This window comes from Passer montanus, unplaced genomic scaffold (assembly GCF_014805655.1).
Source record: "Passer montanus isolate IOZ18808 unplaced genomic scaffold, ASM1480565v1 scaffold202, whole genome shotgun sequence".
NCBI lineage: Eukaryota > Metazoa > Chordata > Aves > Passeriformes > Passeridae > Passer > Passer montanus.
This window is the reverse complement of record NW_024366615.1, coordinates 261,891-519,132: the sequence shown is the minus strand read 5'-3', so window position 1 is coordinate 519,132 and position 257,242 is coordinate 261,891. Positions and strand designations below refer to the sequence as shown.

General features: G+C 41.9%; 2 protein-coding genes across 2 annotated transcripts; one reads left to right on the top strand and one right to left on the bottom strand.

Annotated features, from left to right (window-relative positions):
- Positions 1–31,661: 31,661 nt before the first annotated feature.
- Positions 31,662–201,586, bottom strand: SYN2 (synapsin II). The gene is made up of 13 exons (XM_039708444.1): positions 201,103–201,586; positions 139,405–139,462; positions 136,847–136,938; positions 131,697–131,853; positions 114,289–114,378; positions 72,252–72,314; positions 69,630–69,772; positions 64,410–64,484; positions 60,783–60,885; positions 54,252–54,401; positions 39,356–39,416; positions 35,394–35,655; positions 31,662–32,740 (listed from the first exon to the last, which is right to left on the bottom strand). The coding sequence occupies exons 1-13, from the start codon at positions 201,468–201,470 to the stop codon at positions 32,605–32,607; spliced, it is 1,758 nt and encodes a 585-aa protein (XP_039564378.1). The 5' UTR covers positions 201,471–201,586; the 3' UTR covers positions 31,662–32,604.
- On the top strand, positions 81,437–110,250 carry TIMP4 (TIMP metallopeptidase inhibitor 4). Its single transcript, XM_039708446.1, has 5 exons — positions 81,437–81,788; positions 100,318–100,415; positions 106,756–106,870; positions 107,512–107,636; positions 109,524–110,250. The coding sequence occupies exons 1-5, from the start codon at positions 81,452–81,454 to the stop codon at positions 109,719–109,721; spliced, it is 873 nt and encodes a 290-aa protein (XP_039564380.1). The 5' UTR covers positions 81,437–81,451; the 3' UTR covers positions 109,722–110,250.
- Positions 201,587–257,242: the final 55,656 nt, after the last annotated feature.

The following is a 257,242-nucleotide window of genomic DNA, read 5'->3' as shown; positions in this document are numbered from 1 at the left end:
CAAGGTTCTTAGCAGTAACGGAGGTAAAGCAAATTCTTTTTCACTTTTTTTTTTTTCGTTTGAGATTATCTCGGGGCGTTCTCCCCCCCTGCCAGGAATGCAGAGCCGAGCGGTATAGGCTGTGCTCGGTACCTCTCCAGAGGCAGCAAGCCCCAACAAGCCTGTCACCTCCTCTATCTCAGCCTCTGAGGCTTTGAAAAAGAAGTCAGATGTGGAAAAAAAGGCATAAGATCAACAGGCTTTAGAGAGTCATCCTGGAACTCGAGGTGCCCCGGGATACAACAGTTTATCTTGAAAAACTCCTGATCCCTTGGACATCACTGGAAGGTTGAGAGGATCCCAAATTTGCCTCATTATGGCTCTTAGTCATCAGCGTTTTGAAAGAGAGCCCACATTTGCTTTATTATTTGTATACTGAAGGCAATTTATAGATTAGGGTTGAACACGTCAAAATACCTGGACTACCTACAGATACTAACTTTGCCTCCAGCCTTTTGTTTATGAGAACAATCTCTCTGTCTGCAGAGGCTTGAAGCCTTGTGTTAATTTTTATGAGAATTATCTGTCTATTTGTATAGGCTTGAGGTGTTACCTCTGCCTTGACAGATCAAGGATTTTTCTTTTTTTTCAATTCCTGCTTTTTCCCTTTCATCTGAATTTTTTTAGCCTTGGAAATGTGGAAATATTTTTTTAAGTGGTTCTTTTTTATTGTTTGGGTTGGGTATTTTAGAAATTATTTTAACATACTGCAGTAATAACCTATTCCAGTAATACCCTGGCTCAGAATTAGAAGCCAGCTCCTGAAAACAAGTAAAACAAACCCTCAGAATTACCATGGATGAACAAAGAGGCAAATGTGGGTAAAACAATCTTAACAAAGAGCTTTTAAATACCTCGGTTATTAATATTTCTACCACTTTACAGCAATAGCTGAGGTGGAGTTTCAATAGAAAATTAAAAGGAGAAGGATCTGAGCTGGACCCTCACAGAGTTCTGATTTATCCCTGGTGAGAGCAGAGCTGCTGCTCTGCTGCTGGAGAATTCCCCATGTAGTTTAAGTGTCTGAAAAAAAGGGCATCCCTCCCCAAAATCAAGGTTTTGACCTGCAAACTCTTTCAAACTCCCTGCAACTGGAAGCATTCCAAAAATTGGCAGGTATTGATAACATCCAGTGGGGACTGGGCAGTCCTGCTTTGAGCCCAGGCTTTTAATAAAGGCAGAAATACAAAGCACAGTTTGGATTTTAATTAAATTGCACGGGTGAGACAGATATCTCTGTCAGTCCGGAGAAATCAGCCAAACACAGCTTTCACAGGAATATTCCAAATACACTGTCACTCTATTTCTGTTCTAAGCATTATTTTCTTCAGTGAGTTCACCTTTTGAACAGAAATCGTTAAATATAAAGCAAAAACAGAATGATAACTTATGTAAAAATTTCTCAGATTTTGTAAAATGCATTTTAACAGATTGAGACAGGAAAGGAAAAGATTACTTAATCTGATTTCCTGCTTAACACGGATTTTTAGGTAGGATTTGATATTTTATTAAATGTTTCTTTTGGACAGCTAATCTTAATTTGAAGAATGAAGAGATGAAGAGCCCATACATTTTCTCTGCTAATTAAAAGTATGCTTTATTTATAATTTGAATTAATGTCTTTTGGTTTTTGTTTGGGTTTTTTTTCCCCTTAACAAAGAGTGAGATTTTTCAGAAAAAAAGACAATAATTTCTGTATTAGTAAAAAAATAAAACAGGCTACAAATGTATTATCTATTCTGTAATCAAGTTGCTTTATGCAGTAATGGAATGGTCATAATAAAGACATTTATCAGTTTCTCGTAAGTTTTTGTTTGCATTGTTTGACTGTGCAGTTTTTGATGATCCAGACTTTCTCCCCTGCTTATCTGAGAGGATTCCTAAGTTTGGCTGGGAGCTCCAAGAGTTATGAAACAAGAATGAAATGTCAGGCTCAGGCCTTGCTGAGCCATGGGCAGTTCTCCCCTAAGTTCAAAGACAAGCAGAAAAGACTCTCTCAGCATCAGTTCTGGTTTTAAAATTAGAAGATAATTTGCCTTCACACAAGATCAATTATACTCTCTTTTTCTTATTGGGTATAAAAGCATTAGTTAATTCTTTTCATGTGAAAGAATTGCATTTTAAACGAACTTTAATCAGCCCGTTTTTTGTGGTGGGTCTTTTTGAAGCATTTATTGCATCCGAAAAAAAAAATTATTTCTGCTTGCAGTTATTACTGACTGACTGTACATTATGTATGTCGATTATTCAGAAAATTTGAAGTAGATTAAATTGCATCATATGGCAAAAATAGTTCCCACTGAGATGAGAACCTGAAATGAGGACTTTGTGGAATCTCCAGATGGATCAGGGTGTTAGCAATGACAAAATAACCTCCCCTGAGTGGTTTCATTTCTCTTTTCCATCTTGGTGAAGGAATTTCTGTGCAACAGTTCCTGAGGAATTCCAGGTAGGCATTTATGGTTAGAAAAACTAATTTATTGGAGGTGATGCTGTGATTTTTACAATTGGCTGGCAACCTTGCAAGGATTTCTACCCTTTCCCATCTCTGCAAAGACACAAATTCCACATTTTACTGACTTTTTATGTTTCCCCTGGGTGTGTGCTCAGTCTCTGGGTGCATTGCTCAAGTTTAAAATCACCCCTCACGCAGAGTGTCCCATCCTGGTGCTGTGGGATGGAATGGAGAAGTAGCCAAACTTTTAACATCTAGAGGGCAATCTCCTGCTCTGAGAGTGCAGCCAGAAGTCTGACAACCTCAGCAGCAAATCCTAATTGTGGAAATTGCATTGCTTTAAAGGAATGGAGTTTAAATAAGTTAAAAATGTCCTGTATTGCTGCCTTTTTAAAAGTTACCCCGTGTTCCTTCTCTTGGGTAATGCAATATTTTAATTCATATATCTGGTGTCCTTTTATTGAGAAAAAGCATATCTTATTTGCCTCAGCATATCTCATTCTGTCTTAACTGGCAGTTTTTGGTCTGGGAAGGCATGTTTTTAAAAAGTAAGTCATAATATCACAGCATGCTCCTATCTGCAGCTTGCACACTCTTCACTTGAAGGGAGTTCAGAGTTTCAGCTGCTATCAGTGGCATTTTACACAGATATATGGCAAAAGCTGGGGCATAAACTGCATTCCTTGAGCAGAGGAGTGTGCTGGGTGAATTTCTCCTGGGTTCCAGCAGGAGGGATAGTAGAAGCAGGCACGGTGCAGATTTTCCACAGATAACTGCAGAGCGGGTCAAAACAAGAACCCCTTAAAAATGAGCCTCCTTTGCCTGAACTTCGAGGCTTGGATAAAAGAGAGCAAAATCCAAACCCTTCACTAAAGCCAAGATCACACCAACCTGCCTACCTCTAAATTGTAATGGGTTTTTTCCTGACCTTCAGTCTCCCCCCAACTCTTAACTTCTCTGATTTCATCTGGGAGGGAATAACTTCCTCTCTAGGACTGTCTGGCTCTTCTGTAGTGGGATATGATATTGCTGTTCCAGTCCCATTCTGATTAAATTAGCCCAAATTGCACATCACAGACAGCTGGCAGGCAAAAGAAAATATAGGAATAAGGAGCTCAAGCACCAACTGATGTGTTAATCCATCCGAAATTCATTTCTGAAGGAATCCTTTTAAAGCAACCAAAAGGTCGTTTTGAGCCTCATTTAAAACCAGTTTATCTGAATTTCTTGGGTGATTGAGCTGAGACAGATTTATGATGGTAACTTAACTTCAGAAATCCAGATTTCTACAATTATACATGCTTAGACATCTGAAGTGAGGAGCTGATGCAACCAAGGCTCAGGGTTGTGCTAATCTGAGATGGGAAGGAGGTGTCTGGGTTGTGGTTAAAGCATGGGACTGAGCTGCTGAGAGGTCTTGCTTCTATTCCTGGTTGTGTCACTGACTTCCTGTGGGTCACTGGAGCCACTGAGCTCTGTCTCATTTCACTCATTTATAAAAAAGAAATAATATTGCATTGCTAAAGCACTGCGAGACAAGTCACTGCTGTCTGTACCATTGTTTTATGCTCATAAAAGAAACTTGTGTCAGCAGATCACAGCCATATTCCTAAAGTAACTCCTTTTGGATAATTTGTTTTATACAGCAATTCAGTGATTCCAGTAAAGACTAAAACCTCAAAAAACCCCCCAAATTTTAACTTAAAATGTCTTGAGAACGTTGCTTGTTCATGAAAACATTAAACATTTGTTCATGAAGAGGATTGTGTTTTCCTTGTAAGAATATGAGAAAGGTACTCAGTCCCTCATAATTGTGAAAAGTAATTAATCCCCCTCCATTGTTTCTTTTGGAGGACTGCTCATTTTACTCATACACAAAATAGAAATAATATTGCATTGCTAAAGCACTGTGAGACAAGTCATTGCTGTCCATACAATTGTTTTGTAGAGACAGCAATTGCTCATAATCTGTGTATAATTCTATCAGCAGATCACATCTATATTCCTAAAATTATAGGAATATATTTGGTTATAAAACTATTTTCCCAAATTTATAGGAATATATCTAGTTATAAAGCTATATGCCCAAATTTATAGGAATATATCTAGTTATAAAACTATATTCCTAAATTTATAGGAATATATCTAGTTATAAAGCTATATTCCCAAATTTATAGGAATATACCTAGTTATAAAGCTATATTCCCAATATTAGAGGATTATATATAGTTATAAAGCTGTATTCCTAAAGTAACTCCTTTGGATAATTTGCTGTCTTAGACAGCAAGTCAATGATTCCAGTAAAGACAAAAAATTCTGAAGTGCAAACTTTAACTCAAAATATCTGGAGAACTTTGCCTCCAGATTGCAATTAAACATTTGTTCACGAGGAGGATTGTGATTTCCTTGTAAGAGTATGAGAAAGGTACTCACTCCCTCATAATTATGAAAAAATAATTAATGCCTCCCCTCCCATTGTTTCTTTTGGAGGACTGCTTGAGGATCTCTTGGTACTTCCATTTCCTATAACCTTTGTCCCGCTTTATAGTTTTTATACATTGTTGTGATGGAGTTAATTTGAAACACTATTTTTAAAACCCCTGCTTTTTACATATTTTCCCCAAATCTCCAGGGTGCTCAGATGGACGTAGGAAATGCTGCCTGCCCATTAAATGCTGATGATGCTGTGGAGCAGCAGTTCTCACTGCAGCTCCTAAATCCCAGGGAAGTCCTGGAACGGGGAGCATCTCCTCGTCCCGAGGAGCAGTTCTCAGCGTTCCTGTCATGGATCTCACATTCCCATCACCACAATTTTCATTTCTACTGCAAAGAGGTTATAACCAAGGAAATCAGGGTCTCTTTCAAATGCCCTGCGAATCAGGTTTATTGACTTAAATGCTTAAACACGTTTTGGAATTATTTAGGGTGGATATAGGTGACAAAGACTGAAAGAGAAGTAGATGACATTCAGGTTATCCTATAGATTTAATGATGTCTGCTGAAATGATTCCATTTAGTCTTTACAGTGAATGGTTGCATGGCTTTTAATAAATGACCAAAGACTGAATAGAGCAGTTTCTTGATTGTCTTTGCAATTAATATACATCATTATAACACTGAACATTCTAAAACAATGTCATTTTTCTGAAATGATCACAATAAAAAAGTTCAAAGGATCTGAGAAGTTCACAATAAATTGTGAGAATCCTTTTCTTCCAGCTCACAAATTGTGCTGCAGAGGCTTCTTTACCCTCAGGTGTTGTGACCTGACAAAATACACACCACACTCTGCCTTCTGACTTTATCCAGGCAGGAGTGTGAGATCCAGACAGAACTCAGTGAAAAATTACCCCAATATTGGTCCTGTTAGGGCATCCTATTTCCCAGGGTTGTTTTGTGTAAATGCACACAGATGCTGAACCCAAAGGCCTCAGATGAGATTTTTTAAAGTGTAATAAATATCTCCTTACTCCGTGATTAACCCTTCATCATAAAAACGTGCAGGGAATTCTGCTGGGCAGAGAAACAGTGACTTTAATCCTTACTTGGATTATGTTTTGCACAAGTACAAGAAAACAAAATATGGCCAGGCAAAGCAGCTTGAAATAGGTGTTACATTAAAGGCAGCAACGTTCCAGCCATGCAAATTGTTCTCCTGCTTTGTCTGCTCCCTTTCTCAACTGACTCTTGGTAGTCTTTCAAATAAGTCATTATTTTCATTTAAGATCTGAAGACTCCTAAAAAATAAAGTTAATAACTGGTTGTTAGGCTGTGCTGAGCATTAGAGGATGCCAGGTAACTTGAGCAGTGAATCAGGGGCTATTTTGGGGAGAAAAATATTACAATAATTTTCAGGAAATAACCTTTTTGTTCCAAAACAGCTGTCATTGAACACTATTATATCTACAACAATTAAAATTATCTTTGGTAACTTTTAGTATTTGGCACTGCTCCATTATTGTTCAGTTAAATATTTTTCAAGTGTTTTAGGACTTCTGCCCACTGTGTGCCTGAAACCCTTCATCATCACTGGAGAAGCTCCTGGGTTTGTCATGTTTTGCTCTCTCAGGATATCTGACCATTTCTGTGGATGTTTTTTTGCCATTCTATAGCAGGAGCCCTTCTGCTGACTCAACCTGAGCTCTATAGAATTTGCCTTTTCATGTCAAGGGTTGAGTGCCAAAAAAAATTTTAAAAATGAAAAAAAAGTGCTAGCTAACATATAAAGTGAATTAGGAAGCATGTGCAAACATCCTGGTGAATTTAAATAGCTGGTTGGATCAGAAATGGAGGAAAAATAACACTGGGTCAGGAACAACACACAAAGCAGCCAGAAACCTGGTATTTCTAATTTAGGATATAAATACTCCCTGCTGAAAATTTCTTTGTTACAAGATGCAATTGATTAAATAAAGGCAGGTCTAGAGTAGAGGGTAGTGTTGGTTGATGGCTTTAATATGCTTCAAACCCCAATTAAAAATATTTCCACATTGCTGGGATTTTTTATTCCCTCAGATTATAATGAGCTGATAATGCAAATAACATTTTGTTGTGTTTTTCAGAATGAAATCTGAGGTATTTTTATTGTAATAGAACTTGTAATTGCTCTCTGTGGCTCTGAGTCCTCAGTATTAGCAGAGGAGAGCTGAAAAACTCTTCAAAAAGTCTTTCATGCACATGTGAGGTATGGTAATTTTTTATTAATAGCTCATTTGCATACTACAGAATGTTTCGTTTTATTTGCATAAGTTAATATAGAAGCATCCCTTGCATGGGACGTGGAACAGATGTCATCAAACTCATTTTTTTCTACAGAAGTTTTCTCTCTGTGAACCTCATTAAGAGTATTTTCTTCCCCTGTAGCTGTGTGAGCAAAACAATGCAATTCTGGGAATTTACAGAGGACGTTGTGCTTGTTTCTGGCCTTTGAGTTTTATATAAAGCAATAAATAATAAAATGTAGCAGTTCAGTACACCATGGAGTAGAACCTGGCAACCCACTGCAGTTTCAGTGAACTACAGTAAATTTAATATCAGCTTCCCTGCTTTTATTTGACAGTTTTGGAGATTTGGGTCTGGTCATTGTTCTGTGCACAGTTCTGTGCTCCAGCAGCTGAACCTGAAGCCAAACCTGTGGACACAAAGTGCAAAAATAGGGGTAGAATGGTAGGACAGAAAATTGGATTCTATTGGGAAATTCTCATGCTATATTATAATTTATTGTGCCTTTGATTTATTTATTTTATTTATTTTCCTGCTCAAATATGCTTAGTAACAAACTGTCCACTTGTAAAAACCTTTTTGTGTTGTGTGGTTTGGCCTTTGCTGAATTTTTTTCTCCAAATGGACTTTTTAGGTAACTCAGCTTCTGTCATATATCACTGAAAAGCTAATTGTTTAAAAGGATAAAATTTTATTTATTTTCCTGCTCAAATATGCTTAGTAACAAACTATCCACTTGTAAAAAGCTTTTTTTAAGGATAAAAGACAGATAATAAAGTGTATCAGAAATCACAATTATCATAACCCCTCTCCTTAGAGTGTGACAATTCCAGTTAGGTCGCAATTGAAGTCACTTTTTTTGGTAACAGCTGCTTTTCCATAATTTTGGGTTTTTTTCCAAAAATAATTTACACCTGCTTCCCCTCTCCTTAGAGTGTGACAATTCCAGTTAGGTCGCAATTGAAGTCACTTTTTTTTTTGTAACAGCTGCTTTTCCATTATTTTGGGGTTTTTTCAAGAATAATTTACATCTGCTTTCAGAGAGCAAAACATCTCATTAAATATGAGTGGAAAATAATGCACAGCTTTTCATTCCAGCCAGAGCACAGAAGTTTCAGCTCACTGTGAGCAGTTCTCACTTTCGCTCCTAGAAATAGATGGGTCACTACTGAGAGCAGAGGGAAGTTGCAGCAGGAAAGATTTTTGGGGGAAGATGGCTTTTTGTGTACTGGGACTTGGGCAGCTTTGCTCTTCAGGGACATTGTGGCAGGCAGGATAAAATAACAAGGACTCATAATGGAATATAAAAAGCATAACAATAAATGCCCAAGAAGGGAAAAGCAGAATTTCAGATTTAATGTCCCATGCAGTAATGCAGAGCAGGAGTACTGCAGGATTTTAACTTCCATTGAGATCAGGAGAACAAAAGAGATAACAAAATTGCCTTTGTCTGTAGATATAAGTCCAGAAAATTACTAGAAACTGGGGAAAAAAGTAATTGGTTTTAAGAATTCAGCCTGTTCCTTGGAACTGAGTTATTAAACCTGTTAATCTTAGCTTAGGAGAAAGAAAAACTTGGGGTCACTGCTCTCACCTGTGGCAGCAGCCTCCTTCCATTCTGCCTTCTCTGGTTCCAGTTTCCTGTTTACTCATCATGCAGCTCCAGGCTGGTTTTGTCTGGAGTTCTATTCATAAAACTGTATTCACATTCATTCATATTCATATTCATTTATTCATTTTTAATTTAACTGATTTTTAAAATGTTGTTGGAATTTTCAGCTCCATTGATTTTTTACCTCAGCTGTTTTTATTTTGTAATATTCCTGTTTTTAACTTTTGTGATGTGATCTCTGATGGTCTAATCCATTTACCAGCTCAGGATTTTAAAGGGTCTCAAACTTTAAATTTATGTTTGTATTTTTGAGAAACAGTTTCTATAAAATTATCTGAGGTTTTTTTTTTTCCAACTAGACAGCATTAAAACTTATTTCCCAGAGAGATTTATTCAGTCCTCTAATACTCTGAAACCACTTAAATTGAGAAAATAAATAATGATTTCTAGTAGCCAGGTGAGAGTAGGAATGAGCACAAGCTGCTCTAAGATCTGTGGGTATGGCAGCAAATCCACTTGTTAAATTCACCTCTTTCTCTCTGTATTATCTTTCCATCTTTTAAAAATGATTATCTAAATACTTTGTGTTTCTCCAATACCTGGCCAAGTTATTTATAAGACAATATTTGATAATTATTCCCTCACATGTCTAAGCCCTGTTTTATAGATGTTTTTTTCTGGAGTGTTGTTGGCTTCCAGCTACACTTTTCCTTCCCACTTTCCCACAGCTCTGCTTTTCCAGAAGCCAATTATCTGTTCTCCTTGAGCTGAAATAACAGCCATTGAGCTGGTGCTGGAGCTCTTCTGAATGGCCACTTAAATAAATTATAAAACTTCCCCAGCACTCATTTCAAATTCAAATGTGTGACTCAAAGGTAGAGAGCTGCCCTGGACCTAAGCCAGGCTTAAAATCCCTTTTAAGTGAGACAGGACTACAAAATTGTTTTGGGGATCTTTGGTTTGCTCACCTTTTACCTCTTGGGTTTCGGCTGCAGGAACATCAGCAGCACCCAAGATTTTTAAAAATCCTCTTTTTGCTCTTTGTTTCTGCACAAACCAGGTAGAAGAAATACTTCCTTACTCTAGAAAATTGTGCTCATTATGTGGGGCACAGCAATAACAACAGAAATCCCAAACATCATACCAAAACTGAAGTAAGAGGCAGAATAATGATCAAAAAGGGTTTAGCTTGATTTGCATAACAAGAACATTAGGAAAAGCCAAAGTTAATTGAAGAAGGGTTGACTTCAGATCTCTTAAATTTGAAATCACCCTTAGTAGGACCTGGGCTTCTGAGCCCTGGAGACACCATGGATGTGCTGCAGTTTGCCTGAGCTGAGGGAAATGCATCATAAAATCTGGAATTTATTCCCTGCCTGAGTGGTGCATCCTGTGCCTTGTGCCCCAAAATTCCATTTCTCCTGCCAAGCAACTGGCCAGTCTAGCAGTGGGAATGGAATTCCCCTGGTAGAGGAATAATTCCCCTAAAAAGGGAGGGTAGCAGGAGATTTGGTTGTCACCTTCTGACCAACCACGTCTCAGAAAAGCCAGGCTGCAAGTGGGGAAAGCTGCATTTTGGAGAGGACCTTTCCCAAACATATTTCCAGATTTATTTCCTAATAATCCCACTGCACCTGAGACCACTCACATCAGGCCTTTTGCAGAAAGAGTTTTCTCAGTTATTGGATATCCAGTTTGGTTTTTAATATTTAATTTTTAATTTTATTGTTGTTGTTTACCTTCCAGTGCTAAAATTTCTAAATCTTTGAGCTTTCTAAAAAGCACTGCATTTCTGTCGTGGGTGTTGTTAGCTCTCCTGTGAGTAGAAAAGCTGGAATTAGTGAGAAATGTTGACGAGGAACACAGCCCTGAATTACCCATTACATGCAGCCTTAGGTGAGTGGCTCTCATTGGTGGTTTATGGGCAGAAATGTTAAACATTAAAAATCTGCTCAATTGTGTACAAGATGCTTGGAGTAGATAAATGACCCTGCAATAACTTCAACTCCTGAAGCAGATGTTAATTAGGCTGGGGGTAATTTTTAAAGCATTGCCATAGCCAAAGTTTCCAGAATGTTTTCTGCTTAAAGCAGAATTTGGGGAATTCCTTTTGCCAAGTGGCTTTAGTTATTCCTGGAATATAAGAAAATAAAGACATTTCCATAAATTATTGTTTTTTATTGTTTTTTTTTTTTTAGCTCCTTAAACCAGCAAGGTGATTTGACCTTTTCTGGGATTTCCTTAAAGGACAGAGCTGAAGGATAAAGCTGGATTTTGAATGCTACAAAAGTTTTCTGTCAGCAGAGCCCTTCTGTATTTTCTGTCAACTTTTAAAATATCTTTGTGGTATCAGTAATTGTCCCCCAATGCCACACATGCTGACACATGTCTGCTGTCACTGCCATGCAATAATTTATATTCATGGGGTGATTTGTGTGTCAAGGACTGCAGGAATCAAGGCTCCAGCTCATTTCTGACAGAAAGATGAGCAGAATTTAGACCTTTGCCCCTTTTCTTAGAAGTGTGAGCAGGCTCTGAGGGGGTTCTTTGCCCCAGCTCTCTCTTTTGGTGGATGATCTGCAGCCCACCAAGGAAAACAGACACTCCTGAACTGAAAATAACAAATGGAAATGTTGTTTTGTGCAGCTCTGCTTTCCCAAGTCTGAACAGCCCTTTCAGACTCCTGTGCAACTCAAACTGCCTAGATGAAATCTGGTGTGCAGACAGAAAAATCCATTCCTGCTAAAACCCAAACCACTTCTTTTGTACAGAAGAAAAATGCCTTTGGGGATGGGAACTGTGAGCCAGCTTTTTCTTGGATTCCAGCACATGATCCCTTCCCGAGGGCGAGGAAGGTGCTGGAAGGTGACAAATTCGTGAGGTGGGAGAGGCAGATTCCACAGAGGTGTGAGGTTCTCAAAGCTGCTCTGTGCACACTTGTTTTGCTCAAGGATTCATTTGTGTCTGAAAATGACCCTCAACTTGTCCTCCTTGTGGGCATCTTCTCCCTGACCCCTCTTTGCTCTGCTCTCCCTGATAACTGTCCCAAATATTCCATTGTTGGTGGCTCCTGGTGAGTGTTAAACTGAGGAAAGGCCCTGGCATTTCTGCACAGAAACTTTCACATGGTCAGGAGGATTTTGATCGGTGCAGGGCTCTGCTTTGTGCCAGAATGGCCTTGCAGACATGGCAAGCAGCTTCTTTGGGTTTGGTTTCAACACCACCGAAGAATCCAAGTACCAGTGACACGGGAAGTGATGAAATGTTGGCTGTGGAATTCACATTCTCTGGAAAAAATTTCGTTGCTTAGGATTTTTCTCCTGGGAAGTTGAGAAATTTCAGAGAAAAAAGAAAACAATTATTATTTCATTTGCTTCTCTTCTGTTTTGCTTATGTGAAATGTGTTTGGAGATTGTTTATTTACCGGTAATTTTTTTATTAGTTTCTGGTGTAAGTGTTTTAATGGTTAATCAGTGCCAAGCTGTGTCGGGACTCTGGAGAGACTCAGGAGTTTTCATTATTATCTTTTTAGCAGTCAGTAAGTATCCTTTCTGTATTCTTTAGTATAGTCTAGTTTAGTATTTTTAAATATAATATTGAATAATAAATATAATATAACATAACATAACATAACATAACATTATATTATATTACATTATATTACATTATATTATATTATATTATATTATATTATATTATATTATATTATATTATATTATATTATATTATATTATATTATATTATATTATATTATATTATATTATATTATATTAACCTTCTAAGAACCTGGAGTCAGATTCATCATTCCTTCCTTCATTGAGGCACCCCACAAATACAATAGTTAGTAAAAACAGGTGATTTTTTTTTCTGAATTAATTAGCAGTTTAAATGGGCTTCTACATTGCAAAGGCCACTGGAGGACTGTTGGTACCACCTAAGGGTATTTGACAGTGTGTGGGAAGAAAGGAAAAGCAATTCCCAGCTTTGGTGAGGCCTGGAGACACCAGGGACTTGGAGTGACCCCGAGAAGGTGAAGGTCAATTGGCTGGGATAGAATCAGATCAAACCTTTGTGTCTTTAACACCCCCAGTATCTTTATTTATTATGGGTCTGAGTGTTGAAGATTGGTAGTACCAAGGAATTAATTTCCTTCATCCAGAGTTGCTTTCATTAATTCTTTCTTCTATGCAGAATAATTTCATGATCAGTTAAATCCATGTAGTCTTTCCCTAAACATTGGGCTCATCATCACATTTCCTTCATTCCTTCCTGAATCAAAAAGAACACCTCTATCTCCAGAGCAAACTTAACACAGAACACTTCACTTCAGAGCTGTTCACGGTATTTTATGTTATTTATATTATAAAATCTATTATTTTCAGTTAATTTATTATAGCATAATACATACTTCAATAGATAGAAATAAATGTAAAATTAGATTATTCAATTAATTTACTATTTTTCAATGTATTTTTATAAAATAATAAATACTTCAATAAATAAAAATAAATATAAAATGAAATAATTCTATTTATTTCATTGTTTTTCAATTTATTAGAAAATAATATAGTTCAATAAATAAAAATAAATATAAAATAAAGTAATTAATGTAATTTTGTTATTTTCCAATGTACTTATTATAAAATAATAAATAGTTCAGTAAATATAAATAAATATAAAATGGAATAATTCAATTTAGTTTGTTATTTTTCAATTTCTTTAATATAAAATATTAAATAATTCAATAAATATAAAAAATAATGTTTATGTTGGTTTTTTCCAATTTATTTATGATAAAATATTTTATTTCACTCAGTACAAAACACAGCTCCTGCATTACAGCTTGATTCTGTGTGACTCTAAGGCCAGCTCCCTAAGCAGCCAGCCTGGCCCCTTTGTGCTCCTTGTCTGGCTCTGTGAACGTGAGCCGTGTGCCCTGCCTGCCATCCCAGGCACAGAGCAGGGAACGGAGCTGGGTCCTGTGGTCCCTGCAGCTCCATCCCTGGGCAATCCCCGCTGCCGTCGGCTCCGAGCTGGAAATCCGCTGACACCAAGGTGGCTGCAGCCCCTCTCTGCATCCAGATCCGTTCTTCCTCCCTCCCCTGATGGGAAGGCAATTTTCTCCACATCCTGGTGCTGCTGCCACCTTTGTCCCCCTGGAGAGGGAATGTGCTGGAGCAGCAGCTGGGATGGAGGGCTGCTCCATCCCCGCGCAATGGGGCAGCGGTCACATCCACTCTTGGCACGTGCTCCCAGCCTTGGATCCTGTTCTGGCATCCTGGTGCTCAAAGTTCTGTTTACTACAGTTTGCACAATAGCCTTTGAGAACGAGGACTCCCAGAACACAATAGTGAACCTCCCCAGGAGTTGCCAAGAGGGGAAAAAAATCCATTTCCTTCTCTGGCACTGGTGGGATGTAGGTAAGGCTGCACAGAGCCCTGGCCAGCCAGAGGGGCAGAACAACACTTCTTGGCTGCCATGAAGTTTCATTCCAGAAAATGTCTTTTTTTCTTTTACAGTGGGGGTCTAGAATGACTTTTCTTGTTCAAGGAGGTTATACAAAAAAAAAGAAAGAAGGATGGAATGCAAACATTTAAGGAGAAAGGAAACCGTGGGCATCTCAATTCTCAACCTGCCCTGCAGGTAGCAAGAAATGCCATTTAAAATGGAGTACCTATGGAAAACATGAGGACATGTTGCTTGTAAGCAGAGTATGTTTGGAAAACAGACATTCCTGAACTGAAAATAACAACTGAAAATGTCATTTTCTGCAGCTTTGGTTCCCAAGTTATAATACTGCTTATTAAATATCAGTAACAGAAATTCTAACATGACTGGGAATACCCATGGGATGTTTCTGGAAGTGTGAAACGGCCAAGAGAATTAACCAGAATGTACAGGACTGCTACTCCAGCATTTTTCTGATTCTTCTGCTTCACAAAAATGCTTTCCTTGCATGGGAGAGGGACACAGGGGTTGAGGTGAGAAACAAGGATGATATCCATGGTATTCTTCCCTCCTTTTCCCTGGAGAGTGGGGAAAGAAGGGCACAGCTATCTCTGAGGCTGGGCCAACAGTGGTACCAAACCACTCCTTCGAGTAGCAGCACGACAGAGACCAAAGAGCTGAGGAACTTGGGTTGTGCTGAAATGGAGAGTGAATCAGGAAAGGGCTGGAGGGGTAAAATGGAAACAAGGACACTTCATTGGGAAAGGGAAACAGAGGAGCTGCACAAATGAGAAAGAAACAGAAAGATAAAACAGAGGAGCAGAGGAACTCCATCTTCTGGATTCTGTCAGTAGAGTTCCCTATATCTGGTACAGATTTTAGCAGGATGGGTGTTGATTTTGGGTCAGTTAACAAAGGAGAGCTGTGCTCTCACAGCTTGGGCAGCAGCCTGAGTGTGGCTGTTCTGCAGGCATCAGGCCTTCTCTGGGTTTTGTTTTTTTTTTTTTCAATTATAGTGTTAGTTTTGTTCATCTTCAGCAGCATTTACAACAGAATTAGTCAGACTTGCACTCAGCTCAAAAGACATGTTTTTTAAATTAAGCTTCAGTCGAAGAACAAATGGATTTAAATAACAGGAAAACGTGTTTCGTGAAACTTTGAGAAGTTCAGTAAAGCCCCAAACTTAAAAATCCTACAGGTCCAGTGACACCTCCTGTAGAACCCCATTTTGTTCCTCATCTCAATTACCCTGTGCAGGACTGCTTGAAATTCCCAGTGCCTTTGGAACAGAAGAGGGCTTGTGCCTTCCACACCTCAGAATCCTTCCACAACTTCACCTTCTCTATCCAAACTCCCAATTCCGCCGTTCCAGCCGCCACGCATGGGGAGCTGGGGACGGTCTTCCACACCTCAGAATCCTTCCACAACTTCACCTTCCCTATCCAGAACTCCCAATTTCCAGCCGCCACGCGGGGGGAGCTGGGGACGGTGGCAGCAGCAGCAGAGCCCAGGTGAGGGGCACAGGGCCAGCCTGGGGCAGGTGTGCCCTGCTGGGGCTCGGGGGGACTTTTCCAGGCTGGAGTGGCCAGCTGCAGGATTGCTCTGGGGAAGGGGAGGATGAGAGAACGAGCGTGGGCGGAACGCGGGAACTCTCTCTGGTTGGCTGGGGCTGTGCTCCGAGTGGAAATATGCTGACTTTTGTATGTATGTGATAAATGTGTTTTAAGAATAGCACTGATTTCTTAATCCAGTTTTGCAAGTACAAACAATTACGATGCCTTGTAAAAGAGCTGCTTGGATTCCGTAGTCCCAATGTAACAAAGATCAAACTGCCTTGCAGCTCCTGCTGGTCGCTCGAGCTCCTGCTGGAGGGAGGAGGGCAAGGAATGCCAGAGCTCAAAATCAAATATTGGTATCTTAATTTTTTTAATATGAACTTTTGGGTAAAAACACTCGAAATGGATCCTGCTTTTTTATTCTTGTAATCACTGGTGGCTTTAAACACAGATTCTGGTTCGTTCTGCAAATTCCATGTGAGTTTTCTGACACCCCAGTGTGTATGGAAGTACAAAAGACAGGCGTTTGAGCTCTTCAGGACAGAGCAAACCAATTCTCCATTAACACTTCCTTCATTAGTAATGGGACTGGCTGGATTATGCTCGCTTCAAGACATGTGGAAGACAAAAATATTTCACTGCAATATGTATGCAGCTGTAGTTTAGTTTTAGAAAGGAAAGCACACGATGATGTTTCAGCTCTATATGCCCCAAAGAACCCAAATGTGGATATTCTGTTTTATCTATTTTTATTTTAATGTTTTGGCTAATATTTTGTTAAAACACAGAATGTGCACTGCTGAAGTACTCGCAGTTTAAGCCCAGTCCCTGATGAGCAGTGGCATTTGAAAGCACAGAGAATAAATCAGCACAGCGTGGCTGTTGGCAGGAATGTTTCTGTGTGGATGGATAACCCCAGGCCTGCTGTGCCACATGTGCTCTGAGCTGTCCTGCATCCCAGGGCTGAGTTATTCCATGAACACAGGCCTGGTGCTGAAGGTGTTTATCCTTTTAAAGCAGGGATTACAGAGTCCATGGACAAAACTGGAGGGGAAAAAGCTCTACAAGTGGGGTTTGTTTCTTTTAGCTGGGATGCTCCAGAGCTCTGAGTTTAACTGCAGTTGTAACTTTCCTTAGGTAGCATGGCCAAGATCTGTTTCAGAGCCCATGGGTGGAAAAAACCCCAATCCCTGTTTCTCTTTTCTGTTCCCTCGTTTCCCTTCCATCTCCCTGTTGTGAGCAGGGGGAATTGGCACTGAGGTGCACTTGGGTCAGGGCCGGAGGAACAGCCCCAAAAACCTCCTTCCTGCAGCTGCAATAAAGAAAGTGAAATGTGGTGAGTGCCTGCACTCAGCCAAAGAACTGAACGTGGAATTTTTAATTGGATGGGTGTGGTTTTTTTTTTTTTTTTAAATTTAGAGTTCTACCTAAGGTTTTCCTTTTACAGCAGGCTTTTAAAATAATGCAATCATTTTCAAAAGGAATTTGTTATCAAAGGTAGGACACGGTGCATGATTTGGCAACATTTTTGTAGGTCACTCAGTTATTTGTAGCCTTCTCTCTCCCTGTTACTTATTATTTCCTCTTTTCATATGATTTCTTGTTGAGCGTACATGGAAGTTTCCAAGCTAAGGCTGCCCAATCTGAGTCTTAACAAAAGAGGAAAAATGAGGAAATGATTAATTGTGCTTGAATTTGATCATTCTTTCAGTTTTAATAGCACTGGGGCTCTTAGCATTAAGTGAGTTTGGAACAAGCACTAACACGGGTTTGTTGCTGTGGGACACTGGGATAACCTGAGGTGTCCCCGTGGCTCTGGGCAGAGGGATTGGAGGGATGGGGGGGCGGGATAGGGATGGGATGGGATGGGATATGGGATATGGGATGGGATGTGGGATGGGAGTGGGATGGGAGTGGGATATGGGATGGGATGGGGGTGGGATGTGGGATGGGGTGGGATGAGGAGCTGGATGTGGGGTGGGATGCTGAGCAGTTTGGGGGGCTGGGCACGGGACGGAGTGTGGAGCCGGGTGCAGGGCGGGATGAGGGGTGGGATGAGTAGTGGATGCCGGTGCGGGATGCAGGGCTGGATGGGGGTGGGACACGAGGCTGGTTGCGGGGCGGGATCCGGGGCTGGGTGCGGGAAGGTGCGGGATACGGGGAGGTGCGGGATGCAGTGACTCCCTGGTCGCTGCCAGGACCGGCCCTGGCAGCGGTTCTGCGGGGCTGGACACGGCCGGGATGTGGGATGCGGGATGCGGTTTGGGATGCAGTGCGGGATGCCGGATGCGGGACGCGGGACGCGAGATGCGGGATGCGGGATGCGGGGTGCGGGATGGGACGCGGTTCGGGATGCGGGATGCAGTTTGGGATGCGGTGGGGGCTGCGATGCGGGTGCGGTTCTGGTGCGGTTCGGTGCGGTTCGGATGAGGTTAGGGTGCGGTTCAGCTGCGGTTCCGGCGCGGTTTGGGTTCAGTTCGGGTGCGGTTCGGTGCGGTTCTGGTGAGGTTCAGGTATGGTTCCTGTGCGGTTCGGTGCGGTTAGGGTTCGGTTAGGATGCGGTTCGGGTGCGGTTCGGGTTCAGTTCGGGCTCGGTTCGGGTGCGGTTCTGGTGCGGTTCTGGTGAGGTTCGGGTTCAGTTCGGGTTCGGTTCCGGTGTGGTTCCGGTGCGGTTCTGCGGTTAGGGTTCGGTTGGGATGCGGTTCGGGTTCAGTTCGGGCTCGGTTCGGCTGCGGTTCGGGTGCGGTTCCGGTGTGGTTCCGGAGCGGTTCGGGTTCGGTTCGGTTCGGTTCGGTTCGGGCACTCCCCGGCGGCTCCAGGAGCGGCCCCGGCAGCGCCGGGAGGGGCGGGCGCCAGCGCCGCCTGCTGGGCACGGCCGGGAGCGCAGCCGAACGGAGAGACCGGGGAAAATCCAAACACCGGGAACGGGGAAAAATCCCAAACACCGGGAACGGGACAAATCCTAACACCGGGAACGGGGAAAAATCCCTAACACCGGGAACGGGACAAATCCCTAACACCGGGAATTGGGGACAAATCCACCCACAGGGAACCGGGGACAAATCCCTCCTCCCAAACCGAGGGGCTGTCTCACTTTTCAGCACCGAAACCGAGCGCAGGAAATAAATGTAAGGGCAGCGACTGCCGCGGTATTAACTCGGAGTTTAAAACTTTGTTTTAAAACGAAAGGAGATCTGAAAGCTGCCTTGTCGAGGTTTGCTCCACATATCCCCAGTTCTGATCGTCTAAAAAGCACCTATTTCACTTTTTCTGTAATATTTTATGCTCAAGCTAAATAATAAGCAGTCGCTCTAACAGATAGCACAAGTTCAAATCCAAACCCTAGGTGGAAAACATACAAATAATTACACATGAGTTAGTGAGCAGCCATCTCGAAATCAATAAAATCGATCTCCCTGCTGCTTGCATCACGCAGACTGTCAGAGATGTTTGCCTGACGTTGGTGGGGCTGGGTGTGGTGGCAGTGGCTGGGCTGGGAGTTTGGTGATTAATGGAAGTGCCAGGAACTAGAACATGTGAGGGATGCATTCCCAAGGGCCCAGCCAGCAGTGGGACGGCTGCAGCAGCTGGGGAGTGACAAATCATTAATTCCACACAAGCAGCAGCACTTCCAGGAGCTCTGGGCATTGCAGGAGGGAACAGACAGCAGACAAGTTGTTTAATATATCCTACTAATTCCCCTTCTCTTTCTTTTGATTAAAAACAAATGTTGTGACCCAGAAATTTTCACTATGAGTCTTCCTTTTAATAATTTATTTAATAATTATATGACTATCAGGAAGCCAGTGGCCAAAAGAGAAGTCCAGAGTATCTCTGGTGTGAAACGGCAATAGGCAAATCCATCCTGACCAAATCTGCCCTGGGGAAGGGACAGGCTGGGCCTTTTCTGCTGAATTGAGTTTTTGGCACTTATTTTCTGTGCACTGTTACAAAAGCTGGTGAGCTGGAGTAAGAAATGACAGCGAGTGCAGTGACAGATGAATTACAAATATTGTGTGCACTGGGAGGCTGATGTGGGCTGTCCATTCTCTTGGAGATCAGAAAGCAGTTTTGGACTAGGATGCACAGAACTGGTGAACATACACACATAAACATAACAGAAACATAGAAACAGATAAGGCTGAAGAACATTTCATTCCTCAGACAGCACCTCATACTGATTTTTATTTATTTTTGAATCTGTTTTAGGCAAATCTGCTCAGACCTGGGGCCCTGTGCTGCTCTCTGGGATGAGGATGCCGCCAAGGGACCTGGTTTAGGTGTCCCCACCTCCCTTCAGGGCTCACCTGCTGCACTCCAGGGCTTGTCCTGGGAGGGTCCCAGAGCTCCTGATCTCTGTTACCAAAAATTGGTCAAACCCTGAGGTTTGAGTCTTTCACAACAGAACAAATCCAGCAGGCTCCTGGTGTGCTGCTGGGGTCAGTGCCACTTTTCCTGCTCAGAGTCCCCTGCTTTTCAGGAGTTTTTGGGAAAAGAGTTAGAGAAGAGAGCTGATCACAAAGGAAGCTTCTGTCTTTTGGGTCCTCTTTAGTCCTGAAATTCTCACTGGATCTTGAAAATTACAGAACACAGTATTTGCATTTGGGAAATGGGTATTCCCTGCATGCTGAGTATACCTTGTGAAATGTTAATATGCAAAGTAACCCACACTCAGAGTTGTTTAAAATGTAAATTATCCCTGTGCTGGACAGCAATCCATTCAGCAATGTCATGGCCTTTTCTGGCTCAAGTCCTCCTTACAGCACACAGGATTTTTAGCCTTCATTGATATTAAAGTGCAATTGGCTTGTGAATGCAGTGGGCTCCTTTAGGTTTGGGTTTTATGAATAAAAAACATTTGCCTTAGCAGCAGATGGGGTGCCAGTACTTCACAGATAAATAAAATCTCACTCTGCTCCAAAGAAGTGACCAACTCCTCCAAAACTGACATAAATTAGTTGATTTGTTGCAAAACCACTTTCAGCACTGTTGCAGTGAGATTAGCTACATAAGCAGAAAATCCCTGGGCCCTTTGTGAGCGTGTCAGGAGCTCAGTGCAAACTGAGGTTTTGATCAATGGTGCTGTTAAATCACTTTGGATGCTGATTCAGAAGGGCATGGTGCTGAAAACCAGAGCTGGCACGAAGATATTTTCTGGATTAGGTGATGGATTGTATTTTGGAGCTGCATTGTGCAAACTGGGCACAAAAGTTGCTCTTGACTTCATCTTCATTTCATCACCTTTTCCAGACTCACTGATCTCAACGCAGAGGAAATGGACAGACTTCAAAATTGGTTTTAAAGTCCCTCCTAAACTTCATTAATAGAACCTAGAAAATGCAATTCCTGTTTCAGGAGAAGCAGCAGACTTTCTGGAACACTGTATAACAAGTGACAAAGATTGATTGCTTTAAATGAATGGGGTTTTTTCTTGTCCATGTCAATTTTATTCCCATATGTTTGCAATCACTCAGGATTTTTCAGAGCCCTGTTCTAAGAATGAGCCTAACTGGAAATGCAACTTTGAGATTTTTCCTCATCCTGGAGGCCACTGTTTGAACACCACACAGCCCGGAGGAAGTGTCTGCTCTGTCACCCTGTGATGATGAAATCCCAGCCTTGTGGCACCTTGCTGGAGCATGCACAGACTGGAATTGCTTCCTGCCAGCGCTCAAGGAAGGGATTGAAATGTTAGAAAGCAGGCACAGCGTGGCCAGCAAGGCTCAGTTTTAGTCAGAGGGGGCTGTAGGGCTGGGAGCAGGGCTGCCAGCCTGAGCTGCACTCAGAGGTGAGGCACAAACGTGGGCAAACTGCAGGCTCAGGTATGAACTGCCTGGAGCTTGCTCTTAATGCCTGCAGGCATGGAGCACAGCAAAACAGGCAGAAATTTTCCTGCATCTACTGCTTCTAACACAAACTGACCAATTCTGTGAAGAACAAACCCAAATACCCACAAATACTCCCTTTTCCACAAGTCTTTCTTGTGAGGAAAGGAACAGAAGCATTCCTTTTCCACTTCCCTCCACACCTACAATCCTGTTTCAGAAGGAATTTGGCATTCCTTTTCCACTTCCCTCCACACCTACAATCCCTACAATCCTGTTTCAGAAGGAATTTTGGCCACCCAGCCACAGTAGCTTTCTCTTGGGCTGGCTTAAGATGATGGGTGCAAACTCATTGCTTAGAGGGAAGAAGAGAAAACCCCCCAGAATCCTCCTGCTGGGTCCACCCAATGGTGAATAGAAGTCAATATTCCATCTCTGATGGCAGTAAGAGGGGATAATAAATAAAAAAAAAAAAAAAAAAAAAAAAGAAAAGGGGGTTTTAGTATTTTAGTTAAATATTTAACATAGATAATTTTGTTAATCATGGTGCTTTGGTGTAGTACCCAAAGCACAGGCTCCTGATCAATGAGAATTTTATGAGGTGTTCTACTTTTCTCTTCAGACTTCTGCAGAATGGACAAATTTCTTTTTTTTCCGAGAATGCCAAAATCACAGGGGAAAAAAAAAAGAAAAGAAAAAGAAAAGATGGATGAATCACCAGAATTACCAGGAATGTTTGCTCTCCCAGTTCCATTTTGGTTCCAAACCCGAGTTTCCCGTGCTGTGCTGACTCGCAGCAGGGCAGCTGCTGAGCCCTGCACACCCATCCATTCCAGGTGCTGAGCAAACCCCTGGGATTAGAGGGGACAGAGCTGGCAGCAGCTCCGGGAGCCCAGCCCTGCTCGGGGCTCCCTGGGGCAGCCCTAGAAGGCATCGGGGCAGGTTTGGCAGCGGGCAGGAAGGGGCTGGGATGGGGTTTGGGGCTGAGTCAGCCGGGGCAGGCAGAGCTGGGGCTCGGGTCCTGCAGCAGCAGCCCCAAAGCTCAGCTCCCGCTGCCCCCCGAGGGCTCTGAGCCCCCAAACCCCCCGGGCCCACCGAGAGCAGGGCAGGCTCGGAATGCCCACAGGCTGCAGGAAACCTCAGCTGCAGAAATCCACAGCAAAAGCCCTTCCAACAAAGCCATTCTGATATTGCTCCAGTTGTTCTGGCTGCAAACAGCGCAGTGACCTGGGTTTAGTGCAGCAGAAATTATTTAACTGTGTATATAATTGTGTAAAACAAGAAATTCTCCATTTTCAGTCACTCCTCTAATTCTGCACACAATATCAGATTGCATCATTTCAATTAAGTCGTTTCTGTGAGTGACTAAGTTCATAATGTTTTGCTACCAGTGGAATGAGGACCAGCAATGATGCTTCATTCACCTTGTGACCAGCTTGATTAAGGAGAGAGGAAACTGTCCTAAGAATGTTGAGATTGACCTGGTGAGAATTGTGATAAAAATTGTTCTAATTTCTGCAATTAGAATCTTTATTCTAAAAAAATTTCAAAAATTCTATTTCTAAATCTTCTAAATTCTAAAATTCTAATTCTAAAAATTAATCTTCTGTAAAAAAAACCACCAAAACCAAAACCAAGCAACCAACCAAAACAAAAACACAACAGCAACAAAAAAGAACAACAACAACCAAACAAAAAAAGCCAAAACACCCCCCCCAAAAAAAAACAACAACAACCAAACAAAAAAAGCCAAAACCCCCCCCCCAAAAAAAAACAACAACAACCAAACAAAAAAAGCCAAAACCCCCCCCCCAAAAAAAAACAACAACAACCAAACAAAAAAAGCCAAAACCCCCCCCCCAAAAAAAAACAACAACAACCAAACAAAAAAAGCCAAAACCCCCCCCCCAAAAAAAAACAACAACAACCAAACAAAAAAAGCCAAAACCCCCCCCCCAAAAAAAAACAACAACAACCAAACAAAAAAAGCCAAAACCCCCCCCCCAAAAAAAAACAACAACAACCAAACAAAAAAAGCCAAAACCCCCCCCCCAAAAAAAACAACAAAAAAACCCCAAACCAACAAACCCCCCCTCAGTGCTAGCAAAACATTAAGCTGGATTTTAAATTGTCTATAGCATGAATGTAAATGAAAATTACATTTTCAGTAGAGCTGAAGGAAATGGGAGATCGATGTATTGCTTGTTTTACTTTAGAAGCTCTCCAGTTTAAAAAATAATTGATATTCCTTCTTCCACACCCTCCTGCCATAATTATGTAAAGAATCTGGATTATGGTTCCGACTCGATTTAACTGTTTTATAATAAGTCACAAGCATACCTTGCCTACTTGATGAGATTCCTTTAAGGTTGTGCCAGTCTTTCCATTATTAAATCATGTTTAGTGTTATGTACTGGTGGCTTAAAAAAAAAAAAATTCATTTCAAGCTTGAACTTGCTACTCGTTCTCAGTTAGCCATTTGTGTGAGGGAGCACAAAACCCATCACTCTTAACAGCTCAACACTCTATTTCTCAGCTTAATGGAAATTTTGGCCTTTTAAAATGTTCATTAATGAGGTCTTTAGTGTGTTAATTGGGAGAATAAGCTTAAAAATAAGGAAGAGCTGTATTTTGTGAATATAAATGTCTGCTGCCCCCATCATAAATTGGAGCCACTCATAGAAAATCTGACTTTTGGGTTGATCTGTAAGTTTTAAACAGGAAAATTCAGATACAAATACAGGTACAGGTGCTCCAGTTACCTCCTCTCCTACTGTGGACGTATTTTTTACCTGGACCTCAGAACTGGATGAGAATTGAAGACATTTGTGTGTCTTTTTGTAACATTTTAGGTTTAGATTTTCCATGCATATCACCCATGTCCCACCCTCATCCCACAGAGACTTTGCACCTCAGCATCACTGACCAGTCCATGGGAATATTTTGGGGCAAAAAAAAGCTTTGTGTTTTGTAGAACAAGGTAGAACATTTTAATAGTGGAATTCATGTTCCAGGAGAGTTAAAAATTAAACATTTAAGTCCTTTATGTGCCCCTAGGTTGAGCTGAGTGCCCTTGCTGCTGAGTTTTTAACATGATGTGCTGAAGATCTGAAAAAAAAATATTTGAAATATCTCCATCTCAAGAGGATGCAGCAAAATGCCTTTGAAAGAGGAGAGCAAAAAAATCCTCTCCCAGGCTTTGGCTGGAGGAACAAATGTCCAGTGACTTTAACCATTCCCTCCCCAGGCTGCTGCCTCTGGCTCTGCCAACACCCATTTTTGTGTCTTCAGTCTAAAAACTGACCTGCTCTGTGCCCCTGGACATAGTTGTATTCTAATCCCCATTTGTCAGAACTGAATTCAAATAGAATTCAGCTTTTATTCAGTCAGCCTTTATTATCTGCTATTTGTAAGGGAACCGAGGCCAATTAAGCCTCCAGTTTGTTGGGTTTTCTTTTCATTTTAGTTTTTTTGTTTGTTTATTTCTTTGCCTGTTTTGGTTAAGGCTTTTTTTTGGCTGGGGGGAAGCCTTTTTTGGGGGGTTGATTATTTTTGTTTTGGTTTGGGGGTTTTTTTTTGTTTGTTTGGGGTTTTTTTTAAACCCAGTTTTAGGTTGTTTGGGGTTTTTTTTAAACCCAGTTTTAGGCTTTTTGCTGTAGTCAGCGAGGGGTAGGCTGAGAAATGCACCCTAAAACCTCCTTGGTGGGGACATTTACTGTATCTGTGTGCTGTGAACATCCCTCCCATCCCAGCCGAGCTCTGAGCCCAGCTCACAGCATCCTGTGCTCACATTTAATCCTATTTTAGTGCGGGATTGCCAAGTGGTCTCTTCTCCAAAGACTTCCTAGGCTGGGCTCTGCTATCTCCCAGATCAGGGAGACAGATTCTGATGTGGCTGGAGACTCTAGACAGTTAAATTCACACAAATCCACTGAAGGCACCTTGCTTTTCAGAAGCTGCCGAGGGCAAAATTTGGCTTTTTGCAGTTTGAGGGTGGGCTGTTTAACCTGAACAAGTTGCAGCTTGTTCAGTTGTAATTTAACAATGAATTTTCCCCCCGCCCGCTGTGTTCCTCCCAAGAGATGCTTGCACCTCCTTGCTGCATGAAAGGATGCCTGTATTTAATGTACATATTAAATAAGTCTGTAAATTCTCACATAATTTTACATTTAAAAGTCCCACTTGAGGTGTGTGTCTGTGTATATAATTTTGTTAGGTGCAGGTATAGAAATAAACCAGTCTTTGCTCTTTCCTTTTGTACCTCCTCAAGACATGTAATCTACAAAGCAGGAGAATTGCATGATCAAATGTGCCAGAGTGGAATGCATAATTATTCCAGAGGAGGGTAAGTCAGTTCAGAACTTGTACTGACATTCTTAAGGGCAGCAGGAGTCTTCTTGCCATGGAATTACATCAGCTCCCGTGGCCCAGAGTCAACACAAATGCTTTCCCTTTCTAGTAAAAAAGGCGTGAAAAAATGCTAATGTCTTCAGAAATGTACCCTGGAACAGAGGTGAGGAAAGGAATATTTATTGGAGTGTGGTGCTCACCTGGAAGTGAACCTGGGTTTCAGGGGAGAAGGGATTGAGACATCGTGCTTCTGAAAGAGCCATTTCAGCTTCTTCCATAGATTCAGTCATGACTTGCAAACAGACAAAAACCATCTAAATAAGAAAAAAGAATGCTTCCTTGATCCTAGTTCAGAGACATTCCCACAGCAGGTGGGGCAGAGGCCTTTATTTGAATTGCAGCTCTCCTGCATACACCCAAATTTGTTACAGGTGATGAGCAAACCCCGCTGGATGCAGACAGCAACTCCCACTTCCAGGGGGTGAAAAGATGAGTGTTTGGCTGGGATTGTGTGGTTACAGCAACAGAGGTGGAATCCATCCTGTGTGGAAACACCCCCCATTCCCCAGGAGCTGGGAGGTGAAGCCTGCAGCCCTCAGTGCCAGTGAATTTATTGGAATTGTCACCAGGACAAACACGAGGGCAGCAGCTCAGCACAGCTCCAAATTACCATCACTGCTAGGTAGCAATTAGCCCTGGTTCAGCTGGTGGGCAGGGAGTGACTAATTTCCATTTCCCCACGAGGAGAAGGGAGGAAGGGAACATTTCCTTTCTCTTAAGCTCGAAATCTGGCCCTGGGAGCTGTTTGGTGGATCTATTGTGTGAGGCAAATCTCCCGTGGACTGGGAGCTGATGTGTCACCCTGGCAGCACTGTTTGTTTGCACACTGAATTCCAGTGGCAGGGTTTCAGTGGCACATCCTGTTTCTCACTGCACGAGGCCACTGGAGTTTGGGATTGAAGGTAAAAAAATAATTGTGGGGAAATAAAAAATGGGGGGAAAACCTGCCTAAAGATTCCCTGTGCTCCTGGCACTGGGGGGGCAAAGCAAGGAAATGGGTGGGGAGAAGCAGGAATTGGGCTTGAAGCAGCCCAGAGTGTGAAGGATTCACTGATGATGAAGTCAGGATGGAAAACTCCTGTTTGAAGGGCCCATCTGGAGGATTTCCACCATCCCCAGCTGCAGAGATCTGCAGGGCAGCTCCAGCTGCAGAGCCCTGGCAGAGGAGCTGGCTCACAGCTCCTGCTCTCACAGCGAGGATGCTTTGCCCCCTCTGCTTTCTCTGTGTGTCAAAAGCACTCCTGATCTCAGGGGAGAAGGCATTTTAGGGAGAGAGGCTGTGAGATTTTATTACAGCAGGTGTGAATTAAGGAAATGTCTCCTTGCACACTTTGATTGCCTGAAGAAGTTTTGCCCAATATCTCCCTGCAGAAGGAGCCTTCAGTGGCAGAATTTGATGTGAAATTTGTTGCAAAAAGAAGCATCAACATCTTGCTTTCCTTAAAACAGAACTGCTAATCCAAAAGGATTCTTTGGGGGATGACCTTGACTGCTCTGAGGGACAGGAAAATGAAATCCCCTCTTTAGGAGGGCACACTAGAGAAGCCCAGCTCTGGTTAATTTTAAGTTCAGAACTATCCGGAGTTTCTTCAGCACTGCAGACATTCTGTGAGTGATGGAGCAAATCCAGCTAGGTAATTTTATGTCCTTTCACTACATCACCTCTGAAAAGTGCCTGTCACTCAAACACTTGTAACAGACTTCTGAGAGGTAGCTCCCAAAAGAAAAAAATAGCTGAATACCAGCCCACACGCTCTACTTGTTTCTTTTCTTTCTCATCTGGAGAGACAACAGTTCTTTTGTGTTGCCAGTGTAGGTGCTTTATAAATCTGCATTTTTTTTTAACCAAAAATTCACTCCTAGCAAAAAAAGCAAGAGAAGAACACAAGCAGCTTCAATTTTGTACTACTTACTGTAACTATCTCCGTGGTGCTGGGAAGTACACGTCAGTGCAAGGCAATAATAACAACTCAAAATCTTGTCTTTAAGTAAAAAAAATGGTTATTCCTGAGAGGTTATAAAGTCCTGAAGGGGAATTTGTCCTGAGAAACTCAAGTGTTGGAAAATGTGATATGGATCAGTCTTTAAACCCCACATCCATCCTTGGAAGTGCAGACCAGTGCCACTGCTGAAAGAAGTTAAAACTTCAGGCCCAGTAAAAAACACAAATTCTGTTCATTTTATTTTGTTTTGTTTCAATTGATCCTCTTTCTAATTTTTTGTGTTATAATTTGTGGTTAAAAAACTTCCAAACATGTCTCTCCTGGGCTATCTTAATGTGAAATGTGTAATGTGTTTCTGTTGTTCTTCTTGGTTTATTTTAAATCTAGAGAAATGATTTGATAGTTTAAAAATTATTTGAATTCTTTCTCTTTTTTTAAAAAAAAGTTTAGTTTTATTATCTTTCTTAATCTTGAGTTAATTTTTGAGCTGCAATAATTTGACTACGGAGGAGTGAATCACTGTTTAATGAAACTTGATGTAAAGTGTCATCTCAAGGTGGAATGCTCTTCCTCAAAAGAGAGGAGGAATCAGAGAAACTGATGGGATGTTGCAAATTTGGCTGCTAATTTGAATAACTGAATATGCAGCTGGAACACTAATCACTACTTTTAGGTACCTATTTTGAGTCTTTTGATAGGAGATTTTAAAAAACACCTTAAAAATTTTTGCTTGTTTAGAGGTGATGTCTAAGGAAAAGCATTTCCTTGTTGGAGACAGGTACTGTCATTCAGAACTTAGATCAGTTTGTGGTGGCACCTCTGACAATTTAGATAATCTCCCTTCAACTGCTCGGAGTCCAAAGTCACTTCTAGCTACTTTTGGTAGGGAAAAATAAACTCTGCTGCTGATCAAAATTAGTGAGTGGTTCTTTGTTCGGAGCGCTGCCTTGCTGAACAGCTCTGCTGTGCCCGGGGAGCAGAAGGGCAGAGCACAGTTAAATTGCTTCTGAGCCCATGCTGGAAAGGTGGCCAGGGACAGGACCCAGGAGAGGTTTGGGCTGGATATTAGGGAAAGGTTCTGCCCCAGAGGAATGGGCACAGCCCTCAGAGCTCCAGGAGCTCCCAGTGGTGCCCAGGGTGGAATTGTTGGGGTGTCTGTGCAGGGCCAGGGGCTGGATCAGTGATCCTGAGGGTTCCTTCCAGCTCAGGATGCTCTGGGATTCTGTGTAGAAGACAGCTGGGTGTCCAGCCAGAAGAGGAAGCTCAGTCCCAAGCACTGGCAAGCTGTGTCCTTTGGGATGCCCCTGCCCATCCAGCCCAGGCCTAGCACAGATCCCACCTCAGCATCCTGGCTTCTGACACATCCAGCCCTGCTGGAAGCTGCCGTCAGTGGACAAGAGGAAATTTATTTGTAGTGTTCAGCCAAAGGGTGGCAAAAGCCCTGTGAGTGCCCAGAGAACTGCAGAGCCTTCCCCAAATCCATAAATAGGAGCTTCCCTGTACGTGATCCCTTCACTGAGCCAGCGCTGGCTCCGAAAAGGGGCTTTGTTTTTGTCAGGTAGGAAGTATGCAAAGTACACACAGTGTTTACAAAGTACCTCAGTGCTATTTTGACTAATTTTTACTGGAGAGTTAGTGGTTGTTTCAAAGCTGGATTAGTCACTTTGACCATAATTACAATCTCTTGAAATCTGCTTCAGCATTTTGAATTGGCTTCAGGCCTAATGGTCAGAGAATGGCTCCATCTCAATCTCAAGACTAAACTAGATTAGTAGCTCCTATAGCTTTATTTATCTTGTAGCTTTTTCCTAAGTGAGAGATGAGTAAAGATGGAGTGCTGTGCATAGAAACCTGTGGCACTGTGAGCCACAGTGAACATGTGGCATTTCTGTGCCTGGGCATAGAAAAATGCAAGTGAAGAACAGAGCAGTGATGAACAGATCTCACAGAGATGAGCCCCAGTTCCCACTGGAATTCCGTCCACAGCATCCCATGGGATAAGTGGGTGCACACCAAGTGGAACCACAACCCCTCCGAGAAGCGAGACCAGACAATCCAAGCTCCAGCAGCCCTCCACAAAATCTCCTTTTTTCGCCCTGGCTGTGTTCCGGAGGTGTGCTGCAGATTGAAATGCCTTAGCCAAGAGGCAGAGCCCGGGGAGAGGAGCGTGCAGCAGCTTGTGTGTGACACTCCTTGGCAGGCTGGCACTGTGGGCAGGCAGCGTGTTCCGCGCTCTGTGTGGGAGGAAACACCAGGCACCTTGGATTGCATCATCCCCCTGGCTTCTTTTTTTTTTTTTTTTTTCTTCCCCCCTCCCCTTTCTTTCTTTTTTGTCTTCCAGATGGTAAAACAAAGGCTGTAGTGAAACCCGTTTTCTCCCAGGAAGAGGTGGGAGGGAATTTTTATATGAGCAAGAAACTTTGCCTGGAGTCGAAATCTGGGGCCTGGACTAATGAAGTACCTGTAATTCATATTGTACTAAATACTGCTGAAACCAGGCATGTACTAATCATGAACCGTGCCAAACTATGCATAATTACTATGCTTTCTCTGTAGCAGTAATTAATTTGCGTTAGCAACTTTGATTAATCTCTCTAATCTAGAAGTAAAGTGCTTCTCAGACATGAAAGGCTCTCCAAGAGCTCAAGGTTGTTGTTGCAGCCTTGTGGAGGGTGTTTCAATCCAGTGGGGGGCAAGAAGAGGACAAAGCTTAAAACCAAATCAAAGTCTAGCTGATATTTATGAACTAATAACTAATAAAAAGAGTTCTGTTTGGCCACAGAATTGATCAGCTAAGCTACAGGCTTCTGTCCACAGTGCCTTCCTCCTGCAAGAAAAGAGAATTGTCAGTCAGAGAGCTTCTCCAAGGGCTGCTCCGGAGATGAGGGGCTGAGATTCCATCTCACAGATGAAGTGAGTCAACGTTTCTATCGCTGCAGTGCAAACTCACCCAGAAACTCATCTTGGTCTTAACCCAAGCCTTGTTCAGCCCTGGTCCCAGTTGCTGTGGTCAGTCCCACAAGGGCCAGTTGTGCTTCCTGGGGGAGTTGGAGCTGCCCATTTTCCAGGAGAAATGTGTGCTGGGCTCCCTGCCCGAGCCTGCTGACAGCCAGAGCCACCAGGTGCTCCCGTGTGAGCTCAGCCCTGACACCTCTGCACATTCAATTTTCCACACTCCCTGCCAACCTGCACCCAGAGGAACCCTGACTGCTGAAAGGGTTTGTGTCATCAAAAGGTGCTTGTGATTTACCCAGGCTCCACAAGCTCCCACATCTCCAGGAGCTAACATTTCTGAGGCAAACAGAGGTGTCTCTACAAACCCACTACAAATCCAAGTGGGTTTTTAAGTGACCACGGTGTTTCTCTTTCTCTGCCTTGGTCATGTTAATATTATTCAGTTATTATTTCTTCTTTCCTTTGCTAGTGCTGTTTCCTGGCGAAGGTTGCATGTAATTCATGATTAGAGATTCAGAGTGACATGAAAATAATTTGGAAATGGGTAGTCTAGAGATTACTAACAAGCTTCTTCGTGTTGATTCAGATAACTTCTGTTAAAATCTGCTGCTACTGTCTCAAAGTCTGGGATCAATTCTGTTTGCACGAGTCAGAAAAGAATCTTTTAAACCACACAACTCAATAGAAAATGTAAATGTGATTCCTACAATTCATAGGGTTTTGGATTTTTATAATGCTGATTCAACAAAGGAATTCATTGTGATAGTTTATTTTCTTACAGCTGTAGTTTGTGTCCAAATATTTTATAATCATAAAGCTACCCTCTTGATATCAGTCAAAATAGACAATATATATTGATGTCTAAACAAGCTTTGTAGAAGACATTTTTTAAATCAGGCATGGGACTTTACATTTATTAGAAGGTGTTCACAAAAATAAGGGTAACATCATGCATATTCTTTGCAACTAAACCCAGTTATGGTTACAGTTTGGAAATAAATTCTTTAAATAGACATATGGAGATACAGTAGTACATATACACTCTATTTATGACATTTAGTGTACTGATAACTCCCAGCAATACATCAGAAGTCCACAACCAGCTGATGGAAGGATTGGATAAGGAGGAAGAAACTGCTTCAATTTCTCACATTATTTATGTGGCTCGACAAGAATGTCAGTGTGAATGGCCTCCTGGTCTGGGAGGCAGGAACAAGTCAAGACTATACTTCTGCAGTACAAAACATTTACACACGAAATACACATGCATTGCAATGCATTGGGAACGGGCAAAGCGAGGAGAAACCCATTCCCCAATGCTTTATTAACACAATTCTACAAAGGAGTCTCAAATAGGATTATATACTTCAGTCACAGTAAGGCCACAAAATTACAATGGATAAGGACCTTGGAATCAGACATTCTGTGGGAGCAATGGAACCCTTCCTTCTTTCCAGAGGTTTCCACGTGTTCCTGCGTGGCATCTCCCTCACCAAAGTCCTCCTGCTATAGATTTGTGTTTCTGTAGGTTGAACATATTGCTTGGTACAACAGTGAGCACAGTAGAGAAGGGTGCTGGCACAGGGAGAACAAAACCTATGGGACATTCAGGGCGGTGTCAGACTCTACACGAAGCTGGCTAATCAGAGAACAGGCTGGCAAAGGATTTCCTCAGGTTCCGGATGGTCTCAGCTTTGGCCTCGTCCTCGTTCACGGACGACCTGAAGAAGGAGGACTCTGTGAAGCTGAAGGCGTTGGTCAAGGACTGCGACTTGCTGCAAGACACAAACACAGCAATTCTGCTTGGTCACACTGTCCCCCAGCCTCCACCCCCCAGCCTTGGGTCAGAAGAGGGGAAATTGTCCCTGAGACTGGACAAAAATGGGCTTTCACCCTTTTTTGTTATGTCCCACACTGTTCTGTACCCCTGACTTGAGAGTAAGGCTTGAGGATAACATTTCCTTCAAGGAACACACCGGTGTTTTCTTTTCTTTCTACAGATCTGAACTGGATGGTGCAAATTAGAGCTGTGAGGTAAATGTGGGCCTGGTTACTCAATCCAAATCACTGCCCAACAGGACTGATAAATAGTTGTATTTTGGTGAGGCTGCAAACTGTGCACAGAGAAAAATCAGGCATTTTACAAGAGTTTGAATCTTAAACTGTAATGTGCTCTCCCTCTGTCTAGATGTATTGGACATTAATAGAGGTTTAAAGGCATTTTACGTCTTTGACACAACACCCCAAATCAGATATATTTTTTCTTTTTTACAGGCAGTGCCTGGCAATGCCACTCCATTCTTAATGCTATCATGTAACTCTGGTGTAAGCTCCATAGGCATGAAAAGACTACAAGGAAAACAAGGAGGAAAATAGCTATAGTCTAAAACTTTGACTCGTGACTTGTCAGATAAAACAGCATCTAAAAAAAAGCCTTGAATTGAAATAGAAGACATTAATGAGTTATCAGCTTTTTACAAAGACATCCCTACATGGGTAAAAGGAGTTACCTGATTTCATTTTTATCTCAGTACAATAGATTTCAGTTTTGGCTCTAGTAAAACTGAAGCACTTTCCTTATTCAAATTGTCTCAGACTCCTCATGGTGTGCAGCTCCTCTCCTTCTAAACTAATAATGTACAGCAAACAGTGCTGCAGGCGTTTTAGGTTTTTCATAAATTATAGTTGTGCTAATGAGAATAGACTGATAAATGTTTGTTTGTACTCACTGAAAGAGGGAGGGTGGGAAGCAGCACTTGACTTGATTAGTAACACAATAAGTAGCCTAATTAAATATTTATTCACAGATTAATAACATGTACATACAGGTTGGGCAACAGCATGTGGGTGAATACAAAGCATACACATGCAAATAGAGTTAATCCTACAGGCAGGAGATCTGAGCCTTGGTGTGGACCTAAAACTGCTTCTGAAAGTTAGAAAGCTGCTCTTATTATGGCTTGCGTCTTAAAAACTTTCATTTCTCCTTTGTTATTTTATTTTAAAGAGGGAATCTTCCATTTGAAGAAGAGGAAAATGAATCTAGATGTGAACAAAAAGCTTAAAGGAGAAAGCTGGGAAGCAGCATGTGGCAGAGCCCTCCTGTAACTGTTCTTAGCTGCTTTTCTTCAATGTCAGAAGTTAAGTTTCAAACTATAAACTGATTTCCATCTTGCTTAAAAAAAATCCACCTCTCTATTCTTTGTCATCTGAAATGATGGAGGAATCAATTTGAGGTTTATGATCATAAGACAGAATAAAGAAATACATCGTCCCAGGGAGGGAAGGGAAATACTGTTCTCTTTGCACAATATTGTCACCCAGCATGTCTCTGGCACTGAGCTGGGCCCAGGGAGGACCCGGGGTTGTTTCCCACTGCTGTTAGCACAGGAGTGGGTGGAACAAGGGGATCTGTGTTCCTGGGAGGAAACAAAGACTCCGTGCAGGTCTTTGTACATCCCAGACTGAGGAGATGTGTCTGAGATTCTCCTGGCAATGGTTGTGTCAGGGCTGCTGTGCTGGAAAACTGCAAAGCTCTGCTGGTGCTTCCCTGAGGTTTCTTCTGTTGGCTGGGTTTGAGCTCTGAGGGGGGATTTTTCCATATTCCTTACTGGGCACAGGAAAATCAGTAGGGAACCTTCCAGAAGTGGGACAACATCTTTTTTTTTGTTTGGTTTTTTTTGAGTTTTGTGCAGCCTTCTCTGGGCAGGGCTTGAGCACTCAGGCAGTGCCTCTGCACAAGCAAGGGCAGCAAAGCAAAAAGAACCAATTTGGCAGCCACTGTCCAACATTACCCAGCCTGGCCTTTGGAAACAGAATATGTTGTCTCAGTGACTGCAAGGTTAAAAGTTGAACCAGATAAGACTTCCTCTTGGAGGGCAGGCTGACAGCACACCCAGCCCGTGAGTCAGTGGCACTAAAGGAGGAAACAAAGACTAGAAAGATGATGGTTTTCAGACCTGGCTGGGGCAGAAATTGCACAATGGGCAGATGAAATTTTGCATGATGCTCAGGATAGAACTAATGCTAGCAGCTTACTTTACTCCATTACCAGAGATTAAGCTTTTTGAGCTATTTAACCTTATTTTGAACATGGGATTAGAACTACTCTGTCACCAGGGTTCATGAGCTATTTAACCTTGTTTTAAACTTGGGACTAGAATTAATGCTAGCAGTTTACTTTACTCCATTACCAGAGATTAATCTTTTTGATCTATTTAACCTCGTTTTAAATTTGGGACTAGAACTAACGCTAGTGACTTATTTTACTCCATCACCGGGGTCTAAGCTTTTTGAACTATTTAACCTTGTTTTAAACTTGGGAACAACACGTTCATTCCCCCCCTGGCTGTCAGAGCAACCCCCAATCCCAGTTAGACAAAACCTGTGCCGTGAGGAGAGAAGAAGAACGGATAAAGCGACTCTTACTTAAGCTGCGGATGCGACTGAGGCTTCTGCTGTGGCGCAGGCTGTGGCTCTGGCTGGGGCTGTGGCTGTGGCTCTGCTTCCTTTGATAACCTGGAGCTGGGAGGACCTTGGGCCTGGGGCCGAGGCTGCTGGGTGGTGGGTCCGGGCGGGCGCTGGGGCTGCGAGGCTGCGGGCTTTGCTGCCTGCCCCGCGGGGAACACGCGCTGGGGCTGCAATGGCTCCTGGCTTTGGGATTGCATTCCTTGGGGTTGCACTGGGCCCCCTAGGTTCAGTACAAGAAAAACTTCATAATGTTATAGTTGCAAAGAGGCCTTATTTAGACTTCATATCCAACACTTTAAAAGCAACCTCTCCAATGTGATTAACTCTACTTTCGAGGCAAAAGTCTACTCGCGTGTGCTTGCATGGAGGCAACAGCACTGTTCACACTCATGAGGAACTTCTTGGAGCCCCCCATGAATCAGCCTTAAAACTGCTAAATAGCACCCAATTTATCCCAGGTACTGACTTCAAACCAAAGCAATGGAGTTACACCCAGAACAGTTTTGGCCCAAGTCAAGGAGAGGCTGTGAGGTAACTGAACACATCTAATTCAGCAAGACATTCACTATTTTCTGTGTAGTTATTGCAGGTATTTTCTTCCTCCAAAGTCTTAAAATAATTTCTGTAATATTCCTCTTAGATTCACTCTTACAGCAGTAAAACAACCTCATTTTCTGGCTGGTTGAAAGTATTTTCATAACTTACTTAACCCCTTAGTGAGATATGTCAAGAACATTACAAGAAACACAAGAAAGTCACTACAAATTCTTTACCAGGAAGGCACTTCACTGGCAAACTACTGTGTGGAGTGGGAAACCACAACGTGCAGAAGAGACTCAGGCTGTGCAACCCATGGCTGAAAGATGCTACAGCATAATCCAATGGGTTTTTTTCTGTTTTCTGGCTGAAATAACGTTGTGTCAGACACCAGGGCTTGCTGCTTTTATCTCAGCTGCCAGGTCTGACCAGGAGTTTTGTGGACTGATGGCATTTGTAATTGAATTTTAACCCTTGCATATGAAAATGCACTCAGGACATCTGACTTTAGGGGAGAAAGGATGGGATGCCATTCTGAGTATTTGTTTATAATAATGCTTCACTCAGGATAAGAGCTGTTGTAAATGCCACAGAACACAACTGAGCTAGACCTTCTGGATCTCTGGGAATTTTTAGCCTTGCATAGACATTTAGTGCAAGCAAAACACTTAATCTGCTCAAGTTTCTAAAAGCAAACCTTCATATCTAGATGTACTGCTGCAATACATTATTTTTTGTTGTTTTTAAATTGCTTTTATAGTTAACTTTCCCCTTACTACATGAATTCCAGTGTGTGTGTGTGAAGACAGCACGTGCTGGTGCCTCAGTGAGTTTTAACACAATTGTAGCAATGTGTTGTGGTGTAGAAAGATAAATAGCATGTACTGAATGTTAAGGAATGTGCCTTCATTGTTTATTAATTTGAACCTCTTTTGTAGGAAATATTTGAAGGTGATAACATGGTCTTGCAACATCTTAATAAGGAGCCTTTTCTTATTAGTCTCCTTTCACTCAATATTGAAAACCAGAAAGGTTTCTTTCCCCCACTTGTATGTACAGGCTTGAATGCCAGAAACTTTACACTGAAGACAGATATAACTTTCTTTTATTGCACATTAAGCTGTACAAGAGATTTCACATAAAAGATATACTGCTGTCACATTTCCAGCGTTTGCTCACTTTCTTGCAACTGGGTTGTACAAAAGGCAACAATCATGAAAGAAACTTTTACCAAAAATAACTCAACAGAACTGAACATTAAGCCTACACTGTAAAACATCTGTTCCCTGTTACCCACAATATTGCACCTAAGCATGCTGACATGCAGAGAGACATCTTGGCTTGTTTCTTGGCTGTGGGATGTAGGAATTGTGTGTGCCCCTGCGAATCCTTCCCAGGGAACAGGCTGGAATCCTGTCTGACACACCCAGGTCTTCCACACACACACACACAACGCACAAATGTCGTGTGAAAAGCACTTGTGAATACTGGCACTACTCCATGCAAAAAATACCAACTGCTTGCAAGGAAAATCGGTCATCAGATTCAGTTCTCCACCCCAGGGCAGTATGGTTTGGTCTCTTTTAGGGTGTCTGGAGGAAAGGATTGGTGAACCTGATTTCTAGGTGGAATTTCCTTGATATAAAACAAAATAGCCAATGCCATCGTTGGAACAATCACTGACCCAGACAAATGCTGATCACTAAAGCAAAATATTCATGTAATTACTGATAGGTAGTAAACAGTAGCACTTACCACAAACATTTAAATAGCTAATAATGCATACCTTAATTCTCATCTCACCAGCCAGCTCGTACAAATAAAAGAAACACTAAGAATGATGAGACTCACTGATAACTTTTTCCAGTGTTTGTAGGGAAAACAGACGTAGAACATCAGGCTGTTTTCCCTTTAAACTTAATTGTTTGCACTAAACTAATGGCCACTACTCATCTTTGTACATATTCAAGATGAAAATTATAGTTTTGTGGCTCGCTTGCAACTCAGCTTTCTGGTATGCCAGCAGCGTGCAGCTTGTGATTCTGGGCTAGATTTCTCACAACAGATTAACTGCCTGCCTGTGGAGCTCTCGTAGCATTGCTTATGTAAAAATCACAAAGAATTTACCTACAGAAATCCTAGCAGTTGTCAGGCACCTCAAGTCCTTTTGCATGTTTGATGTCAAGCAGTTCTTAGAAACCCTATTTATGTGGATAACGTCGGGACTGGATTTTCTTTACAGCTCTCTGGAAACTTGTAGGTGTAAAATAGGAGACCTGAGTTGGTAAAGAAAACCACTGACATTTTTTGCCTTGCATTTTCTAAGCCAGGATCCTCAGCTGGTTAAAGGTACCTTGGTCTGCCATCCCCTCACTTCTCAGTATTTGCAATGAAATGAGCTCTTACAGGAAGTTTAACAGTCCTTGAGGTACTTCTCACCAAATAACCTGGGATTTAAATCTTAGGTAAGTATAAGATTTTTTGAAAGTATTTGCATTAGTTTTCATTAAAAATCTCCATAGATTACTAATTCAGAATGACAACAAAAGATACTACTTAATTGAAACAGGATACATTAAATACTCACACTTTCACTGAGATATTGCACATAGGTGGCCCATTTACATAGCTTTGTAGCTAATAATTTAATGCAGAATTACTAAAAATATGAATACCAGTATGTAAAATAGAAGATATTTTAAATATTCCTTGGGAAGAACTGTATTTTATGGAGTCACCAAAATAGCAGACTTCCACTCGCGTAAAACTCAAAAGTTAATAAACTTTATAAAATTATAAATAAAAAGCCTCACTAGCAAATCCTAATCTAGACTTTAAAAATAGATCTGGATCACCTACCATTGGTCATGCACACGCACAGAAAAATAAAGGCTATGAGTACAGTGTGCACACACTCACAGAGTAAGCAAAGGGACGGGGGGCTTGCACCTCGGGGGGATTGTACTGAACAATATCAAATACTCCAGAAATACTGTCTAACCATCCAGGGTGTACATGGCAGTGGGCTCTAGAGAGGCACATTCTTTGTACACTGTTGACAGCAGCCCTGCAATCACAAGTTTACAGAGGAAGGTTGGAAAGCATTACACGCACAGACAGGAACAAGGAAACAACCAGACGGGAGAGTTGACACTGCATAGAAAAAACACAGTCCAGGTCAGCACTGAAACAATGGCAAACTGAACAAAACTGGGATGCTTGCATTCAGATTGTTTGTTTCTGTGATTTCAATTGGTTTTGTTTTGTTTTTCACTTTTCATTTTTGCTTTAACCCTTGCTTTTGGTCTCAGTTATCTAAGTAGCCTGGACTTGTTTTGGTCCTACTGCAACGCCATTACAGTCGAGAATGTACTGTAAACAACCTTGAGGTGGTGGTCGCTGAGGTGGGATTTTGTTTGGCTCTGGCTCCTTTAGTGATCCACTCTGGAAAATACATTTGAAAACAGAAGAGAAAAAAAAATTAGAGTAGCTCGGTTCCAATTTTCCACTAATTTGTCTTTATTTTCATTAAAAAACCCTCTATTGGTGGGGCTGAACATATACTTTAAATTTATTCCAGATACCATTTTTTAATTTAGTTGCTGCCTGACATGATATATGAATCCTAGGCTGGTCCAAGGCTGAGCTCTTATAAAAATTGTTTTCCCTTTGCAGCATGTGATCAGGATGCAGGGAGTGCCTTCCCAACCTTACCTCCATCTGGGGAAGGACTTTATCCTCAGTTCCCAGCACCAGGAAACTTTTTTTGTATTTCAATGCATCTGCTCTGTTTTTTTTAGGACAAACTGAATAGGAAATGGATTTCAACAGATACCTTTGTGTAATTTAAGAAATAATTGATTTTTAATTATGTTCACTTGTATCCAGAAGTGTTTGTACAGCAGGAGTTTTGCCAGTGATAGTTTCACTTTGATTTGCTGGCTGTAAGTGGGGAGGGAGGTGGGCTGCTCCAGCTTCAGTGTTTTGCTAAGCAAAATGAAAGAAGAAAGCAAAAACCACAGACAAATAATAAAAATAATTGAAATGACTTCATGCTTCTCCATCTGATATGTTATTAGAAACACATGTGATACTTCACTTTTCAAAACAGGAGGTTTATTTGGCAGCATCCTTTTCACATGGATACTTGTGAAAGGAAAAGATGGGCCTGAACCAAAACCTTGGAGCAGAACACCCTCTGGGAACCAGGAGTATTTGAATCCAAACTTTGTCTTAGGCCCATCTCTAACATTTTGAAACGTGAAAGACCTTAAATCATTGTAGATAATAGCTTAGGATTTTTTTTAACAATCCAGAAATCAAATTGCCATCTGTCAAGAGGAAAAAAATGCAGAATTTATTAAAGAGCAAATGCAAAACCAATTAAAAGTGTATCTTGCAGAGCTTACTGGGTTTTTTCTGATAGATTTGTATTTGATCATGCTCCTAATACTTTATTTACAGAATAAATCTTGCTTCTAGTGCTCTGAATTCCTGCCCAGCAATGCAGCTGTGGAGTTCTACATGGCACAACAACTCTCCAGTGCATGCAGCTGCTGCACGTCGCTGTGTCTGCTGTAGCTGCATAAATAAAAGGACACAGGGCAGCTGCAAAACTCTCATTATTCAGCATTACCAACCTGCAGGAGCCCAAATGAGGAGCAAAAATGATCCTCACAAACTCTGCTCCTTGGTTTACCTGACCCAGTTACACAGTGCCTGCTGAGCATCACTAAAGGGGTGAGGATAAGTAGAAAATAAGAAACTTTTGTAAGGAAAGACCAAGCCACCAGAAAATGTCAGAGTACTCTAGCATGGTTGGAGTCCTCTCTTTTTGTTTCCCTCCTTGCTGTGATGTCCAGAGCCTCGTGCAGGAGCTGCCCTGGGCTCGTTCAGCACCCAAGCACCCGGGGTGCTGGTGGCACCACTGTGGGTAACGTGCTCCTGCAGCACCTGCATTTGCATCAGGAGCTCCCTGGAGAGCAGGGCAGTGAGCCCAGGGTGGGAGGTTGGAAAGCAGCCCTGGAGGAGCAGCTCCTGCCCTCTCCCAGGGCTGAGATGATCCTGGCACCCCTCACTCTGCTGCTGGGGCACTGGGAAGTGCACAGAGCTCTGGGAGGGAAACCACCAGGATTGAGCTTCAAGAACTCCAAGGATCTCTTTCTGGAGTCCCAAACAGACCACGTGACTTTGTTAGAAAGCACACAGCAGATTTTGTAATTGTGATTATCATGATTAGCATGTGATGGGCTCCCTACCCTTCCCAAGGGCCACAGCCCAGCCTGGGGCTCTCTGCAGTGGCACAGGGTGGCCAGGGAGGATATGAGTGTTATCCTTTTTCCACTAAAACGAAAGGCTGTGCATGTAAAACTGGTGTTTGATTTAGAGACACAGGCTGGCAGTTTAAATCCACATGCATTTTAATGTTGGAACAGCACTGCAGGGCCTCTGTCTGCCCCGTGCCCCGAGGCTGGAGCAAATCTGCCATTTGTTCTGGCACTGAAATGGCTCAGGCTCTATCACACAACTGCTCTGACTTGACACGACACCACCAGCCCTTACACAATCTGCATATCTCTCATCTCCCAGAGAAATGATTTTATCCCAAACCAAGCTTTCAATAAACACTGCAGGAGCTCCCTAATCCTTCCCTCAGCTCTCTCTCTCTCCAGTGCATTCTCTGTTGAAGGTGTATTTCCCCCTCCCCAGTCACTGACTGCAGCTGTCCTGATTTTACCACCCACACATCCTTTTTTTCTTCTTCTTTTTTTTTTTTTTTTTCACCAGATATCACCTGGTGCTTCCAGGAACCTCACCCACACTCCAGGCCAATCACATGGGTATATTACTTTGGCTAATTAGCCAACCCACCCAGGCTGACCCAAAAAGTCTAATTAGCATTACATTCCTAATTGAGATATCTTACTCATAGTTTTTCAATGGTCTGTAGTAATGCAGCCCTTTCCAAGAGCCTTTCTTGCAGACAGTCAGAAACCTTGATACTTGATATTAAAGGCAGGCTTTGAACCAGCCTTGCTTGCTGCCCTGAGCCAAGACCTTTAATAAAATCCAGGCTCCTTCTGAAACACCAGATGAGCTGCAGACTGTTCTTCTCACCTCTGCAAGGTGCTGCCAGAGCAGCTGTGGGAGCTCCTCTCTGAGCAGAGGTGCTGGACCAGACCTGTCCTGCACATGGATTCACCCCTCTTGTTGATTTTCTGTTTTCCCATCCTGCCCAGCCTGCAAGTTCATCCCCCTATCACCTTCTTGCAGCACAAACATGTTTTCCACTGCTGCAGCCCTGATCTGCAGGCATGCAGGGTTCAAACACTGCAGGGATCAAGGGTTACATGCAGGGTTTTACTATGGAAAATGGCCCTGCATGGGTCCTCATTTGGATGCTCAAGGCTAAAGAGCAGAATCAGTGGTACAGAAGTGTTTTTGGGATGGTTTGGGTAGAATCAGTGGTACAGGAGTGTCTTTGGGATGGTTTGGGGCAGAATCATTGTTACAGGAGTGTTTTTGGGATGGTTTGGGCAGAATCAGTGGTACAGGAGTGTCTTTGGGATGGTTTAGGATTACCTGAGTGAGGTGGGGGGCTGATGGCAGGAGGAGCCCCTGTGGTTTTCATTTTGTGGAACAAAAATTTCACATCCCACCCAATTCCCAAGGAGAAGGGGTTGCTGCTGTTGACAGGAACATTCTGTAGGGCTGCCTGAAGGGGCTCTCCTGCTCAAAGGGGTTTCCTGTTTATATAACTGCCCCCCAAAAATACATCTTCACTTAGGGAAGCCTCCGAGCCACATTAATGCTGCAAATTCACTCCAGGGATTTCTCAGCTCTGGGTAGAACCAGTGAGGATTTGGCTGCATAATGACCTTTAGGAATATTGGCTAATTACAGCCAGAGCACAAACCCCACTCCTTAACTCGAATATAAATGTCTCTAGATGTCCCTGTGGCACTTCCTTCTTTTCCACACTTACCTGAGTGTCTCCTTAGAGTTTTAGGGGTAGAACTGGCAGAAAAAGCTGTTTATTCTTCAAATAAGTTGCATTAGAATTTGATCAAGGCATTACTTCTTTTTCTACCTTTATAGAAATGCAGATTGGATTCACAGACACTTGAATTTTGAACAGTCTGAAGAATGTTGAAATGGGTGAGAGCAAAAGCAGCAACTTGGCAGGGAAATAGCCCTTGGGCAAAAGAGATGCTAAACAGAGTCCCAGCAAAAATTGATTTTGATTTGGCTGAGGTTGAAGACTTTGTGAGCTGCAGTTGGAGCACGTAGAGTTGTTTTTGGGTCTCGTTTGGTTTTCTTTGTAATGCAAGGACAGGAGCTTTTCATAGGTATTTCAATATTTGAGGGGAAAGCCATGCTTTTCAGGTCAAGAAGGAGAGGGTCAATTAAGAGCTGCCAAAATGTGAGCTGAGTTAGAGCTCATAAAGGAACAGGAATAAATAGTAAAACACTTAAATAACAGGAGAAATAAGAAAAAATGTGATTGCTGAGGAGAAAGTTCATTGAGACAGTTTAAGTGGAGAGTAAATAGTAAATGAGTGTTTGAAGTGTTGTAGATTATGATAAACACAGGAGGAAGGGCAAGATGGCAGGTGGGATAAAAGCTAAAAATGAGATGCAGGTAAAAATGAAACATTCTTCATCTCAGAAATGAAAACCAGCTGACTCATGAAATACAGAATTCCATACCAGGTCTCTGAAAACTGGGAAAGGCCAAGTTACACTGAGAGGGTAAAGCACTAATACTGCACTGAGGGTAAGGAAGTGGCTGCCGAGGAAAGAAGCAGTTATTGAACAAACAATACTGAGAAGGACTTTAGTGAGAGGCAGAACTTGAGTAGATTATTAATTAATTAAATTTGGCACAAAAAAGTTGGTGTGTGCTGCTAAAATCTGTAGATGATGCAGGGCTGGAAGACTGTGGGGCCAAAATATCCTAAAAGAAGAATGAAATTGATCAGTGGAGTTTTTAAAAAATCTAATACTTTTTATAATAATATAATTGTTAATGTAATTATATTATAAAAATATAAAATATCATTTTAATTATAATATAATTTCTTCTATAATAAGAAATAAATCTGTTACAAAGGCAGAGCTCACTCACTAGCTGAAATCTAATGGGAATGATTTATGTAGTGAAAACCCCAGAATCTCCTCACAGCTCAGTGCAGCCTTTGGAAGAACCTCTCTGCTTGGTTCAGTAAAATAAAGGGTTTTTATGAACAGAAAGTGGGGGCAGTTTTTAGCCAAAGGCCAAAGCAAACCAAGACAAAATGCGTAGAAACTGGATAAAACTGGGCTGCAAAGAAGCACATGGTGTGTAATTTAGCAAAGCAGTGGAATCCTGAAGTGGAGCATCCAAAACCACCGAACTTCTCATGAGTTGTTGCTTCCTGCTTTATCCCCTCAGCGAGCAGTGAGTGGGGCTGGGGTTTTCCCTGGCTCAGACCTTGCCCTGGTGCAGGTGGCTCTGGCCCAGGTGATGCATCTGCCCCACTGAACAGCACTAGAAATGTTGGGTTATGCTTTTTTCTGACCCAGAGATGGGGCAGCTGAGAGGTGTTCTAAAAACTTTTATTCTATTTTCAGTTTTATGAGAAGGGTGAGACAATACAGATGTTATAATTCACACTATCATAATTAGAAGATTGCTATTTCCTAATTACAAAACACTATAAGTGTTTCTCGGTTTTTTAGCTTTTTGCCACACTATGCTGTAGATGCTTTATAACTATAATCTAAACTTACTCCTTGTAGGTCTTACTACAATACATTTTTCATAGTTCTATTTCTCTAAAGTATCTAGTCTTATTTACAAAATCATCCTTTAAAACTTTTTTCTAACTCTATTTCTCTTTCAACAATATCTGTTTTATTCTATAGCATTTCTGAGTCAACATTTCTTATCTCAAAGTTTACATATAAATACATACTGTGTAAGCCTTCTGTGAAGCCCTGAAAACTCTCTACAAATCCATTTCCTACAACAAATTTTGCTATTTGCTGCTTTTTATATTCCCTGTGGACTGAGAGAAACAGCCACAATGGAGAGATGAGATTAAAAAAAAAAAAAAATCCACCTTCCTGTTGCCTCTGCAAGGGTAGCAGCAAGAGGAGAGTTCTCTCCTGATTTTTACACAGTTTTGGAGTGCCACTGTCCAGCCTTGCCCTTCTGCACTGAGGGAATCTGTGTGGAAAACACACAGCAAAAATGGGGCCAGCCTGGGGTTGCTTTGTGTTGAAGTTGTGATAAAGAATTCAAAAACTTAGAGCAGTTTTTGTTGTTGCCCAACCAAGTTTCCAAAAACCTCTGCAAAACCTGTCAGGGTCTTCCCCTGAATGGGCAGGAAATGGCTGCTCAGAGCAAAAAACAAGCTAAAGAGTGAGACTTCTCCTTGGAATAGTATTTTTAAAATGCAGTGAAAAGGGCTTTTTTTTTAACAGTAAGAGTATTCTAACTTTGTTTTTACAGACTGTTTTCCATTGCCGCATAACTAATTACTTCTCAGACAACAGCTTCCTTCTTGAATTGGTCTTAAAAATCATGGAATGCTTTGGATTGGAAGGGACTTTCAAGATTTTTTTTTCCAAAATAATATTTTTTTCCCCACCTGGGCAGGGATGCTCCCATCAGAGCAGGTGGCTCAGGGCAGGTGAGCACCCAGCAGGAGCTCAGTGCTGTTCTCATGGACACTGCAGATTTCCCCTGAGATACTGGAACAGCTCAATTCCCTCTGTCCATTCCAGCCCTATTTTCTGTTATACTGCTGAACAAAAAATAACCCCACCTCTCAGTTTGATGAGGTTTCTAGAGAAACTTCTCAGGGGAAATGCATTTCTGAAGTGCATCAGCTGTGGAAGCTTTCTGCTTCCTTCCACAGCCGGGCATCAATTGCAATGGACATGGGTGCTTTTTGAATTTCTTCTTCAGCTCTTTTACTGCTTGAAGAAATCAGATTTGCCCTTGTGCTTTTGGAGCAGGGAACATTGAAACCACACAGTGGCACAGCAGCTTTCAGGCAGCCCTTCCCGGGGGAAGATTGTTCCCCACAAACAGGGAGGGAATTTGGGATAGCAGCGAGCTCCCCCGTGTGCTGACACTGGGTGTGAAGGGAGCTGGCAGCAGGGGAAGAGCTCCAAGGCATGGAAAAGCAGGGAAAAGGGGCCAGGAGATCCAGGAGAACATCCTGAGACTGTCAAGGTGGATTTCTGTCAGCTTTCCCAGTGTCCAGAGGAACCTCCTCATTCACAGTGGGTAAGGTGGGGCTGGACAGTGCCAAAATCCTGTGCTGAGGGCTGGAGTTGTAGGGAAGCTTTGACCCCTGAGCCCAGGGATTTTGGGTGATGCTGTGCTGTGTCTGCTCCTCCAGTTTTAACAAAAAGAAGGTTATTTTGATGACAGTTTTGAAATATGGGATGGCAAGAGATCCTTGCATGAACAGGAGGAGCTTAAAGGCTGCAGAAGTTCACCTTGGGCCACAGAGATCCATCAGTACTGGATCCACTCAGAGCTGAAGTTTATCCTTGGAAATGAGAGAGGCTGGGAAAAAAAGATGCTGGAGCAGCCTCAAGCCCAGTCTGAGAAGCCCCATTCTGTGTTTTAGGGTCACAGTGGAGTGGGAGGGGGCACAGAAAAGAGGCACAGGGAGAGACACCTGAGCTGTCCCCAGATAAAAGTGAACTTCAGGGCTCTGGTGAGAACCAAACCCAACAACCATCCAGCTCCTCTCCTTGCTCCTCGTGGTGCTGCTGCTGCCCTCAAACACCCCCAGGAGCTTTGGGGGCTGCTCTGAGCTCTGAAAAGTCTCTGTTAGAAGCTGAAAGACCCTGGAGGGGGATTTTGAAGCAGCTGAACACAAGTTTGCTCTGCTGGCAGCTCAAGTCCATCCCCACATTCCAGAGCTGGAAATGTGTCTGTGTGTGAAGGTTGCTTATTTTTATTTTTTTCTATGGACAAATCAAGAAAAGTTGAAAATGAGCTGCTCTGGCTTTGGATTTTTCCATAATTTCTCTTGGTGCTTCTCCTTGTTTAAAGATTTTGACACACATGGTCCTTATTGAAAATAAATCATGGCAGGGATTTCTGGGGAGAGGGGCAGAATTCCTGCAAGTTAAACATGGAGAAAAGCCAACCCCCTCTGCTTAACTGGGTATGATTTAAAGGTCAGAGAAATCAAACAGAAAAGTCAAGTGGAGACAGGGAATAATAACAAAAAAAAGTAGAGAGCAAACACCCATCACATTAGGGAAAGGAAGGGAGACCAAGGAAGAGCCTCCAAAAAAAAAAGGTATTTTGTTAGGTTCAGCTTAAATAAACAATCATAGAGTAAAAATAGATTAAAAAAGAGATAAAACAATAATAAAAAACCTAACAAAGGATGTTCTCTATGCTAGTAATTACAGCTCTAGGACAGAAGAGAGGTCCAGCCTGGGCTGCCCTGTTGGTGTCTGTGGCAGTTTTCCCTGCTCTGTGGCCATGGGGCACTGCTGCCCTCACTCTCTTTTGGAAAAGGATGGGCTTTGCTCTAGGATGGAATGAGGAGAATCCCTGCAGTTTCCAAAATAACCCCTGTGGGACCAAAAAGCTGCTTCTCACAGAAGTCTACCAATAACAGACAGGCCCCTCCATCGTGGTGGGCTCAGGATTACTTTAAACCCCAAATATTTTTTTCTTCTTGAGTGGAGGGACCATGGAGTGTCAGAATTCCCAAAACCACTGGCAGATTGTGAGATGATCAGGAGATCATCTGGCAGGAGGTAATCAAAAGTTAGGGAAAGCATCACTTTGTTGTGTGAATGAAGAGAAAAAAAGAATATTCATATTGTTATGTTTAAGAGAAATGTGGGAATGTATCTGCTAACTGTAATAATTGTTTTGTTTTTCAGTTTTACCAGTGCTTTGTGGCCTTCTGAATTAAAAAATCAGCACTAAGGCTGAAGCAGTACAGACAACTGAGATTATCCAAATCCTCCTGGGCCTGAAGCCTGACCCTGTCAGGGGCTTTTCCTTTGGGATTCTCTTCTAACCATTCTCATCTATAGTTTGTGAGCAAACTCTTATCTTACCAAGCTTTGTTGGCTTTTCTGCAGAAATAATTTCTTTTTCCAGGTACACTGCTGGTGATAGACATTCAATATAGAGTACTCAGAAATTAAAAAAAAAATAAAAAATCACAGTGCACCCAGAAAACTTTATTTAACTTGTACAAATTTTTGTTGATGTCAGTGCAAATTTTGACCAAACAACCCTAAACCTTTAATATCTGACCTTTAGTGTATTTTCCTATAATCTTAAGGCCATCAGATCCCTTCAGAAGGGCACCCTTGGTTATTTCTTGGCACTCTGAACCAAGCTGAGCAGGATAACCATTATCAGTGTTCTGATTAAATCACTCTTCTTTTATGGATACATTCACAGCTAAAATCCCAGAGTTTGTGCAGATTTATCCCCAGTTATTTACCTGGGACCTCTGTGCAGGGGGAGACTCAAACCCAGCTCAGAGCAGCTCCCTTGGCTCTCACTCCATCTGCTGGTGCAGGGCTCAGGAAGGATTTTAAACCCATTATTTTCCCTTTCACCATCACTTTGTCAGTACAATTCCTGCTCAGTTATTTGTGTGTTGTGTCCTTATCAATGTGAAAGGTTTTAGGGTTTATTTTCCAGCATGAACTTTGTGGTTTTGATACACTGCAATACCTGCATGTGGAGTTCAAATGCTTAAAATAATCAAACTTTAAATGAAATGGGGGCTGTTTTAAATACATGAACATCCCTCATGCAGCAGTTCCAGCTGAGTGCTGCCTCTCCTGTGGCCTCTGTCCCTCACATGCAGAACCTGCCCCGAGCTGGGGTCGTGTTCAAAGGTGGACAAAATAACCTCAGTGTAGGGAAAAAAAACCCATCATTTTATACTTGTGATAAATGAATTTTACTGGAGCAACTGTGCCTTAAATATGGCCTTTTATAAGGTTGTGGTGAGCTCAGGCTCCTACTTGTTTATCTTCTGCTGCTTTTCTTGATTCCCTGTGTTTATATTGGGATCTAAAAGAGTAACAGCTGTTCTTTTATTTTCACTAACATAAAAAAACTAAGAAAAAACCCCTTTTGATCAAAACCCCTTTAAAACCCCTTTTGATCAAAATAAGCACACAAAGATAAACATTTCATGTGTATATATATATATATACACATAAATATATATATACACATAGTTATATATGTGCACATTCATGTAGCCTATTAAAATATATTCCATATTAAAATAATAATAAAAAATGAAATAAATGCATTTCAGTAACACAAAGAAAAATTTTCAAGTATGGAGCATTTCTGCTTTGTAAAATCTATAGAAAAATAGATTTTTAATGCGATGCAGCTTATGGAATAGGACGTAATGCATTGTAATAATAAATAATAGATAAATCCCCAAGTCGTTTATTCCAGAAGAGAAGCCACAAGGTGTCGCTGGGATGCAAATAACCAAAATGCTGCAGTAAGGGGGCACCACCTCCAGCAAAAACGACAGTTTTCAGAATGGCTTTTGACTGAAATAACCTTTGGAACGTGTTGCATTTCAGGCTGTGTGATTTCTGGGCCCCAGCAATATTTTTCCTTCTCTTTGTGAGTCTTGATGCCAATGGTTTAGATTCTCTACCGATATATTTAGGAAGGCATCCACAAGAACCCTGTAAGTATTTTAACGAGAAATGCAATTTATCTTACCAAGGACTATGATTTAAAAGGACTTTTACGGACAGTGGACTAATGCTGAATTCTCCATTCCCAAACAACTCCATGAGGGATCCCTCCCAATTAAATGTGGTCCCTTCAGCTAAGATCAAACCAAATAACTGCATTTTCTGGTCATCATAACGACTTCAGTGACTGGAAGCAAATTGCTGCTCATCATAAGTATTTTCCTTTAAAATATTCCACTAAAGCCAAGAGATGGAAGTGAAAGAACTGTGGCTAATCCTATGGAAATCCAGGAACAGGAGTTTGCTGATGGATTGATTTTCTCTCAGGAATTCACACATTTGTTATTTACACCATGTCCACGTGTGGTTCAATTTTCTCTCTGGCCATGGAACAATAAAACTGGATAAGCTACAGCATGGAAAGAGCCAGGGCATGGAGAATACACTGAGATTATAATTGGTTTATTAGCACTGTGCCACTCCTTTCTTTGACACCAAACGGAACCAGGATGGAGTTGGGAATGCCCTGCTCTCTGTGATGTCATCAGGTCATGGATTATTTTGCCTCTGGAGCACAAAATCCTTCCTTCTTTTTTTCCATTAAGGAAGTAAATCCCTTATTCTTTCATGGGTAATGCAACAGGACTGAACGAACATTTCCCTAACAGGATTTCCCTCAGCTTCAGCTGCTCGCACGTCCATAAACATTTGCATTTTATGGTGATTCTCATGGACAATGTCATTTACTCTGCAGAATTTCCTCCAGCACAATTCACCTCAGGACCTGACGTGCAGCTCTGAGTGGGTGTTGGACCATTTTTATTTTTTACACATAAAAGTAATGGTCAAGGAATGAGTCTGCTCCTGCAAATCCAGAGCAGAGTCACTGGGTAGTTTAACCTATTTTCTTGATTTTTAGGGAAAATTTGAAAGAGGCTTCTCTAAAAATCTGACAAAAGTAGTCAAAGAAGTTAGAAAATATGGAAAATCCACATTTTTGTTGCCTGAAAGTAGAGCAGGTTTGTTTATGGAAAACTCTTAAAATCGCATTCCTAGATAAAGTTCCATTTTCAACATGATGTGGGGTAAAACAAATGATCATGATTTAAATAATAAAAACAACTTCATTTTTGATGGATTTTTTTTACCATAACAGGTAGAATTCCAAGGAGTCCAAGTCTCCTCCTGCCCAAATCTCTGCCCTCTGTGCACCAGCAGAACTTGCTACAGACAATGATCATGATTTAAATAATAAAAACAACTTCATTTTTGATGGATTTTTTTTACCATAACTGGTAGAATTCCTGGGAGTCCAAGTCTACTCCTGCCCAAATTCTCTGCCCTCTGTGCACCAGCAGAAACTGCTACAGAGTCTGGGCAAGAGTTTGCAGATAAATAAACAAAAATACATAGAAAACCTATATTGAACAAATCTCCCCATTCAGATATCTCCATTTTAATGGGTTTAACAATCCCAGGCCCTGCCCCTGGGAGGTTTCCCTCTGGAATTTGCTCCCTCTGGCACTGGGACAGGGAGAGCTCTGCCAGCCTTCAGAGCACTGCAGGGCCAACCATCCCCACCAGGACTTGGCTGCCCAGTGCCAAACAAAGGCTGATTTTCTCAATCATTGATTTGTTTCCTGATGGATGCTTAATTGGAGTGGAGCTGACCACTGTGGGCATTTATAAATTGAGGCATGTTTTTATGTACAATCCACCCAGTCTGGACTAAAATAGAAACACTTCTGAAACCCCCACATAGCAAAGAAATCCAGAACATGGCACACCTGGAGCTGCCTTGTTGAGCATAGGCTGCTCGTTTAAAAGTTCTCGTTTAAAAGCAGAAGCAGCAAAACTCAGGAATTACTCTTTGATATCTCCAGTACTTTGGTTTCTACATGTGCCCAGAGTAGATTTGGGATAAATTAGTGGCTTTGCACTTTGTGTCACCTGTAGAAATGGGCAGTGTCCCCCTGCCCTGCAGATGAGCTGGTTGTTTCTCAAGAATGGGAAATAATTTGTTACATTAGGAAAGACTGCTCAAAAGTGAAAGGGGCAGCTTTGTTTTAACAGACTGATTTTACTCTCAGCAAAACCCAGCTAAAAATTAACTTGCATGAGAAGTTATCTGCTTTAAATTCTACAAATGTGTTTCATGGTTTTCCCCTAAAACTAGGGAGATTTATGGGTATTTGCAAATGGAATTTTCAGCAGAAAATCATGTCCCCTTTACCTGCCCTAAACTGGTACAACAAGGCCAAATTTAAGGAGATTAACTGAGAGGAAAACCAACAGATATTGCAAATATTCTAAAGAAATATCTCTGTTTTTCACAGCATTTTTTTTGCTCAAGTGCAATCCATAATGTAAGCATAGGCTAAGAAAAAGAAGATTAATGTGGAATAACATCTTGTTGCCATCAGCAAGGGTTGAATCCTTCAGGAACAACCTAAACTAAAAAGAACCAACCAGAAGTCCACCATCCCAGAATATTATCGCTGCATTCATCCAAAATTCTGCTTTAAGACCAAAACCCCTTTCCATGGGCATGCTGAGTGACAGCATGATTGAGGAATTTAGGAACCTTCTAAAAATGCTCCTTGGATCCTGCTTCATTCTGGACTCAGGTGGGCAGGTTTTCCTTTGGAATGATTGGGAATTTTATTTACATCCAACCAACAGCCATCTCCTTTGGATGACATCAGTAACAGTGAACCCTCTTCCTCCCCTGCCTGCTCTGGAATCCAGGACAACCTACCCAAGACCTTACATTTTCCCCCAAAATGTGAAATATAAACTGTGAATCTATTCATGTGACAGCCATGTCTGTTATTACTTTAAATTTTGATTTCTGTTGACTTGTATTGACAGGATAACTCTAAATTTGCCTCTTTGCTTCATTTTAATATCTGGATAATCTGTTGCTCCTAAAAGGAACTATTTTGGCAAAAGGTGATTTATTTTTTCCCCTTCTACTTTCTCTCTCAGTGTCCTTTACAATGGACTTGAGTCATGTTGGATGGAAACTTCTCCATTGTATGTGGTTCTGTGGCTGAAACAATTTTGTGCTTAGTTTCAAGTGGCTGCAACATAAATAGAAGCCACACCACTTATTTTTTCATGTGGGATGGGGTATTTTTATATCTTAAAGCATGATGAGGTATTTGAAGAACAAATTAGTCACTCTGCCTCAAGAACTGGTCTGTCTGAGGTAGGCCACAAAATTGTTCTCAAATTGTTTACCTGGTGTGGAGACTGCTGGGAGCAAAAATAGATCCTTGATTTAGGCTTGGTATTTAGCTATTTAGGCTTGGTAGTTCCTGGCTTACAGTTTGGCTGGTTCTGGTGTTCAGCTGATGCCTGTGGAGTGAGGAGGTCCAAGGCAGCACCAAAACCCTTCACAGGTCATGGGCAGGGTGGATTTGAGTCTATTTCACCCACAGGTTCTCTGCACAAACTCTTCTAGTTCCTTACCACCCTCGTTCTAAAGAACTGATGTCTAATCTAAACATCTTTCAGTCTAAAGCCATCCCCCTGCCACTCACTCCTGATAAAAAATGGGATTTATAGACCCCTCTTAAGTACAGACCCCTCAGGTCAGCACGGTCATGGGCAGGGTGGATTTGAGTCTATTTCACCCACAGCTTCTCTGCACAAACTCTTCGAGTTCCTTACCACCCTCGTTCTAAAGAACTGATGTCTAATCTAAACATCTTTCAGTCTAATGCCATCCCCCTGCCACTCAGTCCCTAAAAAAAGGGATTTATAGACCTCTCTTAAGTACAGACCCCTCAGGTCAGCAGTTGTTACTGGCTTCTGTTTAATTCCACCCAGTTCCTTACCCATCCAACTCCACCCAGCAAATCCACACCTCTCCCAGCTTTTCTGTTCTCAGAGCCTTTTACCAAAACACCACACTCCCCAGAGTTATTAAAAGGATCACTACAATAAACCCCCCATTTTTAAAGCATGGAAATGAAAACTCAAAGGTGGTTCCTGGAAGCCAGCTGGGCCAGGGGCAGAATTCTTCATCCACACACTTTAACTGTCAGGCCATGCAAGATAAAATAAATGAAATGTGCATCTATTTGCAACCTTTGGCCTGTGACTTCTACTATGCTGAACATATTTCAGAAGCTTCCTAGATTTCTAAGGTATTTTCATGAATTGCAGCACATTAAAAAAATGTTATAACATCATTAATTTCTCACAAGAACAAGAATTATTCAGTATTATTTTTGACATTCTCAGGATAAGGGTTTTCTATGACAGTGCTCCTTAGTATCTCCATGATATTTTATATATGGGACTGAAAGGAAGCAGTACAAAGCCTGGTAATTCCCTGAACCCACGGGCAGAAACACAGTGATACTTGCACTTCTTGATTACATCTGGAGACAATCTCTTTGAAATATAACAAACTGAGAAAATGTGTTGGTAAGTTCCCAAATCCTTGAGGTTCCACAGGTGTCCGAATTCTTAGAGGAAAACTCTGTGCTTAAAATGATAGACCAAGATCCTCTGTTTTAATTGAATTTAAATTTAATTTTATCCTACCTGAGGCTGCTGAGTGGCAGTGGGTCTCTGAGGAGATGGAATAGGAGTTTTGGACAACATTTGGTTCATTTTGCTTACGACTAACTCGGTGATGTGCTGCCTGTCTTCAGCCTGGTGCTCCCCAATCAGGGGCATGGCACAGTCCATCACCTGCAAAATGCAACAGGACGTCAGTGCTGGGAAGGAAACTGCTCCTCACCTGCAGGAGGGCAGGCTGTGTATTTACAGCAGTGCTTTTAGCAGGAGTACACAGGAATTACAGACATTATATGTGTTCCATCAGAAAATAAACAACAGAACAGCAACTTTGCAATGTGTTCCCCTCCCCATCTCCCACAAAATGGGAGGAGAAAGAACCCTCCAGAAAAAGCTTCACTTCACACCTGGGCACACACCTTGGGAACAGGGAGAGGAAGCACAGGGCTGATAAGCACAATGAGGTTTCTCAGGCTGTGCAGTGACCTGCAGGAATTTCAGCTGAGCTTCCCTCCCTTCCCTGCTTTTGGGGCTCCCTCCACGTTCAGGAGCTGAATTACCACAGGGAAATGCAGAGTTCAACTTCAGCTCCCTGTGGAGTTTTGCTGGGGAAATCTGGATCCTTACTGATTCATGAAAAGCTTTAAATAACACCTTGTTATTATTGATAACCTTTTTTAAAAGCAGTGTGGCTACAAAGAATAGGTAAGAATTTCTACAGAGAAAGCAGGATGGCAGGGAGGCAGGTAAAAATAGGCACATTTCCATTCTAAACATGACAGGTTAATAGTGCTCTGTGGTTATTTATCACACCCATTCTGATGAATAAAACTAATACTGAATCCTGCCACTTCAGTGGATCCCAAACACTTGTTACTTCTCCAGAATATTTATTATTTCTCCAGTGTATCCACTTCTGCCACATCTGTGTTTGTTTCAGGGGAAATAAAAGCCTAACATAACCCCAGCTATTATTCACAAGGGCACTGGGCATTCCTACTTAGAAAAATAATAGGATTTAATTTACTTTTGAGAAACTGCAATGCTTTTTGCATGTGCATAGGGTGTGTCCATGCCACCTGCAGTGCTGCACTCTGGTGTTTATTTTGTTTTCTGAGGGATGCACAGGGATCAGTCTGAAGAGCAGGAATCCACCCACATTGTGTGGATCCCTCCTGAGCTGGAAGAGATGGAGGCAGCAAAACCCTTCTCAATCCTCCAGCCTCCACAGAACATCTCCTTTATTAACAAAGAACAGAATTTTGCCTTCCTTCTTTTGGGTTTTCAAGGGTTTCTAGGAATTAGACACAGAAGATGTGTGTTTAAAGGGATATTTGGATTTAAAAGAACGTTGCAGTAGTTGGGAAGGATTTATTATTTATAAATAATATAAATCTTGAGCTTTTCAAACTATGGTGAGAGCTATAGAAATTCTTCCTGAGTGGCAAAGGAAGATTTTGTTCCAATAATGGGATTAGCTTGAAGTCCCAAATCATTTCCATGATTCTTCTGTTTGTTCATTTACAAGATTCACTGGCATTGCGTGTTGGCAACCAAATGTTGGCAATGCTTGTGCTAGGATTTTCAGATCTAGGAGGTCTCTGAGCTTCCTCACAGCCAAAAGACTTGAAAATAACCCCAGAGTAAACAATGCAACAATAATTGAACTCCAGAACAAATGTTTCCTTAGAAATGAATGACTGGTTGTGACTCTAGGGCCACATCAACAGCAGTGAAGAGATGTTTAATAAGCACACTGAAAGGTTCCTTAAAGTTTACCATGTGTTTTAACAATCATAATTTAAAGTGGAACATGCCAATGTTTTCCATTGTTTGAGAGAAGAGTTGATCAACCAATGAGAGTTGATATTTCTGAAGGGGTAAAATGTAGTCTTGCAGGTTGTGTGCTCTTTAATATTCATTTCTGCTCACTTACTGCTATTTAAAAAATTGTATAAACACTTTAAAGATCCACTTCCTTGTATCTTGAGCTGTTTCTTGTGAGAGGAATTTGCATGGTGCCTGGAGGGACCCAAAGTGCCAGGACTGTGAAGTGTTAATAATGACTGAATAGAGAATGTTTTGGTGTGAAGGGCATTGGAGGTTTGGTTCTCCACTGCAAACCATCTGATTTTCAGAGCAGGAGTGATGTTTGGGCTCTAAAAAATCTGTTTTAATGAGAGCTATTTTTAAAAATGTGCACCCTAGGGTGTAGATGAGCCCCCCTCTTACCCAACACCAGTTAAAAGTTTCTCAGGCAAAAAAACCCTCCTTTTGTTTACCATGCACTTACATTAAAACAATTATTTGGAATGACTGTGACATAAATTGCCTCCAATAAGGTCCTGCCAAAGGATTAGGCAGGATTAAGACATGGAGGATTGGGTTTGGGCTGAATTTCTGCTCTCAAGTACTTCTACAACTGCAAGTTCATACATCAGCTTCCTTTGGGAGGTGCTGCCATGGTGTGTAGCAGAACTGATGGGAAAAGTGAAAATAAGGAGCCTCGAGGTGTCAGATCTTTGTGTCCATTCCAGCAGAGAAGTTACACTCCTTGAATAAAGAATTTTCAGGCATAGCCACAATCTGAGGCACATTCAAACAGGTTTGGCATTCAAACCAGAGCCATTTTCCCTTATCAGTCTCTTATCACTTGGACAGGTTTTGACCTTGTAAAAATCCTTGGGTTTGTTGCCACAGGGGCACAAATATTGTTGGCCAAAGATGTGGCAACAGAGCACCTCTGCCACTCCCTGGCAGAGCAGCTGAGATCCAGGTGGATGCTTTATATGGGGATTTTTGGTGTATTTTCTTCTCCTTTCAGAGAATACAGTCAATTTTCATCCCTAGTACAAGATTTAATGACAACTGGTTTATATTTTGATTTTGTATAAATGTATCTTAAGAATATTTTGGGCAGCACCAACAGCTTTTAAATCCTGTGAGTGACTACAGGAATGTCAGGCTGGCATTTCCCCCCCTCAGAAGATTTGACAAAGTTTAAACATGCACAAAACTCCCTGTTTATAAATAGTCTATTTACAGCCTGTGCTAGATTTAAAATCCCATTTAAACCCAGCCAGTTTTTAGTTCAGCATATAGTTCGCTATTTAAAATACTGGAGTTTCCCACTAAGAGGATTTCACAGAAAAAAAAGGACATCTGTAATTTATAAAATCAAATACATTCCTTTTACAGATGCCAGTAAAAACATGGGTCACTATGAATTACAGTCACTTAATTCATATCACTGTGAACTTGCATTTTTATATCAATGCACTTTCATTTCAGTAGCCAGTTCTTTGGGATGAATTTCTCTTATCACCCAGGGACTGACTGTAAATATTAGTGGGAAAGGTGAATAGCTGAAATTTGGAGTGGAAGACTGAGACTGGCACAAAGAAGACAAATTCTGTAATTAGGAAGGAAAATGGAGTGGGATTTCTAAAGCAGCCAGAGCATTTATAAGATATCAGTAATTGCAAAGGGATCATGGTGTTTGAGGGAGAAATTCCCACTGCCACTGCCCACTGCTGCTCACCCCCAAGGATTGGGATGTGCTGGGCAGATATTTGGGAAGGGCTGGAAAAGGCAGAGCTGGGGAGGTTAAAGGAAGGGCAAAGGTAAAGAATCCTGTGGATAAAGTGGGAAAAGGCATTTCCCAGGATGCTGAAATACAAGAGGAACATGATGGAGCAGCCAGGGGGCTGTCAGTGCCCAGGGAGTCTGGCAGGGTAGATGGATCTCCTGGGGGAAAAGCCCAGGAATTCTAGGAGAAAACAGGATCAATGGTAAGTACAGAGGAAGGGGGAATTGGATCAGGGTGATTTTGAAGGTCCATGCTTGGCAGAGTGAGAACTGGGCAAAACCATTCCCTTTGGTGTGTGAATACAGCAATGTTCCAGAGCAGAAATTATGAGAGAGTTTATCAGCAATTACAGCTGGATTTACCTCCCTCCCTGAGCTGAGCAGAGGGTGGGAGGACAGGAGAAGTAGCTGAGGTTCTGAAGGATTTGAGGCCAAGAGCAGAACTTTCCAAACAATTGTGCACAAGCACTGTTTCTTCGTTTCCTCTGTTGGTTTTCAGTGAAAGTTTTCTTCTTGAAATGCTTTCTAAGACAAAAATACCACTTGGGAGCTAATTTTAATTTAGCTCAGGATGAAATGAAGCAAGTGGGAAAGACACCTGCAGCAGCCCATTTAATCTAAAACAAAATCTGGGGGACTTCTGGGAGGCCACTCTACAGGATTCTCTTACATTTGTTCTCTTTTACTGCTCTCATCACCTCAGTCTGAGTTTTTATTTAGTTTCCAAGGTCTTTGCTTTTCCAAGAATGAAACAGGAAAGATAATATTCAGTGGGATCAGAAATATAAACAATGCTCTGCTCTTTCTAGCACTGAAACCTCAGAAGTGTTAATTTAAAAAGGGAAAAAGTCCTCATATTTAAAAAGTTAAAAGTTTAATGGACCTTGATTTGATGTCTCATCAGTAAGAAGAGGGGATGCAGTTAAATAGCATGTTGCAGTGATGTGTTAATAAAAATCCTGCTTCTACAGCTTGTCTGATGCTTGGCAGCTGAGAATTCCCATTGAGGGGGAAAGAACAGACACCAAATGAAGAGATGAGGCTGTTACACAGAATCATAACTTGGCCCTCATCCTGATCAACCTGACAGCCCCTCTGCTTAGCTGAGCCATCCTTCAATTAGTTCATTCCCCCCTAGGAGGAGTTGGGAGCCAGTTCCTTGGAGTAGGACAGGAAGGACCACTGTGTTCCTCTGGAGGAGGCAGTTTTTTCCAGGGAACCACATTTAGAAAATCTGTTCTGTTAAAAGGCAAAGTTACCTCTTACATCCCCCACCTCAACATCTGCAAAGAGCCCAAACCTCCACAGAACAACACAGGTGGTTTTGTGTTTGAATAATGACATCACTTCTGTATTTTGTCCTCTTCAGCAAAACTAGTCTGGATATCTGGAGAAAACTTGGGTAGAATGCTCCCCTAATTCCCATTGCCCCCCAGGGTGGGTGACACACACCTGTGCCTTCCTCCTGGAGGTGACACTGGCTGAATGTGCCAAGTGAAAATCAGGCAGAACAAATCTGCCACTCTTATTTCACCCATTAGGGAATCTGTGTGTTCCTTGTTAGGTGATCTCTGCAGGATTAAGGTGTCAATGGTACCCAAACCCTCGGTTTTTTCCTCGTTTTTTCCTCGTTTTTTCCTCGTTTTAGGTGTGGCATCCCCATGGAAACACGAGGCCACAGCTCCCAGGATGGAGCTGCAGCCCAGGATTTCTGGACTGTCTGTCCTGCTCAGCTCCCTTGAGTGCACCATGCACGTGCCAGCCTTAATAACATTTATTTTCCCATGCTGAAAGGACACAAAAGGAGAAAATTCTCCCAGTCTTGGTGCAGACAGTTTTCCATTCCTCATTGTAAAAATTGCAGTTTAAGAACTGTTGATATTTCCTAATTTTTCCAGATGTTCTGGTGGATGTGATCTTTGCAAACAGCCCCACATTTCAATGTCTTTTACAGATTCTAAATGTCCTTGCTGATGAGCATGCCCATCTCCAGGACAATTCAGCTGATTCCAGACAACAGCAGGAATTATCACACTTTCACAATTCCATCCACTCTTTTTTTTTTTTTTTTTTTTTTAATTGCAAGGTCTATTCTGCACCCTGATGAAAATGCTCTGTAAAGCCAGCTCCCAATGGATCCTGCAGCTCTGAGAATTCCGGGCTTTAGAAATGATGGCTGTCTGTGGCATGGAAAATCAGGGGATTTGTTGAGCAGCAGGAAGTGAGGCAGTCTCAGTCCATTACAGAATTTGCAGTGGTTATTTCATTTTAAAAAAGCTTTTACTTTTTGCTTTATCAACTTTTTTTGGAGTGAGGAGATTCTGGGGATCCTTGCCCACCTACTGAATAAAATTCTAGGAAAGTGGAAGATACTGAGGAAATTGTAATAGGAAAGTGATGATAACTTGTTTTATTGCTACACAAAGTGATATTTCTCCATTAAAAAAAACTCAAAGGGAATGAAAAACTTCAACTTTTCAAAACTACCTACAGCAGAAACTTCTGATTCGTGAGGATTCAGATCTTCAGGGCAATATTTAGCTACAAAAAAAAAGTAAGTTGTTTCCACTACAACCTTAATCTCCCTTTCCAGGGCAAGGTATAATTTTGTTGGGGTTCCCTTGGGATGGTGCTATCTATAAACCTTCCTGGAAAAGCTGCTAGGGCTGCTCAGGAAAGAAATCATCAGGGTTAGCAAAATGTGCCATCCACATTTGGCTTTGTTTTGCAGTTTGTGTACATTTCCTCCAACACCAAAAGACATTCCCATCCATAGGGTTACATTTTCCAGCAAGTTCTGCCACTAATTTGGACCTGTGGCTTTGTATCATGATTGAAACAGTGCTCAAAAATACACAGCCTTGCCTGAAACACAAATAAGCCAATGCCCAGCTATCAGAAAGGTTCTTTCCCTGGCTGTTTGTAATAGCTAAAGGCAGATATTGAAAAAAAAGCAGGATTTCTTACCTCAAAAATATAATCTTTTCCATCCTTCCCATGTACAGCTTTAACAGCACAGATGTCCAAGCCACCAAATATTTCAGAACAGGTGTCAACCCAAAGCTTGTACCTGTTTCACAAAAATAATTTATTCTGTGAGTGTCTCATCAGGCTCTTGATTTTCTAGAGGCTCACCTAATAATGTATGTAATATAACATTCACCCTAAATTCAGAATTTTCACTCCATTGGATGGGTCTGGTTCCTGTGTCGAGAAAATGAGGGAGAGGCTCCATCCTAGGTTGTGGCCTAGCTGTTTCCTAAAGGAGCCAGACTGGTTTTATTCCTACAGCACTGAGCAAAAGGAGAAAGAAACCCAGGCAGGAAAACCCTTCAGGTGGTGCAGAAGGACCAAAAATATGACATTATGTGGGTTGTGGAGCATGCAGACAAGGGTTATGTTCTTCACGTAGGGTTACAGACAACTGCAGCACAACTCAAGTGGAATTTAGATGATTCCAAGGAATTCTACAACTCCTAAAAAGGCAATTTCATACAGAGTTGAGCACAAAAATTCTTCCTTTTATTTTGTAATGTCATGGTGAGAGACTGAGGATGGACTCTTTACCCATCCTACAAGCAGCAGTATGATTTATTTTCCTTTTTTCTCCATGAATAAAGAGATTATCTGACCAACAACGGGGTGGGGAAGGATTTATTTAGAAGAAGAGTGAGGTAATTCCTGTGAATCCTGCAGCGCAAGCTCTGAGAGCCCAAAGGCAAGGGCTGAATCCCAGGACAGCAAAGGCACTGGGAATGTTCAGTGACTCCCAGCAGTGCTGGGCAGGGAGGAAATGATCCTGGAATGATGCAGGGTGATGTCACCAACTGAAGGGCATGATTTGCTAAAAAAAACCCATTTTTGAAGCATTAGTTTATCATGAATTTTCCTCTTTGCTCACTCTTGAGTCTAAAGCAAGCTATTTCCTCTTCCTGCCCCTCTCCTGTTCCAGCCCTGGAGCCCTGATGATGGATTTGCCACCTCATAGTATTTTCCACTGAAAAAAACCCCTACTGTAATAAACAAAGCATTTGATTTCGTTGTGGGATCAAAGGAAATTCCTTGCTGGGCTGAGAGTCTGATTCACATATAAATATCTTCAGTAACAGCATCCTTTCCAAGTAAACTTATTAAGTCACATTCTTTATATTTTCTTATATCAAATCTGTTCCAATGGAAAAGTTTTTCTTTTAAGCAGAATACAAAGAAATTGATTTGAAAAGATCCTGATGGTAATATCTTAGCAATGAAAATAATTTTTTTTCCTGTGAGAAACATGGTTTTTGTCCAATATAAGAGGGTTTTTTGGATGCCTGACAATTTCAACATCTGTAGATGCACTGGCTGACTGGACTTTTTGCATGCACTTGCTTATAAATAACTTTTTTCTTTTGGCTGTAAAATATTGTGTATCTTATAAAGTCACGAGGACAACAAAACTTGTCTTGAACAGTAAATATCTGGACTTGAAATGGAAACAAAACCGAGGACATTTTCTCTAAAACACTGCAACATCAATCAGATTTATGAAAGTATATTTAATAGCCCGTCTTCTGCCAACAAACACAGAGCTGGAAAAATCCATTTGGAAAGAGAGGTTTTGGAGGGAGCAGCCTGGAGTGTTTGAAACCCAAGGCTTGCACAGTAGGTTTGACAAAAGGTCACGGGGCCTCTTTTCCCAGAGCCAGTGGGAACAGCAGCAACAAAGGAGAAAGGATAAAGGGTAAAGATAAAGGATAAAGATCCAGGATTGCTCCCAGTGGGCAATACCAGGTGTGCCAGGTGAGGTGGGCAGAGCTGGCACAGCTGTCTGGGCAGCAGGAGCTCTGGAAGAGGGGTAAATGAGGAATTGTGACCCTGAATGTGCTGCCTCTCCCTGTCCCTTCCTGCCACTCTCTTCTTTCTTTGAATTTCTCCTCTGAGATTTGTGTTCAGCCAACGATGCCCACCAGACAGTGCTTTCAAGGCACTTCCTCCCCATCCATGGGTGTATTAAACCCAAAATTCAGCAGATCTGATGGGTTTTGCTGTGCTGTGAACCTGCTGCAGCCCTTCAGAAAAGGCTCTTTTCCCCCTTGTGCCCTGCTCTGCTGTGAGCACCCCACAGGAGCAGGGGTGTACCCCCCTTTCCTCAGGGAGCACATCCACCTTTCCCGTGCTTTTGGCCCCACCAGCACGAAGGAAGTTTGGTTTTGTTGGCCGGTGTGTTCATGGGAAAATCCCCATTCTGCTCTATTGACTGCCTCTGAAAAACAGGAGCAGGAGCAGAGCTCAGGGAGCATTTCCAGCATTTCCAGCAGGAGCAGGGCCAGGGGAGCATTTCCCATCCTCTGGCACTGCTTTCCTGGGGGCACAAGTGGAGTTTGTGTGTTGCACACAGCCCACGGGCTGTAATTACACAGCCCAGAGCTCACTCTGCCTCCCCCTCCCAGGGAAGACTTAACCTCACTTTCTAGAGGGAGGTGGGAGGGAATGAGAAAGAGAAAATAATGTGGCTGCAGTCCATGCCCAGAGGGGAGATCAGTGAGGACACAGTCTAGACAGGGTTTGGACAGCAGGGAAATGGAATTCCTGTCTTTCTTTCTTGTTTTCACCTTTCCAGGGCAGGCAATGGTTCTGTTCCTGTGTCTCCCTCAGCTCGTAAGAGGCACCAAGTTGTAGGTTCCAAGCTTTAAAAAGAAAAAAACCCAAACAAACAATCCCACAAGCCAGGACTACTGTTGAACTTTAAAACACCTTTTAAATTCCACTTTCACTGCACAGACTTTATTTCAGTTTCCACTGGAAGCAGCCTTTGGAGGAGCTGAACAGCAGAAAATTCATAGCCATTCAAAAGCCTCTGAGATTTTGTTTTTCAGGGAAAAGAGGTTTATGGGTTGTGGAGCAAATGAGGGGGATTGAGAAAAGAGTTCTGAGCTTCAAAGTGCTGCTGCATGAATGTTTTCAACTGGACTGGAGGAATTATCCAGGATAAGAAGGGGAAAGAAAAGGAAAAGCACAGTAAACCAAAGTACAGAGCCGGAATGATGGCACAGGGGAAATAAAGCTTCAGTGTATCCCAGCAACAGGGGAAAAAGCCTCACAGTGCACTTCAGTGGAAATTTATAAAATGAAAAGTAAGGAGTTGGGTATTGAAAGTAGAAAAGAGAAATGGGATTTAAATAGGCAAAGTGCAGACTGGATTGCTTGGTTATGTAGGAGGATGGTAGGATGTAGAAGGAGGAAAGTTTAAACGAGGTGCGAGACTGGTGGGTAAGAGAGGGCAAATGAACCAGGAGAAATGACTGACAGGCTGAATCTGGGAAATTCAGTTTTCTGAAGGGAATTCCAGGCATTTTCTAGGAGCAGAGGTGGATGTAGGAACCCAAGGGCTCATGTAACCCCCAAGGCTGTGAGTGTGGCTGGGTAACTCTGAAGCCACGTGGGACTCCTGGCTCTGCTCTTTCCCCTGACTGAGAGATTCCTTTCCCCCCAAATGAACACAATGCATGCACTTACTGTGACTTGTGTACCAACAATGGGATTCTTTAAAAATCCACTTCAAATCAAACTCTGTTAATTTTTAAATTACCTTTTACACGAGACTCCACTTACTTATCTGACATAGCAATTTGTTCCAGCATGGCAGAGCCCGTGTTTGTCTTCCAGTTCCCGGATATGGAAGTTCTCCTGAAAGGGGGAAAACATTACAAAGGCAGCCAGTGGTTTCACATTCCCATTATCAAATGCCTCTGCTTTTCCCATGAGTGCAGCAGCAGTACTGACACCTTTTCCCCAGCTGGCAGCTTGTAACAGAACATCTGAACCACGAGGGGTTGGAAGAGCATTGTCAGGAATACATTTTCTACTGGAGGTACGAAGAATGGCTGGGAAATATCTGTTCCCCATTTATTTATTTAAGTTTTTTTTTTTCTAAAAGCCCAGCCTGCTTTGATGAAGGGGCAGTGTTAGAAATGAGCTAGTGCCAGCTACAAAGGCACTGAATTATCTGTAACACACTGGCACTGCAAAGGTAAATGTCAAGAAGCTTCAGCTTCTCCTTTCAAACCCACCCCACTGTGTCCCAACACTCAAAAAGCAGCACATTTATGTTTCTAACACCTCTGAAGTGATTTCAGGTGTGTTTTGGAGCTGGATTTTGGTTTCTCCTCCAGTGTTCACTCTTTGCTATTTACTGATATAACCTAAACACTCTGTGTCAGTTCACCTTCTTCTATTTAACTGCTAAGAAAGAATAATAAAAAAAAAACCATGTAAAGTTTTTTTCCTCCTCAGACCTTAGGACTGCTCCCAGGGCTGGGAAGATTACTGCTTTGTGAAAGCTAAATGCTGTACTGGGAACAGGCCATGGACACAAGTTATGAAGTGTTTCCAGTTAGTAAAATCAAGGCAACATCTGCAATGCATTAAAAGTGTATCAGGCAGCAGCCAGAGCTTTCTCTCCTTTTTCCATTAAGTTAATTACGAGGGTCAGTGGCAATTGTGGGGGAATGTTGACTTTTCTCTGGGACCCTCCTAAAATTTGCTGGATTTTAAAGCATAAAGTTCTTCTGTGATGGCATGTCCTGTGTTCTGGGAGAAAAGAGAGATGGGAAGGGGAAGAGGAAGAAAAGAGAAGAGAAGAGAAGAGAAGAGAAGAGAAGAGAAGAGAAGAGAAGAGAAGAGAAGAGAAGAGAAGAGAAGAGAAGAGAAGAGAAGGTGCTTGTTGAGTGCTGTGTGTAAGGAAACCTTACCCAGCAGAGAGGTTGTGTTGTGATTTCTGCTCAGTTTTTAAGGTGGTGTTTATATACATGTACCTGCTTAAAAATGAATAATTTTAGGCTCATTACTACTCCACACAGATGTTCGGCATCAGAAAGAAAATCCCACAAATCACAGTTCAATCCTCTGGCAGACTTCTCATGGGAATTCATCAGAATGCACTCTTTCAGGTGTCTTTTAGGAAGGAGATGTGACCAAATGAGGGGAAATAGTTATCCTGAAGGCTTTTAGCCAGTATTTAGCTCCAGATGCTCAGCTGCAGTGATGGAATCCCAGCACCACCGACTAGAGAGGCAAAGATGGCCAGATTTAAGCCCTATTTTCCCTCCACACTGGGAAAAGCTCCTGCAGAGGTCTCCAAATGGATGCTTGGCTGGCTGCGAGGGTGCTGCAGGAGTCAGAGCAGGGCTGGGGAATGCTGTGGACACAGAATTCACTGATGGGATCATAGGAGATTGTGGATTTGACACATGAACTCCAAAATGAGAGATCATGGTGAACAGATCCAAAAATACCCACCCAGACACCCTAAGCCCCAGAGATGATTTCTGCAATTATATATATATGAAACATGTAGGTTTCCCACCCTTCTTCACTTCTGATAATTGCCAGGAGCCTTTCACATCATTATTTCCTCCTCTTTAACCAAACACTGAACAATAAATAAAACAACTCCTACACCTTTAAGTGCTTTACACTTAGGCTTAACATGTTTGCACTCGATTTGGTCTTTGCAAGAAGGAAGAACTGTTTTAGATTTGCTGAACAATTCATAGTAACTTGAGCTTCCCCTTTTCCAACACCTTCCTGCTTTATTTAGTAGCATTTGCAGTATCCAATCCAAATTGCTGGGACAGGGACTTGTCATTAAAAAAATATGTAGAAATGTCTGCCTACTATTCTTGGGTAGGCAGCCTGCTCTGTGGTTTGATCCTCCAGCACTATTCCTTTGCTTGATGTGCTTTACTTTTGGTTTATTGACCTTTTGATCAAAGAACTTTAAGCCTTGGACTTGCAGCCCTGCTTTTGGAGGGGAGATTTAGATACAGAGCTTTTGTACTTCTGTTTTTCTACATGGTGTGTGACCCTTTTAAACTGGATTTCCTTGAAGTCAGCTGAATGCTGCCCGGGTGCCCAGGGCAGTTAAGTGTGTGTCACACAGCCTCCAGAGGGGCTGTGGTATTTACAGGGATCCAATCCTACTTTTTTGGCCATAATCTCTACTGACAGACGATAAGCACCAGTGTTTGGTGACTCATGGATCCACTTAAACCACAATTTCCCACAGAATTATAAACCCGAGGCTCTTAATAACTCTTTTTAAACTACAAAAACAAATGTTCAGCTGGTATTTTTTGTGGTGGCTCTCTAAGTGCTCTGTTCCTGTGTCACAGAGTAAAATGAGAACCAGCTGTAGAACAATATTCTACTGACATCATGTATATGTATGTGCACATGAAGAATTCTTCAGACATTTGGTAAATCTTCTCCTTTCCACGCTGCTTTGTAATAATGAGTCCGTATTTCATTGTGGTGTGTGATTTAAGTGGATGAAAGAATCCGGAGAAAAAAATGATCGCTAGGCTTTTAGCATTTGGATGAACCCAGAGTTTCTGAGTAGAAACTTAAAAATAAATAAAAAGGTAGGAGGAACAGGCTGTCATTTTAACTTATTTTTGCTGTCCCTTAGGCCAACTGCTTCTTCTGCAGAGAAGAAACATTTATGTTTCAGAATGATAAATTTACCATGGTTAACTCTTCCAAAATTATTCCTGACGCTGAACAGCATTTAAATTTCAAGTCAAAGGGAAAAAAAAAAAAATGGGGCTCTCTTCTACAAAATGTTGTGGTCCAATTTCTAACACAGGGGATGAGCCCAATACTGCATCTGGTACCTGGCCACGTATTGGAGCCATCAGGTGCCGGGCCTTATCCCTAAACTCTGCCCTTGAGAGTGTAAGAGTGGGAAAAATCAGCTCTGTTTATTTGGGAAGGGGAAGGATGGGAAGCACAACACAATGAATCTGCCTGTCAAAGCACTGACAGGAGAGAAAAGAGAGGAAAGGAGAGAAAAGAGAGGAAAGCCCTGCGGAGTGGCATGGGGAGTCTGTGGGGAGAAGAGGGCTGGGGCTGGGAGCAGGGCCAGAGCAAGGCTGGGGAATGGCACTGAGGAGGATCCAAGGGCTGGGGGACATCGTGGGACTGGGAACAGCTCTGGCATGAGGGACAGGACCAAGGGACAGGAAGGCTGGAGCAGTCTGGGAAAACAGCAGGGCTGGAGCACGGCCCGGCGCAGACAGGAGGAGAGAGGGACACTGGTGGTGCTGTCAGAAAACTAGGATGGGAGCCCTCAGAGAGGGGAAAGCCAGGGAAAGTCAGGCCTGGAGCAGCAGTGCGAGACAGACCAGCAGAACTGGAATGAACCCTCCTGGGAAGTCTGGGGGATAAAAGCTGTGGCATCTGTTTGAGGTTCTTGAGCCTGTAGGGAGCGGTGGGGAAGGCCCAGCACACCTGAGTTCCACAGGGAGCTGAAATCACAGTCCTGTGTCACCAAAACCACTGAATATTCCAGAAACCTCTGCATCCTCCTGAGATTTTTGGGCGTCCTGCCTTGGTCACGGTACAACTTACATTTCCAACATGCTGATTTCACAATGCTCAGTGAATTCTGGCTTCAGAAGGACTGGGGGTCCACACTGAGGGTGGATCTGACCCATGGGAGCTGTGCTTTCACCAGGTCTGGCTTTCCTGAGCCCCTCACGTGTGAGGGAGCAGGGATTTCTGAGCAGTTTTGGGAAGGCCAGACCTTGGATGTTCTTTCCCAAGTGGCCCTTCAGTGCCAGGCCAGGGCAGAGCAGCAGATCCTGTGCCAGCAAGGTCTGGGTGAGAACTCAAGAGTGTGTGGCCTTCCAACATCAACCTAAGGAGAGAAATTCTTCCCCTTCTCCCACCCTGGACCAAAGTTTCTATTTCCTCATGGCTGTTCTAAATTATTTGATTCTTAACATCAGCCCTACCTTTTAAATTATAAAATATTTTATGGATTTGCTTTAACCCAACTCCAGCTTCTCTTAGTATTTATGGTTTGCTTGCAATTCTTCACTGATAAAGAACTTGAATGTACCTTACAAATGATTTACAAAGATTCACTGATCCCTCAGATGTTCAGGAGCTCCTTGAGAAATATCTCTGTGTTTGGATGTGGGTGTGGACATGTAACTGTGTATTTTTATCCATGTTCTATCCATTATTTTATCCACGTTCTGTTACATTTTCCCTGCCTCAGGATTGTAAGTGTGAGGAACAAAGGCATGAGATGACCTAACTTGTCACAAAAATGAGATATGGAACAAGTGTTTGTCAGACTACACTGCCTGATAATTGAAGGAGTAAAAATCTGCATAAACACAGGTACCAGAGCTCAACTGCTGCACGACAACTGGTTTGCTGCTCCAGCTGAATGTCATTGTGAAGCTGAAACATCCCCTGAGCCTCTCCTTTAGCCATGGCCTTTAAACAAACAGCTGGGCTCCAACATGAGAAGAGGTTTGCATGATCTCTGTGAGGGGCACTACAAGATTGGATTGTTCCTTTGGTGGGTTATGTTGAAAGGAGAGGACTTTGTTCCATTAAAGTGTGACAGTTGGTTTGCTTGTGTGAATGAATGCCATCCAACTTATCATCAGAGGGGAGAAGAAAAATTTGAAGAAAATTTGTCCTTAAATTGATGAAAAGGTACAAAGAAATCTGAATTAACGAGTCCTCTGTGCAACCAAACCCTCTTCCAACTGCTCCTTTCTTTAAATGTAAATACTGAACACAAGTTAGCAGCAAAAGCCCTCTGGCAGGCTCACCTGGTGTCTCATCCTCCTCCTCCCAGCCACAATCAACTGATAAAAAGAATTTGGATAAATCCAGAAAGTCTAAAATACTCTCTCCAGAGGGTGTCACAAGGGAGGCACCATCTCAGAGACTCATCCAGCACCCTTTAATCTCACTGGCGCTTATCAGCTTTGAAACAAAAGCAGGAAAGAACATAAGGATTTGGCTCACATGTATGCCTTGTAGTTACTGCCTATTTTTTGGATCCTGATGTCATATTTGGAGTCTATGAAGGGCTCAGTGGTGGCGTAGGTCTGCGTGAGTGCTACCACGCTGGCTATGTCCTGAAAATCGTAGTGGTTGTCTACCTTGATCTGGAGCCATCAAGCCACAAGAACACAGCACAGACAAAAGAAGAAAAGAGTAATTAGGAATAAAATGTAGAATTCGGTTGCAAACGGCATTTGTGAGAAGCATGGTTTTGACAAATTTTAAAAAAAGATATATTTAATTTGATTTCTAAGTTCTATAACATTCCTGCTTTAAAATATCTGTTTTTCTAGGCAAAATATTACCTGCTCATTTGGAGAAAGCAATTTGCAGGCACGGAAATTTTATTTTGGGGTTTTAAAATTTTTGTTTGTTTGTTTGTTTTTTTGGTGTTTTTTTTGGTGTTTTTGTTTGTTTGTTTTGGGGTTTTTTGTTTGTTTGTTTTGGGGGTTTTTGTTTGGTTTTTTCTTGTTGTTGGTTTTTTGGGGTTTGTTTTCTTTTTTTTTTTTAATGTTAGTCAATTATAGATCTGCAGGCCTTAAAATTTTGGTTTTTTAGGTGTGATTAGGTGTGATATACAATTCCAATGGGTGTAGATTCTTGTTGGTTCTGTAAATTTCTCAGGTAAGTGGATATATGTGGAGCCCACCAGGAATTTTCACATCATGCCATCAGCTTTTCCCATGAGGGAGGAGCTGAAGGGTGCTGATATCCTGGGGAGGGCAGGAGCACAGGGAGCACAGAGCTGGTTCCGGGCAGCAGATTTCATTCTTATTTTTCCATTATTCTCATTTTCCCATTATTCTCATTTTCATTATTCTCATGTTCCCTCTGCTCTAAAGGAGCTGGGCTTTTTAGGGTTGGGATTTCCTAGGTGTGGAACTCTCTGCTGAGATGCTGAGTGACACTAACCCATCAGCTTTTACACCCTAAAGGAACAGGGGCATGGACATTGGGGAATGCTGATCTAGAGGAGAGGAGAAGGAGATTTTAGAGGGCAGAGGGAGGACAGGGACGTCACCTCTGGACAGGGAGGACAATCCCTGTGGGGGCTCAGAGCTGGACAAGCAGGAGTGAAAGGGGCTGGGGAGAGAAGCCTTGGGCAGTGGAGAACAGGGAAGGGGGGCTCTGATCCAAAGGGCATTTCAGAGTGGTGAGCAGCAGGCAGGGTCAGGATTTCCCATGGTGGCCAACATGAGGAGTTTGCAGCTCTTTGCAAGCCCAGCACTCTGCCTGCTTCTCCTTCTCCTGGGACTGGAAAACCTGAGGGCCATGGCTGGGAGGTGGGACAGTAAATGGAATTTGGTGGAGATAAAAACCTGAAGTCTATTTGCCCCAGGTCTCAGATGGAGAAAGACACAGAGTAATTTGCCATCTGAGAGCCACAAACCAGACACGAGGCCTGGTTTCAACTTGATTTTCTGAAGACTGACTGGCCTGTGTGGGTTTAAGTAGGACCTCTGGAAATGCTGCTGCCAGCAGTGTCCTCACGGAGGGCTGGGCTTCCAGGGGAACCTTCCTTTGTGCTCTGATTGAATTTAATCCTGGAGGGTTTTAAATATTGCACAGCTAAAAGGAAAAATAATTTCTAGACATTTGATACGAGGAACATTTCTGTGCATTATTTCCCTTTTTCTCTAAATGAGAGGTGAATATCCAAAGTACAGCATAAACATTCTAACACTTCACATATACCATCCACAGAAAGTGCAGTTTAATTAGTGGTTCACTCTGCCCTCAATTAAATTGGCTGCTGGACTTCCAATTATTTACTAAATATGAAACAAAGCAAAACAGTCATAGGCAAAAAATAACATACAGTACAAATTGTAATCAAATCTGTTTTCTATCTGAAAATAGTGGCAAATATTATGTTCATGGAGCTTTGGAGATTCAGGATGATAAATGTAACTATTCTCTGATTAATTGTCTTAAAATCTCACCACTTCTAGCACTGGAATGTTTTCAGTGAGTGAAGTTACCCTGCAAGGATTAGGAGTTGGCACTGATAGCAGTGAAAATGGGATTTAAATGCTCTCCCACTGGCCCAGCACTGTGAGATAAGTGACACCAAAACATCTGTACTCACCACTGAAATGCAATTACTTTGGAGAAAGAAAGCAGCAGTTATACAGAGGTATGAAACAACCACAGACAACACATCAAGACAGGAAATCAATGTTCAGTACCAAGCTGAAACCAACAAAGAACCAAGGCAAAACCTTCCCACACTCCCAGCTCCAAAATTTGGATTGTGCAACAGACCTTGACTCTTGAAGAGTTTCAGTGCAGACAATACATTAATAAACAAGGTTTTGCTTGCAGAAAGCATCTCAGCACAGTTCAAAGCACATCCCACACAAGGCAACGCTCAAACTGCAAAGGCCAAGTTGTAAAAATACTTTGGGCATGTTTAATTTTCCTAAAGAGAGATGCTTTCTGAGCAGGGACAGGCAGAGATTTGCAAGGGGGGATCCGAGACAGGTCTGGGCAGATCAAAGGTAAAACCTCAGGGGAGGAAGGAGCATGCACAGGTAAGGGACAAACCCCGGGCTCCCAACATGCAACAAGTAGCATCTGCACCTTTCCCATGCCTGAGTGAGCATGTCCAATCTTCACAACAACAGGAAAGGTTGGCATTGTGAGCTGGGGGAAACAAAACAGGAACATTAGAGAAGAGAGTGACCACCAGCTCCGTGATTAAACAGCACAGTCTAGGGAAATTAATGAAGCATGATTGTAATGGGGCCAAAGCTCTTCTGGCCATGTGGAGCCTCCAACTGTTCATCCTCTGTGTTCTGGTGACTTGCTGAGTGTATTTTCTGGGCACAGTGTTATTCCCAATACAGACAATAGGCATTCTTAACTTTTCTTAATATTAACATTTTTTGTATGTCTTTTTACTTCACTTTTTGAACTGAATTTCTGCTGTTTCCTATTTCAAGCTTAGCTTCTGTGTTTTCTGACCCACAAACTCACACTCTCCAAGGCTATAATCAGCAATGATGCCAAATTAACCACCTTTTCCCCTTCATTTCCACTATTTATAAATGTAAATACATTTTCTGGCCACTTATGAAAGCAGTGATGTCTAATTCACAAAAACTTGCTTTAAAGGCAGATCCTACTTTGTGCTACAGAGCATCCAAGTTTTCTAGAGAAGGCTCCAGCTTTTGCCCAGAATGCAGGGAATAATTTGGAATAATCCAACCACTGAGTAGGAAATCAAATATACAGAAGCATATGAAAACACTTTATCCACTGATACGGGTATGCTTCTGACCCTCAAAAAATGCTGTGAATGACCACTTTTACTTCCATCATTCACTTGAAAAAGTTTGAGATCTCCCAGTCATGGCCATGGTTGGCACTGCTTTTTTTTTCACTTAAAACTTGCACCTGTTGAACCTCTATGACTCAAGCACAAACCTCAATAATTTGGAATAATCCAACCACTGAGTAGGAAATCAAATATACAGAAGCATATGAAAACACTTTATCCACTGATACGGGTATGCTTCTGACCCTCAAAAAATGCTGTGAATGACCACTTTTACTTCCATCATTCACTTGAAAAAGTTTGAGATCTCCCAGTCATGGCCATGGTTGGCACTGCTTTTTTTTCACTTAAAACTTGCACCTATTGAACCTCTATGACTCAAGCATAAACCTAATTTCACAGAAGAGGTTTATAACTAGAAATAAAAAGCTGAAACACCTTCAACATGTAATTAAGCTGGGCAGCAGCAGGACAGTGTTACAGACTCCAAACGCTCCCTTTAGTGTCACATTCCAGCACAGTAAATACAGTCAGAGGCAAAGCTGGTGCTCTGGAACATCAACTAAGAATTGCTGGAGGTTTTGTGAGACACTGACTGGTTTCAGAATGACCAGAAGCACTCGCATTACACAGTAGAGGTCACTCCTACAGGAATTTAGGAATGAAGTTCTTGCTAAACTGCAGCAACCAAAGTTCCTGCTTAGTCAACATCCAGTCACTGCTGTATCACTTTCAGATTTTAAACCAGGCTCTTTTTCCAGTTCCTGAGAGTAGGAGGGGAACAAATCATTGCCAGACTGGAGATTCATCAGGGCAGCAGCCCATTTCTGAGTCTGAGCTGCAAACCACTGCAGTGGGGTTTGTCATGGAAAGGCTGCAGACCTCTGAGCACAGCAGTGCAGATGGCACTCCTGTAATTAGCAGGGCCACGGATCTTCCTGTGATCCCAAAGCTGTGGAATCCTCTGTGGCCCACAGCAACCAACACAACTCACATTAAAAGGAAAAAAAAAAAAAAAAAAGTGCTTTCTCCTTCAGAAAAGTGCAGTAACATCATTTTCTCTGGACCCTGATCCTGAGATTCCACATGCTCCATCACATCCCAGCACAGACTGAGGGAACAGCCTCTGGATGCTGCAGCTCAAACTTCAGCAGGGAAAAAAACAGGCAGGCAAAATTCAGTAATCCCAGCACTTCTCTTGTTTGTAGCTGTCCCCGGGACAGGTCCACAAGGTTCAACAGTTGTTATTTTGGGGTTTGAGCAGCTTTTCCTTTACTCCTGCTCTGATTTTATCTATTCCAGTTTTCCCTCTGCCATGGTGCAGCACCTCTCTGCCACCAACCCATGGCCAGGGGGTTGTTCTGCCAACAAAACCTGAAATGGCCCATGGAAATGAAAGAAAACCTGACCTGAATCCTCCCATCCCATTCCCAATCTGCTCTTTTACAGGCACTCTCCAGACTATTCCTGCATTTGGTGAACATTATATATGATACAAGTGTGATAGTGACAGTTAAAATTTACCAGATCCATGGATTTCCCTTTAATTTGCATTATAATTACTGATAATTATAATTTATATTAGAATTACTGCTATAAAAGCTGTTTGTTTTGAAAGGTATCACTGAGGGGAAAAGGTCATTTTGCAAAATATTGCGGATTTTTTGAAAGCTTTCTTAAAATCAGGAAAGTAAAAATTCTACAAATTCTAAACATTCTAAAAATTCTGCATACTAAAAATTCAGAAATTTATTTCTGGCAATTAAAAACTGAAGGGAAAACCCCAAAGAGCAACCAGAGACATTGAGAAATCTGCCAAGTTCATAAATGTGAGAGATGGAAGGGTCTGCACTGCATGAGCCCTTCCACACATATATAATATACACAAAATACAGCAGAATAAAAAACGGGATTACCAGGAGTTCTAACTTAAATAACAAGGCAATAAACCACCATTATTAATTAGACAGAAACCAGAATATTTGGCAAAGGTGGAATAAAATTTTCAAAATGTATAGTCATGTATGAATGTGATTGGACTGGTAATAAATATTGGTAGCAACTGGAAAAACTCCTGGCTGCTTGTGGGAGCACATATGCAAACAGCTGAGGAGCACACTGACATTGGCCAATCCAATGCCATTAATCAAAATAACAACAGTGAATATTCAAATTTTAGCCAGGGAGGATAAATGTCACTTCTAGATGAGCGTGAAAATCTAAAAAGCCTGTTCATTTTGTTATTCCCTTACTGATGTCACAACAGCAAGGATAATTATTATTAATTATGGTTTCTTAGCGTTTCATCTGCATCAACTTTTAAATTTTATGAATTTTTTGTACTATGAGCTAAAAAGGCAAATACTTCATTGTATCAATCTTCAGGATCTGGCCACTTAAAGATTTCATAATTGTGTTTAGCTTGTTTTTACTGTAAAAAAGAATGTTTTAGTTTGATAAAATTCGACAATATCTCCAATATCACCCTGGCTAATTTGTGGTGCAGGTAATTCAGTGACCCAGTAGGTGGCTACAGAATTAACCAGCACAGTCCCCATCTGGATTGGTGTTCGCATTTTTCCACAGGGAATGGAAATCCATACCCTTCCCTACTGCAGAAATTTTCTGGAGTTTCTAAGTCTGGTTAATAGAGTGTTACCCTGTGATTAAAAGTCTATAAATTAAAAATAAAACATTCAAATTTCAGCTTCATACACTATAGTGCTCAATGGTTTAGAAGTTCTACTGCAATTTAAATATTTTTGAACAATTTCAATACAAGCTGGGGTTTTTTTCCCCAAGAGATATAATTTGAATTTTTCTAAATTTACTTTGAATTCTTTTAACTGAGACATAGTGTGAAATATAATCAAAGACTTCTATAAAAATAGAGCCAGGCAAAGATTATCTGCAAAAAAAAAAAAAAAGCCAAAAAACCCCTCTGCTGGCAACAATACAGACAACAGAGTTTTCTGAAGGTGGTATTCACCCTGCTTTCATGTCCTTGGGGTTGAGCTGACTAGAAAAGCCACAACAGGAAAAAAAAAAAAGAGGGGGCGGAGAAGCAGTGACAAAAAACCCCCAGATGTTGCATAAACATGACTTACCTCAAGTTCAGTGTTTAAATATTTATCTTTCCAATAATCCCCAAGCAAAGTTCATTTAACCACTCTAGTTCCATGTAATTTATTTGTGGAATATGCATCAGCCTAAATCTAATTTTGCTCTGCTTACTTTGGAGAAAGGAAATTAAAAGTGAAATAATGAAGGTGGCCTTTTATTCATTTTCCTTTTTTTTCTTTCCCAGAAACAGGCAGGAAGAGCCCTAAATCAATAAACAAGCAGCAGATGTACTTTCTCTGGTCTGTTTGGTTTGCAGAAAACACAATTTCCAGATCAAGTGGGGGCTCAGCCAGGCAGGAGCTCCGTCACCAGCAGGGCCAGCCCAGCCCTGGCCTCTCAGCAGAAAACCCCACACCCCACCAGCTGCTGCCCTCAACAAACACAGGCACAATTTTGGGGATGTGGAGCCACATTTTCCTCTTGGCATCTAAAAGTAGGTGTAAAACTCTCTGTGCAAGGAATAGGGTTTAACACCCCCAAACAAAGGGGGAGGCTGAGGTGATTTGTCTTGTCTTTTTAGCCAGGGCAGTGAAGAAACTGAAAGTTCAAGGGGGTAAAAAGAGTAGAGCTTAAATTTTTTAGTGGGAGAGGAAAATGTGCCTGATCTGTGAGTCCTGGACCCAAAACTAAAGGTTGAAGTGGTTTGAGAGCTAAGTGCAACACAGGTCCCAGGGCCACCTGAGTTCCCAGGGCCACCAGTGGGAATTGGTGCAGAACTGGAAGTTCTGAGCTCCCTTTGAGCTGCCACCTCCAGCTGGAGAGGCTGGAGCTGCACAAAGCAGCTCCATGTGCCCCCTGAAACCAGCCAAGGCGGGAGAGGATCCTGGGTTATGGAGCGACTCCACCAGACCACCGGGGGATCCCCCTAAAACCCCTTTGTCCCCACAACTGGTGTGCCTGTTAAAAAATCCCAGTGATCTAAATGAACACAGAGTGATCTGATGGCAGAAAGTCTGCTGTTTTCAAACCTGCACAGCATGAAAACAGAAATTGTCATTAGGAAGGAAAACACAAAGTGTAATTGCAGTGAATCAATGAGAGCAGCTCCCACAGATCCCTGGAAGAAACTCTGAAGACAAAACTCTTCAGAAACAAATTCTATTTTGATTGTGGTGTGTCAGCGTTTAATTCATCCTTCCACCAACTGTTTGGAAAACTGCTGCCTCGAAAGTCAAGAAACACTTTGCCACCTTATAAAACAATTACCCAAATTGCTGTGCTTATAAACTGTAAGGATTTTTTTGCTGTAGTATTTCTGAGGTGACAGCTCTAAATACCCTCCTGTTTGAAGCAGGCTGTAGCTCATACAAAGACATTTCAAATCCATAAAATCTCACCTATTTAATGAAATGCTATTCTGAATTTTCAACATGATTGTACAGATGAGGTACAGGATGTGTAGTGTGACTTCAGGTAGAAATTGCTGTGCTTATAAACTGTAAGGATTTTTTTGCTGTAGTATTTCTGAGGTGACAGCTCTAAATACCCTCCTGTTTGAAGCAGGCTGTAGCTCATACAAAGACATTTCAAATCCATAAAATCTCACCTATTTAATGAAATGCTATTCTGAATTTTCAACATGATTGTACAGATGAGGTACAGGATGTGTAGTGTGACTTCATCAGGTAAAATGAAAGTAGATTTTAGACGTAATTGCAATGCCAGAGGAGAACCAGAGAGGAAAGAACAGAGTCAAAGCATTGAGTAGGCAACAGATAAATTCTGAGTTGTTGGAATCCGAAATGCAAAGAACCCTCAGAACTCTGGGCCTGTAAGCCAAAGCTTAGAATTCAACACAGGATTTGATCTGAGACCTTGGAAAAGGCTTCCAAACTTAAGTGCTCTAGGCAAGAATGTGGATTTATAGTTTAAAGCAGAGACACGTTAAGCTAAGTAAAAGCAAGTTTAGAGTTTTAGAGTTTAAAATATAGAAAAATAAGAGTGGTTACAGAAGTAAACAAGGAGTTTAGAATGCAGTAGTGTAGGTTTGTGTGTCATAACATGATTGGCTAAGAAAGCTTACACTGTAACATGAGTCCATAAAATGAAATATTTAAAGATTAGGTCAAAAACATAAATATCCTTGTTAGCAGTGTTTTATTAGTCAAGAACTCCTTAAAAAGTCTTGTCACTAAGGGTCTTGTGACCTTCTGAACCGTGCTGCAATGATATGAGCCAAACTCACCCTTCCTACCTGTGTAGAAGATAAGAAAAATAAACCACACCATCAAAACCAATTCAGAGGTGCCATCTTGAATTCCTTCCAAAATTCCCCACAAGTGAATTATCACAAAGGGTGTGGGAAATTCTGCCCATCACCATTCTCAAATAAGGTTCATTTGCCCCAGTGAAGAGAAAATCAGATCAATATGGATAAAAAATTGTATTCTGTGCACTGGCAGAAGCTAAAGCATGGAGCAGGCAGCCCAAGCAGAAGACTCTGAGTGAACTCAAACTGCCTGACAGCTGGAAGGGACAATGAGGTGGCTGTGGCATGTCCCATCACGATGAAAAACCCTTCAAAGAGCTGTCTGGACAATCCCTGTGCAGCGAGTTCAGTGCTCCCTGACCCAGCTCCCAGGCTGAGCGTGAGCTCCCAGCCACCAGAGCTGCACCAGGGGTGGACAGACTGACTGTCTGTGCTGCCTGCCTGGAAACATGGCCTGGGCTGGGCAGGCAGCAGGGGCAGGAGCAAATCCAGCACAGCCAGGCACAGGGCATCCTGCAGCCCTGGGTTAGCCCAGAATCCTGGGTTTTCCTGAAATCTTGGGTTATCCCCAGCCCTAGGTTATCCTGCAGCCCAGGGTTATCCCAGAATCCTGGGTTTTCCTGAATATTTGGGTTATCCCCAGCCCTGGGCTATCCTGCAATCCTGGGTTTTCCTGAAATCCTGGGTTTTCCTCAGCCCTGGGTTTTCCTCAGCCCTGGGTTATCCCAGAATCCTGGGTTATCCTGAAATCCTGGGTTACCCCCAGCCCTGGGTTATCCTGAGCTCTGGGTTTATCCCCAGCCCTGGTTCATCCCCAGTCCTGAGTTTTCCTCAGCCCTGGGTTATCCTGAAATCCTGAGTTTTTCTCAGTTCTGGTTTCTCCCCAGCCCTGGGTGTTCCCCAGCCCCGGGTTATCCCAAAATCCTCAGTTCTGATTTATTCCCAGCCCTGGTTTTTCCCCAGCCCTGGCATCTCCCCAGCCCTGGGTGTTCCTGCAGCCAGAGGCTGAGTTGAGAGCAGGGGATGGGCAGGTGGGAAGGGCAGGAAGCCCCGGGGCAGAGCTGCCCTGGCACAGCTGCCCTCCCCACCGAGCTCTCAGCTGATGGCCCTCGTTCATTCCCCCATCACCTTCACCTCCAAAATATCCCAAACTCTGGGGTCCAGGGCAATCACCAGAGAGCAGGAGCCCAGTGGATTTAGTGCAAGACTCTGGGGGCTGTTAGAGGACAATCAATGATGGCAATTCCAATTATCAGTGCCCACACTGCTGTTAGTGGGCACGGATAATTGGAAAAAATAACAAAAATAATGTGCACTCTACACGTTCTGATGAAAGTATTTAATTCTCTTCTATATCGAGAAGATAGTGGACAACTAATTTGTAACTTGTCATAAAATAATTTTAAAATTTTGTTCTGAACATAATATTCTGCTATTGATTATGTAATTAATTAGATTGTACTAGGTAAAAAGTCTTTAGGACACCCAGAACATGGCTGGACGTGTTGTTCTGGAGAATCCTGGACAAAATGTGCCTTAGGGAGCAGTAGAGGAGTGTTTGCCCAACATATTTCTTTATTATTTGAATTTTGTGAATTCAATTTGATATGGAATTTAAACAACTTGGTCTATTTAGATCATCTGTAACAGCAGCCCTGTGATAGAAACCAGTCAATGACTCCCAATTAATTCCTTCATCACTTCCCAGTCCGAGGTTTGGGATTTGGCAGTCCCAGGGGGCTGAGCCCAGGACCTGGCACCCCTGCCCAGGGCTTTTCCTGCCTCCTTGCAGCTGGAACTCCCCGTGCAAGCTTCCAGCCCTTCTCATCCCTCACCTCACAGGAAAGAAGTCCATTTCTTCTAGGTAAGAACAGAGATGTTAACAGGTCTAAATTATTTTCAGGTGTTAGTCCTGGGCTGGGATCCAACCTTATGATTTGAAGCCAAAACTTTAGACTGGAAAAGTAAAAAATCCAAGTGTGGCTGTGTGAAATCAGGACATTTTGTACAGGATTCCTGGCTCAGTGTTTGGTGTGGATCTAAAGGCTAAAAACTAGACCCAGTTCTAATAATTCTGAATATTTGTGGGTTTTTTCCTAACAGACAGAGTGTGTCTTGAGGGGGTTGGGAATTAAAAAGAAAAATAATCAGAGCACTAATATTTGTATAACTGTGCAGAAATGAAATAAATCTGCTGTTATAAAACATGTACACTTCTCTCTAAAGGTAACAAGCTGCTTTGGGCACACCTAAACCTCAGCCTCAACAAAATACATTTTCATGAGCCTGGATTGGAATGGTTCAGGTCATGGTAATGAATTTTCAATTCCTAGGCTTGATTTGGGTTGTGACAAAACACAGAATTGTTTAAGCAGCCCTGTCCTGCATGCCAATCCAGAGATGTTCTTTATTACTCTCTAATCAAACCTCGGGTTGCTTCCTCATGGAACATTTTTCTTTATAAAAAGAGGGTGCCCACAGGTTACACACATCCAGATTGCCACAGCAACCAAAGCTCTGAAGGTGAAAAGGATTTCTGAATTCTGCGTTTATTCCGCTGAATTCCACTTCCAACACCAGCCAGGAAATACAGGCACAGATCTGCTCTGAGCAGGATTTGCATTAATAAGGAATGTAGGGAAAGAGCCCTGCCTCCAAAACACACCACTGGGATGTTTTTCCTTGCTATTCTAAATTAAATCTGCGATGAAATAATTTCGTTTAAGATGCCTTTTATTGCGGCTTTGATGTGTAATTGGTTCCTCCCTGTAACCAGGGATTGTTGGAGGCTCACAAGCAGAGCATTGAGAGGTTTCCTTCCCATGAATGAAGTTCTGTCCAGCCCGCGAACAGGGACGGCAGCTCAGGAAAATGCCCAGAAGCGCAGGGGAAGGAAGATCGGGGGCTGCGAGTGCACACGGAGCTTCGAACAGGACAGCTCTGTTTACTTGCCCAAAACAAGATCGCAGGGCTGGCTTCTAAATCCAAACTGGACGCAAACTCACTCGGAGGAGATAAAACGCTCAGAAAATCAGCGTAAAAGCCGGTTTTGTGGGAGCTTTTGGCGATTAACACTCCCACTCCCGCGGACGATGTCACCAATAAATGGGCTCTGAAGCGCGGGGAGGCGGAGCCGGGGCTCGGCGCCGGGGCCATAAATAAGAGTGTCCCATGTCCGGGGACCGGAGCCAGAGAGCAGCGGCAGCGCTCGGGGCGGGCAGCGCGGCCGAGCATCCCGGAGCGAGCATCCCGGAGCGAGCATCCCGGAGCGAGCATCCCGGGCATCCCGGAGCGAGCATCCCCAGCATCCCGGGCATCCCAGCGCGGCCGGGGCAGCGAGCAGAGCCTTTCCCCCGGGCGGACATGAGGCGAGCGGGCAGCGGGAGCGCCGGGAGCCGCGGGGCAGCGCTGGTGCTGGCGCTGGCGCTGGCGGCGCTGCCCGCGGCCGTGTCCGGCTGCAGCTGCGCGCCCGCGCACCCGCAGCAGCTGCTCTGCGATGCCGCGCTCGGTGAGTCCCGGCCCGCGGAGCCTCCCCGCGGCTCCTCCGCAGCGGGGCACAGGGGAAAGGGGTGGTGGGAGCTGCGCTGCGCTGCCCCCAACCCAGGGGGAGAGATGCCGGGGGCTGCGCTGCTTCCCGCGCGCTGCCAGAAGGGTTTGTGGTTGGAAATTGCTGGGATCGCTGGGTTGGAGAGTGGCGGCTTTTTAGTAATTTTTTACATGGTTTCATATATTTTTTATATTTTTATACCTATTTTAATATCTATTCTATATGTATTTTATATATTTTATATGTATTTTATATCTATTTTTATATCTATCATATCTATCTATATATCTCTATAACTTTCTATATCTATATCTATATCTATATCTATATCTATATCTATCATCTATATCTATATATATCTATCTATATCTATCTATATCTATATACACCACTTTTACATTATAAATATTATCGATAATTATATTTTTTATCTTTTCTATGCATTATATATTATATATGAATGTCTTTTTATCCTTTGTCTATTTGATATAATTTATGTACTGTCTTATATTTTGTATGTTTTATATCTATTACATACAACAGATATTTCCATGCTTTATATGTGTTATATATTTTTATATATAACATCTGTTTTATATATTTGTATATTAGGTCCTAACTTAGAAAATACCTGAGCTTTCCAATATCTGCTGCTGTATATAGCAGTGTCTGCTATATATGAAATATTCTATCTAAATAAGCCTGCAATGTGTAAACTGCTCATATAGATATTTTTATAGAACTTCAGGGAAAAAAACCCCCACCGAACAACAAAACCAAAAAACCAAAAACCCAAAGGACCACAAAATACAAGTCCCCAGTGCTAACTTGCTGAAACTTTTGCGCTTTGCCCTGCTATTCTATACTTTCATTAATTTCTTCTTGGGGTATTCTATAATTTTCTGGAGCAGGAAGCTGATGGGCCACAGCAGCTCTGTGTGAACGTAGCTCTGCAGCTTTGGGACAATTGTGCCTCATGACAGCCAGGCAGGACCACGCTTGTCAAACAACTCATAGAAAGAGCCTAAAGTTCCCAAAATTAGGCTTCAGGGGGATGAGAAAATGTGACATTTTGAGAAAATGTGACATTTTGCAGCCTTTTGATTTCATTAGCTCAGGCTGAGGCTGGTTAGCTTCCATGGGGTGTGAACAGTAAATGTAGAACATGAGTTTCCAAAGTGCCACAGAATTAGCATCTCTATGGGGCAGGCAATACCTTCTGCATACTGATTCATTGCTTTTATGCCCTGACAGAAAATCTTTGTGGCCATGACAAACTCTGAGCTCTGTTTGTGGCCATCAGTTAAATTGGTTTTTAATCTGCCCGTGTTCAGCAATCCCTTTCGTGGAGGTACCTCCACCAGGCATCACAGGCTTGGGGGTGTTTAAGGCGTGGAAGGAAATGTAAGTTGTGCTACAACTAAATATGTGTGCATTTAACTGTGCACGAGAAAGTGACAGCTTTTCAACAGACTTCATGTAAAAATTTTCCAAAATTAACAATTTTACAGTGTAGAGGAAACTGAAAATATTCATCATGGGCCACCTTAATGAATATTTTCATTCATGGGGAAGCCATTCTGATGCTACAGATTAGTATTTACTCATTTCTTAGATGTATTTTACAAATAGGAACTATATCATGCTACTTTTAGCTTTTCTACTATATCATGCTACTTTTTATTTAAATACTTACAATAATTTTATGCTACAGTGTTTGGACTTGATGCTCAAGCTCTCACTCCTATAAATATTCCTGTCTAAGTAAACATCCTCTTTTGGGTGAGGAATGTTTATGTCAAGGATCCCTTTGTTCACTATTTATACTTTTAAAATACCATTTCTGTACGTCACGAAACGGGAGATGAAGGGAATTCTTCACCCCAATAAGTGCACACATATTTTTGTGTATACATTTGCATGTACACACACACACACAACCTGCTCTGAGCGTTCATGGCTGAATTACTGGCTAATCTTTGGCCACACAAACGGAGTGAAACCCCTCGGAAGGAGCAGGAGTGGAGCTGCCTGTCCTGTGTGGGAGGAAGCTCCGGGGAGCAGCTTGGCAGAGCAGCTCCCCCGGGCTGTGCCAGCAGCCTTTGTGCCCAGGAGAGGAGCTGTGCCCGGCAGGAAGGGGCACCCCGGGCTGCAGCCCTGGCCAGGCACTGCTCATCCCCTGGGAACGGGGGCTGTGCCTCCACAGCTGCCTGGGGACACACCTGTGGCCTCAGGGACCTCAGGGCCACCTGGCTCCCAGCTGTGTGCTGAGACTCTTCCAGTTCTTCACTTATTAAACTCATTAATTCATTCAGTTCATCCTGTATAGCCACAGACACAGCCAAGGACTCCCTCGCAGGATTTCCCGGCAGATCTTATTAAAATAAAGATGCCCTGACCCAAAACTCCTCAGTAAAACCAGAGATAAAGTCTCAGATTTGCTCATGGAGCTACCAACCACCACATGTCTTCAGCCACTGTGTAAAGGCAGTATTTTTAATTTCCTCCAGCATGCCTAGGGTGGAGGTGAAGGGATTGAATTGACGGTCCCTGAACCCCCAGTTGAATGTGTGAAGCCACTCAGCAGCAGCATTTTTGAGAGATGCAAGGAAAAACAAGAACAGAAATTAATTAAGTCTGGACAAGCTCTTTTGCTTTGCCTTTTGTTAAGATGATTGGTGCTGTGACACTTTGTCCTTCACTGCCAGGAAGGTTTTGTGGCTCTAGGTCCCCACAGGCAGCACAGAACCTGAGAGAGATCAGGGATGTCTGACAGAGCTGGAGTCAGGGAGAGCTCCTGGTCCTGCCCAAAACCAGGGATGGGTGCAGAGGCCTGCAGGGCTGAGGTTGGGAAGGACCGTGGGATTTGCCAGGGTACAGCAGGAGTGCTGTGCCAGTCCTGCCATCCACCTGACCTCGTGTTTGTTCACCTTCCCACAGAGACTCCAGAGGATGTGATTTTGTACAGTGTCGTTATCACTGCTAATAACAAAGGGGGGACTATTTTCAACCCAGAAATGATTTATAGCTCAGACAAACATCAGCCTTAGGGGCTGTGAGATTTCAGAGGAGCAAGCAGTTGGCCATAGCTCAGAGCAGCCACAAGTTCTTTGTTACAAGGCACTGCAGAACTTTCTAACCCAATGCACAGCTGGCACAGGGGTTATTTTGCTTTTCTAACCCATCACCTTTACTCACTTCTGCTGCACTGCGGATACTTTTGTCCAATGGCTTCTGTCTCACTTGCACACAAATGCTTCTGTTAGAACTTCTGAACTCTCAGCTCACTCCACACAACCCCACCCCTACACTACAAACCCTTCACCATCTTAGCAGTGCAGTTTCTCACTTATTTAAAGCATATTCTTTCAACTGCAGAAATATAAGTTTATGATTTTTCTACTTAATATCTATGTATTGTATTTTTACATCAATCCAAGCTTCTTCCAAGGCTGCAGATCAAACCCTTCAGTGTCTGTGGAAGTTTCTGTTTTTCTGATTCCCACAGTACAGGTTGGAGAAATTGTCATGAACTCCTCAGTAGTTATAAATTTTCCTCCAAAGTGAGGTAACTCCTCATTTGTAGGAAGTGCCTGGCACCAGGAGATCCACACCTTTGATACAAAACCAGAGATACATCCCTCTGGGGCTCTTCTAAATGTGCTGAGTTCCTTCAGCCCCAGCAAACAGCTCTGCTTTCCCAGAGGACTTGCCCTGGGATTGGAGGGGTTTAATTAACCAGATGTCCATGTTAATTATCAGTGCTGACCACAATGCCCAGGTTTTCTCCTCATAAAAATGTTGGAGGAGGTTCTGGATAACAAATTCAGTAGTGAGGCCCTGGAGTGCCCAGCCAGCACATGAAAACTTGTTGGATAATTGCCTTTTATTTTGGAGAGAAACATGGATGCAATTGAGTTTTCCAGATAGTGCCAAGGTAACAGATTTCCCTTTTGCCACTGAATTTGTCATCCTGGCCTCAATGCTGGACCAATGTGAGCTTCAAATCAGACAATCTGGAGGCAAAAATGGGCTATGGGCAGCACTGATTCCTTCCTGAAGTCTGGCACTTTAAATTCATGTTGGTTTTTTCCCCCTGGGCTATTTTTGGACAGTAGGAGAAATATGTAAATACTTCACATTTCTTAGTTGTGTAATACCGTTCCCTTCAAAGCTGGTTGTATTCTTTCTGATTTCAAATTTCTTATTGTTTTTTCATAAAAATATATTGAAAATTATATTTTTACTGAACAGCAATGACTAACAGGTCTTGAATACATATATATAATATAGCTTTAGAAGACAGTTCTGCAGCTTTGGAGAAGAGTGGCACATTTTAAAATAGGATGGAAACTTTACAGCTGGAGCTTGGCAGCATTTTCAGCCCATTAAAATCTCCCAAGATCACGGAGATCAAGCACTGTAAAGATGTGCCAGATGATATATTAAATTTTAATCACATTTAAACATAACAGTACAAATTTTCTTTAAATACGCCAGAATTAAGTTTTCAGAGTCAGCTCTTCTGGGAGATAATCACAATATGCTGTTTCTTCATTACTGAGTTTCAAGTATGTTTTTTCATAAAAATATATTGAAAATTATATTTTTACTGAACAGCAATGACTAACAGGTATTGAATACATATATATATATATATATATACATATATATAATATAGCTTTAGAAGACAGTTCTGCAGCTTTGGAGAAGAGTGGCACATTTCAAAACAGGATGGAAACTTTACAGCTGGAGCTTGGCAGCATTTTCAGCCCATTAAAATCTCCCAAGATCACGGAGATCAAGCACTGTAAAGATGTGCCAGATGATATATTAAATTTTAATCACATTTAAACATAACAGTACAAATTTTCTTTAAATACGCCAGAATTAAGTTTTCAGAGTCAGCTCTTCTGGGAGATAATCACAATATGCTGTTTCTTCATTACTGAGTTTCAAATGAAAACCTTCATGGCTCAGTGTCCCACAATTTTGCCTCTCTGCCATGTAATATCCAGTTTTGTGCTGGAATGGATTAATTTGAACATTATTAGGTGGGAAGTAATTTTTGCCTGGTGAGAAAAAATCAGCTTTGGGGAATGCATTGGAAAGGGGGATGGTGCTTGTTCCAAGTGAGGAGAGGAAAGGTGGGCAGTGAAATTCCAGGTTTTATTGTTATTTTATTGTGTGATACCCACTGGCAGTGGGACTGGGCAGGTCTGGTCCCTGCCTGCCCAGCCTGCTGAGCCCTTCAGGGGGGTCTGACACCAAATTCAGCAGTGGTGCCCCTGCCCCTCGTGTCTTTGTGGGCTCAGTGTCCATCTCTCTTGAACATCAAGAATTGGAGATCCTTGGTTCTTTAAAAATGCCCTTTTGTGCCAAATTTAATTACAAAGGACAGTGGTGTGCCAAACCTTGGCTTTCTGTGGAGGTGAGATCCTTGGTTCTTTAAAAATGCCCTTTTGTGCCAAATTTAATTACAAAGGACAGTGGTGTGCCAAACCTTGGCTTTCTGTGGATCCACATTTTGTGGATCCTAGGAAAAATCTGGGTTCTTGATTCTTTTCCTTGGGCAGGACAGCTCCTGGCAGGATCCTGGGTCACGGGCACCCAGACACCCCGACCTGGGTTCAGGGAACTCTGCAATTCCTACAGCTTTTGGGGTTCTCCATAGCAGGGAAGACCCATTTCTCTTCCTGCCCTGCTGAGCAGAGGCAGATCCCAGTGCTCTGCACCACCTCCTTCCCCTGAGTGAAAACCCGTGCCAAAAATGCACATTTCCAGTGCCAAAAATGCACATTTCCAGTGCCAATAATGCACATTTCCATTGACAATAATGCACATTTCCAGTGCCAATATTGCACATTTCCAGAACCAATAATGCACATTTCCATTGACAATAATGCACATTTCCAGAGCCACACTTCCACCAGGAAGGAATGTGCAGCTGCCATTCCTCAGGGCTCACACTCAGGAGTGGGAGCTGAAATTCTGCTCCTAGAATTGGGAATTGGGTGGCACATTTCCAGAACCAATAATGCACATTTCCAGTGCCAATAATACACATTTCCATTGACAATAATGAACATTTCCAGTGCCAATATTGCACATTTCCAGAACCAATAATGCACATTTCCAGTGCCAATAATACACATTTCCATTGACAATAATGCACATTTCCAGAGCCACACTTCCACCAGGAAGGAATGTGCAGCTGCCATTCCTCAGGGCTCACACTCAGGAGTGGGAGCTGAAATTCTGCTCCTAGAATTGGGAATTGGGTGGCAGAAATGCTGTACTGGGTTTGTGCTGTTCCAGTTCTGTACCAAAGAATAGACAAAAAACTACCTGAGTGTGGTTCTTGCAAGGATTTTAGTGGGGAGGCAGCATTGTTGCCACTGGAGGAGAGTGCTGCCAGTTTCATCTCTAGGACCAATGAATCTTCTTTAAAAAAGCTAAAATTATATTAATTTCAAAACTGATGTTGGTAGGTTTATGCAGAGGAGCTGAAAATGAGGCAAATCTCAGCCTCTTCCTCAGCAAGGGGTGGAGGAAAAAAAAATTCCAGTGTCCTGTGTTCCCCCAGTGCTCAGGAAATCAGTGTTGGCAGGTAGCCATCATTCACAATCATTCTTATGTCCACATTTTATAAATTCCTATATCCACATTTTATTATATGACAAATGTTAGGTTCATCAACAAAAATTATTGAGAAATTAACCTCTCTTTCATCAAGTTTGGCTGTACAGTGCCCTGTCAATCTCAGAGAAAAGACCAGGTTTCGTTACTTCTCTTAGTACAAAAGAAATAAAAATTACTTTTTCTTACTTTTATGCATACTTTTATACATATTCATAGCACTTTCAAAAAGATTTGTAAAACACTAGACAGCATGAATTCTGAGAAGTTGTTTAGTTTAAAAGAGCTGCTGATGCATTTAAAGGGAAATAAAAATACCTGGCCCCTGCAAAGGCCCATCCTGGTAAAAATGCCCATGAATGGCAATTCAGGAATAATTGCAGTACACATAAATTGCTTGGTGTCACAGCCTGAAACTTCTGAATGCTTTAAAAAATGCAAAAATTCTACAAAACCTCTGGCTGCAGGAATGCTGTGGTGTCAATCCCTGATTACAATTCTGTGTAATGTACCTGAATATCCAGTGAAAAACCTCAATATTCCCATTCAATGAATTCCTGGAATGCTGCTGTGGGAATGGCACTGAGTCCTTCCTTTTGCAGCTAAATAGTGAAAATAAATGTCACTAAAATATTAGTGCAACAGCTTCCAGGGATGGAGCCTGGATTTCCTGTTTGGGAATAGGAGGGGTAAGACCTGAATAAGACCTACAAATAACCCTACATCTACTTGAGGGTTTAGAACAGGAGCAAATGCTTTGAGAATTTGAAAAATCCATGGAAATTCAGTTTCCTAACTCACATTTCAGTGCTGAATTCAAGGCCTGAATCAGACGGCCAATGCCATGCCACTCTGGGAAATGATTCCCAATATTCTGTGGATGAGTGACCTCCAGAGCTCTGCCACTCCAGCCTGAAAATGGGGCTGGGAAAAGCCAGGCTGAGCTCTCCTTCCCGTGCTCGCTGCTTTTTCATGGCACTGTTCCCAACCCTTCAAAGCTGTGGCTGTAAAAGGAGGTGGCATCACAAAACTGAACAACAGGATGGATTTTAAGGAGCCAAACCCACTGAGCACAACATTCCTGTCAATTAGGACATAGCTGAAAAATGTAACTTAATTTAGCTTTAGTGAAAAAAATACCCCGGAGCTGGCTATTGGGTAGTAAAATGAAATTTCAGAAGAATTGTGCTGCTTGCCTGACTTAGAAGTAACTCAGTCACACCAGCTTGTTGCTGAGTGTGCTCTAAATTCAGAAGAAAACAAAAAATCTGAGTTACTTTTATTTAAAATCATTTGTTGTAATTCTGGGAAGCTGAACCCCATCATTTAAAAAACAACATTCTACACACACTGAGGGCAGAAACAAAACTCAAGCTTAGAAACAAAGATTAAGTAATATAAAACATGAAAGAGACCATGAAAGGCTGCCAAACTCTTAATCCTATTAATGTGCCAACTTCAATCCAAAACCTTCTCATTAAAAGTGATTTCAGCAGTGTGGGGTTCTGTCCACCCCGAGGAAGGGCCGTGTCCCCATGAATGGAAATCCACAATAACATCATGTATGTTGTCCTACAGCCTTGGAGCATAAAGGGAGTGTTATTCTCCAGCTGAAATTAGGCAGATGTTGATTACCAGGCAAATGATGTGGTATCTGAGGCTTGTGAAGCAGAGAGAAATGTTCCTGGTAACACGAGGAGCAGCTGTGAAAATAAAGCTGACCTTGAACAACATTTGGGAATCAGTTTGGGTAGTTTTTAGGTGATATTTAAGTTAAAAGAATCCCACACTTCTGTTAAAAATACACTCGTCTCTTCTATTTGGAAGTTTATAAAAATGAGATTCTAAAACCTCACTCTCATAAATTGAATGTATTATTCTAATTTAAAAAAAAAATAAAACCACATAATCTTCTGGTTTAACAAGGAAGAAAACCCAATCAACTCCTGCCTTCTACACAAGGAATTTGTGCATCCTGAGCCAAAAACACAGAGATACACAAAATCCTGACCTACCTGAGAGTCCTAATGAGCTTAAATATTGCCCTTCCACAACCCAAAAACCTGAACTGGAAATCCAGCTGGGATGCAGACTAGAACAGGTCTGTTTATAAATTCTGTAGGATTAATAAAAGAACCCTATAGGATTTATTATTAACCCTAATAGAGTTAATGAAGCCCTACAGAGTAATCAAATTCTGCAAAGCATTTACCCTGAGAAACAATGCAGTGCAAATGAATATCCTTATCACAAGACATCTAAAAAAACATCCTTGGTATCTGCTTTATCAGCTTGGAGAGTATTTATGGGATTTTCAGTCTTCAAAAGTTTTTCAAAAGTGAAGTTTAGTCCTAGTCACAAACTTCCCTGTAAGGCTTTGATTTCTCAGTTACAGATTGGATTATCTCAGCACCCTTATCTCCTCATGCAACTGGAAACATCACCCAGACTAAGAAATGCTCTTCCATACATTGCTTTTCACAGAATAAAGGGAAAATCCCACTATAGTTACAGTTATATTCTTCAACAAGTTCTGTGCTTACAGATCCAAAACACCTTTGTTCAAATAGTCCAGAAAGCTCCACAATTTTTCCTTCTCATGATTTCAGAAACTGTGCTTCAGTTGATTACTGTGCTAGTGATTTAGTTATTTTACACTGGCTATAAGCATTTATTGATGGAATGATAGGAAACAAATATACACAGCAGGAAAAGTAAAACTGCCTTTATATCTCAACTAGCAGAAACATCTTTTGAACTAAAGATTCCTCAACTTTGGGTCTGGTAGTTGCTGAGCAAGAGTGACAATGTAGATGTACAGACAAGTTTTGGGGCAGCTTTGCTGCTGCTCATTCTTTTTGCATCTAGAACTGAACTCATCCCACAGCCCCAAATATCTGAGTTAGTTTGGAAATGAAGCTACTGTTTGCTGCTCTGTCCTGGTGAAAGATTAATTGATAGATGAGCCATTTGCTAAAAACATTTGTTCTTTTCCAGCTGTTTAAAGATCATTCAAAGAGCAGTCAACACTGACTTGTTCTCAAAAGAGAAATATAAATGCAGGTTTACTGCTCCTGAAAGAATCAGGATGAAGCAGCACCTCAGCAGGTCCTGAAGTAAACATCTCTCTCTCTCTCCTTCAGTCTGAAACAATAATTCTGAAATCAGCACTGCAAAAGGAAGGGCTGCAGTCCCCTGGATGTTTTAGGCATCAAAGGCTGTGTGGGACACCTGCACTCCAAGGCTGTCACAGCAGCCATTGGAAAAAGTTCCCAGATTTTTATTCCTGGCAGTGTGTTGTATCCATCTCACCCCAACCTGGCAGCACCAGCAGTAATTTGGCAGCAGTCCTGTGGGAGTTTAGGAGTCATTTTTGACCCCCACAAACACTGCCTGAGCCATTCTGACACACTTCAGCCTTCACTCAGTGCCCAGACCCCACTTCCAGCCTACCCCAACACTGGGAATCTTCTGTAGAAGAATTTTTAAAAATGGGTATTTAAACTATTTCCAGAGGTGGTGATGGTGGCCAGCAAGTTTTGCTTACAAAACCTCCAACAAAGCCAATTGGAGGTGAAACTCTTGGACACCCATGGCAGAGGTGGTCTGGAACTGACTGGGAGTGTCCCACTAAACTCATAATAACCAGATTCTTAAAGATCCAATTAAATAGGAATTGATTGCAAAAGTGAGAGTTGCCTGATTTCAGCTCAGGCTACTTTGTGTGAATAAAGACAAGGATTCACATGCCACCAAGTTACAAAGCAAATTCCTGAAGCTGTAAGAAGCAGGAGAGCTTTTGCAAACACAGAGTACAAACCTATTCCCTGCAACACAAACCACCTCAAAATATGTGAGAATGAGTTACAGCACCAGCAGATCCTCCTTTTTTTGGGCTCTGAGTCGAGAAAAATGAAGGCAATTTTAAGTGGGAAAAGGACAAAAAATATTGGCATTTCCATGAGAGTGTAGTTGGCCAATCCTTCAGCACAAGCCGATAAACCCAGAATATTTGCTGTTCAGGGACTTGCTTTGGAAAGGTCTTACAGTTATTGACTGATTCACATAAAATAATGTGTTGAGGTTAAAGGCAATTTATTGAGCCATAAAATCACCCTGCTGGCACTGGCAGAGGTGGCTGCTCATGGCAGGAATGGTCCCTGCTCCCAGGGATGTATGGAATACATTCCCAGGGATTTCAAATGACTGACACAGCACCACTGCCTCTCCTGCTGGAAGTCAACATGTGCAAATCAAATACTGAAACATTAAGAAAACAAAACCTTCATTCTCCCCAGAATTATCTCTAAAGTAATCTAAAAATATCTGATAAAAATATGTGTGTACACACTGATAAAAATATCAGTGTGTATGTAAAGGTACACATTGGGTATTAAATTAATTATTTTCAAACACTATTTTATGTCAATCAGTCAATAACTTTTGCCTCTTTTTGGTAGCATTAGTGATAGCTGAGAGCTTCAATCAGAGTTACAATCTGTGTTACCAGAGCTTCTTTCTTCCTCTCATATGTAATCTGAGAAATTACAATGTTTTCTGTATACATTAATATTTTATCTAGTTATTTTGCTCTCTCCATTGGTGAGAATCAAAGCTTTACCATAAGCAAATATGGCAAGGAAAGCTCTGTGACCACTGAACAATCCAGCATGTTTAGTTACAGAAAGGCAGGGAAAGGGAGAGTGGCAGTGCTGGACGGATGGGACAGCTGCTCTAAATTATGGAAGAAGATTTTACACCCTCTTGTACATTTTAGAGGTTTTGTGAGAAATATAAATCAGCAGCCAACAGACCATGTTTAATTTAGAATTCTGTCCATGGTATCTATTCTATCCTGTGCAGCGTTGCTTTCAGGGAGTTCATTCATTTTGGTCTGTTGAGACAAATTCTGTGCAGATTCCCCTTCTTTTTGGAGTTTGATATTCCTTCTCTTTGCCTGCTGACTTTGTTCCCTCTCTGCAAGAAAAGTGAAGTGTCTCAGACGTCTAATTCTCTATCTAAAGATTATTTTTTGTCATATCTGTGTGCTCCTGAAACCAAAATGTTCCACCCTGTTCTTGGGCTCTTGGCAGCTCTGATGGAATTTCTTGCCATTATTCTCCTCCAAGATACCACAATATATTGGGTTCAGATTCTGTGCCCTCCAGACACAAAGGCCAATGAAATTCTGTGGTCACACCCTCTCTCCAGAGATTTTCTTGGACTCTTTGCATTATTTACCATAACTTGACTTTAGGTGACTGCAGTAGATGAGTTCTGCTCACAAACTTGACGTTATTTTGCTTTCTGGTTGCTCACATTTAAATTCTTGGCCACTTCCAGGTGCCTGACTTCAAGTGGAGGCAAATCTGAGCTGCAGAGGTGTTTGCTGGCCAGGCTGCACACAGACATTCCTCCTGGAGCAGCTCCCCCCATGAATTCCAGTCCCCTTCTGGGATTCCCAGCTCCACTCTGCTCTCACACTGAGCCCTCTGAACTCATTCCCCTCCCAGACTGAAGATGGGCACTGCTGAACATCTCATTATCACATTTCCCAGCCTTCCCTTACAGAATACAAATTTTAGCACTTGTGGTGACAGGGTGTTAATAAAAACCCTTCTTTCTTAATCCCACAGCAACCCCCTGAAGGAAATCACCAGTCCTCTGGCTGAGAAAAATTCTTAATGGAAAACTCCTGGCTAAGCTTTGTTCTGACTGTGGCACCACCAACACTGCACATGTGGATGGATGTGCATCATTTTGAAGGCACTCATACCCAAATTAACTTCTCTCTGTAAAAATCTGTCCTTTCACCAAAATGAGAGCACTTTCATGCACAAGATTCAGCTGTTTCTGCTCTAAGTGTTTTATTTCTAAGTGGTTTATCCCAATATTCAAATGAAAATAAACGCTATTACACCATTGATTAGTTAATGCAGCAGTTCTGGAAGCTTCTGTTACGTGACTGCAAAATAAATTAGGAGATATAAAATAGGAAACATTACATATCATAATATCATATAATATCATATACATATAATGTATATCACAGGATATACAAAATAGGAAACATAAAAAGTGATCCAGCTCCTTAAATGAGGAGCTCTTAAAAACAGAGAACACACATCTTTGTCAGGTGGTGTAAAATTGTAAGAATTGCCACAGGGGAGCTGAGAATGGATTTCTGTTTTGCTGCAGCCAGCTAAGAAAGCAGAATAAAGGAGAAACATCACACCTGGAAGTAACCCCAGCCTGTCACCCCAGGGACAGGGACAGCCAATGCCACCTCAGCCTGCAGAGCCCAGAGACAGTTCAGCTCCCTCCTGCTTTATTATTCTACTACTACTATTATTATTATTTTTTTTTTCTAATATTTGAACTTGTATTCTATTATTCTAAATTCTATTTTATTCTTCTAAATCACTGGACCTGAAAACTTGACCTTTACAGCTCTAAGCCCCTCATGTGGATTCTTCTGCACGTTCTTCAGACAAATCCTTTCAGTGTATAAACCCAAGACACCACAATGTCATGTTCCAGCCAGGTTTAAGTAGCCTGGGATCAGAACTGCTGCAAAAAAAGGGAACAGAATTATTGGGATTCCTTTGGATATGTAAAACAGTCTTGGATCTCACAAAAGTGTTGCAATGAGGCAAAATCCTCTTTCAATAAATTCTTTTGAGAAAAAAAAAGAGTCTACATATACACTTTTGAGGAAATAAAAGCCCTCTTGTCCCCCACCTTACAAAAACCATCCCTTATGCACAAGAAGAGGTTTTGAACTGAGTTTGCAGTTGTCACTGTGGGATTTTCCTTTTACCAAAATTCCAGGTGGGATCTTCTAGGAATTTGAGACATTCATAGAGCAAATTTTAAATTCCCGCACCCCAAAGAGTGAAAAATTTCTGATAGATAGAAAACCAGATAGATAGATTAGATAGATAGATGATAGATAGATGATAGATAGATAGACAGATAGATGATAGAAGTTTGAGTTAATCTTCCAGCACAAGACTGAGCAGAAACAGCTGTATATTGTTTAAGAAAGTGCTTTCATTTTGGTGAAAGGACAGATTTTTATTGAGAGAAGTTCATTTAAGATATAAGGGCCTTCAAAATGATGCACATCCATGTTCTGTGTCCATAGCTCTGCTACATTTCATACTGCACACTCTGACTAGTTCAGAAAAACATTTTTTGGATGCTTTTTATCTATATTTACGATGCCATCCTCATTTCAACCATGCAACAGCCACTCATTCTCATTTAGGTTCCTCTCCTTGTGCCTTTTATTCCTTGTCCCTCCAAGAACATCTAAGAGCAGCTTGACTGAAGTGTCAGTCACTAAAGAGACAGGTGGAACGAGGTGCTCAAAAATACTCTTTGTATTTTAGGTAATTAAATGAAAGGGCTAAATTGAGCCTTTAAAATACAAGAGGAAAAAAAAGAGCTTCATGAGTTTTGATAATAATTTTTAAGTAGCTTGTATCTTTTCCTGTGAACACAGTTTTTGAAGTGCAATTTCAAGGTTTTGTAGCAAAGCTGATTGTGATTATAAACTTGTGAGATAGGAATGAAACTTTCCTGATTTCTGCAGAGGAAGGCTGCTTAGAAAAGGTGGAGATCACATTTCTATTCACAGAGCTCTGGTGCAGCCTGTCAAAAACCTGAAGTGAACTGGAGGCACAGAGACCCAGATTCTTCCTCAATATGCCTATATATATACCTATTTATCTATTTTTATATTTTAAACAAGAATGTACATAAGGATTTCTATATAACATATTTTCTTGTTATATGTCCAGCAGTATTCAAAATTTCTTAATTTATTCTTAATTATCTTCATTTATTGAATTTCTACTTCTTACATTCAGTAGTATCTTAAATATCTTCCTAAATAATTATTTTTTACCATGTTGTTTCTGGTACTTAAGAGATGGTGGAGGAAAAGACCTCATTTGTTTGTCAGTTTTTTACCTTCTCCTTTAGCTCCTGCTTCTTAGGATTATAAAGTTTATTTGGGGACTAAACTCCAACTTGCTTTCCCTTTGGAAGGAGCAGTAAAATTGGTTATTTTGGCTAAGTAGAGCTGTCTGTCTTCTAACACTTGGACTGAAAAGTAGCTTGAGGATAATCTCACCACTTAAGTACAACAATATTATATAAAATATTAAATACTGCAATACAGAATGTCTTATTCAATAATACCTACTTGTAACAATGAGAGTAATTCTTCACTCAACAGTTTTCCCTCAGTTATTTCGTTAGAAATAACTCAGAGTCTAAAAGGGATACTACTTTTAGGGAATATATTCATTTCAGTATTTCAATATATTAATTATATAATAATATGTTAATATTAATAGATTTATATATCACTACAAAATATTATCATATTACATTCTAATATTAACATTAATATAAATATATTAATTAATAATATATTAATATAGAGTAATTGTTTTATATTAATATATTATTTTTCATTAATTTCAAGGATTTGGTTTATCCAGATTCCATCCATATCTGTGCCTTGGAATGGGCCCTGCAGTGACTGCTCAGTTCTTGGTGTCTTCTCTCCCTTCAGATTTCATTGGTTTTGTCACTGCAGTAAAATCAATCTCGTGGCAGGGAATTTACTCAGAGCAAGGAAATGTGCCTGTAATAAAAGTAGTTCCTCATGATCACAAAAACCTCTAACACACAAGGTGATGCTTATTTAATTAGCATTAATTAGTGTAGCTAATTCCAGAAGGAAATCACCCAGGTTTGGGAAAGATGATGTTAATTCCTGTCCTTCTACCCTTACTGCATATAAACCCTTCTGTATTGTACAAACCTGACACTTTTCTCCTGACTGTAAAACCACAAATACATCGAATGATAAACTAAATATGTGCTGTGTTTCACCCAGTTGAAATGATCTCCTACTGATTTACAAATGGTTGGGAGAGGATCATTATTATTCAGGGAAGAAGGAGTGAATATATTCTGAACACATTTCAGGAGAGTGCCCAAGGGCTGAGCATTGTCCTCCTGCACCTCAAATTCATTTCCTTCCAGCTCGGTCACCTGAGACCACCTCCAGCTGCAAAGTGAGGATAGAAAATGACATTTTATCAAAGTTGAGTCCAGAGAAGAGCTCCACGCTCCTACTGAAATGTTAAAGTCTGTATTTTTAGCGCAGAACGAATCCCAGGCATTCGGAATTACTGGCACAGAAATGTGAAATCCGTGCCTATGTATTCCATAGATGCAAATTCCTCATAAGGAAGCAATAAGAGCTGAAATGACATTATTCCTGAACAACCAGAGGCTGTTCTCACTCACACAGAGAGGCCAAGCCAGCCCTGGAATGCTCAAAACCATGTCCTGAAAGAAGTGCAGAGTCGGAGGAATCCTGAGCCCCCTGAGCCACCAGAGAGGAGAGGGAGATGCCCAGGAATGCTCCAGCAGGAAGTGCTTGTGGTTAAAAACAGGAGCAACCACATGAATCAGAGGTTTGAGGAGACAGCCAGACGACACTGATGGCAAAAAAATATTAATGCACAGAAAATAAAAATAAAAAGGAACCCGAGAAGAATTAAAAGGCAGCAAAAGATGCCTGTGTGTTTGGTTTCAGGAGAATAGAAGGGTAAAACCCAAATGGCTCAAAGTTTATACAATTAAACTTCCCTACTGTTAAAAAAAAATAAATCTCAATTTTTCCTCCTCTGCCAGCTGAAAGTTTTCTCTTAAACAAACGAATAAAACACACACAACACAAGAGTGCTTCTCATTTTCATCTGCACACCCACTAAAAGATCTCTGTATGACAAAGCCCAGGATGTTGCACTTTCAGCCTTGCACTGCTCCATGGAGACCCCTGGAGCTATCAGGGATAATCCATAACATTCCTCTAAGTGCTAACAAGAAGAATTTCATAAAAATATGGAAATGCACCATGTTTCAATATTGGACACGCGGGGAAAGCAATTTCAATTATCCCACACTGAGTAGGCAGGAAAAGATTTCCTGCACATAAACCATGTTATGCTACTGAGAAAATAATGTCATTTTCTCAGGCCTTTGCTTCAGAATGGAACAGACTCTTTAATGAGAAATGCTTTTTTATTTTTAGGGAGTAATGATGCGAAGGAGAGCATCTCAAAACAAAGCAACACCATCCTAATTTGTCCTGGCAGCAGGGCAGAACTTACCCAACCCACTGCACTTTTCCCCTGGAAGGAGATCAGAGCACTGCAGACACTCAGTTAATTTGTGGGGTTACTCACATCTGCAGATGATTAAAGAGATGCTGCCACTTTCCATGTGAAATGAGGAATATAAAAGAATAAATTAATGCTTGTACTGAAAAGAACTCTTTCCTCCCAACAAGTCCAAAATGCTCCTCAAGAAGGGTGTAATGGAGGGAGCATCCTGCTGGAGCCTGGAAGCTGCAGGCATCTGCAGCTTTAATAATAATTAACACGTTGATTTTAACAATAATTTAACATGTTTATTCCATCCAGTTTGCTCAGCTCATTAGTGAGGAAATGGGAATTGTCCAGGGTTAGGTCCTGGGTTTGTCCTGGGTTTCCTATTCCTTTTCTTTAACTATAATGTTAAATATGATAAAAATAGGTCAATCTAATAAAAAATGGGGTTTATTAGTGGGGGAAACATGTGATTCTGATGTCACAAAACTTTGCTCTGCTCTGGCTTTGCCAGAGTCTCTCCACAAGCAGAGGCTGCTCTAACCCAGGAGCTGCAGCACTGGCCATCCAGAACAGAGCAAAAATGGGGCTCTCACTAATTTTGGGGGATAAAATCCCCAGAGGAATTTTGGCCATGCCCCATATTCTTAGAACCACAATAAAACAATGAATATTACTATGTCTCTGCTTTTTTATTGTCTTTGGTTTTGCCTGTAAAGGGAAACATGTGGAATTTTTAGGTGGTTTTAATTATTATTATACATCTAATCCAGAAGATAAGAAATTGATTAGAAAAGAAATTGCTTTTGTTCTTCTGATGGTGCTTCCTGATCAAATAACAAAACTGAAAAGCAAAGAGGAAATGGGTATGTTCTGTTAGTTGTGCCAAACAAAATTCTGCTCAGCTGAAATCCAAACTGTGTTCTGATACAGTTATCTTGGTGGCACCAAGCAACTCAATCTAATTTTAATTTTTCCAAGGAGTCCTGGTGTGTTTTAAACATCACACACAGGAGAGATGCCTCAAACAAGGAGAGGGGAAAAGAATCCATTTCTTCTTTCATAAAATCTCTCCTACTCTCCTTGATTAAAGAACAGGAAATAAATTAAGTACCTCTAAACAGGGAGTAATTGATTTCTACAGGTTAACACAACTAATGGTGTGTTCTGTTAAGCCTCAGAAAAGTGAATACAAGATTATTTTTCTAATTTCATGCATGAAATCAATGCTTTCATCTCACCTGGCACAGGCTTTCAGGGGCTTACTTCAAGTCTATTTATTGGATCAACAGTTCTGTGATCAACAGCGGTGTCCCTTTCCTCTGCTCACTGATTGTAATGATGGGTATTTTGTCAAATTTTATGGGATTCAAGTCTTCCAGAGATTTTGATGGACATTTTTTGTCAAAACTGAGTGGTAACATCAATCAGGTTTCCACATTCTTGGGAATTCAGATTTCCATCACAGACAGCCCACTTACTTTTGTTTTCAGGAGCTCAGCTGGTGTTCTTATGGTAAAATCTTTCAAACCTGCTTGTACCTGAAGTGTCAAAACAATGCCAAAATCTATCAATATAATTTTCATTTTTGCGTGTAAAATTGGGCATCTGCTCATGTGCATTTAAATCTCTCTCTCTTTCTCTCTCTCTTCCAGTGATCCGAGCAAAAATATCCAGTGAAAAGGTGGTGCCTGCCAGTGATGATCCCCTTGATACCCACAAAATGATCCGGTATGAAATCAAACAAATAAAGGTACATGGAATCACTCAGCTTTTTTGAAGTTCAATGCTGATAACCTCTGCATCTTTCAGCCCAAAATAATTTACCCCAAAACGCTGGGAAAGCTGCTCCAGCTGCCCCCACAGTTAGACCCAGATGAATAAATCACACAAGGGATTAAAAAAAGGGAAAGAAAAACAAAGAAAAGGAAAATTTTAATGAATCTTTGCATTTTAAGGATATAGTCAAATGTTTGCTTACAGAAATAAATACATCAATGCCAGAGAATTCCCTTTCCTCCCACTGGCACTTCAATGTTCTGCTGCTACTCTGCAGCAGAGGAACTTGAGAGATATTCCGGAGGTTTCTGCTAAATAATGATATTTTGATGAAGAATTTTGCTAAATAATGATATTCAGGAGGTGTTTTTTGATATTCAGGTATTTTTTCCTAAATAATGATATTTTGATGAAGAACCTTGCTAAATAATGATATTCAGGATGATTTTTTGATATTCAGGTTTTTGCAAAATAATGATATTTTGATGAAGAGTTTTGCTAAATAATTATATTGAGGAGGTGTTTTTTTATATTCAGGAGATTTTGCTAAATAATTTATTTTGATGAAGAATTTTGCTAAATAATGATATTCAGGAGGGTTTTTTATATTCAGGAGTTCAGCAATATTTTTTTGATATTCAGGATATTCAGCAAAAATTCATTATTTGCTAAATAATGATATTTTGATGAAGAATTTGGCTAAATCATGATTTTGAAGGCACCAAAAATGTGCTTCACTCTGTGAGTGGTGTCAGCACATCTGGGTTTAGAGGATTCCTGATCACCTGTGCTCTGAGTGTGGCAGCTCTGCATGACCCAAACTTTGCAAAGAGAGGGGAGCATTTCAGCTGAGGGAGCAAACCCTCTGTTCATTGTGAGCAGGGATATTTGCAGGGCTTTCCCTTATACTCCCACAAACAAAAATCCATGTTTATGAAAGTTGCTGGGGAAGCAAACACCCAAAGACACAGATTCAGAATCTCACAGGGTTTCCCACCCTTTGTTCAGCTCCAATAGGGAGATATATTGATTAATGCAATTTGAGAAGACATGTCTTGAGCCCATGGAAGTCACCATCAAACTCACTGGTGCTAAAATGATAATTTACCTTTTTCTGGAACACACAAGAAGTAGATAAATTCTCTAAATTAAAATGTGAGAGTGAGGTGGATTGGCACATTAAAACGTTTGATTAATGCAATTTGAGAAGACATGTCTTGAGCCCATGGAAGTCACCATCAAACTCACTGGTGCTAAAATGATCTTGATGATGATCATTAAAATGATCATTTACTTTTTTCTGGAACATGCAAGAAGTAGGTAATCTCCCTAAATTAAAATGTGAGAGTGAGGGGGATTGGCACATTAAAATGGGCACAGGTGAGGTGGATTGGTGGGTTGGTTTTCAAGGTAGTTTCATTCTTCACTGAATCTTATTTTATAATTGTTGCACTTTTCCATTTACTGGGAACACCTAAGAAGGTCATTATGCATGGCTGCATGCTTTCAAAAACAAAATAAATTCAATCATTCAAGTTGTATCCACTGATAGAATCCCCCCACAGGAGCTTGAATAGGAGGAATCTTTGGTAAACAAGAATATCCAAAGTATTCACAGGGGTGGTTATCACCCGTGACTCCTGGTAAGGTTTTACAATTTCAGTAAGTCAGTCTCTACCTTGCTAAAACAAACCCCAAAGCTGTCCTCATCAGCCACTTCCCATCTTCTTAAATGTTAAAGATTTATTCAAACGTTTCCTTAATAAAACAAACCCCAAAGCTGTCCCCATCAGCCACTTCCCATCTTCTTAAATGTTAAGGATTTATTCAAATGTTTCCTTACACAAATAAATACATCAATGCCAGAGAATTCCTTCTCCTCCCACTGGCATTTCAGTGTTCTGCTGCTATTCTGCAGCACTTCAGGAGCTCGAGAGAAATGCAAATCATCTTCTACCTCAGCACAAACAAGAAGAATGAGAAACCTAATCTGAGTGATTATTTTCAGCCTATAATCCCACTCTTTAGCACACTGAAATCTATGAAATATATTTATTTATTGAAGTTGCTTTGGAGTTTCTCCCTAATTTTCAGCAGTGGAGGTTGTTCAAAACTCAGGCAGCAGGAAGAGGTTTATTTTGGTGCCACACTGGGTGCTTATTTAATTCCACACACTGAGTGTTTATTTTATTCCAAGTCAGCCAGGCCTGGACAAAGCAGAGATGTGTTTTTTAATAAAGATGCTCTACATCATCTCACACAATACTCTTTTCCTGACACAGAAATGGGCCAACTGAGGGCGTTTTAAAAACTTTTATTCCATTTAGACTAAGAACAGAAGGGTTGTGATAATGCCCACCCCTCAAATCCTTCCTCCTGACCAGAGAGCTCAGGACCAAACCTTCCCCTGCCCCAGGATCCAGCTCCCTGCTCCAGGCAGGGAGGGATTTTGGGAAGGGAAGGATTCTGGGGGGAAACCAGGAGCTCTGTGACCTGCCCACCCTCTGTGCACACAGTGTGACACCAAAATAAACCCAGCAAGGCAACTGTGCCTGATAAACCCCACAGGAGTGACAGGGAGGGGTAACCTCTGACATCCAAGGAATGTAACTGAGGTGAAAATTAAACATGCTGAACAATTAGTCTGCTGAGCAGCTGAGCTCAGAGCAAGAGCTTGAGCACCATGTCTCACCTCAGGTGGCAGCATTTTGAAGAATTTAACTCCACAGTGTGTGTGAAAGGGGAGGATGCCCTCTGCTCACCATTCCAGTCTCCTCCCAAGTGCTGCTGCTTTCTCCTGGTGCCCTGCAGTCCCACAAGCTGCAGGGTCCTTTGGGTGTCCAGTGGCCCTGACAGAGGGCTCTGGGTAATCCAGAATTCACAGAATCACAGAATGACCAGGTTGGGAGAGACCGCCAAGATCATCAAGTCCAAACCAGCCCAAACACCTCAACTCAACCCTGGCACCCAGTGCCACATCCAGGCTTTGTTAAACCCATCCAGGGATGGTGACTGCACCACCTCCCCAGGCAGCCATTCCAGAACTTTATCACCCTTGCTGTAAAAAACTTTTTCCTAATATCCAACCTGTATTTCCCTTGGCACAGCTTGAGGCTGTGTGCTCTGGTTCTGTCAGAGCTGCTGGAGAAAGAGCCCAGCCCCAGCTGAGCACAGGCACCTTTCAGGAGCTGTGGAGTGATAAGGTCACCCCTGAGTCTCCTTTTCTCCAGAGTAAACACCCCCAGCTCCCTCAGTCATTCCTCACCAGGGTTGTGCTCCCAGCCCCTCACCATCCTCGTTGCCCCCTCTGGATGTGCTCGAGTGTCTCAATGTCCTTCCCAAACTGAGGGGCCAGAATTGGACCCAGCACTTGAGGTGCTCTGAGTGCCCAGGGTGGGGGACAGGCAGAGAATTTGCTTTATGTAACACAGCAGGGAAGAACAGACCCCTCCAGTCGTCTCTTTTGAGCTGTAAAATGCATCTTAAATTAGCACCAAAAACTCACAAAAATTATCACCTCAGTGTGGGTTTTGGGGAGGGCTTTTAGACCACTCAGATGTTCACACTTTCCTCATCAATTGTCCCCTCTTGAAATGGGAACACAGAGCCCTTAGAGGTTTTATTAGACTGCAACATTCAGCACAATGCTGCTGTTTCTCTGCTCTATTGCTCTCAGGGTTGTTGAGCTGTTCCATTAATGGGATGACTTACATTCTGCTTCTCTCATTTTAAATCCAGTGCATTAGGCTTAGCATGAAAACGTTGTTATTCTAGATGGAAATATTAGATATAATTTGGATATTAATTTTCAAAAAAAAAACAAACAATGGGGCTATTCATTTTATAGCAATGGGTCAGCACATCAAGAAACCATAAATGTTTTCTATTACTGTTCTTTTCTTGAAATATTTACAGCATTATATTAAAGAGAGAAGATAATATGTGATTTATATGCAATTGAATATATCTTCACCATATTTTTGTAACTGACTTGATCATCTCACTCATTCTAAAACCTTCAAGCATAGCCATGTGCTGGTGCTGGTTCCACCCCTCAGGAGGACAGGGATGGTGTCCATACAGACTTTATGGTTCTGAGTGCTCTCAGACCTTTAGTAGGGTCACATCTCTCTGTCACCCAGATCCTCACCCTATTTTTCCATTCCAGTAAAGTCCCACCAGGAGCTCAGGTGAGCATGGACCAGCATCAATGCAGAACCAAATCCAGCCACCTTATCCCTCTGCAGGGAAATATCCATGCTTTTAGAGAAGGGAGAATATGATTGAGAAGATGAAATATGATTTGCTGAGTTAAACACAAGATTATAATCTTTAGAAATGCTGTAACAATTATATAGATCAAAACCAGAGATAAGTCAGACACTAATTGAAAAAAACAAACCAACAAAGCCACCAAAAAAACCTGCAACAAAGCACTAAACTCATTTAAATATTAACTAAATCTCCGTTATGCATTGCTGTGGATATTTGGGGGTTTTATAGCTAAATCAAGGTGTGCTGTCTGCACAAAGCCTCCAAAGCTGAGATCAAAGCTGAGATATCCATGGAAAATCTGTTCCCTACAAGGCCCTGAGGGTTTCTGAATGTAGAGAGAGCTTGAGGCAAAGTTCACCTGCAGAGCTCCCATGGTGGCCCTGCACAGACACATCTCCCTCTTCATTTTGCAGATTTTCTGTGATTCCCACTGCTGCTTTGGACAGGGTGGCAGTTTGGTTTGTGTTTTGGTCTGGCTGGGCCCGTTTGTTTTATTCTCCAAAACATTTCAAATCCCAGCTAATATTTTTGGATCAGCCGCGCAGTGACAGCAACCTTGGCTTCTTTCCCCCCTCCATAAATAAAGCTTCAGAAAAACCAACATATGACAGAGTGTTTTCTAGTGGCCCATGCTATTTAAATCCCCTGGGAGGGCTTGAGGAACACAAACACATTTTCCAGGGACACCAGCTGCAACTGGGAGAGCTGTGAGCCCCTGCCATTGTCCCCAGCTGTCAACACGTGGCATGATGTCACCGGGCTGGTGGTGGCACACGAGGTGATGACAGGCACTCAGCAGCACCTTCTGCTCCCTCCTCGCTGGCCTTGGGCACAGCTCTGCTTGTTTGCATCTTTTAATGCCTCATTTCTGATTTCTTTTTGGGGCTGAAATTGCTGGTTAAGGGGCAGCCAGCTTGAAAAGGGCTTTGATCCCAAATCTCTCCATTTTGGGGCTTGCAGGGTGGAAATCCTAAGGGCTGGGTGATGTTTTCCAGCAGTTATTTGAGAAGGTCCCATGCAGCTGCATTTCTCTTCACAGAGAAAAGCAAGGCACAACTTCCCAATGATATTTCTGGGAATCGCAGCTCTGAACCTCAGAGAAAGAAAAACCAATTCTTATCTCATTTGCTACTCTTGTGTTTTAAACCAAGTAGAATGCATTTTGGAAGACTGTTTACCTGAAAAGAATTAGTAATTAGATTCTAGTGTGAGTATTTTACTCCTGTGTTTTAAACCAAGTAGAATGCATTGTGGAAGATTGTTTACCTGAAAATAATTAGTAATTAGATTCTGGTGTGAGTGTTTTGATTCACTGACCAATTGAATCCAAGTGTGTGTGTCGGGTCTGGGGGCTGACAGTAACAATTCAAGAACAAAATTCAAATTCTAAACAATTGAGTTGAGTGCTTGTTTAGATTCAGTGTAATATAGCATGAAATAATATAGTACAATAAGGTAATTAATTAACCTTCTAATAAGATAGAGCCCTCCTTGTCTTTCTCCCCTCGTCAGTGTTGCCCTGCATTTCTGATAGTCCCACTGGTGAGAATTTGGGATGTGGAAAATCACTCTGCTTTGGTGACCAAATATGAAAATAATGCTCAGGAAATGCTCAGTTCCTCAGCACGTGTCCCAGGAGACCCCAACAGTGACCAAGAGAAAATTCCCCACAGGAATACACTGAGAAATATTTGCATTTTGGTCAGGGTGAATGCTGTCTCTGCATTGCTCCTTGAATGGAATATGCCACTAGAATATAAACTGAAGAGAAAATTTTAACAATCCATGAAATACGCTGAAAAAGCACATTTTAAAAGCTATAATTTAAAAAATCAAGACCTACTTAATTCCATGCTAAAATTCTTGGATGAATTTCATTAAGTGTAGAGAAAAAGTCCAGTTCTTGGTGTTTTCTCACATTAATTCAGACTTTGGAGCCTTCTTTAAAGAGACTCACCCTGTACTTCTTCCAGCTCTTTTTTGCAACTGTTTTTTCATGCTTGTTTTCCACTACTGACTCTGTTTCTGATCATTTTCAGATGTTTAAAGGATTTGAAAAGCTCAAGGATGTCCAGTATGTCTACACTCCTTTTGATTCATCACTCTGTGGAGTGAAACTAGAAGCCAACAACAAAAAACAGTACCTTCTAACAGGTAAAATGAGCAAAGTCAGTGCTCCTGGAGATTCAGAAGTGCTGCTTGGAGTGAATTTGCTAAAATATGCAAAAGAATGCATTTATGTACTAAATACAAACACAACAGGATGTAAAAATTGTGTTCAGCTGTAGTTATACTGTGGGCTTACACGTTTTCCACCCTTCCTGCAGCGCTCTTAGAGCAGTTCCAAAGGAAGGGAAGGTCAATGATGATATAATCAGTAAATAGAAGGAATTTTGATTCAGTATTTGCCATTATAATTTGATTAAACCAACAGTTCTGATTTTCTCAGAAATGCAAAGTTGTATAATGAGAAAACACCTGCCTGTGTCTGCAGGCCTGGGGTTCCAAGAGCTATAGATTTTTCCAGACATCCTAAAATCCACCTTAACTGCATTTGCATCCACCCCTTGCTGGCAGACTATCAACATATTTAGAAAAAAATATCCTTCTTCAATCTTTTACATCTATCCAGGATGCAATTAGGAGAACATTCTCTCTGTTATAATTAAATTAATTTTAAAAATTTTAGCGTACGTCTAATTTGATGAAATTAGTTAAAAGCTCGAGGTATTCTTACACTTCTAATATTTAGAAAGCACTTTATTGCTTTGATTTCTTGTGTTTTCGTGCTGCAGGCCAAATTTTAAGTGATGGCAAAGTGCTGATCCACTTGTGCAACTACATTGAGCCGTGGGATGATTTATCCTTGTCTCAGAAAAAGAGCCTGAACCAGAGGTACCAGATGGGCTGTGGCTGCAAGGTGAGTGCAGAGCAGATAAATTTAAATAAATCACATTTATTCCCATTTTTGAGAATAAACCTTGGTTCAAAGGAGGCTGTAATGTGAGTGCAGAGCAGATAAATGGAAATAAACACAGTTTATTCCCATTTTTTATAATAAACCCCAGTTCAGAGGAAGCTGCAGGTCAGACAGTAATTTTAGCGCAGATAAATGTAAGTTAATCATATTTAATCATATTTTTGAGAATAAACTGCCATTAAGAGGAAGCTGCAAGGTGGGTGCAGAGCAGATAAATGTAAATAAACACCGTTTATTTGTATTTTTGAGACATAAATGGAAATAAACACAGTTTATTCCCATTTTTTATAATAAACCCCCGTTCAGAGGAAGCTGCAGGTCAGACAGTCATTTCAGAGCCAATAAATGTAAATTAATCATATTTAATCATATTTTTTGAGAATAAACTGCCATTAAGAAGAAGCTGCAAGGTGGTGCAGAGTAGATAAATGTAAATAAACACAGTTTATTTGTATTTTTGAGAATAAATCCCAGTCAAAAGGAAGCTGCAAAGTGAGTTCAGAGCAGATAGTTGTAAATAAACACCATTAATTCACATTTTTGAGAATAAACCCCATTTCAGAGGAAGCTGCAATGTGAATGCAGGGCAGATAACTGCAAATAAGCACTGTTAATTCACATTTTTGAGAATAACCCCGTTTCAGAGGAAGCTGCAATGTGAATGCAGGGCAGATAACTGCAAATAAGCACTGTTAATTCACATCTTTGAGAATAACCCCATTTCAGAGGAAGCTGCAAGGTGAGTGCAGAGCAGATAAACATAAATAAACACCATTTATTCCCATTTTTAAGAACAAACCCCATTTCAGAGGAAGCTTCAAGGTGATGAGTGCAAAGCAGATAGATGTAAATAACTGTTAATTCACATTTTTGAGAATAAACCCAATCCAAGGCAGCTGAAAGGTGAGTGCAGAGCAGATAGATTTAAATAAACACCGTTTATTCACAATTTTGAGAATAAACCCCATTTCAGAGGAAGCGGCATGGTGAGTGCAGAGCAGATAGATGTAAATAACAGTTTATTCCCTTTTTTGAGAATAAACTTTGGTTCAAAGTAAGCTGCAAGGTGAGTGCCAAGCAGATAACTGTAAAAACATTGTTAATTCACAATTTTGAGAATAAACCCCAGTTCAGAGGAAACTGCAATGTGAGCACAGAGCAGACAGATGCAAAAAAACACCGCTAATTCCCATTTTTGAGAATAAACTTCGGTTCAAAGGAAGCTGCAATGTGAGCACAGAGCAGACAGATGTAGGTAGCACCATTAATTCCCATTTTTGAGAATAAACTCCAGTTCAGAGGAAGCTGCAATGTGAGCACAGAGTAGATAGATGCAAATAAACACCGTTTATTCACAATTTTGATAATAAACCCCAGTTCAGAGGAAGCTGCAATGAGAGCACAGAGCAGATAGATGCAAATAAACACCGTTTATTCACAATTTTGATAATAAACCCCAGTTCAGAGGAAGCTGCAATGTGAGCACAGCGCAGATAGATGCAGGTAGCACCGTTAATTCCCATTTTTGAGAATAAACCCCAGTTCAGAGGGAGATGCAAGGTGAGCAAAGAGCAGATAGACGTAGGTAGCCCCGCTAATTCCCATTTTTGAGACTAAACCCCAGTTCAGAGGAAGCTGCAATGTGAGCACAGAGCAGATAGATGTAGGTAGCACCGCTAATTCCCATTTTTGAGACTAAACCCCAGTTCAGAGGAAGCTGCAATGCGAGCACAGCGCAGACAGATGCAGGTAGCCCCGCTAATTCCCATTTTTGAGCGTGCCCGCAGTCCGCGGCGGCTGCGGGGTGCTGAAGGCCTCTCTCCCCAGATCACCACGTGCTACACGGTGCCCTGCTCCATCACGGCGCCCAACGAGTGCCTGTGGACGGACTGGCTGCTGGAGCGGCGGCTCTACGGGCACCAGGCCCGCCACTACGCCTGCATCAAGCGCAGCGACGGCACCTGCAGCTGGTACCGGGGCGGGCCTCCCCCCGAGAAGGACTTCATCGACATCAGCGAACCCTGAGCGCTCCCCGCGCCCAAAATCAGCCCCTGGGAGGCTCCTTCCATCCCACCCACAGCCCCGGCTCCGAGCTGCCCGCGTGCCTGGCCTAGAATCGAGCACCAGCTGTCCCCAAAGGGCCTGTGGGGCTGGCACTGGTGCAGGACGAGGGACAAACCTCCTGGAGGCACCTGCTCTGCTCTGTTATGCTTTGCACAGAGGGCTGGCAACGTCCTCCAAGGCACAACAAATCCCCTTTTTGCCAATATGAATGTACAAGAACAAATTTTGACAGAATTTTGCCCCCTGTTTTGATCACCTGCAGATTAAGAGCTCCCCGTGTTTCAGTCCAAATCTTTCCGATGAACTACGGGATGTTTTATAGAACTATTTTTTTTTTTCTGTATGAAAGTCTTGAATATGAAAGAACTATTGTACAGTGTATATGTAAAGTATTATAACAATGTGCTATTAAAAAAAAAGGATTCACAAATATTTCCTTATCTGTTGAAACGAGTTGAACACTTCTGTGATTAAAACAATCTGTGCTCCACATTTTGTACTTTCCTTATGTCACAGCTTCCTTTATCCACAGAGTTGTAACTTCCATTGATAACTAAATCAAGAAACAGCCCTGATAATCAAAACCCCTTTCCCAAGTCAGCATTCCTATGGACTAACCACACCTTGCTGAAGGAAAAGTCAAATTTTTAATCCATGGGTTAAAACACTAATCCATAGATTTAAGATTTCCATGGAACAAATTCCAAGCCCAAATGATGACAGGCTAAAAGTGCTCAGAGCTACAAAAACAATGTCCATCCTCAGGGCAGCTGCAGCCCTTAAAACCTCCCTAAATACATGACCAGTACTTGTACCCCAGCAGTGTTAAAACTTTGGAAACTCACCTGAAAATACATGCAATAAATATTGCATAACTTACACTGCAGTGATTTCTGGAAGCTCTCAGATATGTGACCCTATTTAATAGGATTTAATTGTTTTTCATTCATGAACACCCACCATAGCCTGTCAGTGAATTTGGCTACTTGTGAACTCAAACTAGAGAAGGGTTACAGCACATTTTGCCTGTAACTTTTTTAGTGTCATAACTTTCCTGAATTGGTGACTGGAGTTAGTAACTAATCCTTCACATACATATTTAAGGTTATAAAAATAATTCAATTCACAGCGGTGAAACTTTGGGAAGTGTAAATGCCAAAGTCCAGACTATTTGTTCCCCAGAGAAAAGGGGCAGAGCCCTCAGGCAGGATGGGAATCTCCAGTGGCTGCCTTTTCTGACAGATTTCACTATCTAAAGGACAGGTTTGGAAACACTCTTCTAAAAAAGATTTACTTTTTCTGTGACTAAGTGTATACATTTCCAGTGAAATGCAAATGGTGCAAGGCCAACAGGAAAATGTGTCATTATCCTTTGAGGAATATGTGTCCCTTATAAAGCCAATGTTTCACTTTTTATTTACTATAAATCAGTCTGGCTCTTTTAATTTACAACCTAAATTAAAACCATATCCATGTGCTGCCAAATGTAAAGCCCAGTTTGTTTTCTGCTTTACTCAAGACAAACCAAAATTTTCCCAACACTAACAATTTGGACCACAGACTTACATAAATGAAACAAATAACTACATTTCTTCCAAAAAAACAATTGATGTTGCAGTGACAGAGCTATTGGCAGAGCTATTTAATGACAGTGCTGTGCATTTATATTATTAATTTCCAGAAAGATTAAAAGCAGGCCTTATTTCCTTGTGTCAGATCAAACCAATACCTAGAGAAGCCCACAGAGCTTAATAACCACAAAGGTTAATTTTCAGTGTTTAATATTCAGTGTTTAATATTCAGTACCAGTCCTGTGGCATTTGTCTACAATTCCATTTTGATGGGATGGTGCCTTTAGAAGAACAGCAAACAGGTATTTTCTGCTTTTTAGCTCCCCAGAGCTCTGGTCCTATTTCAGTTTTACAGTAATCAGACCTGAACCTCAGCCCAGATTGCCTTCTCTGTGCACCTTGTGCACAAAGAAATGCTTTCTCTGATATTTATGGACAGACTATAATACGAATTGAGTGCCACAATTAGTTTTAAAAAATTTCCTACGTTTCCTGCTATAAAATATCCCTCATGAGGTGTTTCACAATGAAGGTCTGTCTGCTTTGATTTCTGGCTGAGCAGAAATCTGCCCAAACTTTCCACAATGGATGGTACCAAGATTTGTTTTTTTCCCCTCATATCAATAAATGTGGCAAGAAAAGCTTTACACAAACCTGGCTCAGAATGAGATTTCCCTGAGGAAGACTCTCAAAAGCCTTGACTACAACGTGGCATTCTGAATATGTTATTTTAGTATCAGGATTTTGACTGTAGTGGCATTGATACCTTATCAAGAGCAGATTCTTTTTTACAACATTTTCTTTTTCCTTCTTGAAACTGTGTTTGTGTTGCATGAGAGGGTGGAGCAGAAATACAGCCTGGCACAGCATTTTAATTTAATTTGAAAATGGCTTCACATGACTTTTGGTGAGAGTAGGGAAAAGAAGAGAGAAGGGAGACTGTGTAGGTGAACAGGGGAAAAATCACCACCTGGAATGTTGCTGGTGTTTCCTCAAGGTTCCAGATAGGTTTTAATTAAATTGTTCAGCAATTACGTTGGGAAAGCCGTGTTGTTTTTGCAGAGAACAGAGGAGGTGGGAATGGAGTAAAATAAAGGGAACTAATTACTGAGGGAAAAGCTACAGGTATGATTCAACCAGCAATGAGTTCAAAAGCCTCACGGCGTTTTTGTGATCAGTCTGGGATGAACGTTTCTGTTTCAAAAAGTGTTTCATTAAAGCAGCTCTGTTTTTACACAAAAGAACGGCATCTTTGTTTATTTACCTTGCACTGCCTAAAGCCTCGGCACAAATCAGCAGAGGGTGAAAGGAGCACCTCTGGCACGCTCAGCTGACCCTCAGTTCCCAGAGATTTGGGGCTTTTCCCTCTCCCCACATCCCCCTGAGCTGGTTTGCATTGAAGGGGGGGACAGCTCCAGGTTCCCAGTTGGAGAACAAAAAGGGAAGGAAAAAAAGCAAGAGGAACACCAAAAAAAAAAAAAATTAAAACTGTAATTGCCAAATTCTGCATCAACAAATGGCAGTGAGGCCAACTATTGATGGTGTGTTGAAAACCCAAAACAAAATAACATGATATGGTTTCAGTGCAGCATCAGAAGACTCTGATTTCCAGATCATCTTACAACCCACTCCAGAAATTCAAACAAAACGTTGTCTTGTACCACATTGCCTGATTATTTCCCAAGCCACAAAGTTCCAGATGCTTTCTTCAGGAGAAATAAAACCAAACAAATGAGTGTCATCACAGGCAGCTCTTGCAGCAGTTCTCAGTGGCAATGCAATACCCAAATGGATTCATTTTCTCTAGATTAATATTCATTACCATAGAAATATGTAAAAAAAAAATTATTTGGTTGTGGAGAATGACATTCAAAAGTTAAAAAAAAGGAGAAATAACTTATAAATTCTGTCTTTAATGAGCAATGTAGAGGAATGAAGACAGGGAAAACCACTTACAGGGTTGCTACACAGAAAAATATGCCATATAAACTTATAAGTCTGACACATTAGTTCTTGCCCCAAAATGAAATATTCTTTGTTTCTATGGACTGCAGTTTAGCAATGCACCCAAAAGTCCTGCTTTTTTCAATACAGTTACAGCCAATCTCAAGTTTGAAGGATCCCTTAAGAGTCATTGTGTCCCACTCCCTGCTCCTCATGGCTGCCTAAAACTGAACCACACCCTAAAACCATCATCCAGGTGCTCCTTGGACTCTGACATCTGTGTTCTTTTGCTGCCTGTGAGCACTGGGAATCAGTGTTAGCTCAGGTACTATGGACTGCAGTTTAGCAATGCACCCAAAAGTCCTGCTTTTTTCAATACAATTGCAGCCAATCTCAAGTTTGAAGGATCCCTTAAGAGTCATTGTGTCCCACTCCCTGCTCCTCACGGCTGCCTAAAACTGAACCACACCCTAAAACCATCATCCAGGTGCTCCTTGGACTCTGACAGGCTCATCTGTGTTCTTTTTCTGTCTGTAAGCACTGGAATTCAGTGTTAGCTCAGGGACCTGAAGACCACAAGTCACAACCACCCTGATTTTGGGTGAGTTCAAAGCCCTGCAGTGCCCAGCGCATCACCTCCAAAGACAACAAACACTGAGTGCACCAGCAAGGACTGGGGGGGAAACAAACCCTGGAAGTGACTCCTGCACTTTCAGAGCTGTCCAGTGTCTTTGTAGGCATTTAACCTCCCTGAGATCTGCAGCTGGGCAGCTGAAAAGTGACCACTGTGCCATCTGAGCACCCTCCAGCTCACCATCACAGTGAATTCAAGTGCTCACCCTGTCCCTCCCCCCGAAAGCTGCAAAAATGGCTTTTGGAGGGGGCAGTAAATGGGAAAAGGGGATTGTGTCCCCCAGCCCCTGTTTTACAGGCACAGAGAGCAGGGGATTGTGTCCCCCAGCCCCTGTTTTAGAGGCACAGGGAGCAGGTTTAGCCCTGCTGCTGGCACCTACCATCTCCTTGTGGTTCGGGTAGAACGTCTGCTCGATCAGAGGGAACTTCTCTGGGCCCAAAGTTTTGTAGACAGACACCAGCTGGGCAAACTGCAAAACAAAGCAGAGCAAAACAAAGCTCAGGAGAGAAACCACACTGTGCCCACATGAGATCCTACTCAGGACGTTTTGCTTCTTGTCCTGGGTGTTTGATAAACTCAGCAGACCCAGGGGTGCATCCTCTCTCCTCCTCCTCCTCCTCACCCATCCCTTTACCCCACCTGTGTGACTTCATGTACAGACCAACACAGAAAAACACCTTGAAAAGTTAAACCCTCACAGGTACAGGAGATGAAATACATGGGAATACTGGATTTCAGATATCTCATTGTCTGTATGTTTGAAGAAGATTCTGTAATGATAAAATCATTATAATTCTGCCTTTTCTGTCATCTTAAACCCAAAGTCCAGGCATACTTACCATTTATTGAGTGGCTGGCACCTCCCTGACATTGATTTGGCAGTGCTGGCAAAGAGATAAAAGTAACTGTGCCATGCTAAGAGGGCAGGTGAGGAACAGACTGGAGAAGTTTCATCTCCCAGGCTGCAGTCACGAGCCATTCCCACATGGCCATGGGGTGATTTAAAATGCTCCCTGTTATGCCAATCCTGTTCATGCTTTTTTACAGAAAATTCTGCGAGCCATTCCCACATGGCCATGGGGTGATTTAAAATGCTCTGTTATGCCAATCCTGTTCATGCTTTTTACAGAAAATTCTAATATAACACCACATGTTGTATCAGAATATTCTTGTCCCTCCACCAAAGACAAGGATGATTTAAACTGCTCCCTATTATGCCAATCCTATTAATGTTTTTTATAGAATATTCTGATATAACAGTATGTGTTATAGATGAGGATGATTTAAACTGCTCGCTGTTATGCCATTCCTAGTCATGTTTTCTATAAAATATTCTGATGTAAAACATAGCCATTCTTGCCCCACCACCAAAGATGATTTAAACTGCTCCCAGTTATGCCATTCCTATTCATGTTTTTTATAGAATATTCTGAAAAAACATGTGGCCATCCTTGGATGGGGCTGATTTAAACTGCACCACGTGTTATATCAGAATATTCTTGTCCCTCCACCAAAGATTGGGATGATTTAAACTGCTCCCTGTTATCCCATTCCTATTGATGTTTTCTATAAAATATTCTGATATAACAGTATGTGTTATAGATGAGGATGATTTAAACTGCTCGCTGTTATGCCATTCCTAGTCATGTTTTCTATAAAATATTCTGATGTAAAACATAGCCATTCTTGCCCCACCACCAAAGATGATTTAAACTGCTCCCAGTTATGCCATTCCTATTCATGTTTTTAATAGAATATTCTGATAAAAATGTGGCTATCCTTGGATGGGGCTGATTTAAACTGCACCACGTGTTATATCAGAATATTCTTGTCCCTCCACCAAAGATTGGGATGATTTAAACTGCTCCCTGTTATCCCATTCCTATTGATGTTTTCTATAAAATATTCTGATATAACACTATATGTTATAGATGAGGATGATTTAAACTGCTCCCTGTTATGCCATTCCTATTAATATTTACTATAAAATATTCTAATATAACATTACATGTTGTATCAGAATATTCTTGCCCCACCACCAAAGATGAGGATGATTTAAACTGCTCCCTGTTATGCCATTCCTAGTCATGTTTTCTCTAAAATATTCTGATATAATATCACATGTTATATCAGAATATTCTTGTCCCTCCACCAAAGATGGGGCTGATTTAAACTGCTCCCTGTTATGCCATTCCTATTCATGTTTTTTATAAAATATTCTGATATAACATCACATGTTGTATCAGGATATTCTTGTCCCTCCACCAAAGATGGGGCTGATTTAAACTGTTCCATGCTATGTCAATCCTATTCATGTTTTCTATAGAATATTCTGATTAAACACATGGCCATCCTTGGATGGGGCTGATTTAAACTGCTCCCTGTTATGCCATTACTATTCATGTTTTTTACAGAATATTCTGATATAGCACCACATGTTGTATCAGGATATTCTTGTCCCTCCACCAAAGATGGGGATCATTTAAACTGCTCCCTGTTATGCCATTACTATTCATGTTTTTTACAGAATATTCTGATATAGCACCACATGTTGTATCAGGATATTCTTGTCCCTCCACCAAAGATGGGGATCATTTAAACTGCTCCCTGTTATGCCATTACTATTCATGTTTTTTACAGAATATTCTGATATAGCACCACATGTTGTATCAGGATATTCTTGTCCCTCCACCAAAGATGGGGATCATTTAAACTGCTCCCTGTTATGCCATTACTATTCATGTTTTTTACAGAATATTCTGATATAGCACCACATGTTGTATCAGGATATTCTTGTCCCTCCACCAAAGATGGGGATCATTTAAACTGCTCCCTGTTATGCCATTACTATTCATGTTTTTTACAGAATATTCTGATATAGCACCACATGTTGTATCAGGATATTCTTGTCCCTCCACCAAAGATGGGGCTGATTTAAACTGCTCCCTGTTATGCCATTCCTACTCAAGTTTTCTATAAAATATTCTGATATAATATTCATTTAAAGCTCCCATGGCACATCCTGCCTACCTGTACTCTGGGCTGCAGCAGCTTCACACAGAACATTTACACATAAAACAAGAGAACTCTTGATTAAATGGAGATGAGTTTGGGGCTGTTGTTTCTCTTTGCTGAGCAGATACCTCTCCTCTGCTAAGAGCTGGGAAAGGAAATCCCTCCAGAGCCCGGGCTGAGGTTTCCAGGGAGCAGGAGGCTCTGGCAGCCCAAGGGCAGAGCTGTTCCAGGCTCCAGAGCCCTGGCTCAGCCGTGCCTGTGATGTGTTCAGCTGTCACTGCGCCAGCATGGGACATAAACAACTCAGCACAACACTGAATAGTGGGATTTGCTGCTTGCAAACAGCACAAAAAGCGCAGAACAATAGAACTCTGTCCATAATGCAGATAAAATACCTACTCTGAGGAGAGGCTCGGGGGCTGGGAGAGCAAAAAAACTGTTTAAAGGGGAAAAAAAAATACCCCAAGAAAGCTTTGCTTGCAATTCCAGCTGGCAGAGGGGACTTGTTTAATTTAGTGGTGTTTACTTAGGTTTGGTAAAGTACATCTTTAAATTTGGAGGGTCAGTGGAAAATACCTTCATGATGAGCAGGCTTCACCAAAAGCCTAAGGAATTGTAGTTGGGTTGTGGGCTGTGCAAATCAGGCCTCAAGGAAAGGAAATATTATCACAGCTACCAAAATAAGGTGGTTTGTGAATAGGATTCCTGACAACTTACCCAATATTTCAGTTCTGATCCAAGAACTGAATTCCAAATTCCACAAGAAAATACTGACCATTAAATACATGATTTTTGCCAAGCAATTGTTAGGTTTAAATAAATCTATTAACCTATCTTTAAGTAAAAACCTCCAAAGAAAAATAAAATCATATGATTGTGTTTCCTGTGATTCTTTCCCTACTTTCTATTCTATTTTCACTGGAAGGGAGCAAAAGACACTGAGAAAATGGCATTTTTATAGGGGTTGTAGCATTCATGCAAGAGGTAAGAAAGCTGTAATTGAGATTAATTGCTGGCAAATACTTGTTTACATAAAATAATATACTATCAACCACAGACAACAGACATGTATCACTCCAAAGTGTCCTCTAATCCAGTAATTCAGCTAGGAAACAGCAGGTAGGAAAAGCAGGTTTGAGTTTTTGAGGCAAAAGAGAGAAATCTCTCAAACTGCCACAGCTGGGGGATGATTTATCCTTTACCCTGCTGAGATGCTGCTTCACCTCTGTGTCTACAAATCTGGGATTCCTTGTCAATCATTTCTCCTCCAAAATGCAACCTGATAAATTCAGTCCCAATTCACACCAAATTTCAGCATTCTAGTTGTGCATCCATAAATTGCAATACATATTTTTTATTTCCCCTGATTGCTGCTGGGCTATTTATAAAGAAGAACTTCATTTGAGTTTTAATGACCTTCTACCAATTTTTAAGTGGAATTTGGACTATATATTTTTATATTTTCCTTTTCAGCAGCTGAACACCAGTCCTGGGCAGGGGCATCATCTTTTTAGATGATAAACTACTGAATTATCTAATCCATTGTCAAATGTTTACAGACATGGGATGTTCATGACATAGAAAATATGAACAGAGTCAGTGAAGTATTTTACATGGATATCAAAGCCCATAATCATCTAAAAGCACCCCAACTCCTAGAGCTTAGTATTTCAGCAGAAGTAATTTTTACATCTTAGGAAAAAAACAAGAAAATGGAAAAATGTTCTCAGTTTAGCAAGCAGAATTTACTTCTCATTTTCTAATATTCCATCTTATTTCAAGTCAAAAAGGGATATCCTCAGGTACATGTGTTTACAGCTTGCAGATTATTACTTTTAAAGGAAAACGGTTGGGTTTTGTAGCATTTGTTATAATTTCAGCTCTTTCCTAGTCAGGATAAAATCCTTCCACACCCAGGCCAAGATTGTTCCTTTATAACAGAACAGGACAGTGACAGCTGTGCTTCTTCTCCTCTCCAACAAGGTGTGACACAGAGAAGAAATGTTTAGTCAAAAAAAACAAAAAACAAACTTATTTCCTTTGATTTCACATCAAATCTTTCTGGGGTTTCACCACCCCAAGTGTGGAAATCTAAATTTGACTGCACAGATCCTGCTCTAACCAAGCAGGAACTACCAAAAATCCCTTTTCTGTCCCCATAAAGAGTCAGACAATTCCTTTGCTTGTCACCCTCGAGGAATTAAAATGTGTTTAATTCCATCTGTGCCACCTCTGAGGGGCTGGGGTTTGTTCCTGAGTACACCACACCAACTTCTCCCTCAAAGATAATCAGATGTGATATTTAAAACCAATTCCTGCACATGGTGCTACCTCTAATCCAGAAAGCTGCTAATCCCTCTTGCCAGGCTGCAGGATTTGTGGCACTGCCCGTTCCAGTGGGGAATTTTGTGGGATGAAGGAATTTAGTAGGATTTTAACTCCAGGAATGGCATCTCCTGCACCAGTTCCCTGCTCAGGCAGCACCCCTGGGCTGTGGGTTTTAATGATCCCATTCCGATTTCTCTCTTTTGAGGGTTCATTACCTGTCCCCTTTACAAGGTGAGAATTCCAGCTGGCCATCAAGGGCTTCACGGGAACTGAAACAATGCCCAGATTCTCTGGGGAGTCTGCTGCACCCACCCAGAGGAGCTGCCACTCTCTAGAGGAGCTGAGAAATGGGAAAACTTGGATGAGTGAACACTCCTTCAACCAGTCTGTCATAAAAAACCCCACTTTCAGCTGAATTTAACTCATCTTTGTCTGCTCTAAGGTGTGGGCTCATCTTAAGAGTGAAGAAATTCCACGAAATACCATTTTTCCTCTGGATGTCCAGCTGTAAACTTGGCTCCTCCCAAAATTCATTAATGAGGATCAGAATTTGTGACTGAAATTCCTGAAGTTAATTTTTTCAATTTTCCAGTGTGATCTCAGTGCTCACCAGGGATGGAGGCCTCTGCCATGGGATTGGGATTTTCCCTTTCCATGCTCAAAGGGAAGGTCCCTTTGCCCCACAGTGACCTGCACAGGGCCCCTGGAGGGTCTGCAGGTTTGGAAAGCTGAAAGATGAACTGATTTGCATTATGGGCTGGTTGTGTTACAATTTTAGGGATTTAACAAAGAAAATTACACATTGACTTCTTCATCTCTTCAGATGGCACCAGAAAAAAATGACCTGAAGTCAATTTTTAGGCTGAAATGTCCCTTTTCAGGCTGAAATGTCCCTTTCCAGGCTGAAATGTCCATTTTCAGGCTAAGGCTCAGAAATGTGGCTGGTCATTCCATAAAGGCTGGGTTACCTTGTGAGAATGAGAGATGAAGCACAAAGAGGGGTCCTTGGAAGCCAAAAAAACTGAGACACAAACATTTGAGATCCTTCAGAGGGAGAAGGAATGGAGCAGTTTTGTGGAAAGGGCTGGAAGGATGCATTTTACACACATTCTCTGTGGGAGTCAATCAACTTTGGCCAAGATTTTTCACTATATATCCATTTGAAACACAGTGTCTGTACTGTATTTTAATATTATATTACTGTATTTTTGATATTATTATTATCTGGGAAGCATCTGTGTTACCTTTTTGTGCTCTCCATGTTCTTCTTTGATGAGATTGGTGAACATTTCTTCTCTTAGACTTTAGCAAACCCTGAATGCTTTTCCAGAGGCCTGAGTCCACACACCTTTGATACCTTACAGCAGAAGGAGGGGAGCAGACTCTGCTGCAGCTGACACCCTCCTGTGCCAGCGGGAGCTGACACACAGCTCCATGCAAGTGTTCAAAGTCCCAAAGTCCATCCAGACCTTTGCACAGGCTCTGAAAGGTGGAACAGCTCCTACAAATCAGTTTGGGCACAGAAGCAGAGCGCAGAGGAGATGGGAACTGGAACAGAACTCGGTGCTCCTCCAGTGGTTTTCCATCAGTGATGAAGAGAGAGACAGGGATTTGGTGTGATGGTCAAAGAACCCCAATTTATTGTGGAGTACAACTGCCTATATACTTTTTTCTGGGAAGACTAGTAATGTTTTGCTACAGTGATTGAGTTAATCATCACATAAACAAATGTGTAAATTTTAATCATCTCTTGCTTGCAAAAGTTTGTAATTTTCTTTTCCTGGTAAACTCTGATTGAATCTTCTTGAAGTCTTGATTTAATCCTCAAAGGTATGTTTGCTCTTGCCAAGGCATCCTGTTACCAAATGGCTTATGCTAATAAGGTCCAAAGTCCATAATCTCTCTTGTGTCCCGATATCCCAGTGGTTTTCCAGCAGGACCCAAAGGCAAAGACGGCACAGCAGGACTGGGAATGCGAGGATCATCTCCATGGACCCTGCACGGTGAGTTGTGCACCACAGGTGAGGTGTGCCCTGAGGCTTTGTAGCCTAGGCTGCACAAGAACCCCAGAGGGTGATCTGTGCCTCTCTGAGGTGAGATCTGTCCCTGGTGCATTCTCCCCTCAAGCCCTGCCCAGGACCAGCAGCATCTCCCCCTTTTCTGTGACTGCAGCTGGTATTTCCTCCCCTCCTTTCCTTTAGCTCTCTCCTGGCCCTCTGGGGTTCTTGCAGCACCTCCTGGGATGGAGCTGCTCAGCCCCTGTGGGTGTGCTGGCCCTTCCCAGAGGGATTTGGGCTGTCTGCTCCAGCTATCCAGAATTTCCAAGGGCGTTTTCTGGGCTCCAGCACTTCCCCTGCAGCATGAGAACTGCAATCCGAGAGGCACAGCTCTCCCACTGCTAATCACCGTGTAATTAACTGCTGGAATATTTTCACATTAGAATTACAGCTGATGAGATGCAAACCATTAAGAGCTTCTACAGGATGAAAAAAAAAAAAAGCCTTAAAGCCTTAAATAAAAACCTCATGCCCTTGGAAGAGCTGCATGAACTGGCTTACAAATTAGCAGAGTACATCCGTGAGAGAAACAAAAAAAGTTTTCTACAACAGTTGGAAAAACAGGATTAAAAAAAATCCCAAAGAACCAGAAAATGGTCACAGTCAGAGACATAAAAACATCTCCTGGCTTGCAGGGTTGGGCAAGAAGGCATCTGGCAAGGAGAGGCACCTTGGCTGGTGGAAAGGCACTGAAAAAATGTGTAAACAGTGAGGAAAGCAAGATTTAAGGAAGACATGTGGATTAAAATGAAGGAAAACAACCTATGAGCATAAAAGGGTAGAACACAGATCAAGACATGCCTGGTATAAAAGAATTAGCAAAAGGTAACCCCACGAGGCCTAGACTGAGAGGCCTTCTGGAGCCCTTATTTTGGAATGAAAATTTAGAGAAGGAAGAAAGTAAGAAAGTTGATGGAAGTGAGAGGCTCTGGGGACTCCTTCCTGGGTGCTCTTCCAGCAGTGAGCAAATGCACTTTATTCCACTGTTATGGGAACAGGGAGTTCAGTGTTCTGACCAGGGAAACATTTGTGCTGTTTATTTTGGTAGCCTTGGGCTTAAGCACTTCTCAGAAAGGTTTGGGGCTCACTGCAACAGAAAGAGATTTTCTGGTTTGTGGGGCTTTTTACAGATGAGGCCCAGTTCAAACTGGAGGTTTCCATAAAAATGCTGAGTTCAGTGAAACTTGTAGAGGAAGGAATCAGTGGTGGGTTTCCAGAGTGGGTTTGAGGGTGCCTTTCCAGGGTGGATTTGCATGGTGGATTTCCAGGGTGGAGATTTCCAGGGTGGACATTTCCAGGATGGATTTCCATGGCAGGTTTCCAGGATGCATTTCCAGGCTGGGTTTCCAGGGTGGATTTCAAGGATGGGTTTCCATGTTGGAGTTCCATAGTGGGTTTCCATGATGGAGATTTCCATGGTGGATTTCCAGGGTGGATATCCCTGGTGGGTTTCCATGGTGGGTTTCTAGGGTGGAGATTTCCAGGGTGGATTTCCATGGCAGGTTTCCAGGGTGCATTTCCAGGCTGGGTTTCCAGGCTGGGTTTCCAGGGTGGATTTCAAGGGTGGGTTTCCATGTTGGAATTCCATAGTGGGTTTCCAGGGCAAAGATTTCCATGGTGGGTTTCCATGGTGGGTTTCCGTGGTGGGTTCCCAGAGTGGAGATTTCCCTGGTGGGTTTCCAGGGTAGATTTCCAAGGTGGATTTCCAGGGTGCACTGCCACCACCCCTCAGACACCACCAGCCAACCTCTGCTAGGCCCAGCAGGGAAAGCCAGAGAACTCCTTGGGGTGGCTGATACCCAAACAGGGATTTCACAGCATCTTAAACTGAACCACCCACCAAAAAAACCTCAGAGAGCAGGGGTGGTGCTCACACGCCCCAAAAAGACACCAGGACACTTTGCATCCATCTCAGAGGGGGCTGGAGCTGAGGATGGAAGTGGAATATCCAGGAATGCCAGAGGGGAATGGCAGTGCTGGTGGGAGCTGTGGAGATGATGTGGGAGAGCTGCACTGGAGGAGAGGGAGAGGATGGGGTTGGGATTGCCCTGGTGGATCCATCACCACAGGAGGGATTTTCCTGGACGGGTGACACATTCCTGTGTCAGAAAGGGGAGTCTCACCCCGCTGATCCTTCTCAGTTCTGAGTCACCACAGGCACAGCTGAAGGAGCAGTTATAACCTAGCTTTTAACTGAAAAAAATATTTTCTAAGATAATTTAATAGGATATCTAACACACAAGTTTCCTTTGTAATTACATATTAAGATTGCACAAGAGATTAAACTTAATTTCCATAATCTGGCCTTCAGGTGTGGATATCTGCTTTAACCAAGCACAAAATGTTTCTGAGTCTCTACTGTAGCAGAACCAGCAGATAATACAAAGGACTTGAACCCCAGCTTTACAGTCCTGTTTTGAATATTAACTTCACAGCCTCTGTTTGAAAACAGTTTCTCTCACTAAAAAGTAAGAAACAGTTAAAAAGCCCATTTGAATTTCCTGCCCCTAGAAATGCCCAATGCAATGAAAGTCTGCAATGGATCTCAAGAGTTCCCACTGCTGCTTTTTAGTGCAGAGGAGAGCAGGGCAGAGTGGCAACAACCTACTACAAAATTCAGGAATGTAGTCAAAAATTCTATTTTTGCTTTAAATTGTCCTGATGGCAATAAATGCTGGTCAAAGCAAAATACTCCCATATTCAGTTTATATATAAAGCACTTGAGAGTGCAAGCAAGGATTGGTAAATACAGAGCTGAGAGAATTATTGGCTGTATGGAACAGAAAAAATCATCACCACACTGAGATTTATTTATTATTTAAGGATCTCTGCTTCTCTGCTTCTTTCTTTTTTTTCTTTTTTCTTTTTTTTTTTTTTTTAACCCCAGGAATTTCAAGTGACTTTACTTATTTAGGAAAGCAAAATCAGCAAGGAAGGCTGGACTATTTCCTTCCTATTCCAAGACTAGATTAAACTAAACCAGCTCTATAAAGAGGTGCAAAGAGCAAACACACTGCTAGGTTTGATGCATTTAGATTTCTAGTTATGCATTTAAACTAATAATTGTATTTATGAATTTTGCTCCAGTTCAATGTTCAAACATGGTATTAAATTGTCTTTTGACCAAAAAGCTTACAATGTTTTCACCTTCCTTCTGACACAGTTTTGTGAATTTACTTTCAGCTCTTGCACGACAAATCCATCAACATGTTTTGCTCTAAGTGGCAGACTGGGCAAAGAGGCCAAAATCTTCACTGGCTGACAGAGAATTAAAATAAGTCTTATTCAGGTTTTTTGTGCAGGTTTTTTGTTCTTAAGAAAGTTCTGCTTGGAGGAAAAGCACCTGTTTGTTTGTTCTCTGCTTGCCTTGGAGATGCACAGGCCTCTGACTGCACTTGAAATCTGTGAATCCAATACCCCTCTGTAAATCCAAAATTCCTATGGATAAAGGCCACACAACTGGCTACTGGTGCACATATTTGCTGTTGGGCACATGGAATTTGATACAGAGGCTGCCACACATCATCACCTGGGGCTGTTCTAGCCCTGCCAGCCATGTCCTGGTGTCTCAGGAGCAGCTCTGCTCTGCTTGGGAGAGAAGGCAGCTCCTTGGGCAGGGGAAGGGAATTCTGCAGCTCCCTGCAGTGAGAGGGCAGGAAAAGGTCCCTGCAGCCCTCTGGCTGCCCTGCCTTCACCTGTCAGCTCAATCTTGCCAGAGTGGTTGAAACCACAAAGTTCAATGCTGGCCCCAGGTTTGATCTAGTGGAATACATAAAACTGACTGAAATACATCTCAATGCTCCTAATATTCATCATGATGGCAGACATCAAATCTGAGTGTCCCTAAATGTCTTCCCTATCTGAGCTGCATCCAGATTGCAGGTACATAAAACTGACTGAAATACATCTCAATGCTCCTAATATTCATCATGATGGCAGACATCAAATCTGAGTGTCCCTATCTGAGCTGCATCCAGATTGCAGATCAGAATTCTCCAGACTTGACCTTTAACTAAATCCCCTCTGGCATATAAAAGAGAGCAATAACCAACCAAATTCTGTCCCATTGCTCAGCATTATTGTACAAGTCCGACTTTTGCTAATGAGCACAGGATTTTCTTACAGTGAAATAAACATTTAGAATGTCTTTTTTTAAACCCAACATGGAGTAGCATTGAAAATCTCCCAGATTTGCAGCAAATAGGTTTTCAAAATGCCTCTCTTCTTGCACACATTCATTTTGTTTGTTGTTTGCTCTCCAGAAGATGCTTTGACACAAAATTGAATCTTCTCTGCGTGGTTGTGTCTCCCATTAGCATAGCTTCAATAATTTGTGTCAACAGGAAGCTGGAAGGAACAGAGCTCATCTCTTTTTTTCTGCTCCTCCCTGCAGAGTCCCGACAAATGTCCTGCCAGTGCTCCAATCTGTTGCTCAAGATTTTTAAAGTGTTACTGGGAGTGGAAAAAGCACAAGAGACCAAACTTGGAGCAGCAACACAGAGGAGAAAACAAGGTGGGGAAGAGCACTAGAAAGCATCAAATATCAAGAAAGGGCAGTTAAAACAGACCTTCCAAAAAAGCAAGGTAAAAATAGAGAAGTTAAATGTCCAGTGAGAGCAGAAAGGTGAAGACAGATAAGCAGAAAAGCATCTGCAAAAGACAGGCAAAGCAGAGCACAGCACATGAAGTCACAGAGTTGTGTAAGCTTGGCAAGAGGAGCAAACCAAGGAAAATATCAACAAACTTGCAAAGAAGTGTTTGGCTGTCTGCTCCCAAACTGAAGGAAAAGAAACAAACAACGACTGTGAGATTTCCAATACTACCAGGTCTGACAAAGAAAGCCATACCCAGCCTTCCCTGGCAATGGTGTGGCTGAGAAAGAAATTTTGGCATAACCCAGTGTTCTGTGGCACTTCTCTATGATTTAAAAGTTTCATTAATTTATGATTTTCTATAACAATAAATTCCTACAATGGAAAGAAAGCCATACCCAGCCTTCCCTGGCAATGGTGTGGCTGAGAAAGAAATTTTGGCATAACCCAGTGTTCTGTGGCACTTCTCTACGATTTAAAAGTTTCATTAATTTATAATTTTCTATAACAATAAATTCCTACGGCAGAATGGGACACAGGATATCTGAAGATGTTTCAGCACAAATGGGTTCCCATCTGGAGCTCTGTGTGAAGAACACCAGGACCTTCCAGCTCTCTTCACATGCTCCCAGGTATCTCTGCCTCCCTCTCTGCCAGCCCTGGCCCAGAAAACCCTTCCTGGCTGCTTCCTCTGTTCCCACATCCCTGGAGTGCTGGAGCAGAGTGCCAGGAGTGCACTTTGATGGGGCCAAGCTGCTCAGCAGCAGCTCCCATCCCTGCAGAGCCAGCTGCCTCTCACAGGCTGGCTCAGCTCTGCCCAAGCTCAGCTCACCTGGGCTTCCCAAATCCCTCTGGGGCTCTCTGCACTCCCTCTTCCCTAAATACAGACCCTATTAGGGTCACAGGGCTCACAAATGAGAGTTGTGCCCCTCCTTCAGCAGAGTGAATGTGTGATTGAGGCAGCAGCAGATCCTTGAAGCCCCACAGCACCCCTGCAGCTCCCAGGAGAACAGATGTGCAGCCAGCTGCAGGGGCTGGGATGCTTTTCCTCTGCACTAAAGGAACCAGAGCTGTCCTCATGGAACTGGGCTGATTTTGTGAGGGTTTTCTTCCTCCTCAGCCATGTGCAGCTGCTGTGCAGTTCTGGACTCTCTGCAAGCCTGGAAGGTTTAGCACTGTCAGAAAGAAGCTGGAAGCATCAGCCCAACCCCTGTAATGCTTATAATTATCACATCACAGCCAGGCTGAGCTGAGAGAAAACCCAACCCTTCATTCCATCTACAGCAGCCTTGGACATTGAACCTTGCAGGCCCTGACAATTAAATCAGAGTTTGCCTGTTTGGTGTCACTCAACTCCCCCTCCCTGCCTGACCCTGCTTATCAGCAAGCTGCTGGACACAGTGGGGTGGGCAGGGAATAAACTGGGGTGCTCAAAAATGCTGCACCCCCATCACCAATATCTGCAACTGAAGCTAAAATCCAGCAGGGTTCAATTGAAGGAAACCCTTCAGCATGCAAGATTCACATCAATCTTTACAACAATCATACAAATGGATGCATGCACGGAGAATTAATTTTTTTTTAATTCAACACAGGACACTGGCAAATCACTTTTTGTATTTTTTAATACATGTCATTCTGTTGGTTTTTTAAAATATTATTTCCCCAGTCTAAATAATGGGATTTTACCTAATGCTGCAAGCTCTGCTATCATCACCACATTTTGCAGTTCCTTCTGACCTCCACAATTACTTCACACCCCTCCATAGAACCTCCACAGACTCATTTGGGCTGGAAAAGCCCTCTAGGATCACCAAGACCAGGAACTAACCACTCACCCTTATCCTTAAATTCCACATCCACGTGGAACTTAAATCCCTCCAGGGACAATGACATCATGTACAATGAGAAAGTTTGCACAAAGCTCCTAAACCTCAGTTAAGGGAAGCCTCCCTCATTTCCTGAAGGATGTTTCCTAAAGGAAAACAGATCATTTAAATGATATCAAATATTAACTTTGGAGAAGTATTGATTATAATTATCCAATTTTTTTTCTCTCTTTACTTTTTCTTTTCATAAATGCTTTACAGCAGGATCTGCACCCCATAAAACACGAGTAAAGCTGTGAGGAGAATTGGGAATCCACAAGGACAGTGGATGTTTTTGCCTTTTGCCTCGCCTTAACTCAGTGTAGCTGTAAATTGACCCAGGTAAAACTCTAGTCTTGTTTGATGGGGTTATTTCATGCCCAAGACAATTCCTTTGCAACATGACCCTGCGCTGAAACTTTCTAATGTTTTAATAATAATTCTTCAAGGAGGGCACGAACCCCAAAATGATTCCTCCACAGCTCTGTGTGAGCTCAGCAATAAGGAACTCAGCCTTTATTTATAAAGGCCATGCTTTCCCCCCAGCTTTCTGACATCCTTACCAGCATTTAAGTGAAATCCATCTCGAGGCAGGGCCATGAATTTTCCATGAGCTAAGTGCTAAGTGTTATCACAGAAGTGAAATAACCCGAGCACTGTAACAACCCCACACTCTGGACACGTTTCAGAGCACAGACATCTCACCACACTCACTCATTCCAACGTTTCCTCCCACCTGGCTGCTCTCAGCCCCGCTTCTCACAGGGCTGTGCAGTGCTCTGAACTCCTGCTGTGCATTTGGAGGAGCTGTGCATGCCCTGGCAGCAGGGAATACAAGCTTTAAGTCCTGCTCTCAGTACCTTCCTGGCCATCGTCCCACCACACCCCACCTTTCAATGATACACCTCAGATCAAACACAAATTTGTTCACTGCCTATTGGCAAGTGCACAGAAGGCCAGAGTACAAAAGGAGTTTTCCTGCAAAATTAAGGGCAGGTGCTGCAGCTTGTGGCACAGAGTGTGAATCTGCCCTCAGAGCTGCAAAGATGTTCTACATCTGGAGCTGTGTGTTCCTAAAACACCAAACACCTGACACAGTGAAGAGCAATAATTTAAAACCCAAAGACCTTGTACATTGAATTCTAACTCTCATTTTATCTGAGAGCCCTTTTATGACCAGTCTCACCTCCCTGACTTCCCCTCCTAGCAGATCTACACTACTCCTACTTTTGCTGTGATATAAAGAAGACTCATTCCCCACGGCTAACTCAAAAATTTCCCATCCTTTTAAGGCCCATTCCATTGCACATTCCCTTTTTTGCCCCCTGCTGTTATCAAAGTTATAATTCCCTTCTGCCACTCCACATTTTACCTGCAGAAAAGTCAATCTATTTCTCATGAATTAATAAAGATTGTTACTTGTGGCTTTTTGTAGAGTTCTGCTTCCCCATTTTCCACAGGGATTTTGCACTTGGAATGTTTGTAGAGAGAACTTGCACAGAAATGTCAGGGCACTGGTGTTGACAAAGGGATTGTGGAGGAAGGAATCCCTGCCATGCTCTCAAGAGGGAGTTAATTGATGCCAAATCCAAGCATGTTCATGGCCATGGAGGGACACAGTGGGTTTTACCCTTCATTTTAGCAGGCAGCACCAGACTGAGGAGTGCATTCCCAGGCATCCACAACAATTTTCAGCAGGGATTTCACTAAGGCAGGGAGCACACACCAGATTGGTCCAACCAAATAAGGCAGATGATGATACTGGCAAAACCAAAAGTGCCTGGATTCTGCTGCAACATCTGAGCAGCCATGAAGTTGGCTGAGTTAAGGGATTTTTACCCCTCAGGGTACCTGTTCTGGAATGGCCTTACAGAAGCAAGGAATATCCTGAGGTGGAAGGGACCCACAATGGGCATTGAAGTCAAACCCCTGACCCCACACAGGACAACCCACAAATCCCCCCATGTGTTCTTCCACTGTTGTCCTCTCCCAAATCTGATGAAGAATTCATGTTGCTCTGTATACACAGTGGTCTCTACATCTCCCAGCACCAGCACAAGACAAGATATTCAAGTTAAAAAGCCAAATAAAGCTCCTGGTGTTTGTACAGAAATTATTTCTGTGCTCACACTAAAAGCTCACCCTCCTCACTAGGACCCACCTCAAGGGCAGTGATAAAGTGCTAAAGACATAGATATGGCAGTCTGTAAAGAGGAATTATTCCATACTTTTTATTGCATATAAATGCTACTGGCTTTGCCTCCCCACCCAGCTTTATTGCACCCAGTGAATCAAAGCACTGGGAAATGCCACACAGCTGGAAAATGTGATGCACTAAAATAATGAATTCAGCAATGTACAGTGTGTACTGAGAAGTTGTAAATGCTCTATCAATTATTTATTCCCTCCCCTGCAGCAGTTTACTGCAGCATAAAAGGATAATAAAATGAGCTGCAAGAGGTATATGTTAAAAACTGCTGACAATTGTTTGGAGGGATTTTCATAGTAAGTATTAAAAAATTAACATCTTCAAGGCAACAAAAAGTATTGTAATAAAACTTCCCTGCAGTGTGAAAAATATTGACAACTATTCTTTTCTTACCCAGATACCAGAGGAAAAAATGAAGTTTTGGCTATTTATAAGAAGTGGGATTTTTAAAGTTGTTTTAGCTGTCTGACAATGGAATTGTAGGAGCAGTGACTGCACCGTGGATCAGCACCTTTTACAGCACTACATTTTAACTTGTTGCTGCTAATGTTTAGTTCTTCATGAACCAAAAGGATCACCAAATTCCACCTCCATTTCTCCAAAACTTGTCAAGAAAAACAGCATTGGCTTCTCCACTGAAACTGGCAAAGATCAGTGGCTCTCCAGGGTGCCTCAGTGCTCCAGGGGTAACTGGAAGGACCAACCCCTACCGCAGAGGCACACGGTTATGAAAAGGGCTTTCAAATGAGGAAACGAGTCGCTTCAGATTGCCCTGCTCAAGCATAGCCCCAAAAATGTCACAGGAATGAGGAAAACACTGGCTAGAGCCTGTTGAAAATATGTTCAAAACCACAAATATGAGAAATATTCTCAGCTTGCTTTTCCCAGACAAATTGTGAATAAACACTCTTTCCCCACTTGAGGAAGCATGTTAGCAGTGGGGAGGCATTCCGTTGGATGCCTCATTTATTTCTCTATGTGTACTACAAAGATTTTTCCTCTCTGTCTCCACACTGGCTCTTTGAAAAAAAAAAATTATTGAAATATCTTAGTTTGGATTTTAATCCTTCCACTGTTTCACTGGTCAGCGAGGGAAGTTTGATAATCAACATTCATGAAGGGGAGTGAAACACGCAGTGCAGCAGCTGAAATGCCAGGCCCTGGAAATTTCCAGGTGCAGTGATTTAGCTTTTATGTTTTCAAATCCAGTTTAGGATTTAGCTTTTATGTTTTTCAAATCCTGTACCAGTGCAGTGATTTAGCTTTTATGTTTTCAAATCCAGTTTAGGATTTAGCTTTCATGTTTTTCAAATCCTGTACCCCATTAGGGTATAACTTTAATACTCCATTTAGAGTGTTAGTTACTGTCTTCAGGTTTTATTCAGAGACAACAATTCCTCTCTGTGTCTGGAACCTCAAGGACACCTCACTGCCTCAGGCCCCAAAAAGTACAACCTAAAGTGAGCTGGGGGAGCAAACTGGAGGTAAATGACTTCATTACCTGCAGCTGGAATTGGAGCATTAACCCCTGATATGTGAATCACAAACTGATAATTGTGTGAAAAAAACTCGTGCCCATCGCCCACCTTGGCTGCAGCCTCTGGAGCTGTGGCTGCCCAAGCTGGGCCTGCTGAAGGCTTTAATAAATCCCCACTTTATTCCCTTAACCTTGCCTGGCCTCTGCTCTGGGGGCCCCCAAAGGCAGCAGCAGCACTCACCACCCAGGGCTTGTCACAGAAGTTGTAGATGGACTCGAGGGAGTTGACGCTGGGGATGCCGGCGTACTGCATGCCGATGATCAGGTTGCGGAAATCCTCGTTCTCCGCCATGCTGTAGGAATGCTGCCGCACCAGCACGAAGTCGGGCCGGAATGACCTGTCAAAAAACATCCAGAGTTGTGATAATCCACCAGCAAACTGGTTCTCCTTCTACAGCAAAATCTGCAGAGGGTGGAAAATGGCTGGTGGGGGAGTAGGGAAGAACACGCGAACCATGAGTCAACAGGAACCAATGGGACCAACGGGAAATGACAAAAGTTGGAAAGAGCCATGATGGCTCCATGAAAAACACTCAAAGGGAAATGATAGAAAATGGAAAGAGCCATGATGGCTTCATGAAAAACACTCAAACTAAAGGAAAAAAATGGAAAGAGCCATGATGGTTTCATGAAAAACACTGAAACCAAAGGGAAATTACAAAAGGTGAAAAGAGCCATGATGACTTTGTGAAAAAGACTCAAACCAAAGGGAAAAATTGGAAAGAGCCATGATGGCTTCATGAAAAACACTCAAACCAAAGGGAATTGATAAAAGGTGGAAAGAGCCATGATGGCTTCATGAAAAGGACTCAAACCAAAGGGAAAAAATGGAAAGAACCATGATGGCTTTTTGAAAAACACTCATACCAAAGAGAATTGATAAAATGGTGGAAAGAGCTGTGATGGCTTCATGAAAAACACTCAAACCAAAGGGAAATGACAGAAGATGGAAAGAGCCATGATGGCTTCATGGAAAACATTCAAACCAAAGGGAAAAAATGGAAAGAACCATGATAGCTTTGTGAAAAACACTCAAACCAAAGGGAAATGCTGAAAGGTGAAAAGAGCCATGATGACTTTGTGAAAAATACTTAAACCAAAGGGAAAAAATGGAAAGAGCCATAATGGCTTCATCAAAAACACTCAAACCAAAGGGAGAAAATTGAAAGAACCATGATGGCTTCATGAAAAACACTCAGACCAAAGGGAAATGATAAAAGATGGAAAGAGTCATAAAGGCTTCATGAAAATCTGCAACACCTTTAATCTGTTCAGCATCCCCTCAATAATGGGGTTCAATTAAGAGGAGAGAGAAATTATCATGGATTTCAGGTTGTTTTCCTTGCTGACAGATAAATCACATCTATAACTTCTAGGTATGTCTTTAGTTTGTCTTCTCCAGTTTCTGAGCAGTGACAAGCAAAACTAAAGCAGACAAAGGGCTCTGCCACAAACTTGGGCTTTTGGGGAACAATTTAATTTTTTTTTTTTTTCACTATTATTGTCAGGCTGTTTTAAGGACAGTAAGGTATGAAGCAACCACATTGCTGGCAAATGGAATCAGACCGTAATGGAGAGAATCACAACTGGACTTGGGATCAAGAGACTTGTCAAAATGAATTTTTTGACTTACAGCTGCATTTCCCCCTTTTCTCTCTGGTATCAGACCAGCACTTCCCCTGCTGCTCCCCGTGGTTCCCTGCCTATCACCCTGCACTTTTGCCAACAATCTGACACCATCTTCACCTTACTCCAACCCTGATATTGTGCTACTGGAGAAGGTTATGGAAAATAGAAAACAACAACAGGACAGAGCCTCCAGAACAAGGGCGATTGACTCCTAAATCTGACGGTTGAAAGAGTCTTTTCTGCATTCCAATTTTATAGGGGAAGAAAGCCCAGACTAGTTTGAAGATTTCAACTTACTAAAAGAGGTATAACTGCAGGGTAAATTAAATTAGCATAGTAAATTGGTGAAATTATTTACATGCCTTGAATAAATACAAGCTGTTTACTGGGGTGAGACACTCTGAAGAGTACAAAATTATTCAGAATTCTCAGTCTGGGAGAATAAAAACAACAATACAATTAAAATCCATGTTAAAATTGCTGTAGCAGTTCTGAGATCCCAGCTTGTGTGCAGCAGTCCAAGCAGATTAGCTGGATTCTTGGATTTCAGATCACAGGCTCATAGAAGGGTTTGGGTTGGAAGAGAGCTTTTAAAGCTCATTTTCTTTTCTAGTGAGAGCCAGTAGTGGACATCTTCCATTATCCCAGGATGCTCCAACCCCTGTCCAACCTGGCCTTGGACACTGCCAGGGAGGGGCAGCCACAGCTGCTCTGGGCACCCTGTGCCAGTGCTTCACCAGTGCCACTGTAAAAATAAGTAAAAACCCCAAACCTGCATGATTTAGCAAAAGCAACATTAAGAATTTGCAGTCAAAGGGTTGTCAAAATGGCACTGAAGCTCAATGAGCAAAACCTGTAAGAAATCCTTGTCTTTAAAGAGAACTCCTGAAAAATATCTGCAGCACAGCCCTGAGATGTTGTGATCAAGGTTTCATGGGGGTGCCAAGAGTTCGGGACATGGAAATCCAGTTTAGTGGCCCAGCATGAATATAATACTTAGAGGATTAATGATGCCTTTATCACTGCTATTCATGAAGGCATGGGACTATTTTTGGGTTAAAAATGATTTATTGTTCAGATAAATATTTTAGTTTTTGAAGTTGTGAGATTTATGAGAGTAAGTAGCTGGTAAGAGTTTAAGAGTAGTTACAAGTTAATATATAACTTTTTAACTTAATAGATAGTTGCTATAAGGTTTATTTTGTTTTTCTGACTTATTATTTTTATGTAATTTTGTTGCACTGTGGATATTTTTGTTTAATAGTTTTTAATAGGTTTTATTTATAGGTTTTATATTCATATATATATATGATTTTGTTATAATTTTTAAACTTTTAGCTTATTCTATACAGCCACACCCTTACATTATAAACTCTTCACTATTTTATTAACATAGTGTTTTACTTACTTGAGGTATATTTTTTCTTACAATTATAGAACTATAAGTTTATTATTTTTTGTTTAATGTTTGTGTATTTTATTTCTATATTAATTTAAGCTTTTTCTAAGGTTGTAGGTCAAACTCTTCAGTGTCTGTAGAAATTTCTGTTTTTCCAATTCCCACATGCTTTCAGCAAAATTGCAGATCCCTCAGTGAAAGAAAGAGGCAACTTTTATTTATTAAAATATGGAGGATAACACATCCCAGGCAGTGCTGTGGTTTCAAATAAAAGAACAGAAAGTGTCCTCTCAAAAAACAATTTAATGAAAGAATTGGAGAATGGAGGGGATGTACTTTTAAAAATTTAAAAATAAAGACATACCATTTGCTTTGCAAAAGCTCCTCAAAGGAATATGATACATTCCCATAATTGTTCTGTAATTAATGCTGGATGGAGGGACTGTGTACAGAAGGAGGCCAGGAGAAAAATTTTAATTGTGGCTCCAGCATCAAGATTCAAAAATCTCAGCATTAGGTTACAGAAAATATAATTTTTTCATGGTATGATTTTCATTCACAAAAAAAAAAAAGCTGGTACTTGTTAAATAATTTTTTCTTCTTAAACTAAACCAAACCAGTAAAATTTTGTCATTGAAATTTCTGTGATTTTGCTAACTAATAATTTGCTCATAAATCTATGATACAAGGTCACTCTGGGCATCCAATTGATAACAAATATCTCCAATTATCACAAAAACAGAGAATTTCTCTCCCATTGTGCCTGCACCTCCACAAGCCACATCCCCACGTGTCTCACACCAGATTTGAGGGAAAATGATCAGCTTCAGGTAGTTCTATTTGCATAAACAAATTACCCATAAAACTATAACAGTGTTATCTCGTTCTCAGAGTTACCAGATAACACAAAGTTCCTTTTTTTCCTAACAAAAGCAGCACTTTTACCAAGTTTTCTCATGACCTGCAGATCTTTGGAGATGTTATTTTCTGGAGGTTCCCAGCCCTCATTTTCTCCTCACATGTTTTGATGGTAACTTGGCTTTGATACTTTTTAAAACACTTTTTGGAATAGTACAGAAAAGCCACTAGGGAGAAGTGATCAAGATTTCTTGGCTCCAAAACTTCCATCATTGGGTAAAAAATTCCACCAACCCTAAGAAAAATCAAATCTCTAACTCTTCTAAAGAAATAATCTTGCGGGTTTGGCACAAGATCACTGTTTTTGTATTGAACTGCAATATTTTTAAAACATGCCAGAGAGTAAAGAATTGGAATTTTGAAGCATAAACTTATTTTTAATATTTTTACTGGAGTTTTTTGTTTGTTTTTGTATTTGGGGAGGTTTTTTTGTTATGTTTTTTGTTTGTTTGTTGTATATTTTTAATATTTTTACTGGAGTTTTTTTGTTTGTTTTTGTATTTGGGGAGTTTTTTTTGGTTATGTTTTTTGTTTGTTTGGTTGGGTTTTTTACATGTATGAGCAGACATATTCAAATCTTTTATTTGGAGATGTGTTCTGCAAACCATGAAGATCCAGGATATGCTTGTGTGGCTCAGCCTTTAAATTCAGTTTTTCAGCCAAACAACTGATGCACTTCACTTACACATAAATGCACCAGCCAAAATAGGAGCAATTCTCACAATTTAAATGAAATATTGGATATAGTTTTGATAATAATTTTGCCAATATAATAATTTTGCGATATAATTTTTCTAATACTTCCTTAATTTTTTCGTTTGCCCTGTTTTCTCCCCTCACATTTATGAGGCTGTTGATGTCCTCCCTGAAGAAAACCAAAGTCAAATTTACCCTGCCTTTGTTGGCATCATCCTTTTTAGACAAAACAGCTGCTGGGAAATCTGAGGTGTTTAAACCAAAATGTTTCAAACAGGCAGAAATATTCCAGTAACTGTCCTGAGAAGGGTGTTATGACTTGCTCTGTTTCAATAGAAAATATTCCATGTTGGAAATAAATTCTGCTATTCTGGGAAAGTCTGGCAGGAACAAAATCACCAAATTTGGGTCCTTCTGTAGCAAACATAAAACCTAAATCAATAACCCCAACTCCCAGCCATGTATTATTTATTCTGGACTTCCTTCCCTTAATAAATCCATTTCCCCCATGATTAAAATGTCACGATGTGTCACAGGAAGGTTGTCACAAATCAGATATTTTATTTTCTACTCTCCCTGAGGGGCATCACTCAAAGTCCACAAACACAACCCAAACACTCAGCCCCTCTCCCATCCACACATGATGCCATTTATTGCTTTTTGCTGATATTCCATGGAGTTTTGCTTACCTGACAACTTTTGTGCCATTTCGAATGACTTGGATATCAACTGCATAATTGCCATCAGCATGGGCTATCAAGTTGATTTCTGAAAATTCTGCCTATGAAGAAAAGACTCCTGTTAGTCAGTCTGGTTTATTTTACCTTTATTTTCCAACTACTTTATTTTCAGCATTAGGGCACGAGGTGATGACAATCTACATTTGAAATAAAATGAGCACCAAGAGGGCATTGATCCAGCAGTATTTGTCAAGTGTGACACATCACATTTCAAAAGGTTTTAGTCCAAAGAGAGGAAAAGGTAAAAAAATGTTGTGGCAATGGGTTGTGGGGCAGTAGCAAGTGGATTTACTCCTCCATGTCTGCACAGAAATGTTGGGATTATATTTTTGCCTCTCACAATGTTATCAAAGAGATTAAAACAGGCTCAACATTGACATAAAGTTTTGAAGAAAACAGCACAAAAGCAGAATTAAAATAACTTTTTGTTATAGAATTTAGTGTCTCCTCATACTGCTCATCCCTTTTGATTTTCTTTATGTGCATTTACTCTTTTTTTAAAAAAGATCTGGTGTTAATAAGCAACTGTCTCACAAAATTCTCAATCAAAGCACTTTTTCAAAACTCTTCTCACCCTGGAAATGTGGAATTTAAAGGAAGCTGCTCCCATACTCTGAATCTGCAGCGATTTGAAAGGAAAGGACAGGATGTTTTACATTTATCCCCAGCCTTTCACCAGCTTAGACTCTCAAGGCACACCACAATAACATCACCCAGCAGAAGAATTGAAATGCAGCCAGCTGTCTCCTGGTGGATAAATAAAAGTGTCTTTGCTGTCCCGGGAGCAGCAGAGAATAGAGAGTGTCACAATCCTCGTTAGTCTGCTCCTGAAAAATGGAATTACTGCAAGTCTTCCTGGGGCAGAGCTGGGAGCGTTTCACACCCGGCGCTCGGGAAGGGAGGGCTGAGCTGTTCCTCCCACTGCTGCAGCCCAGGCTCTGCACTCAGGGCTTGGACTCATTAAACCCAGACACCCTCACACCTCCTGGGATCCCTGGGACAGCACTCCCCAGCTTATTGCAAAACCAGTGCAAATGGGGAGAGAATGAAGTCTGTGTGTAGGCACTGCAAATGTCACACTCAGTCAATCCACTCCAAGACTGAGAATGGGTATCTCCAATTAATAAACCTTTTAAAAAGTTTAGTGCATGATAGAAGACATTGTATGTAGAGAAGGGCAGCGTAGAAATGAAATAATTATTGTTACAATAAATGGTATTAGCAGCAGGACACTGCAGTAGTTGCTATTTTTATGCTGGTGTGCAACAAAAGGGTTTGTGTGGCTCAGAAACTTGCAGTCTCTCTCTGATGGGAGGTCTAGCAGCACAGGAAGGGAATTCCAGGTTTACCCCGAGTTTTTGCTCCTGTTCAAAAGACGGGGTGTGCTGTCAGCTGCCTGCTCTGGCCTAGGTGGGAATGGACAAATCAGCTGTCTTCCTTTTCCTGCCTCTCCCTCAATACCCCTGAGGACCCCTGGCAAAGCTTTCCACGCTCCCAAGCCAAGGGCATCAGATATTCAGAGGTGTAAGGAGTGGATGCTGCACCATTAGAGTGGATTTGGATCAGCTGGATACACACAGCTAATGAGAACTTTCCCTCACTCCTTGAAAAGCCAATGACAACACAACTCAAGGACTGATGCTTCATACAGCAACATATATTTGAGCAATTCAAGATTCAAAGCAGTGAAAAGACTTATTTAAATCCCTAGTTTCAGCTTAAATGAAATAGCCAGAATTGTAGCACACCCTGAATTATATCTCCATGCCTATTCCTATTTATTATGGATTTTTTAAACCCCCACAAGCTAGCACTGCACCCAGAGCACATTTATATTCCTGAGTGGGGAATTAGTGATACAGAACTGCCACACGTAATTCATGGAGTGTCTGGGAACTTCACAGTCTCTAAGCAACAACTCCTGAATACAAGATGTTTTTCATGCTGTGAAAATTATGGTCAAAATCCCCTCAGAAGAGCCCACTTTGGGTGCCAAAAAAGGGCTGGTGGTTTAACCCCAGCTGGCAGCTCAGCCCCGTACCCATTCTCACCCAGAGGGTAAAAGTGGGAAAACTTTATAACTTTTTACCCAACAGAAGGGTAAAAGTGGGAAAACTGTGGGTTGGGATAAACAGAATTCAAGAGCTAAAGCCAAAGCTGTGAGTGGAAACATAGGAAACCAACACCCCAGCAGCTCCAGGGGAGAAATTAACTGTATTCCAGCCCAAATCATCACATTTCCTTAATTGTGAGGGGGTTGAGGTACAAAGATTGTGAATTTTTCTGTACATGAATGCACAGAGCACCATGGAATCATTTAGGTTGGAAAAGCCCTCTCAGATAATCTCCATTATCATTAATCCAAAGCCACCACCAAACTATGTCCCCAAGTGCCACATGCACACAGCTTTTAAATCCTCCCAGCGAGGGATTACATACATCTATTAAATATATGTGTTTCTAGAAATGCAGAGATATAAAAATAATGTTCAGGCTAAGTCAGTTACCTGTTCCACCTTTATGTCATACTCTCCATGGACCTTTTTTCCACGAAAAGCCTTGGCCCTGCAGGAAAAAAAGGAGAGAAATCAAGGATGTATTTATTTGTAATCAGTGTCTGTAGACTTCCTGTGTTGCCCTCAATGTCCTGAAAGCACACAAATATACCAATTAAATCTACCTGCTGCACTTGCACAATTCCCCTTCTTTGCCACCCTTGTATTCTCCACCCCACCCCACAATATTTTATCACAAAAAGCATAATGTGATTTCCAGCACTGAATGAAAATGCACTGAAATGATGAAACATCAGAAGTACACGTTTCACAGCTGTTAAACAATATAAAAAGAGTCCTATTAAACAGGTACCATCTTGCTCTCAAAGTCAACAGTGGCAGTGGAAATTCATTTCCCTGTGAACAACTTCCTAAAAACCACTCACATTCATCTTTATCCACATAGTTAATTTAGAAAAACTGGTTTATTGGGAATCCTGTGCTTAGCTTTACATTGTTTTTAAAGTGTCAGAGAACTGGAGACTGCTCTTGTCAGATATTTGAGTGTCTGCTTGGTTTCCTAATCAGTTTTCCTTCCTCTAGACTGAGCTGATATGAAATAATTAATGTGAAAGAGAGTTTATGAGCAATTATTATGCAGCAGGATTTCTGGGATAGAACAGAGCTGAATTCACTGATCCAGGCCTTACAAACAGACATTCCTCCAGGAATTTCATCCCTTGTATCCCTCAGGCTGAATGTACCTGCTTTGGACTAAAAGAGGATTTCAAGCAAAAAAAGATAAATCTGTTGATAAAAAAGAATTAATCTGACATTCTGATGTTGTTGAAGGAATATGGGATCAGCCTCTCTGCATTTTCTTTGCTCAAGCCAAAGCTTAGTGTATCTTCCCTGCTTTTTTTGTGTACAAGGAAAAAATTTGTTGCACAATTCAAAACCTGAACACCACAGAACATCACCTCAAGTGTTAAAGAAGAGCAGCTTTGTACATTTCCAACATCTAACAAAATGCTGTTGTATCACATGAAATCTACCTCACCAATGAAAGCAATAGCAATACATATATTCATAATTTATTTCTGCTGTGATCCAGAAGAATTTCCCCACTGCTTTCAATAGTGGATAAACAAAATTTCTTAATAATCAAATGTAAACACTGCCTTGGGCAGCACTTCATAAGGAATAAGGGTATTTCTTAAGGATATTTCTTAAGGATATGGATAATGGATGGTAGAAGTGCTTATACTGAAATCACACACTAAAATATTGCCCAACCATTAATTCTGTATAAACATGCAATTGGGAAGAAAAAAACATGGAAGAAAGCATTTGTATTATTATGTTTTTTAACCATATTCTTGCAACAAATACACATGAAAGATGAAGTTTAAAATCCATTGTTCTATTCTAGGAGGCGCACACTCAGTTTAATGTTACCAAATATTTTTGGCAATACTAAAAGTAGAAGTTAAATATAAACCTAATTTACAGAAATATCATTAATCACTTATTTATCTTCCAGATTTGTTTTGGAATGCCTTAAGTGGAATGTGAGCATCACCTCTTGGAAGCCTTGGGGACTCTGGACGTGTTTTATGGGAAAAGCCAGGAGATTTGTGCCAGAGCTGGAGGAAGGACTCACAATCAGGGATCTGCCTCAGGAGGAAAGCACCCAGCTCACATCAACAGACAGCTCTAATGCCCCTCTGAAAAACTAAAGATTCACCACTGCAAAAAATACTTCAAACTCCACTTCTGGCCCCCATGGATTTAACAGCATTGTTCTGGTTGAATTCTGTTGGGAGCAGGATAAGCTCCTGGGTTTTATCTCTGATGCAGCAAGGGGTGAGCTAAATGCATTATTAGACATCATATGACACATTTAATTTAAATACAATTATCTTGACTGCATTATAGTGAGACTGCCTCTTGGCCACTGGAAAACCAGTTTAAATACTCAGTTTCTATCATTAAAAAAAAGCAATCCCCCTGGTGGGGAATAATGTGCTCTGACTCCATGATTCAGAAGGCTGAACAATTGCTTTATTAAACTATACTATATTACACTAATATATTATAAATGTATGAAAAAGATACTATGCTGTACTAAAGAAAACTTGTGACTGTCTCCAGACAGTCAGGACACAGCTTTGAGCTATTGGCTAATCACTCAAAACAACTTTCACTTGTGTCCAATACCCAAATCACTTTGGGTAAACAATCTCTGTAACACATTCCACATGTGCAAAAACAGGAGCAGTGAATAGAGATAAGGATTGTTTTCCCTTCTTCTCTCTGTGCTTCTCACTGCCTTTGCAGGAAAAATCCTTGGGAAGTCGTGCCTGCTGCTCTCTGTGGAGAGAGCTGTTGTCACAAGTTTCTTCAAATTTGAATGGTAACTTGGCCATCCAGAGATTAAACCTCCCCCAAAAGCTGCCCTAAGACATTCCAGCAACTGGCAGCTCTTTGAGAGAAGGAATGGAACTGGGAAAGCACAGAGAGCCCAGCACAGACCCTTCTACTCTTTACTCCGAGTCCACTGCATGTATGTGCTGGTGAGATAACCAAAATACTCATTAGCTGTTAATTAGTGAGATGCTATTACTCTAAATTCCTACTTAAACATGAGGCAATCTCAAAGAGCTGAACTCTGGCATGATTCATATTTCAACAAATGACTTCAGCTTTGAAAATAAACAGGAGTAGTAAAGATTGAAGTTAAGCAATCTGAGGCTCAAAAACAAACCTGACATTCAATCATTTAAAGAGAATCAATTTTGCAGCAGCTTTAGCCAACAATTTTTATAGAAATGTATAATATTCCACAATATTCTCCAAATGTTGAGCCAAGAATTTATTCTGGTATCTGTTGGAACCCTGGCTGCTGGGAATTTCAGACTTTCTGTGCTGGCAAGCACTGACCCCCAGGAGAACACTGCATTGACCTGAGGCTGTGGAGAAAGCTTCAAAATTTAATGATGTGGGTGTGTAGAGTAAATAAAAGTGCTTAATATCACATAGTAGAAAACTTAGAGTTTAAAGTTCTAAAATATAATAATATATATAAAACCAGATAAAAGTTTTAAAACCTAAATCAATCCTTCTTCTTCACCTTCTTCTTCATAATTTAAGTAGCATTGCGTAATTAGATTAAAAAATCCACATTGCAAACCACAAGTAATTAGTTATTAGGTTAAAAATAAAAATGATTTGTGTCATTTCTTAATTAAACAGTTTACTCTATAACTGAAAGTTCCATGACTTGAGCATTTGAGAACAAAGTCTCAGAATTAGTTAGCATGTGTCTGTTGTGACACAGAACCCAGTTTTAATTTTATTTACTCTGCCTTGGAAATTCAGCCATGCCCTGCTTGAATTATTCCCCATTTGCAATAAAAGAAAGAGGCAGTCCTATTATAATGACATTCATTACATACTTATGGTAATTTATTTTATTTTTTATGGAGGGGAGCTGAGGAATGCAATTGTTTGGTGTTGTTTATTTACGGAATTCGACTCACTTGTAGGCTCAGATTCCTGTTAAGCTTTATTCCTCTTGGCACAGAGTGTGGAATGGCTGTGAGCAGCTCCCAGAGCTGTCCAGGACAGGGCTCTGAGGAGGCTGAGGTGAGCTGCCAGCAGGAGTCAAACTGAAAACCAAACACACCCCTCATCAGGGGCACTTACAGTAACATTGTTCTGCTGTTGTGGATGATTTTTGCATTGTAGGTAAAGAAGAAAAGGAAAGAAATCATCCACCTGACACTCCACCAGTGCTTTCCAAAGGCCACAGCGAGAGCAGAGAGCTGGGAAGGGATGCTGCCCACTGAAGGCTCTGCCACGGCCTCTTCCAGCCACAGGCTGTTCAAAACACCTGAAATATTGATGCATTTCTCGGTGCACTATTCATATTTAAAATTAAACCACCAGAGAATATGCAGCTGCCATAGAGGCAGCCTGACACGAACTCACTCCATCACTGAACTTTGCCAAGGAGAAGCAATGAAGCAGAGTCATTAAAGGGGTTTCAAATATATAAATTATAAATCTGATTTATTTCCCTACTCAGCTATACAGCATCTACCTAGAATTCCACAGTATCTTACTATGCCATGAGACCAACCTGGTTTAAAATATATATATCTCTATCTCTCTCTATATATATATGTGTATATATATATATATACACACATATACACACATTTATGCATGTGTGCGTGCATATATACAGAATATTCTCAAATATTCTATATGTATATAACATATATACATATATATATACACACATATGTATATATATGCATATATACACAGGAGGAGCCTGTGCTGTAGGAGCTCCTATATAAGAGCTCATATTTTTATATATTTTTATATATATATATATACACACATACATAAATAACTCTTTTACAGGAATTATCAATGACCTGCATGTAAGGATGTAAGGATACTGACAAACAAATGACACAGACCCAGCCAGAATTTCATGGACTCTAAAAGTGACTCAGTGACAGGCCAGACAAAAGCTGAAGAGGAACAAAATCTTGTCTTCGAGTTAAGATTTCAAGCTGAGCCCAGTCTTCAAGTTCAAATGGGATTAGAAATCATTTGTTCTTTAGTTCAATTAAAAAAGACTTTTGTAAATACAGGAAGACCACAAGATGCTGTTAACAAAACCAGTGTATGATAAGATCTGCACAGCATTTTCATTTTATGGGAATTGAACCACATCCCACTGGAACCAGGGGGGATTTCTGTGCCAGAATCCATGTGCTCTACAGCTGACAGTACCAACCTTTGCTGGGCTTCCTTCCCCATCAGCCAAGCTTTGGGTAACTCACCTCTGATGAGTTATCATGCTTAAACAGAAATTAACCCCAGTGATTTAAGGCTTTCTTCTATTTGCTTATTCCACATTTCTACAAAAAAATATTCTGCTTAAAACCTGACTCTGAAAGGCCTTGATATTCCCAAATGTTACTGAGGTTCTGCAAAGAGCTGTCTGGATTTAAAGCACGTCCTTTTTGTGTCTGCACGGTGGAGTTCCACCCTTGGCAGCTGCCCCAGCCACTCTCACATAAAACAGTGATGTTTTCTCAAGGTCTTACCTCATACAGAGGCTGCCTCACAGGGAGCAGCCCCCCAGCACAAAATAAATGTCAGAACACACCAGACGTGTGACTTGGAGTGACTCCTGGCTCTAGCAGCGCTCCATGCTGAGCTGGTTCCATTAGATTGATGACAATCTCCATTAGCAGGAGCTGTAAATCCACAGCAGTGCCTTTGCCTGGCTCTGGGACAGCACAGGTGATCCCAGCAGCTTCCACAGCTCACACTTGCACAGCTCTGCTTTGCTCTTCATCACCCAGCTGGGTGAAAAGCCCTCCAATGGCAGCACAGCCATGCCAAGGACACAGGGATTGCCCTTCAAAGCCATCCACCCCAGGAGGTGACAGTGCACAGAAACCCCAACTGAAATTTGATTTATTTCATACATTTTTTCCCCAGCATGCCAGATAGGACATGACTGATGCACTTCTTCACCCTCAGTCCATCATTTTGAAGGGGAAAATAAGCTGCTCATAAAAAAAAACCAAAAAAAAAAGGTGCTTCTGCCAATATGTCTGAGGCTTCATGGTGTCTCTGTACCTGAAATCACTGCATCAAATATTTCTATACCAGAGCTGTCAATCATAACAGATGGGAAGAGAATTACTGGGGACAAAGGCAAGAATTGGTGTCCTGGTGCATCTCAGCACAGTCCTCCCAGCTGGCCTGTCCCTGGCACTGTCACAGTTCATTCTGCCAGGATTTCTGTATCTCTGAGCTGCCCATTTATACAGGAGCACCAGTGCTGGAACCCTGGATACTGAGAATTCCAGACTTTCTGTGCTGCCAGGCACTGACCCCCAGGAGCACACTGCATTGACCTGAGGCTGTGGAGCAGCTTCCAAAATTGATTGATGGATATAACTGGAATTTTGGGTGTGTGCTTTAAATAAAAGTGTGCAATATCACAGGGTGGAAAACTTAGAGTTTAAGGATTAGAATATAGTGATATATAAAAAGCAAGATGGAGGGTTTAGGGTGGAGGCTGCTCCTTCTCCTTCACCTTCTTCTCCATGGGTTTGGGTGGATTTGTGTAATTGGATTAAAAAAGTCCCCATTGTGGTCAGGGGTGGTTGGTCATTGGGTTAAAAGTGAAAATAATTTAGGCGTAATTTCTTAATTGGACAGTTTATCTTTAAAAAGCCTTGTAGAGAGAGATGGAGCTCCATTTTTAGTTTGTTGAAGTGTTGTAGAACTCAGGGTTGTGAGACTGTGACATAGATAAGAACTAACAAACATCTGAGTCCCAACAAGAAATGCCATTTCATACATTTAATCCCATCCCTGGCAAAAAAGAAGACAAAACTCCACACAAGGGCACAGCCACCCCACAGCTCACACCGGGCAGGGCAGGAGAACACTGTAGGAACCACTGCTCCTCTTCTGCAGGGATTTCCTGCCCTCACCTCTGCAGCCTGGAGCAAAGAGCTTTGTTAAAAATTTGCTTAAAACCCGAGTATGAGGGTCCTGCATGCACCCTCATCCCCTTCCCCAGCCATGGCCACACTCCTGAAAAACCACAGTGAACAATTCCCACTGGAGGATTTCCCTGTCCAAAGAGATCCAGCTCTAAAAACTTATATAAAAATAACCCACAGCCTAGCTAGAAATAAAGAACACAATTTTATTAAGCAGTAATTATTCCGTCTCCCTGTCGGGGCTGCACACATTTCTTGCTAGAAAGGTGGGGTTTTATTTTCACAACAACTTTATTTGTGGCACCTTCAGAGGCTTCCATAACCTCCACCTCCCTTTTTTATTCTCCTAATTCATTGCCAGCTCTTTTTTTTTACAAGTTCTTCCATCCCTTGACATGTATCAAATCCCCTCTACTCTGATCATTTAAACTAAACAGAGCCATTTTATTAATTTCATTTTTTATTCTTCCAATCCTTTTTATTCTGGAGGGTTTCTGTTTATGCCTCTGCTCTGTGCCTGAGCAGTGTTTTCACTGGAGATGTAATGCAGAAGAAAATGCCTCCTACTCCTGAATGTCTCCGCTGAACTGAAATTTTCTGGGTCTTTCAAACAGCATGCTCAACTGAAAATGCCTCATTTTCTGCCCACTCAAGGTGAAAGAAGCCCTCTTTCATGCCCAAACACCAGTCTGCCTTGCTGGTAATGTCTCAAAATCCCACACCTCCCATTATGTAATATTTACCATTAGCCCATTTCTTCTCTGCAAGATTTATGGTCACGATGTAACTTCTGTGAGCTCCTTTTTTGCAAATGGGATGACAAATGAGTATTTTTAAATGTTCATTCCCTCACCAGCAGAAGACCCAATACGTGATGCAACATATTCTAACCTTTTCCAAATCTGTTAGACTCATTAGGACTGCTACTACACTTTCCCAGGGCTGGGGTCATAAAAATATTTTGTACTCATGAGATGAACAGAAAGTTCCAACTTTTCTACAGGAAAACACTGCCAGCCAAATTACGAAATATTACTGCTCTGAATCCAGCTTTTATTGCTGCTCAAGCCTCAAACTGCATCTTCTGCACCAGCTGCCCTGAGCTCCTTATCTCCTGTAGCAAATAACCCAAGATAAAGCAACAAATTTTGGCATTTCCCTACCAACTTAGTAGTCCATTCTTTCCATTTCATCTGCTGATAACCAAGATAAAGGAGTACAAACAGTTATTGAGCAATCCTGTTCAGAAAGGAAGGCACATCATCTTGAATAACTGGCAAAAATGTCCCACAGTGCAGTCCCTGGTGAATAATTTGTGACAGGAAAAAACTCAAACCAGCTAGGAAGATAACCAGAAGTTATGTTAGTTTATATTTTCTTATTGAGGTGAAGAAAATCCAGTGAACCTGAGGACTTTACACTGCCATGAGGTCACTTCTGGCAACATCTGAAAAGCCAGATAAACCAGCATGGGGTGAAAGAGCCTCTGAGACTGAATCCAATCCAGTTTTTAATTAGAAATGCATCTGCCTTTTTAATTGTTCTATTTATACCGAGTTCTCCAAGGTGTTTCAGATGTTTCTAAGGAAGATGTGTGACTCTCTGAGGTAAATTTGAATAATTTATGCCTGGAGAGACTACAGTGCTACTGTAAATATAACGTGTTGCACTATGACATTGTTTGAATTTTCACCTTTGAAGATTCTGAATTTAACACAGAAACTGTATCTTAAAAAGCTCCCTGAGCTTCTGAATGAACCACTCAAAGGGAGGAAAGAAAGAGGGGGAAGATGCAAGTCATGCACTGCCACTAACATAACATTACAGGAACACTTGAGGCCCCATTTGAACAAAAAACCCAAATAATCAGTGTAAAACAGCATTTGATGTTTCAATTTTCTTTTTCATGCAGCTTAAACTTATGTTTTTGTATTTATACTCAAGACAACCATGTGCTGCCCTGGTTTTATTTGAGTGGATCATTCAGAAAACCTCATGTTGGTTTAGCACCTGCACAGCTGCAGGAAGGAAAGGAGTTTATGGCTTTTGCTGCCCTCTCCTGTAGGAAGAAATGCAGATGAGATTGGCCAAAGACTGGTTTCCAATCACTGAGAAACTGAGCCATGATCAAAGCCCTGGATTTCCTGGCTTGAAGGGACCTGCCCAGGGGTCAGCCCCTCTTGGGCAGGAGTCACAAGGAGGAGGTGCATGGAAATATTGGGAATATTTCAGTGCCTGCCTGCTCAGGGATGGGTGATAGGCACCAAAGGCATGAACCTGACTCATAAATTGCTTAAATCTACCAGAAAAAGCACATTAACAGAGCAGTCAGAACACTCTCGATGTGTTTCATGCAGCATTAGCAACAACTCACAATGAAATTAATCACTGACTTCCCATGGATTAAATTACTGCTAATTGCTGATGCTTTCTGTGATCCTCTGCCATTTGCAGGTGAATTAATGAATATTTCAAGGTGGGCTTTTTTCTCACTCATACCCAGAGTTTCCATTGGTTTCATGAGTCTCCTCTGACTCCGAATGTGGATCTGAAAGTTGGGGGCTACTTCCAGTGGAGTTTCCCCTCTGCAAGGGAAGGAGAATTTAATCCACTGTGCTCAGCAGAAAACAAAAAAGAATTTATCAGCTATTCTGGAAGAATGAGCCTCAGAGACGTGCATTTCCAGAGGAAGGTCCAGAATGCTGGCACAAAAACTCAATTACCCTGCGATACTCATGTTCCAATAGCCATGGGAATGACACTGTACAGATAATTCTCTGTGCAAATGGATACCAAGAAAGTAGAAAATGTTTTTGCCAGTATCACCTTTTCATGGTTGTTAAGCTTCCCAAGTGTGTTAGAAAACTAAACTCAGCACCTTGTAGTTCAATATTACACCTTGAAATACAATCACATAATTTTGTCTGTACTTCAAAAACCCATGCTTGGTTTATTGATTTCAATATTCTCTAAAAAGCCAAATAACCAAGGGCCAGTGTTTTGAGGTTTTTCAGCTTCTCACTACAGATTAGGGAACAACAGAATTTTCCAGTACTGATGGTTTGTGAACTGTTTTCTACAACAATAAACTGGCACAACAAGTAATGCTCCAGACATGGACATTAAATCTCTTCCCCAGGTGAGCCTGACCTTGGGAATATGGACTTTAAAAATTCCTGCACAGAAACAGCCCATAAAGCTCAAAGCCAGGAAAATCTGCTGGGATCTGTAACACAGAACAGAGCCAAGGTGAGGATGCTGTGACAAAGGGGAAGCCACCAGAGATGAGAAAGGACCTTGCTGACAGTGGTGTCGGACAGGCAGCTGTGCAAACACTTTATTTGCTCATGGTGCATCTAATCAGGAGCTGAATTAAAACCAGAAAATCTCTGTCAGCGACAGGCACACTCGTTTTGGTGCAACTATGCAATAAAATAATACAAAGTCCCACCATGGCTCACACCCTCTCATCGTTTGTACAGCAAAAAGGAGCCAAGTTTTCAGTGCTTAATGACCGCTGGAATCAGACAGGCTCCACACCCTCCCAAGTGTTTGGTGCAGAATCACCCAGCCAAGGGCTGCAGCACTCAGGGCACGTCCAGCTCTGCAGTAGGGGAGCATGGAGCACCAGAGGTTTGGGATTTGGGGATGCAGCAGTGTCCCCAGGGCTGTGCTGCACGCCCCCAGCACCCCGAGCCCTTGCAGCTGAGAGAAGCAGAGCAGTGCTGAGCACAGGCTGGGATTCCAACAAATCTGCCCTTCCCCTTCCCTTTTTTCTTTTTTTTTTTTTTTTTGTTGCATAGCTTAGTGCTGTCAGATCTGAGATTTACTGCTAAAACATGGCAGTGTAACAGGCATGAAGCCACTGAGATGCAAACAAGCATTCTCTCCTGACACACAGCCCCACGTAGCAACAGTTGCAATAATTACATAATTGAAGGATTCAGAGCCACAGGATTAATTCCCCCCGTGCCTATAGGGGTGAGAACAGGACCTCTCCGTGTTCTTTTTTGCACACAACAGCAAAGCCTGTTCCAAAACCTCAGGGGTTTGTGGAGGGCTGATCTCTGCCTGCTCATTCCTGGGTGAATTTCACACAGCCCTGAGCCTAGGGTGCCCAGGTGATGAACTGGACCCACCCAGCTCATCCTCTGGGATTCACCCATGGTCCCCCAGGAGATGAACTGGTCCCAACCAGCTCATCCCTTGGGATTCACTCATGGTCCCCCAGGAGATGAACTGGACCCACCCAGCTCATCCTCTGGGATTCACCCATGGTGCCAGGGGGCTGCAGGAGGCTGTGGTCCCCTCCCTGCTGGTGGATCCTTGGTCACCCCTGAGGCTGCAGCCCCTGGCAGTGCTTCCCCTGGAGAAGGGGGTGGGAATGCTTTTCCCATGGAGAAGCTGCCATTTGGCAGAGCCCCCCCAGAGCAGCCCTGGTTATGTAAGAGCCCAATCTGCAGTTGGTTACTGGTAAATATTTTCACTTGTGAATTTACGACTCTGGGCAAGGCCGATCCTCCCAGCGAGTAAACAATAACAGCGCTCAGAGGGAGAATGTGTTCCTGATTATTCCACAATAATCCTGCTGGGACACAAATCCAGCATGTGCTGAAAAGTTCTTGGAGCTGGAGACCCAGGGTGTCCATCCTGCAAGTTTAGGAAGGGAGGGCTGCTGCGCTCAGCCTGCTTTGCTACTGCATCCACACAAATTAGTCTGCAGTTCCAGCAGACACTGATTCCAGGCAGCTCTCCTATCAAAATCCCACACAATGGCACTCTGCCAGTCCCTTCTCAAATCCTCTTTTTCATTTGTGAGCAGGGAAGAAACTGGAGCACACAAAATGAGCAAGTAATGCCCAAGATCCCAACAGCACAATCAAAAGAAAATTCACAAGGATTCACAGACACGACCATTAATTTTTTTTTTAAAAAACAAGTCCATGAATCTTTCTGACTACTTTTCAAGTCAGGATTTTCTATCTTTTCACCTCTTCTCTTCTTTCACTTTAGAGCTTCTTTCTTACCCCAGTAGTTGTTATGACTTTCTGAACCAACCCCTATTTCCCACAGCAACAAGAACACACCTGGTGAGCATTGCACTCATTAACTTCATTGCAAGCTCCTGCAGTCTGAGTTGCTCCATTCTCATTAATTACTTCTCCTGTTCCCCTGCCCAGCAGCTAATTAAAAAAAATAAATGCACTGTTGAGTTACAGACAGAACCTGAAGTATTATTATCATTATGTTTTGTTTTGAGGCTATTTTTAAGATTTCTTATTAGTGGATCTCATTTTTTTGGATAATCCAGCCATAACATGTGCTGTGAAGAAAAAAAAAAAAAGGCAGATTCCTTTATGAAGATTTAAGGGCAACCAAAACAAATCTTAGAGACTTTTAATAAGGGTTTTCGTGTTTATGGGCATTTCTTCTAAATACATTTCACATTGTGAGCTCAACCAGGATCACTCAAGACAAAAATCCTACATTTCTTTAGAATTTGCCTCTTCAGCCATTTCAGACCTTACTGGGGTGTCGAGGCCACCTCTTTTCCAGGAAAGGGAAGCAAAGCAAACCAAGATCCATCTCTGCCAGGTGTGTTTTTGGGGAATAACGAATCCCTGGAGTGAGTTTGAGCTCCTGCCCCTTCCCAGGCTGGAGGAGAGCAGGTCCCACCTACATCCAGTCCAGCACTGCCATCTGCCGGGAGCTGCAGCTCTGGAAAATCACTGCAAAACCACCCCAGTCTGGAGTGCTTGCACCAATTTGTCAATCTAATTACTAATTAAAAAGCAATGGTGGTTTAATTTTAAACCGAAATATTAATCGCTGTAAATAAACCCGGAGCAACCAAAGGTAATTTGAGCAGTAATTTCCATCTATTCACCATTGCTGCCTATTGAGCTCTGATTCTGCAAGGTTTCAGAGGGAAAGGAAGGAGCTCAGGCATTTTCTCAGCTGGATTTTAGATCAAAATTAAGAAAATAACTTCTCACAATCCAAGCTGCAGTGAGGCTTCCACAAGACACACAGAGCTGGCATGGACCAAAATCCATCTCTGCCTTTTGCTTTTACGTTTTACCTCAGCTTGAGAGACTGAAAAATTCAAAAATATATTTAAAAACCCATTCATTATTAATTATTTAATAAAATAACACTAACTAGACTAGATTCCCTAAAGTTTTCTTTCTTCCATCAGATAAATCTCACTTTTTAAGTTGTGTCAGGTGTGGAGAGCCTGGTCCCCCATTACTGAGGTGACACCTGGGCCTGCCCTGGCTGGGGGACAGCTCCAGGAAAAACTCCCCATTGGACAGGAAAAACTCCACATTGGATGGGAAAAACTCCACATTGGATGGGAAAAACTCCACACTGGACAGGGAGGGGTGGAGGGAAAGCAGAGTGGAGCCTTGTGCCCAGAAATGAACACAAGACAGGTCTAGATGCCAAAAACCGAGACAAAGAAAATGGGGAAATTCTCAACACCAGTTTATGGTGATTTTTTTGCATCACTCATCCAAAAGAAAGAAGAGGAAACAAGGCCACTTCTAGTCCAGTTTGTCATTAGGTATCTACACAGGCAATAAAGAGTTCAGCAAAATTACCCAGTTTTCCTCATTTTTGAGAGATTAAATCTTAAGTGTCATCATCTTGCCAGCAGCCCTCAGTGACAGCCGAGACAGCTGGGGACAGTGACACATTGATGGCTTATATAGTAATAATGGCTTCTTATAACAATTAATGTTTCTATACATTAATTATTATAATAACAAATTAATAACAATACCTTATAAACTTCAGTATACACAACAATCATTAAACAAAACTGGGTTTTTTTTCCATTCAAGAGAGAGGGAGAAATGTGGGAAATGGATTTGTAGAAAATTCTCACAGCCTGACAGAAGGCTCATATAGCATACATCTGTAATGGATTTGTAGAAAATTCTCACAGCCTGACAGAAGGCTCACACAACATACATCTATACACAAACCTTGAGATAAAAATACTGACTTAGAAATACTATAGAATAAGAGAAACATTGTTGAGAGAGAAATAGAACTAGAAACAACTTTCCAAAGATAGTCTTACAAATAAGACTAGATACTTTAGAGAAAGAGAACTGTAAAAGATACATTATAGTAAGACCCACAAAAATTAATTTTAGGTAATTAACTTTAAAACATTTACAGTATAGTTGACAAAAACTAATAAGCCAAAAAATGCTTATATCATAATTAAGAAATAGTTAACTTCTAATTGTAATAACATTAATTATAACATCTATATTGTCTCACCCTTCACATCAAACTAAAAATAGAATAAAAGTTTTTAAAAGACCTCTCAGTTACCCTATCTCTAAGTAAAAAAAAAAAAAAAAAGCCTAAACCAACCAACAGCTGCACCCCTGTTCCTCTCCATCCTCCCTCCCTAACTTTCCCCCAAATTATCCCCAGCACCCCCTCCTCGTGGCAGGATAATGTGTTTGAACCAATCCAGATCCCCCATTTCCAGCCCAGAAAGGAGCAGGTGGAGGTGAGCAGCTCTGTCCAAAGCTGTGTTATTTCCTTGGTGTGCCTGACAGGGACCAGAGGATCATTATTGTACATTCAGACACAATTCCCAGCTGGAAAAACACCTCAGAAACACTTCCCCAGCCTGGAACAGGGCTGTTTTCTGCACTTAGCTGCTGGAGAAGGGGATAATTGGAGGGTTTGGTATTGACCTTCCTCTCAAAATGCCTTTAATGACACCTGAGTGGAAAGCCAGCACAGGCAGCAGTGAGAGCAGCTGAAGGAATGGGAGTTGTTGTGTTCCAAGGAGCAGCACACTGTGGGGATCCCTGTTGTTGGTTCTTCTGGGTCTGGATTGAAGGCTCTCCAGACAGTAGTTCATGTTGGGATCAGGTGTTTATTATTTCTTATCAGTAGAACAGTCTCACTGCTGTGAGTTCCACAGCTTTTCATTAGAAGGCACAAAATGGCCAACAATCTCTTGGTACAAGGACTTTTAAGACTAAACTATCCAATTAAGAGCTGACACCTGGATTATTTTCCCTTTTAACCCAATAACCGATCCCAAAGAGCTGCAATGTGGACTTTTCTGCCCAATTACAAAATGCCACCCAAACCCATGGAGAAGAAGGAAGAAGAAACATGAAGAAGAAACCCAGGACAACACCCTGTGCCGTCCATCCTGCTCCCATCCACAACATACTAAAAATCCCAAAACCTCAATTCTCACCAAGTGACACACCCACACAACTCTCTATAATCCATTTCATACTTTTGTGGATTCCAGTCTATCCTGAAGTCTTGGAAACTTTCTCCATGAATGAGGGTCACAGTCAGTGCTGCCCTGGGGGTCAGGGCACCCCAGAGCAGACAGAGAAATATTCCCAGTGCCCTGGGCTTCCACAGCACACCAAGGCCATCCCAGCAGGGCTGGGAGCACCCCAAGGGCTGAGCTGGGAGGGAGGGACAGGCTCAGCTCCACAGCCAAGGAAGGGAAGGGTTCAGGAACCTCTCTGAATTACAGCTCTTCAAAAACGATTTCCAAAGGCTTCAAAATGTCATCCTTTCCCTACTTGTGTGAATCCCACACTTTGAGCCTCTTTCCTGCACTGACAGCTTGAGGCAAGCAGTGTTTTAAGGGCTTAATTCCAACCCACAATATTGTGATACTCTGATTAGTCTGCAGTTCCAGTGTGAGGCATCACTCGGTTCAGACTTTCCTGAGGGTTTGTTTTGGTACTATCCCCCAACAAAAGGTATCACAACTTTCTGTCTCATGCCTGGATTCACAGTTTCTTACTCCTTTTCCCTTCTTCCCTCTCACATATTTAAGAGTTGAGAGCTGGAACCCTTCTCAATCCCAATGTTTATCCAAGGTTTCCATTTCATTATCACACATATCTTTTTTTCTCATTCTGTAGGCAAGCTACAGCTCTCATTTTCCTGCAAGACAATCTCAAATTATTTATCCTATTTGCCTTGGATGGAGTAGTCCTGGCAACCAAGTTTAAGCAGACTCCAAGGACTAGTGGTGTCTTGAGATGCAATTCCTCCCTCAAATCCTGCAATATGCTCCTTTCTGAGCACAGGCAGAAAACCCATTAACCTGAACAGATGGGAGGGAGTCTGTGGGCAGGCAAAATCTGTTAGAGCAAAAACTTAGAATACAAAATAAAAAATCTGACTCACAGGCCTGGTAAGAATCACAAGATTGGCATCAGAGATCCCAAAATTTTAGGAGGAAATGTGTATTTTAAAGAAAACAGACATATGAGCCTTTATTTTTGTTGCGTGCTTTTGACTCCCCTCAAAGGAAGGGAACCCTGATTTATTTGAAAGGAAAACTGGGGTCATGATTTGTTTACAAGAGTTTTAACCCTAATTAAAAAACAACAACAAAAAGAGAGGTAAATGAGCGCAGTGGAACCTCCCTGAACAAACACTCCATGCTCTGCTGCTCAGCCTCCTGCAAAGGCACAGAATAAACACCCACAATGACGAGGATTTATTTTTTCCAAAGCTGCTATTCCAAGGATTTAGAGTTTTCTGCACCAAGGTAAATTGCACTTCTCCTGGGCTTCTCATTCCCAATGAAATTCATCCCAGAATGCACAGGGCACGTGGAAAATTTGTGGAATTATCCACAGCATGATAGTGACAGGGTGAAGAGAAGGATGAGGAGGAGGAGGAAAGAGTTGGGAAGGAAAGGAGCAGGAGAACAAAACAGACCGAAAAATGATTTTTCTTGCTGCCCAAGAACATTTGTGCTGTCCATGGAGCAGCAGGAAGGCAGGGACAGGTAAGGACACCTCACACTTCAAACGGCAGCAGTGGTAGGTGACCTCAAAGAGGCACAGAAATGGATCCGCAAAACCCACTTTAGTGCAATTTGTAATTCTCCATAAATAACGCAGTTCTACACCTTGTTAGTAATTCCTTTTAATTTTTAAATAGATACATATATAAAGGATCTTTATATATTTTTGTATCTTTAGATAAATGTAAAATATATTTATATATTGTATGTATTTAAACCCCTTTTATATATAAATTCTTGTTATATATAAAATATATTTTATATAAATTATATTACTATTTATTTATAAAGAATATTTGTTTATTTTAATAAATTATTTATTTATAGGTAATAATTTGATTGTTTATAACATTTTCTACATTTTATTTATAAATAATACAATAATATGTATAAATTTCAGTTCCATAAAAACCAATTTCCATAACCTAGTTCACTATGATATAAATGTACCTTTCTCTGAAAAATACAAGACTACAAAAGGAATATGCTAATGTTTTCTTATTTAATTTTTAGCAGTTTATCTAACTATAAATTTGTAAATTAAAACTAGATAGGGCAGGAAAGTCATTGCAAAAACACAGGTCATTTAACAGAACACAAAAAAAAAACCCCTAAAGTAGCAGTTTTAGAGGTACAGGGGAACAAGAAAGTGCCTGTAGGAAAACTGACTCTTAGGTAAAACAATTTATTTGCCTCTACACAAATTCCTCTCTCAATTAAGAAAAAATTGCATTACTACAAAAAAAAAAAAAAAAAAAAGGATTTCTCAGCTGGAAAAAAATAAATAAAAAGTTTTGATTAGGGAATACACAAAACCAAAATGATTCTGTTCCTTTATCAACACACAGAGAAGTTACCATGGGCCAGAGAGATTCTCAAAACAGAAAATAAAGTTTGGTCTCCACTTTTTTCCTTCTCCAAAGCATAAAGAACACTCTTTAAAACATTCCATGAAATTCACAAATCATTTACACAATGGATGTGTATTCCACAAGAAGAATATTCCTGATCGCTCAAGGTCATTTGGGTAGGATGATGAATGAAAATCTGAATGCAGGTAGTTAATATATGAGCCCATAAATGCTCTTAAGAGACTTCCCTTCCCTGTTGCTGACCTGGGTGCTGAAAATTGTAAATCTCAGTGGCATGTTTATTATTAACACTATAATTTGATGAGAATTTAATTTAATTTACAGCAGATGAAAATGGGGAATAGAAAAAGGATTCTACACCACAGCATTGGGGGAAACACAATTTTTTGAAACAGAATAAAAAAAAATGGAGCAGTATTTGGCTTCCTGTACCTTCATTCTCATAACTCATGGATTTTAAAGCCCTACATATCCCAGTAATAGCAGTTTTTCAGGGACTTTATTATTTTGATATTTATTATTTTATAATATATTTATTATTGCATGCTGAGGGTTGGCAGAACTGCCAGCATTCTGGCAGGCATCAATTATCTAGAAAAAAGGATCACCTCTATTTTTCATTGCTTTCATGCTCTGGGGAGGCTGATTTGACCTTCCCTGGGATGAAAAAGGAGAATTTCCACAGCAGAGAGGCCATTCCTCACTCTGTGTTCTCCCCAAACACAATTTCTGTCACAGCTTCAGAGCCAGGCTCCAGACTGGGGATTCCACAGCTGGAGGAATTGTCTGTCCCTCCCTGCACTGTCACTAAAAATGGGTTGATTCCCTCCTTCCAAATTCTCCCTATTGCCCAAATTTCCCAGCCTCCTCCAGTGGGATCCCTGTCCCAAGGAGCTCACAGCCCTAAAAGCAGAGCAGCAGGAGTTGTTTATTCCTATTTATTCCTGCTCCAGCCCCTGGAGCTGCAGGTGCTGCTCGCAGCTCCCTCTCCCAGAGTTCATATTTATAAAGTTTATGTTGTAAAGTTTTTATTGTAAAGTTTATACTGTTCATCTGGTGTGGGACAAGGTGGGTTCTGTGCTCAGAGCCCCCCCTCACTATAAAGCAAAATGCCACTGCCACCAAATGTATTGAATCCCAAGCATCCTTCAGATCCCACTGGCTTTAAAACCAGAATATTAGATGGGTATTTAGCTATTATTTACCACTCTTTTATAATGCCAGCATCATCTTCCAAATGTCATCACCCTTTGCCTCAACCTGGAATCTGGAAGCATGATTATTTCATACACAAATGGCTTTATTGTGCTAGAAGATATAAAGCAAGCCCTCAAATCTGCTTGACATGAAAATTATCAGCCTCAAACCCTCCTCTGGCCTAGAGAATTTACATTCCTTATGATGTAAAGTCTCGCCTAAGCCAAGCTGTGAGTGTCTCCTTCTTTTGGAGAAGTCCTTCTGCATGTGATTTCACTATTATAGCCAGAGCTAAATTTGCTTTAATCAGAAAAACGTCAGCACAGGTGGCACTGCAGAAAAGCCTGCAGAGAGAAAAAAAAAGCAGAGAGGAACTAAAAAACACAGAGCAAAGAGTGGCTTGACAAAGCTCATTGTGCTGAGAGGGGAGCTAGAAGGGACGGGGACAAAAGGAGCTGCAGCGGTGCCAATCCATTTGGAATGGGAGCAGCAGGGACTGCAGGGACTGGGAACAGCTGGTGACTCATCCCTTCATCCCTTCTCCCTGTCCTCTGGGCTCTGAGGGCTTTTCATTCCCTGCTCTTGTCTTGGTTTGGAAAGCCACGTGTCTGCTAAGGAAGGCAGGAGCCTCCCCTGAAATGGAAAATGCAACCCCCCACCCCCAAATTGCTATAAATTCGAAATTAAGGGGCTCTCAGGCAAAGAATGTGCATCCCTCTGGCTCTGCCCATGGATGCCATATGAGCTGAAGGAGGCAGCTGGTAAACCCAGACATGGAGAGTTCCAATGGCCTGGGCACAGCAGCACCGGGTGCCAGGGCATGGCACACATGTCACATGTATCACACAGGCACACATGTCACACATGCTCATGCATTTTAAACCTGTGCATTTGCTCCATCTCAAGTCAGAATAACTGTTTTTCTTCCCGTGAGGACGTCAATGGATGCAAGTGTGTTTCACACCAATTTCCTTTCTTTTGCAGCTACACAGTCTTATTAGAGCTGAAATATCACAATGGAATTACCAGGAGTCTTAGGCTGAAAGATGTGGCTGAGGGTGTGTGCTCTATTGCCATCTGTTAGAGGTGGGGCAGTTCTGTTCATTGGGCAGTTTTCTTTCTCTCTTCCACAACCAATCCTCCCTCTGGGAAATATCTTCTGTTCATGGGCCAGTGAGTGTCACTGCATGGCTGATCAAATTCCATCATCCCACTGGGAGAAGCTCCACCCAGGAGGAGGAGCCAAGCATTCCTACCTGGATAGAATCGGGGATTCTGGGACACCACAGCAGCCTGGGTTTTGGGGTTTTTTCGTTTGTACTGTAACATTTGTAATTTTAGTTTTCCTAGTAAAGGACTGTTATTCCTATTCCCATATCTTTGCCTGAGAGCCTTTTAAATTCAAAATTATAATAATTTGGAAAGACGGGGTTTACATTTCCCATTTCAGTGGAGGCTCCTGCCTTCCTTAGCACACACCTGTCTTTTCAAACCAAGACACCAGGTAAAAAAACCAACAACCCTACCCTTCAGAAAGCTAAATTTATGCCAAGTAATCTTTAAAATATCCCAAACTCTTCTAAGATAATCAACTTTACAATCTAAAGAATTCATAATATTACAAAATATTATAAAAATTAATTACAGAATTATTATAATCATACAAAAAGGTTTTAAACAGATTTAACACCAACTTTTGCTAAATGATGGCCTTCCATATTTGGAAGAGGATGTGGATTTAGTAAGTTGTGACAGCTGCCATAGTTTAATTTATTCATTACAGAGGATCTGTGCCACAGGAATGGCCAAGGCAAAGGCCTGGCACACAGGGCAGAGCATTTCCAGCCAAGCCAAGGTGCTGCAGAGCTCTGTGGATGCTCTGAGAGATTTTGGAAGTGGGAGTTAAAAAGCAGAGTGCTCAGAATTTAACAAAAATGGGTTGAGTTTCAAATCCTGAAACCCCTGCAATTATTAATGACACTAAAATTCTCTTCTCTCCAAGCCCTTTCCACCACCAGTGTCTACAGTGGAGAGCAGCTGAAGGAATGAATTTTTTATTCTCTGGCATCACATGAGACAGGAATTTCCTCAGAAACATTAATAAAAAGCCCCACACAGGTCCAGCATCCAGTACTACCAGTACCTCTGTAACAAGAGGATCTGTATTAGAAGCAGTGACGCAAAATTAAACTGCTAAGAACTGATGTCATGCACAAATTATCAGCTGGTACATGGGCTCACAGCAATATTTTGTCTTGAATTTATCAACAGCTGAAATAGTTGGTGATAACAAATGATGGAATATTCCATGGATTATTATTACATCACTGAATTACAAAAGGGAATTTTGTGTGTATATTCGGTACCCTTCATCTTCCCTTCCTTTCCCAGTACCCCTCCAGTAGAACTTTTCTTGGGGATTTTGAAAAGAACAATATTTAATTTCCAGGCTGACAGTTTCCAAAATACCGTTTTGTTGCTTTTTGCATTCCTGACTTAATCATTTTGCAATAACACCAAGTCACTTTTGTGCAGCCAGCTTTGTACATCTGTAATTACACTTCATGGCTACAAATATTACATTTGCAGATACATTGCAATTCAGAAATCTCCCATTTTAAGAAAGCGTTGCAATTTCTTCAAGAGCATTGTTGCATCAATGCTAAATAATTGCTACATGAATAAGAACAGGGGGAAATCCAATGTGTGCTGCTCAGAGAAAAAGCCCTGCTTTTTTTTTTTATATCACCAAATCCAGAAAATGTGGATTTAAAAAAAATACATAATCCAAACACGTCCTTCCACACTGATTTCGTAGAGAGGAATGGCTATTTCCTATTATCTTTATTTTCTTTATTTTCTATTACTTTATTTGCTCTTACTTTGAGTGTGTTAAAATCATCCCTCTGATGAATAAAATCACGTTGCTTTCCTGTACGTCACAAAGTGATTTATTCCAGCGATCAGTCTGACTGCACACAAAGGTTCTGGAAATAGATGGCCTTTGCAAGGAGAGATGAATTCACTCTGCACTCTGAGTCAGCTGGAAGGGAAGGAGCCTCAGTTATGCAAGTCACAAACCCAGCTGAAATCCTGATCTCACACCCGTGCTTCCACACCCCCCTGTATATACAGAGATGCAAATCACTTCATTCCACTTCTCCAAAAGCTCCTGTGTGGTAAAGACAGGGAGATCTTCTGTCAGTGAGCTGTGCACAGATTGACTCCTGAGTGAGGAGGAAATTAAATCCTCCCTGACGGAGCAGTCATAACTGTGCCTTATTACATGGAAAGGAAGGGCCACACGTGAAAAAGAAAATAAAAAATGCATTCAGACATGAATCACGGACTCATATTCAAAATATCCCCCTGGAATTGTCATCAGCAGGCACTCTGAGCTGAATTCAATGCAAAATGTGGGTTTATTTTCTCCCCTTGCTCACACAGAGGAATTTTCTGACAGATGGGAGGTGAGTAAGAGGCCGTGGGCTCTCCCTGCAGCAGCAGCAGCTCCAGAACGGCCCTGCCCGGTGTCCAGCTGACTCAGACCCTGCCACCTGAGCAGAAGTCATCCTAACAAATGCCAGAAAAAAACCTAAAATGTGACAACACCTTTGCTGCAGACAATTTCTGCCTGAGACTGAACCAGGAGAACCCACGGGCTGCCCCCAAAGCAGGGCTGAGCACCAGCAGCCCTCCTGTGCTCCCCAGCCCTGTGAAAAATGACCAGATAATACTGTATTTATGTATCAGCTTATGCATGTTGTAGTGATTATAAGTACTTAGAAATAGTACCAACTATAACTCTTTTTAGCTGCTTGTTAATATAATCTATCAGCTTAAGTGTGCAGTGTGTTGCTCATAGAAATAGCAGTGTAATGAATATAATGTCTACGTGTCACTTGTGGAAGTAATGGTGTGATGAATGTATTGTGTTACTGGCCTTAACAAAACATAAAATGTGAAAAAAGGGGCTTTTGTGTAACTAAAACAGTGTAAGGCCATGCACTGACCAACCTGTCCAAGTGATAACTGTGACACAAACCAGAGGACAGTAAGAGAATATCATGTTAAAATTAAGGAGAACACACTAAATCCTTATCAGAGGATGTGAAACAGCAGGATGGAGACACAAGGAGAAATAAAATCTATTGACCTGACACACAGGATGTCATGCAGATAAGCTGGAGTGTGAAGAAGTCAAACAAGGGAGTTCCCAAAACATCAGAAAGTTCACAAGAATGTTTGGATAATGAAACACATGAATATACATGTACCTCAGCAATGTAACAGTATGAAGATAATATTGTCTCTTTAACTCCCCTGGTGTGTTCTGTGGCTGTTGGCCAGGAGCACCCCAGCACTGGAAATACTGCGTTTTTAAAATCCTATTATTATTAAACTTTTAAAAATTCCAAGGAGTGAACTGTGTTTTTCAGAGCCCTGGCACAGCTTGGCTGCTCACAGAGACTGGTGCCAGGAGCAGAGCAGGGACAGCCAGCACAGGTGGGCACTGTCACTGTCACTGCACGGGGACACAGAGCTGGCACGGCCAGGCAGAACCCAAAATGGCTCCGTGGTGCCCCTCTCCATGCCACACATGGAAACTGATGCCTTAGGATTTAGCTTTTATGTTTTTCAGATCCTGTACTGCTCTGGTGTATAACTCTAAACTCCACTGCCTGTCAGTCACTGTTCTCTCATTTTATTCAGGCAAAACAATTCCTGAACCTCAAGGACAGGTCACTGCCTCACGCCCCAAAAAGAAAAACCTAAAGTGAGCTGGGGGAGCAAACTGGGGTAAATGACTTCATTACCTGCAGCTGGAATTGGAGCATTAACCCCTGATATGTGAATCACAAACTGATAATTGTGTGAAAACCTCGTGCCCATCGCCCACCTTGGGTGCAGCCTCTGGAGGCTGTGGCTGCCCAAGCTGTGCCTGCTGAAGGCTTTAATAAATCCCCACTTTATTCTCTTAACCTTGCCTGGCCTCTGCCATGGGGGCCCTCCAAGGCATCAAAATCTCCAGCCTGGAATGGAGCAGGGCAGGCTGGGGAGGCTGCAGTGCTTGGTGGCAGCTGCTGAATGTCCTGTGGTGTAAAAAGCTCACCTGAGTGTGCTGTGGTGTATAAAACTCACCCTAAAAACACCTCTGTGAGACACATTTTCATCAACAAAGTTTAGTCCCACCTGAGGGAGGAGGATTTAGAAAGGGTTGAACTGGTAGGGAGGAATTGCATCACCACTTGTGCTCCTAATTGGTGATTTTTGTCAATTACGCTGATTTGCTGAATTTGTAAATCTGTATTCACGCCATTGGGGGCTGGTTTTTCTGGATTTTTCCATATCTGCCCCTGGAGGCCTCCAATAAAGACCAACCTTTGCATTACTTCCTATACTAATATTATCTCAAAAGCTGAGCAAAGCATAATGGACAAGAGTCACCAAGGAGCTCTCAAGAGCTGTTTTGGGGCCTTGGTTCCCAGAGAGAACCAAGATAGGACAGAGGCTTTGGAATGTGTTTGGTCCTTCTGCCTAGGGGAAAAATAGGGAAAATTACTGGGAAAACCAGCTATGAATACAACAATAAACTACAGAGCTACCAACCCATGTGTGAAGAATACAGAGAATAAATTAAAGAAAAAAAGGCCAAAATCAATCCAGCATCACTTATTTCCACACACTTCCTCCTGTGTAACGTATATTTAGCAAAGAGCTGTGTTGTTTCTGTTCTCTCCCCTGAGCTGTGCTTCAGCCCTGCAGCACGACTTCCCCTGCAGTCGTGCCTCAATTTTCACCATTCAGGCACTCAGGCACAGAAGGGCCCAAAAATAAAACAAGTGCTTCCATTAGTAGCAGCACTTGGCAGCTGGGGAAAATCAAGTTTCACATTTCAGTTTGGCTCAGCAGAGCAGAGTCAGATCTTTCTACCTGCTGAGCACCAGCTCTACTCACCTCACTTGTGTCCTGCTCACACCAGCAAGGAGAGGGAATGTTTTGGGTGCAAATATGTAATGGTGAAGTTAATTGTTGTAAAGTCATGAAATTGTAAAAGCTGAAGCAGCTGATGAGAACAAACTCAACACACACACACGCACAAAGAAGAAATCATGAACATTATGAATTAACATTAAAAAAAAATTATTAACAATTATTCCAGTTGGGAGAAGACAAGCTTGTGGATTGTAACTGGTAGGATTCTACTCCTACATTTCTCATTGCATTGCATAGAATGTTCAGAATGAATCTTGGTGATTTTGGACATATTGTGGGGTGTTTTACACAATAAATTTTCACATCCAAAGTCAGCCCCCATCTGATGGGCTGTGGTCAGAACACCTGCACATAAATTGTCAAAAAATATCTTTTTTACACTGAGAAAAGTGTGTAGAAATTGTAGAGATTATATTTTTTAAAGTGAGGCTAAGGCCTTACTCATGTAGTTCAGGAACTAAAATTCTTGCACTGCAGGTCTGAGTCAGGTAATAAAACCCATTTTATGTCATGTCCTGCCACTGGATCCTCAGACTAAAGCTAATCGTAGTTCTTAAGGTGATAATTTCCCAGTATAATTAATTGCATCTGGCACCTAAATATAACAGCTACATTGTACTTGATATCCTGACAAATACCTCCAAAAATCAATTACCACTCATATGCTTTTCTCACTGAAATAAGAAGGGAAATCACACAGAATGTGTATTTCCACTGATGAACTTCATGCACAAACACAGAGTTTTTACTGAAAAAGTTAGTTCAGCTTCCCATCAAAGCCAGGATTGTGTGATCATCCTGTAGCCCTGGAAACTTCCTGGGCACTTCCAAAAAAATTTGAGGGAGAGCTGGAACCTTGCAAACCATTTAACTATGTGAAAACAATGCAAGGAAGTATAAAAACACCTAAAGCAGCATCTCTTCTGTCTACAGATCAATAACTGGACAACACGTTAAGGATTTCATCCAGACAAGGCAAGCACCTCTGTGTGATTTTGGACCCCACTCTAAACCCTTCCTCCTGTGTTTCCCTTGCAGTCACTCCCTGCAGAAGCACCAGGAGATCTCTGCACAAAGAGCCAGGCTCTGCTGTGATAGGGATGACAGGAATGATGGGTTTGCCTTTACAAACAGGTCTGCAGTAGCTAAAACCAGCACTGAGAGATAAAAGAAATAACAGGAAGGATTCCACTGATTGATGAATGGAAAAAGATATTTGCTTTTACAAATAAACTTTAGGTTTGCTGATAAATGAAACTGGATATTGAAAGATGAAAGGAACAATGGGGAAAACCCCCTAAATTTCATAAGAATTAACAATTAAAAGGGAGAGTTATACATTAGAGGGGAATCTCCGGTATCAGGTGTTTTGGGAAGTCTGCACCTCTCAAGCACCTCAGCCAATGAGGAAAGAGAGAAGGGAAATGCAGCTGGGAAATTGGGATGAAAAGAGAGGCTGCATCCTCCAAAAATGTGAGAGACCGCAGGGCAATGCCCCATGGCCTCTCCCTTTGTTAGAATAAAGTCAAAGGACTCCTCTGTCTCCTCTTTGGACACAAACCTCTGGTGTCTGTGGGTTAATTTTCCTGACAGGGACATTCCCAGCTGGCTGCTCCCTCCTGCCTGAGCCAGGAGCAGCAGTGAGAGAAGGGCAGTCAAGCAGAGTCTGTGGTGGGCTGTGGGTGGGCATTTGCTCTGTGCTGCCTCCTGAGGGTCTGTGCACACACACGGTGTCCCCAGCCCTGCTGGCAGCCCCAGCTGAGCTGTTCCCAACGCCAGGCAAGGCTCAGCACTGCTGCTGGCACCGGGACACAGCTCAGGGGGACAGCACCCACATTTCAGTGCTCCTGGGGCAGGGGCAGCCAGGGCCAGGGCAACACGCAGCAGTGAGGCTGTGAGGAAAGGCTGGATGTGGTGAGTCCTTCCAGGAAGGCTGTTCTCCACCCCCTTGGAATTATTTCTGGATTCTCCATCTATTTAGGAATTCACCCATGTGGAGAGTGATGCAACTTTAATGAATTTGGTTTTTCAGTCACCCTCCACAGGCTCCTTCAGAATAATTCCTGGGCTACAAAGCCAGAGGCAGCACCTGGAGTAAGGGCATCTCTGCTGTAAGCCTTAAACCATTTGTTCTCTTTGTGAGAAATTCAAATGACTTTGCTCTCATGCACCACATTCCAGCTGGAATCTCAGGGGATCTGCTGGACAGGACTTGGGTAAAAGGTGCCCCAAGGTGTCTGGCAAACAAAATCAGGGAATCACAGAGTATCCTCAGGGGGAAAGGACCTGCAAGGATCACTGAAGGCCAGACAACCCCAAAATCCCACCCTGTGCATCCCTGGGAGCGTTGTCCAAGTGCTGCTGGAGCTCTGGCAGGCAGGACAGGCTCCCCAGGCTTTTCCCAGCTGCTTGTTCCTTGGAGTCTGGAGATAGGACAGAGCACTGCAGCAAAAGAGGTGGGAGGAGAAGGTGGAAGCCAAGAATTCTATGTATCTTTAGCAACAAATAAAATGTTTATGAGCATTCAAGTCCTTGATTTATATCTGCTATCCTGGAAATGCTTAATGGATGCAGGAAAGCAACCCTGCTTACAAGGCTAACTGAAATCAGTATATAAAATAAAGACTGACCTAAACCACAGACAGATCAAGAATCTTCCCTCTTCCCAGCTTCCTTCTCAGATGCTACTCTGACTGGAATTACTGGGCTGAGTGGTATGATCTAGTCTGGAAAGTTAAAAACAAACTTTCTCCATGATAATGGCAGCATTAAACAAGAACACAAAGATGCAAGAACACAAACAGATGCCAAGCAATCCAGTACCTGGTGTTGACTTGCTGAATTTCCACAACAGCTCATAAAATCTCTGCTCAGCCACCTTGTTCAAATTCAAACCAGCTCCCTCCCCGCGGAAAGGAACTGTTGGTGCCACCAACAGCAAAGGGAACACAGAACAGAAATGAAAACCAACCTCCCCCAGCAGCCACGGGGCTCCTGAGGGTTTGGCTGCTCCACTGAACAGAATTCACAGCTCCCTGCCCAGGTTTTTGTTCCCAGGTAAAAATAAGGCAGCTCAGAAAATAACTTCTCCTTGCCTCTGGTTAAATTATGTGTGAATTAGAAATTAGAAATTAGAAATGCCCTCTGCACTCGCCTGCCCTCCCAGAAATGATATTGGTGCTTTTGTTTTGGTTTTCACTCAGCAGCTGGGGGATGTGCCCTTCACAGGTCACCACAGGTCTGTGACAAGCCAAGGGTAAAAGGGGAAGATGGAAATGCTCAACAGAGGAGTAGCCAAGACTACACAGTAAGAAAGTGTGAATTAGGTAAAAACCACAGAAATGAAATTTTAATGACCTTCCTTCACTTTGCCAAGCTTTGACCCCACTCTGACTGTGGAATGAGAGAGGCATTCCTAGAACTTGAACCCACAAATCCAAAAATTAAACAAAGAGGGTAGAAATAATTTTTCCCTTTGTAAACATCCTGGATATAATGAAGATGCAGCTGAAGACATAAAGGAAAATGTCTTTCGGGCAATATTATCTGTAGAGTTCTTTAATATTCATAGTTCATTTGGCAGGGAGTGTCTTCATTTGGATCAAAACACAGGAGAAAATTTCAAATTGAACAAACTGTCCCTGACTTTAAAGAAAAATTAAATCCATAAAGAGAGTTTATGTGCCCTTCCTGGGTTTATTTTCTAGCCATTAAAAAAAGACGTATAAATAAATAAGGCCTTTAATAGCACCACTTAGTAAGGATTATTGAAATACCAACATTGTATTTCATAAGTCCTGACTGTGCCAAAGAAATCACAGTGAATTTGTAGCACAGAAAAGGGAAGGAATTCCTCAAAAAAATGTGCTAAAAAGAAATTGTACTGTAAGAAATTGTAATGTTTGAAGGTCCATGGTTACAGCAGCAAGATTTCTTCAAGAAAAATGCAATCATTGGGTTATGCTGCAGGCTATAATCTACAGATAATTTAAAAACCTGTAATTTTTTTTCTTTGGTTCTGATTTTCTAATGATGAAACAATATTTTGGAGGAATATTTATCTTCTCAGGTAAATAAATAAAACAACTTCCTCTTTCATCCTCCTCTTTAACTCGCCACGGTGAATATTGTACATTGCACCAGGGGCTTCTTGTCAATCAACAGCTTCTTCTTTTTTTGTGCTGTTACTTTGTCCTTTGAAGTTTAATGTTGTTAATATGAACCAGGCCCAAATTTTTAAACCAAAACAAACCCTTCAAAACACCTTGAAGCAATTTCTTGGAGGTGGATTAAGAAATTATTTATGCTTCTAAATCAACCATTCCAGCCAAGCCAGACCTTATTTTCTGCAGAGCTGTCACCCAATCCTGACAACATTTTTGGAAGGAGAGCATCCTGAGAGCCACTGGAAATTTGAAATACCACTGCAAGTCCACAGCAGCAAGTTTTTCAAGTATTTCTTGCAAATCAAACCCCAATTAGGACAGCACTCCAGCTTTTCGACTCTAAATGATGCTCTACAGTAATCACCATGGGCACAAACACCCTCATTTAAAAGCAATTAGCAAGTTGCATCATTTGTAACAGAACATTCTGAATATATCTGAAATCTGGCTGTGCCCTGCAGTTTGTTTTTTAATGTTTCAATTCCATTTTTTGCACTAGCAGAAAGAAATTGTTAGCTAAACCTGTAAAAACCTGCTGTTGTATTATTTCCAAAATCCAACAATTCTAACAGTGAAAGCAAATTGTTGTTGGAAAACCACTTTTGAATAAAACTGGACAAATATTCTGTAAAAAATTATTTTGGGGGCCGAAGTCCTAAATCTGCCTTACTCTAGCAGATAAAAGTTATTGCTGTCAGGTATAAACTCTGAAAGAACAGGACCATCATTAACAGGGAATAATCCCAATTAAATAATAATTAAATAAAAACTAAAGAAATCATAATCAAATAATGATTAATAATAATAAAATAATCCAGTAATCCAAAATGGTACCTGAAGGCAAACCTTTAGCTCCAAAAACCTGGGTGAAAACACCTCTCACACAGCCATGGCCCACTCTGCCTCTTAAATCCGGATCTCACTGCCTTTCATCTCTGAGAACAGCAAATACTGTTTTATAGAAGGTGTGTTGATAATATTTTAGCAGAAAATACAAATTTCAGAGGGGATGATAGCGTGAGACCCAGCCATGGGCACCAACAGCACTTTGGAACTGTTTGCACTGGGAAATGTTGGAATTCCGAGGTATTTGTGAAGTGCTGGACCCAAATGGGCAGCAGAGCTTTTATTCTGGCATAAAGAATGAACAATTCCTTCAGCTCCTGGGCCCTGACTTTGAGAAATGGGAACTTTTCAGTGCACAGACACGACAGATGGGATTCCAGGGAGGAGATGGATCATCTGACACCGTGTCCTGCTGGGAGGATTCCAGAGGGTTTGCAACCTTTGCTGTTCCCCTCAAGATCTGCAAGTTTCTCTTTAAAAAAAAACCCAAAAAACAAACTGAAGGCGACAAAAAACTTTCACCTCTGGAATTGCCAGATGGAAATGAATTACCTGCTCAAGATGCAAGAAGTTCTGGAGGAGCCACGTCAAAATATCAATATTAAAAGAGAACCCACCACAAGCAGAATGCAGCCATGGGTATTCTACAGAACAAGAACCTGGACAAAGAAAGGTGGGGAATTACTCTCATTTTTACATCTCTAACTCCTCTGGAAAACCAGATTTCCAACAGCCAGCTGTGATACCAAATGGTGACACTTGGGCCTGACCTCCCCATCTCTCAAAAGCCATCAATTCTGAGCAGCGTTTTCCATCCTCCCAGCTCTGGAGCTGTGCAAAGCAAACTCCATTTCTCATTTCACAGCTTATCTTTGAGGCTGTTTGCACAAATTAACATCAGTAATGCTTGGGCAGTTTGAAAAAGAGGAAAAAAGGGAAATCAGCAATCGGCAGAAAGCAGTGACTAATGTCCTGGAGCTTGTCTGGGCCTTTATCACACAGGAACAGATGAACTACAACAAAATTTGAGCCACCTCTGCTGCCAAAATTTTACTTGAAGTGCAGCACGTTTACAGCAGCTCTACAAAAGAACTTGCTTCTTTTTTTCTTCTCTTTTTTTAAAAAATAAAAATTAATACTGAAGGAACAAGAAGTGCAAAGAAGATAAGCATCAGGCAGCTGAAGTCCTTCCAGGCCCATTTTGCTGGAATGCTATTATGACTATGCTCAGATGTCAAAATGTCATTTGATAATAAATGTTTAATATAACTGAGGTGTGCCTTGCTGCTGACAAGCAAAATAATCCCCAAGTTTTGTCACTTACACGACACATAATTTTGCTTTAGTGTGTTACATGCACAACTCTGGTCCTAAAAGGATTCTCTGTTTCCTCAGGAACTTGCAAAATTAATGTTAATTTAGAAATTTCTCTTTAATTCCTATGCTTATGTCATGTTATGAAAAACATATTCAATGGAAAATCCAGACATTGGTCAGGATCATCCCCATTTTCACAGCAAGCTCAAAAACCTGCCTGAATAAGTTCCAGTTTGGACTAAAATAACTGGACTGGCAAGTAAACAATATGTAGGAATTAAATCTTTTAAAAATATATATTTGGCAAAAATCAGAAAAGGAGCAAAACTCCTGAACACATAAATGCCATGAAGGAAAATGGAGCAGAAATTTAAACCAGAGCAAAAAGCCCCAGAAAAATGGAGGAAGAATCCCAGGAAGAAGCCATGATGTGTGTATTTACTGCTCCCATACCCCACAGCTATAAACTCAGTTCACTGCTATGGAATATCTCATTTTCTGCTACTGTCTGCACATGGTGGTGCCTGTTCAGTTAATTGGTTTCTGCAAACTGGACAAGAGTTCCTGGTGCTGGATAAGCCTAAGAAGATTCCAATAATTCCTCACCCACGGGAAGCTGGAAATCTCCATTACCTTGTATTTGCCCCAGGCTAACTTATTCAGAGCATCTCTCTTTTCCCAAATATCCTGAGCTTCAGCATTGCTTTGCCTTGATAAAAAGCACATTCCAGAAGCTGGTGAGTTGACTCATCCACTCCACTTTAATCTGAATATTCCTCCTTTGAAGTTGGGAGCTGAATGCTGACTCAGACCTCTCATAATCCATAGACTGCCATGCAAATTAATAAAAGATTTGATTAGCGTGACTGTGAAATTTTATTTTTGTAGGCTACCCCACTTCTGGGAATGCAACAGAAGAATTAGAAATTATTTTATGTTCTTGAGGCAGCCCCCAAATGAAGGATGGCACATCAAAAACTCAGGTTTGCAAATAAAGGCACTGTTAAGAATACAAAATTCTGTTGGTTCAAACAAATGTCCAACCTCTGCATCTTTGGAGTTCAGCTGTAAGAGACACAATGCATTTTCCTTCCATTTTAATTCTGCTCTTTATAAAATACTTGGCTTCTGACTGGAGGCAAAATGTTCAAAGGCAAATGACTCAACCCTTCAAAACTGAAAAGGGCAAAACTTTGATTGCTGAAAGGTGAGGCATGAAACAAACGAAACCTGCACCAAACTGATCAGCACATCAATCTATATTTGACCTATACTCAGAAAAAAGCAACATAAGCTCCTAACACTGGGCTGCTGCAATTGGAATAATTGCCATATGGTGTGTGTGGAAAATATATGCAAATATTCTGCATGCAGCACAAGTAGATCCTGCCATAAACTTGTCTGGCTTTGGGTTTTCTCTTTTCCCTTTTCCTGGCAACGCCAGCAAAGCCAGTGCTGAATATTCACTGGATTCATTGTCCATTTAGGTAGCATTCATAGCTACTTTTATTTATGGTTTATTCATGCTTTTCTGGTTTATTCTGGTTTTCTGTGCTTGAGGAGCTCAGCAAAGCTCCAGATTACTGGAAAGGGGAACCTTCTAACCCCCTTGCCACTAAATGTTGATGCCAAGCCCTCCCACACTGTGTTTCAGCACTTTGGGAGTGCAGAACCTGAGCTGCCACAGTGGGTGGAAAAATGTCTGACAAGTTCCCTTGGGAAATTACAGCTGGCTTAATTACAGGTTCTCAGCTCAGAAATAAATAAATAGAGTCTTATTGGGTTAGTTAGTGGGGAAAAAAGCCTGCTCCAAGGAAAACTGTGAGCTGCAGGAAAATAAATGTTGAGTTATCCTGCTGGAAGGTGTCTGAGGCACTCAATTGCTCAAATTCAGTGTTCCAGCCCATGGAATTAATGCTACAGTCCAGGGAACATGCCCATTAAAAGACATTTAGAAGCCCTGTGGAATGTAAACAAAACAATTACCTCCCTACGTGCCTCTCAGGCATCACATCCAGATAATAGCAGCAAATTTTGTTAAACTGATGCTTAATAAAGTAAATTTTAAAAAAAGGAAAAAACTAAACAAAATAACTCCAAACCTGAATTTTAACCTTTCTGACCTGAGTTACAGTGTAATCACCCTTCATAAAAGCAATGGTACCAGAAAGTGTTTATTCACTATGACCAGCACAATCTCCATCTATTACCTTTAGGAAAGGACAACAAACCTGATATTTCTGAGCAGCCCCTGCCCTCACTATCAGAACTTGTCCAGCCTTATTGTGGGAACAAGAATTCCCTTGTTTTTAATGAGGAGGAACCTGACTGAGGGATGATTTAACCCTCTGCTCCAGGACTTCCTGGGCTTTGTGCACATTCCCATCCTTTTCTGCTGAAGGAAGTTCTGGGACCACCAAGACAACAAGTTGGGTCAAACCACAAACCTTTCCCTCAGGATAATTCCCAGTCTGTGTCAAGGCTCAGACTCCTGGAAACAGCTCCATGGAATCTGTAACCAGAATGTATTTCTAGCTGCAGTGCTGCTGTTTTCCACCAGCTGGAATGACTATCTGGATATTAATTAGTTAAAAATATCCTTTTTTAGGATAGCTCTGCCTACTGAAATGCAGCTGAAGGGTGGCAGGGCTGGGTTTGCTCTGTGCTTCTGCAGCATCCAGCACAAGCTGGGGGTTGCTGGTCCCAAACTGTGACACAAACCAGGAACAGCAGGGGAGGCACAGGGAGGGCAGAATATTGTTATGAGATTAATGAGGGTGAGCAGAGCCCCTTCCACAGCCCCAGCCCTAAACATCCCCTCATTATCAAATAATTCTGACACATTTTAATTATTCCTCATTAAATAGGACGTACAATTTAGTAATGTATTAAATTTTATTGATATAAAATAATTTTAAATGAAATAATTAATAAAATAATTACTATTATATCAATATAAATTGTATTAATATAATACTTTAGTCTTTTTAATTTTAGTAATTTATTAATAGGAGACAAAATTTAGATTAGATTAAATAGGTTCTACTTCAGAATAGATTAAATAGGCTGAGTAACTCATGCAGATACAGCTGAGCTGAAGTGCTGAACTCTGTTCCAGCAGGAGTCAATTCTGTCAATGATTTATGGAAATAGAGGCATAAAATGAAGATTTTCCTTTTTTAAAGAGTTTGCAATACCAATAATGTCTTAAAATTTCTTCCTTTAAATACAATTATTCCAAGAAATAAGCTGCTGAGAGCACAGCTCATGTTCTTCTTGCCATGAGCCCATTTTCCAGCTAGAGGAAATGGAAATATACTGAGCATCCACTCAGCACAACTCGAAATAAAACCTCCTGGATGTCTGAGAAAACTGTCCCCATTCTTTTCAAACAGCTGCCACTGAGTAAGCAACTTTTATATGGGGGAAATAAATTTTTAAAAACTCATTTAAGTGGGTGGACATTTAGTGTTGCAGAGGATTTGTTTCCCTCCCTGACCTCTGTTCTGATCAGCAGAATTGTAAACAGAAAACACAGAAAATATCTTTCATTTTCTCCACGGATGCTTTGAATACCATAATCTGCCCTTTTATAAGAATAAGAAAATAATTTCCACTTCTCTCATCTGTCCCTGCTCTAGATTTTGCACAACAGAATTTATCTCTGCAGTGGCTCAGCCTTGCACTAGATGAACTGATATTTCTTTTAGATTTTCCAATGGCAGAGGTGAAGTTCAGTGTTTTAAATTCTGCTTAAACAAGGCTCAGACACCTTGAAATGCTTATTCCAAAACCAGCCTCCCACATTTCTGCTTATTCACACAAATAACTCATGCTGAAACCACCCAGGATTCTTTACAGGTCTGCTCTTGCCTCATTTGATTTTCCTCCTGAACCTGAGAATGGCACATACTAAAACCAGCAATTTATTTTGATTTGTTCACCACAACTAGAATGGGTTTTGAGAAATTTATAAATCTATAGGATTGGTGGGGAAAAAACTAACAAAACAAACTGAATTTGGATTGAGGGCTTTTTTTTTTCCCTGATAACCAAAATAAAAACCAATAAAGCAAAGACATTCCTGAGCTTCATGGCCACAGCAGCTCCTGGTCCTACCTGTGTTTCTGCAGCCCTAAAGATCCTTTCCTCCTTTCCTTCCCCACCACATTTCACATACTGGTTTTCCCCTCCTGCTTGCCCCTTTCTGGTTGCTCCTACTGCAAGGAAATAATGGTTGTGCTGCAGAGAAATGCCCCAGAAAGCACACAACAACACAAGAGGAAAAGAGAAAACCAACCAAAAAGCAGAAAACAAAACAAAAAACTCCCAGAAAACAAACAAAAAATCCACTCAAAATATAAAAACAAACAAACTAAAATGAGAAAACACCAAAAAACCAAAAGGCAGAAATGCAAAATCTTACACATTCTCCTTCCATAACACATTCTGTAACTCTTTAAACTTCAGTATCCAAATCCTAGTTTCTAACTGGTTTTTTGTCTACAAACACGGGATGTTTGAGCAGCGAGTTGTGGTTTTGATTTCTAATTTTGCAAAGTGAGCAGGTCCCAGGCTGCTCTGGCAGAGCCCAGCTGCAGCTGAGGGATGCTGAGCGCTGAGGTTTCAGCCCTGATGCTTCCAGGGATTTCAGGAGCTGAGTAAGTGGAGCCTGAAATCGATATCTGTCCATTCTGAGAGCAGGGTTTGGATTTCGTGGGGTTTCCACACTTCTCTGAGGCATCTCAGGGCACAAACAATGTGTAATGTCAAGTGTTCATGGCCGTGGTTATACACACAGAGCCTTTATGCAATTTTCAGGTTGTTTCATAGGCTATCAGTGAAGTCATCAACATGCAAATATATTTAAATCTTGTAAAAAAATACTGTCTTTTCAAAGTGGAAAATACTGTCCTCTGAAAAAAGCATTTAGTACACCAGGATCTGATATTTCACCTTTAAAATAAATATAAATATTTTACATGAGAAAATAACTTGGAATACTATGTCTGTAACACCCTTAGCTGTGGATAAACACAGAGTAGCAATCTGGGTCAGCTAAAACAGCTCAAAACTCACATTTTGTACTCTTTTTTTCCATATGTACCTAAGACAGCCGGTCTGTTAAAACCTCTAGAAAAAACCCTGCAATAATTTTTGTGTGTCAGCCCCAAAAGAGAAACCCTGCCGGTGGGTTCAGGCAGCATCATCACGGGAGGTGATTTCCCTCCCAAAAACACAAAGCCTTGATTGCTCGGAGCCATCTCCTGAATGAAACTTCAAAGAGCCCATGCAAATCTCCTCCCCAGATCTGCACTGCCTGATTTCAATATTGTCGCTGCTAAATGGGCATTTAGCAATCGTTTAAGGCTCAATATTCTTCCCCTTGTATATTTACTGGAATATATTTGAAGCAGGCTATTTTTAAATCCTGTTTTGCTGTTCCCTGGTCTGAGTCACAGGGAAAGCAGCGGGCAGGAGGGGATGGCACAGGGATTCTGTGCCAGCATCATCCCCTCTGCAAGGAAGCAAAGAGGAATCCTCTCACAAGAATTTTATACGCTACCCAACTTCCAAAAAGTGGAGGGAAAGAGCTTTTATTCATCCAAATTATCAGTATTTCAGTCTCTCCCAACAATGCTTAGCATTTCCCTCACCTAACTCTGCACAATTACTGAGTTGTCAGGAATGCTGCTGGAAAATGGCCTGAGAAGAGGAATCCTCTCACAGACCCAGGACAGTTCCACACACAGCTCAGAGGTGAAGAATTCCCACTACCCTGGAAGAAAGCACTCAACTGAAAGTGCCTGCACGGTTTGTCATTTCCCAAATTCCATTTTTACCCCCCAGAACTGATCTCATGTGTAAATATGGATTAGTAAATACTTGGTGACAAACCAAGTGAGCATCAGAACCACAGTGCAGGAGATGGAGAAGGGCTTTACTCACACCAGAGGAAATCCAGAGTGAGGAATCCAAATCACAACCCAAAACCTGCAGAGGGGTGGCTGTGCTGCAATAAAGCAAAGCGTGGCAGGAAAGAAACAGGACTTGTCAACACTGACACAATTGTCACAGCTGGAGACTCAATTTTGGTGTGTCCAACCCTGTTATCAACTTCAATCAATGCCAAGGCACCTAAATTCCACCTATTGCACCCGTTATTAAAATTACTCCCTGAATGCCACAGCCATTAATTAAAGCAAATAGCAGGGGAAAGGAGCTGAGCAGAAGCCAGGCTTGCCTTCTGAGCCCCTCCTTCCCTTTTGTGGAGATGTGTGAAACATTACACATGTCTAAATGAAACATTTCCATTTCTGAATTATTGGGGGTCAGACAGGGTGTTTGGCTTCCCCTGCTCAGGACAGGTGAAGATCCTGGCAGCACAGGGGGAGATGCAGAGGGGGCAGCAGGGACAGCAGGGATGGAAGTGCCACCGTGGGTGTGAGGACAAGGGCTGGGTGACCCCGATGTGGGCACTGGCACTGCCTGCCCCAGAGGTGCTCAGCCAGCACCTATTTGGGGTTTGGGGACAGCACACCAGGGAAAAGCCATCCAAGAGGATAAAAATTCTCAGTGGACAGCCCTGAGCACCCCCAGGGATTTACGGGTGGAGCTGTGACAGAGGAGTGATGCCAGGGGTGACTCTCATGATTAAAAGGCAAATATCCTGCGTATATGTGAGGAGAAACTTTATAGATTTATAGTTGTGTTTTACCCCCCTTGTGTTGTTATCAGGGGTGCCCTGGGTTTGGGACATTTGGGAGGGTGGAATTGTTACCATGGAAACACCTGACCTCCAATCAGGATTTTAGGCAGTAAAACTCCACCACTGAGCAGGGAAGGAGGAGTCGAGGACAGAACTTTGGGAGAGCTAAAGGGTTAAAAGGTGAAACCTCTACTGTGTGGGTGAGCACACGGTGGGAAAAATCCTCTGCTCCCAGTGCTGTAATATTTTCTCTATTCAGTGTCCTGTTGTGTTTTTGATAAGGTTTTAATAAACGTTTTAAATTTTTTTGAAAGTGAGGATCATTTCTCACAGAGGGAATAACTTCAGGGGCTCCAGATGGCCCCATCCAGCACATCCCGTGAGGTATTTTCCATCCCAAACCTGATGCCTTAGCGTTTTAGCTTTTCTATTTTCCATCTATTTGTACCCCTGCAGTTCTTTAATGTGTAACTCCAAACCCCACACACAGGGTCAGCTGCAGCTTTCCCATTTTGGGCAGACACAACAATTCCTCTCCAGGCCTGGCAATCAAGGACACCTCACTGCCTCAGGCCCAGAGATGGGAACAAAAGGGACTTGGGGCAGCAAACCTGGGGTCAATGACTTCATTACCTGGAGCTGGAATGGGCAGATTCACCCCCAATGTGCAAATGGACCAAACTTATAAAAGTGTGAAAACCCCTGACCCATCAGCCATTTTTGGGTGAAGACTCTGGGGGATTTCATCTGCCAAAAATGTACCTGAATGCTCCTCAATAAATAGAACTGCTTTTTATTCCCTTAATTCTGGCTGCCCTCTGATTTAGGTAGCCCCAAATGCATCAAAGAAAACGTTGGATTGTTTTGCCAGGCACTACAAGAAAGACAATTCAAGGACACCACAGGACAATACAGTTTCCATTTGCCTAGAGAAGCTGAGAGTTAAAACAAACAAACAACCTGGGCATTATTAAATGCATTATCAATCAAATGCTGACATTAATTAGCAGAACAAGCAGTAAAGAAAGGCAGGAGTAGCCTTCTGGCACCCTGAGTAAATTTTGCTGTCAAAATTGGCCTTGTGAAAAAATAATTAATGTCATTGGATCTTGGCTGGTGCACACACAAGGTAAGAGCAGTAGAACCTGAGAAATAAAATATCATAAATACCTGTCAGTATCTGTTTAAATATCACAAATTGCTGGGTTTACTTTCTTGAGTGCACTCATCTGAGGAAGTCTCAGCTCCTGATGGCTTCAGAGCTGCTGTGGGTGTTTGGGGATGTCTTACCTGGGACAGGTTTGTCCCCAGAACCTCTGAATAAACAAGCAAACAGCTCATGAGCTGATTCCAGCCCTTTGAGCCACACACAGGAGCTCTGTAAGATAACAATGCACAATCAAAGTGCATTTTAGGCACTTTGGGATGACTTCTGTACCCACACAGAGTCAGTTTCTCCTTCAATGGAATGGCTCATTGCATCAATAACATAAATCAAGATGCTGGGTTTTTCCTCAGCCAGTCATTTTCCCGTGCATTTAGAGCCTTTGTGACACTCTGCAGTAGCACTTGAAGCACACACTTACATTGTTTACAGAAGGAGAAATACTGGATTAAAGGAAATATTTCCACACAGGAAACTCCATCCTCAGTTGTGTCAAATGTAAATGTCGTTTTGCCTCTTTGCTTTCTTTGCAAACCTATTCTTGAAGAGCATTGCAATCTTCCCCAATCAGAGAAAACTGCTGCCTGATTTTTGGATACCAAACCACAGGTATTTGTTGATGTTTGCTCTTCTCCCACTGTCCTTTACATAATCATCTCCTCCAGACACCTTCACACATTCCAAGGGCGTAGGAAGCAAATTAAAATTAAGGATGCCAGTAAAAGCAAACAGCCTGAGATTTGATCCAGGCTGTAACTCTCCAAAAACTGCCTGCCAGGCTGGTGAGAGTCAGGCATGTGTTATATAGGTCAGTGCATAGAACTTGCTTATTTTAGATGAGATTTTGTTCCCCAAAGGGAATGTGAGATACTGAGACAAAACCAGAGCTAATCACAATGGGAGAGCTACATACAGAGTGAAGAGGAATGTTTTTGCAGTGTCAAACAACACTTTTGTATGCTGCCCAACTTCCAAAAAGTGGAGGAAAAGAGGTTTTATTCATCCAAATTAACAGTATTTCTGTCCCTTCCAACAATGCTTAGCATTTCCCTCACCTAACTCTGCACAATTACTGAGTTGTCAGGAATGCTGCTGGAAAATGGCCTGAGAAGAGGAATCCTCTCACAGACCCAGGACAGTTCCACACACAGCTCAGAGGTGAAGAATTCCCACTACCCTGGAAGAAAGCACTCAACTGAAAGTGCCTGCACGGTTTGTCATTTCCCAAATTCCATTTTTACCCCCCAGAACTGATCTCATCTTTAAATATGAATTTGTAAATACTTGGTGACAAACCAAGTGAGCATCAGAACCACAGTGCAGGAGATGGAGAAGGGCTTTACTCACACCAGAGGAAATCCAGAGTGAGGAATCCAAATCACAACCCAAAACCTGCAGAGGGGTGGCTGTGCTGCAATAAAGCAAAGCGTGGCAGGAAAGAACAGGACTTGTCCACACTGACACAATTGTCACAGCTGGAGACTCAATTTTGGTGTGTCCAACCCTGTTATCAACTTCAATCAATGCCCAGGCACCTGAATTCCACCTGTGTGCACAGGAAATCACTGCACACACGGGGTTCTGGCAGGTTTTGTTCCCAAGGTAAATCCTGGCAGGTACTTTGCAAACCATTTTGTGAAGCTGAAGGACTGTGAGCAGTGGGAAGGAGCTGAAACGGGAATTCAGAATTCAGTTTTTAGCCTGTGGCCATGTAGTAGTAGCTTGCTAGGAGAGGCTGGAAATAACTCGTTCAGACTTATTTTAAAGTGCTGAATAAAACAACATATTTTCCTCTCCAACCAACAGCTTCTCAAGACAGAGTTTCTCACAGAGGAACTATGAACTCCCTCAGAAAACTCAGCTGCAGTCTCCTCCTGACACAACCTCCACAGATCAGCTGGGATTTCCTAAGCACACACAAGTAAACAGTCTTGCCTTGGTCGAGCCACTATTCCTTAAAGAATAAAACAAAACCAAAACTCAAATGTATCTCCAAAAAAAAGTAAATCCACATTCATTTTGGCTTCTTTTGCACTGCTACTCTTTACCAAAAGGGAATTATTGGAAAACTTGCGTGGACTACAAGCAGGATATAACAGTCCTATGGTGTTTGAAGCTATGCCTTTGACAGAAATCCCACTAAAAATGCAGGTTTTGATACTTCAGAGAGAAAAAACAGAGTTGTTACCCTTACCTGCAGATGTTAAAACTCTGAATTGTGCATCCCACCTCAGTGAGGGCCAGCCACAAGCTCCAGTGGCCTCTCAGTCCTTGCTGACACAGATTTGCCAGAGGAGCTAAAACACCACAGCTGAAAAGGTTTCCACTGCAATCTCTTCTACTTCCACACTTCCACTCTCTGGTAAATAATTTGCAAAACCCTTTTGTGCACTCCCCAGCAGCACATTTGGTCAAGTTCAGCCTCGTGGTGTTGCCTTTGGCAGTCCTTGCTGGCTCCTGGCTTTTGCAGGTGTGGATTGAAATGATTCAGCAGCTCTGCTGGCAGCACAGCCTGGCTGGGGAGGCACTGGGGGCACTGGGGGCACTGGGGGTGAAGGATGGGAGCTCCAGAGCAGGGGGACAAAGCCCTGCTCATGCCCATCTCAGTGAGCACTCCTGGCCCAGGAGTATATTAACATAATATACTCATATTAATGATATCCTATATTATTATATAGAATATTACATTATATTATGTTATACTTATTATGTTATATTTATTCTGTTATATTCTAATGTAATTTATATTATATCATATACAATATAATATTTATAGTTTTGTTAAATTTATTATATTTATTCTATTATATATGATATGATATATTGTATTGCATTATATTACATTATATATTGTATTACACACACAAGTAAACAGTCTTGCCTTGGTCGAGCCACTATTCCTTAAAGAATAAAACAAAACCAAAACTCAAATGTATCTCCAAAAAAAAGTAAATCCACATTCATTTTGGCTTCTTTTGCACTGCTACTCTTTACCAAAAGGGAATTATTGGAAAACTTGCGTGGACTACAAGCAGGATATAACAGTCCTATGGTGTTTGAAGCTATGCCTTTGACAGAAATCCCACTAAAAATGCAGGTTTTGATACTTCAGAGAGAAAAAACAGAGTTGTTACCCTTACCTGCAGATGTTAAAACTCTGAATTGTGCATCCCACCTCAGTGAGGGCCAGCCACAAGCTCCAGTGGCCTCTCAGTCCTTGCTGACACAGATTTGCCAGAGGAGCTAAAACACCACAGCTGAAAAGGTTTCCACTGCAATCTCTTCTACTTCCACACTTCCACTCTCTGGTAAATAATTTGCAAAACCCTTTTGTGCACTCCCCAGCAGCACATTTGGTCAAGTTCAGCCTCGTGGTGTTGCCTTTGGCAGTCCTTGCTGGCTCCTGGCTTTTGCAGGTGTGGATTGAAATGATTCAGCAGCTCTGCTGGCAGCACAGCCTGGCTGGGGAGGCACTGGGGGCACTGGGGGCACTGGGGGTGAAGGATGGGAGCTCCAGAGCAGGGGGACAAAGCCCTGCTCATGCCCATCTCAGTGAGCACTCCTGGCCCAGGAGTATATTAACATAATATACTCATATTAATGATATTATATATTATTATATATAATATTACATTATATTATGTTATGTTATACTTATTATGTTATATTTATTCTGTTATATTCTAATGTAATTTATATTATATCATATACAATATAATATTTATAGTTTTGTTAAATTTATTATATTTATTCTATTATATATGATATGATATATTGTATTGCATTATATTACATTATATATTGTATTACATTGTATTGTATTACATTGTATTGTATTATATGATGTTACATTATATATATATTACATTGTAATATAACAAAATATAACAATATATTATATTATATTATATTATATTATATTATATTATATTATATTATATTATATTATATTATATTATATTATATTATATTATATTATATTATGTTATGTTATGTTATGTTATGTTATGTTATATTACATTGTGTTATGTTATATTATATTATATTGCATTGTATTATATTATATCATATCATACTACATTACATTATGTTATATTATGTTAGTTATATTTATTATGTTTTATTTATTTTATTTATTCTATTATAATTTATATTATTATATTATATTATATTATATTCAGCTATAGATAACTGTCTTTTTCAATGGCATGAAAACAATCCTCCCCTCCCTTGCTCACTGCCATCACTCTGGAACATTCCTTTGGATATTCCCTGCAGCTGGAGTGCCGGGGGTGTCACACCTGAGGCAGCTCCACGTGGTGCCTCAGCTCTGGTTGAGGCCTCTGGTGGGGTCCAGCTCTCCTGAGGTTTCTGGGGTCAGGATTTTCCTCCAACAAACCAAATCTGGGGTGCTGAAGGGAATGGCTCAGCTGAGGTAGAAGGGATTCTTCATAGGAACACAGATAAATTAATCAGAGCAGAACATTCAGCCAGTTTTCTTCATTACTCACAAGGTTTGAAGTGATTTCCACACTAAATTAGATTTTGTCTAATTTGTAGATGAGTAGTTCATCCCAGACACTTTGAGGATGCCTCTGAGGTCACTCTCTGGCACTATTAATACATTCCAGAACTACCTGCAGGCCTTAACTCACAGAATTTAATCACAAAAAAACCCACAAATACCAATATGTTATGTTTGCACACTCCACCTGCAGAAATTTCCAATTATTTTGCAAGATTTACCAGCAAAAAGAAAATAAAGCTTAAATAGTTCATATTTTTGTTACTAAATTATTGTTCCCTTCTTCTGGTAAATCAATTTAGATTAAGGAGTAACCTTATAAAAACCACTCTGACTCAGGTATAAGGAGCCTGTTATTCTGCCTTGTGGTACAGATTCTTTATTGTGAGACAGTAAACATTTATATGTATTTAAATACTCTTTTCACACTGCTTTCCATTAATGACATGAGCTCAATTATGCAAGAATAACCTTTGGAACACTGAGGAGGTGCAATGCAGTGGATGACACACCAACAAAACTTCTCTCACTACAGAGTTTGGAAAGAGTAAAACCAAATCCTGAAGTTATAAATATGAAAATTTAAAATGTCTACCAAAACTGAGCAGAAAACTTGGTTTACTTAGCAAGATAATATTGCCAAAGTGTAAACTTGGGTGTCACTTGGAACAAGTGAGAAAAAACCCCATAAAATTACCAAATCTAAGGACAATACAAAGAAAATACAATTGAAAGAACAGAAGTTTATGTCTCCAAGATTTTCAACCAGTAAACAACAGGGAAATTCTCAATGCCCGCCTTTCTGATCTGAAACAACAAATCTGTGATTATTCAGTCCAAAATTACTTTCTGAAACTTGTCCTTCAGTGTTGTCACTGCTACTGACAAGGACTAAATCTGAAATCCTGATCCCCTGGCTGCAGCAGAACCTCCACTCAAAGCAGCCCTCTGCTGCCACTTGTTTGTCTGAAACGGACCCAGACAGCAAAAGCTTCATCCCTCCAGCCAGCAGAGCCTGTCCAAATGATTTCCCACTGAAAATTGATCTGGAATCCAAGTTGCTCATAAATATTGCAGCCTATTCCTTCATCGTTAAACATCTCAGGGCACCAAAGAGCTCCTGAAAGCAATGGATGGGGAAAGGGCTCCACAATCAGCTCAGAAGGAATTGGTGAATTGTTTACATTAGAAAAGGGTGGGAAGCACAGGGAATGTTCTGGTGGTTTGCCAAAAGAGCTTAGGAAAAAAAAAGAGCGAGAATAATTGGTTAGATAACATTTAAACACATGTACAGAAAATAAACTGAGGCTGTAATCCCCTAAATCTTTCAGGATTGCATTCTAAACCTCACAAAATGTCTTCCCAACTGGCACCTTTTAAAATAACTATAAAGCCTGCCAGATTAACTTCATCTTGAAACCTTAGATCTTTGCTGCATGCTTAATACAAAACACGGTTCAAAATGCCAACACCACCAAGGTATGGTCAAACCACTATAATTAGCTTCATAATTACAAGTATTCAATGAGAAAAACATTTTAAGAGTTAAAAAAATCTCAGTGAGTGAAGAGAGAAGGGGAATTTTATGAAAGTAACAACTCACCAGTTTTCAGCCAATCTGTAAATTGAAAAAGGTAATCTCAGTTTATCACCTGAGCCTGGGTGCAGCTTCAGACAGGAGCACAAAGAAAAGCTGCTCAACAGCAACCTGACATTGCATGGGGGTAATGCAGAAAACTGGGACTAGGGCTGGGGCCTGAGTCGGTTTGGAACATGAAAATATTTGGTCAGTGGTATTTGAATATATTTAAATATATTTGGTCAGCAGCATTGGACTTCAGCATCTGATGTTCACGTGGTCAAGTCCCGCTGCTAGGATGCTGACACGGGTTAGGAAGGGCAGGATTTGCAAGGCTGGGTGTCTGGTGAAGCTGTGGCACAGGGGCCATGGAACAGATCCCCTGCAGACTCCAGATGGAGGAGAACGAGGGCACACATTCAAATCCTCAAGGACTTCCAAAAAGTGTGACAAGGCAGGAAAGGATTTCAGTTTTTGTCATTCTATCCAAGCAGGGACTCATGTAACTCAGCTCTAAACTTGAAAACAAACACACGTGAGAACAGGGAGCCAGGAATCAATGGAACAAGAACTAACAGCTGCCACACCAGGGAAAACAGAAATAGATGCTTTTCCTTTCATCCCCAAGGACACAGCAAGGCAGAGTCTGGACAGTGGAACCTTTGCTGTGTCCTCCCAAAAACAGAGAAACCCTGACCTCCCTCCACACTCCACCTCCTGCAGATTCTGACAGCTGCCCATCCTCTTTGGCCTTTTAATGAAAACCAGCTTCAATAAAGCCTCTGACAGCTTTTACAGCAATGTAAGCAACCTTAGCATAAAGAAATAAGTCTGTATTCGACCGGTTTCCTCTGAATTAAAAAAAATAAAAAATAAAAAACCTGCTGAAAAACACAGCCACACTTGACACTGGAAATGTGCTGAACACCCAGTGCTTACAGTGGATGGAGGTGTCCCACAGGATGGAGGTGTCCCAGGGGATGGAGGTGTCCCAGATTTCCTGTTTCGTACATGTTTCCACCTTCCTGCCTGCCTGCTTTACCCCAGGAATGTACCATTTGTAACAGAATAATAACAATTATTGGAATAATTATTTGGTACACCCAGGGTGAAGCCTCTCCCTGTGTGTGTGAGCATTCCCGGAGAGCTGCGGGGATGGGGAGTGCGTGGGGAGGGCATCAGCAGCAGCAGCATCAGCATCAACATCATCATTAGCAGCAGAAGGAGAAACAGAATCAGAAGAAGGAGAAGAAGGGGAAGAAGCAGAATCAGAAGGAGCAGAAGAAGAAGAAGGAGAAGAAGCAAGATCAAAATAAGGAGAAGAAGCAGAATCAGAAGAAGGAGAAGAAGCAGAAGAAGGAGAAGAAGCAGAATCAGGATCAGAAGAAGAATCAGAAGGAGCAGAAGAAGAAGGAGAAGAAGCAGAAGCAGAAGGAGAAGAAGGAGGAGGAGAAGAAGCAGAATCAGAAGAAGCAGAAGAAGGAGAAGAAGGAGAATCAGGAGAAGAAGAAGGAGAAGAAGCAGAAGCAGAAGGAGAAGAAGGAGGAGGAGAAGAAGCAGAATCAGAAGAAGCAGAAGAAGGAGAAGAAGGAGAAGGAGAAGGAGAAGGAGAAGGAGAAGGAGAAGGAGAAGGAGAAGGAGAAGGAGAAGGAGAAGGAGGAGGAGAAGGAGCAGAATCAGAAGGAGCAGCAGCAGCAGCAGCATCAGCGGCCGCCCCCGGCCCCGCGGGGCAGGAGCCGCAGCTGAGTCACGGCTCTGCCTCTCCCCCCGCCAGGGATTTTCTCTCCAAGCTCGCAGACATCGCTGTGACGAGGGATTCTTCCTTTCAGGGCTGAACCTGCAGCGTTTTGACGTCTAAATTAGGGATTTGTCCAAGCGCATCCTCATCCCCGTTCCGTGGTTAATGGCACCGCCCTCCCCTTCCCCCAGGGTCTGCTCAGGCTTTTGCTGGAATCCAAGGGTGAAATAAAATCCATCATCATAAATAATTAGTGTAAATTTCCATGCCCATAAACTTATCCAAACTGTTATATTTCTTTAAACTACAAAGTATTTGCCTTGGACTCGTGTTGTTGTTTAATACAGTCCAAATATGTGCAATTTTATATTTATCACAAAATTCTTCCCAGCCCTGGAAATTCAGGAGACAGATCCAAACTCACAATTCCTTTGGATAAAAGCCTCTGCTTCAGAAATGGGGCAAATCTGTTCCAATGGTTTGCTACAATGGTTTGCTGTCCATCAGCTGTCAGGAGGTCAAAGCCTCCTTTCCTGAAATGTTTTCCAAATGATAAGTCAAGTGAAAGAAAAAACTTCCAAAAGCAAGGTTCAGAACTGCAGGAATTATGTCATAATCATTTAAAAAATTATTTGTAAAAGTCAAATGAGCAAAAGATGCTCTTTGCCACCCAAAATCTTGAGTATTCCAAGCTGGTTAACATATGGAACAGGAGACTGAAGCCAGTTTATAATTACTTCACTGAAAATTCTCTGTTAGTATTTATGTGTTTAATTCTACATTTGCTGGATGCCCGTGGGGATAAATATGTTTTGTTACTGAAAAGCAGGAAAGAAATAGTGATAAATAATAATTCAGTGCAGAAAACTGGTTCTTTTTGTTTTCAATCCCCACTGCTTTGTACAGCGTCACTATATTCCACAAATACTTATCTACCAAAAATAGGCTACAAATGTCAACCTTGGTGCATCCTGGAGGTGTCCAAGGAAGGACTGGATATGTCAGAGCTCTTGGCTGGTGACAAGGTGGGGATTGGGCACAGCTTGGATTTAAATCCACTTGCTTCGTTTGATGGAATTTCTCAGTTTTATGGTAATTCTTTACTGCTATTTTTTTTAAATCTAAAATTTAGGGTGTTCCCTATATGTCATCACCAAGAGCACTCCTGACTAGTAAAAAACCTAAAAACTAAAAAGGCAAATATGGGCTTGCCTGCAATTCCTGAGCTGATTACAAATAAGTTGTGATGTTTAAAAGTAATTTTCTGGATCAATACCTGACCAGGAGCCAAATTATCTTCTGTCCCAACTCTGCCCTTCCTTGCAGACTTAGCTCAAAGCTGTCCAACTCTCAATTTCATCTTCCTCCTGATTTATTTTGCAATTTGTAACTCTGTGCCCCATGATTCAAGCAAACAAATCACAGGTTCAGGAAAGGCCTGCCAGTCGTGACAAGGTGAATGAGATTTTCTCTGCATTCCCCAGCCTGCCATGAAGATTTGCTTCTCCAGTAATTCTTTGCCCTAACAGAAAAATATATAAGCAGCTGCTTCTGAGTGTTGTTACTTCTTCCACATGATTCTGTCTTTAATCACAATCCAGAGTCAGATGAAAAATTTGAGATTATTAATGGATGTTCTACCTCCAGGAGCATCCTGCAATATACTTGAAAAATTTAGGACTTGCTCAATCTGTCTTCTCAAAAGCTGAGCTGCTGCAATGCTAAAAATGTGTACAAGAAAAGGGCATGGAAGATTGGAAGGAATTGATGCGCATTTCAAACATTTCCCTATGAAAATGTGGTTTCAATATTCCTCCAGTGTACTCATAAACTCACCAAAAAGGAATACTGGAATTTTAGAATATAGGACATTACAGTAATTTATTTCTGAATTGTGCCATCCAATTATGGAGATCAAATTGCTTCCAAACTCTCTTTGCTACTGGAACTACAAGATGTTGTTAGTGCACATGAACCAATATCTAAATTTAAGTACCACACACATCTTGCTTTAGTTTGATTCTTTTTAAACACCAAGATCAGCGCAGGGAATCTGGAAAGTCAATTGGGCTTTAAGGAAGGAGTAGATATTGGGATAAAGAGTAGTGTGAATGTGTGGTAATAATATACAAATAAATATTATAATAAATAATAAATAATAAATAATAACTATTTTCTATTATATTATATATTATGTATTATATATTATATATTATATATTATATATTGCATATTATATATTATATATTGTATATTATGTATTATATAATTATATATTATATATTATATATTATATATTATATATTATATATTATATATTGCATATTATATATTATATATTGTATATTATGTATTATATATTGTATATTATGTATTGTATATTATGTATTATGTATTATATATGATATATATCATATATTATATATATTTGAGACTATAATAATAAATAACAAATAGATATTCTAATGTATTAGGAGCACTGATAATTTATCTTAGATAAATTCTGTTGAAGAGGAACAGGAAGAGGAAAAGGTAATTTCATACAGACAGCAAGAGCACAAGGAAAGGACTTTGAATTATGAAGACCTAAATGCATTTGATCCTGTAATTTAAATGTATGGCAAAACAATAATCTGTTCAGGTACTGAATGTAATTCAATGTATCAGGGATGAATTGAGTATTTTAATAACCAGTCATGAGAATTTTCAAGTTCATTGTCACAGCTTGAGCAAGGACAATTTCTTCCAGCCCATGTGCCCTTTACAAGCTGAGTATTTCTCATCAGTGAGAGCTGAATGACCAAAGGAATGAACAAATAATGAGAAGGAATAATGAATAATAAGGAGCAATAAGAATGGGAGAGGGGAAGGGATGAGGAGGGGAAAGCAAACCCAAAACTTCTGGAAATGTGGATTAGGGGAACCTTGGCTCTGCTGTAAACTCACACGTCCAGCAGGACTGAGGGAGGGGGGTGAGCAGAGCAAACAGCCAATTTCCAGCACCCAATTTCCAGGGCCTTGTGCCTTTTTGGTGGAACCTTCATTTGCATTTAATCATGCTCTTCATAAAAGGCTCTTGGAAGGCTGCAGAAATAGGAGAATGTAGTCCCATTATTCCAACACAAAGAAATGGGAGAATGTAATTCCCTTTATTCCAGCACAAAGAAATTCCAGCAAGGTGATCTCTCAATGGCTGAACCACAGGAGAATTGCAAGTCCCAATTTTTTTTTCCCCCAAAGAGATGCCATAAATGGAAAGAAAATTTCTCCAAGTGAAAAAGGCTTAAACAAAACATATTTATCCCACCAAAGTATTGGAGAGGGGATTTTTTTAACAATGCCTGCATTAGCTACAAGGATACTTTATGCAGAAATCAGGCAGGTACCTTTGAGAAAATGTGTTGAATAATGACAAGTACTTTACTTTACAGCAACCTCTTGAGCTGCACAATAAGAATTATGTCACTCTGTTCTGTGATGAATTCTTGATGTAAAAGTCTAAATTTTCCATTATTTCCAACCTTTTCTTTAGGAGGACTCTAGAAAACCAGGAGGTGAACAGGAAGAGAATTTCCCAGGTGACAGTTCCTGGTGGACTGTGGCTCTGCCACCCTCTGGGGATGGTTTTGAAGGGTGGTTGTTAATGTAAATGCTGGGAAGGGGAGCTGGAAAATGTCACAGTGACCATGGAATGCAGCTCTCCTGGTCACAGAGCTGTGCTGGAGCTGCACTCCACCGAATACTTTTATTTGCTTGGAAAAGCCTCAGGATTCCTGGGTTTTGTGGAGGTATTTACACCATTTTACAGCTTCAGCTGGAAATTTACCAGCAGGGTATCACCATTTTTGTCATATTAATTTAATGTCACAACTTCTGTCTATTTGAAATGAAGACAGATTAAAATCAGGAATCAATTCCTCAGAAAAATCAACAAGCAGCTTGAAACAGCTCTTGTAAAAAGGAACAGCAAGTTAAAATGTCATGACTCACCACAGCACATTATTTCCCCAAAACATCACTGCTGTCACATGCAGCTACTTCACTGCTCATGTGGAAACAATACAAGAGTAAATAAACACGGGAATTGTGAGCAGAACATGCCTAATCACTGTTTAGTGCCTTTCACTGCCACCTCTAAGCCTCCACAGTAATTTCACCCTGAATGTTCTATTTTGATTTCAACACAAAGAGCCAGATTAGAAGATTTTAATTAAAAAATACAATGACTTGGAAACTTCATATACTTGGATTTTTCTTCTTCGCCCTTTCCAAAAGGTTCCAGTAATGATTGATTCAAGCAAAACCAAGTTCTGAAATATTATTTTAAAGCAAAAATTTCAACCTTTGAACAATACTTGAAGTCTGCTTCATTTAGTTGTAACATGGTTAAGTACTGTACACTGACTCCAAATGTGCAGCAGTCTTAGTGGGGACAGCTGACAACGGGAATTGTAAAAGGCAGTAACTGTGCATCAGTTTAATTTGAGGTTGGAAAGAAAAAAACTTTTTCCATCTGAATACAATAAAAGAATCTACACAGGCAGGTCCTGTGCACTGGAATCTAAATAGAGATATTTTTTGAAAGGGTATTAAAGATGACTGAATATTTATAATTTTAACAATCTGATCAGAGCTGTTTCTAATCAATTTATTTTCCATTTACAGACGTACAGAACTTCTGCTGGTCCTACAGTCACAGGTTTTTACCCTGAGTTTCCAGGCAATGTTTCAGACAAAACTGAGGAATTTGTCCTCATTATGCAGAATAATTTTATGCATTGCACAGCTCAGGAAAATGCTCCTGGATTACTGCAGATGGGCAGAGATGAGCACACACTTTTACACATGTGCAGATTAAGCTGCTTCTGGCCCCAAATGAAATTAGTTGTGTGTGTTAAAAAGATTAGCAGCACAGCACTCCAGCCCTGGTGCAGCAGAGATGGGGACTTTGATACTTTACAACAGCTGCTTTTGCTGATTAACATCATTAACTTTGATTATGTTTTACACATAATCCTATTTTCCAACATGAAAGTTATTTGCTGAAGCCCTCGAAGTGAAAATATTCTGTTTTCATCTTGAGGAGTCCAGTGTCTAGATCTAAAGAATTTCAGTCATCTATCAAAAAAACTACTCTAAAACACAGACTAATTAAAGAAATACAAAAGTGACTTTTAGAAGTATTGCTCATCCCTCAAAAAGAAACGTTTTCCTGACACCAATTAGGTTTGCTTCCTTTCAAACACTCATTTAAAAACTCCCAAACTGCAACAATCCTTGAAATGAAGCAATGTGCTTTAAGCCTTACACTGGTGTTTGTTAAAGAGTTACATGCACCGAGTCTCCATCCCATCTTGACAGACAGAGCAGTTTGCCAGGCAGTTTGCCACGTGTTTTTCAGAAGGCAGAAACCACTGCTGGAATTCAGTTCCTCAGACAGCACCACAAATTCCCTGTTCTGGATTACCCAGCCAGAAGTGACAGACAAACACTCAGGGAAAGCCTCCACCAGCCCAGTGACAAGCCCAGCAAAGGAGAAAATCGAGATTTCATTCTGTTGTTGCCACGTGGAGTCACACAGAGCCTGGATTTCAGGAGAACAGCACCTGGTGTGTTTATTCCATGGTGAAAACCTTGCTCAGAGCTGTTCCTGAAACACAGGGACACCATCACCACGGGATTTGGGCAATAACAATGACACTCTGCCATCTCCTTCCCTGTGCAGGTGTGTTTTACTCTGAAGGCCACTTAGGAGCTGATTTGTCATCACTGCACAGCCCAACAGCCAAGGAGCTGGGAGCTGGAAAAGACATTTATAATGGGTCATAATATTCAGGGGGGGAAAAAAAAGAAAACAAAAAAGAAACCCACCAAGCAATAACCCCAAAGCTCCATTTGCTGCCTGATTTTTTGGAAAGGCCTTCTAGCAAATAAAAGAACAAAACAACTGCAAAACTAAACAGAAAAGCACTGCTGTAAGAACTCACCAAGCCAGTGGAAGGGATTGGAGTAGAAATGATGTAAACAATAATGCGCATTAATTATACTTTCTATCATTTCTCTCTTGTCTCCTCCCATGTATTACTATTGCCAAGGCAGTTAATCTTACCCCTGTGTACATTGAATTATTGCTGGTCCACATCAGACATTTCTTCCTTAGCAAGAAAATTAATCAGCACAAAAATCCCAGCCACGGGTCAAACTGAAAGAATTTAGGCAGAGAACAGCCTGACACAAATCCTGAGCATCTACATCCCATAATTTCTGCACTGTAACCCACACAATAGATGCTCATGAGATCTGTCTTCAAAACACCTGAGTGAGTTTTCAGTGGCACCATGGAGGAGCTTCCTTTTATTCCAGTGCAAGAAAACTGCAGCCATGGACTACTTTCTATCTGGACAGCATCCACCAGTGAAAATATATATATATATATTATTAGTAGATGGCTGAGAAAACAAATCTTGAGTAAAACAAGTTCTGCAGTCACAGCACACTATGAAACCATATTGCCACTCAGTGGAATAGGATGTATTTATCATATTTTATGATTAACCTGTTTATCATAGTTTCAGAATTACAAAATTGGTATGATGGCTTTTCTAATATTAATTTAGAAACCTTTAACATCTTTTAAGACCTTCTCAATGCTGAAGTGTGTGTATACATAGAAAGCTTTCCTTGGCAATGATCCTCAGTGCAGAAGAAACCACTGAAAGAAACTGAGAGGTAGTGAAATAATGCTGAATGTTCCCCTCCAGAACCATCCTGTCTCCCTGAGCACACGTGAGCCTTAAGAGACTGGCACTGATCTCATATTGGAGTTTAATCCTCTAAATCTGGGCTGTTTCAGTGGAATTATAATCAGTTTTATTAGTAAGAAATCAGAAGAAATAAAGAAGAAACGAGGTCAAACAGAACAAACGTGAGGTCAGGCACGGAGCTGTGCACACACAGGGCTGGAGCAGCCCCTGAATTCAAGGGATCCCAGCTCCATCTGCATTCCAGCAGCGAGCAGCTGTGCCCTGGCAGCAGGAGATGGGCAGCTGGGGTCCAGCAGGATCCCACAGAGCCCTGAGCATTCCCGGGCACAGCTGGAGCTGAGCTGGGTGCCCTCAGAACCCTGCACTGCCTGAGACACCCGGGCTCTGCAGGACACCAGGACTCAACGTTCTGTGCCCTCTGAATTAAACACTTCTACCACCTTAGCTTGAAAAGTATAAAGAAGGATTTGACCTCAGCCACCTGATGTTTAGGATTTTATCTTGTCTATTTTTCATTTATTTGCACTCCTGCAGTTCTTTAGTGTAGAACTCCAAACCCCACACACAGGGTCAGCTGCAGCTTTCCCATTTTGGGCAGACACAACAATTCCTCTCCAGGCCTGGCAATCAAGGACACCTCACTGCCTCAGGCCCAGAGATGGAAACAAAAGGGACTTGGGGGAGCAAACCTGGGGTCAATGACTTCATTACCTGGGGCTGGAATGGGCAGATTCACCCCCAATGTGCAAATGGACCAAACTTATAAAAGTGTGAAAACCCCTGACCCATCAGCCATTTTTGGGTGAAGACTCTGGGGGATTTCATCTGCCTGAACTGTACCTGAAGGCCCTTCAATAAACAGAACTGCTTTTTATTCCCTTAATTCTGACTGGCCTCTGGTTTTAGGCAGCCCCAAAAGGCCTCACACCAGCTGTTTGTTAGGAATCTGTTTATTCATATTTGTGTGTCAGCCAGGGAGGGACAACCTGTGGGGACAATGAAGGAGGAAAAAAGGACAAAATCTTTGCACTTTTTGCCTAAAGCTGAAGCAGCCTGCAGCTGTCCCTGCCAGCCTGAGAGCACTGAGCTCCCTGAGTGTGACTGGGCACAGATAAAGCTGTTTAATTAGCAGAAGCAGCAGTGCAACCAAGCAAGGAGTTTTCACTGCAGAGCCAGAGCTGAGGCTGCCCTCCCACCCACGGTGTCTGGGAAGTTTTATCACCTCACTGCACATTTCTGGCACTCCACAATGTAAGCTGCTCCTCTTTGGAAGCAATGTCATTACTGCAGGTAACATTTTACTTCATAATTCATGGCTTTGCTTTTTGTCATCTACAATGTTGCTTTCTCTGCCAATTTACTCTTTTCCATTCTTGACAATTTTTGCACCTGCCTGTAATTACCCTTTGCTGCTGTGTTCAGCCAAGCAGGTCCAAATTCCTTCTGTGGAGGTTCAGTACCCAAACCTGGCTGCCTGCATTTGTTATTCCCTTCCTCAGACACAAGTTTATACTCAAACACGGATTTTCACTGAAGCCTCATCACATCTTTAAATGCAGATTGCAGTGTACCTTCTTCATAAATGTATAACCCCCCCAAAACATAATTTCTTTCCGTGGTATTAAAACAGATTTCTGTAGTTTAAAGCATTCCTAATGGGATATAATGATGTGATACTGGATATGATATTTCTGTGGGTCACTCACATGCTGCTATTAAGAACTGGGTACTAAAACTGCATAAAATGAAGTCACTACTTTTAGAAACTCCTGTGGGAATATTTAGCATCAGTCTTCTGGGGAAACATGCTTCCAGGCTTTTCCAGTGTCCTGCAGTGTTCACACAATGGCAAACCCCCACCATATAAAACAGGAAATCCTCTACACACATTTTTGCAATATGAAGAATAAAATATCTAATGTTACAGTTTTTAACACCCTTTTGTTCCATGCCTTTCCTACTTCAACAGGTTACAATTTGTTACTGGCAAGCCATTATCAAATTCTGAATAGGTTACAAGTAGAACTTCTTATTTTATGGGTTTCCACAGTCTACCAAGCAATTTGTTACTCCTTTCACCTCTCACCTCAGTCTCATTACTTTGAAATGTACCTCCCTGAAATTCATTATTTCTTTGCCAATTTTTCCATTTCCTTTCTCTGAAGGCAAACTTCAGAGGAAAATGTTGGCAAATTTTTTTCTCTGATGTTACCCATTCAACCAAACGTGTTACCATAGCTTTCACTGGGGTTCAGAGGCACTTCTAGTGTCTCTTAAAGACAGGAAAAAAGAAAAAGATCACTTGGATCCTGAGCACAGGGGACTGGGATGGATGGATGGATGGATGGATGGATGGATGGATGGATGGATGGATGGGGGTGACACCACAATCTGCCCAAATTTGTGGCCAGCATCTCATTTACACTCAGCTGCCTAAAATAACATCAGAGCTTGCAAGAGCTTGTTTAGATGGAGCAACACAGAGAGTATGGAGGTGAAAATGCTTTCCATTGAGGGATTTTGTTCTCATTTTCTGTCTTGTCAAAAAGGTAATCTCTCTCACATACTGTGTTTGCCTATTTATACCAACATAGCCAAGTACTACACATGACAGAACTGCAGATAAACAGAAAAAAACCCCAGCAATTTCCTTTCTTAGATCATCTTAAAATACCAGCACAGACATTGTCTGGTGCTGCACCAGCTGGCTGCTGGGAGAGCAGACATGGAACACAACTTGGGTGAGGCTGCTGCACACACAAATTCAGATTTAATATCTCCCATACTCTGAAATGAAATGCGCAAAACACAACTTGGGTGAGGTTGCTGTACACAAAATTTCAGATTTAACACCTCCCATATTTGAAATGAAATGCACAAAACACAGCTTGGGTGAGGTTGCTGTACACACAAATTCAGATTTAACACCTTCCATACTTCAGTTAGCTCAGCTGCACGCCCTGCTCCTCCAATCCTTGCCCAGTGTGGAATTAATACTGAAAACATGGACAAAGAAGCAGTGTCAAGGCCCATGAGCTGTTTTACCCCTTGGAACACCTCTTGCAGTGGCTGAGGAGGCAGAGCTGAGGATGAAACTGCAGAAACCCTTGTGGATTCCTGCTGAGCCCTTCCAGGCTGCAGAGATGTGCTGTTTGTGCCTGCATCTCTCCTTTAATTGTGTTTTTATTTGGATTGCAGAGGCAGAGAGCCCTTAATGCAGAGCTGGGAGCTGCAGGCTGTGCTGGCAAGCAGGGCTGATCTAATTACCAATTACCTGCTTGGAAGAAGCACACACTGGCCTCATGCAAAAGCTGCTGGCCAGCTCCTTTTTGGAGGGCTGGGAGCCCACTCCAAAGGCCACAGCTCGAGTGAGACTGAAATGGCTCACAAAGATCATTTGGAAATGTGAAATTTTCAAATGAAGCAACAATTAGAGAGAAACTACAGTAAAACCTTGGTCACTCTTGCTCAGTTTCAGAGGTTTTAAGGAACCTGTTGCCTCCTTGAACTGTGACAGTGTTATACCAAAGGCAAGGTGGTTTTCCTTTAATATCAAGAGTTTCTTGTTGCAAAGGGCATTTAAAATGAATAAAGATTATTCAGTATGTGATTTTTCTCCCCATGTAAAATATACGTATTGGTAAGATTATCTTTTACATTTTGATAAGATTATCTTTTTGTTACACTCCAGATTTGGCCATTTGGTCGAAGTCTTGAGGGCAGAGACCCTTTAAAAAACTCTTCCCTCCTCCATAGCACTGCTGGATTTGTCCCCAACACCTCCCACCTTCACATCCCACCTGCCAAGGAATCCCTTCCATCCCCTCCACCAGCTCCACTTTTGTCCCAAACTGGGTTTCCCTCCCCATTTCCCACCTGGCTCTGGACTTTCTGGTGGTGGCAGAGAGCTGTGCCATCCTGGAGGCTGCAGGGAGGTTGTTCTCCTCCAGAGCATCCCAAAGGGCTGGAGAGTGCTCTGGCAGAGCAGTCCCCTCCTTCATGCATTATTCAAATCAAGTGATGCCTTCTAAATTCGCGAAACTCGCTCACTGAAGGCTTGCACTGAATGAAATGAAAGCTGCAGCTCCTAAATCAACATGTTACAACTAAATACATGAGAATTCTGGGCCAGTTGGAGTTAGGGACTGCTAATTAGTCATGCACAATTGAGCCATCCCTAATGAACAGAAAAACTGCAGTGAAATTGTCATTGTAGCGTGTTCATGCACGTTTGGTAGTTACACAAAACAACAGCACACACAGTTTTAATTGGAACTGGTTTCCACCTTCCAGTGAACAAAATAAAACCCCAAACAAAAATCAAACCCCGAAAAACTCACACTGCTCACTTCGTGAAATGTTTGTGTCATCAAGCAATCTTTTCTGCACTGTGTTCATATTAAAAATCTTTCTGATGAGCAATGTTGGCCCATAAATGACTTGGTAAGTTTAAACCAGAAAGTTTGCTCTTCATTTAGCATTTGTCCCAGCCATTTGGGGTTTATCTCTGGAGCCTGTCACAAGCTGAGTAACTGCTCAGGCAGTAAACATGAAGTGAAATGTGTAATTGTCTGTGAAAAAAAAAAAAAAGGTACTGATACTTACAGCCAGATCTGTGCTTAAAAAAACCCCACAAACAAAATTTCCCAGCTTCGTTCTTTTTATAATTTTATTGCTGCTGCCAACAAGACTTATGTTCAAGCTTTAAAGGACAGGACACACTCAGTGATGATTAGTTTTCAGTATTGAAGCAGCTTTCTGAACCTTATACATAAGTTTTTAATAAAGATAATAATCTATACACAGCACCTTGGCCCCTTGCCACTGATGTATGGCCTCTCATCAGCTGCTTGTTCAGCACTGAATATTCACGACTGTTGTTGTACAGAACAAAATGGTTATTTCCTGAGGAAATTAAAAATAAACCTATTTTAACCATTTCAAAATAAACCTGTCTTGCTGAAATTCTGGACACAATGCAGAAATAAAAGAGAAGTTGAAGCAAGCTGTCTAGGTTTAATTTAGCTCTGCCAGTGGTGGCTTGGATGACCTTGAACAAATGATTTCACTCCTTAGTTTCCTCCATTTGTAAAACAGCTCAAAGCTCCTCAAAGCTGTGGAACAGCCATGGAAATCTGTCACATCCAATCACCATTAAACCTCACAAGTGGTTCTTGAGGCTCTGCCCTCCCCTGCAGCTCCGTGGAGCATCAGACACATTCCCACTGCAGCCCAAAACCCTCCACCAGCTGTGGGAACTCATCCTGCAGGTCAGGTATGGAAATGTCTGCTCCAGGTGCAGCTGCAGATGGAAAGGACATCACACCCCAGTGCATAAAGAGCAGGCCTGGAAATAAATCAGCTTTTCCAATGCCTTTATGTAAATGTACACAAATTGACAGTGCTGCTCCACTGGAAGGGTTTGCACTCGTGGTGCTGTTCTGGAATGAGAGGAAATTTCCAGGATAACTGGGGTAAATGGTTGCTGGCTATTTGCTTCCACCTGTGGGCCAGAGGGTCATTTACTGTACAAAGGGACCAAGAGAAAGTCTCCCATGAGAACCAGAACCAACCAAGGTCCCTTGCCATGGATTTATTGACTAAACCTTTAGCCTATTTTCAATTTGTCCCTTCTCTTGCCAACAAGGTTGGTGGAAAATCAGCTTTTTTTACAGCCCTGCCTTCAGGAGAAGCACGACCACTAAATGTGGTTGGGAGACTCCAAAGCACCTGTAGGAAAAGAATTATCCTTTACAGCTCTAACACAGCCTGGACTGAGAAAGGAGGGGGCTTTGACACAGTGCATTTACTCTTTCCTTAAGATCTAAGGAAAAGTGTAAAAAATACACAAATTAGATAGATAAGTAAATAGATAAGTATAGATAAGTAAATTCTCCCATTTTTTCCCCTGTCCCATGCCATAAAAGTAAAGTAATTGAAATGGAGATTTTCAGGACTTTCAATAGGACAAACCTCTTAGGGCAAATAGAGGAAAGATATCACTGAGATCAAGATTATAAAATGCCAGCAACAGCTGGGATTTGGTTCTAGGTAGAATACCCCAAGTGATTCCACAAGCAACAATAACGTTGGGTTACTGGATCTTAGACTTGAAGTACGAGTCAACCTCCCACAGAAATAAAATATATTGGGAATAAAGCATCTCTTTATGCCAGGGGTAAGAGAAAGGGTCCCTTTATGCCAGGGTTTCTGTCTTTGCTGACAGGGAAAGGTTGATGTTTGCTCTGGCCCTTGCTGAGGAGAGGATACTGAACCAGTGAGATTTCAGTGTGGTTCCATCTGAAACCCTTGGGTTTCTATCGAGCCTGCAACCCACAAGCAATATACATGGTTTCAATTTAAGGCAAACAAACACAGTGCACTCAAAACACCACGAAGCCAGAGGCCAGGCACCTGATCCTCCTGTGAGGACCGGAGCCCAGCAGCCGGGCGGGTTCCTGGAGGCTCAGGGATGCTGTGCTGCTGCTCCTGCTGTTATTGACGGGGTTTGCTCGGAGCATCACATGACAGAGCTGTGCCAGCCTCCCCTTGCAGCACAGCCCGGGCAGCTGGGGGTGCCCAGAGCCACTGGCACTCACCTGCTGCCCCTCCCAACCTTCCTCTGCCTTGCCAAATTACAACCCATGTTCCATTTTAGCCCGCAGAGTCAAATACCCCAGCAGATCAGTGCATGGAGATCCGTACTTCCCAGGGTATGAACGAGCTCCTCTGCATGAATTATCAGAATTCACACATCTCTGGAGTCAGAAGGGGCTCACAAGGGTCGGATATATAATTTTTCAGAATATGTTTCAAAATCTGCTACAAAACAACTGATTCCTGGGAAAGGAAACAGCCAGTACAACAACAAACTGGTTTTTCTAAAACTACTATGTATCCATGTCACATACTACGAGGGGGAGAAAAAAAAGGCAAAAGCAAGCAGGCATGAGTAGCCTTGTGTAGATGTGTGAGGCTCCTACCTGGAGTGCTCCAGGGGGAAGTCCCCGTGCAGGGCTTTCAGAGCTTTGCCCCTGTGCACAGATTGTGCTGATTTGGGGTGCATTTATCAGGTATGTGAACCACGTATGGAAAACCACCTTCAAAATACTCAGACTGGCTCCAGTAAGCACAGAGAAATCTCCCAGAAAGAAACCTTATGGGCAAATTCAGTTATTGAATGTATCAGGCAGAGAGCTGTGCACTCTAGAATATGGAATAAAGAGATGTTTCTGCAAGGCAGGGAGCAGTGTCCATGGATGCATCTCCATGACGTAGCTACAGAGGCTGCCTCAGTCTGCTTGATACAACCACCTTGTTTTTTCAAAAAGGAAAAAAAAAAAGAAAAGAAAACCACCCCCCGCAACCAACCACAAAACCAGACAGAAGAAAAAGCCTGGAAAATGTAACAGGTAATGTTATCTTAATAGAAATAACGTATCTGCTATAGTTAAAGGCTTCAATTTTCGTTCCAAGTATTTTATTAGAGTACCATTTTTAAAGCAAACCGGATCAGACCACAGCACTGCACGAGCCCAGACAGACAGCAAGGCTGTAAATTCGAGACGCTGGGAATAAAACCCTAAACCCACAATCCATTACCGGGTGATCTCAGCGTCACAAAAACAGACTTGTTTTACTCTGCATTATTTTAAGGCGCTGCTGAGACCTTCTGCACTGTAATTAGCACCAGCGAACGAGCGGATTGTCAGCTCGATGTGCAAACACACAAGTTAGCGAGGGATGGATGGGAAGATGTCCTTGCTCTAGAGCACAGCATCCAGCAGTGCAGACAGGTCTGCAACAGCCATAACCTCTGCTGCCGTACCAGCCGGGCACGCTGATGGCCAAGTCCCACGCTTGGAAAACCCCACGTTTTTCATGCTACCAGCGGGAGCCAAACACGCACCCAAATAAAACCGGCTGAGTTAATGAAGCAGGAATTCCCGGAGCTAGGGCAGAGCCAGGGCTGGTGCCCGGCATCCCGCAGGACCTTCACCCGAGTGCCACAGAGCAGCGGGAGCTGCGTGAAAACAAACCGGCTCGTAAACACGGATTAACACACGCCACGCCGCCGCCACAGCAGCTCCGCGCAGCAATCCCTGCCCAGGGCACCCAGATCCAACCTGCCCCTACACACGGGCTCTGTGCTTCCCCAGAGAGCGCAGGATACGCTTGGTCAGGGCGCTGTACATGTTTTATTTAGTGTTGTGAAGGGAAGCAGATTTCACGGCTAGGCAGGCGCTCCAGGGCTCGCTGGGGTTGTTTTTTGGGGTTTTTTTTTTTTGCTCCATCTCCCAGCCCGTGAGGCTGCGCTCCAGCCCCTCGGCGGGGCCGGTGCGGGGGCTCTGCCCCAGGTGAGCCGCACCTGCCGGGGGCACCGCGGGGAGGATGATGGTGATGATGATGATGATGATGATGATGATGATGATGCAGAGGCATGCGGGGGGGCACCTACCAGTCCGTGTGCGGCTCGTCGATGACCAGGAGCAGCTTGAACTTTCTGCCGACAGCGGCGGAGACGGCGGCGGACGCGTCCACCAGCCCGGCCGAGGCCGCCGTCTGCTTCACGGCGTTGGAGAGCGAGCTGAAGAAGCTGCTGCCCGCCGACTGCTGCGGCGGCTGCTGCTGCTGGGGGGGCGCGGGCTGCGGCGGCTGCCGGCGCTCCGCGGCCGGCGAGCCCGAGGCGGGGGCCGAGGAGCCCGCGGAAGGCGGCGGCGGCGGCGGCTGCTGCGGCTCCGGCCGCTGCAGGTCGGTCATGTAGCCATTGGGCAGGTTGGCGATGAAGCTGCTGTCCGAGAGCCTGCGCCGCAGAAAGTTCATCATCTGGCCGGGCGGGGGGCTGCGGCGGGGCCGGGAGCGGGCTGTGCGATGCGCCGGCGGCAGCGCTCCGCGCTCTGTGCGCCGCGCTCCGCGCTCTGTGCGCCGCGCTCCGCGCTCCGTGCGCCGCGGGAGGGGACGGGGAGGGGGCAAGGACAGGGATGGGATGGGATGGGATGGGATGGGATGGGATGGGATGGGATGGGATGGGATGGGATGGGATGGGATGGGATGGGATGGGGATGGGATTGATGGATGGGATGGGGATGGGGAGAAGGATGGGACAGGGATGGGGACAGGGATGGGGACAGGGATGGGTTGGGGACAGGGATGGGATGGGGACAGGGAGGGGACAGGGACTGGGAATGGGATGGGGATGGGACAGGGATGGGGAGAGGACAGGGATGAGGGCAACGATGGGAACAGGGATGGGATACAGATGGGATGGGGATGGGGATTGGGACAGCGATGGGGACAGGGAGGGGACAGCAATGCAGACAGGGATGGGGACAGGCCACAGTCAGTGTGGGGATGGAGTGTGTCAATGTGTGTGACTGTGTGTGCCTGTGTGTAGCTGTGTGTGACTGTGTGACTGTGTGTGCCTGTGTGTGCCTGTGTGTGCCTGTGTGTGCCTGTGTGTGACTGTGTGTGCCTGTGTGTGGCTGTGTGTGCCTGTGTGTGCCTGTGTGTGACTGTGTGTGACTGTGTGACTGTGTGTGGCTGTGTGTGGCTGTGTGTGGCTGTGTGTGACTGTGTGTGGCTGTGTGTGGCTGTGTGTGACTGTGTGTGGCTGTGTGTGACTGTGTGTGGCTGTGTGTGGCTGTGTGTGACTGTGTGTGGCTGTGTGTGACTGTGTGTGGCTGTGTGTCCAGCTGGCACAACAAGGGCCGCGTTTCCCCCTGGCACAGCAGCCCCGCCGTGCTCAGCGCTGGGGACAGCTCCGCGCTGGCTCGGGGCACTGCTCCTGCAGAGCATCCCCTGGACAGCTCCAGCCGGAACATCCCGGGACAGCTCCAGCCGACAGGGATGAGGATGGGGACAGGGATGAGGGCAACAATGGCAACAGAGATGGAATAGAGATGGGATGGGGATTGGGCAACGATGGGGACAGGGAGGGGACAGCAATTCGGACAGGGATGGGGACAGGCCACAGTCAGCGTGGGGATGGAGTGTGTGGCTGTGTGTGGCTGTGTGTGACTGTGTGTGCCTGTGTGTGGCTGTGTGTGGCTGTGTGTGCCTGTGTGTGACTGTGTGTGACTGTGTGGCTGTGTGTGCCTGTGTGTGCCTGTGTGTGCCTGTGTGTGGCTGTGTGTGGCTGTGTGTGGCTGTGTGTGACTGTGTGTGGCTGTGTGTGCCTGTGTGTGTCTGTGTGTGTCTGTGTGTCCAGCTGGCACAACAAGGGCCGCGTTTTCCCCCTGGCACAGCAGCCCCGCCGTGCTCAGCGCTGGGGACAGCTCCGCGCTGGCTCGGGGCACTGCTCCTGCAGAGCATCCCCTGGACAGCTCCAGCCGGAACATCCCGGGACAGCTCCAGCCGGAACATCCCGGGACAGCTCCACCCCGGGCATCCCGGGACAGCTCCATCCAGAACATCCCGGGACAGCTGCCGGAGCATCCCGGGACAGCTCCACCCCGAGCATCCCAGGACAGCTCCACCCCGAGCATCCCGGGACAGCTCCATCCAGAACATCCCGGGACAGCTCCAGCCCGAGCATCCCGGGACAGCTCCATCCAGAACATCCCGGGACAGCTCCAGCCCGAGCATCCCGGGACAGCTCCATCCAGAACATCCCGGGACAGCTCCAGCCCGAGCATCCCGGGACAGCTCCATCCAGAACATCCCGGGACAGCTCCAGCCCGAGCATCCCGGGACAGCTCCATCCAGAACATCCCGGGACAGCTCCATCCCGAGCAGGTCACTGGGAGTGACAGCAGCCCTGTCCCAAGCGGTGGCTGCGAGCAGGAGCAGCCAGAGCCGCACTTGCATTCCCCCAGATTTTACCAAAACCTCTGTAATCACAGCCCCCCGCACTGCTTTATGTCAGAAATCGTTTGAGGAAGGGGTGCTGTGTATCTTCAAGAAATTTGACCTTGTCACCAGAATTTGGGTGCTTTTCCCACCAGGCTTTCTTTCAGAGTAACTTGACTGCTGTTTCCCCACAGTTTTGGGATGAGCACTGTGTGTAACATAAACCACATAGCCCAGCCCTTATCCTTTTATCCAAAATACACACAATCACAGCTCATTTGGCTGCTGATCTGTACAGGCCATATAGAGTGGAACAGGTGCTCTAATAATAAACACAGTAAATCCATGCAAAAACATCTTTTTAAGTTAGAGTTTTAATAAAATCCTGGGTACTAACACTTCCACACTTTGAATTTTACACGTTGTAAGGTAGAACTGTGCAGGATTCTTTTATTAAGGGTTGGATTTAGAAACATTTATGTACTACAGAATGACAAAACCAAATAAAACACCAGGGCTAGGAGGTGATGGTTGTAATTTAAACACCATGGACACACTGGGGGACGAATTATATATACAGATAAATGATATTTTAATATCTGTTAAATTCCTGTTCCAGATAGAGGGGTGATCATATAAAAACACCCTCTCTTTGGACACACTGCTTCCTGTACAGACTCGGGACCTGCTTATTGTCCTGAGGGCATTTCTGGGTGTTTTGGCTCACTCAGACCAAATTCCCCACGGCAGGATGAGAGTTCCAGTTTCCTGGACACAGGTTAACAGGTTAACAGCCTAACATTTTAACAGGCCCTCTCTTTGGACACACTGCTTCCTGTACAGACTCGGGACCTGCTTATTGTCCTGAGGGCATTTCTGGGTGTTTTGGCTCACTCAGACCAAATTCCCCACAGCAGGATGAGAGTTCCATTTTTCTGGACACAGGAAACAGGAACAGATAAACAGGTTAACAGGTTAATATTTTAACAGGTTAAGAGGTTAACATTTTAACAGGTTAGCAGATTTGCCAGGTCCCTCCTGCAGGGCTGAAAGGCACCTCCAGTGCCAGCTGAGCTCTCTGTGTGGCCACCAGGTGCCCGTGGCCACCAGAAATGCTGGGAGCACTCTGAGTGTCAGGTTCCATCGCTGTGAAACAAACTCCAGAAGAAGATTAAACAGAGTGGTTGTCCTGCTTGGATGGCAGTGACACAAGATCTGGCCCTGCTTGCATATTCCTGTGGAAAACTTGTTTTCTTGGTGATGAAACCTAATTTCTGTCTGAGGTATTTTTTTGCACAGTCTCAACATTTGCTTGCAGGTTTGAAGGAGTGATTCTGGCTGGAACCATGGCTAGCAGACCCTTCAAAACAGTTGCCCACGGTGGTTTCTCTCACTCCTGGATGTTTGGGTGGGTAGCAGGAGCCCTGCTCACCCACCCTGTGCGCTCTGAAGATGTTATGGCTACATAAAATAAATAGGATTTCCCACTTAATACACTTTATGCATTTTGAATCTATTGGCCCTTCTCTATGAGCAACTTCTCAAGGGCATTTTGTGGAGTTTGATTGCTGGTTGATTTTTAATTTCCCTCTTTACATTGCCACCACTACTCTGAAAAATCTTTTAAAATATCCATCATTCTCAAATGCCAGAGTCAGAGGGGTTCTAAAACATCTTGTAGAGCATTGTAGCAACCTTAAATCCAAATCTGCACCAAGGCAAATGGCAACTGAACTTGGTGGAAGTGTCAAAAATTTGATTTTTAATGCAGAACAACCAAAATGCAGAGATCTTTGTGAAGCACTGCTGTTGCTGGGAGGGAAGCTTTGTTGAAGGAGTATCAGTAGATATTACAGGGAGCTTGATGAATTTAATAGCACATAAAGCTATGCCTGAAAAAGAACAAATGGCATTTTTTGGGTCCAAACTAGTGCTTGTGATGCTTGAACCATTCAGAGAACATTTGTGAGGTAATTCAATAAGAAGTGAGAATACTGAATTGCTGGCATGTTAAATGACAGGAAGGCTCAATATCAAAGGAGAGAACACAACAGCAATCTCAAATCCAGTTTTGTTTCCTACCACTGAAATCAAAATGCTGAAAGAAATCAAATGACTTGTGATTAGTTGTGTTGACAAACTGGGAGGAGGAGAGAAGGAAAGGGTGAAGCATCCTCAGGTGCACTCTTTCAGTGAGTTTCATTAGACACTTCAGTGAATTCTCCTGCTGTTACAGTGGCCCTGAAGCAAAAACCTGTCAGCTCTCTATTTCTGGTCTCCCTGGCTCTGGCTCAGCCTCGGTGGCAGAGGAGCAGCTGGAGCCTCTGAGGGTGTGACAGCACCAGGTCAGAGTGAGGCACTGCTCCTCACTGATCCCAGAGGACACAAACCAGCCCCAGCCCAGGATCTCACCCTCTGACGGATGAACATCACCAGGGAACACAATTAACCAGAGTTAGGCTTTTGTCAGGTGGTCATTTCCTGCATGATGGTCATGCTCCTGGAGGACAACCAGCAAAACTTACACAGCATTAGACATCCCCTGTGCTCAGCACTCCATTAAAGCTCACCTGGACAGCCCAGGACAGATTATTTAATAAATCATCCTTCATTAGTGACCAGACTTTTACCACTGCAAGTTTTGAACAGGGATGAGCTCCTGCTGCAGGAGAGGGGCATCCTGGTTCAGGGCAAATGTGGGAGAGAACCCCCAAAGGGGCTTCTCTACAAAATCAGATTCAATCGGCCCCCCCACCCAACCGGTTCGGGAGAAAATATCTCCTTGGAGAAAAAGTGGAAAGAAACCTGTTTATTAAACAACAGAACCCAAACAATATTAAAAAATAAAACCTCTCGCTGCTCCAAAGAAAGCAAACTCAGAGCAGTCCCCTCCCTGGGTTGCAGCTCGGCTCACTCAGTCTTTGATCAGTCTCTCTGGTGCTGGAAACGCCACGGCCCAGGCCCGGCCAGGGGGGCCACAGGTGGAGCTGCTGGTGCTCTTCTGGGTGTCCAGTCCAGAGCAGGCTTGAACAGGACCAAGAAAAAGGAAAAAAAAATCACAGTCCAGGGAACTTCTTTGCCTCAGCCAGATAAAACTAACTAAAAGCAAAAAAAGAGCTCTATCTTGCTCTCTGTCCATCCGCAGACAACACATGTTTCTTCCGCTGGCAGTTGGTTATATGGTGAAGCTTCTTCAGCACATGTCACTTCTTGTTTCTCTTCATCAGTGAGACTGAAGTTTTTACCTTCTGGCCAGTTTGTAATTATTTCCAGAATCCCAGGGCAATTCAGCTTTCCAATACGGGCGCGCTGTGTTATGAGAGCAATCCACTTACTCCACGTAGCACTGGTGGTATGGTGGGTGGAAGGAACCTTGCCTTTAAACATCCACCCCAGTACTGGTAGTCGGGGTGCCAGGAGGAGTTGTACTTCAGTGCCTATTACCTCTGAGGCAGCTTGAACTCCTTCATAGGCAGCCAAGATTTCTTTCTCTGTTGGAGTGTAGTTAGATTCAGATCCTCTGTGGCTTCGACTCCAGAATCCCAGTGGTCGACCCTGAGTCTCCCCAGGCACCTTCTGCCACAGGCTCCAGGACAAACCATGGCTCCCGGCTGCAGAATAGAGAACATTCTTCACATCTGGTCCTGTCCTGACAGGGCCAAGGGCTACTGCATGAGCGATCTCCTGCTTGATCTGGGCAAAGGCTTGTTGCTGCTCAGGGCCCCAGTGGGAAGTGTTCTTCTTACGGGTGACCAGGTAGAGAGGGCTCACGATCTGACTGTACTCAGGAATGTGCATTCTCCAAAAACCAATGGCGCCTAGGAAAGCTTGTGTTTCCTTCTTGTTGGATGGTGGAGATATTGCTGTGATCTTGTTGATGACATCAGTGGGAATCTGACACCATCCATCTTGCCACTTCACTCCCAGAAACTGGATCTCTTGAGCAGGTCACTTGACTTTGCTCTTCTTGATGGCAAAGCTGGCTTTCAGGAGAATCTGGATAATTTTCTTTCTTTTCTCAAACACTTCTGTTGATGTTTTTTCTTATACAATGATGTTATCAATATATGGAGAAAAATGCATTGGCAATATCAATAGCGGCATACCACTTTGCTGCCTTGGGCTCAAGCTCGTACTGCAGCTCTAACATGTCTGGTACAGCAGCGCTCAGTGATGGAGTCACTTCATTCAATGCATGGTAGTCCACTGTCAATCTCCATTCTCCTTCAGATTTACGCACAGGCCAGATGGGGCTGTTGAAAGGTGAGTGGGTCTTGCTGACCACCCCTTGGCTCTCTAGCTCATGGATCATTTTATGCATGGGATCACGGCATCTCGATTCATTCTGTACTGTTGGCAGTGCACTGTCGAGGTGGCAATTGGCACTCGATGTTCTTCCACCCTCAGGAGTCCTACTGCAGATGGGTTTTCTGACAGTCCAGGCAAGCCATTCAATTGCTTGATGCCCACTGTCTCTACAGCAGCTATTCCGAATGCCCATCTGAGTCCCTTGGAACTTTGACCCTCATCATGCCTTGGTCGATGACAGGATCATGTGACAGGGATCCCAAATGCCTTGCTTCTGTGCCGTCCAGAATTGTAGCCTCGCCTGCAGCATCCCAAAGACGGACTAACCAGCTAATTATGGATTCATCAGGTCTTCGAGTGTAATCCCTTCTTAGGCCACGCAGGTCCTTCAGGGAATAGGACTCAATAGTGGCTTCTGATGTTGTGTCAGTTGCTTTAACTGTGGCTTTTGTATCAGTAATTGCTATTGAGGGTCCTTCTTCGTAAACGCCCTATAAATCATTATCACCAAGGCCAGTACAATAGCTATTCCAATCTGTGCCCTTTTACTGCAAAAACTATGTGATAGCCAGACTCAGAACAGTCCCCTCCCCGGGTTGCAGCTCAGCTCACTCAGTCTTTGATCAGTCTCTGGTGCTGGAAACGCCGCGGCCCAGGCCCGGCCAGGGGGGCCACAGGTGGAGCTGCCAGTGCTTTTCTGGGTGTCCAGTCCAGAGCAGGTTTGAACAGGTCCAAGAAAAGGAAAAATCACAGTCCAGGGAACTTCTTTGCCTCAGCTACCTAAAACTAACTTAAAGCAAAAAAAGGAGCTCTGTCCGGCTGTCTGTCCATCCGCAGACAACACAGTCCAGGAGCAGGAATGTGGAGGAGTGAGAGCAGTCTGAAAACAAACTGCAGCTTCTTCCCTCCCCTCTTCACTCTCTGGAACAAGTCTTAAAGGTGTAAAACTTATTGTTTAGTATAAACAGAACAAGACGACTGGGAGTAAAAGCATCATGTAGTCAACCCAGGACAAGGGGTTTGTACTCTCGTGAACAACTCCTGCTGAGATGTGAGAGGGAGCTCAAAGCAAATTCTGAGTGTGACATGAGATCAACCTGCAACAGAAACAGGCGAGTGACAGCCCACATGAGTGACAGGTCAGATAAATCATTGCAGGTAAATAAAATACAAAAAAAAAATAATATACGTAAATAAAATTCTCTGTCTTCCAAAACCTGAAATTATGATAGCAGCAACAGTTGTCTTCCCATTTCCTACTAAGAAATTATCTGATTTTTGGTTCTGTATTTTCTGTACTTTAATCATTATTGACATTTCTTAAAATTTTATTTTTTAAATACCTTGATACAAATGCAAACTTCAGGCAATTTTTAGCATGTATTTAAAGCTCAGATACTGCTGATCGTATTCTGTACTACTCAAACTATTCTGTAAAGGCTGAAGGCAATCTTGCAAGTATTCCAGAGCCCAAGCCACAGAAGTCTAAATAATTAGTTTTAAATATAATTTCTTTTTAAAAATTACAACCATTAATTGTAATTATTAATTGTCCATAACCACATATGGACTGACAGACTGGATAGATAAAGAAGGGGGGTGTATCACTCATACATTTCTGTGACTATATATATATATATATATCATAAATATAATATATAATATCTTATATCTTATATATTATATGTTATATACATGTTTACTGGCATTGTGTATCTGAAAGAATGCAGCAATAAATCTGCTCTGCCCACATCACCTGCTGGATTTCTTGGTTTTGCACTCTTTTGGGTTTGAGCCCTTATTTTACTGTTAGAAACAACTGATTTATTTCTTTTCCTCTCATTGAACTGCTCTCCCCCCATGCTCTGCATTAGAGAAAAGTCAGCAAATGTCCTGGTGGAGAAACCCAGCCAGCAAGGCACACTCAATGTTTTGCAGAGCAGTAAATACACATCTTTTGGAACCAAAACTGTTTGCAAACTGCAGGTACCACGGAGGGAGAGTCCCACCAACAAAACCTGGCCATTTCCCAGCCTGGAGGAGAGGCAGCATCATGAAAAGCAACAAAGAGCAGATGTTCTGAGCACAGAAATAAACTGCACACGAATGTGACACTGGGATGTGACGAAGGCAGCAGAGTAAACAGATTTCTGACAAGCAGGAAAATATCCATTTCTTGTAGGCTCCAATTAATGGATTGCTGTTGTATTATTTAGGGCTTCTCTTGGATATCTGAAGAACAAAAATAACAAGGATTATTATGCTAATGATAGAGAAAAAGGATGGGAGACAAAAATGAGCAGAGGTGGGCTTGAGATACACCAGCTGCAGTTGTGTGCTTACCCAGCCTGGCATTCTTGGCCTGTCAGAGCTGAAGATTTTTCCAATCTAAGAAAACCCCACAACAAAATAACATTTTCATCCTCCAAGTAGGAGGTTAAACAGTCTATAAGCATTCCCTGATGATGAAGAAGTCTGCCAGGCAAATCACAGATATTCAATTTAATCAGCACAAAAGTGGCATGGTTCGGGTTTTTAACATTTTTCTTTTGCAAATGTTTTATTTACGCTATGAAATTTAGAGTGAAAGTGTCCAACCATTCTGAATCATATTCTAACTGATTGAATGGATAAATGTGAGATCAACTGCAGCACAGTTCTGTACTGCAAAATGAACCCAGCACTGGCTGCTCATAAAGCACTGTAAACCGCAACTCCAGCTGAAATGCAGAAAAAAAATATAACACTTAAATCCAGTTTGGTTATCACATTAAAACTGTAATTTCCTTTTAAAATGGCTAATCAAATTATTAAGATGAACACACATTTACCTAATTAATGGCCTGCTTTAGTTACCACAAGTTACTTTGAACACCATGTATGTGAAAGTCTGATAAGTGGAACACCCAAAATAAGCAGAGGATTGAAGGGGTGGAAGCACAGGGCTGAACAGTAACATTTTAAAAGTTTAGCATTGTGTAATTCACATGATTTTAACGGGCAGCAAGGCAAAGTGGGAGAGGGTTTGCCTTGTTGCCCATGTAAATCATGTGAATTGGAGAATTGTTTTTCAGTGAGTAGCCAAAAAAGGTCCTCCTCTCTTTCTGCAATTACCCAGAGCTTGAACAGATTCTCCTTCCCAAAGACTTAAAGCTTGGATGTCCCCACAGATACCCAGAGTAAGGCCATGAGAGAAGGGACACCCCTTGCCTTGGGGCTGACGACTTTGGGGTAAAGTCTTGATTTAATCTGTGCAAGGGAGTGCACAATAAATGGCAATTTGTTTGCTGTTAGCAGGTGATTTCCATTTTGTGTTTAACCAGAATAACTCCAGCACCAGCTGAGGGAATCCAGCACTGTCCAAACTCCTCTGTGTAAATCCTGGATGGAGTGAAGCCCTCTGCCATCACTTGTGCCCTGGAACATGCTGTGGCTGCAGCACCATCAGTCTGCGGCCATCTGAGCATTGCAGCTGCATCCTCTGCCCCCTAATCACAGAACAGACAATTCCAGGGGGTGCTTGTTCCCCCAGACAATTGAGAGAGGCCTCTGCACCAGCCCAGCCTTGCTGGACTAATCACAGCCCAAGCAATCCTTAGCACATGTTCCATTCTTCTCTGGGCTGTAGAGCCCAACCAGTAATCAGCTGGATGTGAAATACATGGCTGAGTGCTCCCTGAAAGCTGATTTTACAATGTTTCCAGATAAAAATACCTGGAACCAGCCACACAAAACATGGACACCAACCTCCCCAGGAATTTGGGTGTTGTCATGAAGGCTGGTGCATCACAGTGACATGTTTGTGTGAGGTGGGCAGCTGAAATCATACAGCAGTTGTTGCTAATGTGCTGTAATTACTCCAAAAACTGTCACATCACTTTTTAAATGCTATCTGTCTCATTAAGTGCAACTCAGAGACCATGAATGAAGGGAAATGGGAAGAAATCTCCTTTACAGTATGCTCTTGGAGATCAGCAGGGCTCAAAGATGCAGGTGCAGGGCAGAACAGCAGGTTCTGTTAAGGCCTTAGGGAGGTTTGAATGTCACAGAAAATCAGGAAGATCTCAAAGTTTTGATGTGTTATAGTTATTTTGTCATATGTTCAAATTACTCTAAGGTGATTGTACTTTAAGCACTTGATTCCTCTGAGCTATTTTAGAGTCTGGGGTTTAATCCTGGCTCATTTACAGGTCTGCAAGAGAACAAGAGGTAATCTCAGGCATCTGGCACTCAGAAATGGTGCTATATTCACCTTTCTCATCCTTTACAAAAGTGCTACTCCCATTATTTCCAGCATGAAATCAAATAAAACCACTGTATAAAGTACATCAACTGAGCCACATTGTTCCTGCTTACAGGGATTAATAGTAAAGCATTTTTAAATAATAAAATAGGGTTTGGATCTCTCCAAACATTACCTATGTGGGATTTCCCAATCAGTCACTGACCTTTGCTGGGCTGCAGTTCCTTCTCAGCTGTTCCCTTTCACACCTTCAGATCTGAGCACAGAGCCATTTGCAGTGGTTTGGGATGAAAATCCCTTAATTTTTACCTGCCACTTCACCGAGTAACAGTTACAGCTTGTGAGTGAAAATCAAAGCAAGCATGGAGGAAAAATGTGAAATGTCACAGGATGGGAAATTAGAGCTAAGAACACTTAAAGAAGATTTTCTCTTAACCAGGTCTTAGCACTTATGAAAATGCATTTATTTGATTTCACTGGTGTTTTCTCTGTTCTAGAACCACGGGCATAGCTCTAAAGGTGGCTCCTCTTTCTGCCACCTGCCAGGACCAGGAGAGGTTCCTGAGCTACACTCATTTCCCTGCCCCAGCAAACAGGCCAGGAAATAATTCTGGCAGCTGGCAGGAGCTCTTCCAGGAGAACTCTGGGATCACAGAGAAGCCTCCTCCAACAGCACCAAGCAGGCACTGGATGTGTAGACACAGGGGGCTCTGCCACAGCAGGAACCCTAAATCATAACCAGCAGTGAGAGAACATCACAAAAGGAAAGATTTGAGGGGAGATTTTTCATTTCAACGCCCAAAATTTTTATTTCTAGAATTGAACTATTTGTCCAACATGCACATGTCTTTTGCCTGAGAGCCCCCTAATTTTAAAATTACAATAATTCAGAGGGAGGGAGTTGACATTCTCTATTTTAAGGGAGGCTCCTGCCTCCCTTAGCAGACACCTGTCTCTTCAAACCAAGACAGCACAGCAATTTTAACTTTCTGCCAAGGGTTCAGGATGCTTTCCATGTGATGTTTCTTCCCATACCCCAATCCATGGATAAATATTAATACTAAATATAAAGCAATGAGACTGACAGGAAAAGTCAGGGGCTTACACTTTGCAAGAAATCTTGATTTATCACAGAATTTGGCAAAGTACTTAAAAGTGATTAGCTAAATTTACATGCCATTAATATGGATTTCTGTGTGAGTCTGTATATTTTTACAGAATATCCTGTGTTTTGGTTCCATATACAGGCAAAATATTCAAATTCAGGCAGAAAAGTCAATAATTCAGCTTAGCTGAGTCACTCTGTTGGAGCAACAGCCCCATCTCAGTGGGAAAAAAGGGATCAGTGAGCCTCATGCAGGAGCTGAGGGCATCACCAGCAAGGAAAGGGACTAAGAACAGCCTCCAAAAACCTGCCATTGTGAGCACCAAGGTCATTCATAAATATCTTTATAAACATTCACAACGTGTGCATAAAATAGAGCCGATGAACTGCTGCAGAGCGGGAAAGGTTAATTATAAAAATAGAGCAGCTTGCTGCACACTGTCAGAGGTTCAGCCAGTGCTGGGTTTGTGCAGTGAATTAACCCTTAAATCTGCTGTGTCTGTCTCCAGAATCCTTTACTGGATGTTCTCTCAGCCCCTGGCTCGTTAATGAGGCAGCAGAGCCTTGTTTTTAACTCCAGTAATGAGTCTGAAGGCTCACAAATAGCTCTGATTATAGCCCTTGGGCATAAAAGAAAAAAAACAAAAAAGAGAAAATAGGATTACAAGTTTGGTCATCTGAGTCACCTGGCTTGAGTGGTGAAAGCTTCCCAGATTTGACAGACTATTTTTATTATATTATTATAGTGCAGAGAATTCATTCACCAGGGCAGTAACCAATTTCTGTGTTTTTAACAGCTGCTTCTCATGGCTCCTTCCCATTTTGTGAGAGCTCTGAATCTGTGACAGTGCATTGTTATTTGCATTTTTGGTTGTTGCATCGCTGTGTTGCTGTCTGGGACATGGATTTGGGGAGAGCTTTCAGGGCTTGACAGAAGGCTCACACAGTGTGTAACCTTTGAGATAAAAAATGGTGACTTAAGAATTCTATAAAATAAGACAGATATTGTTGAGAGAGTAATGGAATTAAAAAAAGTTTCAAGGGATGGCCTTGGAAATATGACTAGATATGACTTTGGAGAAATAGAATTATGAAAGATACATTGTAGTAAGACTCACAAAGAGTAGTTTTAGATAATTATGGTATTTACAACATAGTGTAGTAAAAAGCTGATAGCCAAGAAACACAGTGTTTTGTAATTAAGAAATAGTCAACTTCTGATCGTAATAATGTGAATTATAACGTGTATTGTCTCACTTTTCTCATGAGACTGAAAATAGAATTAAAGTTTTCAGAATGCCTCTCAGTTACTGTTTCCAGGTTAAGAGAGGGGTATTGTCTGGCAGTGCTGCATCAGTCTGAGCTCATGGGGCAGCTCTGGAGCTCTTGGAACGTTTTAAACACCCAAAACCTGCAAAAACAGCATCAGAGGGATGGCAAATCCACCAAGGGGCCTCCGAGCAGTGCTCAGAGTGGTGTGAGGTGGAACAGCCCAGCCCTGGTAAAAACAAACAGCTGGGAGGAGCAGACCTTTGTGTGCCTGCTCTGCTCTCAAAAACTGCTTTTTATGAATTCCCCAATCCTTTGCAGGGCTACACATCAAACTCTGATAAAAACAACACAAATCCCACCACCCCTCTCAGGGTGAAGAGGATTAAACTGTGTGGGGATTTTGGGAAGGAAGTTACCAGGCAGATGTGTAGATGAAAATTCCCTGGTTTTGTTCTTTTATTTGCTGCGTGCTCTGCTGACAGACAGACAGACAGACAGACAGACAGACAGACAGCAACACCAGGCTGGGCCAGCACCACCCTGGGTGCTGCTTCACCTGCAATTTCCAATTGGACTTGAATTACAGCTTTGCAAATATTTTTTGGGGGCTCTTTTTTGGGAAGGAGGGAATGACACTCTGACAGAAAATCATATTAATAGTAATATTTTAATACAATATTTATTTTAATTAATAATACTAATTCTGACTAATTTTATCATTTTAATTTTAATATTTTGAATTAATTTTAATATTTAGATTTAATATTAATTATTGTAAAGGAAATGCAGTGGAGCAGAGTGAGCATTGCCCTCTGTCACTGCTCCCCTGTGCATCGTTTCATTTTATATCCACCCACTTCAAATGTGGATATTACTGCTTCCTATTTCTTGCAGCACAACCCAGTACGCTTGGGGGAAACGAAAAAGGAAGTAAAGACTGAAAAAATAGCACTACCTTACTGTGTAAAGTCACATTTTGTCATTTGACAAATCTTTATGGAGTCAAATAACAAATTTTTATCAGTATTTTTTAATTCCCTGAGAAGGAAAGTTTTGTTGAAAAAGAGAAGGCAAAGTTTCCTGGGTGATAGGATGAATCCAACCCTTTGAGAGGCAGCTCCCCTGCAGTGGCAGCCTAAATGAAAAGTCACAAGGTCCTGGAGCTACAGAAGCCCCACAGCGTGAGGTGTGGGCAGATTAAAGCCTGCAAGTTGGGCATTCAATCAATAATTACCACACAAAACACTGAAATTGTCCTAAAACACCACAGAGGAAAGCACTGTTTTTGTGTCAGATGAGGGATTTTCACATTTGGGACAAATTAGAGTTGGGGGCATCATTTAATGCCATAAATCTGGTGAGAGCAGCTTGGGCAGCTCGGGGCTGGTTGAGGCAGGACCAGGGGCACCTTCCCTGTGCCCCAGGTTTTGCTGCATGCCAAGAAATTCCTGCCAGGTGGGCAGGCCAGGGAGAGCCCTGCAGGACAGGCACACAGCCAAAAAATGCCAGTAACTGGGCTGGAGTGTTCAGAAGATCCAAATCATCTGATTATAAAGAGAAATAAAATATATAATTTAATATATATATATTATATTTTATGCAATACATACAATAGAATATATATTATAATATAAAATATATGCTATACCATACTATAACATACTATACTGCAATATAATACAGTACAATTAATATAACAGAATTAAGATGAGGGATTTTCACATTTGGGACAAATTAGAGTTGGGGGCATCATTTAATGCCATAAATCTGGTGAGAGCAGCTTGGGCAGCTCGGGGCTGGTTGAGGCAGGACCAGGGGCACCTTCCCTGTGCCCCAGGTTTTGCTGCATGCCAAGAAATTCCTGCCAGGTGGGCAGGCCAGGGAGAGCCCTGCAGGACAGGCACACAGCCAAAAAATGCCAATAACTGGGCTGGAGTGTTCAGAAGATCCAAATAATCTGATTATAAAGAGAAATAAAATATATAATTTAATATATATATTATATTTTATGCAATACATACAATAGAATATAATAGAATTAATAATATAATATATAATTAATATAATAGAATTAATAATATAATACAATAAATATAATATAATGAATAGAATAGAATAGAATAGAATAGAATAGAATAGAATATTTCCTCATTTCCCTAGATGTTGCTCAGGCCAACTGTTCTGGTTTGATCTTGGAGCTGAAATCCCCTTATAAAGCTGTAGAGAAAAGCCTCTATTTCCCTGTAACACAAAAAACAAAGGGGAGAGGAAGAGTTCAGATTGATATCAAGCAAAAGCCTCCATGCCAGAGCAAGCAGATGTTCAAGTAGCTTTGGTCCTGTGAGGAGTTTGAATAGGGAAGGGGAGAAGAGTGCTCCTGTGTCCCCCAGAAGAAAAGAAGATCTCTGTTCCCAAGGATAAAGATGATTTCAGAGACAGATAATGACAATTTTGCCTTTGAACTGCTCATCTTGAACGCAGCACCCCACGAATTGGCGTGGCCCATAAACACAGCTGTGGGAAATGGGAGGGATTTCACAATTACAGATTTCCCTGGGCAGCTGCTGCTCATAACAAAATTGAGAGCCACAAAAAAGCTTTTTCTCTTGTGGAAAAGTCTCCGTAACATGAACAAGTGAGACTTTTCTCCCTAACTGAACTGAAGAAAGACTGTTCTAAATGTGGAAACATGAACAAGTGAGACTTCTCTCCCTAAGTGAACTGAAGAAAGACTGTTCTAAATCTGGTAGACTGGCTGAAATTTTATATTTCTTTATATTTTCAGTAAGAAAGAAAAGATTGTGGGGAGAGGAGAAGTGTTCTGAAGGTTTTATTCCTATTACTCTTTCTTATTACTCTTTTAGTTACTGTTAATAAAATTTTCTTTATACCCTTTTAAAGTTTTTTACCTGCTTTACCTTTCTCCTAATCCTACCTCACAGCAGGAGGTGCAGTAATAATTAACCAACACTTGCACCCCCCACAGTCATTAGTGCATTAGCTGAGAAATCTCAAAATTAGCGAAATCTCAAATTAGCAAACCGAAACCACAACACAAAATTAATATTTCTACCCATTTTCCAACTGAAGCCACCACACCAAGCATGACCCATTCCCTGTTAGTGATTTTGGGGATTCTGAGCATAAGATACACACCATGAGGATAAGATATAGATGGAAATAGACATTTTCCAGGTTAATACAAAATACTGGGCTGAGCTTTCCACAGCTATTGAGTGCAACATTAAATTAATGCCTGGATTTTCAGGCATCTATTTGGTAGAAACCTGGAGATTGCAGCTCTGTTTTCCTGAGCAGCTGATGTGTCACAGCCAAAAGAAATTAAATTTCCAGCAGATCCACAGAAACTTTAGTAGGGCATAATTTGCAATGTGGTGTGCTACCTTGTACACCATTGAAAGCCCAGGTCAGAAAATGAAATTCTCACCAAGCAGATGGCTCAGTCCTTGTGCTGCTGCCTGGGAAAGGATGGGTTTGCTCACACCACTGCTATGAAAATGGCTTTTTTTGGGTTTTGTTTTGCCAGACATGGGAGCAGGAGGATCACACTGAGTGTTTGGTTCATGTACTCGTATTTCAGGAGCAGAAAAACAAACATCAGTCCTTTCATTACAATTCACAAATGAGGGAAGGAATTAATTAGCAGCCAGTGGAATGCCTAGCTCCAGTTGTGGGTTATTCCTCATGGATTTGTTTTCCAGCCTGCCTGCTCCAGGTGCCACTCATTTACAGACATCCTCCTCAGGCTGATCACAGCTTTTGTGTTCCTGGCACAGAGAGCCAGAACAATGTCCACAAAAGTCATTCTTGGCTCAGGTGTGATGATAAATTCAGAGTGCAGCTGAAAGTCATCATCAAACTGATGAGCCAAAGTCTCCATTAAAAAAAAAAAAAGGATATTTAAACAAACACATTCTCAAGTACATCAAGGTAATTAAAAATAATTTTTGTAAGTAATTTTACAATTCTGCAAGGCCTCCAAGGGGCCCTCAGTAACTGGTTTCCCCAGGACATCTGTCCACACAAGGGGCTGAGAGAAAAACAAATCCACAAACACGAAAATAAAATGCTTTTCATGCTGAAACTTGCTGGCTGTTAAGGGAAAAGTGATTTACTTAAAACTACCTTTACTTTCAGTGAATTTACAATAAAAACTGCATCCAAAATGTGCATTGAAAGATAAAAATAATCCTCCAAATGAGAGAATTAATGACAGATTGGATAAAAACCAGCAGTCTGTCCTTTAACTGTCTATTCTACTATTGCAGTTTCTAGTTTATTGTTATTCTGCATTATATATTATTATATATACATTATATTTTATATTATGTATACATACTTTTATATGTTATAGTCTATAATTTATTATATATAATATATATTATATTATTATATGTTTTATATTACATATTATTATATATTCTAGTCAATTGTCATTTTCTACAGACATACAACAATATGAGCAGAGGAATGGAGAAGACTTAAATTATAAAGCATAAAATGATCACATTTTTAAAATTATAAGACTAATTAACTGTATTTTTTAAATTACAGCAGCTAAACCAAGTGAAATAGCAGAAAAACTTTGGTCATTGGAGACAGAATGACTCTAAGAAACCCAGCCTCAGTTTCACTCTACTTTCACAGTTGTTTCATGCCAGAAACAGAAGAAAAATTAATAGGAAACTTCCATTTAAATAATCATTTTATATTGCTTAAAGTTAATTTATTAATTTAAATGGTTGTGGGGAGGAAATACATAGAAAAAAACTCTGCAGCTTTATAATGCATCCCTTTCTGCCCTTCATTCACAGGGCATGCTATTTAAAGCAAATCAGAATATTTTGTTAGGAATTCTGCCTCATTTTTTTCTGACCATTTAATTGACACTGGTATGTTAAACAAGATAATTTATTGGATTTAAACTGAATCTTCAGAGGTTGCTCCAGACACGGAGCACAGCTTAGGGAAGAAAGCAATCAAAACCTGCTCCAATTTTCTTTATTAATAAGAAAGCAGGAGTGGCTCCTGTGGCAATGGTTCCAAAGGAGAATTTAAGAGATAATTAAATAAAACCTTGGTAGAAACATGCAGATCCAGAGAACATTTCTGGGCCAGTCACGGGGGTTTAGTGGCAGGTAAAAAGCAAAATAACCCTCAGTGATGCAGCAGAACCTTCTGCACACCCTGACAGCCAAGCCCTGCAAAAGGCAGCACATCCTGGAGATGGATTAATCTAAGATATTGATGGGTATATTTGATATCTATTGAGGGATATATCTGAAAGCTGAGCACTTCTGAGGTGCTGTAGAAATCTGTGGGACAAATTGAGCTGTGTGAAGTCAACACAGATCTGCTGCTGCCTGCTCTGCTCCTTTTGGCTCTCCTGCTGTGGGGGAGCATTAAGAAAGCAAAATATCTGCAAAAGTGATTATTTCTGAGACCCCTTTGATAACGGCCTGCAGATACCAGCACAACAAACTCATCAAACAGACTGGGTATAACCTTGTCAAAAACAAGGATAAATCACTTTAAAAAGATGTGTTTTATAAGAAAATCATTTTTCATCCACTCAACGACCAGGAAAATAGAAACAAAGTGAGGTCCACTGAAGTTTGGAGAAGGATTTTTACACAGAAAATCAAGTGGGGACAAAAAAGGCACTTTTTAGTTTTAGTTTAGGAAACTCACTGCTACACTTGGTGTAAACACCCCAATGTCTGCTCTTAACTTCCATCCCTAAAAACCTTTTTCTACTTCTGGCAATAAATTCCATTAGCAAATCTCAGTCTGAGGGCAGGCTGGGAAGTTCTGCAAGGTTCCAATGCTCTTTATCTGCATCCTCTGACATTGTAGACACTTCCCTTCAGACAAGGTTTGGGTTTGCAAACACACACCCTGCCAGCTGTTACAGAACCAGCAGAACAAAAAGAAATATTATCTATTATTAGAAATAACATGAGTAAGAGAGCCAGGGGGATTTCAGGGACGTATTAAGCTGATTTAAACTGAAGAGATTTGGTGGGCAGGAAAATCCTGATATTCCATACACAAAGCCTGAAGGACTCGGTGGGGTCTTTTAAGATGCCAACAACAATTCCTTTGCCCTAAATAATAAGCTGCTAGGTGATGCAAATGGGATAACTCTGGTTGCACTGCAGGATGAGTCACTGGCTGAGATAAAGGAGCAGAGGAGATGAAAGCTGTGACACCCTCAGGGTGTGCCAGCTCCAGTGGGGCAGGGACAGGGACCCTTCCCCTGCCTCAGTGCTCAGAGTCTGAACAGCCAGAGGGGCTATGCAGTAAAAGTGCTGTAAAGTCTCTATTCCACACCTTTGTCTTCCATTCCCAGGCAAGTTTGTGGGATTTCAGGTTGGAAATCCTTTAGGAAGAGGGGTATTCACATTCTCTGAACGCAGAGAGAGATCATTCTCTCTCCCGGTATTTTTCCTGGAGAAGCACGGAGAGAAGAAAACAATTCTTATGTCTATTTGTGCTCCTGTTGTTTGGCACATGTGGAATGTGTTATGGAGATTGCTTACCCAAAGTGATTTGGCCTTTGGATTCTACTAAGGATTGCTTTGTTTGCTTGGCCAGTTAGAAAAAGCTGTGTCCTGGCTGTCTCAGACAGTCACGAGTTTTCTTTAGCATGTCATTTAGTATAGAACAGTACAGTATCTTTTTAATGTTGTATAGTATAATGTAATCTAAACAAAGCTATTGTTCAGAACTCTGAATCAGTGGAGTCAGATACCAATCATTCCCTGTGTCAAGGACTCCCTAATTTTACTATAAGGAGGCAGTGGTTTTGCAGAGATGTATTAAATAATGCACAGGCACAGTTAGAGGACCAGAGGTAGGTGAGAGGCTTCAGGTGCATTGCACAGCAGTAAAGAGGCACCCTGTGGAAAGAAGTTCTATTGAAAATGCAGCAGTCAGACTGTTTCAAACCCCAGTAATTTGATTAAAAGCTGTAGATATTTGATAAAAAGCTATTTTGTGCAATAGCTATTGCAGACTCAATCTCATCTCAGGCAAACACAGGCTCGAGTGGATGAGAAGGGAAAACCTCTCCCCAGAACCTTCCCAGCAGGTCAGGAGCTGCCACCTGAAAGTAAAATCTTCTTTACTTTGTAGGTATTGATTGATACTCACAGACTGATAATGCCTCTTGCTGGTGGCACAAGGAACCTGTGGAGATTCATATCCTTGCATAAAAATAAACACTAAAAGAGGAATGGAAAGGAAAGCAGAGTGTCTGCAGGGCTGGAGTCCAGCAAAATCACCTCCAGTGACGGGAATGATTTTGTTCAGTCCATCGTTCCCCTCACTCTCCTCCACAATAGGTTCAAAGTAACAAAATGCTATTTCTGTTGGATGTCTCATGCCAAAAAAAAGTCCCCAAAATGAGGCATTGTGACTTCAGTTAGATCTTGTAAAGTAGAATTCACTTTCGGGATGCAGACCTCGTGGGGAAAGGTTCACAGACCTGGTTTTCAAATAAAAGGAGATTTTAATATCATTAAATGCTTTGCAGCTCATTTTCATATCATTGTTTGATCTTTCAGAAAGCATGGTTCTAATTAAGTTCCTGTGCTCTTTCGAGCCATGTTGATTCTAGCATTTCAGAGCTTTTTATTCCAATTTTTCTTTTCATGTGAAATAAGCAAACAAGGGTTGAACCATTAAAAACCACCTCTGCAATAACTATCCTGTTAACTTCTACCCATTATTATCCTGTAAACTTCTACTCATTATTATCCTGTTAACCTCTCTGCTTTCAGTATTTCATGGCTGTAGAAATGACCCTTCCCAGTCAAGAGAACAGTTCTGGTAATTTGAATTGCATTTCTAACGAAAGCACTCAAGGCTCAAAGGCAGTTTTATCCTACAGGTATTTTGCTTCCTTCACTTACCTGAGGATGATTTAAACCAAATTTTAAGCTTTAGGAATATAAATTGGAAGCTTTGCAGCCCCAGCTGGGTAGACCTGCACAATCTCTGCAGTCACATCTTTGCGCTGCTGGACAAACAGGTGGGACAAGGTCACACATTTCAAACTTCCAGAATTATTTTCCAGCCCTGCTGCTGGAACAGGGGAGTGTGGAGAGTGCAGACTGAATTTTGCAATTCAGGCAACAACTTCATTTCAGACCCAAGAAACCATCCAGGCTGACACTGAGTTCTTGTGTTCTCACAGCTTTTTTGTTTTACATCTGAGCTTTGATTCAACGTGAGCTTCAGTGCTGATGCTTGTCTGAGAGCATCCTTCAGCTCAGGATAGTCAGAAATGGGTACAATAAATAAATAAATCATCAGCCATCAAAGATCCCTGCTCCCTAATAGAACACATCCAACTTCTGCCTCCTTTTTGATAAACCTGCTTTATTTATCATCATTCTGTCCATCAAAACATAAAACATTGTGACCTCTGCAGTCACGCTGCCCTCCATCCATCAGTTTGCTCCCAAAGGGATTCATTCTCTCTTTTCACAGCTTCTCAGACCTCCCCTGGCAGAAATTCTAGTCCAAACTGCATTATTATTTCCCCCTCCTTTTGTGGCTCCCTGTTAGAACTCTAATGTGGCTGCTTCGTTAAATAAACTCATTTTAACATAGGTGGTGTAGAGCAAGTAGAAAGTATTTATCCAGGCCCCAAGTGATTAAAAAGGCTTTGCTCCACTGCAGATTTGTAGAATTAGGTGTAGACTTACAACAGCTGGAAAGTTTTGTCAATTACTGCCAGGGAAGAAAAGCCCTGGGAATTATTGACACTCAGACTGTTCAAAATTATAAATGTGCAAGATTAGGACCCAGTAACTTGGGAGGGACCCAGTATTTAAAGGGAGAAAAAAGAGATTTGAACATGTTTAAGCATTAAAAAAAAAAAAAAAATCCTTTAAGTTCTCAAACTCCCTCTGAAACCCCACAAAACAAACAAAAAAACCCTGAACGACCCAACCCAAAAAATCTCGCAGAGTTTCCCTTCTCAGATCCTGCAGATCAAATAGAGAGTGTGCCAGAAATCCTGCCTGGGAATGCAGAGTGCCAGCCCACTCCCCTGAATTCATTAGTTAATTATCTGGGCTGGTTTCTATTTCCAGCCCAGGGAGGTGGCACAGGCCAGGGCCAGCAGGAGCTGCTGGGATGTCACACTCAGCTCCTCACCACCACGGGGTAAAAATCAACTCTGAGCTGAGCTCTGAGCTGCTGAAAGGGTTAAATCCTGCCAGAGACCCAGGCACAAACCTTCCAATTCCATCTTCAGGGCAAGGCCATCCTGGGTGGGCTAGGTGGGGAATTTCCCCCTATTAAGTGAGGAAAAATCCCTGTGAATTTATCTCATAAAAAATCCAGTTTGCACCTGTTTGTCTCACTGCATGGATTTTATATTAATTTATTTCTCTTCATCAGCAAGGTTTCATAACCATAAATGTTGTCCTGTGAGCCATCTCACGACCTTACACTAATTAAAGATCTGATTTTTTTGGTAACACACTGATTTTCATGCTCCTGGTTCGAAGTTCATTGGTGGTGGTGCTGCTTTTTAAAAATAAAATTAAAACCTTTGGCATTTCAATTAATTGTGTAAATTAATAATTCATATTTTGGTCATTGCTTGAGATAAATTATTGATTTAATGGTAGTTTCCCTAAAGGTAATTATTTTGGTCCAATTAGGCTTTGATAGAGAATGATTTGGTGTTTATCAGTATTGTGATTTACTGTCCTTTTACCAAAGGGGCTAAATAAAGAAATTGTTTTATAGTGGCATCCAAGCATGGACAGAGACTTTACTCACATCTCACACCTATTTCTCATAAGTACTTATTTAAATAAAACAGCTCTTCCCAGCACTTATTTTGCCTTGAAGGAGATCCAGGGACTCAGGTAAGCTTTAAAATTTATTTTATTTTCTCCATAAAACTGAGCACAGAGGGGAACACTCTGATTCCCATTAGCCCAAAAGTAAATTTGCTTTTGGAGGTAATTTATTACAAATGGAAGAGGTTTGGTGATTCTTAAGGGCAGTTATTAAATATTTATTAAATTAAAACCACCTCAGCCTTCATTTCAATGTGTAGGTATTGATTGATACTCACAGACTGATAATGCCTCTTGCTGGTGTCACAAGCAACCCGTGAAGATTCATATCCCTGCATAAAAATAAACACTAAAAGAGGAATTGAAGGGAAAGCAGAGTGTCTGCAGGGCTGGCATCCAGCAAAGCACTTAAACACATCCATATTCTCATTTACCTCAGGGAACCCCCTGAGCACCTCCTGGGCCAGCCCAGCCTGGAGAGGAGCCCTGTCCCAGCACTCTGCAGACAAATCTGGGCAGCTACCAACTCCCTGGAAATATTTCATTTCCATGCAATCCTGTCCTGTACCTGCACTTCCCTCCCTCTCAGGAAGTGTAAAGTTGATTTGGAAGAAGAGAATGAAAGGGGAAATACTCTAAAAATCCCTGATGTGCTGGTGTGGCTCAGTGAGGGTGTGTGGGGCTGGGAGCCCCAGAACTGCAAACAGCAGCAGCTGGCACAGCCCAAGGAGAAGCTGAATTCTTTCAGAAAATTAATACAATTAATTTAAAATTAATAAAAGAAAACTTAATAAATTTAACATCATTTTAAGGTCACCACAGTCCTATCCCTTCCTTCTTCAGAGACAGCAGGGCGACTGCAGAGGAATCAGAAATCTCATTTCTTTCTCCTTTATCTACAAAGGCACTGGGTACTCCCATCCCACTCAGCCCAGAGGAGCTGTTCTGCACAAAAATTCTGGTCTCTGCAGAGCTTGTGAGCCACATCCACAAAAGCTTCCCGGCATCTCCATCCCATGCTGTGCTTGAAAGTAATTCAGTTTACTCTTGAAAATATTCACAGGATGAATGAGCTCCCTGCAAGTGACAGCCCCAGGAAATACTCATTCCTGAGAGGGAAAGGGAAAATTGTCGAGAGCTGTGATAAAGGTTCTCATCTGTCCTTCCCTCACATCTCTGCACAATGAATTCCTGGAATGGCAAAGAGTTACAGAGGCTTTGCTGTAAGGAAACAACAAATGAAAATGCCTTTTACTTAAACTGGAGTACTATGGATTTATCTTAAGCTGCTAAAAGAATGTTTTTGTGTTAGTCTCAGTAATGCAATCAATTTCTTAATGAAAACAAAGCAACAGATCTTGAGCTGTTCCTCAGCAGCACAGCACAGGAAACTGAGCTTCACTGGGGAAAGCAGTGCAGTGCAGCCAGGGTGCAGGGAAAAGGAACATTCAGGAAAACCAGTGAAGATCCAGGGGCAACATTAATGCTAAATTCATACTTTTTTAATTGCATAACCAGCCTAGCCAAATCAGTGCTTCAAGTACTAATTAAGGGATTCAGGAGCCCTGGGAGGAGGAACTGGTCCCCATTTATTTCACTGAGGCACCAAGAGGCTGAAGCATGATCCTGCCCTGGATTTTTATTTTGCCATCTTCCTGCTAGTTTATGAAATTGAAATTGAATAACCTCTAATGGCTTTGCATGGACTCATTCAAAACTGATAAAGATGTCAATTTTAAATCACAGTGCACTGAACATTCGGAGTAGTGATGCAGTAATGCAGTTAAATGTAACTATTTGCTTCCATCCTGATAAACCCAATCCCATTTCTTGTTATTTCTCCCAAGAGCGTGAGCTGTCATTGCACAGGGAGGCTCTGCAGCTCTTATCAGACTGAGGGCACAGTGGCAATGCTTGGGTTAGGAACAGACCCACACCTGCCACGTGACTTAAAAAGCACAAATTGAAAGGAAAGGAGTGATAAATCCCAGAATTATGGGATGCAGGGATACAGCTCATCTCTCTGTCCTCTATCCTCAGCTCACCTTCCACTGTCCATCACCCTGCTCCCACCCTGTGCCCTCAGCCCTGCTCCCACTGCCCCACACATGGGGATTCTGCTGCTCTAAGCTCACCTCATCCCATCCTGCCTTTAATGCCAGCACAGCCCAGCAAATGGCACAGTCTGCTCAGGATCTCCTCCTCTCAATAATTCTCCTGCAAGCCTCCTTGCTTTGCCCCAACTTTGATGTGATTTTAGTCCTGCCCAAGCTTGCATGGATAAAAACCCCAAAATACTCTCTATTGCATTTGCAGGGACCCCCATTGCAGGGAGGAATGATGAATCTCCATGTTCCCAGAAGGTTAATTTATTACGATATGATATGATATCAAAGAATACTATACTATACTGCACTAAAGAATACAGAAAGGATACTTACAGAAGGCTAAAAAGATAATAATGAAAACTCCTGACTCTCTCCAGAGTCCTGACACAGCTTGGCACTGATTGGCCAAAGAGTGAAAACAACTCACACCAGAGTGCAATGAAACAATCACCTGTGGGTAAACAATCTCCAAACACATTCCACATGAGCACAGCACAGGAGAAGCAAATGAGATCAGAATTGTTTTCCTTTTCTCTGAGGCCTCTCAGCTTCCCAGGAGAAAAGCCCTGGGTGAAGGGATTTTTTCAGAGAATGTGAATGGCACAACTCTCCCTGCCCTGGGTCTGCAGGCACAGCTCACCTCTCAGCTGTGTTTCTGCCACAGACCTTCTCCTGTTCCTTGTGTTTGGGATTCCCACAGCTGGCATTCATCCCTCAGCCTCTCTGCCCCAGTCCCACACACGGAATTGTGGATAACCTGGTTCTCTGCTGATGGCCACCTCTGCCTCCAGCTGCTCAGTGCAGTGGTTCATTTCAGGTATTTTTCCTTTGTCTGCTTGCCAAGAACATCCTCTTATTTTGTTTAGGGGTTTTTTGGTCATCCTCTCCTTAATTCCTGGTTTTGTTCATTTCTTCAGTGCTGATTCTCCAGTGTGTGCTTAATTGATGACCTTCGCTCCATATAAAAACACAATTTCCTTACCCAGAGCTCTCAATATCAGTGTAAAGTGTATTTAAAACACTTTGGTTGTTTTAAAACACCAAATTTCTGTCTGTGGCACAGGCAGGCAATCCCACCTGACAGAGCATGTCCTGAAGGAAAGGAAACGAGGGATTGCCAAACTTTGCATCCATGTTCCTGCTCCCCGGAGGAAACAAGGACCATCTGAAATTCCTCACAGCCTTGTTGACTCCCCATTCCTGCTGTTGCTTTCTGTGGCCAGTTCTCTTTCTTTTTCAAGCCTTTGTAACAGTTTATATGAACAGAAACTGAAATAACTTAAAAATTGAAAAGTCTACATTGAAATGAGTCTGGAAATTTTCACCCTCCACAGCTGATAAAGTCCACATTACCATTTCTAGTCCCTAAAATGTCTGTGATTCAAAATTTGCCTGCAAGATTTTAATTATTTTTTTTTTTTGGTGTCTCTGAACTGAATTCTTCAGTTCCCTTCCCCACACACTGCATCCACTGCTATGTAAGACAGTGCCACAATGTTAATTTCCCCCAGGGTGGCATTTCCAACCCAGGCTTGTTCTGTGTGTGGACAATCACATTGATTATTACACACAGAACACAGGATTGGTTAGCCTGTGGGATAATCACAGTGAGTTTTAGGAGAGCTCTTGGCTAATTAAAGGCCCCTGTCTGGAGATGACCACCAGGCCAGGCAGCAGCTGGGGCATCAACCAAACCTGGCTCAAAACTTCTCATGGAGCTTTTGAGGGTTAGCACTGGTATGGTACCAACAAATCTGAATTAATGGAATAAGATTCTGCTCCATCAAAGTGCCTTCAGCCTGTATCCTGATTTACACACACAGATAAACACACCAAGGCAGATCCTGGGGAAGGAAACAGCATTTAGCTGCAAGTTGTCTGGCTTAAAGAGCTGGACCATAGCTTCTCTTTAGACCAGAAAAAAAGGATTTAAAAGCATTTGAGCATTACTAAAACAACATAATGAGCACAAGAAGGCTGAAAGCTGCTTGCTCACGCTGAACCCTTCAGTGTTTAATTCCTGGAAGTATTGGTGTTAGCATCCTAACGATCAGACAGCAATTTGTGTTCAGGGCAAGGAGGATTTTTGTTGCTTAGTTACCCTACTCTTTATTCTACAAACCATGGCTTTGTTACATAAGCAGCAGTGTTCCATCCATCCTGAGAAAAACACCACCAAAACCTGCCTGCCTGAGGGGAGGGGCTCACCAAACAGATTTCCATAAGGAACAGGGAGGTTTTTTCCATTTTTCCTTTGCACACAGATTCGCTCCAGATGGTCCAAAAAGGCTCTAGATGTAAATGGCACTGCAAAATATGCAGCAAAGGAGGAGATTATGGAGCTTCAGAAAATTCTTTGGTCTCTTCTGCAAACATAAGATGGATTAAAATGCAAAGCCTTTGGTGGATCCCATCCCTGCACAGCAGGAACAACTCAGTTTCAGCTCCCTTGCTGCCTGTTAAGAAGAATGAGAGAACAAAACAGCAACAAAACCCCAACAGTGAGACAATGTCATTAACAAAGGAGTCTTCCTTGCTTTGTCTTTTCTGCCAGACAAACTGCTCATTGCAAATTAAATGGCTGCTTGATTACCAGTTTCCAAGTTCTGTACACAAAACAAGATATAACTCTTGGGTTATGTCTTTAAATCCAATGCAACTTGGAGGGAAAAGAGGAGCAAGGAGTGATGCCCAGAGCTGGAAGTGTGGCATTCTCCCTGCCAGGGGCCAGGATGGCTCCAGATGAACAAAAAGTTGGATTTTCAGGGCTTGAATTGTCATTGCACAAAGAAAATATTCCTGTTGCAGACTATTCCTGTTGAAGGATATTCCTGTTACAGAATATTCCTGTTCCCTTCCCAGCTCCCTTTCAGCTTCAGCATCCCCTCTGCAAACTTGCTGACTTTGAAGAGGGGACAGAAAGTCAAACAAAACCAAGGAAGGTTGTTCTGCTGTGTCCAGCAGACGAAGGAGTATCAGAAATACTCACAGGAAAACAATTTTTGGTCAAGTCTTTGGATTTTAATCAGTCTTTGGATTTTGATACAAGAAAAGTATGGAGTTCTGCTGCACCACAGTCCTGACATTGGAAATATTCAAATGTTCAAATATTCAAATTCCAATCTACATCCAGCCTGAATAGTGGCATAAAACTCAGGGGGGTATCAGACAGCAACAGACACAGCTTTTCTCCAGAGTCTCAGCAGTTAATCATCTCCTGTATAAGAACCACTTTTCTCAATTTAGCTACACGTTAAATGAGCTAAAGTAACATCAAAATGAGTGAAAACGCCCTGACTAATTTTAGGAATGATAACAAGTGAAAGCTGCAAAACACAAACACCATATCTTTCTATTCTAGTCTAGTCTAGCCTATTCTTGAAAATTTTCTTAATGACTTCTAGAGTTCATTAATGAAAGCTTCCAAATATCAATGAAATTCCATGGCAGTCTTTTGTCACTGACAGTCAAAGACCAGCATATTTAGTGCAGTAGTTAGTTCACAATAAAATTTTGTTACCATTTTTTCAACTATGCTGATTAAAAATCAATTTATTGTTAATTAGGCAAAACCCATCCTTTCCAGATTAGAGGAAGGGATGTTGCTTTGGAGGTTTTATTTGTCTTGAAAGGATCTGTGACATCAGCTAAAGTGCAAGTCTAGATGGAGGAAGGCTCAGAGCAGCAGAAGTCATTTAGGAGTTGCTAAGGAAAGACTGTTAGCAAATCCTCATTTCAATGTTGTCTTTCTTGTTACCTACATAGGACAATTCTCAGACAGCTCATGTCAGATAGGATTGAATACATGATGAAATAGTTTTGCCTGCTTTTCTACAGAAAAGATCTCTAAATCAGACACTGAATTGTCACAAGTGATACCTGATTTTCCCAGGAATCCCCTCTCTATGGCTTTGCTAATCTGGGCACTTCATTTGCCAGATTTACTTTTTAGCACTTTACAACCTGCTCTGTGTCTATTGAGGGAAATTTAATTGCATCTTTTACCTCATTGCATCGACTGTGGCATTTTTCATGCAAATGGGGTTGGTGTTGCTAACGAGAAGCCAGCCTCTCACTGCCTGCAGAGACAGCACAGCAAACCCAAAAGCACTTCAGCTCTTTGCTTTCCAGCACACAAGCTCTCTGCCAGTGAGTTCTGATTTTAAGCTATTCTTGAAAGGTTAGATGAAGCTCAAGGGTGCATTATTTGCTAAATATAAATGAAAGCTGTGTGGTCTGAGTTAATGCTGCACAATATCAGTATTACCAAAGGCTCTCACAGCAGAATCCCACTGTGGGTTCTGTTTCAGAAGTGATTTATATTTTGTTTCTGGGAAAGCAAACCAGACTTTCTGTCTGGCTGATCCTGCACGCCTCTCATGTATGGCTTCCCAGGATGGAAACCAAGCACAGCACAATAAAGGCAGGAGGATAATGAAGATATCTGAGATTTACTCCTGGTTCTTAATGTGTGTCAGGTGGGAAGCAAATACTCTCAAAAGCAGCAGCACACAAACTGTTCCAGCATTCTCCTGAAGGCCAAGAATGGCACTTTCACTTCCCCTGAGCCAGAGGCAGTTTGATTTTATCAAATGTTGCACTGAGCTAAAAGCCCTCTGCTGCTGCTGCTGCTGCTCTGGTTTTCCTTGGAGGCACATTCTGGGACCACTGCTCATTGCCATTCACTCTGTGCCTCAGTCAGTCTAGCTCTGAATCAGTTTCCATTTATTACTTTGAGCACTTCTCACGCTCATCAGGGAAAGATGGCCTAGCAGAATATTGCTGTGAATGGAGTCAGAGGGACTGAGTCATGACAGGATGCTGATGGATAGCAGCCACCAGGAGCACAGAGCATCTTGCCTGGGTGCCCTTTTGCTCAGGAAAACACAAATAGCTGGGGCTCAGCCTGTGAAATAAAGAAGGATTACTATTAAAAGTGTTGGCACCTTGGTAGCTGGCAAGGTGAAACAAGAATGAGTGATGTCCAGAAGTTATTTGTGTATTTTATTGCAATAATCAGGTTTGGAACTGCTTCTGTTGAGTGCTACCACGTTCAGTTTTGCACAGAGGTTATCACTCTTCACCCAGGTCAGATTATGTTGCAACAGAAAGTCTCTAAAAAGAGGAAGGGTTTGCCAGCATATCAGTGCTGGGAGAGGAAAAGAACTTTATCACTGCAGGAAACTCTAAACAATGATAAGGAGTAGACTTTGAGTAGGATAGAGAATAATCTTTAAACACTGCTGGCACTGCTACAAAATGAAACCATAAAATCATTTTATGCAATACTGCAGTCAAGGTTTATTCTGCCAAACCTTTCTGTCATCAAATACATCCCTCATTGCTGTGCTGTTTTCAATAGCTCAGTCAGGCAGTAAAATCCATTTAAACCCACTCTGCTGTGTGTATCAAACCACCTGGCTAACCCCTGGCTCACACAGCTTATTTTCTGTCTTGTGCCTTGTCCACACTCCCACCACTCACAGCACACTGAGGACTGGGGAGGAAATGTGGAAGTGTTGCACTTCATACTTAGAGTACAAAATATTACAAACAAGGTTTGTAGTAATCCTTTCATTGGGATTCTTTCTGCACTCAAAGTGGGAGATTAAAGTAATAATAAAAAATACAAGTGAATTGTAAGGAAATTTTCTCTAATAAGTTTCCTTAGCTATAGATTGATCCTACTGCTTGTCCCAGCACCTGAAATAAAATACAAGCTAAGTATTTCAGAGTGGTTATCCTAAGTATTGCAGTCTTTCTGTTTCTGGCAGTTCCTCATGCATGTCACTGACAATCCTAGACACAAATAAATATTTGACTAAGTACATTAAAGCTGTTCCTTTCATTCTCCCAGGTAATTTCAGTGTGTCTGTAAAACATAAATATTTCCTCATAATTTTGTAAAAACCCCAAATACCTAATAAGCAAAAGATAAATAGTTTGATAGGAATGTTTCACATGATAAAACTTAGTGAAAGACCTGGTAATTCCAGGATTTAAAACAGCTCAGCGTGGGTAATCTCAGAACACCTCTGTGCAGCACAGGGCAAAGTCAGACTTACAGAAACACCTGAAAACAAGGCAGAAGCAAGAAATTACCTGCAGGAATACTTTGGGGTTTATTTAATTTTAGTAAGATCTGTCAGAGATGAACCCACATAAGGCACAAATCCTGAGGGCAGATTTCAGTGGTCTGGCACCAGATGCCTCCAGGACAAACAGCACAACTCCTAGGGACTGGTTCTGGGTTCGGGGTGTGCCTGAGCTGTCCTGAGCCCCAGAGGGGTGTGGATGGCAGTGCTCCCCTGCCACTCCCAGCCACAGGGCATTTGCAGCCTAAATTTACAGCTGCAGCCTAACCTGTAGCCACATTTCTCTTCACAAAGAAAATCTGAATCTCAGAGAAAGGACAAACAGTGCTTATCTCGTTTGCTGTGCCTGTGTTGTGCCACAGTAGAATGCAGTATGGAGATTGTTTACCCAGAGTGAGGATGTTTTGTTTCCTTGGCTATCAGGGCCAAGTGTGTGTGTTGGGACTCTCTGCTGACAGTCATGAGCTGAGTGCAGTTCTGAGCAGAATGAGTGCATGGCAGATTCAGCTTAGATGTAATATAATATAGTGTAATATAGTATAGAATCATACAGTGTAATAAAGTAATCAATTAGCCTTCTGATAAGAGGGACTCAGATGCATCATTCTCTCCCCTTTGTCGGGGGTGCCCTGAATACTTTATTAACCCCCTGCTCAAACCCAGGAGGGATGTGCCTGCTCCCACATCCTGCTGCAGAAACACTGCCTGCAGTGCTGGCTCCAAAACTGCCCAGGGAAGGAGCAGGGAACGAGGCAGTGAGGGAGTTTCAAAGGGGATTGTTTGTGCTGAACAGAGGGATTGCAGCTGGTCCTGGACTTTCACACTAGGCATAGCCAAAAAATACAAAATTAGCACCTGACTTGAAATCTGATGATAACAGAGTCAGGATTTCCCTTTGGAAATGGAAAGCCCAAGAATAAGACACAAATGAATTTTCCAAGGTCACTATTCAATGAACATGGGGCATCCCAGTGTTCCTTTCTCCTGGCTTCCTTTCCTCTCTAAGAAGTTGCCAACAATTGCATTTCCTGGTTTCACTGATTGGGAAAATTCTGATAAAGCAATCCAGGACCACAAATGCCTTAACTATGGAACTCTCCTAATGATTCACCACAAAACAGTTAGAAATAAAGACTATTAAAATCCAATGCTACAGAAGTAGCTTTCAAAACTGTTTTTAAACTTTGCACACAAAAAAAGCACAGTTTGTTGTGGGAAAGGCTCTGCTGTGGCTCTCCTGCCCACCTGCTTTGCACAATGTCACTGCAGAACAGCAGAGCTCAGAAAAGGATTTACAGAAATAAGAGGTATTTCCATTTCCTCTCATCACTTCCAAAGATGATTAAATGGATGTCAAGAAGTTTCAAAGAGAAAGAAAATTTGATTTTTACTTCTGTTCCACTGAATTTCTGCAGAGGTCAGCATGAGAAATACTGAATAATCCCAAAGAGGGAGAGAGAGCACTTTGCTGGTTTGCCTGAGGATTCCATACTCAGATAATATTTAAGTGCTTAGCAAGTGTTTGACAACTTTGCCATATCCTTAATAAGCTCTCATGAATGAGTGAGATAAAGCCATATCTTTCACATCTTTCCTTCTCAATATTTACATACTACCCAGTAGCTTGCCTGTGGCTATTTGCATCCAAAAGCCTTAAATAATTAGCATTAATTAGATTTGTCATAGCAGGAATATTCAATGATCTCTTTATAAAAACTGGATTGTACAATTCCATTTCTTCTTATTTCTCCAGTGTGACTTCATTCACACAAGTGAGATCAGTATCCAACACAAGCTTTCTTCTCCCTCTCCAAATTTTCCTATCATAGAGAGAAAGTCTGTGTGGTTTCTTTGTCTTTAATAATTATTTAAATTACAAAACTCAGGTTATCCTATCAGGACAGGCCATGACATTTTTTAGTTACAATGCAAACCCACACATAGCTGGTGACAAAAGACCAGAATGTAAATAAAAATATGTAGGAAAAAACCTTAATAGCTGACTCACTTTTAAACAAACCAGTTTGCTGGCTCTTTTTAAAGGACAAATTTATTCTTCTCTTCTCTTCTCCCTTTCCTTTCCTTTCCTTTCCTTTCCTTTCCTTTCCTTTCCTTTCCTTTCCTTTCCTTTCCTTTCCTTTCCTTTCCTTTCCTTTCCTTTCCTTTCCTTTCCTTTCCTTTCCTTTCCTTTCCTTTCCATCACAGAGCAAGAGACACCAAAACTCAGAGACAGGTTCAGTTCTTATTCAAGAAAGCATCATGGAGCTAGCACTGCTGGAAATCTCCATGGCAGTCTTGGAATTTGGTTTGGATCTCAGGTTATGTAGCAGGAATAGTCTTTAAGTGTCCTGACTGAGCAGAGTTTTAGTGATTTAATTAATGATTCTGGTTTAACTGCAGGATAAATGGCTGGAGAGGGGAAGGCACATTCACTCAGTGCCCCTTTAAAGAAGCTTGGATAAATGGCTGGAGAGGGGAAGGCACATTGTGTTCACTCAGTGCCCCTTTAAAGAAGCTCGGTTTAACCTCCCATTATTCATTTCCTAAACAAGAAAAAACCATGACAAGATCAGAGAGATAATATTTATCAGATTAAAGATCCATAATGAGAGCCAGCTCACAGGACAAGAGCTGCTCCATCTCTGGGGTTTCCCAATGAGATCCATCCAGACCCAGAGCATCCCACCAGCAGCCAACCTGCTGTGCTGAACAAAGAATAAAAGCACTGGGTTTGGGTGGCACAGCCACACTGCCTCCCCTCGAGGAGAAAAGGGGCAGAGGAGCCCCAGGGCAGGACAAGTAAAAATACACAACATTTATGTTGCTTTTATTTCAGACAAACCACTTTAATGAACAGGGGTTTTGTTCTGAGCCAAATTGGCATTCAAGCAAAATCAATATACTTTTGTATTAGCTTTGATTTTCTTCAGTGACAGGCTCTGAATCTTGCACAGCCACATCTATATCTACGTCTTTATTCATTTAGTTTCAAAAAAATATATTCAGAAAAGTCTACTTTATATTCCTCTTAGGCTTTCCTAATGGAAATTATGTACTGGCCTTCAGAGAGATTGATAGAACACATCTGAGGACTTCTACTATTAACACAAATTAGAGAATGTATAAATGATTTTCTGAGGATAAATATGCATGAAGAGAAAAATCAATTCTGTTGTTTCCCTTTCTCAATGGAAAAGCTTCAACACCAATTTTATGTAGAAGAATTTTTTTTAAAAAAGCAATACAAGCAAAACATACAAACTGCTGATTCTGTTTTACACTTGGGAGCAGAAGGATTCCCTTCCTCCCTACCTGCCAGTGAAACCAAAGGCTCAAATGTTGTGTTGCAGTGCTCTGTGCCTGTTCCAGGGCCTGAAAAACAAGGAGCAGAGCAGGCAGCAGAGAGAGAGCTCTGGCTCAGGGTGCAGCAGAGGAGCAGGCTGTTCCCAGGCAGCAGCAGCTGCCAGCCTCAGGAGGATGCTCTGTCCAAAGTGCCCCTGGGTCAGGACGTGCTGCTCCCACCTGTCTGCTCACCTGAGCTCTGCTCTCCTCTGCCCTGGGGAAGAAAAACTGATAAATTGGAGATGAACAAAGAACATTCTCCATAATTCTCCTCTGCAGTCACTTTGGAATATTTTTTAAGCTTTGTGTATTTTAAAAGCAACCATAACACGTGAAAGGTGGCAGAGACTACACCTATGACAAGCCTTAAATTTTTATTTCATGCTGCTGCTTTCCCTCACAGCAAGCCCCAAAAGAAGATATTAGAAATATTTTATTAACAAAAATATTTTATTATTAATAAATAACAATAACAATAATAACAATAACAACAATAATAATGATGATGATTGTTGTTGTTGTTGTTATTATTTTATTATTTTATTTGCATTATCTGTTGTAAAGAGCAAACTGCACATACCTAACAGTATTAGTGGGAGTTAGTGAAGTTTATAATTAAACTTTTAGATTAGCCATTGATAGACAAAGCAGGAGAGATAAAACATGGGGAGCTGGAATCAAATCCTATAATGACATTTCTGGCATTCAAATAAGACAATTGAAAGATGAAGGGCAGCAATGCAAAGAACCTGGGCTGCCAGATTGTCTGGGGGAGGACTGGCACAAAGATGCTCACCTGAGCCTTGGGAAATTCAGGTTACCCAGAGGTTCTGCTGCATCCTGTAATTAAAAGCACTCCCCACTGCAATGTAAGGCACCCACTCATTACTTTATGCTTCCTGCCTCTTTTCCAAAGGTATCCCTTTGCCATGAAGACAGCCTCAGATGTCTGTGTTTTCACCTGGAAGCTTTTCTTAACACAGATTAATACTTCCCTATTTTTAAAATCTTATTTGTTTTCTTAAATCTCTTTAAGACTGGAGCCCAGCTCTCCCAAAAAAGCTGAGAGACCTCCCAGATGAAATCCTGCACCTCCAGGGCTCCAGTGGCTCTCGCTGTTTCTGGAGTATTTTGCCAGCAGTCACATTCTGGCTCACATGATGTTGCTGCCTTCCCACACTGTGCCTCTTGAGGAGGCAGCAGAGATGGGGAAGAACAAAGCCTGCTGAAAACAATCTTCAGGGCCCTGTCACTGGCAGGGACTGAGCATCACACACAGCACTGCTTGTAAACCAGGCTGCTGGATCAATCCAGCCTGGGGGTGACCAGCCCCAGGTCAGCCCTGGGAGGAGGATTTGGGGTTCTGAGGAACTTGAAAGTGGATAAATGCTGTAATTGTGCATAACCACCACACTCAGAGGAGAGAGGGGTTTTTTGGGCTGGAATGTGCAGTTCTAATTTACAGCTGCTGGAGATGTCTGCTGCACAGAGCAGCAGCATCCCTTCACGTGGAAGTTTCCAGTGGCTGAGTTCTTTCTTGCCTTTCACATCTACAATTTATTAAACTTGCTCACAATTCCCTTGGTGGAGCACATGTTTCTACTGCGCACTACCAGAGAAAAATAAAATTGGGGAACATGCAGGAAATGGAACACCTGGTAGGATTTTTTCTGTATTGGTCAGCAGTGCTTTTAAATTGCAATTGATCATAAATAGAAGTCAGTGCTTTGCAAAATATGCCCTCCCTGCAGGGCTGGGACTGAGGCAAATCCTGCCTTTGCCATGGGAAATGTGGCCCTTATCACTCAGGCTTTAGAAGAAAATAGAGAGGTTAAAAATAGAAATAATGTCTGTTGGAACCCTGATTACTGAGAATTCCAGACGTTCTGTGCTGCCAGGCACTGATCCCCAGGAGAACACTGCATTGACCTGAGGCTGTGGAGAAGCTTCCAAAATGGAATGACAGAACTGGGATTGTGGGTGTGGAGTTTGAATAGAAGTGTGTGATGTCACAGGGTGAAAAATTTAGAGTTTAAGGGTTTAGAATACAGTAATAGATATAAAGCAAGATGGAGGTTTTGGGCCAGAGGCTGCTCTTTCATCTTCACCTTCTTCTTCACCTTCTTCTCCATGGGTTTGGGTGGTTTTGTGTAATTGGATAAAAAAGTCCCCATTGCAGGCATGGGTGGTTGGTTATTAGGTTAAAAATGAAAATAATGCAGGTGCCATTTCTTAATTGAACAGTTTGTCCTCAAAAGACCTTGCAGAGAGAGAGAGAGAGACACAGCTCCATTTTTAGTTTGTTGAAGTGCTGTAGAACTCAGGGTCTGTGAGACTGTGACATAGATAAGAGCTAATAAACATCAGAGTCCCAACAAGAAATACTATCTGGTGCGTTCAATCCTGACCCTGGCAAAAAAAAGAGGAAAGAACCCACAAATGTCTCTCCTTTGTAGCTGCTGTTTCCCTCTCCATGTGGGTATTTGTGTCACCACAACGTCAGGGGTTTGGCTCTGGTCTCCAGACAGCCATTAAGCACAAGGATTCTCATTTTCACATTTCCAGCAGCAGTCAATCAGTGTCACAAGTGTCACTCCAACAAACAGCAAGCCCATACCTTGGGGAGGCACTGCTCAGAAATTTAATTCTCCTGAAGAAAGTTCAGCAAATCTCCCACAGCGAGTGGCCCTGTCACTGCTGCTGTGTGACAATCCCCTCCACACCCAGCGAGAGACCCACTTATGTAACAATATCTGCTCCAGATGTAAATTGAGAAGCAGTGGGCAGCTGCAAAAAATGGAATAAATGCAACTCTGAAAAATCACCACCTCATCTGTAAGATGGTGCTCAGACACATCCAGAGATTTTAATGCTTCTGTTTAACCAGCCAGACCTGAACCACCTTCTGCTGCTTTCAGTCCAGTCAGCTTCTGTAACATTTTCAGACCTTGTTTTGAAAGCTGCAGTTATTAATTGGCTTCTCTTTAAAAACTACAATGACAGCTCTCCTATTTCCACAATTTAGCTCATTCTGTGCATCCCATATTTGCTTAAAATGATCTAAGCCATGTTATTAGGCATAATAGCTACTGGGGAAAAAACAAATAAACAAACAAACACTAAAACCAGATGAGGACGTGAACTTTAGGAGAGCAGAAAATTCTCTGGGAAAATGTAAGTGAAAGCAAAAAAGGGAAGAGGCAGCCATCAGAGAAAGGCTAAGAGAAATCTTCTGGAGCTCTTAAAAGGAATCAGTCAGTGTATCAGCCAAAATTACATAAGTGCACTGTAATGGGAGATGTCAAACCTCTGACATCTCACCAAGGGCTCTTCAGGAAAATAAAATCCCCTCAGAACAAAAAGAAAATCCTCTGCATGGACTAATCTTTTAACATACAAAAAAGGTTAGGAATAAGTGGAGAGTTTTCACAAAGTGATGTTAATATTGAGCCCAAGTTTTGGGCCTGGTACTCTTGAACACTTGTAGGAATGTTCTGCAAGAAAGGGTGAAAACCACTCAGTTTAAAAAGGGTGAAAACCACTGATTTTTTCAGGGTACTAAAACCTAAAGCAGGCTTCAAGAATCTCATTCAGTGATGAGAAAATTAAATGCACAACGTCAAGATGTGCAAAGCAATGCACAGTCAGGAAAATCTACTTTACTTACTCAATTACAGCTTTAAAATTAGCTGGTAGCTCTCAGAAAACATATGGAAGATATTCTGATGGCTCTCTAAAACCACAGGATTAACAAGAATAGACACTGAAAAGGTAAGAAAGCAATAGGAAAATGATTAAGAAGAAATTGGAGGATTAGAAGGTGTTCTACTACTTAATAAGAGTCTTATAAGGAATACCTGGGGGAACTGTGACTTCTGTCCCACCAGAAAAAACACAGATGGATTGGAAATGATAAACTTTAGGGGAAATAAAGCCAGTAAGGAGTGCAGGGAAGTTTGTTGTGGGAAGGGCTGAGAAGGCAGGGATTCATTCCTCCAGCAGGAGCAGCAATGCTGGGAGATGGGCAATTTGAGCAAGTCCTGTCATGTAAGTGGGAAGCAGTTCTGTCCAAAAGCAAAAGGAAATACTTGCTGTGGGAGACAGAATAAAAGTGCATTTGTTTTTAATTAAATGGCTTAATTGAAGCTCTGTCAGTTGGTGGCTGGGAAGTGCAGCAACTAAAATCTAAAGCAGGCTTTAGGATCTCATTGAGCGATGAGAAAATTAAATGTACAGTGTCAAGGAGTGCAAAGCAATGGACAGTGCATGGTGCATTGCTCAGCTGGCACAGAGCAGGGCACAGAGGCACCTGGCACCAGGTGCCAGCTGGAAACACAATGGCCAAAAACCAGGGAGGAGCACAGGCAGGGCAGCACTCCCAGCTTGGAGCTGGGGCCCTTCCCCCTGGCCGTGCTGAGGAAAGGGCTCAGCAGCCCCAGCAGTGCCCACCGTGCCTTGGAGGGGCCCCAGAGCAGAGGACAGGCAAGGTCAGGAGAATAAAGTGGGGATTTATGAAAGCCTTCAGCAGGCACAGCTTGTGCAGCCACAGCCTCCAGAGGCTGCACCCAAGGTGGGCGATGGGCACGAGGTTTTCACACAATTATCAGTTTGTGATTCACATATCAGGGGTTAATGCTCCAATTCCAGCTGCAGGTAATGAAGTCATTTACCCCAGTTTGCTCTCCCAATTCACTTTAGTTTATACTTTTTGGGGCCTGAGGCAGTGAGGTGTCCTTGAGTTCCAAACCCAGAGAGGAACTGTTTTGTCTGAATAAAGTGGAAGAATGGTAGCTGACAGGCTGTGGAGTTTGGAGTTATACACCAGGGCAGTACAGGATCTGAAAAATAGAAAAGCTGTGATAGATGAGTGATGGGAAGGTTGACTCTCACAATTAAAAGACAAATATCCTGTATATATGTGAGAAGTTTTATAGATTTATATTTATGTTTTACCCCTCCTTGTGTTGTTATTATGGGGTGGCCTGGGTTTGGGACATTTGGGAAGCTTGTTACTATGGCAACAGCTGACCCCCCCAATCAAGATTTTAGGCAGTAAAACTCCACCACTGGGCAGGGAAGGAGGAGTCAATGGACAGAACTTTGGGAGAGCTAAAGGGTTAAAAGGTGAAACCTCCACTGTGTGGGTGAGCACGTGGTGGGGAAAATCCTCTGCTCCTGGTGCTGTAATATTTTCTCTATTCAGTCTCCTGTTGTGTTTTTGATAAGGTTTTAATAAACCTTTTTTTATTTTTGAAAGTGAGTGGCATTTCTCCCAAAGCTCAATCCTAAGGCATCACGCAGGGGGGTGGAGCTGTGTCCTGGCCAGCTGCTCACAGCCATGGCTGGCTCATCCAGGAGCAGGGACATGCTTTGCATGGCAACTTGGTCCAGGTGCTTCCAGAGAGTCTTCCAGTCTCTGCTGCTCACTCTGCAAAAATTCTATTCCTTCTGGCTTTTACTTGCTGGCCACTACATATATAATAATACAAATAATATCTTGCTGATATTATTTGGCTCACAGGAATGTTGTCATAGTCCCTTTCAGTTGTGAAAAACGCCTCAAATTGAGTTTGATTTGACATCCCCGTGCCTTTCCCTGGTGAAATGCCTCAAATTGAGTTTGGTGTGACATCCCCTGTGCCTTTCCCTGGTGAAATGCCCATTTGCACCAGGCAGGGTTTCCTGCTGGAGCTGCTCGTGGCTCTGGCACTTTGCTTAGCACTGCTCCTGGCTTCTGCACATTCAGCTGGATCTGGACAAGATAAAGCTCCTGCAAACAGAAGCAGCACCCAGAGGACAGAGCCTGGGCATTTAGTCTCATTAATTACAATTACCAGGCAGCAAAAGTGTTGTAACAGGAACACTCAGGGGTCCTCTCCACTCTCTGGTTCTGTGAGGGAATGACAAACTGGACTGATATGGAAAGAAACTTCTTTTGAGAATATTAGGGGGGGAGGGTTTCACATAAAAACTTGGCACAATAGTGGAACATTAATTTTGTTTTGTATAGAATGACTAGCCACATGTCAAATTAGCCCTTGAGAGAAAGATTCTGATTTTTGCTCATCCAAAACACCACCATTACTAGAGAACATAAGAAATCTTTCATTGTTTACCCTCTCCCAGGATAAGAAACAAACTGTGATATTTTTATGTCAAGATTCTCTCATTAAAAGAGTCCTATCTCCAACAGTTATGAAATAGATTCTGTTCTCTCAGGTCCTGTGAAGGGAAAGTGGGAGAAGGCTCCAACTCACAAACCAGCATTAATTTCATCATTCCTCCTTCTGGAAAACAGGCAGAAAAGTGGGTTGTTTCTCCTTTAATTAGAATGTAAAGGGCAGAATTGAGAAACTGTGGCACATTTATCACTCCATATGCCAGTGTAAAAGAATGCCAAAGAGACTCGAGCATTTTAAAAGCTCAATGTGTCATATAGGTGTTTAGGCTGAGCTAAACAAATGTTTTCATCCCATTTTAAATCAAAGCCCCTATGATCATAGAAAGGTGCTTTTCTCCATCTCTTTTCACCATCACTTACTCCTACTACTATGCTTTAAAGTAATTTTAGCCTGATTTTTTCTACCCATAAAAAGTCAGTTGTGTCTTAACAATATTCCCTTCATGTTTTCTCTTTTTTTTTTTTTTTTTGGTAATTAATGGCCTGCATGACTCAACATTTTCACTGTTTTTATCAGTCCAGGCAGACTTTTTTTTTCTTTTTTTGTGCTTTCAATATTTTCAAGCACCTGGTCTATTACAGCAGGGTTAAAATCCTCTTGAAAGCCACTTGTACAATTTCAGAGGTGGCTATTTAGACACAGGTGATACAACATTTTTTAGCATAGGAAGGGGCAGTTTAATAGTCTCTGTTTACTGAACAGCTCTGACTCATCTTGTCCAAGCTGTCAGTGCTCTCAGTGAGGTGGAGGGAGGGAGAAGAAAAACAAAAATAAAACAGAGTGTGCAAGAGAAAATGAATGTGATTGTGTCATTAGAGACTGCATTCAAAAATGATACACAGCAGGGAGCTGAATTAAGATGGTAAATCCCCTGTGCTAAGTCTTATATTTGTCTTGTTCAGAGAGCAAAGCCATGTGCTGACATTCCAACCGTGCTTTCTGAGGGAAGCATGCAAAGGAAAACAGCATCACTTCCACAGGAAGCAAATGCATCCTCCTGCATCTCCTCCAGGCCTGTCTCCAAGCAGCACATTCATGTTTCAAAATATGGCACCAGAAATCCCAGCTACCTGTACCACACTCACTTTTGTTTTGCTTGAAATGCCAATAGAACCTATTTACACCTAGCAGATGAAAATGTGTGTGTTCCATTCTCTTTTCCCAAATACTCTTAAATCCAAATCCATTATTTCCTTTCCTCTGCACCCACATCCCTCACAGAAGTCAGTACCTTTACACAGGAACAGCCACAAACAACTTCTGGAAAATGAATTAATATTAACAACTCAATTAAATATTAGCAACTCAATTAAATATTAGCAACTCAATTAAATAGGGCTGTAATCATTAACTGCTGAGACAGGGATTGCTGGAAAAGGCCAAGAGGGGTTTGTGTTGCTCTCTTTCAGAAGTGTGGCTGCTCCCCTGCAAAACTCCTCAGGGATTTGTCTCCTGAGGTTTAACTGGCACGAGGAATTTTGTAAAACTCCTGCAAATCCCTGGCCCTGCACACTGTGCTGGCTCAGGCTTCAGGAGGAATTTTTCACTGTCAATCACATGGCCTGTCAGGGGGAAGTGAGGAAATAATTTCTATCCCATCTCATCCAGTTCCTTGCTAAAGGCTGCCATTTAGCTTTCCTTCCAGTGCTGGGGATGAGGGATGGATGGATGATGGATGGATGATGGATGGATGGATGGATGGATGGATGGATGGATGGATGATGGATGGATGATGGATGGATGGATGGATGGATGGATGGATGGATGGATGGATGGATGATGGATGGATGATGGATGGATGGATGGATGGATGGATGGATGGATGGATGATGGATGGATGGATGATGGATGGATGGATGATGGATGGATGGATGATGGATGGATGGATGGATGGATGGATGGATGGATGGATGGATGGACGGACTATTTGGATCACAGAACAGACGAGTGCTGAATATAGACTAGGAAGAAAAACTTGTACATTTCATTTCAGAGCAATCATTAACCTATGGAGCCAGGTGAGCAACCCAGGTTCCAAGTAAAAAACTTCCCAATTTCCAAAACACTAACTCATTAAATGGGAATTCAATTTAAAAATCCCATCTAATGTTTTTACAGCAGGATGCTAATTTTGAGCCACAAACAAATTCTGGCTAAGGAATTAATATTAGCATCTCAATTAAATAATGCTCTAATCATTAGCTGCTGTGATAGGAATTTCTGGGAAAGGCTGTTCAGAGGCTGTATTTACTGTATTTACCTAGTACTCTTCAAAAACACTCGACAGGAATACTTTTCACTCTTGTAGTTCAACACAGCACAGTTATTCCTGTGCTAGTCCTATTCCTGGGACTGCTGAAGTAGCAGAGCCTGTATTTCTGACCCCAGTTTAACCTTCTGCCTTGATCTCATTGTATTATGGCTAAATGGTGATCTCTGCCGGCACCCAAGCTGGTGCAAGCTCTGAATTTGCAGCTTTTACAGTGCCAAGACCAAAGGATTCTATGAAAATTAATCCTCCAAAAGTGGGTCTTGTCTTCTGCCAGTGCAGGGGGAGCAGCCCAGGGAGGGGAATGACTCTGGGGCTTTCTGTGGGAAATACCACGCCAGGCAGCCCAAACAACAGATTTTATTTATAGCCTCTACTTACATTTTGGCCAGGCAGCAATGTCCTTCAGGATTGGAAAGAGACACCCACTCCCTCCAGGGGACAAGGAGCCTGTTCTGAAGAGAGCCCCTCTCTAAATGCAGATTTGTTTTCATCGTTCTGGTTGGGGGAAAAGAATCAATTTTGTGGGTTACGGTGTTGGCAGAACTGCCAAGCAATTCATTCTCAAGTAGTTTTCTTTGTTCACCACCTAAGGTGCCTGTAATTTTGTTAAAAGGAGCATATTAGCTCTGACTCCCCATCGTGTAGAACCTTTCCTGTGCCTGCCCAAGGGCCCAGCAGTGTATATGCAAAAATGTTCTTATATATCACTTCTAGAAAGATAGAAGCACCAGGAATAACTGACAAAAGTGACAACTGAGTCAAAAAAACCCAGGTACCAGCTTGTTTGGAACAATTGTTTAACACTTCTCTCAGCTTTCATGCTGCTGTTCATTCTCTCACTGCCTGAGGTGACAGACAGCTCCAGAGAGCATCCCAAACCCTGCAAGGATGTGGGAATTTCAGGGAAGAGACTGAGGGAATGCTGCCTCAGCCCTGCACCCTCCTCTTCCAGAACCATCCTTACCTTCAGTGTGCTGACTAAAGTTCCATTTCCTCTCAAAGGATCTGCAAATGTTCCCCAAAACATTCCAATTAGAGCTAAGCAATAAATAAGTATATCAGTGATCAATGGATGTAGGAAGATCATTTAATCTGCCTGACGTTGCTGTTACATCACCTCAGTGAGTGGAAACCTAATGAAATTGCCAAACTGATTTGCTACAAATCCTGCTTTATGAACAGCACTGACTCCTTCATTCCTTCCCTTTATGCACAGATCCTCTCCTCCTTGGAGTGATTTGGTTGTAGGAACAGAAAATAAGCATTGTACCACTGCTGGGAAACCCCTGATGTTCAGCTATCAAATCCCAAACAGAAGGTTTCCAGATGTTTTTATAAGTACACATTATAAATTATTCCCACATGTAATGTCAGAATAAAGTAGCAGCCTCTGAAAGAGTCCTGCAAAGGAGACTGATTCTGAAATTAAAGATCCAATATCTCGTTAGACCCACTTAGATCTTCATGGAGCACCATGAAGTTCTGTATTTCCCTCCTCCTTTTGATGAGTCACTGCTTGTGACACGGAGACACTGTGCAGACCTGGTGTCTTCATGAAGATTAAGTAGTCTTATGAAATGCAATTAGGATAAATATGTACCTGTCAGTTTGTAATTGCATTCAGAGCAAACCTCACGTTAACAGCAGGATGAGGAGCCAGCAGCAGAGGAGTACAGTCTGCATGGTTCCAGCCTGTTTCCCAGAGCAGCAGGCAGGGATTCACAGCCAGCCTTCCTTTCTGACTGCAGCAGTAATCAGTTTATGCCCCAGAGCACAAAATGGGAGCCATTAGGGCTGCCTCTCAAAATACAGGGGTATCTGCTTCATGTGGCTGCTGAATCAGAGGCACCTCAGAGGCTCCATGGGAGGGGTTTCTGGATAATCCACTAAGGGAGAGGAGTTTGAACAGAAAGAGTTCTGGGAGCAGCCAAAGGAACTCCTGTTGGTTGTCCATCAGTTATTGTATTTGCAGGGTGCCCCCGTGGCAGGAAGGAATGATGAATCTGACTCCATGTTCTCAGAAGGCTGATTTATGACTTTATAATGCTATACTGTATTAAAGAATACTACACTAAACTATACTAAAGAATAGAGAAAGGATACTGACAGAATGCTAAAAAGATAATAATGAAAACTGGTGACTCTTTCCAGAGTCCTGACACAGCTTGGCACTGATTGGCTATTGAGTAAAAACAACTCACAGCAGAGTCCAATGAAACAATCTCCTGTGGGTAAGCAATCTCCAAACACATTCCAAAGCAGCAAAACACAGGAGAAGAAAATGACATAAGAATAGTTTTCCTTTTTTTCCTGAGGCTTCTCAGCTTCCCAGGAGAAAAATCCTGGTGAAGGAATTTTTTTAGAGAATGTGAATGCCACAATCAGTGAGGGAAGGAACATGTGTGAGGAGCAGAGTTGAGGTTTGGGTACCACCCTACAGAATGCACTGCCCAGGCAATGCCATCTACACTTCCACCCCGAGATTTCTCATTAACTGATATTAAAAATCCAAACTAAGATTTATTTTTGCTATTTGCTTTTGTACCTCAGTCAACCAGCTCTTAGCTTTCCTCTCACCTAATTTCCCTCAGAAGGCATAGCTAAAAAGCATAACTATTTAAAGACATAAATGAGGTACCACTACTTTTACTGCCACTTCTACTTTCTGATGTGATGATGGATGTCACTTGGGAAAAAACAAACCAGGAAAGTGCTGCAGGATTGCAAATGCTGCCAAGCTCGCCCCTAGCATAGATTTGACATCTAAGCAAAAGACAATACTTCAGTTCTCTGAATCAATCCCAAGAAGCAATCAAAACCCAGCTTTGTCTGATATTTTTAACCATACAGAGATAATGACTGCTAATTACTATGCCCAGCACTCTGTGTGTTTATTTACAGAACTTCCTCAGGAGCTCTGCACTTCACCTTGATTAAACAGTGAAATAACAGTTTCAGTTCTTTCACAGAGAGAGAAAAATATTCAGTGTCTCCACATGGGTATATTCAGTGTTACTGCAAATAATATGTAGAGAGTGCCTGTGAAATGAGGAACCTGTGCCGGGGAGGGCAAAAGGGGAGCAGGGGCAGGCAAACAGCTCCCTCAGGAACAGCAGAACCCTGAGCAGCCTGATGGAGGAGGAAATTCAGGGCTCCCACTGCTGCAGGTCAGTGGCCCAGCAGATGCTGCACGCAAGGCCTGAAAGAAGAAGAGCACAGTCAGTCACTCGGAAATGCAGAGAGGAAACACCTCACCGTGTCTAATTTGTGTAGACCATCACACCCACTGCTCGGGGAAAGTTTTAATTAGACCTGGTGGGGAGTTTGCCAAAAGAAACTCATTAGTCTGTTGTCTGTGACAATTGGCTGCAGTGTGGAGAACATCACTTTAATTCCTTGTTCTGTCCTTCTCCCCTGCTCCCAGGTAATTCCCCAACCAACAGTTTCTCTGGCCAGCTCTTTCCTAATGCACATATTTAATCTTCTGTAGATATTAACAATTCAGAAAAAGGTTTTCCAGGCATGGATTTCAGGTACTTAAAATCTTGGCAATATAAATAGTTACACACAGTTGTACAGCTACAAAAAGGACAATGGGGAAAATTGGACAAAATGTCAGCCATAAAGGAACCAAGTGTAATGGGAAACCACTGTTTCTGGAGAGAGGAAACATGTTAATATTTCAGGTTATTTATTCATATCTTCTTACTGTTCTCAGAAATGGTTTTTTAAATCGTGGGATCATCCCAGTGAAGAACAGGGATATATTATATTGCATTGTATATGTATTTTCCTAAGATTTTGTAGAATGAAAGAATGTTTCTGTGAGCAACTTTTAATATATTGTCCATTTGTGGTTCTGCACTTGAAAGACCACTTTCATGGTCTCACCACTCGTATGTGGTAATCAGAATATTACAAGTGCTAAAGGCTACAGACAGTGTTAAATAAAAAATGAAAGATACTCCTGAACTTAGCTAAACAAAACTCATTGTATTATATGAACTAATTCTCTTCAACTGCAATGCCTCAAAACCTTTGGGTTGAATCCAAGTTCTTTCCCACACACAAATTTCAGCCGTGTTGGACACACTTAGAGCTGACAGAGTAATCAAGCTCTTGTTTCACTCAGAAAAAGCAAAGTAAAACAGGATTTCATTTTGCTCATTGTCTTGCAGGAGTTTGTGTCTATTCCTGTTCCCCAAACTATCTCCAGTATTTACCCAGAGCTTGCAGCAAGTATACAAAAATAAAGTGTCTGTTTAACAGGACAGTGCAGTGTGCTCCTCTTCAACCACAGTTTGACATCCATAACCATCAGTTCAAGTGTCTCCAACTGTGTTCTACATTTACCAGGTACAGCTTCATGGTTTTACTCCTTGGGTTTTCTAGAGGGCCCAGAGCTCTGATTGAATTTCTACAGCATTGCTTTAGCTTCCCACTATTTAGCAGTTAAATATCACCTGCAGACAAAAATGTTTACTCTTGCCTACAGGTGTGTGCAGTCTGACATACAGGTGTGCAACCTGTTTTATCCTCATTTGCAAACCTGTACAGGAATGCACAAAATAAAATTCCTACAGAAAATAGAAGTTCAAGTGACTTGAAGCATTTCAAAAGAACATTCTTTTTTCTCTTTTGCCTTACTGTCCTCTCCTGTCACTGAGTACTTGGAAAAATAATGAAAGCATTGCAGGGTGGAAAGTACATTTACTCGAGCATGCGAGACATTTTTAGTGTTCCTACTGTCTGACATATCAAATGAGGCAAATTAAATACACACCAAGCAACAGCAGACAAAAAACACAAGTGACAAACACAGAAAAAAAGAGGATGGAAAAAGGATGTGGTTGTGGGTTTTTTCTAAAAAGACCTCAATGGATTTATCAAGTCAACAACTCTATTCATGCTAAGAAGTTCTTAAGGGTCAATCCCTTGTTGAACCCTGTACAAGGACACAAGGGTTTGGTCAAACCTTTCAGTGCCATGTGGAAGATAAAGCTCTGTTTACTGCAGGTTCTCAGTAGCAGCAGAGGGAGGAGAACAGTATCTAAGGAGAGGACACTTCATTGCAAGGCAGTTTTGGGTTAATGCCACTTCTAAACAGGGCAGTGACTCCCACTGCCCTTCAAATGCAAGCCTAAAAAAGCCCTGTGCTGTGGGCATGGCTCAGCACTCATTGACACCAAAAATTAAAGTCATCCAAGTCAGGCTGTCCAAGTTGGTATCATCCCAGTCAAAGCCATCCAAGCTGGAGCTGACATCATGATTGTCCCAGCCATTATCTTTATCTGAGCTGTCCTCGTCATCATCATCATCATTGTGAGATGAGCTAACCCTTATCTGAGCTGTTCTCATCCAAGTGAGCATCCAAGTCAACCTCTGAGTCACCACTGGCCATGTCCAGCTCACCATTTCTGCAAGGCCTTCCAAATGATTGCTGTCCTCTCAGTCATCCCCATCGTCACCCAATCATTCTTTAATTTACTGGAACACTTCTCTTATTTGGAGGAATTCATGTGCTAATAATTTAAATTAATATTAGAGATTAATTGTATTTAATAAACTCAAAATTTCCCAACCCAAGTTATTTCCTAACTTAACCCTGTAATGGATATGTGTTTCTAGTAGTTTTAAAAAAAAGTGGGCTTTGGGTTTGTGTTTAGGCTTTTCTTTCCTGGAAAGTTCTAGTGAGGACAGAGAATGTTTTATATCTATATCAGCTGCATATAATACCAGGATGAATAACCAGAAAGTGCTCTCCAAGTGTTTTTAAAAATAAATTATTGAGTCTATTAATAATATAGCAAGATTAAAGGACAAATGAAAGAATGAAAACCAATTTTTTATTAGAAAATATGTCTTTATTGTCACATTCAAAGGAGAAAAAAGAGAGAAAACCAAAACTTCTAGATTAGCCAACAAGAGACAGAAATTTTCCTTCTAGCTAGAATACACGATGTTAATGTTGCACTGCATTTCTTAAATGTTAGCATGCAAGTTTAAACTAATTATTTTAAGACAGGCAACACTAATTTTATTCTCAAAGGACTGAACTAGCTCAATCACAAATTTCATTAAAATACAGATCATTGTCCAGTTAGGGAAAGGTAATGGAAATAAAAAGGAGACAGAAGAAAAAACTTCATTGTAACAAACAGTAACAGATTTCATACTTATAAATTTCATCCTTATAGATTTCATACTTCCATCCTCCAAAGTGCTTTACTCTCACCACTCATAAATGGTAAGAAAACTCAAAATAAAATCTATTTTAACAATAACATATGTTATTCAGCTACTGTGGGCAGTCATAAATCATGGTCCTTAAAGATGCTATACACAAGCAAATAATTTAACTGTCAGGAGCACAGCAAAAGCAGTCAAGTACACATTTCAAACAATGAGAAGTTTTCTGAGTAACTCTTAAAGAGCTGTGCAAGAACTCAGAAAAAAAAAAACAACAATGGATTTATATTGAGTTGTGCAGATTTATAAATTTACTTTTAAAAATAAAGAAGAAATTATGTATGCCTTTATTAGCAAGCATTGGAGCCTTTATAAGATCAAGACTGTTGCAGACATAAAAGAAACTCTAGCTGAATTCAGATTTCTCTTCTGGATGAAGCAAGAAATCCTGGCTGCTGACCTGAAAGGAGAACATTTTGTGATTGTTTCCCATCTCCCCACGTTCAGGGATTGCCTGCCTGAGGCTCTCTGCTGTTTGCTGCTGCTGGGAGCAGCCCCAGCCCAACTCAGAGCAGAGTTTGCAGGTCCTGGAGCTGACCCAGCCTAAACCTGCAGCAACCCCACTCCTGGGCAGGATCAACGAGGATGAAGAAATCACAAGATTTTTTTCCTTCAGTAAGGTCCAGCACATCTCCATCACTAAATTACAGCCCTCTTTATTATTAAACTCCAGCTTTCCCCCCTGAAATTTGGATCCTATTATATATAATTTAATCATGTGTGTATCAAACTGGAGGCTTTCAACTGCTAGAAACCTTGTCTTTTCTCAGTTTCATACTTTTCCCCCTCATCTTAGACATATTGTACTGATGAAATTGTTAATACAGACTTTCAACACAAACTATAATTTGGCAGCTGTGAATTGTACTGCAGCATTTATATTTAACTTTAGAAATGTTATTTAGAAAAAAAACATTGTTATTCATTTATCAGATATTCGTGTGTTTCCATTATTTCTATTTGCAGTTCTGACTTTGTACTCTCTCCAAGTGAGAGCCCTTCCAATGCTTTTGGCTTTAGCAGGTTCATTCTCCACTGCTGTTGCTCTACAATGGTGCCCATGAGAAAGGACAGTTTTTCCTTGGGTGTTTTGTTGCACAGGCCTGGCAGACAAAGCCCTGTTCTCCAGGGCAGCTGACCACTCACCAAAACTGTGATTTGTCTTTCAGCAAGGAGGAATGTCTTCTCCCAGCTATAAAGTCATGAGTACAAGAAGCAAATGAAGATCCCACCTTGGAATTCAAGGATTCGACAAGCAAATAAACACAACGGTAAGCATGACTTGTCAAGGAAAACACCCAGAAAATGAACAAAAGCAACCAATAATTTTCTAATTCTGCACAAGGAACCCCTTGCCAGCACCTCAGTGTTTAAACACATGGCTCATGCTGTAACCTCCCCGAGCCAGGCACTCTGCCACCACCACCATCAGCTGCTTGGCAAAGGCAGCAGTGAGGTCAGGCAGAGCTGCAATTCCAGAAACTCCTGCCAAAACCAGGCAAAGGCACCTCAATAAAGGGCATCCTAATGCCTAACTCAAGCTGTGTCCTCCCATAGCTCATCATAGATGGGCTGGCTCAGAATCCATCCTTCTTGTTTTCATCTTGTGGGGTTTTCTAAGGCTTCAAGATCATCTCTGCACCGTGGAAGCTCCTCCAGTCTCTCTGTGTTGCTATAGGAACAGATTATTTCACTTACGCTGCTCTTTTAAGTGGTCAAATTGGGTAAATGCAGAAATCATCAGCTGCAAAACTGAGCTGATTACTCTTTTCAAGTTCCTTCTGAGTATACCAAATTTTAAGAGAAGTGAATCAGCAAGACATTTGGCAATTGAAAGCAAAACTGGAGCCGAATACAACTTTAAAGGGTATCTTAAAAAATATTTTAGATAAACTATATAACATATTCTCTTAAAAGAACATTAAATGCTCTTTAATTTCTCTTGAAGTATTCTTGCTCCTCACTATGTCATAATTTCTGGACTGTTTGTATAAATCTGGACTGAAAGAACATACATTTCCCACCCCTTCTTACTGCTCAATATATTTGATCACCCCCAATTTCCTGTTAAAATTCAGCAAGAAAAGGAAACTTTTGGAGAGGAAGCATTTCAATTATTAAATCATGCATAGACTGACCACAAGGCAAAAGGCCCCAGTGATATTTCTGTTGTAGTGAGTAAAACAACTTCATATAGTCATCCTGTGGGATATTGTTCATATATAGTAAATAGAGTATGGACACTAAAATTATGGTCATTATTCCACGGTCAAAAAGTTAAAACAATCTGGAATTCCACAGGAAACTTCATTTGCAAGCAAATCAACATTTGGGGTTTTGTAATGGTAAAGGTTATAGATGTTTTTTTAATAGATAGGACCCATGAAATTGGAATACAATAAGGAAAGGATGTGTTTCCATTACACACAGACATTAATCACCTTGATTAATGCACTGGAATTACTTTCTGTTATCAGTAGTATATCTGGATAATAGTGTGGTACTTTTTTTTTTCTAAAAGAAGTTTGGACCTCTGAGTATTTTTTCGCAGTAGTATATCTGGATAATAGTGTGGTACTTTTTTTTTTTTCCTAAAAGAATTTTGGACCTCTGAGTATTTTTTCATTGTGCAAGAGTTATTAATATATTAAATGGTTTTCTACTGTCATTTAAGAGCCAGATTGCTGAAACCATCCTGAGTGAAGGAATGAGAAACCTCAGGAATATTCTATTTGGGCTTCGTATCTCACCTTTCCTGCTGGGAAGAAGAATGTTGGGAAGAAGAATTCCTTCAGAGCCCAGAGCAGGTGGAGAACACCAAAGAATTGTTTCCATGCACAGAGCAGCCCTGACCATTTCTTCTGCCTCACCTTGTGCATTAGCAAAGTGTCCAGAGGGGATGGGGCCAGCAGATGGTGAAGAGGCATCCCAGGGAATGCCAGACTCACCACCCTGCAGGGAGCCCCTGGGTCAGTGCCTCAGCATTTTACCTTGTCTATTTTTCATTTATTTGTACCCCTGCAGTTCTTTAGTGTAGAACTCCAAACCCCACACACAGGGTCAGCTGCAGCTTTCCCATTTTGGGCAGACACAACAATTCCTCTCCAGGCCTGGCAATCAAGGACACCTCACTGCCTCAGGCCCCAGAGATGGGAACAAAAGGGACTTGGGGGAGCAAACCTGGGGTCAATGACTTCATTACCTGGAGCTGGAATGGGCAGATTCACCCCCAATGTGCAAATGGACCAAACTTATTAAAGTGTGAACACCCCTGACCCATCATCCAGTTTTGGGTGTAGACCCTGTAGGCCCCTCAATAAATGGGGGTCAATGACTTCATTACCTGGAGCTGGAATGGGCAGATTCACCCCCAATGTGCAAATGGACCAAACTTATTAAAGTGTGAACACCCCTGACCCATCATCCATTTTTGGGTGTAGGCCCTGTAGGCCCCTCAATGTACCTGAAGGCCCCTCAATAAATAGAACTGCTTTTTATTCCCTTAATTCTGGCTGGCCTCTGGTTTTAGGAAGTCCCAACAAGGCATCAGGGCAGTGCAGGAGGCCCTCACCTGGAGCAGCTCCAGGTGAACGTTGCCAGAATGTGCAGGGTAAGATGTGAGCCAGGGGGCCAAGGCTGGGCTTACCAGAGCTTGGAGAAAAGCAAAAATATTGAATGTAACATTCCGAAGGGGAAAGGGAAGCTTGTGATAAACTCTGTAGATGAAGGGTGGGTGATGGTACATTGAGGGAAGAGGGGAAAAAAAATTAAAGGAAAGTCCTGAAATAAAACATTGGAAACCTGATGTAATGAGACATGCCCCAAGAAAAATGTGTACATGAACAATCTCGGACATTTGATTGAACTAAAGATGGACATTCTTCTGTGAGTAAATTTGACAGGAATATTCTTCATGTCTGTCTGAATCCCTGATCAGTATTTGCTACCTGCAGAATACACTAGACTTGCATTGACTTGATGCTCACTAGACTTGAATTTTTGATGCTCAACTAAAAAATAAATCTATGCCTGCATTTAAAATTCTGGTTGTGCTGCAGATGCTCAAGTTCTTCTGCAACACTTTGACTAATTCACCTTCCCTTCAGAATAACACAAGTCCTTTCTTACACATTACTTTATTATTCTTCGTCCTACAGCTGTATTAAGGATATGACTCACTAAATAATGAGCAGTTTCTCACAGTTTAGTAATTTTCTAGCAGGTTAGATTTTAACTGTGTGTCCACAGGACATGTCACAAGCAGGAAGGGTTTGCTTTGCATGCCCAGAGGCAGTGCAGACACTTGAATTCTCCCTCTCTACTCCCCAGCAGAGGTCTCATTATTGCAGGCAGGACGAGCTATGGCTCCCTGGAGCTGATGGGCTGCATCTGCCCGGATCAGAGCTCCAGAAAAGCCACACTGAGAGCCAGCAGAAATTTCTACAATCCATTAAGAGTCGTCTCTGAACAAGACCCTAATATACTTCCCTCTGTTTGTCCTGTGGGAAAAATCTTTTGGTATTTTGCAGTTCTATTTTTCTCCAGTGCTCTCTGCAAGAGAAAAAAAAACATTTGCTCATGATTCATTTTTGTCTGAGAAGCTCTGCACATGTCACCGTGTAAAAGAAAGCACTCAGTGCCAAGCTGTGAAGTATCCTGCATTGAAAATGTGTTTTTATTATTTGGTTACATGAGATATATAGGTTTTTTAAAATAAAAAATGAGATCTTCCCTTTGAAATCCAACCCTAATATTGTCAGAAGGATCAGTCTGTTGTTAATGCGGAAGGAAGCAGGGCTGGGGATTTTTAATAATGCCCAGAATGTCAACAGAAACACTTGACATTGATTCTTGCTCTGGAATGGAGGAGACTTAAAGAACCGAGATCTGAGCCAGCTTAATTGGCTTGGATTCTTTACAGATCTGGCTTAAAGTGGGTGAACCACTCAGTCAATAGAGTATTTTGGGAGGCAGTGCATTTAGTCTGAAAACATGAACGGTGACATTTCAATTCTCTTGGAAGAACAGCAGAAAAATAGATCTGAGAGTTCGACCTCCTCCATGGCCAGAGACCAGCAGCAGAAAGCACCAAGTGGCTGCTCCAGCTTCTCCTGTGCTTCTGCCAAAGAACTGCAGGGCTCACCTTCAGCAATGCCCCCTGGGCTGCCGTGCAATGATTCAGAATTATGGCACTAACCTACACATTTTATAGGGACATTCTTCCTTTGGATATACAAACCAGCAGGAGCTGGGCAGGTTCCACCTGGCCAAAGCTGGTCACCTGCCATGTGAAATGTGCTCCAGTCACTGCTCAAACAGGAGCACTGGCAGCTCCCTTTAATGACCTAATTTGTGTTCTACTCCACAAATTCAGCCTACCTGTAAAGGTGAGCATATCTTTTCTTTAACTGACACAGAAATCTTTTTCTCCTCAGTAATGTGTAATTAAATCTGCCAAACAGAGCTATAAAATTGTTAGCTGTCTACTGAAATAAAAACCTTAAAGCACTTCCCCTTGGGCAACTTAAAATAAGTGTGGAGAAAGGAATCTAGCACTGACCAAATCTCTAAAAACTGCTGGGCAAAATTCAAGAATATCAGAATTTAACTTTAAATTTGGGCATATATTGGCTACATAATCACTTATACTGGAAAAGGAGTTAACAGTAACATCCCATAGTTTAGGCTCAAAATGTATCCAAGGTTTCCAGCCCAGGTATGCACAGAATAATTAGTGTTCATGAAGGCAGACACCCCTGAATTCTGTGGTGAAGGGCTAGCAGAGCTCTACCTCCTTTCCCAAAGACTACAGGAGCAGCTCAAACACACTCCTAAACCCTGACATCATCAGAGCAGAGTGACCCTTCCAAGAACTGCTGTTACAAGCATATTTATCTTTTCAGAAGCTGACCTGCATCATTAGCCCAGGCAGTTTCCTACAGGGCACTCAAATTCAGCATTTTCACTTGGAAACAGTTGTTATTCTCATTTACTACAAAGGTAAACAGCCAGTCCAGAATTCATCTGAATTTTCACTGTGTTTTAAGACGCTGCTAATTAGAACCTAAGGAAAGGACTAAAAATACCCAGAGATGCAGCTGACATCTCCCTGATTCAACGTGAGAACCTTCTGTGCTAGCTGAGAGCAGTGACTAACACAACTGCTTCAGTGTGTGCTCTGCCATCAACACTGGCACTTACTTCTGCCTAAATAAGATGGATAACTTAGGTGAGAAGAGTTTTTTCCCCTGCTGCAATTATTAAGCTATTCAGAAATTCAGTGAACTGAGCAAACAGCCAAAATTTAATATCTTCTGAATGAAGTAGATTCAAGTTGCTGGGAAAAACAGCTCCTGATCTGTATTCTAAGTGCATCAAATGTAAATGATATTTTAAGCAAAAGCTTTTCAGTATTTCCTAGACTTCTGGTAAAAGTCTGTGGTTTTGCTCTGACAAAACAACAAATGAAAGGAGCAATAATCCAAGGAGCAAACAAAAGAAATAAACCCCAGATAATGTTATTAACACTATCAGGTCAGAAACCGTGGAACTTATTGTTCCGTGTATCATAAAGCCCTTCAATATCATTGTGGCTTCAGATTAAACTGAAATATTGTCTCAAGGCTTCTAAGGTTTTAGTCTGATTAGAATGGGATGACAGCACTTTGCCAATTTTTACTGACACATCAAAGAAGGGAATCAGGAGAACATCCCAAATTACTGATCAAAATTCAGTTACTCAAATATATAGTTAGAACAAAGAGACACAATAGAAAAAGAATTAATTAC

What these genes read in the sequence shown, in the direction of transcription:
- TIMP4 (XM_039708446.1), top strand. Translation starts at nt 81,452, where the DNA reads ATGTCCGGGGACCGGAGCCAGAGAGCAGCGGCAGCGCTCGGGGCGGGC. An exon ending in AAAACAGTACCTTCTAACAG is followed by an intron (nt 106,871 to 107,511) that starts GTAAAATGAGCA and finishes TTCGTGCTGCAG; the next exon opens with GCCAAATTTTAAGTGATGGC. An exon ending in AGATGGGCTGTGGCTGCAAG is followed by an intron (nt 107,637 to 109,523) that starts GTGAGTGCAGAG and finishes CTCTCTCCCCAG; the next exon opens with ATCACCACGTGCTACACGGT.
- SYN2 (XM_039708444.1), bottom strand. Translation starts at nt 201,470, where the DNA reads ATGATGAACTTTCTGCGGCGCAGGCTCTCGGACAGCAGCTTCATCGCC. An exon ending in CTGCCACTCAGCAGCCTCAG is followed by an intron (nt 39,417 to 54,251) that starts GTAGGATAAAAT and finishes TGTATTTTCCAG; the next exon opens with AGTGGATCACTAAAGGAGCC. An exon ending in CAGTCGCATCCGCAGCTTAA is followed by an intron (nt 32,741 to 35,393) that starts GTAAGAGTCGCT and finishes TGTGTCTTGCAG; the next exon opens with CAAGTCGCAGTCCTTGACCA.